Here is a 288,358-nt window from a genome sequence, read left to right as displayed (position 1 = left end):
ATTATTTTACTTTTCAGGCTGTTATTATTGATTAATGTGTTGCATGGCTTTTGTTGTTGCTATTTGTGCCTTTTTGCACCATTGCCAATGCAGTATGACCGCAGAGTTTTGCGCAAAATAACGAAGAGGAAAAAACAAGAGTAATGCGCAACAAGTTTGCCGGGCAAAAATAAAATAACCGCTAAAGGGACAGGACAAAATTGTAAACATTTTCAGGTCTGCAAATGGATTTTTTTATCTACATCGATACAAATAAATCCCCTGCACAGCAAGCAGTGGGCACGCCTGGTACAGGCCGCAAATTGACATGTTGTGTCTTTGCGCCAATCGAATAAGTGAGTGTGGGTGTATTTCAGGGATCATATCGCCTTGCGCCACTCATTTCACAGCTGGTATCCACAAAGGAGGAACCCCTCCTGCCCGATCAACATGTATTTATCCTGACCCACAAAAGCACAAACGTGCTTAGTTTCAATAAGCAGGTGACAAATACTGCAGCGATGTCATCACGAATAACAGCTGGGCTAATACAGTATCCTTACACTTTCCTAAATAATAAAATGACAAGCTGGGGTGTGTATTTGTAGCTGCTATGTGAATTAGAATCATGGCCGTGAATGCCACGACCAGGATTGCCCGAAGACAATTTGTGAATCTTTCAATTCGCCACCACCGTCTGGGTTACAGACTCTTTTCTTCCAAATGCTAATCACAGACCCAAAGCCCCGCAAAATGCCAAGTAGCCAGCAACAAACAGCACTATTGTAAGGTGTAATCGATTAAATGTGTATCTTTAATTGAGCAAATGTATGGACGATAGTAAGATTTGTGGATCAAATTTGGGGGGTGGGGGCGGCACGGGCAATAGAGGCAGGGGGCACTTTAATCAGAGGCCACATTAAATAATGTGTTTTTTTTTTGCTGTCTATCGAGCGCATAATGTATCGATTAAACACTGCTTTAAAAAAAAAGTTTGGCACTCTTTCATTTTCCCAGGTCTTCTTTTTTTCCAATTTGTCATCAGCGCTGGCGCGAAGCAAGCCACCCCATCTCTCCCCAACTCTCGTGCGTCTCTTGGCGCCTGTCAGCTGTGGCTTGTGGGGTCATCCCCTCTGTAAGTCTTGACCCCTTTTTTCTCCTTTAAAAAAAAAACCCGATACACCTGCAAACGTTAAACCGTCACCATTTTTTGCACGACAAACTGTGACTTGAAGAAGCGCAAATCGGGGGCTGCGAAGCGGTCCGTTGCGTGCACAAGCCACAGCACCGCGGATTTTATATGGTGCAATATACTAGCTGCACTCTTTGAGTGCAGAATTTTCTTGTCGGTCGATTTTTTTATTGATCGTTTTACCATACTTGCAGCTGGTAGACAAAAGTTATAATTTAGTAGGCCTAAAGCGAATCTTCATGTAAAAAAAAGGTTTAGGTTCAGCCCTGGACTTCCTGGATTACTCCAAAGTTGGCAGAATGACCTCCACTAGTGGGAGATATAGAGCGCCTCGAGAGGGTGCGTGTGTATGTGTGTGTATGTCCAATCGTAGTTGAGTCGTAGTCGCCTTCCAACAACAACGGAGGGCGGAGGAGCGACGCTCACAACAACGAGCGGAGCGACGCTCACAACAACGAGCGGAGCGACGCTCACAACAACGAGCGGAGCGACGCTCACAACAACGAGCGGAGCGACGCTCACAACAACGAGCGGAGCGCCGGGTGGCTAAAGCACAGCAGGTTGGCACAGTAGGGGGCACAGGTGGTGCACCAGCCAGTCATCTCAGTCAGTCGACCCGTGGCACCTGGGTCTGCCCCGTGACCTCCTGCCAGTGGGCGTTCGACACTTCACGTGGCCTCAAGGTGCACATGGCCTAGCACAAGCGTCGTGGTGACGTCACCGCCACTTAGTGGCGAATGGCGGTTGTTGTTGTGTGTATGTGTGTGTATGTGTGCGTGTGCGTGTGTATGTGTGTATGTATGTGTGTGCGTGTGTGTGCGCGTACGTGTGTGTGCGTACGTGTGCGTACGTGTGCGTGCGTGTGTGTGCGTGAATGAATGAATAATAAAACCCACCATTAGAGTCCTGTTCTATATTTTGAGTGCGCGCATTCTAGTTATTGTACCAGAAGTACATTTTTCGTAAATTTGTTTTGGCTGGCTAAACTTTCTTGGTGCGGTGAACACGTCAGTTAATTGAAATCGAAATCCTCAGAGCCCAAAGGGGAAAATAAGCGTTTTCGCGATTTAAAACGGAGGACTCTCATACAGTGTGTGTGTGTGTTTTCTGATATGGTGAGTCAAACGAAAAGAGTGGGGTGGGGGAAAAATGATGAAAATAGTTTACTTCAACGAAGGTTAAAGACTTTCCTGAGTCTGTGGCACCCAAGTGAATCTTGATGTGCGGGTTCAAGGTCGACTTTGCTTTGATATTAAACTCGAGAAAGGACAAGAGAAGAGATAAAGGGCAGGCATTCCAGTGTGGGGGCTAATGATTGGGGATTATGGAAAAATCTGACCGTTTGACTTTCCCACACGAGGAAGGCTTTGCTATGCTTAATTAGATATGCCTCCCTTTTTTTCTCTCTCTCTCTGTCTCCCTTATAAATGATCCTATCCTGCTTGTCAGGCTTGCACAGGATTTAGCAGCACATTAACGCACTTTCATTCCCATCTGTGCACGCAAACATATTGGTGGTCATATGGTCGGTGAACATAGATACGGTTCATACTATATACTGTACATTTTTGCCTACCCCCCCCCCCACCAAAAACAAAATCAATGTTTTAATAAAGGCTTGAGCTCCACGTACACGTGTAATAAAGTTGTTAATTAAAAAAATCCACTCCATTGTAGGCCCACCACAGGGGCATCTACGAGTTGGCAAAAGCTGAAGAGCACAGCTGTTACTCGCAGCTGATTCCGGCAGGCGGCAATGAAACACACAAGGGTGGGAGAAGAGCCCGGGCCATATCAATACATTTGGATCTGTGTTTTCTATGTAACAGTTAATGATATAATTACCGACTAAGGTTATTGCGTTTCTGCCGAGCAATAATACTTCGCAAAGAAGGTTCACCGATGTTCTTCCAACAACTGGTTCTGCATCCTCGATAGGACGTCCACTGTTGGGACGGAGCGATGAAATCGGCTTGTGAGCAGAAGCCAGATGGATTGTCGCATCGGGAGGCCGTGCGACATGGTGATGGTGTAGGGATGCCTTCATCCAGCAGTGGACCGATCATGGCTATTGATGGTGTCCACAGAACCGCTGTTGTCTTCGGATCTTCTTACCCGTGAAAACTCATCTGCGTGGACATCTGTGGAATGAAATGTGCGGCCTTGTAATTACTTGCTCATGCCACTGCTGCCAAAACAAGGGCCTCCACTCGAGGGAGCTCTATTTAGGATTGCTCTAGAGCAGTTGTGTTCTTCTCTACATTTTCAGAGGGGAGCCACTTTCATGCATAAGGCACCATCCAGTGCGAGGGCCGCCACACCGCCTGCAAGGGGCGTTTTCACTCTTTGTGCATTGTCACGGGCCGTGCTGAAGGCCACCAGGGTCCGCCAGTGGCCTGCTGGCCTTGCAACGAAGAGCACTGCTCTAGAGGGAATTTGTTTGGCTCACTCTTCACTGCTGGACAGGCGTCTGGGTAGAGGTGGGGAGTATCCACAGTCTACTCCACCACAGTGCACCCAACAACCGAAGGTGGTGTACCCATTTAGACTGGACACCTGTGAAAAAGAGCTTCATAGCTCCTCGTATTCCTCCAGTATACATACTTATTCTGATTCTGATGCTGGTGGCTGGATTTCGGAATATAAGCAAGCTGGAGCCTACATACATTTGGATTCGCGAACACCATGCTCAAACAATTAACCGTGATTTTCCAGTCCCATGTTACACAGTACATAATAGTGTAACAATATACATTAGTGTAACACATTATATAATAGTGTAACACAGTACATAACAGTGTACCACAATACACAATAGTGTAACACAATGCATAAGTGTAACAATACATAATAGTGTAACACAGTACACAATACTGTGCTCCCTCGCTCCACAAACCCGCAATGACCATCATGGTGAATTATGATCACTAAACCTCACCACCCCCCAGAGGCGTGGGAAGTTCATCATCCAGCAGTGGATTTAGGAAATGCCCGTACACATATGAAGCGTGTTTATTTATATTAATACCTTAGTATCCGCGGTACTTTAAACGGTGATATGAATGAAAACAGCAAGAGACCTACCAACCCTGACTGATTCCAGCACTACCCACCCCACTGTCCACCCCCCCTCGCCCCCCATAACATATTGTGTATGGCCAATGGAATGAACGTTTTGTGTATCTAATCAACACATGCCTTGTGCAATGGATATCGCAAGTGCAGCTTGATTTCCACTCGTAAACCCAGTTGTTTTTAAGATTCTGAAAATAAAACCCAACCGTAGTGTTTGTGTACCATAAAATAAAAAATACGATAGTCATCAAGCCAAAAAATGTCCCGAACAAAAGGGGTATTTGGTGCTTAACCCTTATTCGTCAAGATTAATCACACAGCTGTGAGTTTACTTTGGGTGGTTCAGAATTTTCAAAACGTAAGCCTCTACTTGCCAGAGAGGATGCTGTGCCCTGAACAGATGCCAATGTGGTAGAGTGAAGACGTGAAAACACATTGGCTTATGTTTAATATACTCTATTATGTATTCCAGGTGGATGCAATGACATTTGTTCGGCATTGGTAATGCTCTTGTCGGGCCAGATCTCTCACAATCAATTTCACATCAATGTTGTTTTCTAAGCAGATGGTGCCCTTAATTAAAATTGGCTGCGAACGTCCAGTGTTAGGTTCATTAAATGTCAGCTGCATGGCCCAGGGCGTGCTTTCTATCTCAAACGGTCTTACACGATTTTTTTCTTCTTAACGGCATGAACTAACAATACAACCTCTTGCCCTTGCTGTGCACAATTAAAAAGCAAAGACATAAAACCGCAAAGCATTTTGATATGAGAACACATTCGGACTGTAAATGATTTCCTGTTCCTTGGGGTATAGCTGTAGCAACATTAGGTTACACTGGTACTGTGTTCTGCCTGTGTCAAACCTACTTGAATGTGAATATATACACTCCGGAGTAATCCTTATCTTGCAAATAACTTTTAATACGCACATGGACTGGTAAATATAGGTCGAACTATCATTGGGACCTTTTTTGCCAGTATCAAAGTATGAACAATAACAATAGGTTTCTGGATTTTCAGTTTTTGTGACTGCAAGGATTCATACTCTTTGGTTTTTTCGGTAAAGTCACGTAGGTAAAAAATGTAAATAAATTAAATCGCGACGTTTCGGGCGCAACACAAGCGTCGTTCTTCACTTAAGCGCTTAAGCGGTGCACTTTCGCTACGTTGTCCCCACTTGGCGAAGGATGTTTGTGTTGCGCCCGAAACGTCGTGATTTAATTAATCAAATTTTTTTTACCTACGTGACTTTACCGAAAAAAAAGAGTAACAATAGGTTAAAAAAAACCTTTAATAGGTAAAAAAAAATTGTTATTTTCCATACTTTGACTTTGGCAAAAAGGTCCCAAGACATAGCTGTTGACGCCGATATACTCTGATACGTGTGGCATTGTCTTTGTACCGTTCGCCTTTTGGTGAGGCTAAGGCCATAAAGAAGATTGCCTCTGGTGTAGGCCAATCAGTTTCAAAGACAATGCATATGTGATCAGAGCACGTTTGTTTGCTTGTTCACTGACAAGTTCGTGTGGTTAATGCAGACTTGATTGCTTAAAATAATGTATCTATTTGGTGTTTGAACATCTTAACACCTGTTTTCTTGTCAGAAATGGTAAATAAAACCTATTGTTGTTTTCCATAATAGGTTGGACTGTTACATGATGCATTGGAGCCACTGCACACAGCTCAGGCAGTGTCAGTGGGGGTGAACTTTCACAAAATTTGCAATCAGTAATTCTCTTCTATCCACTTTGCCAGGGTAGCTGTACCTTGTGTGTTTTCAGAGGAGTTGTACACTCCTAGCTGCCATTGCTATTCAGTGGCCTAAAATAAAGTAAAATGTTTCGCTCCGGATGACCGCTGCAAAGTATTATCTGTATTTTGATTTAGTGTGCTGATCTTAAATGTGCATTGAAAGATGTGATACTCCGACTGATGCTCCTGTTGTTGTGGAGTGACTCATGCAGCCAGCTGTGGCTCTAGGGTTTGGTTTTACATGTTATTTATGTAGTTTGTTAAAAATTCGGTCACAGTCCCTATGATCACTGTTACATTGCATTTATGGCTTTATTTTGGTGATTTCGAAAATGTTTTTTGGTTTGGCCATGTTTGTTTGTTTGTTGTAGTAGGGAGTTAGACTGATGGCCTTAATCTAAGTTGTCTTGTGGTTGTTGTTGTTTGACTTGCATCCCACTGGGATTTTTGCACACAGCGTTGGTGTACGGTGCTTTTTTCAGGAATATTTTGATGTTTTTTCCTGGATTTTCTGTTTGCACAGTCACATAGTCACTTTAAGATGTTTTCTTATTCATGTTTTAGTTTTTTTGTTTGTTGCGGTTGCACCCGATTCAATAGCCGAGTGGCTCACAGGGCTGTACCAAATAAATGAAACTGAAGTATTGTCCCGATTGCGATACCCTTTTCCCCTTCTGTGTTATAAAGAAGAAGTTGGTTAGGATGCGTCTTATAATCTGGCAGGCGTTTGTCTTAGTTTCTGGAACATCCTGTAGTCCAGAGAAAATGGTATATTGTTTTCGTTCAGTGGGAGCAATGCAATTTTTTTTTGTAATTTTAAGGACTTTACTTTGTACCAATCGATGTGTTGTGAGCAGCAGTGCAACAGGGAGGGAGTGACTTGCCCACTGAATTACATCTACCGATTGTGCAGCGTTTGTGGTTTAAATCCAAATAAAACACGGTCACGTTTATAGTCTGTAAAAGTGTGCATCTCGCCGGGCAAAGGCGCAATAGCATTTCTTGACTCACGGTGACAAGTAACAATGTCACGTTTGAAACTCTTGGTTCTCCTAGCAGATATTCGAAATATTCATCCATATTCTCTGCAGCCTTTTTTTTTTGCACGTGCACACGGGCCATGTATGAAGTTAGATATTTTTTTTTCCCGTTGCATTTCAAGCCCAAACTTCGCTGACCGATTTCACGATGAAAGCGGCGGGGGCTTCGGAGGGCTTTCAACGAGTTGTTTTCTCCCTCACGAAAAAAAAAGAAAGGAAAAACAAAGAACCTAAACTTGGCGAAGTACCAATAGAAATGTATTTCAAATTCTGCCAGTTATTAATGGCACTCGTTTTATATACATTTGTAAGACTGATCCTGAGAAGAAAAAATAAATTGGGCTTGAGTTATGGTGCCTCCTACAACTCATGAACAGGCAATTACAGTTTTTGAATTAATTTCAAATGTTTATGTGGCACGTAATGATGTACCCCCCCTCCCCCCTGTCCACTCACAATTGAATTATCGCACATGACTGTACCTATACTTTATTTTATTTGTGATCCATTTAGCACATCTAGTGGCTGCAGAGAGCCATGTAAACTTCGGTACTGTACAATACATTCAACATTTCATCTTCAGCATCATCATCAGCCATGATGAAACGACGTTGTGTTGTGGTTGATGAGACTATCACTTTCGTGGTTCTTGCTGTGTTTTTATATTTTGTGCTGTCTGATTGTATGTGATATATACGGTATATATATCAATATACAACTGAACAAAGGCCTCTCCAAGCCAAAACCATCTCTTACTGTCCTGCAATGTCATAATAATCCACCTAACGTCAGCAAACAACCCCCTTCATGACTGACGCACCTAAACAATATGTAACATTTACAAATCGTTCGTTCGTTTCTCAATCCGTTTGTCTTGGTGAGGGTCGCGGCGGCAGCGTGTTGAGTAGTGGTGGTCCACACCTCCCACTCCCTAACGACGGACTCCAGCACTACATTACTATACACTACATCATACACTACATTACTATACACTACTATACACTACATCATACACTACATTACTATACACTACACTACAGCAGCGTGTTGAGTAGTGGTGGTCCACACCTCCCACTCCCTAACGACGGACTCCAGCACTACATTACTATACACTACATCATACACTACATTACTATACACTACTATACACTACATCATACACTACATTACTATACACTACACTACAGCAGCGTGTTGAGTAGTGGTGGTCCACACCTCCCACTCCCTAACGACGGACTCCAGCACTACATTACTATACACTACATCATACACTACATTACTATACACTACTATACACTACATCATACACTACATTACTATACACTACACTACAGCAGCGTGTTGAGTAGTGGTGGTCCACACCTCCCACTCCCTAGCGACGGACTCCAGCACTACATTACTATGCACTACATCATACACTACATTACTATACACTACTATACACTACATCATACACTACATTACTATACACTATTATACACTACACTACAGCAGCGTGTTGAGTAGTGGTGGTCCACACCTCCCACTCCCTAGCGACGGACTCCAGCACTACATTACTATACACTACATTACTATACACTACTATAGACTACATCATACACTACATTACTATACACTACTATAGTATACACTACTACACTATACACTATTATACACTACTATATTATACACTACTACACTATACACTACTACACTATACACTATTATATTATACACTACTACATTATACACTGCTACACTATACACTACTATACACTACTATATTATACACTACTACACTATACACTACACTATACACTACAGCAGCGTGTTGAATAGTGGTGGTCCACACCTCCCACTCCCTGGCGACGGACTCCAGCACTACATTACTATACACTACATCATACACTACATTACTATACACTACTATACACTACATCATACACTACATTACTATACACTACACTACAGCAGCGTGTTGAGTAGTGGTGGTCCACACCTCCCACTCCCTGGCGACGGACTCCAGCACTACATTTCTATAAACTATTACACTATACACTACTATACACTACTACACTATACACTACCATACTATACACTACGATACACTACTACACTATACACTCCATTATAGACTACGATACACTACACTATGCACTACTATACACAGACATCAGCTCTTCCTGGGAAATTCCCTGGCTTTCCCTGGCCAGCCGAGCGACATCGCCAGCAGCGTGTCCTGGGCCGGCCCCGGGGTCTTCGCCCAGTGTGACGTGCTGCCCGGTAGAGTTCCAGGGGGAGTCTACCGGGGCGGGGGGGGGAGGGAGTTTGTGTGTTCCAATGAGTCTGAGAGCTATGTCGCCTGGAGTCTTGTACTCATGGCAAGGTCTGTCTTGATCAACAGGTCTGGGGAGAGGTTCCAGACAAATAACGGTCCAAACAAAATCCCCCCCCCCCCCCCCAACAACCTGGAGCCAGGTCTGGGGGTGGTGTTCGCCGGCAAGCCCCTGGTGGCCGGGTGCCCCCACGTCGCCCGGTCGGGCCCAGCCCGAAATGACTGCGTGGTGCCGTCGTTGTGAGACCCACCATCCGCAGGACGATGGGTTGAGGGGCGGGTGCGATGCCAGTGGGCAGGGAGAGGGGATGGTCTCGGACGGACTGGACCTTGGCAATGTACAATTTACAAATCAGTCTTGATTTGAAGCTTTGGTGACTGCAGGAATCCATACCCTCTGGTTCTTTCGGTATATAAAGCCACAACAGCAGATCATTTTCTCACCTGATGACGGACGCTTGTGTTGCGACCGAAACGTCGTGTTTCCTTTTATTATTATTTTTCTATCTACGTGACTTTACCGAAAGAACCAGAGAGTTCAAATTACAAATCGAAAGAAAGTAATTGATTCTCACTTGCACATTCGAGTGCATGTATTATGAGTGTTAAAAAAAGATAATATTTGATTACACCCGTAAATATATATGTTAATACTTTAAGTAGCCACGCAAAGTTTGTGAGAGGATCCATATGCAAGTGGACTTTTGATTGACTTTTCAGTGCCAGTGCTTCTGAAACAAAACGTACAGTATCTGACCACTGGCTGCCAGGGAACTAAATTCCAAACGGAAATTCCATCCTCAAGTCTATTAGAAAGAAAAAAACAGAGTCTGAAACCAGTGTAGGGAATATACTAGGTAAAACATTTTTTCTATTACATTTTTTTACGTTCCCATTTATATCAGGAGTAGGAATGATGGGAGGAAAGCAGAGAACAGTCAAAAGTTTGAGGGGAAAAAAAATCAATTCTTATCTGGTCGGCTTCAGATTTGTTTCTTAAAAAAAAAACAGTTTCGTCACGTTTCCCTGTAGTTTAGGCTCGAGTTATTTTGCATTAAAACGTGCTAGTGTATTTGTTGATACATTTTATTGAAAATCTGGCTGTTATTCTTTAAGCCAAATGGATTTGGGTGAAACCAACGATCCTATCCAAGTAAGGGATAGCTCATAAATGTAATTATTTGTACAAGCTTACAGAATACTTGTTTGTTCTTCCCAGTAAAAATATTTGACCAAGTTAAAATATCATTTTTTCTATAAACAACAGCTTGCTTTGGGCATTAGCCACAAATGTTTCCCAGTCCAACCCTTTGTACAATTGTAAACATTGTACAAATGTCTTCGCTCATCCATTTTACTTCTTCGTTAGGTGTTACCGTATTGTGTTTAAAGACTGTTAAAAATGACAGCAACAACAATAATCATCATCATAAACATCACCATCATCATCATAATAATGCCAATAATATACTCGTGAAAGTCTTAATGAGTATCAGGACTGTTTATTCTGGAGGGTCATGCATTGGGATTGTTTGACCAACTCCACGAACGAGTATTAAGCATGCCTGAAAAACCCCACTCATTTGAGGGAATACTGCTCAAAGCTCCGGACAGATAGATTAAATCCCCAGACTCAATCGAGTGACTGTACCAAATCTATCTGTGGACTGCTCCCATGACTTTACTGTCATCTCCTGGCATCTCAGAGCCCTTTGAGTCCCACACCTACAATAGCTTGTATCTACTGGCAGTCACCAGCTTCCGAGATCTACCGCATTCTCGGTGATTTGCCCGTGGACTGAACTTAACAACATAATCAATAACAGTTCAGGGCAGCATTATTGACGAATGCATTTTGTTATGTGTACTTGTGCATCACCGCCAATGCAATGTCACATTTTTTTTGTTCGGTTATAGAATCGTATTATTAGTGTTGCAGAAGTGGCAGTTTCATATATATTTAAAAGAAAACATTAAAGCATGCAAGGAGTGGCTGCTAATCCACTCGACACATTTAGCATCGCTTGGCACTATTTGTTGGCCATGAAAGGCTGAAGATGGGGCTTCCCCACCGAGACGAGTCCTTAAGAATGTCTCGAAGTGATTTGCGATGGAGCACATCTGCACATCTGACAACGCTGGCCGATTGGCTATAGACGCGCACTTCTCGAATGCCGCTGCTCGATGTCACGGCGCCAACGATCTCCACAGGACCGCAGCACAGCGCCGCTCCTATGCACCTGCACGCGAGTCACAGGTCACCCGGACTGCCTCCTCAATGAATCGTTATCGGCCGGTTTTAGGCGCAAAGGGTTCGGCAACGATTTGCGCTGCCCTCGTCAACTTCAAAGGCCGCTCGCTCTGAGCCGCCCATGAGGCTGCAGTGGCGTGCCATTAAAATATCAACTCGATTTATAAATTGTGCCTTTTATATTCGCAGCACGTATGGATTTTTTTTTCTTTCTTCCCGACTTGCGTCTGTAAAACAGCTTTCGGAGCAAGCAAAAAAAAAATAAGGGAAATATAGTTCGAGGAATGCACGCTTATAAAAAGCTGCTCATTCATCAGCCATTGGGAGAAGAGAGCATCCGCACTAAAATTTATCACCGGCAAAGCTCGCAGCGTGCATTCTCTAACCAAATCGTCATGATTGAATCAAGCGAAATGCGCCTGTTGCGTTTGATTGCTTTTCCCTTATGCCGTGATTCAGCTCGACGCTACTTGGGATCTCAACAGCTCGGTAACATCAAAGTTGTTTTGTAAATGGGGGAGCCTGGAATCTACTCTGAATGTGAAGGTGCCATTTCCCTTTGGTTTATCTTGAAGTCAATGTGTGTTGTTGCGATGTTTCACCTCGGAGGAGCGGTAATGTGCGCAATACAAGTTCCGTCCATCACCGCAATGCTGTGACAACAGACTTCGCCGCTCAGTGCAAATAATGTGCATGCAGTTGCACGAATCTGTCAATGTCAGTGTTCAGAATGTGGCAGAGCCAGAATGTGGCGGGGCCAGTAAAGTTATTTTGTGGGATTTTTTTCTTTGCACATGGTTCTTCTCGGAATGTTGGAGCTAAATTAAATTGCTTTTTTTCTCATGGATAATAAACCTCAAACAGACAGCCACATAATCAGAGGATAGATAACACTTCATAGCACAAAAACCTCAGTATTGACATTCATTTGAGGTTACAATATAACGAAAGGGAATTGCATTTATTGATTTTGGTAACAGTCATAATCTCTATTTGACCACATGTGGCAGGGTGGAATTTCGATGTCACAATATAGGAATTGATATGTGAAGGCTGCGATAGAACACAACACAACCTGTAACATTGTTACGTCTGTCATGGAAAGCCATTATTCTTCAAAGGATCAATTTTATGGATTAAAATAAATAAAAAAAACCTCAACACTTTTTTGTTGTGGTTTTAGCAGAGGTCCTTTGCCTGGTAATAGCATCCCAGCATGTCACGGTAACCATTCACATTCACTGAGAATAAGCTTGGAGATAATTTATAGCTGTGCAACGCATGTTATGCTAAAACCGTTGACACAGGAGCTTTAAATATGTGATGTGGAAACCAAGCAGTCAGCCCTCTGTGGCACTTGGGAGTCAGACAATCGCATTCCTGGTAGCGGCACTAAGTCTTATGAAAGCTACTTTATTTTTTACTTCAGCCGCAGCCATAGGATGGGACGGCCTCCAACCAATACGTGGATTATTTCCAAATTAACACGGGCAAAAATATAATTTTGTTTGCGTCCATTCCTGGAAACATTGCACCTAGTGCCTCTTTCTCTAAGCTGTTGATGTATTAATCAGCTGTTGCGAGCATCACCGAGTTAAGTCTGTCCGGCGTTTGAGATGCCATTCCCAGGGAAAAAATAGAACTTACATTTGCCTCCCAGCAAATGCAGGGCATTGAGTGCAGTGAAAGGAATGGGCCAAGGCTGTAATAGATCTGTCACATGAGATGCTCGTCGACAGCTCATCCACTGGGAGAGTTTGGTGGTCCGGCTTCCCATCTCTCCGGCCCGCGTCAAATCGCAATGGCAGGTCTGTACTTTAATCCCCGCAAGCCCTCACCCCCACCCACCCACCTCCCACGCACACCGAAGGCTCTTTCTCTCTCTCTCCCAGCCTCACCTGCAGCGCTCCGCACCGATGTACGGGCGCCACTGGGAGTCAACGAACGGCGGCTGTACACTCGCAAAGGCGCGCACGCGGGTTACCACCGTTGCGTTTCTTCGCTCGAAGTCCACCGGTGCCCGAGCTCATTTTGCGTGGCTGGATCCGACGCGTGAAACAAAGAGCTCCGCGGAGCGCAAGATGCTCGGCAAAGAGATGTACAAGAGGCAGGAGATTGAAGTCGGGAAAGATGCAAAGAGAGAAATGTATGCAGAAGAGAAGGACGTTATGCAGGCGAGCAACACGAGGGCAGGAGATGTATTCAGGAGACACTTGAGAGGGGAGAAATGATGGCGGCAGAAGATATACGAGAAGCAGAAGAAGAGATGGTAGATATACTCTTTGGGTCTTTCGGCAATCGTCTTCAGGCGAAGACGATGGCCTGTGTTGCGATCGAAACGTCGTGATCTATTATTTTTCTATCTATGTGACTTTACCGAAAGACCCAAAGAGTATGAATTCCTGCAGTCACGAAAGCTTTAAATCATGGTAGATATAATTCACCGTTTCCAGCACTCATGCCCACCGCACTGCGGTCCTCGCCCCCAAGGTTGCATCCCAGTTGACCTCCGACCCCCCCATCCGCCTTGCCCCCAATCCCATCTCACATCACTGCAATGCCACCATACTGACCAAGATTATTGATTTAATAATTTCTCACATTTGTTCGACACGATTCAATCTTTTCATGTATTTATTTTCAAAGTCACAGGGGGCGGGGGGGGGGTGCTATTTTGCCATGGTGGTTTTCGACTCCTCTCGTGTTGTTTTCGCTGCCATACCGTATGTTGTGCGGCATGGTGTCCGACGTTTCGCTCCGCACCGCTAGGAGCTTCTTCAGGAGTTCCGTCGCACAGCCGTGAAAATGTGCACGGTCGGTTTGAGTGACGCAGGATTAAATGGGCTGGCAGGCCGCATTTGTCCCGTGTGCCTCAATTTGGACACCCCTGCTTTAAAATTAACTCGCTGGAATGTTCTTTTCATCTATTGTACTCTTTTTTTTGCTGGAACCATTGTTGGGCATGACGATTTCAGCACCTGTCGGTGTATAGCGGCCCTTTGGAGACGCAACTCAAAACCTCCGAGTGTTCGTTTGCATGCCAGCAATTTCCAATCTTTTTAAGGTGACCTGTGCGTGCTGTTGTAACCTGGTGATCCAATTACCTCCCCGCATGATTTTTTTTCAATGTTTTTAACCTGTGCCCAATGCAAATATTGCGCCTTTGCATTCCTTGACAACTCACCAACGCACTCAACCACTGGCAAAAATGCAAATGAAAATATGAACTTCATTTTTGCATTGAGTTTTGAAGCCATGCAATTAACTTTTTTTTGCTCATATCTCACTATTGTGTGAAGACTGGCGAAAGGTCAAGGGAGCATTGGGTCATACTGGATTTATTTTATTTGTTACAAACTCATGTGTTTGGTGACAGTCATACAGCTAGTGTAATTCGGTATTAATTTGTTAATCCACTGATGAATGAGGGCCCCATGCCATGTCATTCATGAGGGTTTATGACCAAATTTGGTGACCTTGGTCAGCGCGAGTTGGTGAATATGGAGTGCCCAAACATAATTCAGACATTACTCGCCACTGGTGTTAGCCGTGGCCAGGAATCAAACTCAGGTCGCCGGGTCCACAGTGCAGTGTGTCAACCGCTACGCCAACGGCTCCACAAAAAATATCACGAGACTCTACGTAGCGCATAACACTCTGCAAATATTTTCTTACATTCTTAGAACTCGTCTGCGGAGACATCCATAACTCTCGAGTTTTCTATTGAGCTTCAAATAAACTTGTGGAGCTGCTTAATCACTTTTCCTCCACGCGTTTCTCAACGTAAACCCATGACATTTGTTTCGAAGTTTCGCGAACCATTCCCACCCTCCCTTTCTCCTTGTCAAATTATTTAATGGACTTCGCCAACTACCGTAAACTTTTGACTCCCAACATTGTTGGAACCTTGTTTTCCTTTCTCTAACTGCATTCCACGAGACTGACCTTGCTTGATGGAGAGCGCATTTCTGGCACTGTGCTCTGATCAAACGAGCTCTCTCTGGATCCCGGCTACCTGCTGAGTGGAGATGGGTACGAATGGGATACCTTTATACTCTTCTTCTGTCTATGAATGACACTGAATATAATCCCAGATTATTGCCCGTTGCATAACGGCTCCTTATGCACTGAGCGTTAACGGCGCATATTCATTTAAAGTAAATGCTCACGCCAACGCATAATTGCAACTTCGAAAGGCGGTACACTGCCAAGGCATATTTAGGTACGGGTGTAATTGATGCTTTTCTATTTCTTAATTGCCATTTTCTTTTGTTCTATCAGAGCTTGGTTACGTTAATTAAATTTAATAACTTACTGTACTTGGAAGAGGATTGTGTGGCTTCTCTGCTGCCCGTGAGAGCCACACGCTTGTTCGTTTGAAATCTTTTTGATATATCTATAAACATTACCATGGCGAGCACACTGCACTTGCAACCCTGGGGACACCGGTCCACCACCCGCAGCATGAACGTGTACACCGCCGTTACTCAATCGGCAGGTCGCGTGTGGTGGCGTAGGCTGCGGGTATTTCCACCTCTTCCAAGACGTCTGGGGCAGTCTGGAAGAATAGGCCAAGGAATTCTCTCGTGGGGTTTCTCGAGAATTCCTGCGAGTGGAGTCCCTTCCACCAGCATTGGCGTGAGCAAGACATTTCAGGACTGTACCTTTATATTTGACCATAGAACGTGGTGCATATGAATCTGACCATATGTGTATTTTGACATTCGTGGCAATGCTCGTACTCAGGGTTTTATGCTGAATTTCTCGAAAAGGTTAAATTTTTTCCCCTATGTTCAAGTCAACGTACATACATATATAATGCTCCCAAGATATTTCGCTGAAACGTGGGAGTGTCTGCTACAGACAGGTTTTATTGGCACCTTCCTGCCACGCAGTCTACCGGCTACGGGGAGGCATTCTGGCTTGTTCCCGCATGTGCAGACCGCGTGCCCGGCCCTGAATTGGATTCAAACAGCTTTTAATAATATCTCTGGGGCAACTCCTAATTCAATTCGCCACCAAAAAAAAATCATATTTCAGTGTTATCCTAGACACAGCCTCAACTTTTATGCCGAGTGGTAAAGAGTGGTTGAGAATATTTTCTTGCAACGTTTGCATTACATTTTTTATACATTACCTTCATCGCTTTAAATGCATTTCTAAAAAACGTGATTTAAAAAAAAAATCTTGTGAATGAGTTTTATTTATTTTTAAACAAATCAATCTTAAGTATGCTCAATTGACAAATTACGGGATGTAAAAAAAAACAAATAATGTCTCCTTCCCATATTTGCGTCTCCGCTTAAAAACTTAATTAAAAAAAGTATTCCCCACAACCTTTTGGCTGCATGGCATTCTGGGAGGGCTTCTTATCAGCAGAATTGGTTCAGTAAAACAAAATGTTGCGGTTTCGACATTCATCATCTCATCAGCAGTCAGGTTTATTTGCACCAATACTGGTGACCTGCTCAATGTTTTATAGGTAAGGACCCTTTTGTGTAAACCAAGGGTTCTATCTCTCTCTATATATTTTTCAATTTCTAAAAAGACAGTCATAATAAAAAAAAAACAATTGATGTATGCTAGAACTCACGCTGTTGTGTTGTTATGAGACGTTTTACCTGAACTCTCAGGGTGCTCTCATTGGTGATTTAAATATTGTTGGTTCAGATGAACCTCACGGTGATGTATCGTGAATCAGAGTTAACGAATGTTGAAAACCTGGAAATGTGTCTTGGATAGGCCACGTATAGCAGCAAGTGAGGACGGTTAAAACAATTGCAGATGTATTATTATCGTTGAATTGTGAGTTATGAATCTTGATGGACCTATTACTAACAATAGCTTTACAGAAAGATGTGAAATAAAATGGACGTGGTGAGGTGGAAGTTCCCAAGACGTGTTGGGGTGGGGGAGAGTTGGCAGGAAGGAGGGAGAGGCTGGGGAAAGGAGACAGCAGCACTGATGTAAATAATGTAATAATACGTATTTTATTTCATAGCATGTTGAGTTTTAACCATGTAAACATAACGAAATAAAACCACCCTTTTGAACAATAGAGTGTTTACGAGACAAAGCCAAGTCCGCACGGTCCTGAATTACGTCCAAAGAGAACTTCTGTGGATCCCATCTTCCATCGGTTCCATCCTAGTTAGGGAATAATCCTCATTCCTTGAAGATTACACTGAGCCAGCAAGGTGCTTCCTACAGCACTGGCTACGACAATACATTTTAAATGGCTATTGGGAATATTTGTGTTGTTAATTCCCTGCCTCACCATGCTGTGTAAATGGGTAGCAGCGGAGTTAGTTGAGCGGCAGGGCTGCCTGTGGTGGGATAAAGTGTGGGTACTCTCACGGTTCAAGATGTCTGGCCAGCGTGCAAGAATAGGCCAGCAAAGATTCTTGAGAGGCATTTAAAGCTCCGTAGTGGAGGCTTTTCTTCCTGCAGCGATGCGAATAAGATATTAAAGTGCAGCACCTACAGCCACTAACAACCCGCCTTGTGAGCTGTATTAATGACAATAGACACAGTTCAGTAACACCAGCGGGGTGCAGAAATATGCGACTCACGTGTGAAGAAAATGTCAAGTGCCTCCAGTATGCCACTGTCTAAAACCGTTGGTTGTAAAAAAATGTGGGACTTTCATGATGCCTTTTCTTTCTAGAAAAGCCTTGCTAAGCCTCGAGACTCATTTTCAGGAGACTCCTTAATTTTTAGCAAACCACAGCACATGGAGAAAATCCCATGGTTGCAAGGGGCTATCCTTTAAAAGCGCCGCACAGATAGATTTACAAATCCATTGTTGTACAGCGCAGCAAAGGCACTGGTACCACTGACGGACAAACACATTCCGTGCTTGTGTCTGACATCAGTGTCACAGCCTATGCCCTCCTCCCCTGCCCTTGCTCAGTTGGGAAATGTCAGGAATTTCCAGCAACGTGGATCAGCTGCGCGAAAATTCACTCGAATGAACGTTGATAATGACGCTGTGGGCTGTCGAGCCATAAACTATGAGAGAGAGAGAGAGATAGTGAGAGGTAACGGGCGCAGCCCTGCAATTCCCAGCATGGTTCACTGCCAGCGGAAGGGTCTCCACTCGAGGGAACTTAAGAAAGCCTCTTTAATTTTTAGGAGATTTGGCCTACTATTCCACGTAGGGCAGACATTGAAGAAGTGGCAAGTACCTACCACTTATCCCCCCCCACCCAACACGTGTGACTAACTGCCGATCGATGAAATGCGCCATACCGTTCGTACCGCGGGATGGAGGTGGACAGAGGCAGGGCATTTTAAGAAATGTGCACCCATAGTTGCAGCTGGGAGAATGAACCCGGCGACCTCGGAAATTTAAGAGAGAGAGAGGAGGAGGAAAATATGTGGAACAAAAAAAACCGTAAAACATCAGAAAACTAAGCAAGCAATCCGTGGCCTTAAGCTGATGGGGGAAACACGTTGAGATTTTACACCGCAAGTTTTTAAACAGTCGGCTTCACTTTGCGGGTGGAGTCTCTACCCGCAGTGGAGTGCCCCTCGTCCTTCCATAGGTTTTCCGAAGTTGAGCCAAGCAGAGGGATTTGTTCCCTCTTCCAACCCTCGCTGCCCCCACCTTAACCTGTCACGTCGTGCACAGTACGATAATTAAGTTGTTAAACAGTGTGTTTAATAAGCTGGCCCAAAAATAATTTGTCAGAAGTGTCATTCCGTGTGCTATGCTTGAAATTGTGATAAAGTGCTCAACCGCACTGGGCCTTCGCCAGACACGTGAGACTCTGAGGCGCTCATGTTACCACTGCCACTTTACTCCCCCCCCACCCCCCGTTGCATAATGCACGCGTTAATGATATGCACACATTAGTGATATTTTACTGCCAGCCGCGCTGCAAATCATGCTTATCAGCAAGTATAAATCAGGATGCACTTGGCCACCAATGCTGTTGATCGCCGTTGAGACTTTTCATCCCTCCATCTCCCATCCTACCCGGTTCAACGAGAGAGCAGAGGAGCGTGTGGGTCTCGTTGGTGACTGATGGTGAGGAGCAGCAATCGGCCACCACATGTTGTACGTTGAAGGCAAGCACAAGGAAGCTAGAAAAAACAACACCGATATAGGCTTGAAAAAAAAAACCCGGGCATTTCTAGGTTTTCTGTTTACATCGGTTATGTTTTAAAGCTTTCGCGACTGCAGGGATTCATATTATTGGTTCTTTCGGTAAAGTCACGTAGAAGGGAAACAATAAAATAAAAAATATATCAAACAATAAAATTCTCACGAATTTTATCTGATGATGATTGCTTATGTTGCAGTCGAAACGTCGTGACAATTTTATTGTTTAATATTTTTTATTATTTTATTGTTTCCCTTCTACGTGACTCTACCGAAAGAACCAAGAATATCGGTTATGTTGGAAATAAATGCATTTTAAAGGGGGTTTGGCAATTGTCGATGATCTGCTTGTTCTGACACGAAATGGCCTGTGGGCATTAATCCTCATCAAGTTGCACAGAAATTTTGATTTAAAGCTTTCGTGACTGCAGGAATTCATATTCTTTGGGTCTTTCGGTAAAGTAACATAGATAGGTTCAAAGAAAATAACAAAAAAAAACTACGATCACAACGCAAGCGATTGTCATCAGGAGGAAAAAAGAAGAGAGACGAGAAAGGTACTTTACAAACCCACTGGCTTTCAACAAAGATTCGTTCATGAAACCATCCACATATACAAACACAGATACAACTTCAATAGAGAAGATGGGTATGAACTGAGCAATCATTGGAAGGACGTTATCAACCAGTTTAAGTCATAACTGGCTGTGATGTTCCCATCCTACCACCTTTCGCCGGGCTCGACGTTGTTGCTCTCCGATCTCACATTAACATGTTAATCTCTCACATTAACATAGCCACCTCCACGCCCTCGTCGTGGAGGCTGCGCTCCGATCCCACATTAACATTATGCTAATTTATTACATTAACATCACTAGCCCCGCCCACTTCGTTTATGACCCTTGGGCTACACCCATTTTAAACCTTTAAAACAGTCTGCCTCAGCAGATTCCCCCCCCCTTTTTCCTCCTGATGACGATCGCTTGCGTTGTGATCGAAGCGTCGTAGTTTTTTTGTTATTTTCTTTGAACCTATCTACGTGACTTAACCGAAAGACCTAAAGAATATGTTGCACAGATGTCAGCAAATGAGCTGTGCTCTCCTCCTCTGCCTGTGTGCGGGAGCGCTCACTCGTCATCGAAGCTTCACCCGTTGTAGCTCAGAGAGGGTGCCAGGTACATTGAACACACCACTCTCACACAAGGGCAGATATTCTGGATTTGTTGTACCCCATGGTATGGACATCGCCGCTCGAAAAAGTCTCCCTCCCTTCTCAACCATCCCACCAACAAGGAAGCAGCTGCTTCCCAAATTATTTGGTTCTTTCGGTAAAGTCACGTAGAAATAATAATAATAATTAAGTGAATAAAAATAAAAATAATTACAAATAAAACAAAAAAAATACTAATGTAGACTGTAGCCTGGTTCTTAAGCTTGGTGAGCATATTGGCGGTCTATAATGTAGACTGTAGCAATGATGATTAAACTGAGTGAGCGTACTGGCAGTCTATCATGTAGACTGTAGCCTGGTTCTTAACCTGAGTGAGCGTATTGGCAGTAAAAAAATAGAAAATAAAAATGATAAAAAAATAAAATAAAAATATAAAAACCAGAGACGTTTCGATCACAACGCGAGCGATCGTCTTCAGGGGGAAAGAGCTGCTTCCCAACTCATGCTCGACTGCGATTCCTGTGTGTTCAGTTTCATTTCAGTTTCATTTATTAGATCGAACCCTGTGAGCCATGCGGCTCTTGACTCGGGTGCATTTTGCCCGACGCCTCTGCCGACTCTTGTCACATTGGCCCAATCGGCGTCGTCGTTTTATTCCCCTTTTGGCTCATCTCGTGGCGTTCGCGAAATTACGAGCGCCGACGCGGTAGGAGGATTGTCGTGCGATGCGGGGAGAGAAGCGGGGGAAGGGGGGGGGGGTGTTCTCATGGGGCCCCCGGGCAGCCTCTGGATCGGGGGCACACCGCGGGTCCGTTCGTCCGATCTTGAGTCGTTCCACCACCACCCCCCCCTGTTTTGTTTGTTGACTCGGAAAGTCCTCTCGCAAACAATTGTTTCTCTGGGCCATTATCTGAGCCGGCCAAGTTTGCATGCGTCCAAGCCCGTTTAAAGTGTGCACGCCGATCTCAATTTGCTGGTGGAAGTGGGGAGGAGGGGGGGGTGGGTGTGCAGAGGCCAATAGAAATTATGACTAAATGTAACGTTTTCTCATTCAGAGACGGAAAACGATTTGCTCCCCGCAATAACGATGTATAACTTATACTACTACTAATAGTGACAATTTACGCTCCCTCTCAAATGACGCGCGAGGAGGAACCACAGACAAGCAGGGAGGCGGCAGGCCACGTGGCGAGCTGGCGCCAACAATTTCCCGAGCTCTGCGGTCCTCTGTATATGAAGGCGTTATCGGCCAATTCGTGAGTGTTTACGCGCGTGTGAGGAAACCCGGGAGCGCCCGGAGGAAACCAAAATGTGTGGGGGATGGGTGGAAACACACTCTATCCCACGCAGATGGAACAGGTAGAGTCCAAATATTTTCTGTACTGCCTTCTCCTGGCAGAGCCAGGGTACGGCTCTTCCTCGAAGCCCACGGGACAACATTTGTGCGGTTATCCACCAACGTCGCCTCGACAGTGCTGGATTAGCCAGGCGCACGTGCGCAGCCAACAACCGCCTGGCTAACTGTTGTGATTTTAAGAATAGTCTCGCACATGCACACACACACACGCAGACAATGTCCTGCACTTAATTTGAAAGTGTTCTAATTAAAATGTCATGTTAACAAACCGAAACATTCTGCTCTGATTAAAAATATTGCTTTACATAGCCTACTGTATTATTCAATCAAACAGGAGTAGTTGAATGGCATTGCTGTACGAGGAGACATTAGAACTGGAATTATGTGTAGCTATTAAGTTATAATAAAGGGTTCCTTTAGTGCATTTCATTCAACAAGTTTTTTTTTTTACTCATGGTATAACCGTATCAACACAAAGTCACAGACTAAAAAAAAATATATATATATTTTGCGTGTGGGCTTAAAGCTCAGCTCTGAAAGGGTTTCTTATAAATCATGGCTCGAGAGCAAACTGTGAACACCCCAAGACCGACACCGCGCTACCGAGCATTTGCTGGTGCGGTAATTGTGTGGATTAAATCAAATGCACGGCCACTTCTCTTGCCCACCAGTCACTGACCGACCACTACGCTGGGACGGGGATGGGGGGGGGGCTCCAGTAAAGTGGTGGCCTGGCGCGCGCCAGTGCAGTAGCTGCCAGGGGCATCCATTTCACTTTGATAAGCCAGCAAGCTTTGGATTGTTTTTATGCCCAATTATAATTTTTTTGGACCCGGACTTTGAGACATCTTGCACCGCGTAATCGGTGCAGACGACTCGCTTTAATCTTGTCTATTGCACTAATTACGAGCTTAGTGGCGTGGAAAGAACGATTCCGCAAAGGAGGTGAATAGCCAGTGTTATCCACATACATAATTACACCCACGATGCTGCGTTGCCTTTTCTTGTGGGCAAGCGGTGTTTTGGTGCAACCTACGTATGATACAAGAGGAACGTTGCCGTGAAACGTAATATGTAGGGGCACACGTACGGCCCAGCTTACTAAGGCACCGCTGAGCAAGGGTTCCTCCTCCACAGTTTCAACCACAAAGCCAAAATTGGGCCTCTGACGTCGCACGTTTAACAAACCATTATTTACATTTTTTTTTTACCAGGTAAGGCCCACTGAGCCATACAGCTCTTTTTCAGGAGCGACTTGGCCCACAGCTGATTACTGGGTTCCCACACACTGCAGGCCTCCATGGATATTTGACCGTACTTGACCATGCTGGCCAGTGTGGGTTTGGAAAGAAGTGGGAGGAGTAGGGAACAATGTCGGATTTTGCTTGCACTGTCATCTATACCACCTACAACGCGTTGGGCACAGTGGTTTACTCATCCACGTTCTAGCCGGGATATATTCTGCTTCCGAGATATGGTGAGATCGGGCAAACATTCCGGCCGATTTGGTCGAATGCCATGACGTGTATTGGTCGCCTAATTCATAATACCACCTAAATCTTTCATTATAGAGGACCGTTCCCGTTCAGAATTTTTTTTACATACTGCTGGAATTGTGTAAAAAACAGATGGTCGGCGCATTCCCCCCCCTCTCCCCCTGACTTTCAGGGAGGTTGGAGAGACACATGGACAAATTGGCAAACAAATAAACAGACAGGCCAATAGAGCGTGCACTGCTACACAAACCGCAAACCTCTCCACAAACATTATTGGCTGGGTGGTTAGGGGGAAAGACAAAGACGGCTAAGTGTAACTTAACGCCGAAAATTGTTTCAGACGTTCTAGTGAAGCACGCAAGGGCCTCACTGAGGTCATCCGTTATAAAGGGGTCACAAGCATCCTGTTGCCACTTCAACAGCTCAAGGTGTGCGTACTTTAGGACATGTGGCATGGGGTGAAAATGTCAAAATTTAGTTTATGGGAAGGTCACGGAGAGCATTTTTTTTCTTCACGCAACTTCGTGCAGGGTATCTAAAAACAGTCGCCACAGTATGTCGGCAACGTAAAGGTCACGTGATATTGCTGCTCAACCCGAGCTATAAATGCTCTGATACGTGCATTGTCTTTGTACTGTTCGCCTTTTTGGCGTTCTGACACTGATGAGGCAAGGCCATAATGAGGGCTGTCCTCTGGTGTAGGCCAATCAATTTTAAAGACAATGCGTATATTGTCAGAGCATGTTTGTTTGCATTTTTGTGCTACCAAGTACGTGTGGTTAATGCAGACTGATTCCTTGCGAAAACGTATCTATTTGGTGTTTGAAAATCTCAACACTTCCTGTTCTGTTGCCAGACAGGGAAAACAAAAAAAAAACCCTATTCCTATATTTGACACAACGTAGTAAAGTTCACAAATTGTACCTGCCTATTTGGAGAGATTTCTGAGTTGTCGCGTCCGTAGTTTTCCAAGTGGCATGTGCATGGGGTTGAAACAAATAAGAAAAAGGGCACATTGTGCACACGTGGGGGATTGTTCCAGTTAGCTGAGCCTTACATGACACAAGGCCTGCTCAACACTGTCAAATACGCCTCGACTGTGGCAGGATGTTAAACAAGCGCGGCATATTTGCCACATGTTTGGATACGTTCAAATGCGCCATTGTTGGCCGATGCAAACGAAAATTGTTGATTCCGTTGTGCGTGAGAACTTATGTCAGACAACATCTGTGGCTCAAGCTCTCACGGACTCTGTTTCAAGATGTCAAATGTGTCTGAGCAGGGAAAGAATGCTCAAGCAATTTAGCTGACTACGTTGGTTAATAACAGACTGCATTTGGATTTATGCTCACAAACATAATTGTTTGCATTCCAAGCGGAAACTCTTGGCGTGTGACTATAATGCATGCCTTAGCCAGTTTTCATTTATTTTACTCCCAAGCAAAGATATCGCTCCCTAATGGCTTAACCATCAGTTACAGGCTGTTCACGAGGACGGGACTTGCAATCCAGAGGTCGCTCGTTCGATCTCCTGGCACGTCAGTTCAAACGATGGTCAAATTTCTTAACACCCCCCCCCCGCCCGCCCGCTCTGTATAACCAGCAGTATACATGATACACCACATATTATTGGGTTCTTTCGGTAAAGTCACGTAGAAGGGAAACAATAAAATAATAAAAATATAAAACAATACAATTCTCAGTGTTCTGTTGCCAGACAGAACACTGAGAATTTTATTGTTTTATATTTTTATTATTTTAAATATAAAACAATAAATTCTCAGTGTTCTGTCTGGCAATTTTATTGTTTTATATTTTTATTATTTTAAATATAAAACAATAAATTCTCAGTGTTCTGTCTGGCAGCAGAACACTGGCAACAGAACACTGAGAATTTTATTGTTTTATATTTTTATTATTTTATTGTTTCCCTTCTACGTGTCTTTAACGAAAGAACCAAGAATATGAATCCCTGCAGTCACGAAAGCTTTAAATCATAAATGATACACCACAGTTGATGGGCAGGATGTGTGTGATGGGCGTAAAGTGTGGCTCCTCCCATCACGTTCTTGATCTCTGGTCAGCGTGGAAGAGTAGGCCAAAACACCCTCGAGTGGGGCCACTCGAGAGCTGTAGAGAAGGCCCTTCTGCCAGCAGTGGCATGAGAAAGTAACTGCCGGGCTGCATCTTTACCTTACATCAGTTCAAATAGATACAGTCATACAGTACTGTACTGATTTTGCACAAACACTTTTTCACTCTCCCCCCCCCCCCCCACACTTAATCTGAATGTATGACTTAAATTAACAGATTCCATTTGTGCAAAATTCATTTCAGAATGGCTTTATCAACCAGCTCCTCCTATTTCACTGCTTAACCAGCGTATAAAAAAAATTGCAAGCTTCCCCCCCCCCAACTCTCTTTCCGCTTGTACCATTTCTGGGAAATTTCTGAAAGCAGCCCAGGTCTGTTTTGAGTTTACTTGTCGTCCCATTACACAATTTAATGTGTGCTTTGCACACCCCCAAATCGCCACAGAGAAGAATTGCCTTCGCCTTTCGAACGTGTGACCCCCTCTGACTAATTAATCCCCGTTTACAGCACGTGGGTCAAATTACCTGGCCCTAAATTACTCCCGAATTGTGGCAGAGTTGGAGTTTCATATAGTCCGGAAAATGCGCGGCATGCACTTGCATGTTAGCAGTAAAATGGGACTACTTCGTTGTGCAGCAATACAATTTATGATGCCGTTTATTGCAACCCAAGTTGTAAAAAAAAATAAGTTAAATTCGAAGACCAGGCGCGTGTATAAATTTCGATGTTAGATGTACCTGAGGAAAATAATCGTCACGACGTGATACATCATATTATTGTGTGGCCAATCTAAAGGCATTAACGTTTCACGTCAACTTTTAAATAATACTTTAAACAATTAAAATAGAATGGCGTGTGTTTGTAATAAGTTTTAATGTATTAATGCCTCCACAAAGCACGTAAATATATATATAACTTGCATATGTACAGCATTCTCTCATTATTCGCGAGGGATACGTTCCAGTGATGCTTGTTAATAGCAAATTTCGTGGGAAATGATATTGGCCTACGAAAAACTATATTTTTCACGAATACGTAAATAATAAATCTCATCACTTTCTCTCTCATTGCTTTATCTCTCTCTCTCTCTCGCGATGCGGTCGTGTAGAGTTCCAAACTCGTTTTGCGAATAGCCAAAATCGCGGACAGCAAGTTTGTGAATAACGAGGAAATACTAAACACGTGACCGCCCTTTTGTAAATTCACTGCTGGATGAGGGCCTCCCTACACCCCTGTGGTTCTTGGGATTTTTTGTGACCATACTTCACCACCAGCTGATCGCCCAATCCGATCACCATTCAGACTCAACCCTGACGAGCTTCCGAGATCCGACAATATTGACCGGATTCCTTTGCGATTTGTTTAGTACAGTAACGACTATATACTTGTAAAGTAACAACAATACATGGAGGTCAATAATTAAATACCCAAGGTCATGGCGATTCCAACAAAACACTTAAATTGCTGATTAGAATGAGGCCTATTTTGTAAGTTGTCCCATTAAGAGTGTTTAATAGACAACACTAGTTCTTTTTGGCTTCATTTGAGCACCACTTAAAGGTTTTTTTTCCCTTGGGGGGCAGCGGCAGCGGGGGAAGGGGCTCTCAATACGTGGTTGGAAAAAGAACACGATAGTGGCCCACTTTATGATAATTGGGAGCGATGATATCACAAATGTGCGTTTTGTATGTAGAGTATATAAATATATATAGGACACTTTATACGCTCCCTGCACTGTTCTCGCCGACTTTATTATAAAACTGGCTCACAGCCCATCGCATCTCCTCGAATGATCTCCACCGCATCAATTATTGTGTAGCGATAACCGTGCTTATAAACAAGCTTCCCTTAAACCCAAGGTTGAAAACCATCGTTTTAACTCTCCTTTTTTTGTGTGGCCGTACAAATGATCAAAAATAAAATTAAACCATTCGTGTTGTAACAATCGTAATTAACAGCCCCTTTGGCGGTCAATCCACTGCTTAGCGGAAAGCTTCCCAAAACTGGATTGGTCATGGGGTTGTTTGACCATACATCACCACGCTGGTCAGTGTGGGTTGGTTAACGGGGTCCCTGGACCAAATTGAGATATCACTTGCCACTGAAATTAGCTGTGGCCAGGAAATTCACTCGGGTTGCCAGGAGCTGAGCAAAGTGTACAGACTGCTGCACCGGAATTTCCCGAGTTTCAAGTGTGTGTCGCCTCTAAGTTCATGAAAGTTAGGATCCTTTTCCCCACAGCACTGCAAGAAATGGCAATATGCACATAAACAAATGAAAAACCTTTATGGTTTTTTTTGCTATGCACATTGCAATTAATGAATTGATTCTCTGGATAAACTTGCGTTTTTTGTTCGTAATGCTCTGCAAGCCTAGAACATGCAATGCACACTTTTAATTGATCTTAATTAAGCATGTAACAGTATCCAAAACAATGAGGCAGTAAAACAAAACACTTAGCCTTAGTTGTGCATTCCGAGGACACAATTAGCCAGGGGACGCCGAAGAAAGTGGTAAACACCCACTGTCATCAAAGGCCTAATGCTGTGTGTGTTCTGCACTTGTGCCTGATTAATAGGTTTGGATTTGTGTGGATTAAACTTGAAAGGGTTGCAGTATTTGCAGCAAGAGACTGGAAGGATATAAGCGTTCCCAGCTGCTGCGAGCCTGCAGACAAGAAATATGTATGCAGTTTGAGAAACCAAACAAAGACTAATAGCATTAAAAAGAGATATCGCGAAGGGGTTGTTTTCTGTATTTCATCGGCTCTGAAGTTTGGCAAACTTTCACACAGATTTACTCTGTTGCTAAGTTGTCGCGTTTGTGAAACCCAAGCCATTAGTTGATTAACTGTAATGACTGTTTGTTGTGTATAGAAATGAAAAAAAAGGTCAATACAAGCCACTGAGAGGCATGTAATGAGTGTAGTCAGTGGCTGTGTGATTAGTCGAAGCAGATGAAAGATTTCTCCGCAAGTTCTCGCTAACGCCACTGGGGAAGGACCCTCCTCCGCTCGAGGGAGCTTTGGACAGTTCCTCTACAATGGTATTTGGCCTACTTTTCTCACGGTGGTCATACTGTACATCTGTGAAGAGGTGGGAAGCACCCCCCACACAATTTATCCCAGCGCACGTCACCTGCTGCCAATCGACGTGTACCCATGTGTAATGGTGGTCGGACAGAGGTGGGAGTTTTCATGCAGGAAGATCGGATCGAAACGGTGACCCCTCTCAATCCACTGCAAGTTCAGTGTGGTGACCGGGGTAACCATACCCCCCCCCCCCATGCCAGCGAATACATTCCCAACCAAATGCAGTCGAAAATGTTATTCCTAAATTTTTTACGATTATTTTATTCTTGGCAAATTGTGCCAATCGGTTTCAGGTTCTCCTTTGATATTTATTTCTCCTGGGAATTCCACTCAAATCCCTACGGGATAAATTGCCGCGTAAAGCAGGTCAAGCTGTGATAAAGGCATTACAGGATTTACAATATCTAACCGATGAGCTCTTTAGCTTAACACAGCCCCCCAAAGAGTGCTCATTTCTAGACGAATAACCGTTACTCCAGTCTTTATCTGTTTTAAGTTTTTATATATGTACTGCTGATGCAAGTTCAACATTTTGAAGACGCTATTTGTGTTGTGGAATATTTTGCGACTTGGCTGAGACTACGAAACTGACTCATTACAAATGAGAACCAAGAAGGCCCAAATTTAGTTTCATGGTTAATGTATCCACCCAATTCCGCAATTCTTAAACTCAATATGTAATAAAGCTTTAGCTCAATCGTGACAGTCAATTTATATATTAAAAGACAACAACACAAAGATGTGCAATATATTCACAATAACCTTAAGGCCAAGAGCGCAATTTATATTTCCACTCTTTGTACCTGCGCCCGTAATGGTAGCCAAAACGCTGGTCTGGTGGACCCTCCAAGCTAAACAAAAATGAGAATGGGAGGTACAAAAAAATTAATAATTTCCTCTACTATTTGGCCTCCAGCCTTCATGGTGCACATCCATCACTTGCGATCATTACTGCCCGCCTATAAAGGTACAACCATACAGTGAACGTGTGGTAAACTAAAGGCTCGACCCAGACCATGGATATGAGCTTGGCTCTTCTGCCATACATATGCATGTGAGACGTTCTGTACTATACCCCAGGTCTCCTCAGCTGCCCTCGCTTAACCGGCACCACACTTGTTTCATCTTTTCACCCCTCCTCGGATCCCACCTTCGGACCTCTGGAGGGAAGACCACCCTCAGATTTTATACGTGCGTGCACCACTGTTCACTTTCATTCGGAACTGCTGCTTTATTCCGCAAAAACAAAATAAACTCCTGCACATGAATGGGGAATTCAGACAGAAACACAGGCCCATGTTAGGTTCTATTTTGCACAATTATATACAGAAACACATAGGAAGCTTAAGTACATGATTATAAGAATGCAGCCCTTTTTCCTCCCAAATTCACCTCTCCTGTTCCCAGCATGTGTGCCAGCAGTAGGAAGGAGGCATTGCTTGCTAAGCACCTCTAGTTTGGCGGAATGTCTCATTACAGATCTGCCCGTGGCGACATTTAGTGCGTTCTAGATCTGGAGTGATTCTGCCAAAGTGCTGAAAAAAAGACGTATGGTTTTTCCCCACCTCACTGAGCCGCTAGATATTTGTTGATCTTTCCAGACCTATTTTGTGTTTTTTTTTCGATCTGTCCAATTTAGAATGAGTAGACATCCAATGTACCATAGCAAAGCAATGTTTACTTCATGCAGCAGCGACTTTGAGGTTTAATTGTATGCACTGTACTGCATTAATTTACAGTCGACTGAAATGCTACATGCGGTTTATCTGTAATTTTCCAAATATGCTTTAATAGTGGGGCATTTTTTTTTACTGAAATGCACTGCTTTTAAAAGTGGATGAAATTATAGCTTCCCCTAGTCTTGCTCGCTTTTGACATTGAAAAAAAGAAATAGTTTTTAAATCACTTTGTTATCCCGCTAGCCTTGCATAACTTGGCAAGGTGGACCTCCGAGCGTAAGGATTTATGTTTTAAGGTTTTGTATTTTTTTCTCTCAATAAGTTCAAAAAAGTATATGAGCAGGGATTGCCAGACTTTTCAGGAATATTAAGTGCACATACCTAACCAAAGTTCGGAGAGGGAAATCAAACACGAGAGACCAAGGAAAAAGCGTGCATGTAACAATAATAAAATATCAGGACATTCTGCCGCAGAGTGCAAAATGATGAGGACGGCTATTTTTATTAAAATGCTTTTGTCCTGTAAATGCATATTTTGTTTAGCTTACAGGCTATAAAACATAGGTCACTACGTGTAATGTGATTTGACATCGATGAAATTTGCGTTTTAGTCATTGAAAAAGAAATACTGTAAAAAATTGGGGATCATTATTACAATAATCAATGATCAATCACTCTGTGGGATCTGACTGGCAGCTTCGCGTGGCTTAGCTGGCGTTGGTGGACATGAAAATAGTATTCGAACCGAAACGCATTTGGCAGATGGCTTGTGTTCCTCGGTCGCATGCCAAAATATTATGGCAGTCCATAGTTATAGAATGGCTATGGCCCTTGTGCACACTTTCACAAGGGCCATAATCTTCCAATCTTTTGGGTCTCCTAGCATTAAAGAGAAGCCAGAGCATACAGCGGGTCTCAGGGGGGGGGGGGGGGGAAATCCCGGCGACAGTGCGTTTATTTTCACGTTGGATTTTGTTTGTGTAAAATTCCTTCCTTTTATTTTTTTGCGTTGAGAAATAGTACATGCTGCTGCCGCTGCTGCTGTTGTTGTTGTTGTCGGGCACGAAGCCTGTTAGGAGTGCGAGCGTGTGAGAATGGCCAGCATTAAAGAATCGTTGTTTAATGTAGGCCTGAGCCGTACAATTAACGCGACAATTGTTTGCAACAATTTAGAGAGCGTGACACGTAAAATAACAATGAATATTTAACGGGGGTTTTTTATAGCGGCCTGCGAGGCGAAGTTTCCTTCTCTCTCAAGCACTCTCTTGCAAGGCGTCTTTCTTGCAAGGAGCTCACTCGGTAGTTAAATGTCCCGACGCGTACACGATTTTACGTGGGTGTAATCCACAATGATCTGTTTCTCCTAAATTAAAGAAAAGTAACTTTTTTTTTTGTTATTCACGAGATGCCTTTATAAATGGAGCTAAACCAGAGGCACATTTTGAGCAGTCAATCTCGCAGGAGATCCTGGTAAACGCTGGCGCCACGACTTCTCTCACGCACAGGAGCTTTCCTAAACAAATATACAGGCTTGCTGGCCTGCGCTCAAAAAAAAAGAGAACGTAGAGGTGACGAAGAAGTACAAATACAAAAGCAATTTCACGCTTTCTTCTTATAGTCGTGCGCTTCTCTACATTTGGAGGTGCGGCGTCAACCCCTGCCCATCCACCTGAGATTTCTCCGCTGTTTTTGCAATCCACTGCCTTTGGCGCTTGGGCTCTGTACCGGCTTGGATATGTGACCATATGGGATACAGTATGTACATTATGTATGCATTCACACGGAATTGATGTATTCCTGCGTGGTTCATATGTACATGTGCAGCCCTGTTCTTAATCCAGTGCTGCATGAGAGCATACTGGCCCTGCCGTGCAGGTCATGGGGGTTCTTTCACCATACTTCACCACACTGGTCAGTCGTGGTAAAATTTGGCACAAGTACAGAAGAAACTGCTGAAACAGTTCCTTTCCAATCAAACTTTAATAAAGCATCCTTCACAATTCAAAACCTAAAATTACATAAATTCTATAAAAAAATGTTTACTTCACTTTCGTGATTGCAGGACTTCATATTCTTTGGTTCTTTCGGTAAAGTCACGTAGATAGTGAAAAGAATAAAAAAACAAATATATAAAAAAACCCCACGACGTTTCAATCGCAACACAAGCGGTCGTCGTCAGGAAAAGGGGGTTAGCTTCTCAAGGCAAGCTGTTTATAAAGGTTTAAAATGGGCGTAGCCGAAGTGTTAAAAAAACCAAACTGTGACCCAGCAGCATGTAGGGCAGTGCTGGCGGTGGGTTTCCACCAATTGAAGGGCAGGCAGGTAATTATTGCACCTCGCTTTCAGTGGCATGGGCGGGTAGCCCTTTATTGGTGGGAGCCCACCACCACCAGGACCATCACTGCCCACTACTACCATCACCACGGGCAGTAGCTCTTTATTGGTGGGAGCCCACCACCAGGACCATCACTGCCCACTACTGCCATCACCACTAGCAGTAGCCCTTTATTGGTGGAAGCCCACCACCACCAGGACCATCACTGCCCACTACTACCATCACCACTAGCAGTAGACATTTATTGGTGGGAGCCCACCATCACCAGTACCATCACTGCCCACTACTACCATCACCACGAGCAGTAGCCCTTTATTAGTGGAAGCCCACCACCAGTACCATCACTGCCCACTACTACCATCACCGCTAGCAGCAACCTCTACCGCCACCAGTGTGAGTGTGTAATTACCTGGCGGCACCGCCCTACATGCTGCTGGGAGACAACGGTTTGTTAACACTTCGGCTATGCCCATTTTAAACCTTTATAAACAGCTTGCCTTGAGAGGCTAACCCCCTTTTGCTGATGACGACCGCTTGTGTTGCGATCGAAACGTCGTAGTTTTTTTTATTTTTGTATCTTTTATTTTTATTATTTTCTCTATCTACGTGACTTTCATTTTCAGGAGTGTTTTTTTTACGTGGGAGGAAACCAGAGTGCCTTGGAGAAAACCCACCACGCATACGAGGGGACAGTGCACAAAGGTCAGCACACAAAGGTCAGCACAGACAATTTCACAAAACCCACTTGCTCTACTACGATCTCCTGGTCACCTTTCAGCCCGGTGTGAGTTTAACAAATATGAGCGATCCATCCAGCCCTGCTGGATCACAGGTGTGCAAGGTGAAACACACCTTTGTTCATGAAATGGGCCCAGGGTCTGTGCATTTCTCATGCGAGGAGTGCCCAGTAGAGGTAATGGCTGCCTGGTGCCATTTGCATTTCCTGCCCATTTACTCAGCCATAACCAATTATGTGGTTTAGCTTTCCGATGGGTTTTTTTTGGATTGTAAAGCAGTGCTGTTCGGTATGATGGTCAGTGTTTTGTGGCACGTGCTGGGAGCTGCTGCTGAAACGAAACTATTAAGCTATATATTTTTTATTTCATCTGGTAAGGCCCACTGAGCTATATAGCTCTTTTTTTCAGAAGCGACCTGCCCACAAATGATAGCTCAATGAAGTGGCTTATCAAGCGGGAAATTGATAGCAGCAGCCAAATTCTGTGAACATGAGTTGGCAACATGCGGTTCAGGAGCTGCGTGCAGCTCTTTCAGGACCGCTTTTTGACGTTACTTATTAAGGATCACCGTCTCGTATTCACGTGCATTATGGCTTTTTAAAGATTGAGTTTTTTTTTTACCGAATTCGACAAAAATACTCCATGTTTATAAATGTGGAGGGCAAAACCGGAGGACCTGGAGAAAAATCCACGCGACCACGGGGAGAGAGAGACACCGCAAACTCCATATATACAGCAGCAGCACGCGTCACGGTCGGGGTCAATCCTGACGTTCCTGAAGAAGCTCCCAGGACGTGGAGCAAAACGTTGGACATCGTGCACAGCAACACGCGGTGCAACCTGGAAGCACATCAGAGGAGAGCTGTGAAGCACACCTGCACAAACCCACACGGCAATTATGTGCCTTGAGATTTTTGGAAAAGTGGACCAGACCAATGTGGCAGTCTTCCTTATTTCAGTTGTCTGCTAATGAGAGCTTGGAACAGAGTTTTTCAAGGGCACGCAATTTAATGCGCTCTGGTTTACAACGTAGCACAACGGTAAATTTGGATTAATTTGCTTAAAATGCATGAATTGTGTTTATATAACAGTTCATAATGTGCAATGTAGGCAAGGTTTATGCAAAGTATCCCTTATTGTTGCATTTGGGCTCATCCAGCAAAACACCACATAGTTTGAACGAAACACAAAAGTGAGACAATAGAGCGATGACAAATAGATTTCATTCAGATTTTTTTTGACAAATTTAAGGTTTATTCTGGAATCCTAAGGCTGAATCGTGGTAATTCATCAACTCACTTGGGGGGATGAATCGTTACAATTATTTACTTACTATAACTGGTTATAGGTTAATTCTGTACAAAACCATGAGAGCAAATCGTCCACATTGTGTAGGACATTGTGTTACAAGTACGAGAGATTTGCAATTATACATCGTATGGTATTATGATCACCCTGCGAGACATTGTATTCTCATGCAATTATCAACAAAAGCACCCAATTCAATTATTAACCCTGCAAAACATTGCATCTCATTGGTAACTCCTTACCGTCAAATTCCCAGATGCAAACCCATTAGCACGTGCACAATGTTAAACCTAGCTATTTTGTTATTTGGAGAAATTCAATCAATGATTTTTTTGCAATTGTTTTTAATTTTACCAGGTAAGGCAGCTATATAGCTATTTTTCAGAAGCGACCTGGTCACAAATTATAGCTCAATGAAGCGGCTTATCAGGTGGAAATGTACTGTATTGTCGTCAAATACTCTCAACGCATGTTGATTTAAAATGTGGAGCTAAAAACCAGAGGACCAGGAGAAGAATCTACACGACCACGGGGAGAACATGACCTCCTGCCACCGCGCCAGAATATTTAGTTTTAAAACTGAACCCTTTGTTACGTAAATCTTGACTTAAAGCTTTCGTGACTGCAGGAATTCAAATTCTTTGGGTCTTTCGGTAAAGTCACGTAGATAGGGTCAAATGAAATAACAAAAAACTACGACGTTTCGATCGCAACACAAGCGGCCGTCATCAGGAAAAGGGGGGTTAGCCTCTAAAGGCAAACTGTTTATAAAGGTTTGAAATGGGCGTAGCCCAAATGTCAGCAGCATGGGCGGGGCAGCTTATGTTAATGTAAGTGGTGGGCAGCGACCACGACGGTGGTGGGTTTTCCACCAATCAAAGGGCTGCCAGGTAAAAAATTAGCATGTTAATGTAAGATCGGAGATCGGCCTCCACGGCTAGCGCGCAGAGGTGGCTCTGTTAATGTGAGAGATCATAATGTTAATGGGAGATCAGCATGTTAATGTGAGAGATTAGAATGTTAATGTGAGAGATTATAATGTTAATGTGAGAGATCAACATGTTAATGTGATAGATTATAATGTTAATGTGATAGATTATAATGTTAATGTGAGATATTAGAATGTTAATGCGAGAGATCAGCATGTTAATGTGAGAGATTAGAATGTTAATGTGAGAGATCAGCATGTTAATGTGAGAGATTAACATGTTAATGTGAGAGATTAGAATGTTAATGTGATAGAGTAGCATGTTAATGTGAGAGATTAACATGTTAATGTGAGAGATTAAAATGTTAATGTGAGAGAGTAGCATGTTAATGTGAGAGATTAACATGTTAATGTGAGAGATTAGAATGTTAATGTGAGAGAGTAGCATGTTAATGTGAGAGATTAGAATGTTAATGTGAGAGATTCTAATGTTAATGTGAGAGATCAACATGTTAATGTGATAGATTATAATGTTAATGTGATAGATTATAATGTTAATGTGAGATATTAGAATGTTAATGCGAGAGATCAGCATGTTAATGTGAGAGATTAGAATGTGAATGTGAGAGATCAGCATGTTAATGTGAGAGATTAACATGTTAATGTGAGAGATTAGAATGTTAATGTGAGAGAGTAGCATGTTAATGTGAGAGATTAACATGTTAATGTGAGAGATTAGAATGTTAATGTGATAGAGTAGCATGTTAATGTGAGAGATTAACATGTTAATGTGAGAGATTAGAATGTTAATGTGAGAGAGTAGCATGTTAATGTGAGAGATTAACATGTTAATGTGAGAGATTAACATGTTAATGTGAGAGATTAGAATGTTAATGTGAGAGATCAGCATGTTAATGTGAGAGATTAGAATGTTAATGTGAGAGATGAGCATGTTAATGTGATAGATTAGAATGTTAATGTGAGAGATTAGCATGTTAATGTGAGAGATTAGCATGTTAATGTGAGAGATTAGCATGTTAATGTGAGAGATTAGCATGTTAATGTGAGAGATTAGCATGTTACTGTGAGAGATTAGCATGTTAATGTGAGAGATTATAATGTCAATGTGAGAGATCAGCATGTTAATGTGAGAGATCAGCATGTTAATGCGAGAGATCAGCATGCAAATGTGAGAGATCAGCATGTTAATGCGAGAGATCAGCATGTTAATGCGAGAGATCAGCATGTTAATGTGATAGATTAGCATGTTAATGTGAGAGATTATAATGTCAATGTGAGAGATCAGCATGTTAATGTGAGGGATCAGCATGTTAATGTGAGAGATCAGCATGTTAATGTGAGAGATCAGCATGTTAATGTGAGAGATCAGCATGTTAATGTGAGAGATCAGCATGTTAATTGGAGATCGCAGAGCCGCCGCCGCATCCTGCTTTGTCGGCGTGCGAACTAGAGGAGTAGTATGACAGTGTGAACAATTAAGCCAACAGGCAGTGATGAAGTTGTATGCATGTCGGTGCATACATGTGTAGATGTACACATGTACGTGTATAGCAATGTCGGCATGTGCAGTCCTTTTGTAATCCACTTCTGTAAGTCGTGGGGGTTATTTGACCATACTTCAACACGCTGGTCGGCGTGAGTGGGTGATGCAGGAAGGATGTATAATGGAGCAAATAAGTATAATACAAAAAAATAATATAGCTGTACCATACTTTCCCTCCTCTGCCCACATCATAGCAGCCTAAAACAATATGCTTTATGCATGGTGGCCACCCATCCAAGGCTCTATCCAGGCTTGTGCCTTTAGCATTTTTTTTATCATACCTCTCTCTCGGTTTGCATTCCAGGTGCACCTTATTTAAATTGAGAAAAGTCCATGAAAGCGGGGAATTGAACAATGGTGGACCATGTCCAGTTTAAACCACTTTCCTGCAAGCTGCAATATCTGATGCAACACGAGACTGCGTTCAGATTGTTGGACCAATTTGAATAAACTTTCAGTTCGGAGGCCTGTCTTGAATTAGAATGCAGCTTGTAGTCAGACTCTGCGTTGGCTGTGCACAAGCCCATTTTAAGTGGCTATTTGAGCTGTACACGTTTCAAGAGTTGCAATTCAATACAAATTTAAGCCACATCTCTCTCTCTCTTCATTCTTTGCCTCTGTTGTTATGGATTACAGCTTTTAGGATCGAGTGCATGCACCAACTGCAGATACTTGAAGGTTCATTTTTGCCTTGCCTGCAATCGCGTACCCGTTAAAAAAATAAAGTAACACCGGTTTTCACCGTGACGCAATGCACAGCGGGATCAAACCTCGTGAGAAGAAAAGCCCAGCTTTAGGGCACATTTCCCCGCGCTTGTGATCGACGTGGCAGTTAATGTTTGCAGGGGGTGATATGCCGATGTGCGATATAGAGAATGTAACTTCACTCTCGAGGATATAGTGGACTAAAGGCTAATATAGTGGACGACTAAAGGCCAACAGTAGATGACTAAAGACTAACAGTTGAGCTTGTTATTCTACAGCGCGACTTACTTTGGGCATTATGAACAGTTTTACTTTTCAAAACACTGCGGTAGTAATCTGTGCCACTCCACCACATCTGCTGCACGAAACTGCAATCCAGCACCCCTCTCCCGGCCCCCGCCCCCCCCTCGCCAGAACAAAACAAACGAAACTTTCTCAAGGGAGAGTGCAGACATTCTTGTAACACATGCATGCCCAGGCAGTGCACTTTATTGTTTAGTATGCGGTCCTAATTTTGATATTGCCATCGGGGACTTATGTTGAGTGGGCAGTGGTTGGGTTTGATGTTTGCAGGGCACGGCCAAGGACTCAAAAAGTGCAGCTGCAATCATTGAGGGCTGCGTGTGTGCAACAACACAAGTATGTTTTGTGAAGGAATGCGCAAAGATCAGTATGATTGAACCCAGTGTGCACACTGCCAGTGATTATACGGCATGCATATAGAAATGGCATGCGTGCACATTATTTCGCGTCTCTGGCATCGATTTCGAAATAATGTCATTGATGACATTTTTTTTTTTTACAAATAATTGACATCAATTTTTTTCAATCCACTGCTCGACGAAGGACGCCCCTTGCCATTATCATGGTTGGCTACGTATGGTGCAAAAGAAGTTCAACATACGTGTTGGCCGAGGGAGTTGTTTGGCCAAAAGTCACCACGATGTTTCCGTCTCGGATTGGTGGAACAGGGGGCCTAGGACCCACGCGGATGTCGCCACGGTGGTGAGATGTTAACTACCTCGCCTGGTATGCAGGTGGTCGGGGGTTCGATCCCGACCACTGACGCCTGCTGCTGTATATTTGGAGTTTGCATGTTCTCCCTGTGGCCGCGTGGATTTTTATTCTTTCTAAGGATCCTCCGCTTTTTCCCTCCACATTCACAAACACGCATTGAGATTATTTTGATAATTCTTCTGCTATACGTGTCCAAATGATATGGCACTTTGGTGAGCGATCATTTGTGGCCAGGTTGCTTCTGAAAAATAGGTGAATACCTCAATGGGCTTTGCCTGGTAGGATGGGGATGGTTTAGTTGCATTTGTGTGTGTTTGGGTGATTTGTTTACCCCTTTCATGTACTTTGCAATACTCTCGTGTTTTTGTACCGTTTGTTGTTGTAACGTTCTTACCCGCTCCTCACTGGATATTTGTGAAAAAAGAGCTTTATAGCTCATCGGATTCATCCAGTATAAATATTCAGATTCTGTCAATCACGTAGCTGTGGCCAGGAATTGAACCGAGGTCACCCATTTCAGAGAACAGTGCGTGAACCACTACGCTACAGCTCGCCCCTTTCTACTTAGCGATACCGTACTTGCAGAAAATCACGTTTTTCTTCCAAAGGCCATGGCATCAGCAGCAAAAAGCAGGCCTTCCCTGCCAGGACGTACAACAACACGTGAGGTGTTTGCACAGCTCACAAAACACCAGCGCTAGGTGCCTTGTGCAATGCATTTCACTGCAATGCAGCAGTGGCAAATGAAGCCGCGTAGCTGCCCATTTCCACTTTTCCTACACTTATTTTGGCCAGTGCATTGTAGGTTGTTGTCTTTGTTATCGCCAAGCAACGCCATCACCTTGTAGCCAAAACATCCCCAAAAGGAGGCGCAATGAATGGCACAGTGAGTCAGGCCAGCTACGACAAGCCCGGGTTGAGAGATGCAATTTGCATGAATGGCGCTGTATAATATAAGACGTTACATTGCACTTCACAATGGAGATTAAGCTGCCTCTACCTTACATTTAAGGAGCCTCCTGCAACTATTAATACGTGAAAATTGTCTTGAAACCGCTAATTTAATTATTTACTCAACCATCCTAACTTAACCACCTCAAATGCGTCTCTTTCGTTTGTTCTCACGCGTCTGCACAACTTTTTTCTGCTGCTGCTGCTGCTGCTGGAGCCCCTGGCGTTGATCCTGACTTCCCCAGTGAAGGCGGCTCATGCTGAAGTAGAATTGCATCTGGTGCCAGCACTGCCCTTGTCTCCGGGCAACTTGAGTGCGTGTCGACACCGCGCACACCTTCCATTCCTGATGTCGTTGCGGATCCTACGGGCTCCCCTGGCACTCCTGGTGGTCCTAGAAGCCCTTTCCCGGATGCCCTCTTACCTCCCGCCGCAACAGACTTGATCGCCGCGGATACCCGTTCTCAGCCTGGGATGTCTGGGTTGAACTGGCTGCGTAAGGGGCATTGCCTGCAAAAGCTGAAACAGACAAGATTACTCTACAAGGCACCCTTCAACCCACAATTTTTTCACCACCCCCCCCCCCTCCGCCCCCATGTGTAATAAATACATGCATTTTTCATATGTTTCTCCCCTCCCGTCTGTGGTATAACCCAGCCAGCCGTGGATGGATGTGCGTGGTGGTCGGTCTGCCGAAGCGTTCTACTCTTGCAAACCTGCCTGCTCCACGTAGGCTGAGGTTTTTTTTTTGTCGTCGTCGTTGTTGCGTGTGTTAAGGAGCCTCATAATGAAACACATCCCTGGACTTGAAGGGGAGTTGTCATCATTTTAATGACAATTAATGTAGCATATTTCTTGGCACCGGACTCGAGTTCCTTGCAGCTGCAGGACAGAGCCGTGGCCTCGTCTGTGCTGCGCGTGAGATCGCGTGTCCGCCGCACGTCCCAAAAGGCCCCCCCCCTCTCCCCCCCCCCCAAAGGCTGCCCCGAGGGCCCGCAAACAGCTGCCTGCTCCATACCGTAATTTTTGTTCCACTCATTGGTATAAGCTGCTATTTAAAATAAGAAAATCTCCACCCCCCCTCCCCCCTCACACACACCACCCCCTCCCCCCCCCCGCTGTGAATTATAGGAAATAAGAAAAAAGTATTCGCAGACAAATCATGTGAGAATGTACGATATAATTGACCTGTTTTGCGATCCACACATGCACACGTTTTCATTGTTTTTTTCGCGTTGCTGTGATGGTCCTTCCCAACCCCCCCTCCTCCCCCCAAATAGCAGCAACAGTAGCTCATTAGGCCAAATGAAGGCACTACTTTCATACATCTTCATGGTCTGTATGAAGTTTATGGATGCATTACAACTTGCTAAATTAATGAAGGTTTTTTTCTTCTTCTTCCTGGCAATCAAGACACATTAATAAATTTTCATTTTAGTGATCGTGTAGGCCATTTTTGCAGCGTTATTATATATTTTTACAACAAGAGTAATTGTTATGCGTGTGTTTACTTCCAAGCAAAGCACAATTATAATCACGAGTTCAACTTTGGATGCCAACACATTTGTATAATTTCAGCGAGAAAGCCACGTCGGGAGGAGTCGTTCAACCAGACATTAGTCACGGCTTTTGATGTTTAATATTGGAAAACAGAAAATTCCGTGTTTTTTCATGCTAAATCAAGTTTGCACATTGTCAAGACAACCAAATACAAAGTCAGCGTGTGCCCTACTCGTGTAAAGTGTCTTGAGATACCGTTGCATTTAGATGCTTTGTAAATTTTACTTATAATTATTAATTTGCATTTAAATTAGTTTTCAGAATGTTTCCGTATTTATTAATAAAAGTGTCCTCGTTTACAATTCGGGTGATATTCATGTTTGGTGTTGTTCGCCGATTGTTGTTTGTGTTCTTGCTCAGTGAGCATTAAGGGGATGCTCCTCTCTGGTTTTCAGCTCTGAGCCACTGATGGAAATTCCACATTCATCGTGTGGGGGTGAGTTTATCCATCGGTTAACCATTGTTGACATCCCCACAAAGAACGACGGTGCGCTGAGCGAACACCAACCAGGATTCATACTCTTTGGTTTTATTCGGTAAAGTCACATAGATAAAATGAAACAAAATAAAATAATTAAATCACGACGTTTCGGAGGCAACACAAGCTTACGTCTTCAGGTGGAAAAGTCAACGCAGAATATCTGTGTACAACACGCAGAATGTCTGTGTACAACACTGTGTACAACACAGATATTCAGCGTTGACTTTTCCACCTGAAGACGGAAGCTTGTGTTGCCTCCGAAACGTCGTGATTTAATTATTTTCTTTTATTTTATCTACGTGACTTTACCGAATAAAACCAAAGAGTATGAATCCTTGCAGTCAGGAAAGCTTCAAATCTAGAACCAACCAGGATTTTCAATCCCAACCTTCTGACTGCGAGCCACAGTGGCAAGACGTTAACTACCGCGCTTGGTATGCAAGGAGGTCGTGAGTTCGATCCCGACCCTGACACTAACTCTATATTTAGAGTTTGCATCTTCTCTCCGTGGTCGGTGGATTTTTCTTCGGGTCCTCTGATTTTCTCCTCTCCACATTTAGAATTAGCATGCGTTTGCAGTATTTGGCTGCTTTAAATTTCCACATGATAAGCCACTCCGTTGAGCGAAAGCCAAATCGCTTCTGAAAAAGATGTTCACAGATAGCTTAGTGAGCGTTAGCTGGTAAAATAAAAAAAAATAACAGTGATAGTTGGAGAGCCGCTCACTGTGTCACTCAACCACCTGTGTGGGTTACAATGGTAGCGCTTGTGCGATCGCATGCGCGCAATTCATCGCCAAGTTCAAGCGACACGAGCGGACTGCAGTGCGGGCAAGCGCAAGAGGATTTACTTTTCCTGTCTCGTTCTCGGGACCACCTGAACACACAGCAAAGCATGGTCACTTGTCCATGTGGGCCTCCGATATCCGCAGTGGGAAGTCAATTGCAGGAAAAGCCTGCGAAAATGACACACCCTGGTCGCTCTCATGTTCCAAAGTTTCGACAATGAGCTCACTCCGGACAAGTGGAACGGCTGTGAACCCCAGCAGCTAAGCCGCCCTCGCTGATACCATTAGGAAGTAATTAGAACACGCGAGCTCTGCGGCTTAACTACACCAGCAGGTTGTTGGCACGAAAAAAAGGCCCGTGCATGGAAAAATAATTTGACAGCATTTTTTTCCCCCACCCCAAAATGGCCCAAATTTATTCCATACGTGTGAGTATATATTTTTTTTCATAAGAAAGCTGAGCCAATAAGAATTAATGGTCCTGAGCATTGCGTTCTGTCTTTGTCTGTTTTGCTAGCCCTTAAAGAAACTAAAGAGATTTAAGTTTGAAATATGAAAAATATGATCTCGTTTAACATTGCTTAAGAGCTATTCCTTCCCAGTCAATGTTTTCATGTAACATTATATTTATTGCACGGTTATCATGGATATAATTACTTTAGAACTATAACATCTTGCAGAGCTAAAATCTATTCTTCATGGAAATAAAACTACACATTTAAAATAATTTATACTCTTTGGTTCTATTCGGTAAAGTCACGTAGGTAAAAAATAAAACAACAAAAATCACGACGTTTCGGCCACAACACAAGCGGCCTTCATCAGGTGAAGGGATCAGGCTGTCTCGAGGACAGCGCTGGAGTGAAACAGAGCCACGCTCAGACCGCGGACCTTTAAGCTGTGTGCGAGCAAACAAGGTAAAATAATTTACACAGCATTATTTGTGATTGAAAATGTATGTTAACAGTCGATTGATGGTCGCCGTTTAATATCCATATTGATAATCATGTAAATAATATTTATGTTTTCCCATTTGCTATCAATATTTACTGCAGTGATTTTCAGCGCAGTGCTCCTTTAAATGTGTCGTTAAACCCGCCACCACCCGACACAGCCAAGTAATAAGGTTTGTCACGTAAACAGAACATGTCAATTCGTTACAAGTACAGTACACCGGTGTGTTGGAGAGCCAAGCCACAACATTTGCAATCCGAGTACAACAGTAATTACAACTAGCTTCATCAGGCGACAGCCAGATTTATGGAGAAATCCTTCTGTTTAATTCCTTGGTCACGAAAGCCGACGTGTTAAACTCCATCTTTGCATCCGATCACATATATACCATCCATGTCACACTCATCATGTACCGAGAGTCTCGTTATCTTTGAATAACCTTCGTGGTGAGTGATATCCCAACTGCTTCTGGGAATACCCCTTCAACAACCCACACTTACCCAACATGGTAATTGAGATGGAATGGGGGAAGCCTTCGTCCAGCACTTGAATGACAAAAAGTTTAAATTCAATATATATTTGTAAATAATATATAAAGCAATTAAATAGTGCTTGTAAATCCATCCATTAGGCCGTCCCCTTTATCTCTTTTGAATGCACTATATATAGATGTTTTTGTTAAACCATGAGTGACATTTAGAACAAGAATTATATAAATCTGAATGGACACTTTTTTTATCCGAATCATATGTAAAGTTTCTCATGCATGTGTTATGTCAACAACACCTGCTCGATCTCCCAGGACAAACTCTGTCTGTGTTTCGTCATGCCTGGGTTCCTGTCATGTGATGCGTGAGTTTCATGCCGTGTAATTCCTGTAGAGACTCATGTTCGCATCACATCGATTAAAGACAGGAATTACATAGAGGTCTTAGAAACATGCAGCGAGATGACCCCACGTTGCGATGGGACTTTTTGCTTCGGAACAGTGCTAATTTAGCAAGGCACTTTTAACTTTAGTGGTAGTCTTAAATCTAGTCAAAGGCAAGTTGTGGAAATTTCGTCAAGCGTCAGTCTGTGGGTTTGTCATTCTCTCAGTCTGGTCGACTACGACAGTCAATCACGAATTTCACTCTTGGTTATGAAATGTTGGCGTGAGTGGTGTGCAATTCTGCACTCCCAATAAATAGTATGAGCCAAGGATGTAATCGCTTTATTCTTAGTACACTGCTGTACCATAAAAATCACTACTTAAATGACCTTAGTCCGATTCTTCATTCTGACTCATTAATTCTGTCTCGTTCGTCATCCGTAATTGTTTGGCCTTTTTGTCGGCAGCTGTCGAAGTCATCGTTTCGAATAAACTTATAATTTCGGCACAAATTGTGTTAACTTCATGAACACTGACACTGCTTAGAAAAAGAAGAAGAACAGGGTCATGCGGGGGCATGCGGGGGCGTTGGGGAGGTGAATTCTGCTCTGCTTTCAGTCGCGAGAACTCGATGATAATTCGGCACATTTGGTATTCACACCGCTATCATAACGCGAGGCTGTCACGAAGTCGCTGTCTTTCGCAGACAGTAGGGGGTGATGAGTCCTACGTGTTGTCCAAATTGAGTAAATTTACTTGTATTTTTTTGGAAAGTTTTAACCGTGATTCCAGCACACAGTGAACCACTCCTTTGAAATGACATCATTGTGTTAAAAAAAAAATATCCGCTTTGAAAGCAGATAGCACGTAGTTTTTACCGTTAATAAATCTGCAGTAATAACCAAACCGGCCTGCCGGATTTCGAACCACGATGCTCTGCGAATGCACTCTGACTGGGCCACCTCACTGCCCCAAATGCACAGCGAGGCGGTGGCGAGCCCCTATTTTGCACAGTAATGGCCACCGGTTGTCGTACGTTTAGAGGCCGCTTCGTCTATTTCATTCACGCTCCGTTTTACGTAGCCATGGTTGTTGTTTTTGCTCTTTGACTAATGCACTTACGACAGCCTCCAAATAGCCTTCCTAATAATTTCTCAAGTTCTCTCCTTCAGTGCTCGGGTAGCTGTGTAATTGCCGATCCGGATTGGACCTCTACGCCGTGGCTCAGGGCAACAGAGGCCTGTCCCACTTCGCTTGTGAGCAAAGTTTGATGGAGAGTTGGACCAATTTAGCATACATTTTTTTACTCTCTCCCCTTTTGCTTTTAATAAGGCATAACAACGGTTGCCAAAAGGAAATATCACGTCGAGTCACGTTAGTGCGATTCTTGTGCATTAAATCTGGACCGGGGTTGGGGAGGGAAGGTAGAAAGGGAGGGAGGGAGAGAGAGTGAGGCTGCTGTTGTGTTAAGGCTAAAAGGTGGTGGAAGTTTTAACCCCCTTTCCCGTTCTGAGACGTCTGCAAGTTGCAGGGTGGGTGTCCCGTTCACCGCTGAATCTCGGAATGCACGAGGGTTTGGCTTTAGTTTCATTTAGAGAGGCTTAGCGTCGTTGTTTTTAAAGACACTGTACAAACCGCAGAGAGCTGCAGCGACACGACCGCATTGTACAATAGCTGGTGCCAATTATTGCCACCGGAAGAAAAACCGATGACGTACACATACGTACACGTACTTCATCGGAATTGGAAAGGGTTAAGAGGGAGAGAACATGGAATTGGGTGACATTGGGTGGACAGGATGAGGGCTGGCAAGTTCTACGACTCTCATTCTCTTCCTCCACACTGCGCTCTCTCCCTCTGCCTTTCTTCATTCTCCCACGCCCGCCCCCCTCCACACACATCTCCCTGCCTGCCTCATTTCTCTCTAAGTATCTCCTTGTCTAATTCGCCCTTAAAGGTAAACGGGCTACGGTTACGGCAGCATAGGGCTTAGTGCCACGACGGACCGCTTCGCAAGCACCGCGTAATTATTATCAGGCGCGGCTTCGTCTGCAGCACAACGCTGTCAATGAGCAGTCACCGCTGGGTCCCATTTAATGGGTGGCGGTAAATTACGGCGTGCCAATCAAACCACCTCTCACATCTTTACAGCGCGGCGCGGGGAGGTGGCGGTTCGCTCGCTTGCGTGTGGGCACATGCAGTGGAGTCGTGCTGCGCTGGTCTCGGAGAACACAGCTGCTGACATGAGGTTCACGCTGACAATTTTGACGTGGCCAGACCCTGGAGGTGAAGGGGTCGTCAATATTGTGGAGTAGGCATCAAACTTTGGCAGGAGCGTTAATAATTGGAGTGATAATTATCATGCGTGCTGCCTGGTGCTCCGTATGTGTCTCTCAGAAACATACTTGGGGTGTCGCTGTGTCCTGTTAGATCGATCGCGCGGGCGTGATGAGCTCCTCTATCAGACACGGCTCGCATTATATCCCCGATGACGCTCGTCTTCCTACCCACAGGGCACCGCTAAGGCTGTGCCTCTCATTGAAGAATGAATTCAGATCTTAGTTTCTTTGTGGTGTTGCACCTAGGGTTGCCTGAAATATGTCCTACTGGACATCTGTGAAAAAGAGCTTTACAGCTCATCGGCTTCTTCCAGTATGAAAAAAAATATATTCTTATTCTGATATCAATGTTCATGATTGTCGTGCATTTCCCCATTACTTTATATTTGTGTTTATAATGTTTATTGCTGTGTTTTTATTCTTAGCTGTTTCTCCAGCACGAATAAAGATAAATGAAAATGCCTTCACTTAAGGTTCACTCAACAGGCTGGCCATAGGTGTTACACTCATTGCAACTTTACAATCTATACTCCACGTGACAAAAATACAATGCATAATTAACTTAACTATGAAACGTATGACATCAAATAATGACTGTTCCATAAATTATATAAATAAAAACACGTTAAACAAATCACTAATTTAATGGGCAATAGTTGTTTACATCTTTCAACGTTGCGTTTGTGTATTTTGTCCGAAAACGAAATAAATAAATAAATAGAACAATTAGCAACGACAATAATCATACGACGATATAAGATTTTTTTGGATCTTACATCATGCAATGCATCATACACATTGCGATATATCCGACGAGTGTCGATGTGGCCTGCACCTCTGCAACGGCTCGTGACCCAGGTCCTGCGTATTGACTGCAGTTCACGTGCTGACGTGCCATGCGGTTAGCGGTGACATTTCTGTAGCATCCAATTAGTTTCAATATTTCCGCGTAGCTGACAGCCAAAGCGTCGCGGCTTCTGACTGCACGACTTCTCGCGCTTTGTAAATGCTGACAAAGGCACTCGCCCACATGGTGGCACCTGGCCATGAAAATGTTAACTTTTATTTAAACATTTTTTTGCTGTAGTGTTTGGGGACTTCATCTGTGAGTTGTACACACTATTGCAGGTAGTTTGCACTGCATGAAGGCCTTTGGGAAAGTTTAAAGTAGAGGTAGTGTCCCCTTTAATTTTACTTACATACTGGCAGAGCACATGTCCCAGTTTGCATCCCTACACAGTAAATCCACATCTTGATTTTTTCCCTGTAGCTTGTTAGTTCCTTCCCATAGGACGCACATGTAATCATACATATATACAATTGTGTGTGTATGTTTGTACATCTTGTGTCATTGTTATTTTGTCAGTGAGTACTACAAATTTTCTTGCTGTGGTTTTCACACCTGATGATGATTGCTTGTGTTGCAGTCGAAACGTACGTCGTGGGAATTTTATTGTTTTATATTTGTATTATTTTATTGTTTCCCTCCTACGTGACTTTACCGAAAGAACCAAGAATATAGTACTACACATGTTGAATTGAAAATGTTTAACTCCTGCAGCAGCATTATAGCAGTAGACAACTTTGGTTGTGTCTAGAAGGTACTGGAGGGTGGGGGGCGGCTTATTGATTAGGGGTTCCAGGGTGGCGATATGTCAACTACCTCGCCTGGTTGTGGGTTCGATCCCGACCCTGATAATGCCTGTATATTTGGAGTTTGCACGTTCTTCCCGTGGTCGCGTGGATTTTTCTCCGGGTCCTCCGGTTTTTTCCCCTCCACATTTAGAATCAACACCATCACGCGTTGAGAGTGTTGAGCTGCTTTACATTTCCACGCGATAAGCCACTTCGTGGAGCTATCATTTGTGGCAAGGTCGTTTCTAAAATAGAGCTGAATAGCTCAGTGGGCCTTACCTGGTAAAATAAAAAAATAGATTGGTTTAGAGTTCAGTTTAGTCTACCAAGTTTATGACCAAACAGGTTTTGCAAGGCCGATTAATGCAATACAAACTATAGAGAGCTTATGAGCAAAAATGTTCCTGTGAAGCTTGCATGGTTTATCTTAATACTCGATATTAAAATTACCCTTGCAAGCTTGGGTAATCTTCCAGGACATCCCATTAATTGTGAATATTCTTAAAATGTGCATTCACTCAAATTACCCACGTAAACTGTGCATATAACTGAGAAAAAAATATCTGAAATCCAAAACCCAACAACCATTTAGTTTTGATCGTAAACACAGGATGCAAGGTTAATGCTCATAGAGCCTATTTGCGTTGATTATCTAGCTTTAAAATTACAGTAAACAAAATTAAGTGTTTTTTTTTACCAGTGCAAATGTAACATTAATACAATTGTGTGTGTTTGTTGGCTGCTAAGAAAGATACAAAAAAACGGTTGTGTGGGGTTTGGGGGTTGGGTAACATTCAAACAGTATAAGATTTCTTAGATTTAAAAAAAACGAGATGTTCTCTCTACCGATTGGCCTGGCAAACAACCGCTTGCCCCAAGTTGCAGTGCTCCCAGCTCGTACTGCGTTTTCTTTCAAGCCCTTTCAATGTTCCAAATCGTTTTTTTTCCCAGCAAAATGTCTGCAGCAGACATTCGCAAAACCTGTTAGGTCATCTGAGTAAAAGTGCATGGAGTGCAAATGGTTCATTCCCAGCATGGAGTTGGTAAGATTTATCTATCTTTTTTCTGTGAGAGACAGAAAAAAATAGTCTAGACTTTTAAGTTGCTATTTTTTGGGAATTTCCAGATTTGGTGATATTTATGATTTATTGAATGGTTGCCATGAGTCCAGCAACTCAGAAGAAGATGCCAGCCCAGATGTGGAGATCTTGGAAAGCTGCGTTACTGTGCAGCAGCTGTGGCGAGATCGAGCAGGCATTTTAAACTCGATCTTCTTTTGATTGAGTAGCCTTTCTTTGTTAAAATATTAGACATTTGGAGTTTGAACATAGACCTCGCCTTCGTCGAAAACCCATAATGTTGCTATCCGAAAACGGTATCATCATTTTTTCCGTGTAATTTTTTGTGTATTTTTGTGCAAAAGACACTTGTTCTCTCTGGGGTTTTATTTGGTGAACTAATGCCCATCATCAATCAATCTCTCACTCACCAAAAAATCATCACTCAAGTGCTTAATCTCGATACATTGCTGCTATGGCCAAGTGGTTTCGTGGTAGAGCGAGCTGCTCACGATCGGAAGGGTTTGCGCCTTCAAATGCTGGTTGGCGATTGGCTCATCCGATCATCCCTCCGGGGGTCAACAAAATAAGTATCACTTTGTGGAGAAGTCATAAGTGATCGTCCTTTGAATGGACTTGTCCCTGCCATAGGAACGTGGAATTCCCACCACTGGATCTGGGCTGTTAAAAAGGGGAGATGAGCACCACCGCCTCAACGCTCTCTTGAGTTAGAAACGCTTTGAGTATTTTTTGGACAGACTTAGCCATATTTTATTCGGGGTAGTGGAAGCTCTGAAGGGCAAAGGTTTGGGGTGCTGAGATGGGAGCAAAAGAGGAAGCCATTGCTGCCGCCACTGCTGATGTTGAACTGCCGTTGCATTGGCAGCTCATCGATCGTGTTCCCCGGGTTGCGCCGCTCGTTGCACTGCACGATGTCCGACGTTTCGCTTCGCTCCCTGGGAGCTTCTTCAGAAACTAAGCGTTGCACATCGCGCCGAACAACGCACGGTACAAGCTGATGGAAAACACAAGCGTGCAGCAGTATACAGCGCAACCGCGAACCCCAACACAGCGGTGCCCCTGCATTAGCAGACCACATCTGGAACATGGCAGGAATGCTGGCTCGGGCATCTGTAAGGATAGCTCCCTGCATAAACAATGCCCCCAGTAAGTGTGGCTAACTGCATGCCAACTGCTCTTATTTCTGGCACCACTGGGAGCATCCAGTAATCCCAAGGCCTCGAGGTCTTGACTCGCATAAATAAATATGTTTATCTAGCAAGCAGCTATCCATCAAACGGCATTTTGCTTTTCAAGTCAACGTGTTTAGTCTTCTTTTCGTGAGATTCTAAATAGTTTGTCATTGATTTGTGCTGCGTTCTACAAACTCCAGATACGTTTACAGTAGCATAATTCTTTCTCTTCTTTTAATGACATCAGCACAAGTGCTTGGCATTACGCTTACGATAATTAAATAAACGCAGCGTTGATGGGTTTCCTTCAAATAGCACGTTTGCGGGCGAGGACAATTGTTTACACGATCGAGTGGCGTCTCATCTCGCTCATTGAGCGGCTTCGTTAAACAACATCTTCAAGCCGGACCCGTTCTTGCAAACGCTCGGAGTCTTGTATACAGGTCAGTGGGTAACTGGAGATGTATCGTGATATGGTCTGTGTCAATGGCATCGGACCACACATGGGAGCTCGCCACTGTGACCCCCACACGTGCTTCACGCGTCTGGCCATTGTACAAACAAACTTATCTGACCAACTCCTTCTCTCACTGCTATGGGCTTTCTACATTAGGCGGGAGGTTTGAGAGTTCAGAGGGTAACGTGGGTGGGTGGGGGGAAGGTGGTTGATGAGTTTGGGGGGGGGTGGGGTGGGGTGGCTGGTGTGTTGAACATGGAAGAGAGGAGAGAGAGAGGGGCGCTGGGGAAAGATGTGTGCGATGGGGTGGCGATGGAAGAATGGATCGGGATGTGGGGGCATGGGCCGGAGGGGCTGAGATGAGAGGGGGAAAAAAAGGGCTGGAGACTGGGTGCTGAGGGGTTCTGTGGAGTAAGGTCCACTTTGGAATGCACTGCGTAAATCTGCCGGCCAGTTTGAAGCAGTTGTCGGGTCACAAACCCTGGATGTAACGCGCCAGCTCTGCGGGACGCTTCGAGCGCTAAGAGACCCCCACGTACAAAGCTGCATTCTGTGCGGCAGAGTTGTTTAGCGTGAGGATTTTTTTGCAGGCACCGAAAAGGCCCCCAGTCCGCCGGCTGGCTTTCAGCTCGGGCGTAGCGGGACGATTAAAACAGTGAAGGTGCCTTTCGACTGTCTCTCGGCTCAAAAACAGTTCGAGTCAAGATAAATGCCTGAACCTGATTGTCGATATGCTCAGGAGGTAAACTTTTATTACATGGCCTGAAAACACAGATGTTTTTAATCCTGATTTTCATGAAAATTTCACCCTGGTCATTTCCCTAGCTTTACCTTTTACCCATGTGTTTACCAAATGTCGTTTTCATCACGTGCATAATTAACACTATTTAGCCAGTAGATTACCTTCTTCCTCTACAAGTTGGCATTCAATAAAGACCCTCACTCCCACACGCCGCGTTTGCGCGTTTTAGAATGTAGCGAGCTGTAGTGCAGGGGTGAGCGCACTGTGCTACGAACCCGGCGTCCCGAGTTCGATTCCCGCTCACGGCCAACACCACTGACGGCTAGCTGGATCTCCTCTAGGTCGACACAGCCTCAAACGAGTACCTGGTTCGGTGTGTAAACATCGCCACTGGGGAGACAAAGTGCTGGCCACCCATCCCCTCGTTTGCCGTGCCGGTCTTCATAGGTGCTCGCTATGCCCCCAAAAATGTATTTCGGCTATACGGGACAGGGCGGGGTGGGGGGGGATCTCTGCCTCTGTGTTTCATAATATTCTGCGACACGTAAGCTCATACTCCATTACGGTGCGAACACACGTAAGAGGCGCCGCTTCGCGCTCCCATCGATTTCCGCAGACAAAGGTGCGAGCGATGAAGCGTTCGGCGACGATTTGCCTTCGAGGAGGAGGAAAATAAAAAAATAAACAAAAAACACCCGTGGAGAAGAAAGAAGAGGAAAAAACTCGTGGCCCCCGCAAATTTGAACTTTGCACACGCGTGGCACAACGCATGGACGGACGCAAAAAACTCGCGAGGGGCGAAACCGGCGCTCGTCAAGTGTTGCGAGCGAGGTTGCAGATCGACGTTCAAACGCGCGCGCGGGGTTGTGGTGGGTCGCGGCTCAAGGCGTGAGTTTGGTCGGCTCCTGCGCTGCGTCAGGAGGGATTTGGCAACAAGGGAGAAGAGAACGGAGCTGCCGTTCGTGCAGTGGGGGGCGGGGGTTGAAGTCGGTGAGAATTGCCGACTCGGCTGTTGCTTTGTTTAGCAAGGTGCCGTCTCAACCGGTATCCATTCCCCTCCCCTCCCCGCCCCCCCCTCCTCATTTGTTTTTTGGCACCTCTGCGTGGCATCATGGGAGTGCAGGTGTCTCGGTTCGTGCGCCCGTGCGACCACTGCTCACGTGCTGAGCAAATAACTTGCAATAAAAACGGGGGCTTCGGGTGCAGGCGAGCACATCTCTTACGCCATTGCCCGTGGATAGGGTGTCCACTCGAACCACTTCCAAGAAGGTATTTTGAAAAGCTTATTTATCCAGTTTAACATGTAGGCTTTCGCGACCAATATAATCGATTAACCCCCCCCCCCCCCCACTGTTTTATGGATTATTTATCCACGTTGGCCAGACGTCTTGGAAGAGGTGGGAGTGCGCGTACTTTTACCCCATTAAATGAGGATATATTCGAAAGCCATAACGATTAATTTAAGGGCGTCGTTTGGTCAAGTGCTCTGATATCACCGAGTGAGAGATTTTCTTTGGGCCGCAGTTGCTGAGTGTGAGGGCTGAAGTCTGAGAACTTAAAGCAACCAGCAACAGAGAGCACGAGTGATTATGCAGCATCATTGTTCTTACCAGTTTACTGAAGTAAACGGAACACGAATGATAGTGCATCATGATTTTGTTTTTAAACCAGTTTACTGAAGTGAACGGAGCATGAGTGGTAGTGCAGCACAATTTAGTTTATCCGTTTACTGAAGTGAATGTAACGTGAATAATCGTGCAGCATAAATAAAAAAAAACAGTTGACTGAAGTGAACGAGTCTATAGAAACTTGAGAAAAATAAACGACAGGAGGGAGTATTCCAAAGTCGAGCGGCGTGAGGACGAGCAACAGGAAGAGAAAACGTTGCGTCCACAGCAAGGATGAGAGGTAAATGATGAGTCGAATCGATTGAGCCCTTGACATTGGCGCCCATATCAAGACCCGACGTTCGTGGGAATAATCATTGTGATGGTAAAGGGATAATAGATGGATAAGGATGGCCGGACGACTGAGAGCAGAGTGAATCAGCCAGCACGGGGGCATCAATCAAAGTAAACTGCACTACCATGGAATTCAGTGTAAATCAAGGATTATGGATCACCACCTGTTGAAAAATACATCTGCGGGGCCAAATATCCTTGAAATCCACTTTGAAACACAACAAAATGTAGGAAGTATATTTTGAGGTCACCAGTTATTAGATATGTTGCTGTGTGCACAATACCCCACGGGATAACAGCACAGATGTATGTACGTTAGTGCAGCTGCCCGTGCTTGTAACGTTCAGTGAGGTTACAGAGCAAATTTTATTTTTGTCCCAGAATGTTGCGTCCCATGGTAGCGTTCTTGATAGTTTAGGATAAATTCTTTAAAATGATTATTGCCAGAAAAGATCTCGCAAGGCAGCTGCTTGAGAGGGAACTCTTGTTATTCTTTGCGGTACTCAAGGCATTTTCTAATAATTTCAATTTGTACGCGCAGATTCACATTTGTTTCCATTCCCATTTGATTTTGGTAGAAACCACATTAACCACTTGGCATAATTACTGCCGCGCAAACGTGAATCAAATAACAAAAAGAACTCGCCACAGTCGTCACTAATGGAGCCTTGCAAGAGAAGCGTGAAGTGAAAAGTATGAATACAAGTGATATGCAACCACGGTGTAAATAATGCCGAGAAGACTGGACTTGTAACCCACGGGTCGCCAGTTTGGTCTCCTGACGCGGCAGTTGAAACAATCGGGCGCGTTTTTTTACCCCCCCCCCGTCCCCCCACTCTACCTCTGTTCACACATCGGCACATTAGTGAAGCGATTGGCAGTGTGCAATGGAGATAAGTGCGGGTCGGAATACCGCTCTCAAGGTGTTTGGCTAGTGGAGAAGAGTCGTCCAAAACACCCACTCGAGCAGTGGTTCTCAAAGTGTGGTTACACGTGGGCCGCGGGGCTGTGATGCAAACGCAGGTTGATCCGGGCAATAACCACACTGAATCTTGACTTAAAGCTTTCGTGACTGCAGGAATTCATATTCTTTGGGTCTTTCGGTAAAGTCAAGTAGATAGATTCAAAGAAAATAACAAAATAACAAAGAAACTACGACGTCTCGATCGCAACACAAGCGAAAGACCCAAAGAAAATGAATAATAATCACACTGTTGAAAGCTTTTGTTCCGGACATAAATTCATACTGTATTGAGGATGTTTCATAATAAAAAAATAAATGAAGTTAGGTACACTAACCTGATTAAACTACCATAACCCAAAATCTAAATGCACCTTTATATATATAAAAACTTATAGCTGTGTTAAAAAAAAGTTCCGGCAATACGGATAATTCTGTATTATTTCCATGTGCAGAGACAAGTGAATGCATTTTGTCACCAGGGGTGGGTGGCTGGGTAGTCTGCGGAAACGTTTGCATCGATCGGCTGAGCGGTTTGCGGGCCCCCCGAAAAAGTTTGAGAAGCACTGGGCTGGCGGGACTCAGCGGAGAGCAGCTCTTTAAAGCTCCGTCGAGTGGAAGTGCTTCCGCCAGCCGTGGTGTGAGCAAGCAATTACGGGGCTGCACGTTTAGCTTTACTTATTTCTAAGAGAAACATATATGTAGTAGGCAGCTCTTTTTGGGTAATGGCCCTTGAGAGAAGTGAGAGGGACGGAGGACAGATAGATTGACTGACTACATCTGTATTTTACACTATGGGGCCCTGGGAAATATTAACGAAATTGACAAATCAACAGAATCGATTTGGCATATGAGCAGTTTTCAATTAATAGACTTTGAGTAACAAATACACCCGTTGACATTCTAAAATATTTGCATTAACTCGTTAATTATTCAAATGTTAACATGTCAATGTAGGACTGCATCATGGGAATATCAACAGTGTCGACTTTCTTTCAAAATGTCACAGAAAAGGCATCTGACGTAAAACAAAAATAACGCCAAATAGGTGACGACTCGCAGTGTACAAATGTCGAGTATGGGATTGCATAACATCCGGATCGCAATTGAGAATTCCACACTGTGATTTGTTCGCCGAACAGAGTTTCTCACACTCTCACAAAACGACTCGACGCCGTTACCCCAATTGTGGTTTGTTTCCCATCTGTCATCACACGCAATTTCGGGGTGCCTAATTACCCGCGGCGAGCCGGCCTGTAAATAGGAGCCTTTGTCGGAACCAGAAGGGGCCAGCCGAGCGTCGTTGCCTGCCGGGTGCTGCGAGGAGCCCCTTAGAGCCCTGACCCTCCCAGAGGCGGACCCACCCCGGCCAGCGCGCCTCATCTTGGGGTCGCCGTTGCCCGGCAGACGGTGTCTCTCCAGCAACTTTAGCCGACTGCCGATTGGAAGCCGCTGCCTCCGCAGGGGGTCTCCTCGTGGCCTTTTGATGTCTGCTTGGGTTATGATATTGCCTTTGAACGAATAGTGTACAATTACTGCCGGCCGGTTTGCTGCCCGGGCTGTAACAGTAGCACGCTGGAGTTGCGATCCAGAGGTCGCCGGTAAGATTCGGTCTCCTGGCGTGGCAAGTGAAATAATGAGCGTACGTTGCCTTAAATCTGCCCGCCTCTGTTCACCCAGCTGTATAAACGGATACACCGCAGTCGATTAGCGGGTTGGATGCGGTGGGGTAAACTGTGGGTACCATCACCTTCTCCAAGACGTCTGGCCAGCATGTAATAGCAGACTAAATTACCATCTGTAAATATAACTGTGGCTTGCTTCAGTAGAGGCTCTTCCGCCAGCAGCTGCGTGAGCAACCTATTGTAGGGATCTTCCACGAGTAATTTTTTCTTTGATTGATTTTCAAGAAATTGTGGACATTGTATATCCGTTCTTGAAGGTTTGTGTCTCTTGTAGTCTCTGCCAGGTGTAATGCATTGTTTCTGAAATAGCCCAGCATGTTAAGTAGTTATAAATAAACAAGACAACATGCGGTTATATTTACGACAAACAAAAATATCTTCAAACAAAGTAATGTGTAAATATTTTGCGATATATTTCATGGAAGTTTTCTTTTTCAACCTCGTACACCTTGGAAAGGAGTTGACTTGTGAGCGCACTGTGGGAACGGAATCCCAGCAGCTTCGTTTACCCTCCCTTTAGAAGTTAGGAGAGAGAGAGAGAGGGGGGAGGGCGAGGGGCAGACGCAGGCAAGGGTGCAAACGTTTTTAATCAGTTTCAGATGCTCTCACGCGCTGCAACTCTCGTGAGAAACAGTCGCACATTCTCCCGTCACCTCCAATCCGCCATCGGCTAGCAAGACGCAGAGTGGTACACCTCAGTGCGACGAAGCGCTCACGCGCAGGTGGTCACACGCGACTTGCTACTGCTGCTGTTGTTTTTTGTTTGTTCACCCGGTAACCTCCCCATCGCAAGGCAGAAGCCTCCACACATTTTGTTTTTATTCCTCCTCCCATTTCTGCCTTTCTCCCGTTGCCTCCTGTCCAGCAGTGGCCTCCACAACTCTGTGATGCCGTCTCACTGCTGTCTCTTGCCCGGCTGTCTTCCGCCGATTTCCTTCTTCTCGGTCTCAACTCGGCAGTTCAACTTCATCTCTCGTCACGTGTTCTCGGGACGCATCCTGCCCCGTTTCCATTTCACTTCTTTCTTTTTTTTAATATATACTTTGACAGCAGCATCGGTGACCCCCGATTCTATTTGCTTATTTCTTCAAAACTTAACCCGACGTCGTCAACTCACTCCGACACGTGCCCACGGGCAAATGTCGGGATGGCACGGTTACGCACGTGCGCGCACGTTTACGCTCACATCAGCCGGGGCCGCGTAACGGAAAGGTTTGACCCTGCTGGAGCGGACATGCACTAATTAGGGGCTTGGGTCTGGAGAGAAATCCTGCCAAAATGTGAACGTCACACCTCTTGGCTGTGCACCATCCATTCTTTCCTTTTTTTAACTGCAATCTACGCAGGGAAAAAAAATATCCTCTTGCCAAACCCGAGATAGCTTAACCCTTTCCCTGTGTTAAAAACCTATAAAAGAAGATAGCGCACTGTGAAGTATGTTTTTGTAGACCAGCCTGGCCTGGTGGTGAGTGCCGAAACAGTATATTTGTTTTATGCTTCTGTTTAAAACATAATATGAATTGAGAACTCGTTGTTTATATGTCACATTGCCAAGTATGTATTGATGTTATACTGCTGCTACTACTACTACTGAGTGTGTTTTAGCGGTTGTGCTGTTGAGCTCGTTGCTACACTTTGTCATGGTTTACCGTTCCACGCGCTGGGAGCTTCTTCAGGCCCTGAGATTCTCAAGCTCCCAGAATGCTGAGCAAAACGTCGGACGTCACGCACGGGAGAAGCTAGGCATTGCTGTTATTATGTGCAACAACAAACAAACATAGCATTTCATGCACACAGTTTTGCGAAATCACGTGACACGCAATGCATGACGGAAAGGAGCGATGCCATGGTCACCTTCGCACCTTTTCTACTCCACGGAACAGCCTTTGTGCGTGCACACTGGCCATTATTAACCTTATTTATTGACAGCCTGCACGCACTTGTTCCCACGTGGGTTGTTTTTCCATCGTGCGGAAAGTGCTAGAATTGGTTTGCAAAAGATATTATGCCCTAGAAGAACAAAAAAGACGTCAAACAGATATTCAACCTAATCAACCAACTGCTACCAACCCCCAAGTGGGAACTATTAATCGCTGGAGCACTTAGCCCATGCTTGTTAAAGGCCCCGGTATTCGATGACCAATTATCAGCAGAAATTCAGGAGCAATTTTATTAAATCGTAGGGCCGATGGCAGTGAAGGCTGTCGTGTAGCGTTTGCTCCGTGTGTCGTCGGGCAGAGGCTGACTTCGTTAAGGCTGCTCGAGAGCTGTGTTCACATGCCACATGCCCCTCCTCATTACCCACGCGGGCATTGTTCAAGCTTTGCATTAGAGCTGCCCTGAAGTGTAAAAACACGGTAACCTTGTGTACAGCCTTTCAGCCCCCTTTTGGAAACGTTAGCAGAGTTGGGGGGGGGGGGTGCGGATTGAAGGGGTTAAATTGTGGTAGTAATGTGGTACACCTGGCTTCACTGACAAACTCATGCCAGGTGCGCTCAATTTAGATTGGGTGTCTCCAAAATTATAGGCGATTTGACGACGGTCCCACACTTAAAATGTAACCCCCAGATTGTCAGGGGCTATTATCGATAACTTGATCTGAGCTGCCCGCGGCAGCAGGTGACCATGCTCCAGCCGAACAGCAACTAACTCAACCCTTCTGGCTCGCTAGGAGCTAGAGAGGCATGAACGTAAATTGTCCTTTAAGATGATCGCTCAACTTTATTTTGGTCCATTTATAAAAGAGGCCGCTCGGATATTTTTTTTTCGACTTAAATTCGTTGAGACTCGTTTGCACAGAGCAACCGTCTTGTGCACCGCGCACGTTTCAAAAACAAGTGAATTGCTCTCGGCCGTGTGATGTCATGGTGACATTTCTTAGCACGCTGGAATTGCAAACCGGGGGTTGCTGGTTCGATTTGATCTCCTGGCACGGCAGTTTAAACAATGGGCAAGCTTATTAAATCGACCCACCTCTGGGCACCCTGCGGTGTAAACGGCTCCACGATTAGTTGATTGGCTGGTCGTGTGCGGTGGAATGAAGTGGAGGGGTATCCCAACCTTGTCCAATGCGTCTGTCCGGCCAGCGTGAAAGAGCACGGCACAATGCCCTCCTAAAGGTGATCTCTAGAGCTCACTCGAGTGGAGTTCCCTTCCCCCGGCAGAGGTGTGAGCAAGCAACTGCAGGACTTCACCTTTACCGAATGTTTTATGGGCTACTCAATGCGACTGTTCATTTCCTCGAGTAATTTGTGTGGGCAATATGAGCGATACAAATTTTCTCACGGTGTTAAACAATTGAAAATACACTTCTGAATTATCACGAAAGGCACAATTGCCAGACCGGTGGGGCGGGGGGGATTACAACAGCACTCTGGGCTTGTTTAAGAGGCACGTTTTTTTGCCGTGGAGAGTGCAGAGTGACTGACTCAATTCCAGAAAGATGCTCTCTCGCCCACCCTAATCGTAGCACACCACGTGACACTTTGCACACTGGAGGATGGCATTGGGTGCTGTTCTCACAAAGTTAAATAACCAATTTTTTTTGTATTGCACTTATCGGTTTAAATATCTGGATTGTGCTACATTTCCACGGGGCTGAGTATCCAGTTGTAGGGCATTGTGTTGAATTTTCAAATAGAGATCTGTGCAAAGTACAATTTGCGAATGTTCTTGTTCTGCCAAAATCTGGCTCGAGGAACAGAGGTTTCGGTTCGAAAGGGAAGCCAACCCGGCACCTGGAGCTCGTTCACGGCGGAGACGTTGAATTGGGCTGTGGGTTTTACCGGATTCCAACTTTCCGCAGCTGTTGCTCGCCGCCACCACAGTAGGCATCGACGGCTGGTGATGCGGGCACTGCACTCAGGGCTGAGGCGTTAACCGTCAAGCCCGGCGGCTAGCAAGCCACAGCAAAATGTTCGTGCGGTCCTGGCACATGGAGGGATATTATTCGGACGAATGAAAATTTGTTTGAAAGCAGGACTTTGGATATTGGAGGGGACATTCAAGGTTGAATCGCAAAGCCTTCTGCGAAGCGCCAAGCAAGAGGATAGTGGACACCCAATTATTTTAAGCTGCCTGGGCTAAACACCAGCTGTGTGTTGATCCCAATGGCATTCCAACAGGTCACCTAATTGCATGGCCTTGTTAACGGCACATATTTCGTCTGGACCAAATTATATGCATACTTGGCACAATGCTGAATGTGCACTGTCTGAAAAACATATGCTTTCTTTGAATTAATTTTTATTATTATTATTTTCCACTGTTTACAAAACAACACGTCTGTTTTCCGCGGAGGGACATGCATTTCTTGCCAGAGAAGTATCCTGTGTTTTGTAATCGGAGAGAAGACCTCCTTTAAAGGCGATAACGGTTTTCGAATGCGTTCATTTAACTTCAAGCAACTGTTGCGTCTGGCTGCAACAGATACACTCTCGATTCCATTCGACAAACCTCATCGTCGCGCGAAGGCAACAAGAGGTGTCCACAGCTTTCGTTACAAATTTCGAAAAGGTTCCTTTAAATCGCACGTGTACGCACCAGCTCCTCCGATTAATCCGCTCTCGTGCAGTGCATCATGGCTCCTGGGGTATGGATTAACAACACGGAGGGAAGCCGGGCAGCAAATGGAAGATAAGGTTTCTTCCTATTAGAATTTGCGAGCTTTGGTGGAACTGCCTTCGAGTTGCGCGTTAGACGCCAGGCTGGCTAATGAGACTGAATGACAAGCATGTGGCACACGAAACAACACCGTGTCAGTGTTTGAATGCTTTTCGTACCCCCCCCCCCCCCCCCGAGGCAGGATAACGAAAGTTTCCTTCGCGCCCATGCTATTTCTGAAAAGACTGTAAACCATATGTTGTCTTTTCCCGGGCCATTTTAGGATAGAAAACCGTGTAAGCCCGGCCATGTGCAATCAACATGTCACCAAGACTTCCTCCGGAATGAAAATAAAGCCCCATTGAATCTTGCTCATCTCGCTCATTTGTTCGTTCGAACAATTTCGCGTACCGGTAAGCAGAACCTAAAGCGATGATCGGGGATGACAATTCGTGATGACAACAACGTTAGTGATTATGGGAAAGCCTCCCCGGAGCATCAGGACACTCTCTTCGTATAGGCGTCCTCCTACTTTGGAATGTTTGGCCAAATTCCCATTCAGGAGTGTCAGAGAAGCAAAGGTACGAGCAGAAAAAAGCACACACGTATTAAGGGTAAACACTCATGGGTCTTTACCGATTGATTCAATAATCCATTGATTTACTTACATTAGCTGGACATTTCGCAGCCCAAATGTGCTCCACTGTAGCAATCCAAGCAGTAACTTGGCCCAAGCCTGCTTAGCTTCGGACATTTGGTGATATCGAGCGCATTCAGGGTGATATTATTGTAATCTCAGTATGATTGTAATCTCAGTATGATTGCAATTATAAGGTGTACTACCCGGCTTCGACCAAGACTTGGATCCACCACGCCCGGCCGCCTTTGTATCCCCAGTGGCGATGTTCACACACCACAGCAGTTAGTCGTTTGAGGCTGAGTCGACCTAGGGGAGGCCCAGAAGCGGTTAAAATAATCGTCACCGGTGGTGGCCGTGAGCGGGAATCGAACTCGGGTCGCTGGGTTTGTAGCGCGGCGCGCTAACCGCTACCACATGCGCGGGTCACGTGACAGATTTGACGTCACAGCTCACTTGCCGTGCACAAAATCTATGCATTATTGAGCTCCCCCCCCCCAAAAAAAAGACAAAGTGTATTTTTTATAATTTTTGCATGGTGTACAGTCTGGAAAGTACCCACATGGCAAATTTCCAATTTGTTGCATGTCGGGAAGTACGCTAAACATTTTGAACACACACATATTCACAACTTTGCCTTTTATATATATGGAGATGGGAGGACACATGCTCATAACATTTTTATTGCTATTATTCATTTGAAATGTCAGAAAAATGTTTCCAGAAAATCATAGTAAATTAACTAACCTTCTACATACGAATCAGCCGTATAACCTGTTTCCTTCTGGAGATCCTGTTCATCAGTACGTTTTACTGATTGAAACATGTCTCCTGTGCTTCTGGTTAAGTCAAAGGTACAACCAAGAGTCTTGCTATTTGCTTTCACAAGTACGGCTAACACTGTTCAACTAACACAATCAATGCCCTGTCGCTCAGAATACACACATTTGCCATAGCAATTCCCAGTGTATATGCCAGGCTGCATAGAAGTGTCAACTTCTCCTGGAAAGGAGTGACATTTTATGTCCCCCCCCCCACTCTCTCTACCCCATCTTATTCTTCTTCGTTCGGTGAAGCCCTGAAATTGCTTGCTCACATCACCGCTTAGATAAGTGCGTTTAGATTATTTGGCTGGTATAAAGTTCCACATGACAAGCCACTTCGTTGAGCTGCCATTTGTGGCCAGGGGCTTCTGAAAAACAAGCTAATAGCTCAGTGGGATTCACCTGGTAAAATAAACATTGTTTAGTTTGAGTGATTTGCTTACCTTCCCGATACTTTGCAATCCTATCGTGTCGTTGTATTGTTTGTTATTGCAAACGTTCTGACCCGCCCCTAACTGGACATCTGTGAACAAAAAACTTAATAGCTCATCGGATTCCTCCAGTGTAAGTCAATATTCCGCTTCTGAAAAGGCGACCCACCAAAAGGGAGCTCTAGTGAGCCCCTCTTAAGGGTATTTTGCCTACTTTTCCAAAGTGGCCTAACGCCTTGGAAGAGCTTGCAGGTAATCGCACTTTGCCCCATCCCACGTGACCTGCTTGCTGATCGACAGTGCTATACCCGATTCCACTGCCGAGTGGATATAAGTGGGGGTGGATTTAGGAGAGTGGCTTCCAGTGCCGCACTGGGAAATCAATCCGGCGACCTCTGATTTGCAAGTGGAGTGTGCAGACCATTATGGCAGCATCGCTTCCGAGTTAGTGAAGTTAATTTTTTGTTGTAAATATACATTTCCGAAGAGATAAGAAAGCGCTTGACAGCCGTTTGTAATGAAAAAAAAAGTATTTTATTTTTACGGTTATTCCCGCGATCTGACCTTATCTTCATTGCACCCATATTCTATGGTTATTTCGGTGAAGTCACGTAGATGGAAAAGCTAATATCAATACAATAATAAAAATATCAAAGTTGTTTCTACACGAGGATTCGGAAAGGCTGTGCGAAGCGTGATATCCTGTTTTAAAAGTCCGCAAATGCAGTTGGGGAGAATGTTCCTCCATGGATGAGTGATTGTAGGATGGTCACGCAATATATGCCGGATGAACACGAAGTGTGTGGAGTGGTGGCGCAGTGATAAAGCTTACCGCACTCTGAACCCGTCAACATAAGTTTGATTCCTGGCCATGGCTAGCATAACTGGCGAGTATCGCTTGAACCATCTCAAACCGACCCGGTTGATGAAGTATGGTCAAAAAAACCCTCATGGCTGACACGACAGGAAACATGCCTTCGGTAGATAATGATCGCCTTTATTAAACGCTCGCATATTGGACGCATAGGCCGAGGTGAGGACGTCGACGCAGCACAAGAATGTTCCCGTGTTATGGCAGTGATCATCGTCATCGTGACGGTGATCATCATTATCATCACGATGACGAGCATCAGCAGAATAAAATCCAGCATGAAACAAGCGTGGTCTTTGTGCAGGGGATACCGGCGCGTGCACAAAGGCACATGGCACACTGCTGCCAGTAGCATGCGCGCACGTGCTCGGGTTCCAATGTGGCCTTTGTATCGTGGCGTGCGGAGTGACGAATACTGCACGGGGGTGTCTATGCAGATGAAATCTTCCTGTCGTCGACGTTCCCTCCGTCCTGCTCTTTGTGTGTCGCGTTCTCATCCCCGTTATTGCCGGCAGTCGTCGGCAACGGCCCTTTTGAGGCGGTGTGGGAGACCTCATCCACCCGCTCTCTCGTTGGCCCTTTTTTAAAAATCTCTCTCTCTCTCATTGTGAATCCTTGGGTCCTCCGTTCACTTAGCAGGATTCCACCGCGCACTTAGCAATGGGGGCAACTGCCGCGGTCGTGCTGGGAGCGACTCGGAAAGCTTTCTGCGATGAATCAAAAGGGCGGAATCATTAGAAGTGAAACAGTATAGCTTGAACAAAAAAAAACCGTCCCTTCAAAAGGAGAAATCGCGTGATGCATTGTTCTGTCTGTCATCTGTGTGCATTTGTGCGCGGTCTGTCAAGGACGCAGCGCGACATTGGCCTTGCCTTCTGGCCAGTGTTTCAGCACGTCCGTTTTAGCGCGTTGATTAATCAAGCGACAGATGAGTTATGGCTGGCGTGTCGCGGGGGGTAGGGGGGGGGTTAGGGTTTAAGAGTTCTGGTTTAGGTTTAGCTCAGACAAAATCTTCTTTACCGGCTCCCCGCATGAAGCTCTATTACACCGCGGGTGACATGTGGGGGGGGGGGGGGGAAACTAAGAGGTGTAAAGTTTGTAGCTTAAAACAAGAATCGAAACACAACATTCGCGGAGAGGAGAACAATCTCACCAGCTTACTTAGAGCTGAGAGTCGTGATTTTTCGGTCATACCAGGAGGTAAAAGGAAACGTTTGGAATATTTCACTGACGCTATCGAAGCTGTCCCTTACTGTGAGGTCACCTGACCGAAGGGAATGGCGCTTTTGATTCGTACAGGTTTTAATTTGGTCAGAGCAGTGTGTGTGTGTGAATACATATACATTACCGTGTAGATTAATAATGCATCGATGTTTGTGCGAGACATGATCTTCTTGTACGAAAATATTTGAGGTCACGAATAGGAACGGGAACATAAAATATGTTTTGTTGAATTTAAATTAAGGTTATAGACGGCAAAGGTAAACATTTATTCTACTGGAAGGCCGAATGGTATGGATGGCGCTGTGCCATACTGCTACAGTACCATAATCAGGCCAGTGCAGGGGGATTGTTAATAGCTTTTTATTGATATTGCACGCTACACCTGAAGTGTTGCCCTTTTGAAATGGTTGCAGATTTAGGCCACTGAGAGCTAATTTGACGGCCGTAGGATTACGTGGAACATTTTTTCTGCCATTTGAACCATACCCGCAACAACATTAAGAAAAGCACTCGTTATTTAATTGCGGGTTTATCGTTTATTTGGTGTGTAGTGGGAGTGTGGCGGTCAGTGGGCCGCACCATGAACTCCAGGATCCGAGTTTGATTGCCGGATACGTCGAAGATCAGTCTGAGGTTCACCTCCCCCTCTTCACGAACACGCCTGTGGTGAAGTTTGGGTAAAACGATTCATGACCATCTATGCTGCCTACCTTCACTAACCTGCATTGGCCGTGCGGTGAGCAGTACGGTCGAGTAACATGTACAACCTGAACGGTGTGGAGGAAGCCCTCGTCCAGCAGTGGATTTACAAGTGTTGTACATGTACGTACGTGTACAATTATACAATTGTACAATTGTATAATTGTACAATTGTACGTGTACAATTATACAATTGTACACGTGGGGGGGTTATCTTTGGAGGCTGACAGATGAAAGAGTTTGAGATTAGAGGAAGGGTGGCAGGTGTATGGAAAGAGCGACTACAAAGTGGTTGATTTATGGGAGTTAAAAGTGGAAAGTTTGAAGCCTTGTTGTGTGGATGACAAAACGCCCCTGGGTCAGAAAAGCACAACACACACACAGGCTCGTGCAACCAAAAAAAGCACACCGCTTGCGTGATACATTTTCATGAAGAAAGAAAAAAAAAGATGAAAATATATAAATATTAAAACCGCGTAGAAAATAAAACAAAAAAATCTGGCACGGAGTCAAGCGGCGAGTACGACGCTGCTGCTGCTGCTGCCTGCTGCTGCTGCGCTTTCCGGTCCGGTGTGTGTCGCTGGGGCCTCTTTTGGCACTCTCACTGCTTGGCGTGCCAGGAGCCCGTGTCTGGAATGTCACTGAACCCATAACCCGCAGGGCATGGAGAGGCCTCCATCCAGCAGTGGACTGACGAATGGCTACACGTGTGCGTTCATATGTTTTACACGTGCAACGCCGTTTCCCTCCCTTTCCTTCAGACCACGATGCACAATGGTATGGACCAACCGCGCGAATGTGATGCGTTTATTTTCACGAAATAATTGCATAGGAATATAAAAACAAATCTTGACAAAAACTGGCTCGGAGTCAAGTGGTGAATTTGCCGGCCCCGCGTCTACCTGCCTGTCCGAGTTCGATTCCCGCTCACGGCCAACACCAATGATTATTATTTGAGTCGGTCCCGGACTCGCCTGAGGTCGACTCAGCCTAAACATCGCCACTGGGGAGACAAAGTCGGCCGGGCGTGGTGCTGCCCTACCCACCACCCCTCCCGTGCGCCACGGTGCTGGCCCCAACAGTCTGTTTCAGGCCACACTGGGTGCGAGGGCGGAGTGGGGAGATGGGAGGGGGTGGCGTCTTTGTCTTTAGGGCCGCTTGGGATTCTCAGTGCTCGGTTTTTTGGTGAGCCCGGGGGGAGCCCGGGGGGAGCCCTGGGGGAGCCCGGGGGGAGCCCTGGGGCAGCCCGGGGGGAGCCCTGGGGGAGCCCTGGGGGAGCCCGGGGGGAGCCCTGGGGGAGCCCTGGGGGAGCCCTGGGGGAGCCCGGGGGGAGCCCTGGGGGAGCCCTGGGGGAGCCCTGGGGCAGCCCGGGGAGAGCCCTGGGGGAGCCCTGAGGGAGCCCCGGGTGCCTGGCTCGTCGCTGAGCACCGCCGCCGCATCACCATCGCTCCTCTCCCCCCTCCTCCTCCGCAGCTGCTGCTGCTGCGTCGAAACCCGGTGGAGGTCATGGCGAGGCGAGGTTAAGCGGCGTGCGTGTGTCGTCCGTTATTTAACCACCGCTGCAACTGTTATTGCAGCTTGGATTGTGGGGGACTGTTATGTGACCTTTCAGGAAAAACCAGCTTAATTAAGATTAAGTGCTTTAATTAGATGCCCAAGATGGTTCGTGGTAGCAACAATAATAATACAACTTGTAAAACGGTTGTTACTGGCTCTTCTCCCTTGCATGTGAGCACACCAGATACTTAATGATTGCAATGAAAATAAAAAAATAAACAAGTTTTAAATGCGATTTTGCTTGTAAATCTTCGAGTATTAAACTGTACAATGTTACGTTTAACTTCCAAGGATAAAGACATGTATGAGGTTCCAACAGTTGTCTCTTCGTCTCACTGCTGCCTCATCGTTGGTTAAGCCACATTTTATGAATTTATAAAATGGTCTCAGAAGACAAGATGTCGACAATGCAGTTCGTCAGTAAGTGGTGGCGTTGCATACACGCTTAAGGCTGATAGATGTTTCTATACACGGGAGACGTATTTGTGTACACAGTAGTTGGCAGGTAACGGTGCAGGCCTACAATTGCTTGGCCACGCCCCTAGAGGGCATTTGGCCTACTCTTCCACTCTGGCCAGGCATTTTTGGAGGAAAAGGTGGGGGGGGGGGGTATCCACACGGTCTCCCACCAAATCAAGTAACGACAAAAACGTACATGCCACCAGAATCATTAGATACGCACGGATCTTCATCTGCTCTTTGAATTATGTAACTTACTAATTTTTCGGAGAGTAGTTTGGGAAAACAAACTCGAAATGCAGAGCCTCACAGGGTAGGTTCTATATTGTCGACGTCTAAAGCATTTGTTGGTCAAATATTTGGCAGACATTCATTCTATGTTTGGGCCAATGTTCTGACAAGTTTAACAGATTCATGCTGGAGGGATGTGGGGATATACTTCCTGTGCTTCTGAAATCATCCCCTGGTTATTCATGTGTGGCTTGCCTTACCCAAATATAATCGTTTTACACCATATATATCATCATCACACACAAGCAGAAAATATGTACGTACATAATCAACATCCAACACTCTTTGCTACACGAGGGATCATCTAATTATTTTGGGAGAAAATATAAATTAACATTTGGCGATCTCGCATTGATAATGTCGTTCTGAAATCTGATTGCCCATACTCATTGTAAATCGTGATCTGTGGTGGTGTAATGGTCATATCACTGCACGATGAACCTGGCAACATGAGTACGATTCTCAAAGCCTCGGTTAGTGAACATGGTTGATAGCGAGTGATATATGGACCGGTTCTGACACCCCCCCCCACCTTCGCCAACGCGCATCGAGCACTGTGGTGAAGTATGGTCAAACAACCCCTCGTGGCCGACTCAACGAGTTGGGGAAACCGTTGTCCAGCTTTGAATTGACAACGTTGCTGCAAACTGTTAGTTTCCATTTTGTTACGTAATTATTGGAAAAGGTGCTCGTTTGTGAATATAAGCGAGTGTCTTGTTTCTCACGAAGTGATTTGTTACCATAAATAGCGAAGCGGTCGTAGTGAATGCGTGCAGCGACGCATTCACTACGAAAATGGAGAAAAACGTCAACGACACAACTGACTTTGGTGTTTGTTATTGTTGTTGTTGAAACAAACGGTTGGGAAAAGCTGTGCAAAAAAAGTCAGAATTCCGTGCAAAATGTCACAATGCTGCTGAAATGCCTGAAGGTAAATTGATTTATGGTTGAGCAATTTAACCCCCCCCCTCCCCCGTGCATGCCCGTCGTTAATCTTGTTGTGTTTTGTCATGAGTTGTAAATTCTGGGAAGTTTTTGGTGGAGTTGCCCTTCATGAAGCTCCACCACAATTGTTTTAAACTTGCCATTCTCGTGACAGCACTTTGAAATTAAAATATGTTATATCCAGCCGAACAGTGATGGAAACCAGGATTTGGCATCGTCTGATGAAAAAAATGTCTAATAATAATAAACGTATATTTTCTACATTTTACATAGGACATTACTTTTTCCAGGCGAGTCACCAACAATTTTCCACAATTTTTGTTACAATGTTTTCAGCGCATTCTTTTGCTAGATAGTGGCTTTTGTGTGTTGGCAGTTTCCATTTCTACAATTTGAAGACATAAAACAGGACGTTTTCTTGTATAACTGATGCATATATTTATGAGAAATGCATCGCAGGGCCCTGACACTGCATTGTGATTGCTCCAAAAAGAGCCACCGGTGACAGAAGGCAGTGCTGGTAAAATTGGAAAGTACGTATACTGTATAGACTAAAATATCGTACGCGCACGTCTATCCTGGGCAACTCCATGTTGCACGTTGTTATGCGCGCTGTCTGCCTGCTTTGTGCAGACACCATCCCGTGTCCAATAAGAAGGAACTCTTTGGGTTCTCCTTGGCTAGTAGGAGGTTACTGCGATAATTTTCAAAGGCTGCGATAATTTTCTTTTGGTTGGGCAGAAAGGACCTCTAAAATGATGTACTGGGCGTTTCTCGCAATGTGACTGTGTAGCCGGTCATGTGATGATGATGTTGGCTTACTTTATTCAAAATGATTGAAGCCGGCGTACGGAGAGCCCAAGAGCCCATGAGCTCACCGCAAAACAATATGCACCGCCATACATTAGTGGCATTAGCATGGAAACAATAACAGAAGCAATTTCTTTGGCCCGCAAAATGCAGTTCCGGTACACGTTCAGCTTTCAGCGTATGCCCGGAAAAAACGAAAACACTGGCCCTTTTCTTGTCAGCAATGTGCCACGCACTGGACTTGAAGATTAAAAATGAAATTGAATCGAGGTGGTCGGTGTGTTTCAGAGGTCAAAGCGCTGAGCCAAGCATCTGCTTTGAGGTCCTGGGTTCGAATCCGGGTATCAGCCACCTTTGATTAAATTCAGTTATGAAGGGTAGTTGGTTATGATTCAGTAAAAACAAATCCATCACGTTAAATGAGTTTTTTGAGTACTTAATTTTGATACGTTTCTTCTGTGAGAATTACAAAAAGACTGGCTTCACTGTCTTCCTCTCTAGCAGGGCAGGAAAGAGCCACCCCCTGGTGTTGATTAGAGATCACTTCGAAAATATTTCAGGAGCAGATCGATTATATCTTCGTCCACTCACCGTTTCGTCACAGCAGGTGAATGAGGCAGCGCTCTGCGAGAGTGCTGAATGGATTCTTCATCTCGTGACCTGACTCCAAGAGCACTTCTTCTTCTTCTTCTGCCACGTGTTTGCCCCACTCCTGTGGAGTCCGTTGTCGTTGCCGACCTTTTCCATTCTATTCTATTTCAGATTTATAAAGCGCCCTTTTCCACGCTGCCCTGTTCTGTGCCATCCGCTCCTCGGGCCACCATGTCCAACCGTACCACATCTCCCCCACCCCACCCCACCTCTCCTTCTTCTGCTGCCTTCCTCTTGATCTCTTTCCTTCCGCTTGCATCACTTACACATTCTGACCCACAGAATGTTCCTGTTGTCTCTCAACGTGACAACTATTACTGAGCATATTCAAACGTTTATTACCACAAGTAACTTTCTGTTCGTGAGCACAAGTCATGAATAGTAGCAGCTTTGGGTCCCATGAAGGAAGGCGACTACATGGGGGAGGCCTTTATCCAGCAGTGGATAGACAGTGGCTGATGATGTTGATGATTTTCACTTTTCGGCATATAACCTTGTCATTCTATTGCCACACATTACATCCGGTTACATGCCAAACATAGGCTCCACACTAAGCTTTTCTCCAAATTATTTAATTTTGGCTGTTGATTCCTTCTCTGTCCAAATGTCACTGAATTTAGTTCAAAACACGGGCTATAGCAGTGACACGTGGTATCTTGTCTGCAAGATATTGGGGGGGGGAGGGGGTTCAAGGACTTGGCGATGTATATGCGTACACATAGTTTTACATAGCAACGAAAGACACAATGCAACATAGTAGGCGTTTTGTTTCATGGTATTGCACGCTAGTATGTATGTAGTATGTACAATAAAAAAGCGGTAAAACAATCTGATACTTTTTTTCTCTTCGCTTTGTTACCCAGACCATGATCGATGCGTACTGGTAAATTCTTTGTTTGTTTTTGTTGATTAATTTCCTCTAAGCCAATCTGTTTTGAGTTAGCTGCTAAGTTGACTATAGGCACCCTCCCCTGTTTTTAAAAGCTTTGCTAACTTCCTCTATCCATCTTTCGCTTGCTTTCCCTCTTGGCCAATTTCCTAACATCTATGACCCTTGTAACCTGCCCCTGTAAGCCTTCGTTCTTGCATTTTATGCTATTGTCTATAAACACATCTTTATATTCACTCGGTCTATCCTGAGCTCGATTTGCTGAGAAGCCTAATTGCATCGTAATGTCTTCGTCATTTGTCATTACGCTTCTGCTTCTCCTGGTTTAACGCCGATCACAAAGGCCTCTAATAACGGTGTTTTTTTTTCACGGCAACTGAACAAAAAGCACTTTGAAGCAGTAGCAGTTGGGTGCCTCCAGGTTTGAGTCGGTAACAAAATGATGATGCTGCTGCTGCTGCTGCCCCAGTGTTGGGCTCCCACCAGACCAGTTTTGCTGGGAAACTACGGGAGCTAAGAGCACTGCTATTGAAGCCAGTTCGAGTGCATTTTTTTTGTTTATCTGTGTGTTTATGTGAGTCTATGGGTCTCTATGTGAGTCAACTAGTCTCTGCGTGAGTCTCTCGGTCTTCATATGAGTCACTGTGAGTCATATATAAAAAATAAACTATTTTTTATTTTACCAGGTAAGGCCCACTGAACTATTTAGCTCGTTTACAGAAGCGACCTGGCCACAAATGATAGCTCAACGAAGTGGCTTATCATTTGGAAATGTATAGCAGCCAAATACTCTCAATGCATGTTTCTAAATGTTGAGTGAATAACAGGAGGACCTGGAGAAAAATCCACGCGACCACGGGGAGAACATGCAAACTCCAAATATACAGGCGTCAGGGTTGGGATTAAACCCATGACCTCCTGTATACCAGTCAAGGGAGTTTGCATCTCGTTAGAAATCGCTGATAAGGAAGCAACTGCTAGTACATTCAAGTGTCACAGTAGACCGGCACGTGAGTTTATGGGTCTCCATATGAGTCTGTGGGTCTACTTGTGAGAAGCCACTGCCAGCGAATTCACAGTTTATCAATAAGTCCACCTGGGAAGGGAAAGCTCTTGCTGAAATTTTTTGCCTCCTGAACCTGGAGCTATGAAAGAACAATTAGTTACAAAGAGCATCTCATTGTTGGCAAGTAACACGAGGGCCCGCGTAGATCGGCACACACCATGTTCGCCTATTTCCATGTGCACCGGTAAAGGCTTCTTGCATGTGGTCAAACCTATTCTTTGGATCCGCTCACCTCTGGATCCTCTCATTGTTTAACATAAACCAAACCAGACACTTTGATAAAAACACGTTCCCACGTGCACACACTAAATAAACTCTGTTGCAACTAAAATTTCCAAAAGATGCATGAATTGTAAACAAAAGCTTGGGATATTAGAGGTGGTTGTGTGTATATATTTGCCACACTGAGTAAGCCCATTCCACGAAATATAAATAATAGAATCAGTGGGATTTGAGGGGGTTGGTGTGATGAGGGTGTCGGTTTGGGAGAGAATTGTAGATGGGAAGGGGGGGGGGGGTAGGGTGTTTGTGGGAACATGCCAGCTGCATGTAGAAGTCTGCTGGAAATGTTTCTGACATTTGGGTTCTGATAAATACAACCTCAGGCGCTGCCAAGGACTTGGCTAAGCACTCTCCTGTCACTCCACGATTCGTTCTCACCTCCTATCTTTCCTGCGCAATTATTGGGAGGCGCTGCACCGGCCAAATTAAGATTTTGCTCTTTCAAAATCATTTGTTCGGCCCGTAAAATGTGCTGTTTACAACGTGGCTCGGTTTTAAAATAGCCTAGGTTTAAAAGTGTGAATGCGCAAAAGCAAGTTTCCAAGCATATAGTAGTAATAAAAAAGGGCATCTATAGAATATTTTGTCATCGTTGCTATCCTAATGTTCTTTTCGAAAAATAAATTAAATAAAAGGCATCACAAGTGATTTAACAATCTTTAGGAATAATTTGTTTCGCCCCCCAAGGGGTACGCAGTGGTGGTGAGCCAGCGGAAAAAAAACAACAAGAGCACAACGTGTGATGAGATTTCAGGTTTGGTACCCTGTGGCGATATGCATGTTTTCCATGTTTTATTTCTGCAATGCATCACGGCACTAAAAATTGGCATTGAGTGTCAAACCAGATGTTTAGACTGCTGACTTAGTGATGTCACTGTTTTCTCGTGTCTTCAGATAGTTTCACCGCCCCCTCTACCTCTTTCCCCAACCGCATCACGGTCCCCTACCCAGCTCACTTCTCCGTAGGTTCAAACGGCAAAGATGATTGTGCATTGCGTACTTGCGTCTCGGTGTGCCCATGGAGACCACTGTTGTGGAGAAACACTGACCAACCCTCACCCCTGCGCTGGGGATGGCTGCGCCTCGAGGTGTCCGGGTCACGGCCCCTGCGTTTATTTGTCAGGGTGCAGCGCGCGCGTGTGTGTGTTTCTCTTTGCTTGCGTGTGTGAGCATCTGCATGGGCGTGCGCATCCATATGTGTGTTTGACCTTGGCAGTGTCGTGAAATGTTGTGGTGATATTACCTTTCTCTTAAAGGTAATTGCAGCTGTTGATATTTCTGCTGCTGCTGCTGCTGCCTTTGTTGGTGCTGAATTTGTATACGCTTTTCGGATGCATTTAGTTTGCGCTGGAATAAAAAAACAGCACACCAACGATTCTGTTACTCTTAACATATGTATATCAACTATATTAAATTCAATATACTATAGATTTTCAGATATAGTTTATTTAACGTGTAGAACATCAGTGGTGTGGAACGGATGTTAAGGTGCAGCCCTGCAATTGCTTCTTCATGCCACGACTGCCAGAAGGACCTCCACTTGAAAGAGCTCCAGAGGATTTTTTTTGCCTTCTCTTCCATGCTGTGTTACTATGTTTAAGACGTAAACATTACTTAAATACAGAAACGCAATCATCACTGACGCCACGTTACGTGTGTAAAACGATTCACCCTTTAATAGGACCATTGAGGTGGCCTTTGCCATTCTTATTGAAGCAACTGATCGGGTCCACGATATGAATGCCGGCAACCAGAGCCTGACCATCAATCACGTGATCCAACATTGCCCATGCCACCAATTCGCGGTGCAATATCACCTGGCATCCACCATAGTCTCCACAGAAGCCATTGCATGAATTAATAACCTCAATATATACACACAGAGACACGTGTACTGTTGCAAAATCACCTTGACATTCAAAAGAAAAGAGATTGAATCAACTAAATGTGTTACTTAAGTGGAAAAGTGGCCGGTGAATTCACGCTCCAAAAAAGTAAAGCACACAGGATTGGGCATGGCCACTTTGCGGACGAAAGCTACCATCTGCACATTGAAAATGAAATTCGTAAACTTGCGGCCTTTTGTCAATTCACTGCTGGGTGAAGGCCGCGCCCGATGCCGTGGCTCTCAAGGAGGTATATTTTTTTACCGTATTTCATCACGGCACCGCAGTGCTCGGCAAAATTCAAAGTACTCTTTTTCAGGTCATTAATAAGCCGAGATGATGATGCTGATTTTTTTTTTTAGTCAGGTAAGACGTTCGGTCTGAGAAAACATTTTGAGAAACTTTTGTTTTCCAAAATATTGGCCCGACCGACTTAAGACAAGCACCGTGGGACTTGCTCAACTCATCCATCCTCCTCACAGGCCCGGGCGGTATTTGAGGAGTCAATTTGGAAGGTAAATTTACTATTTAGTGCTCCCCCTCTCCGGTGTCTGTTTTAGTGACCCCGAATTTCACCTCTGACCCCGTGTGTTGGTTTTCACCGAACAGCATCGGCATTCCCACCATAAATTTGACGGTTTTTTTGGTCTCGTACGGGGGGGCTACTGAAAATAAATACACTGTATAAGCAAGTGCCATTTAATTGTTGACTCTGATTGAATCATTACAAAAAATGTGCCAAAAGTCTCCCGAGGTCAGGCAATTTGTCACTTATAGCGCTTGATATTTAATACCCCAGCAATAAGTAAATCATTTGCCTCAATTGCTGTAATTGTCAGAGCGCTCGCAATTACATTAACTTACATTTGAAAGAATTCTACAAAGGGCACACCACCTTGAGTATAATTTGATTGCACGTGTAAATGAAACAACTGCTAAATAAACGGTCACGGTGCAATTATGACGCACGTGTAGTTAGTCTCTGCGATGTGTTTTCGGGTTGTACTGCGTCCTGTTCGTCATTATGGCGTCTGACGTTTCGCTCCATGTGTTGGAAGCTTCTTTGCAATGTAGTGTGCGCGTATATGTATGCGATTGTTGCAGAGTTGATCAATCAAAATATATCAACAAATAAACACCCAGCACACTGTAGTATCATGACAGTTATATACGTTTATATTTTTTATACACCGTAGACAAGGTGAGTAACTTGGCTGTTAAGTCACTCGCACCTCTTCCAAGACGTTTGGCCAGCATGAACGAGGGTCTGTCTTGGAACGTCTGTATCGAAAGACTCCTTCTGCCAGCAGTGACGTTAGCGAGCAATTTCAGGGCTGTATCTTTACCATAAAAAAAAACAGATAATTCAGCTGCGCTATTTTGCAATAGTTTTTGTGACGTTTTTACAGTCACGTGCGGTAGAAAGACACACTTGAGAAGAATAGTAATTCAGAGACTCGGACCTTTCGTTTGCACGCTCAAGTGCGCGCATTTGTTCCCATTGTGCCGCAATATATAACAACCGTTCGCTGAAAAGCTTCGTTAAGTGAACCCCGGGTTCTTAATGCCGAAAGGATGTCAAGAGTTTCAGCAGCTGGGTGAGTTAGCCGCAGTTAATGGGGGTACTTGTGCACAGTAAATGCCGTGCCAGCTTCCTGTGAGGTTTTTATTTTAGCTCCGCTCTGACGAGACAAACCCCCTTTTCCCGTGTGTCGGGCATAGTAGCGGAGAAGCAAGAAAAGAAAATAGCGACATAAAAAATCTTCAGCAGCCTCACGGTGGGGGTCCGCTTTTTTTTCGGCATCTCGCGAGCTTCCTGGCCTCTGGCCATTGGCCGCCGAAGCTTGTGTTAGATGCTAGATGTAAAGTTGACTATAAATAGACCACGTTTCCACAATTGCAACCTATGTCTGGAACAACTGTCCGAAGCAGGCCTTGAACGTGGCCATTCTGGTTGGGGGAAAAATACTAAATTCGATTGTTTTACCATAAATGCAATAAATTAGAGTCCATATGTTCGTGTTCATGAGCCAGGAGTGGAAATTCCGCATTTCTATGCCAAGGACCAATCTCTCTCTGGAGGACAATCGCTGTTGATTTCCCTCAAGTTGTTACAGACTCGCTAAGTTGTTACAGACTCGCTAAGTGATTTCATTTCAGACGAATAATGATGATGATGATAATGGTGAGTTGGACGACTTCTATCAGGCCACACTGTGAGCGCTGCATCTTAAAGAGCGCCGGACAAACGACTGAAGAGAGAGACGGTTAAAACTTCTTTAATTGTCACTTGAGAGACTCCGATGCCAGCACGAGGCTTCTGTCGGTGGCTGTGTATGTACGCATGTATGTTGAACTTCATTTGTGCACCCGTACGTCACCAACCGTGCTAATCGGATGTGCTAGACCGCTCCACGCCACAGGACCAGCGACACGGGGAGCGCTTGGGCGCACGTTTCGGCTCGGTCAGTCTGCCGACCGCGTCCGATCTGATGAGGCCCGTCGCAGCGTGGCTCGCGTCTCCTTCGTGCCAGCCGCATCAAATGCCAAGCTCGGCGATAATCGCCGGTGCTGTCCCCATTCGGTGCCCTGAGAGAGGCACCACGGTGCGCGCTGCGTGCACCGTGGTTCCTCTCGGCGCAGCGATGCCAGGCGAAGGCGGTACCCGGGGGGAAGAGGGGCGATGTGCCGTGTATCGTGACGACCCGAGGACCAGCTGCCGCGGCCTCCGCTGCCGCTGCTGCTGCTGCGGCATTAAAAACGGACCGCAGTCGGTCGAGTTGTGAGGCAGGATGGCCACGCTACCAGCCGTGAGACAAACGGAGATAAAGATAACAGACTGCTGGGCCAAGTGCTGTTAGCGAGCACCTATGAAGGCCGGCACGGCGCGCGAGGGGGGTGGGTGGCCAGCAACCACGCCCGTCCGCCTTCGTCTCCCCAGTGGCGATGGTTACACACCGCACCAGGTACTCATTTGAGGCTGAGCCGCCCTGAGGGGACCGATTCAGATCATCGCCACCGGTGTTGGTCGTGGGCGGGAATCCAACTCGGTCGCCGGCTTCGTGAAACAACGAAGGTTGTTCACAAGTGACGCCGCAAACCTCCGATGGTCGACTCATGTGAGCGGCTTTAATCTGCCCCAGATGGAGAACAGGCGGAGGTTGACAATCTCGCTGATCTGAGACGTCAGCGACAGGCCTTCCGGCGATGTGGACGCCGAGCAATCTGACCCAGGTCGATGGCGCGGGTGCTTGTGCCACAAATGGAAATGGAGCCTCGGTTCAATGAGATTTTTGTCTTCGGCTCGTGGGTTGCAACAAAGTATTTCCGTCTTTGTCGGATTCAGCCTCAGTCGATGTGATGACATCCACTTTGACATCTTGTCAATGTAATGTAACGACCAGAGGTGCATAGCTTCAGTGGCCTCCTAATATAGAATGGTGGATGAGCATCACAAGATGGAAGCAGAAGCGCATGTATGAATATATATACATACATCATACATGTATGTATGTTCAACTTCTTTCGCACCGTACGTAGCCAACAGTGTTAATTGGAGGTGCAGGGGAAGGACAACAAACTAAACACGAAAATAAGTTCTAAAGAAATGAGTTTTCAATCTAAATTTAAAAGTGCATAGCTTCAATGGCTTCCTAATATCGGACGAAAGAGCGTTCCAGACGGCCGCAGAATGGCACCTGAAAGCGCACGATGCAGTGATGGCGAGCCAAAAGCCGCTGCTGCGAGGATGGCCCGGAGTTCGCGCGATGGTTTATTCTGCTTGACCAGATCAGCCAGATATTGACGGAATGAGCTGAATCTGAATGTGATGTGATTTCACTGCACTGGACATTTGGAGCCCTGCTGTTTTACAAACTAAGCTGTATCATGGCCCATAGGTCATAACCATTTTCACGAACATCTAGCCCATAGAGTACTGTGATTGTTAACCTCTTGTTGTTCGGTTCTGGTGTAGGAGATTATAAATAATTTAGTATCAGTAGTGATCTTAATAAAAATATGTATAATGTATGATATTCTCATTTAATCTTTTTCAGAATCTGATTCAGAGTGAGAATATGTGATTGATGGTAGAGCCATTTCTCCCTGAATCTGGCGTGTTGCGTGTGCTTCGCTAACAATTCAGTTTTCACGTATAACAAGTTAACTACACAATTGACGATATCCGTTGGAGGGTAACAACCGCGAAAACCAATCAGAGTTCGTATGCTTAGCGCACTTATTGAAGATGGATCGGTGGTTTACTTGATGAAATAAAAAGGTGGGATAACAGCACGTTGGGAATGATTTAAAATTGTTTTCACATGATAATGAAACGAAACGTGCCAATGTGACTAACTTAGAACGTTTTTAATTCAATGGACGTTGGCTGCTCTGACATGTGGATCAGAAAAACATGGACACTGGCAAAGAAAATGGAACAAAACATTGACATAGCAAAAACAAAACGGGTGCACGCTTAAATTGAAACTGTGATGCAGCGGACGAACGCATGGATGAGTGAACAAACAAAAATGACAGACAACATGTCGACTGTTGAGAAAATCAAGTGGGCTTGAGCACGCGATTTCCAGTCATCCTCACAGCAGCGGCTTTTGACGCGCTTCTGTGGCCGCCTGGAACGTTCTTCCCTCCGATGTTCGGAAGCCACTAGAGGGACGCGCTTTTAAATAATTCTCGATTGAAAACTCTTTTCTTTAGAACTGCATTTTTGTGTTTAGTTTGTTTGTACTCCTCCGCACCTCCGATTGGCACGGTTGGCTGCGCGCTGGTGCGAACTAAGTTCAACTTCATGCATACAGTGAGGGAAATGAAGTATTTGATCCCCTGCTGATTTTGTACGTTTGCCCACTGACAAAGAAATGATCAGTCTATAATATTAATGGTAGGTTTATTTGAACAGTGAGAGAGAGAATAACAACACAAACATCCAGAAAAACGCATGTCAAAAATGTTATTAATTGATTTGCATTTTAATGAGGGAAATAAGTATTTGACCGATCTGCAAAACATGACTTAGTACTCGGTGGCAAAACCCTTGTTGGAAATCACAGAGGTCAGACGTATTTTGTAGTTGGCCACCAGGTTTACACACATCTCAGGAGGGATTTTGTCCCACTCCTCTTTGCAGATCTTCTCCAAGTCATTAAGGTTTCGAGGCTGACGTTTGGCAACTCGAACTTTCAGCTCCCTCCACAGATTTTCTATGGGATTAAGGTCTGGAGACTAGCTAGGCTACTCCAGGACCTTAATGTGCTTCTTCTTGAGCCACTCCTTTGTTGCCTTGGCCGTGTGTTTTGGGTCATTGTCATGCTGGAATACCCATCCACGACCCATTTTTGATGCCCTGGCTGAGGGAAGGAGGTTCTCACCCAAGATTTGACGGTACATGGCCCCATCCATCGTCCCTTTGATGCGGTGAAGTTGTCCTGTCCCCTTAGCAGAAAAATACCCCCAAAGCATAATGTTTCCACCTCCATGTTTGACGGTGGGGATGGTGTTCTTAGGGTCATAGGCAGCATTTCTCCTCCTCCGAACACGGCGAGTTGAGTTGATGCCAAAGAGCTCCATTATGGTCTCAATTAACCACAACACTTTCACCCAGTTGTCCTCTGAATCATTCAAATGTTCATTGGAAAACTTCAGACGGGCATGTATATGTGCTTTCTTGAGCATGGGGACCTTGTGGGCACTGCAGGATTTCAGTCCTTCATGGCGTAGTGTGTTACAAATTGTTTTCTTGGTGACTATGGTCCCAGCTGCCTTGAGATCATTGACAAGATCCTCCCGTGTAGTTCTGGGCTGATTCTTCACCGTTCTCATGATCATTGCAACTCCACGAGGTGAGATCTTGCATGGAGCCCCAGACCGAGGGAGATTGACAGTTCTTTTGTGTTTCTTCCATTTGCGAATAATCGCACCAACTGTTGTCACCTTCTCACCAAGCTGCTTGGCAATGGTCTTGTAGCCCATTTCAGCCTTGTGTAGGTCTACAATCTTGTCCCTGACATCCTTGGAGAGCTCTTTGGTCTTGGCCATGGTGGAGAGTTTGGAATTTGATTGATTGATTGCTTCTGTGGACAGGTGCCTTTTATACAGGTAACAAGCTGAGATTATGGGCACTCCCTTTAAGAGTGTGCTCCTAATCTCAGCTCGTTACCTGTATAAAAGACATCTGGGAGCTAGAAATCTTTCTGATTGAGAGGGGGTCAAATACGTATTTCCCTCATTAAAATGCAAATCAATTTATAACATTTTTGACGTGCTTTTTCTGGATTTTGTTGTTGTTATTCTGTCTCTCACTGTTCAAATAAACCTACCATTAAAATTATAGACTGATCATTTCTTTGTCAGTGGGAAAACGTACAAAATCAGCAGGGGATCAAATACTTTTTTCCCTCACTGTACGTGCGCACATACATCGCTAGAAGGGTTGACGGCCGATGGATGAGGCTGACAATGGAATGGCAGCCAAAGGAGTGAGTGCACCTCCGAGGACATCCACCACAGAGATACAGCAACGATATCAGCTCATGCACAGAAGATAGAAGTCTCATCCAGCAGTGGATAGATTATGGCTGGTGATGATGATTATTGGAATATGACTGAATAACATGTACAACATCACACAGGAAAGGAAGTCATACTCTGGTTCTTTCGGTAAAGTCACGTAGATAGAAGATTGATAGATTACGACGTTTCGATCGCAACACAAGCAACCGTCATCAGGTGAGACAAACACAGCAGGAGAACTGCAAGTGATGTGTTGTGATCGAAACGTCGTCGTTTTTTTGTTATTTTCTTTGAACCTATCTTCGTGACTTTACCGAAAGACCCAAAGAATTCATGCAGTCACGACAGCTTTAAGTCAAGATTTACTTTTGCAATAGGTTTGGAGGTTTGTTTAACACGTAGGCTTTCGCGACCAGTATTATTCATAATAAAGGTTTTTGGGTGAGATCCTGTAAGTATAAATGCGTAGCAACCCTCCACCACCCGACGCTGCCAATCAGTAAAAAATGTGTCACGTTAGCAAAACGGCAATTAGTCACTTCTTCAGCACCACCGGTGTGTTTGAAGAGTGAATCCACAACATTTAGAATTTGAGTACGACGTTTCGCTGGTAATTACATCCAGCATCTTCGGGAAATTTGCCAGAATAGTGAAGCAAACCACCTGCTTTCGGTCTTAAATAGTGCAGGACGACGTCATCATTGAACCCCATCAGGTTTCGAGATGAGAGGCGGAGGTGGGGGGGGTATTGTAATGATATAATAGATTAGTATTCAGTTAATTAGTGACACTTCAACGTTATCACGTTATCACGTTGAAGTGTTATGCAAAACGAATTATTACTGGCCAAGACTAATTAGAGAATCCATCGAAATTGAGAAAAATACAAATAATTGCCTGGAAGCGTATTAAGTAATACACAATACATATTACAATGCCTTATAGAGGAATCACTAGTGGACTGATTACTAATATATTGTATAATTCCAATCACAATGTTTCTAAATGTTGAGGGGGAAAAGCCAGAGGACCCGGAGAAAAATCAACGCGACCACGGGGAGAACACAGAAACTCCAAATATACAGCAAGCGTCAGGGTTGGGATCGAACAACAGGCGAGGTCGTGAATATCTCGCTACCGTGGTGCCTCCATCCATCGTGGCGCCTGGGTGGGTGACTGCAATCCGTACACCGGTTGTAAGAAGGTCCATGTGGATACGTGGTCGGCATCAGAGATCAGTGCAGCAAAATCCATTGCTGCACTGCACTTCTGCCCTTACACCCTCGACTGACAAGCACGGGGAAGTATGGTCAAAGAACCCCCACAATCCGCACGGCGTGGGGAGGCCCTCATCCAGCTGGAGGGCCCTAAATTGATTGACAAAACAGCTCTAGGGGTACAATGTATATTTACGTATCGTACAATTAGCGTGCCGGTAAATGTACTATGTGCAGTACCAGCTAACGATCTATGAAAGGTAGGGGCCACTTTAAGGAATGTCCACTTTTTCAAATGAATTGCAAAAGGGTCTTGACTCTACGTCTCCAAATCTTGGTCAAGAAATGTTTTTTTTTGTTGAAATAGGAACTGCCCTCGCCGCATAGCAGTCAGCAGGAAAACCTGGCTGAACTCCCATGGGAGGTTTGGATTTCAAAAGTGTGTTGTCCATACAATACATTTGTGACCCGGTCTACGCTGAAGGGCACCCCACTGTATTTCATGCTCTTATTGCAGACTCCTTTAACCACGCTCATTCATAACTCATTCAATTTGCCCCGCTGTTGCAAGCTTACTAAGATTCATTATTACCGGTATCTTAACCATTCACATCTATCATCGTCATCAGTCGACATCTCTTTTTGGGCAGAAAATACCCAACTGTGCGTATAACGCGCAGCGTGTGCTAAATTAATTGAAACTCAATTAGTGTGCGACGAAAAGATTAAAATACAGAAAGGTGATTAAATTCATTCTCTAATAAGTGAATGTGGACCTAAGTAAACGTCAGACCATATGGTGCACCATATGGTCACTAGAGGGCTTACGTGAAAAGGGATTGGGCAGACACATTCTACGCCTGTGAAGGATAAACCACAGCTTAGACCATTGCAGTTTAAAAAACAAGGTTAATGTTGCATGACCAGCATTATTAACAGCAACCAAACAAGGACATGCTGACAAATTGCTCTACATTACTTAATACACGCAAATCTTAATTGTAATTAGAATTGCAATAAGTAAACATTCATATTATATCTATCAAAAGTATGAAACGAATGAACCCATACATTTATCGGGGGTGCGGAGTAGTGGTGCAATGGCTAACATACTTGGCTATGAACTCTTGAGACCCGAGTTTGATTCCCAGCCATGGGTAACATGAGTGGCGAGTAGTATCTGAACGGGTTCTGGCCCTCCTGTGACCAATCCGCCACTGAGCAGTTTGGTGAAGTATTGTTACAACAACCCCCACAGCTGCCACAGTAGAGGGGAAGGACTTTTTGTCCAGCAGTGGATTTAAACGCGACTGTTGAATTGTTATATTTTTTTTATGTATTCGTGTAACGTGGGCTTATTTTGTATACTTGCTTCGTTCTGTTTAAAAAAAAATATATTTTATCTTGAGAGAACAGAGTCAGCCGTCAGGAGAAGGGGACAAAGGCGGAATACTTTTTTTTATTCTATGAGGCACATTTGCATCTTCAGCCATGGCTGAGTGAGTTCATTCATTCATTTTATGGCAAACAGTTCTTGAGTTGCAGCCAATGAGCTCTCGGGATGCGAGACAGAAGTGTTTGGACCCAGACGTAAACAGTTTCACAACAGGTACAATCAGCTGTACTTGAAGGTACACGATCTGTATTTACGCGATTGTGTGTATGCACACGCTATGGTCAACGACCACATCATTGGATTAAATGCAAAAAAAACCAGATGTCCACTGCAAAGTTTTGCTGTGTTTGACATACATTAATTAAGATTAATTAAGCTCGCGCATATTTTAAGGAAAAAACAAAAACACGTTGAACTAATAGAAAAATGTGAAAGTACAAATAGGGGCACTAACAATGCATAAAAATAACGATTCTCAACAGCCCGTAATGAAATCATGAAATGTGCAAAATTTTGGTGGTTCAGATGTTTGTACATTTTTTTTACTGACGTTTTTTGCATTCAGACCTCCGGTAACTTTTATTCTACAGCAACGATACATATCCACGGAGACACGTGGGAGACACAAGCACACGCCACACACACGCACACACCGCTCTTATCGTCGTGAATTTTGCCACGATAAGGATGATACACACCTGCCCAGCCAGGTTAATAGTTATCAGCTCCTATTGTGGGAGGAGTCAAACTCAACATATATTGTGGGGCGGAGTCTGCACCACTTGTGGGTGGAGCTACATTTCTGATGGGAGGGAGTTAAAAAACCCTCGTGAGTGGAGTCACAACCATCTCGTATGGGCGTGGCAATGGGGGGGGGGGGGGTATCAGTGGGCAGGGTCAAAAAACCCACCCATGTGGTGGGAACCCTCTTCTCACTGGGATAGGTGGGGGGGGGGTCAACAGCGGTGGTGAGTTGGAGGGAGGGAGGGGGTCATAATTGTGGTGGGCGGGGTCAGAATCGTTGTAGGCGTGGTCAAGGTGGCGGTGGGCGGGGTTAGATGCGTTGCAGGCGGGGTTAGGTCATTATGGGCGGGGTTAGAGTCATTGTGGGCGGGGTCACGGTGGCGGTGGGCGGGGCGTTGCTCACTCGGCCGTGCCGGCTCCGCTGACTTGCGCGTTGTTCAGTGGGGCTCTGTATATGCGGACTTTCCTTCGTCTCATCACAGCCCCCGGGAGCTGTATACTTTCAATGACTTTCAACACACAACAACAATCTCGACGAAAATAACACAACAACAAAAAAGACACTGCAGTGGGATAAGCGCATCTTCTACGCGCTTGGACAACTTTCCAGCAAAGTTTGGGAAACTTTGCTTAGTTTGTCACTTCCATTTAACTTGCTGCTTGCAAGACTACTTGACTTATTATAAGTGCAAGGCAACAATAGCGGCAGGGGGTGTTTCTTTTCTTCTTCTTCTTCTTTCTGGATTTGATCCGCGCACCAGCCGGGAGTTGCTCTTGAAAACTAGCGAGGCTGCGATGACGGGCTGCGGTGATGCCAACCCTGGCACGCCAGTGCCCTCTTAATGTCCTCCACGGGACTCTCCGGAGGGATACGCTGCTCTGCCTCCATCCTCCGTCATTCCGCTCCGACGTCGGCGATGCCGTCCACGCCAATCCTCGGTGGGAGGAAACTTCTGCGCTCCCCTGGACCTTCGGGCGCTGGGACGATGTCGAAAATTCGTCCGGTTCGGCGAGGTGGACCGGCTCGCCCCCGATTCCTGACCCCCTTCGCCTTGGCGCTGCTGAGCGCGACGCTCGGGGTCGGCGGCGCCGGCCAGGGTCGCCAGGTGTTCCGAGTCCTGGAGGAGCACCCGCCGGGCACGTACGTGGGCACCGTCGCGACGAGGGCCCGCTTCACCTACCGCTTCAGCGAGCCGCAGGCGCTCTTCTTCATCAACGCCAGCACGGGCGTCATCAGCACGGCCGCGACGATCGACAGGGAGGCGCTGCCCAGCGACGTCTTCGACCTGGTGGTGCTCTCCAGCCAGCCCACCTACCCTACTGAGGTGCGCGTCGTGGTGGGCGACGTGAACGACAACGCGCCCTCCTTCCCCGAGCCCGGCGTGATGGAGGTGGCCTTCAAAGAGGATGCTGCGGTCGGGCGCCAGGTGCTCCTCGACACGGCCGTGGACCGCGACGTGGGTCCCAATGGAGTCAACCACCATGCCTACAAGATCGTGTCTGGCAACGAGGAGGGCAGGTTAGTGCCACCACGTCCAGTGACAAAACGCACCTCTGTTTAGCACGGTTGGCTAGGTGCGGTGCGAAAAAAGTTCAACATACAGAGGGAAATTGTGCTCTAAACTGTGTTTCTATGGCTTTGTTATGTTGAACAGTTGCCCCATCGTTCAAATGGAGTGCTCTTGCCAATAACGTCTGGTAACCCAGCAGCATTTGTTCAACAAGCCAAACTCTGCTGATGAGACCCAGAACCTGGTCCAGAGTTTGCTCACTTAATTGTATATCTGCTGGATAATAATTGTCTTGGAAGCTATTTGGCCGATGGATTAAATACATTTTAGGACGTATTTGTAGAGGCACGGAACGGGGTTATGATTATATTAGCTTTTACTCCAGAATATGGGCAGTCACGTGCCCAGTACCTTTATGACTGCAGTTTATCAGTGCGAGCAGGTTTTGGGGACGAAAAATAATTGGAGGGACTTGTAACCCACCCTGTACGTTATGAGAAAATAAATCCCTCTATATTTTTCCAAATTTTGCCTTATCGCTGTGAGCAGACCCACCAAAAAAAAAAACTAAAATGAACCGCTCGCCCAAAACGCTGCCCAGCAACACAGTCTCCTTTATCACTTTTAGTGGACGGTCTTTCCAAGTCTATGGAAATTTTTGCTTTTCCCCGCGAGGCGTTAAAAACTCTCGGTCGGTTTGGTGCATGCAGCATGCCGTCTGGAGAAGTTCCGTGAGCGCTGGGAATGTTGCGCTGTTGAGAAATAAACCTAAATGCACGAACAGTACCGGGCCTGGTGGAACAATGTGCCAAGCGGTGATTCATTTCCCAGAGGCGCTCTGGTTTTTCTGCAGGGAAATAACTTAACACGTGTCAGTCAAGTGGACGTTCCGAACAATGCGAGATAGTATTTTTTTGCGGCAGGAGATTGTTGTGTTAATTTGCAAATGCGACCAAACATAACTGGCACTGAATAGCACATTTTATGATATGCCCTCCGTAATTATAGTCCTATAGCTCTTTACTGAAAAAAAAAACACAAGAACGCAGTCACCTCTCATTTTGTAAAAAAAATATATGACTGAAAATAAAAAAAAACAGAAACATTTCACTAAATGAAACAACAAAGATAGCAAAACATATTTAAATCAGAATAAACATGTTTTAAGTTACTTTTTAATTTTAAACATAAATAATAAGCTTGCATGATTTTAATTCTGGTGAAATTTTTTGTAATAATTAAAAAAAAATTCTCAGCACCTCACACAGCCATAATCAACTGCAGACTCGTGCGCACCCAGCCAGCATAGCAAACAAGCCAAGAGTTTGCAACCATTTTTCCAGCTGTTTAGAAAAACCTCCAAAACGCCTCCTGGTATCGAAAAGTCAAACGACAACACCCACAACCGAATGTTAAAAAAGAGTGCGACAAAAACTCCGATGCCTCCGATTAGTACGGTTGGCTACATACGGTGCGAAAGAAGTTGAACACACACACACACGTTTCTCTGAGATCGAAAATGCCGCTGCACGTCCTCCGAACGCGGCATTGGCGTGTGCGTGCGCGCGCAGGTTCCGCCTGGTGGTCACCGTGAATCCGAGCGGCGAGCGGGCCTTCCTGCACCTGGCCACAACGGGCCCCCTGGACCGGGAGGCAAATCCCTCGTACGCACTGGCCGTGCAGGCCGAGGATGGTGGCAGCCCGAGGCGCTACGGCCGCCTCCAGGTCAACGTGACGGTGCAGGACGCCAACGACAACCCGCCGGCCTTCGAGAAGCCGGCGTACCGCGCCAGCGTCGCTGAGGACTCGCCCGTCGGCGCCGCGCTGCTCGCCGTCTCGGCCGCCGACCGCGACGCGGGAGCCAACGGCGAGGTGACCTACTCCATCGAGGACGAGGACCGCTCGCCGTTTCGCGTGCACCCCAAGACGGGCATGGTGAGTGTCGTGAGCTAGTCGTGGTGCGGGGGGGAGGGTGCGTCGGTGGGGGGGGGGGGGTGACAGGAGGTGGGGGGGTCTTGGGATGTGATGTCCGTTGTCACCTTTTTATGCGTGATTGACAAAGGCAGATCGTATCATGATTTATTCTGCTCACCTTTGAATATTTGTTAGTTTTTTACGTTGACTTCCTGCCCCTATGAGTTTGTGTATGCCCTCCCCCCTCCCTTAAGCAGGGTCACGTGACAGGGTAGGCAAATGGTCCGATGACTGACAAAGCCATATACGAATTCACCCACTGGCAAAAGTGCAGCACTTGAATTAATTGACGCCATGATGGTCAAGAGCGGCCAGTGAAACAGTCGTCCATAAGGAAGACTTGAATACCACAAGTCTTCTCCTGCATCACCATTCAGTGAAAGCATGCGATTGGGATTAGGGGTTGATGTTTAGGAATGTGGTTAGTGTTAGCGAGGCTTCATGGGATCTTCAAATTCAAGTGCTGCCCTTGTGCCAAAGGCACTTGAAGGACCTAATTCGTGTGTTGGCTGAGAGGAAATATCTGGCAGAAAAAAAACAAATCAGACAAGTTGCTGCAATCTGCAAAAATGTGGCTGTTTTCTGCCCAAAAAAGTTGGCTGATTTTTCCACGCATGAGTCACGCCCTCCGAAACGTGACGTGCCGCCACATCCTCCCTCTCGCAGGTGAGCACCCGCCAGCCGCTAGACTTCGAGGCACGCCGGCAGTACACGCTGAGCCTGCGCGCTGCCGACGGGGGTAACCCACCGCTGAGCGGGCGCGCCACGGCCGTCATCCAACTCCTGGACGTCAACGACAACGACCCGGCGATTCGCTTCGTGTACCTTCCGCCCGCGGCCCGCTCGGCCTCGGTGGACGAGAGCGCGGCGCCGGGCACCGTGGCCGCGCTGGTGACGGTGACGGACGCCGACTCGCCCACGGCAAACGGGGAGCTCAGCGTGTCCATCGTCGGAGGCAACGAGCGTGGGCATTTCGTGCTGCACGCGCCCGGCGTGCCCGGACTCAGGGTGCTCAAAGGTGCGTTCTCTTCCGTTTCCACTGCTCGCCCAGAGGATGCGTTCGCACGCGAGACTTGAGATCCAGCGGTCGTCGGTTCCATTCAGTATTCCAGAGCGGTGGCTGCGGCAGTCGGAGTCAGAATCTTTATTTATACTTGAGGAATCCGATGAGCTATGAAGCTCTTTTATTTTTTTTACAGATGTCCAGTAGGGGTGCGGGTCCGAAAGTTACAACAACAAACAAATACGAAAATATGATGTGAGTGCAAAGTATAGCAAAGGTAAGGAAATCACTAGGAAAGAAAAATCTACGTTCATTTTTCCAGGTGAAGCCCCACTGAGCGATCAGTTTCTTTATCAGAAGCAACCCGGCCACAAATGATAGCTCAACGAAGTGGCTCATCACGTGGAAATGTATCGTTTGGAAACAATGGTGTGAGTTGGCTAAATAACCCCCGCCCCTGTCCACCCAGCAGTTATAAATGGGCACAGCCACAGCAGGTCGGTAGGTCCCGCGTGGTCGGCTGAATTGCGGGTGCCCCCCCCCCACCTCTTCCACAGTGTCTGGCCAGTATCGAAGAGTAGGCCAAGTACCCTCCGGAGGGGGCTTTCTAAGAGCTCCCTCGAGTGGAGACCCTTCTGCCAGCGGTGGCGTGAGAGAGAGAAATTGTAGGGCTTGCATCCAATCACCATCGTGACGGTGGTCATGCTAGCGACTCGTACTTTTGACGTGTTGAAAAATATCGTGTGTTTGTTGCCATTTTCACTCTGTATTAAAACGGCATGGGGGATACGGTAGGTTGTGTGTTGGACACCCAAGGGCTGGAGTTTGAGAAACCCATTGATGTGAAGGTAAAGAGGTCAAATGTCGCATTAAGTAAGTAAATAAATATAGAATATGTGGCATATTGCTCGGAACTGATAGGGGTGCGCACACAGTCCGAATACGATCGTTCATTATCTGTCCCACGTGACGGATTATGCAGGGGCTTCAAATCTGCTTAGAGGGTGGAGAGGTCAGTCGAGCGCGACCACATAGGCGCGATTAGAGAGAGATGGATCATGCCAGGACGTCAATTGGCCACTCCATCAGCCTCGGAGAGCAACGACTTCGCTTTACTCTGCGAGCTCTCTTTGTTGTGTGCACATGGATTTTCTGCCAGTGCTCATAACGGTCCTTTAATAACACACATTCTGTTCTTTACATTTCAATGAATCCGTTTGCTCTCTTGATCCGCGCGTGCAGCACGATTGTCAGCTTGGCTCGGTGCAGAATAGCGTCTCAAAATTAAACCATCCCAAAGTTTGAAAAGTTGGTATTAATTCACCGGTAAGTTTTCACAACAATAACAAAAAGCCGTACTGGTGCTGGAGCCTCAGGAGCATATGTTTTACGTTCACAATTACATTTGAAACCTTTTCAAATCCCTAATTGACCCGAGGTGTTTTGCAATATAGACGCACGGTGTAGGGTTACGGGACGAACAGTATAGGACCCTCCTCCCATCCAAAACAATCGAAGACCGTTAAGGGTCAGCGGTCTTTGCCACTCCCCGTTTCTTTTTGCTTCCCTAAATTGATTTCACGTGGCAGGTAGCCAGAGCCAGCTAAGAATACTCACAACGATATGAGTGATGGATGTTACTGTACGCCGTTATTAATAATAATAATCATTAAAAGTCATATGTTCCACCACCCATTCGTGTGCTATGGGACAACCGCTAATTTTTGTTCCTAAATCATTGCATCGGAGCGGTTCACGGGAGTTCAATATTTAAATAACACGAACCGTTATTTTATACAAAAGAGCATCTTTGTTTTTTTTGGATAAAAAAGCAACACGGCAAATGCTAAATTCCAAGAACATATCCCCGTCTATGCAGTAAGTGAACTCAGATGTTGCAGACTTTTAAGGCATTACCAGTAAGAACGTCTGATTCTTACGATTCACAAAGGTCAGTGGAAAAGACTTAAGCCTAAAAAATAATGAAACAAAGACATCCTTATAAAACAAACGACTGCATAGAACCACGTGAGCGCGGCTAGCATAAAATACCACAAAAAAGGCAAACATTTGAAGCTAACGCTTTTTTTTTTGCTCGCTTAAAGCATTCTTTAAGTCCTTATAGAATACACGCATCTGATATTGGACCCTTGACTCGGTGATGTTAATGGAGAGCTTTTGACATCTGTAAGCAAACATTGAGTTGACATGTCGGTTGACACTAACGCGAGTTTACGAATGCTCGTCTGGCCGCAAGTCTTGGTGGTGTGATTGCACAAGTGTGTGTGTGTGTCTCGCTTGGAGAGTTGTGATTAAGTACGTGTGTGGAACGAACATAGTTTTGTACACGGCTGCCAGTATCATTACACTTACATTGTTAAATTCACTTGTCTAAAGCTGTGCATTACTTGAGAGAAGACACGTAAAATGCAACGGTTCATCAAGTGTAATGTTTTTTTTTTAAGACGCTCAGGTTGCATTCATCAAATTGACTTTTAACGATCAAATAGGTTCGGTAAAGGTGCAGCCCTGCAAATTCCTCGCTCATGCCATGATTGGCAAAAAGGAACTCTAGACAGCCCCCTGTGGGGGGCATTTAACCTACTCTGCCATCCTGGACACGTGTCTTGGGAGAGGTTGGAGTACCCACACTTTACCCCACCATATGCTGCGACATGCCCATAAACCAACCGTGGTGAACCCATTTATAATGCTGGACGCACAGATGTTGGGATAATTTAAGAAACGTCCCCATTGTTTCAACTGCCACGCCCAAGGGGTTGAATGAAACCGGCGGACCTCTGAATTGCAAGTCCAGTGTGCCAACAATTACAACCATGGAATCAAACATGTTTTAGTTGTGCGATGTGTATGGTAGTGATGTGCTCATGTTGCATTACTTTCGAGCTCATAGAGACAAAAAAACTAGACAAATGAGACAGAAAAAATTACCAAGAATAATCATTGCATGATTCAAATCATGATCGTGAATCGTAAACGTTCTTTAGTTTTTTTGGAAAGATGAATTGTTACATCACTACCTGCTGCTGCTGCTGCTGCTAGGGGATATGCACAGTGAAGCAGCTTTCTCCAGGTGATGAACGCTCGCTGCTGAAGTTCTGCAGCTGTCTTGGAAATCTAGGACCGGCATGAAGGGCCCAAACAGGAGATAATATTTTTACATGTCCAGGAAATGGTTGCGCGAAATAAAACCAGGTAGAGTTGCCACATTTTTTTTTTGCCAAGGCTGCCGAAAGAAAATAAAAAAATATCTTCTTAAAACCTCTGCAGAATGTTGCACCCATGTGCAGCAGATAAGTGTTTGGCACTCGCATGATAAAGGGGGGAAGGAGGAGTTGGTGCCCATGTGTGCATCGCTCATCTGGGTGCTTGTACATCGCGGCTCCTATGCTTAGCGCTTATGCAGGCGATGGTGTTAAACCCATGCTCTCTTGTTTACGGGACGCTGCCGTGGTATAGCGGTTGGCACACTGACATCGAGAGGTCACCGGTTTTGACGTTCCAGCGTGACGGTGTCTTAAATCCCCCCCCCACCCCGCTTCTGGCCACCGAGGCAGTATAAATGAGTACACCGCAGTTCGTCATTCGGCAGGTCACGTGCGGTGTGGTAATGTGTGGCTACTCCCACTGCTTCCAAGAGGTCCGGACGGTGTTGAAGAGTAGGCCAAAATACCTACCAGAGGAGCCTCTACCGCTTCCTCTCGCGGAAGCCCTTTGCTGTCGATTACCTCTCATTCACACGGTGAACTCGCTGCCGTACATTCCATTGGCCATACAATTATGAAAATGGTAATAAAAAAAATGCTTCTCCAGGGATAGCCTAGTGTTAGATTCAGCATTCAGGCGAATTCGATGAACTCGCACGACGAGAATTACTGCACTTTCACGGCGGTTAACATGAATAATTTTGACATTTAAACGTATACAAAGTGTAACTTTTTCTTTTTCACCTAGAGAAAGCTCTGATTTTATGAGAGGCCGCGTGCGTTTTATACGTCACATTTTTCACGTGAAAAAAAAGAGACCACACCAACACACACACACGCGCGTTTCTCTCTGTCTCTCACATCACCAGTTAAAATCAGTAAGGCTTCTAAATAGCGGCGGTAACCTTACGGGAGGAGTGTGGGCCCACCCATGGTCTGGGGGATTTTGTGGGTGGGACGGCAGCAGAAGTGCGCTCTGCAGTCAGGCACGTGCATTAGCTCGGTATCAACTGTCCCATCTGCTTGGAATTGGGAGCAATATGCTGGTGGGGCAATGCCTTTTTTCAGTGGGTGTTATCCGCGCTCACCGCTTGGTCGCAGGAACAGGCTTGAGATCGCTGGATGGATTACGCTTTTATGATGTCCAGACAACCATGTGGTGCCATGGGGATTGCATTGAATTTTTTTATACGCATTCTTGGTTAACAATGTCCCAGTGCAAGGAGCACAAGTTTAAAGAAAAAAAACGAGACAGAAAGAAAAATAGCTAGAGACTGGTGCCCAAATTACAGTACGTGGTAACTTTTTATACGCGTGTGTTTTTTTGTAATTTAAAACGTAAATGATATTAAACCACGTTTTGTCATGGAACTCAAAATTGCAGGAGGTCCCTAATGGAAAGGCTAATTTTAGAAATAAATGCATTCTAAATGCTTACCAGCTGCACTTCTTAGTGAATGTCATGTCACCTACCATAGTCTTGACATTCTATTAATTTCCAGTGTAATGTTGACTGTAAAGATGCTGCATTGCTTGTAGTTTATTGTGGATGACTGCATGATGTCATGACTGCATGACGTCATAAAAAGTCTTGATGAGTTGGAATTGACAGCACTTGCAATTAATTAAATAATTGGTCAATCATTTTACAAATCAGTTCATTATTACGTATTTATTTTATGCAAACCCTCATTGACAGGCGTGGTGAAATGCTTGGCATGCGGAGAGCTTTATCCTGTAGTTGATTGATGAAGGCACGTCAATTATATTATTTAGATAATCAACAATAATTGGTATGATAGATTGCCCGGTGGCACAGTTAAACACAATGGGGCAAGCGTTTCTCTCCAGCAGCATAAATGGGCACACCACAGCGGGTACTCCTACTTTCCCCAAGACGTCTGACTAGCAAGGAAGAGTAGGATAAAATACCCTCTGGAGGGGCTCGGTGGAGCCCCGTCTAGCGGGAAGGGGCCTTCCGCCAGCAGAGGTGCGAGCAGCAATTGTGGCGGGGGGGGGGGGGGGGGGGCTGTTCCTTTGCCGACCTTAACCAAGAATGCGCCGTTCGGTTGTGTGTGCCGCAGTCGCAAGCCAACTGGACAGGGAGCGCATCCCAATGTACAACCTCACCATCCTGGCATCGGACAACGGGAAGCCCGTGGCCCGTAGTGCCACGGCAAGCCTCGTCGTCTACGTCAACGACGTCAACGACCACGCGCCACGCTTCGCCCTGAGCGCGTACGCGGCCGCGCTTAGCGAGGGAGCGCCCGCCGGGAGCTACGTCAAGGATGTGACGGCAATGGACGCCGACTCCGGCCTCAACGCCAAGCTCCGCTACTCGATCGTCTCGGGCAACGACCTGGGATGGTTCTCGGTGGACGAGAGCACGGGCCTGGTCACCACGGACGGCAAGGTGGACCGAGAGGTGGCGTCCTCCGTCGTGCTCAATATCAGCGCTCAAGACCAAGGAGCCCAGCCCAAGACCGCGTACACCTCCCTAACTGTCACCCTGCTGGATGTCAATGACGAACCGCCATTGTTTACGCAGACAAAATACGTGGCCACGGCGGTTGAGAATTCGTTGCCGGGACTGTTTGTCGTCTCCGTGTCGGCGGCCGACAGTGACTTGGGAGAGAACGGCACCGTGCGGTATAACTTCGACCCGGACATGCCAGCCCAGTACAGGGAGATGTTCCGTCTGGATAGCCTCACAGGCAAGGTGACGACACTCAAGTCGCTCGACCGGGAGGAGCTAGAGGAGTACCCCCTGGTCGTCCAGGCGCAGGACCGCGGCTCGCCACCGCTCGGCTCCACCGCGAAGGTCACCGTTGTGGTCGGCGACCTCAACGACAACCACCCGGTGTTCTACCCGGTGCAGTACTTCGCCAGCATTCTTGAAAACGAGCCGGGCGGCACGGCCGTGACGACGGTGACGGCGACGGACCCTGACCGCGGCGCCAACGGCACGGTGCGCTACCAGCTCACCGCCGGCGACGCGGCGCGCTTCCAGGTGAACGCCGTCACCGGGGCGGTGAGCACCCGGGTAAGCCTGGACCGGGAGGAGCGCGCCGTTTACCAGCTGCAGGTGACGGCGCTCGACGGGGGTCACCTGCGGGCACGGAGCCCGGCCATCGTCACGATAACCGTGGCGGACGCGCAGGACACGCCGCCCACGTTCGCGCGGGACGACTACAGCTTCGTCGTGTTCGAGAATGTGGCGCCGGGAACCCTGGTGGGAAGCGTGTCGGCATCGACGCTCGACCTGAACGCCAACGTCACGTACCTGATCGTGTCGGGGGACCAGCGAGGCTCGTTTTCGATTGAGTGGTCCGGCGGGCGCATCTTCACGGCCAACGCCATAGACCGGGAGGAGCAGGCCTTCTACCAGCTGCGCGTCGTTGCCAACAGCGGAGGGGTGGCCGGCGAGGCCTCCGTCTCCGTCCTGGTGAAGGACCTCAACGACAACCCACCGCGCTTCCAGCAGGCGGTCGAGTACATCAATGTGGTGGAGAACTGGGAGGTGGGCCACTCCGTGTACCGGGCATCGGCATCGGACCCGGACGAGGGCATCAACGGTCAGGTGTCCTACTCCCTGAAGAGGAATCCCCACGACGTTTTCCACATTGACGGCGAGAGCGGGCACGTCACATTGTGCGCCGCAGTCGATGCCTCGGCCGACTCCTACCAAGTGGAAATTCTGGCCCAAGACATGGGGACGCCACGGCAGCACTCGAGCGTCGTCCTCACGGTGCAGGTACACGATGTCAACAACCACGCGCCCGTGTTCGACCGGGCCTCCTACGAGGTCTCCATCGCCGAGGACGAGCCCGTCAATTCGAGGTTCTTTTCGGTGCGCGCGACGGACAAGGACTCCGGGAAAAACGGCGAGGTGAAATACGAAATCGGCGAGGGGAACGGCGGGGAGAAATTCGGGATATTTCCCGATGGGCAGCTCTACGTCAGATACGAGCTCGACCGCGAGACGAGAGAAGAGTATTCCCTCACAGTCTCAGCCATGGACACGGGCGTGGAGCCACTGAGCTCCTCGGTCACCGTGAATGTCACGGTGCTTGACGTGAATGACAACAAGCCCCTTTTTAACAGCAGCAGCTATGTTTTCCATTTCTGCGAAGAGCAGGAGGTTGGCTCCTTGGTAGGAGCTGTGCAAGCCACAGATGCAGATGCCGGCAGCAACGGCGGTGTAACGTACTCCTTCGAGAAGCCGCAGGTGAACTTCGAGCTGGACAGCGAGACTGGCAGAATAGCAAGCCTCCGAGTGTTTGACCGAGAGGCGCTCATAAGGCAAGGCGGTGCTGCCTCCTTCAGCTTCAGCGTGGTGGCCACGGATGGTGGCCGCCCAAAGCCGCTGCAAGACCGCGCCACCGTTCAGGTGTTCGTCCAGGACGTAAACGACAACCCGCCGCAGTTCGCCAAAAGCGTCTATCAGGCCTCGGTGTCAGAGTCGGCGTCCAATCTCACGCAGCTGCTCCGAGTGACGGCTTCCGACGTTGACGAAGGTGTCAACGGGGCTCTGCGCTACGCCATCAACGAGGGCAATGAGGGTGGGAAATTCACGGTTGATGCCTCGACGGGTCAGATCACCCTCCTGGGGTCACTGGACCGGGAAGAGACTGCCTCCTACACCCTGGTGGTGAGCGCCACCGATTCGGGGACATCTCCCCTCGCCGCCAGCTGCACCGTCGCCGTTCAAGTTCTGGACGAGAACGACAACCCCCCACGTTTCACCGAATCGCTCCTGTCGGTGGACGCGTTGGAGAGCACGCGGGTGGGCGAGCTTCTCATCACCTTGACGGCCAGCGACGAGGACACGGGGCCCAGCGGCGACGTGCGGTACGCCATTGTGGCCGGCAACACGCACGCCACGTTCGCCATCGACCGCAGTACGGGCAGCGTGTTTCTGGCACGCCGTCTGGACTTTGAAACGCAGAGGCTCTATCGGCTGAACGTGAGCGCCGAGGACGGCGGGAGACCACCGCGCTCCTCTGCCACGATCCTGGTCGTGCACGTCCGGGACTTCAACGACAACCCTCCCGCCTTCCTCCCGGGGGATGTCTTCGCTTCCATCATGGAAAACATCCCAATTGGTAAATGGGTGCCTCCTGTGTTTTCATTAAATTAATGTATAAATGGCGCAAAAAACTGCATTTGCTTTTTAACTGCAATTAAACAGGCGTTGTATTTTTTTCTTCTTACGCAAATAGGCTGTTAATAGAAAAAAACTTTTTTTTACGTTGAACTTCGAAATTATTTCGCACCGTACGTAGCCATCCGTGCTAATCAGAGGCGAGCTGTTAAGAATTGTTGGGCTGCCTCTTCTCTCAAATAATCTAATTTCCATGTTGCTGACCACAGGCACACGAGTCATCACCGTAACGGCCAGAGACCCGGATGCAGACGTGAACGGCGAACTCCACTACTCTATCGCACGCCAGTTCCCTCCAGGCGCTCATTTCACCATCGACCCGGAGAGTGGCGAAATTTGCACGGCGGCCGAGATCGACCGAGAGGTGACGGGAGGCCTCTTTGAAGTCACGGTCAGGGCCACGGACAAGGCCATTCCCGTCCACACCCGGCGATCCGCGCTCAAGAACGTCACCGTGCTCGTGACGGACGAGAACGACAATGCCCCGCGCTTCGTCACACCAACAGCCATATTGGTGGACGGCTTGAGGGCGGCTGCAGGGTCCGTGGTGGGAACGCTGCAGGCCTCCGACCCGGACGAGGCTGAAAATGCCGCCGTGCGCTACGCGGTGACGGGTGGCGATGCCGCCATGTTCGCGGTAGACCCGGTCAAGGGCGAGCTGAGGCTGACGGCCTCCCTCACCCCGTCGCGCCTCGTGTACTCGCTCGACGTGGCGGCCTCCGATCGCGGCGCCGTTAGCAAGTCGACGGCCGGCAAATTTGTCATCATCGTGGGAGGCGACGACGGCAGCGATGGCGGCGGCGCGAGGAGCTCCAACGACGCGCCGGGTTTCTCGCAGCCAAAGTACCGGGCGGTCGTGCGCGAGGGCGAGCCGGCGGGCACGGAGGTCGTCAAGGTGGAGGTGAAGACGCCTGCCGTCAGGGGAGACAAGCAGAGCGTGGAGTACTTCGTGGTGTCGGCGCGAGCGGACGACGGTAGCCCCGCGGCAAGCTTGTTCCGGCTGGACCGTCGCACGGGCATCATAGAGACGTCGACGGAGCTGGATCGGGAGAGCGGGCACGGCGCCTTCACGCTGGAGGTGGTTGCCGTCGAGGCCAAGGCTGCGTCTCCTAGAACGCAGCGCGCAGAGGTGGGTTCGGTGGGATCGTTGCGTCGTCTGAAAGGTATCTCACAGTGGCTTTCTTAAAGTTTTGTCGGAGAAAAAAATAGACTTACACAAAAAGCAGGGTTTCCACCCTTGAGGTATGATAACCAGAATACATCATGGAAAAAAGAATATCTCACAATAGCGGAGGAGGGGAGAACTGCACGGAAATGCATTGTCTTGAGTTGTGCTTTGCTACGCAATTGACAAAAATGGGGACTTTTAATACCGCGGGTTTCCCAGGATAGCCATCTCAAAACGAGGATATCCTGGGAAAAGCAGGACACGTTGGTCATCCTGGGGCTGGAAAGGTGGTACAGTGTTTAGTGCTCTCTGCTATGAACTCGGTGAGTTAGATTTACAGCTATGGCTAACATCATTGGCTGATAATATTTGAACCAGACCTGACCTCCTCTACCCCCTTCACCAACCTACACTAACCAGCATTTTAAAGTACGGTGTAAACAAGATAAAACACCATCACCGACATCATGTGGGGAGGCCTTTATCCCACAGTAGATGGAGAACGGTTGGAGTTGTACATTAAATTAGTTTATGTTAAATTGTTAATGTGAGTTATTGGTATGCAGAAAGCACTGGAATGTCAAAATTGTGCGAGACTAATTTGACCCTCAGTACCTGCATTCTTACTTGTAAATATTATTATAAATAATACATTCTTACCAGAACACCATCATGTAATGAGCTTGAAGTATGAATACATTTTTATACTGCAGTGTTAATATGAATGCATTTATATTCTTGGTTCTTTCGGTAAAGTCACGTAGAAGGGAAACAATAAAATAATAAAAATATAAAACAATTAAATTCTCACGACGTTTCGACTGCAACACAAGCAATCGTCATCAGGTGTGAAAACCACAGCAAGAAAATTTGAAAAAGGTGTGGTTTTCACACCTGATGATGATTGCTTGTGTTGCGGTCGAAACGTCGTGAGAATTTTATTGTTTTATATTTGTATTATTTTATTGTTTCCCTTCTACGTGACTTTACCGAAAGAACCCAGAATATGAATCCCTGTAGTCACGAAAGCTTTAAATCAAAATGAATGTATTTATAAATTTTATTCTGCCATTTAATGCTTTATCATTTCATTTATCACCAGCTGAGAGAAATATGTTTTATAATACTCTCTTTCTTGTTTTAATTTATCATTATTTGTAACTTATTGAAATAATTTAAATTTTCCTTATTGACCAATGATGTTCATAGTATCTGGTCATCATTTATTTGTGCAGACTTAGTGCTCCTTCCAAGCCATCGGATTTCTTTTCGTTTGACTTGTTTACAATTTAATTATTCTTGATAGTAATTTATGACATCTTTGCAAATCCACTGCTGGATGAAGACCTTCCCACCCCACCGTGTCAGTCATGGCGGTTTATTTGAGCATACTTCCCCATGCTGGTCGGTGAGAGTCGGTGGAGGTGGAGAACTGGGTCAGATGTCATCTGCCGCTGACGATAGTCACGGCCAGGAATCAAACTCAGGGCGCCGGATTCAGTGCTCAAAGTGCTCTAACCACCACACCCACCGGTCTACCCCGAGTTATTTTTTTACAAATATGTATTTGACATTCATTTTGATAAATTAATCTCTAAATGAAAGGGAACTTTCTATATAGATATATTTTTTAATGGGTTAGGAAACCCGCCCTGGCATGCTTGCGAGGCATTAATTTTTCATTCTTTCGCGCATCAAACTTAAAAAAAGCAACTAAAAAAAATGCCGCTACCGTGAGCTCTATTTATTGTTGCAGTAACGTAATGGCTTTAGTTTGCTTTACAAATTTTCATCGAAATTGAAGGGAAAATCACTTCCAATGAAAATACAGAGAAATGTTTTAAGGACTTATTCGCATTAGCAGGTATAGGATTTTGCTTTTGGAATTTCCTTTTTTGTGCTTTGTGTGCTACGCTGAGCACCATTTTAGGCAGGAAAGCGGCTCTCATCCCAAATTGGCCGCAGGTCAAGAAAACTTTTTTCTCCTTTCACATTTAAACAAATTCAGCAGGAAATTCTGGAAACTGCACAGCACTTGCAGAGGCGGCGTGTCCCAGGCAGCGTCACTTGTGAACGCAGTAACCCACATTAAGCAGCGGTCTAAGGGCACAGCTGTGTATTGTGTGAGAGCGACAATAACCGCACACGCACGTGACCTGGCAGAGTTGCACAAGACAAAGATCCCCCGTATAACCTTGACAGACTGTTGGGGGCAAGTGCTGTCAAGCGTGCACTTGTGAAGGACCTCGCAGCACACGAAGGACGCAGGTGGCCAGAATCATGCCCGGGCCACCTTTGTCTCCCCAGTGGGCGACATTTACACATCACACCAGCTACTCATTTGAGGCTGAGTTGACCTAAGGGAGGCCCAGAACCGATTCAGATAATTCACTGGTATTGGTGTCCATGAGCGGGAATTGAACTTGTGTCACTGGGTCCGAAGCGGAGAGTTGCATACACACATACAGAGTTGCATACACACATACAGAGTTGCATACACACATACAGAGTTGCATACACACATACAGAGTTGCATACACACACACACAGAGTCGCACACACACACACACAAAGTTGCGCACACACACAGGCGCTCATGTTTGCCGCATGTCGGCTGGAGGGCTTTCCGACACCTCCGGTAATTACACGGCATTGAGCCCTTGCTGACAAGCTGCTTAATCATCGAAGGTCTGCATTGCTGTAAGAGGTACGGCATCAAGGTGGCCTATTGCATGCACTTACAGTTTAAACTGTGCTTCAGTCATGTATGTTCATGTACAGCCCTCTTGTGAATCCGTTGCCGGATGAATACCTCCCCATGCCGTGTGGGGCATTGGGGTTCATGTGAACGCACTGAAGTGTGCTGTTCAGTGTGGGTTGATAGAGACGGCGAGCTGGGAAAAGTGACCATAGCAGTACAGTTAAACAATGGATTTTGCTCAAATATCTCTGCTGCCCACAGCTCCGCAATCTATATGTGTGCATGTATGTATGTTGGACTTCTTTTGCACCGTACATAGCCAACCATGCTAATCGGAGGCACTTGGGAATGGACAACAAACTTAACACAAAAAACAGTTATTTAAGAAATGAGTTTGCAATGTAGGTTTAAAAGTGCATAGCTTCAGAGGCTTCCTATAACACCCACCATGATGCATATTGGCCACCCATTCAAGTGCTATCCAGGAACACTTTCAATTCGCTTTCAATATGAGATCAGGTGCTTTACGGTTAATTTGTTCATCGGCGTTATACCATGGATGGTCCTGCATTTGAAGATTGCGGGCCAGTCTCTACTTAAGACGTGTTTCGGGTCTGGTAGGAAACCGAAACGCTGGGAAAAACGCACGCGAATATGACGCACAATGGGTCCTCGCGTATGGGCTCACGAGCACAACTTTCAGTGCTGTAATGTCCTGGCCACATCGTGCACGGCCTCAGCAGGTTTGGGGATTTCACGAATATACCCGTGCACGATTCCACACGGTATCGGGATCTTAGTAAACCTCCTTCAGCCATAGGACGACTGGGTTCAGCGCGCTCGCCACTGACGTACCGATTTACGGCATTCGGCGACACGTGAGGCAGTTCTTCACATTAATGGGATGAACGTCGAGCAAACACAATGACGTATTGATTATAATAATCCGTGGCAGTGGATCAAGGCAGAATGCTTAAAGAATATGTACGTTACGTGGCAAGGCAGCGGGCTGCATTTGAAAAGTACAATGAGGCCCTTGGTGAAAGAAATGTTCGCGTTGTTGAAAGCAGTACGTTCACGAAGAGTTTCCGCATCACTGGCTTCGTCAAAGTGACGGAACTTTTATTCATAAAACCGTTGCTGGGCTTGTGCACGCTCTCAACCGTGTGATGTAAATGGGCTCCGAAAAAAGACAAAATTGAATTTTGCTCGAACAGAGGGGCTCTCTCCATTGTGCACAGGAGTTATCTGTCATCATTAATGAGTCCATCCGCCCCGAGATTTCGCCACGTAGCCAGGGAACCATCATTCCACGCTCATCATTTGTTTTTTTGTTGTTGCAAAGGGAGTGTGTAACTTGAGGTTCAATTGAGCTCTGTAATGAGGGAGTACGCATGCACGTTCCTGGACAGCGGTCTTGTCACTGCATTGGTTGCTGTAAATCCACCCCCTCCGAAACGTCGTACTTATGCAATGATCGTCAGCCTGTGAATGGCGATGATGCCGCTCATGCCAGGTGTTTGTAAAAGGTGTCGTATAATGTTAAAAAGCTATAATTAGACAGCCATTTTAGTTATATTCGTTAGACTACACACACGAACATGCATGGATGGATGCTTGGTCATGAGGAGCTTCGTGTGCCCTCATCATATCGAGATTTAATAGAGGCAACAGCACAAACATCTCTGGTGCGATAGTTTTAAATGCTTGTGTTGTGTGCTGTTCAAGAGCACGCAAGCATTTCCGTAAAAAAACCCTTTTAAGTCATTCAGGAATACGTTGCCAACAGTTCAACCATGAACTGCTGTATAATTATAATCCTTTTAAAATGGAATATACCTTTACGAACAACCCTAAATATTCAGTATATTTTCTTTGTTACACAAAACAGTTTAGCAACCATTTTGGCCTCACAAATATTCTAACTCAAAGCATTTTTTTTTATATTTGCTATCAATTGCACGAGTTACGTAACTTTGTAACACAGCATTGTACTTTTTATTTTTTCAAGTGGCATGCCTTCGTTGTGAGCCCATGTGGTGAATTTTTAACCTGCTGTATCATTGGCTCGGATTAGTTTGGGCAGCAATTCGTACATCAGGGGAAAGCAAAGGAATCCTAGGCCACTAAAGCCTCCTTTTCTGGAACACAGCGTTTGGGGGAAGCTCGCTGAGCTTCTCATTCTCTGCATGTTCATATCCTTTGCAAATCCCAGCATGCAACAGCGGGACTTGTCCAATGGGCCAACGTTTCCAGCACCGCGTTGGCAAAGATCGCCCCCCCCCCCCCCCATTAAGTGAATCCAAGTGGTGACTCACAGATATTGTTGAAACTCCAATGCTTTATTACCCCGTGGATTTCGGGGCTGCATGCGGGAAGAATTGACATGGGGGAGGGATTAATGTTTTAAGTGAGTGCGTTTCAGTGTGTGCTTGTCATCGTAGACATTTCAAAAAGAGTACAAAAACATGTGCACGCTTTGAGCTGGGAACGCGTGTTCTCCACTGCTACATTATAACAATATGCTTTTGTTGTTGTTGTTGTTGCTGAGAAGAAGAATTTGTTTCTGTATTCAAGCGGCAAACGGAATGTTATGTTGTTTCGGCCTAGGGGCTCATTAGTGCTGTTCACCTGCTGGCTTTCCCAGACGGAGTGTGCGACCCCCCCTTGTTGTCAGAGGTAGCTTTTGTTTTAACACAGCTCTTTGTCGTGAACATTATTGGCACGTCTGTCCACGTGCCTTAACTAATAACCAATTTCAGTAACGTGCGGAGGAGTAACGAGGCGCACTGACGGAACTACACAATACTCTATCGAGTGTTGCTGCGATTATAAATGTATTATATCAGCAAAACAGAGCAGTTAACATGCTTACATTTCCATTTGGTACGTAATGTTTTTCTGTTTTAAATACTGTATCTAGTGGCATTTACTTAAAATGGTTGCAAAATCTCAGCTCTCAAAATTGATAGTGAGACCCACACAAGCGTCAAAGGGGAATTCTGCATTTTTCTTGGCAATAAGGAAGGCCTTTTTCCGCACGAAGCATTGTACTTTTATTTTGCATCACAACATGCGCGGGGCCATTGTTTCGGCGCATCTCACGCCTGTTTTGCTTGGCTGCTGTTCCTGTGCACCGATGGGTTTCGTCCGTCTCCTGCACGCGGAAGAATGTGGCAGGGCCCCCTGTCCATGCTTACAGTACCTAATCGCTGCTGCCGAGACGAAGAAGAAAATATTCCGCAAGACGTGCGAACGTTCATGGGACTCGGACGCTTGAAATGTTGGGCGTGAAGTTGACCCTTTACAAATAAACCTTTGGGAGAATGTTCTTTCCTGCCCATCGGCTATTAAATCGGCCTACCATCTGCTAAAGTAATACTATACACTGTATAATGTATAATTTTCCACAATGCTGCTATCGCTATCTTTTTTCAGGATTGGAATTCATTCCATAAACATTAAAATAATTGGGAATGTTTGGTATGGTGATGGTTTAACAAAAAGTAAGGCATAGCTCTCCATCACAGAGCTAAATATATATTAAGACCTCAGAAACATATTTCGTTTACATACAGTACGTTAATATGATGTAACTTTATATTGCACCGAACATCTTTTTCCACACTTGTGCCACATTATTATCGCGTGGTTAAGGAGTATCCACGGGCAGCCGCTGAAACGAATGCCACACCGATTGTTTAGTTGTGTCGAGCAATCGTCCACTGTGTCTTGTAGAACCGTTATTGTTGACCTCTGACCGCTTGGTGTGGGTTGTGACCTCGGGAAATGCATTCAGGGGCAGTGGCACTAGGCGGTGGCAGCTGGCAGCACTCGTTAAAAGGGGACAGTTGTTTTTACTGATTACTCTTAGAGGGTTCTAAAAGAGCTGTCCACCGCTGGCCTGTGGAAAGCCCATCAACACACACTCTCATCCCAGAGGGTTCCATCATTTGTGGCCTTGTATAAACAAGTCTGTGGTTAAGAATTGTTTTTGATGAGTGACAGAAAGCTGCTACTCTTGCCAAATTATGTCTCCCCCCCCCCCCGTATCCCTATCCTAGAACGAACGTTGCCCGAGCGCTGTATAACGATTAGTTCAGACCAGCACTTCTGATTTACATGAGATCTTGCAAATTTCATGAGTGCACATGGTTCGCCTCTTTTGATGGGTAAACCGCATTTACCCTGTGGCCTACGGGATGAAGGAGAGTCTGCACTGGGGGCGAATGCGTCTTAAATGAAGCTGCACTCCCGCGGCAGCTTGAAAGTGTCGCGAATTTGAAGCAAAGTTGCCAGCAGAGCAGCGTGGCTACTGAGATAGCTCTTGATTGACACCCACTCTTATTCATGGAAACACTCTTTTGAAAAAAAGAAAAAACAGCCCCCCCCCCCACAGAAGTTGCCAGCCCACATCCTGTGGTCTCTGAGGGCTGTGCAACAAACACCCAGGAGTGCACGTGGACACACGGCATCAGATCCTCGTTTCAGGAGGCATGGGAGGGCGGCGCGTGGCGGGGAATTTGAGTATTCTGGAATAACCCATAATTGATACTCACGGCTGCACCCTGCAGAAGCATTTACCTAATTAAGCCCTGCAGAATGTTGACCACCTATTTATATTAGGGTAGCATGTGCTGTTCATCCCAGTTAGATTTTATTAATCATTATTAGCATCAGCCATGGTCTATCCGCTACTGGGGATGGTCTCCTGAAAACGTAGTCAGTTTCCAAGTATGGAATGTCGACACTTAGATTGCATAAAGGAAATTTCAAAATACATTCGAACGCGAGTCAGGCACGGAGAGACACACCTTTAGCAAAGTTGTTCACAGCACCATTTGGATATAATTTTTTGAAATTTGTATTGTGGATAGTTTATTTTAATATCCAATATCGTATTGTGCAATGTATAAGCTCAAGATATCCAGCTGCTCAAATGTGAAACTCATTTTTTCCACAAGTGTGACCAGCTGCAAAGACTGCAGGATATAGGCAGCGCTAGACTGAATGACTATTAAAAGAATAAAACATTCCAATGAGCCAGGGAGCCTTTTCTGTTGGCTCTATGAGGCTCCTTACCATTTAAAAGGCAGGACTTAAAGCTTTTTGGTTACTCAGATATCCCTCTTTATGAACAGCCGTTCTGATTTATTCTTTGTGGAAACGTAGTGGGCTCTTCTGCATATCAAACTGGCTTTGTTCATGTTTTTACAAATTCGCAATTTGACAAAAAAGGTAGATTTATTTTTATTTGAAAATAAAATATTTTCCGTCACAATCTCCTTTGTAGTTGACACAATCATAACAACTCTTTTACTAAGTGCATTTCGGGAATTTACTTTTATGATTATGACTTTTAAAATAATCTGATCATTTGTAACCGTTCTTTTTATGAGATCATAAGTAAGAACATATCTTGCAGTTGACAAAAGACCTGCCAAATATCGCATTTTGAATAAAGTTTGGCGCCGTTCTTGCATGATGTACAGCTTATCCGCGGAAGCACGGCTGACATAATGCAGAAACACGAGTGGCCTTTGATGGGCTTTTTTTCGATGGAGAAGTGCTGCAAAAAATAGCTCTTTTCACATTTAGCGGATGACAACCTCTCCCCTCATTGTGCGAGCCAGGGGATCACGTCACAATGCTCTGTGTTCTCCCACACATCCGTCCATCTGTTGGCGGCAGGGTGGCGCATTTGTATCACTTCCGCCTCACAGCCAGAAGGCCCTGGGTTCGATTCTTGACTTGGGTGCCTTTCTGTAAGGAATTTGTATGTTCTCTTGTTCTGCATGGGGTTCCCTCTGAGTCTTGAGGTTTCCTTCCATATCTAAACAAGCCATCAACGTACAAAATATCTGGTATTGGCTAAACATCCCAATGTTGAAAACTTATATATACCGTATTATTGGGATTACACATAATAAAAATATGTTTTACCGCATCGCTCGTAATGCAGACAATCTTGTTTGATCTTGAAAGCCAAGCAGGATGGAGCACGGAGAATGCCTAAAACTAAAGTAAACTATGTTTTATGTATTATTCTATCAGGTAAGGCCCACTGAGCTATATAGCTGTTTTTCAGAAGCGACATGGTCACAAATGATAGCTGAACGAAGTGGCTTATCACGTGGACATTTATAGCAGCCAAATCCTCTAAACGCACGTTGATTCTAAATATGGAGGGCCCGCAGAAAAATCCACACGACTACATGCATGCAAACTCCAAATGTGCAGCAGGTGTCAGGGTTGGAATCGAACCCACGACCTCCAGTATTCCATGCGGGGTAGAAAACTTGGCAGAACCCTCTAGAAAAATAGTTCTGAGAACCAGTCTGTCCTTTCCTGGGTAAACAAGCATAAATGCTAATTGTACGTTAATATCTATGCACGCCGTCTATAATTTTTTCATTGTGATCACGCAACTCCTCTTATGGATTATTTTAAAAATGCATATAAGGTACTCTCCGTAATGTAAACTTGCGCAGAAACAACAAAAAATCGAACGTATATTTTTGACGATGACTCTTTATCGGAGGTAAAGAAAGAACATTGTTTGGTTTGCAAAGGTCAAGGAAACCCCTTGTCAGCTGTGGTTAAATAGAGACGGTGTTTATCCAAAAGTTAGGAAGCGTTGCTATAACATTGTGTGGAAATTCGATTTTTAGCAGCAATGACCTTTAATCACCCCCTTCCAAGGTTTCCACAGGACTACTTGAACATGTCGAAGCTGTTACATTTTCGCGCTGCCACCGAATGGCAACAAACCTTTATTTGTTCATTCATGTTTAATGGAATTTAAAGCTAATGCACCTTTAATTCTAATGCCTTTTGCTTTTTGTACTGTGGAGAAAATTATATCCAATAACAATAAAAATACTGAACATTTTTAATACACAAGCCTTGGCAGGTTAATTTACAATAGTGTTAGTCATATGTTCTTTCACACATTACAACTGCCAACACCATTTGCCAACATCACTGGCAGTGAATGAAAAAAAGTTTCAATTAATTATTGTTCTTAAATTACCCCTTCCAGCTGTTCATTCTACACAGCTATAATATCAGCATTGTATCAATTGAGGGATGCATGCCACGTGTTAGGTTCCACGGTAAAATAAATGTCACTTCTCATCTGGCGTGTACCTAGCCTCGTCGTCAGTGAACCGTGAACATTTCGAAAAAACAAATGGTGACCATATTTAGTTGTCTCATTCGTTTTCCTGGTTGTACCGGCGCGACGGCCGACGGTTCACTCCACTTTCTTGGGACCTTTTTCAGGCATTGAATGGAGCAAGCTCACGTTCTCTCTCGATTATAAAGCGTTGCTGGCTGCTGCTGCTGCTACTGCTGTTGTATGTGGGCCAGCCAATGCCATTCTTTGATTTCATCACTTGTATGTGTGTGTGGTGAATTTGGACAACGTGCGCACACCATTGCGTACCAGATCATAAGCTGCTCCATTAAATTCCTGAAAATGCTTCTAGCACTTTCGGCGAAACACTGGACACCATGCCAAGCAACGCCACCGCCACCACCGCGAAATAACCCGAAAACACATCAGAGAGCTGTATAGCTGAGCCACGAAAACCTCAACATTAGTGGACACCACGGAAATGTTTTTTTTTTAGCACTCAGCTTGGTTTATCCCTTTTGCAGCGGGCTTAAAATATGTCGGCACGCAGGTGGGCGGGCGGAGGCGGTGACGGAATCACGCGCAGCAGCTGAAGGAGCGCGGTCTCGGGGATTGCGGTCACGGAGTTCCCGTAGGAGAGAGAGGCGGACGTAGTTCCGCGGCTTTTCTCCCGGGATTGCTCCCCAGCACGACGTGGTGCTTTGCTGTCCGTTCGGGCTCCATTGATGAATGACAGCTTCACTCTGTTGCACTGAGGCTTATGCCACAAGTGCAATACAATTGATAAGGAAATATGCGCGTTAAGGAAATAAACCAGCATTATTTTTTTTGGACGTCCACTTTCCTATATACATGCAATGTTCCATACCTTTATTCAACCGTATGTGCTATGTTGCATTGTGCTGTGCACCTGAAAAATCCGAGTTGGATTCCCAGCTATGGCTAACATCAGCGGTGGGTGAAATCTGAACTGGTTCTGGGCCTCTCCATCCTTGTACCAACAGACACTCTGATCAGCATGGTGAAGCATGGTCTAACAACCCCCATAACCAACAAAGCTTGGTGAGACGTATCATTCAGAAGTGGATTAACAATAGCTGTATATAACATGTACCCTGTTATATAAACAGCTTAGAGATAGTATTAAAAAACACATGTTTAGGCCTTCCCATATAAATTCATGACCTGATTAGGCTAGTAAATCTGTGTGTTCATTCTCCAAACTCTGTTTATAATGGTGGAAAGATTAGCAGTGTCTATTCCAAATGGCTCTTGTTTTAGGTGACGGTTCAAACTAAAGTGGCTAAATAGCTAAAACATAGCTACTTAACCCTCTGAGGTCCTATTTAGGTGGACCAGAGCTTGCACGGCTGTATATCTCTTTTTACATCATCTCCCAGTCTCTAGGATGAGCAGTGCTGGCCCAAGATTGATTTTCTTTGACTCTTTTCATTGATCAAAACCGTTCCAATCGTGCACGCTTAAATTGGTCCTTTGTAACTGTATCCTGCTCAATTCCCAAGTCTGAGGTCATAAGTTGTCCACGTTGAAACTTCGCCCCCCCCCCCCCTCAAACGCTGAAGAACACATTTTAGTTTTGCACACACAACTCACAAAGTTGACTCTGCTGGAGAAACGTGCGTGCATAACTATAAGTTGATGAAGCTGCCGTTTTTCGAGACTGACGTTCCGTCGGAGCGCCCCCCCCCCCCCCCCCATTTTTCACGTACGCATTTCTTTTTCTTCCAAAGCGCGAAGCTTCGCGGCAAAGATGAATCGTGGCGCTTTTTTTCCCCTGCTCCTTATTCCCGTTCACAGCTTTGTGTGTGATGAATGAATTCAGAGCGTTGGCAGGAAAATCTGGGCGGATGCATGCTTTAGGGATGGGTGGGGGTGGGTTCCAGGTTGGAACCTTTAATCCCCGCCCTCTCTTGTGTAAGGCCGCCCCCCCCCCCCACTACATTTGCCTAACAAAACGGTCGCTGGCGGGGAAGGTTTCAGCTCTGATCGTGAAACGCGCCTCTCCGTTGCATTCAGTGAGGAGCAATAGCAAGATGCCTTTTTTTTAATCTTCGGGTTCTATTTAACCATAATGCCTCTCTTTTGGTAAGAACAGCTTAGGAGTAAAGTTAGAACTGCAATACTGTATTTGAGTCAACAGTTTTCTTTTGATGAATTGCTTCATAACAACTTTTTTTTACACTTGAATGAAATTAATTCCATCTCCATTTTGTTGTTTAAGAAGTAATCTACATTGCTACATAGTTGCTTGTCATAAACAAAAAATGTCTTCAATTTTTGTGAATACTCGACTGATTGACATGCTTACATAAAAATAGGAGCGTATATGTTACGCAAAATTATCCGGTCGTGTGTTATAGTGGGAATATACTGTAATGTTCAGTCAATTGAAAACATGAATTCGATTTTTTTAATCCAGTGCTGTTTAGAATGCTAAAGAATGAACTTTCTGCTTCAAGATTTATTCCTCGCATTGAATGACTTTGTGAAAGAACCCCATGCTTCGTTTGGCACTCATTATAATCACAGACACACAGGACATTAACATCCCGAATCTACTGGCAGGGCAGGCGGACGAGCGCGATGAGCTCTCAGGGACATTTTGTGCCTGGATCTGTGGTCCATGTTCTGGATAAATCTACCTCTGACATTTGCCAACACCGTTTTAAGAATACTTTCAAAACCGGCACCCTTGCTGTGAATACATTTGGACGACGATAAGTTAATGACGACCTAAACTATTTTACGCATATTATAGCGGATGCGAGGTCTCAGAAGTAATGTTTTTTTTGGCTGTTTAGACGTGGGATTTGAACCTCTGGATGTGTTGGTGTGAGCTTCAAGCCCCCCGCCAACGCAGATCGGACGGATTTGTGGCGATTAAAGTCTTGACAGAAACTGGGCAAACGTGGCAGTCGCCTGCTGATCTTCCCAGCGTTTGTGGCTAATTTGCCGAGATGGCTAACAATGTCCATGACAGCTAAGGAACGGTGCGAATTCAATCACCAATTCTGCACTTCATTCAACCAATTCACAATGCGTAGGCATTAAAAGAATTGTCACTCTTTCACTCACGTTTTTCTCATAGTGGTTGGAAGTGGGAGAAGTTCTTTTTTTTTGCAATACATGTCATATTTTCAAAAATTTTACCAAAATGCTCGTGTTGTTCTTGTCCTATTTAATACACCGTGAAGAGTTGCGCGAATATAGCTTGCGCACATTATGAGAACCGATCGGATTACAATAATTTACATCTTGAATCAAGCAGCAAAGTTGCAATCGCAGCTGATATGCATTTCCTGTACATGACCGTGCATTACTGCGCATATCTGCTCCACGTTCGTAGCTAAAGTCGCCGTGGGTTCCCTTTTATCCCCAGGTTCCCTAACTATTGTTAGATTTTTTCTTGACATTCTCTTGCCTCTCAGATATTTGTCTCTCTTGCGTACCTTGGGACACTTATTTCCCTACACTTGCATGCACATGTGCTTACCATCTTAGTCTGCGGCCAGCGCTGTACACTTTTATTTTCTTACCAAACATTTTCTCACTTCAAGGCTGCTGCAGTAGATACACCCAAAGACATGGTCCTGGTAGCCAGATGTGTTTTTATAAGAAAGGTCTTGGTTCCTGAATTTCTGTTCATTCATAAGTTGTGGGTATACGAAGTAATCACGATGGGACTTGGGGCTTCGGTTTACGTGGGCAGTTAATTCGGAACGCGAGAGGTGATTGGGTGGCTCAGGGATCAGAGCAATCAGCTGGCATCACTCAAGGCCTGAGTTCGAGTCCAAGTAATGATTTAACCGAGTTTTCAAGTGAAGTGACTGGATGGTCTCGGTTTGGTCACGAATAATAGCATACATGTAAAAAAAAATGTTTTAAATGTTCCACTAAATTTGACTCATCGCAGCTCTGAGATTAGAAAACGTGTCGTCTTGATTGACATGTGATGGACACTTCCCTTGCGCGTTAAAAGGTGTGCCCTCGGTGTCAATAAAGAGGGCTGTTGAAAGTGACTTCAGAAGTAGTTTAATGACCTAATCTTCCTTGGCTGTTCTCTGACACAAGGTTCATGTACCGCTGGCTCCTGAGTTCCAAAACAAAATGTCTTATCTCATGAGAAGACGTCGATAGCGCAACTAAAAACAAATTTGGAGGGGGAAGGGGGGGGGGAGCACGTTTCAAGAATAAATACTTGAGAAGAGTTTCTTACGATGTCCAACATTGGCGCTCCGAGCACGTGGTGGAATGCAACGGCACATCCGCCAAGATCTGTGCAGCCGGTAACGCGTCTCGGGCTCTTAAGAGAACGGGGGAGGGGTTCGGGAGGGGCAACATTCGAAGGACAACCTCATTGGGTTTCTGATCTTTGTAGAATTGTCGTTGCGTTGGCACCTGAATTAGGTGCGGATAGCAAACGGCCTCTGGAGTTACACGCACTTGGTGCTCAGCGTTGCGTGGGGTGAGAATTACCGGCGTGTGTAGCTGCCTCCGTGCTCGTCGCAGCACGGGCGATCGTGGACCAATTTACAACCTGTCGAGGCAAGTGATGAGAGAGTATCGAGGCCATTCGTTGTGTTTCGTGAAGGCATGTTTTGATGAGGGTCGTCCCTTCATACTTAATGATTCTGAGCAGAGAAGGTGGCTGTAAAGTCGCTGGCTAAAGCTACGCGATGTCAGTATGCGAAATGACGACTATTTAAAATGTTTTGGCAGAGGTTTTACCTTTGATTAAATAAATATTAAACTATGAAACCCTCAGACCATGAAATAGGGCCAGAAAAATACTCTCACTAAGTTTATTCCAAATTGTAAACAAACCTGAATTTTTTTGTGACTCATTGTAACAAATTTTCCATAGATTACGATAGGTTTTTTTCCTCCTTTTTATAATAAGGCCACCATTATATATTTTGGCAATTCTTATTGCCAGCCTCCATTAACGCTCATATTATATCTTTGCCAGAAAGGCCAAAGGGGCTTGATAATGTATCGTTTGCTGGTCTGTTTAGTCTGTCCACATGTTGGTCTGTATATGTGCCCAATTGGTCAGTATGCTGAAACCTGAGTTGCCAGAGTAACTTGAGAATGATTATAATTACGCTTGGTTACAACGAGTTAGATAAATCGCAGTCATTGTTCAAAGAGAAGCCTTTTAAGGTGGTATACACATGTACAAAATAAGGGCAAACTGACAGGGTGCACTGTGAATACAACTGTCCCTTAAATGTGCAAAGATATAAACATTTAGTGGAGCTGTTTGCCTCTTGATTTGTATCATGACAACAATATACGGGATATTTCAGCTCTGAAGTTTTCTCGTATGCGGACCGACGCACGGAAGTTTACAATCTCTGCATTCCCTTCAGGTGATGCTCTCTGTGTCAGCTGGTTATTTGAAGAAAAAAAAATAACAACGATATTTTACACTACCTTTCTTTAAATTAAGTGTATTGGTTGCTTCGAGGTAACGGTGCAACCCTGCGAATGCTCACTCCACTGCTGGTGGAAAAGCCTGCACTCTAGAGAGAGCCCCTCTATAGGGTGGTTTGTCCAACTCCTCGACACTGGCCACACATCTTCAAGAGAGGCGGGAGCATCCAAACTTTACCCCAACGCACACACGTGATCTACCGACCGACTGGCACTGATTGGTTGTGCGAGACCAATGCATTTTTGTTTTATGTTACAAAATAAGAGCGGCGATGTGTCGGAAACTGGCACGGCAATGCAGCATCACCCCGGCACCAGACAGAGACAAAAACTATGCATTAGACAGACCTAAAGCCCTTGCGAAATAATGACACGGGGACGGTTATGAAAATGAAAACTCTTTTAACAGACCTTTGCAAGGATTGTTTGGGATCATTTTCTTGCAGCAGCAAATTTGTGATGCTATTTTGCTCTTAAGTGTCTGGAAGGGACATGTACACGCACCGGTGGGCAGTGTGCTTTCGGGGCCAAGATTTATAAAGGGCCCTTGAGGCGGTGTACTTGGGGAGGCGGTGGGATTTGGAGTTGGTGGGGTGGGGTCCATTGAGAATGGTGGGGGATTGGGTTCAGCTGTATCACAAAGCCAAGCACTGATGGATGGAGGACTCCAGAGCAATCGACAGTTGGCAGAAGCTGTGAAGGCACACTCGGGAGGGAGACCGAGGGTTGGGTTTTAGTAGAACTACAATGGAGCCAGAAGTTTTTTTTTTGTTGTTGCACGGAATGTTTTTCTTATTTGGAACCATAAATGCATACAGCATGTGCGTATAAACCATCCGTGATCGATCCACTGCTGCGTGAAGGCCTGCCCAATCCATTCCTCACAGTCACGTGATGCAACAGTATGCCGAGCTCCTGCACACGAGCCGATCTGTAGACATACTGTCGTGTGTGTTCTCTCTTGTGGCCGTCACGCTGACCACGCTGGCCAACATCCCTTCTCGTGACATGACCTGCCTTAACAGGCAATAGGATGTCTGAAACTTTCATTTGCATTCGAATCCACACGCTCTTCCTACTGATTATCAGCGTAATTATAAGCATGCATAACTCCGTGCTTATTTTCATTAAATATGTACTATATATGCTAAATTGACTTTGCTAACTTTAAGTTATTTTGCATTGGAGGTGAGGTTTATTAATGCAATGCAATAATTTGCTCACTGGATCACAATTTTCGTATCTAAGCACACGGGCACTGGTATCATATTTTGCGTGTCATTTTTCACCCATTAATATTGAGCACAATGCATTTCATTGTATCGATGTAATGCAAGAAAAAATATTGATTTCTTAGCAACATTGTCCTAATATATATAGAAGCTATCAAGCCAGCCTATTAAAGGAGTCTCCAATAAAGTTAGGGGATTCATTGGCTGTGTCCTTGCATCCTTAGAACTTCAGATATAAGGATTTACACTTACAATGCTATTGCACGGCAATCCCGCGAATATCGTCACGGGTGGTGTGGAGCGTACAAAGAAATGTTCACACTGAAACCTGCAAAAGCACAAACAAATAGACGCATACACAAATTCAACTTGAAAAAAACATTACCATAGTGTTACAAATGACCCAATTGTGCTACTGTTCTGGGATTCTGCATTTGGCACGCTAGCTTACACCAAAGTGCTTGCGTTCTAATGCTCACATGCTATTTTTGCTCCAGTGCGCAGCATAATGTTGATTTAAAAAAAAGACTTTTTTTATTACGGTATTTTATTGCCAATCTCGGTGAGCTACGTGATAAGTTTCATGGCGATTGTTTTATGGATCTTGTAGTTTTTGTAAAAAAAATGTGAAGCGTTCTCAAGCGGATGGACATGACATGTTTTGGCTAAAACAATATTAGTTCCCTCTCAAAGAAACATCACATGCTTTTTGCTCTTTGTATGTGTGTGTTTTAAATAGTCCCAATAACACACGTTGGAGCATTCTTCCTATTTTATAAGTTTGCTGCAAGGACAAACCATCCCGATGCCATCATCGTCATCATCATCCTCCCAACCATCATCACGCTCCTGCACATGAACTGATGTCATCTATCCATCTCCATGGATGTCATTCATCTCGGACGCGTTCCCTCCCCTTGGTTGGCACTCCGGCACCAGTCTCGTCCATCGGCCGTCCTCCACCAAGCCCGTGCCGAGCAGCGTGCTGGAGGGTGGTCAACCAAGGCCCGTGACTAAGGGCAGCTGGTGACTTGTCATTTGACAATACAATAGAAATATTAATGTCAACTGTACAATGTCGCTAATTTTAGTAACGAGCAGGTGTCGCGGTCTGAGTGGAGCAGATGCGTTTTGAGTGTCAGAAAAAATGCTCTGCAATGATATGCAATTTTAATTTGGAATGCATTGAATTTAATTTCAAATGTAAAGCCATCTGAGGTCTAAGAGAAAATTATATTGTTTCACAGAAGATATAGAAAATAAGTTTGAACTTTTTTTGTAATTAAATGCTTGGTGCATAGCCTTAATATGCATATATAAATGCAAGGCTATATTTAGTCTGTCATACCTATAACTACATTGCTTATTTATATACAAGAAGTGTATTGATTTGGATAAGGTTCAGAATATGTTTAACGATGTAGTATATTTGCATTTAAATTACATGCTGTGGGCTGCTTTGGATAAGTGTTTTAGGCTGTTCAATATCTATGAAAAATTAAAAGATGTTTTACTTCTTTTTAAATGGTAGCCACATGGCTTTTTCTTTTTATCCCTTTCGTAAAAGTGTCCTCAGATGTATACTCTCAGATAATAATGACAGCCTATCAATTCAAGTGCCAATTTATTTTATTGCTGACAGAATTAAGATAATTAATATTTTAATGAACGATTTTCTTTCCATGAGTTTAGAAGCTGTGTGTTGAAGAAACCAAACATATTCACAAACTATTAGGACTCCTGAGATTATTGAGATTAAATTAAGCAAAACATTTGACTGAGCAGCTTGGTTTTTGCAATTAAAAGCCATGCAAAGCCCTCTCCGGTTTCTTTGAGGCCCAAAGACTAATGGCTGCCTCGTTATAGAATTTACATACATTTTAGATATCTATTCATGAAGACAGATGGAACAAAAAAGCACGTATATGCTTTGTGTAGTTGCCTGTTAAAATGAATGTCAGTACTTCAGTGGGCTAAAAACAAGTAAAGTGGTTCAAAATACACCGCTTACACTTTAATTTTAAATGCGCCATTTTCGTAATCACAAACCACAGCAACATGAATGAGCTGAAGGCTTCAGAACACGATTGAAAAAAAAGCCCAGCTCAACACCTTTATTGGATGGAGCTTTCACTAATTCATGGGTCCACAGCGCAGTGGTCACTGACACAATGTGATTATCCCTTCCTGCACATGAAAAGGTAGCCACAGTGTGGAATGGTCTGGGGTAACGCGTCAGTCAGGATCCATGCAGATTGTGACAAAATGTGAAAGGCCCTCCTGTTGTACCCCGTGGGGTCGGGGCTATGAAAGTACATTGGGCATTTTGGCATTTTCGCGGGTGATGAACATAAGTTGAGGTTCATTTGGGTAATGTAATACGCTATAAATTATGATAGTTTAATGGTAAGAATCAGTGTTTTAGTTTTTACTTGAATGTCTCGATATGAATTGGATCCACTTGATCAGCACTAGAGAAATGAACAATTTAAAGTTACTCTGGAATTGTGATTTTGTAGTGAGTATGGCCTGGTATGAAGAAATTAAACATTGATTACAATCTCTGAATGAGATTATCACAGTCTGATTAACGGCATGAGTAAGGTAACATCTAAAACACAAATTGTGGTAAGATATAAAAGAGTGTTAACAAAACAGACAAAGCTCTCCCTTTTAACGCCACCGAAAAAAGGGGCACATATTTTTTCTCGTTAAAGATAAATTAACAAAACGGAATTGGGGCAACTGAGCGTGGAAAGCCCATCGGAGCCCAGAGCGTGTCGAACCGAATTAAAGCGATAAACAGAGCTGAACAGTAATTCAAACATTTACGCGTTTCACTCCCAAAGTCGACAAGCCGAGGAGGGGCCCCCGCTTTACGCAGTGAACGGGATTTGGAGGAGGTTTTTTTGGTTTTGTTCTGTGCTCCGGCACTGCGAACTTCCCCCGGACAATGCAAGTTTTGCACGGTACATTTAACATCCAGAGCTTGAGCGGTGACCGTAAAAAAAAAGAACACAATAAAGTAAAGGGAGGAGAGCAGACAAAACAAGATAAGAGCCCTCTTTATTTTAGTGGGATGCGCCGTTTTGCTTTTGAAAACGTAGTGGTGCCTCATGCAAATCAGCTTGGATGAGGATTTCCCATGTCGGCCAGATTTCTTTGTGTGAAAGAAAAATAAATTCCGAGTTTCGTGTGAGAAATCAATGTGTGTCTCCTGCTTATTAAATATGGCGACGATGAATAGATAGAGCTCAGTTGAGGACTCTGTGCTCATCACGCTCTTCTTGACGCGCTTGGTAACACGGAGGCGGAGTTCAAAATGAAGTTGTGAGCAAGGGCCCAAAGCTCATTATTCTGTGTTATCGCAACACAATTGGATTAGTGGACTGATCATACAATGGTGGGGAAAAAATCATGCTGTTAACACTTGCCTTGCTTACTTTTGAGAGGTCATACTTTTGGATTAAACATGCCATGGTTTTAAAAGTGACTATTTCCTTGGGTTGCACGACTTTTGGCATGTTAAATGGATTAACGTATCTCCTTCACTGGGAGTATAATTTCATTGACGGCATTGAAATAAATACATTTCGAAATAGCATTTGATGTCTGAATGTAAGACATCAAATCCTGTCTACTTGTAATATTGATATCAGTTACCTATTTTTGAGGTAAGAAGAAAATAGGTTGATCAAATTCAACAAGAAACAAAATGGACGTGTGTGGTACATCATTCAAGTTGGCCCAAGTAATTTATACCGCACAAAATACTTAGCTTGAAAATAAATACAGGCCCCTAATGACTGGGGAAATGTTTGCGTCCATATTTCATACTTCCTCCTTCATAGTGCACATCCGCTTTATGAAAGCCTCTTTTACTCTCTCTCTTTCTGCCCTAAGGCTAGAAGGCCATGCTCTGAGACCAATTATGCTCATGAGACTAATTTCATTTAATTTTTGCTCATGAATTAAGCAAAACGAGACTTTTCGGCAGGCATTAATTTTCGTGATTTTTTTCTCTTTTAAAAAATCACGATGAGAGAAAAAACCTCCAACTGCTTGGCCACCCGTCTCTTTCTTTTTGCGAGTGCAGCATGGGGAGAGGGGGGGGGGGATGCAGGGTGGGGGGAAGACCTTAAGCTTGTGATGCTAACCGTGTCAGACGTTTTAAATCTCTCGCTGAAGGGGTGGGGAGAGGGGGTGGGGAGAGGGGGTGGTGTGGTACAACAAAACTACTTTATTTGCTCGATAAAAGATGTGCAAAGGAGTTGCCAGGCCTAGGATGTAATAGACAGTCAGCATCCTATTTCACCTCCTCCAGACTAGCGATGATGTCTGCCAGATCACGATGTTTGGGCAGCGTGCTGCCAGAACAAACATTTGCGAACAAACTGAAGCATTTTTATTTATTCACCGCAACACGTCATTTAGTTGCAGTTTGTTGGAACATCATTATTATCCCAAGTAGTTAACATTTTTTTTATTCATTCGTGTTAGTTTCATAAATAATTGGCCAAAAATATGCAAGTGAAATTGCTATACTGGTACTTTGTCTTCATCAATAATTGGAACTAACTAAAGAAAAGATTAAATCTCTTCGAATGGGTAATTACTCTTTCGTTATAGTGTTTTAACGTGTCCTTGTTTTTTTAATTTATGGTTGAAAGCAGCTCAGGCAAGAGGAGCTTTAACAGAAAGAAAACAGCTTTACATGTATACGCGCTGCATTCGCAATATATAATACGGGTTGAAAATGTAATATGTGAACGTTTGATTTCTTCTTCCTTGGCCACGGAGGGAAAAAGGAAAATTATGTATCCATAGAACAGAGTAACCTAAACCTCAGCTTAGATCATTTAACTACTGCCCTAAGTTATTCCAGATTTATTTACACATTACCGCCTTGTCCTAAATATCCCTATAATCTTTGCATTTCATGCATTGAGGAATGAAGATTTTTCGTAAGAAAATAGTAACGCCCCATTCTGGTCGATGCGCATTTTGACAAGTTGGAGACACGATACCGAGTAGAAGGAAGACTCAGAACGTCCTCCGTTTTTGTCCAGAAACTTTGGTTGCCTTGAATGGTATTTTTGAAAGATTGACCTTTCCAAAATATGTTCTGTTCTCCAGTAACAACCAAAACTACGCTCCGTTCTAGCCAGTTGTATATATCATTGCATGATGTTGAAAGTCGCCGTCGCTCACCGCTGTGCCTCTCCCCCTCTTATGAAACCTCTGTGATTGCCAAAAATAATGTAATGCATGCTTTCTGTGCACCCTGGCATGTGCAGCATCCGCACAGGTCCACATTTGTGAGATCAATAGGTAATGCTCTCCGTTTATCTACGTTTTGCAGGTCCAGAATCGGTTATATATGTGCATTTTTAAAGAAGGCCAATGGATTTTGTCTTGCCTTGAGAAAGGCTTTGGGGGGCCCCCTCGCTGATACAAATAATTACAAGGTGGATTGGCTGTGCCCGCCTTTTAACGGATAGTTTTACCCAAAGGGGGATTAGTTCCGATCGGCTTATTTTGGGCGCTCGAAATAAATTGCTGGGCGTTTGTGGGGGGGGGGGGGGGGGGATTTATGCCGCCCTGCTGCGATGTTCAGCAGAGAAATGAAATTCTGATGTGTCCTCGGGTATGAGCGAATTAATGTAGAAAAAACATAGTTTTATCACAACCGACCGGGTTGCGATTTTTTTGCTTCAGGCAGGTCCAATGCGTTGGTACCAATTATTGCGTAGCTCTGGCATATCTGTGTGGAAACCACATGCTTCAAAGACTATTCGCTTTATTGATGATAATGTATTTTTTTTGACGAGAAATAAAACACCCATGAAATTACAAATTTGCAAATTTATTTTCCTTCGAACAAAAACAGCAAGGATATTTTAATGAGAAGCGACAGTATTTGTTCCTTTCATCATAATTGTATGTACATTTTTTTTATTAGACATCGTTAAGGTTTCAGTAGCAATGTGGTTGTTAATTATTTGATTCTCTACACGAAAATTCGTAGAGATGCAGCCATACAAATTGCTTGATCACAGCGCTGCTGGCAGAAGGGGTTTCACCGGGAGTCTCCAGACAGCCACTGTAGCATGTATTTGGCCTACTCCTCCACGCTGGCCAGGCGACTTGGAAGAGGTAGGAGTGCCATCGTTTTACCCCACCACACAAGATATGCCGATCGACGTGATTGTGGTGAATCCATTTATACAGCTGGGTGGTCAGGGGTGTAACAACCCAAAATTCAATTCTTTACAAAAATTACCTCAAAGTTGTGAGAGCTTCTAGATTTGAAGCTGTCGTGACTGCAATGATCCATACTCTTTGGTTCTATTCGGTAAAGTCACGTAGGTAAAAAAATAAACAAAAAACACGACGTTTTGGCCACAACACAAGTGGCCTTCATCAGGTGAAGGGACCAACCTGTCCAGAGGACAGCGTTGGAGTGAAAAAAGTCAAGCGCAGGTCGCCTCCTTTAAGCTGTGAGTGGGTAAACAGAAAAAAACGCCTTGACAAAGGAATTAGCATAAAATGTAAAGCTGTGCAAGCTCGCAAATAGCATAAAAAATACATTAGCACCACCGTGAGAGTTTGGGATGCCACTAATTGAATGAACATACTGTACCATTAAAAATTCCTTAAACGTTTGGTTCGATTTAGAACATATTTCCAATGGTTGCTTAATTTGAAGCCATCTTCTCGGTTGAAATTGTGTCTGTGTTTGTAAATCTGAATTGCCTCGTGAACAAATCTCTGATAGAAACCCGTGGGTTTACATAGAACCTTGGTATCGGAGAAGACTAGATCGTTGTGAGAGCTACAATTGAATACGGATTTATGTTCTGTTGATGTAGTCCTTCCCACCCAAACAAAGACTTAAGCGACGGGAGGACTGACCAGCACGGTGCAGGATGGTCAAATGACAATAGATCTTAGAAGCTTAGCAGTTTTGAGCTTGGATGTGGCTTTCATTGGGAGACCACTGTGCACGAAAGCGTTGTCATAGGACTGCGGGGGCTACGTGGTGGGTAGCAGAGGGGGCATGTGGCAAAATTCATTATTGCACTGTACTTCTATGATCCCGCAATCTGCGTTTCCTGCCTTCACGAACCCGCATTGTCCAGCGTCGTTAAATAGGATCAAATAAACCCCCGCAGACTGGCGTGCACGCAAGGAGGGCCCGCATCCAGTGGTGGATTGACAGTAGGCCTCAAGGTTACATTGAGGGTTGGCGTGGCCGCATCTGCTGCAATGGGGCATTGGTCCAAAACAAGCCCTGTCACGCAACGCGTGGCACCTGCTCCATTAGCGCTTCCTGACGTGAGCCTCTCATCTGACTAACGGTTTCTTGTTTAGGCGCGTAAGCCCCTTTCGTGGCTTTCCGGCCTTTTTGGTTTGATTTGTTTAGACAAATAAATCTATCCGCAGCCCATGCAGAAAATGCAACTGCTCAAATAAATAGTGTTGTGCTTTCCTTTGCGAGAATACGGGTATTTTATGGGCATGATTTGCAAAGTGTGTAGAATAAATAACCTACCCGGCTTACTAAAGTCTAAGGTTCCCAAGGTCAATTTTTGTGACTTGCAAAATTAGGGTGATTTTTATCAATCGGACTTGGCAAGTTCGTTATTTATTGCCCCGCCAACTCCTGCTGGTCCACTAAATATTTCGTGCACCCCACCCACCCCGATCCACCCATTTTCACAATTGTTTTTTAAAAATTTCTTGTTGGCAGATTGTTGCGTAAACATCGCAGATGAAACACTTCATGAAGATCGCATGCAAAGCTTTATGTTTAAAATATACATTGGTTTTTTTGTGATGAATCGCTTTGTAAACACGAGAACGTATTCAAAGGGGACAGAGCAGCTCTTCTCCTCCTTCTTCAGAGACGTGATGTAGACAATTATGCCACATCGACACATTGTGAGTGAAACTCTGTCATCAGGACACAGCTTTGTTGGGACATTGTCTAAGCACATTTCCACCTTGCTGAACCAAATAATTGAGTAATCCAAAACCAACTCTCATCCAATCTCTGAATCCTGAATGCCTCATTAGCTGACTTGGTACTCAGGTTTCTTCTTACGTGAAACCAAACACTCATTATTGGTAAGTGCCAAACATCCCGATGTGGCAGGACCCTCTTGAAAAAGAGTCTTGAGACTTGGGGTGAAGCTTTCCAGGGTTCAATAATTGACACTGTTATTTATGGCATCATTTGGACTGGGAGCCTGAAGGTCAGTTGGTTTTCTTTACACTCCTCTTAGGGGTCACAAGCTAGTTGCGCAACTCGCTTAACAGTTATACAAATAATGAAGCATCGTGGAAAAATTAGAGAAAGTTTTCTTATTTTTGTGGCTTTGCCTCAGTTGAAGGGTAACAATGTTTAACCCAAACAAAATTAACTTTTGCATGAAAAAAGAACACCCTGTATAAGCAAATGTGGATTACCTCTCTGTCAAGCAGAATAATAGAACATTTGAAGGCATTTGTGTGAAATGAAGCATGCTCAAACAAATGTATAGGTCAACTCTGCACGTGGGGGTCTATGCATGGTAATTGCAAAGCCAGAATTGCAAAGACCACCAACGGGGTTTTGCTGCTGCTGTTGTTGTTGTTGCTGCTGCAGTAAATAGGAGTTGGTGGGGTTCTATCTTGCTTATCAAATTCGAATTGGGTAACGGTTTCTGTTAGGTGCATGTTGGGGTAAAGGGTTGCTGTTGGGCTTACAAAAAATGAAGCTTTGAGGAGCACAACGGAGTTGAAGGGATAATAATGCACGCACCGTGCCTTTTTTAAATAATTGTGTCGCTGCTTACAGTTGAGAGAGGCTTGACATGCGGTAATTACAAGCTACTTCCAACAGTTTGCTGTCAGTTTTAATTACTTATTTATTGACTAAGCGTTCGCCCCGGACGACAAAATATCAAACGAAAACAAACCAAATAACACGAGCGGCATTTGCACTCTTCTGTTGTGGAATTTGGTATCCATCCTTGGTGCTACGTCGGTGTTGGGTGCGTTCGCTTTGCTCTTGCGTGTGAAATTCCGGGGATCGTGTGTGGCACCTTTCTACCTTGTCAGCTGCTGACAAGCCTGTGGCATGCCCTCTGACCCCTAAACCCCCCCCTCCCCGCCAGCCATAAAAGTTTCACCAGCGGTAATAACATTTTACCAGAATGCCACGATGGGTAAACATCAGCCTGTAAGGCAAAATAATTCCACTTGTAAAGCTTCAAACCGAAAGGTTTTTTTTTACGAGAAAAATGCAGTGGAAAAACTCGAGGCACCGATGCAAGCGGCAGCAGAAATTCAAAAAAAGTAACAACGCGACAAACGTATTAGGCTGCAGTCTAGACAGAGCATTTCAGAAAAAAAAATATGGGAGCAACAAATAAAAAACTTGGTCTCTTTGTTTCGACACTCGTGAAAATTGCAGGATTTTGTGCGGTGCTTGTGATTTGCTTTGTGTTTGATTTCCAGAGATAAGCCCACACGCAGCCAGTTGCCCACCCAGGCTCTGAGAGCTTGTGCTGCCCCTGCTTGGCCATCTGCCCTGTGGTGGAAGAGGGCTGGGGTCGGGGCTGAGCAGCAGCTTGCCTGCTGGTGGGAGGCCTGCTGATCACCATGTCAAGCAGGACCCGTAATTGCACTAAGTTACTTGAGCCAATTTGCCCCCGAGAAGCGTTGAGCGCTCGCTGTGCTCCTATCGCCACACTTTTTTTGGGAGGTAAATGAGTAAAGCTGTTACGTGCCAGCGGTAATGAACTATAGGTAGAAAAAGATATCTCGGGCTTTAGATTAAAATGTAAATAGCTTCGTTGTGTCTGCATGTATATGCATGTGGGTAACCGCAGTGCATTGGTTAGCGCACTGCGCCACGATACCCAGCGACCTGAGTTCGATTCCCACTCACGGCCAACACCAGTGACGATTGTCTGAATCGGTCCTGGGCGTCCCCTACGTCGACTCAGCCTCAAATAAGTACCTGGTGTGGTGTGTAAACGTCGCCACTGGGGAGACAAAGGTGGCTGGTTGTGGTGCTGGCCACCCATCCCCTCGTGTGCTGTGCTGGCCTTCATAGGTGCTCGATTACAGCACTTGCCCCAACCATCTGTTAAGGCTATACCGGGGATCTTTGTCTTTGTATGAAATGCAGGGCTGTGCACCTATATATTGGCATACTGATACATACACAATTACTGTATAAAATGCATTCCTATGATTCAAAAGTTACACTTGATATGTTTAAATATTTTTACCATGAGACCAGAAATCTTGCAAAAAAGTAAAGTGTATAAAAAGGAATGATAGACTATTGCTGGATGAAGGCCTCTCGATGCTGTGTCGGTCATGAGGTTTGTGTGACCATACTTCACTCCGCTGGTCAATGTGGGATAATTAAGGGAGGAGTGGCCCAGGATCGCTTCGGATAACGCTCACCACTGATGCTCGCCATGGCAAGAATCAAACTAAAGATCACCATGGTTGGTAATGTGGTTGGTAATTGTGTATCAATAATTAATATACAAGGATAAAATCTAGCAATTAAATAAATAATGTGCTCATGTATCGAATGGGGAGGAGCAGTGGTGCAACGGGTAGCATACTTCGCTGCAAACCTGGTCACTTGAGTTCGAATCCAGGGCAAGGCCAACATTGCTGATGGATTCGCCCCTGTACTAACCAGTGTGCTGAAGCATGGCAAACACCCCCCCTCCATTGTTTACAGCATGGAGAGGCCTTAATTCAGCATTGGACTGATAAAGAACTGCAAAAAATTGCATGCAAAATCATCTTTCAAACAGCGATTTCAGTGGCCACAGACAACGTGGCATTGTACTTGTGTATGCCACGCACTCGTGTGTCCACACGCAATGGACGAGCAAAACAATCCACATGCGCCGCAGGGCGTTGATTTATTTTTCTCTGTTTTAACGTGCCCCTGTGTAATGTGCTATAACGTGCCACATTGACACGTTGATATGAAATCACATCACAAGTTTTCACAATGGGGCACATCATTGCATCTGGAGGGCTCTTCCTTTCCCACTCGGATGCCACAATGTCAGGGGCACGTTTAGCCAATAGAACGTATGGCCCGATGTACAGCAAAAAATAGAATTCTATTGTTAGCATTATTTTTAAATCTTTTGCTAATCCCGAGTTATGTTTAAAAAAAAGTCTCAAATTGTCACCACCCTGCAGCTGCGCAGGATTTGACAAATGTAAACTCCGTTTCTGGCGGTTGTGGTTAGACACATGCGTCCCATGCAACTGCATAGGTCATTAAACAGTGCTATTTCTGCTTAGAGGAACTGCAATTGTGGTACCCGGCACCCCACCCCTGACGATATCTGGTCGAGTTTTGAAAACGTCTAAATTTTGTCACAAGCCAGGGCATCGTCAGTCCCTAAGCCCCCTCGTGTTGGCTCAGCTGTCGGCTGGGAAAGCTTCCAGAGCTTATTCCAGCTGTCTGCCACTCTGACCACTGACCAGACTGGGAGTGAACTTCCAGCACCTTGCAGCATGCCTGCCGCTAAAACCATTAGCCACATGCTTGTAAAAGTCTCACACGGCACACGCCGCTGAATGACAAGAGGGGCGAGAGCAACTCAATGAAAACAAATTGCTCTTCGTGTCTCACCGAAATGAATCCCAACAGATGCGCAGTGTCGCTTATATATGTCGACCATCTATGTGGTGAGAACAGCACTGTTCTTGTTCATGTCAATTGCAAGTATATATGTCATGAAATCATCAATATTTTGGGTCATGTATGTATTTTGAGTGGAGGGAATGGTGGTCCATTGAATCTTGATTTGAAGCTTTCGTGACTGCAGGAATCCATACTCTTTGGTTCTTTCGGTAAAGTCACGTAGATATAAAATGAATAGATCACGATGTTTCGATCGCAACCCAAGAAACCGTCATCAGGTGGTACATTGGTTTAGCGCACTGTGTTATAAACCCTTGGGATGCCCGCTGTGGCGAGATGTTAATGACTTCGCCTGGTAGACAAGACCGTCGCGGGTTCAATACCAACCCTGACGCCTGCTGTATATTTGGAGTTTGCATGTTCTCCCCGTGGTCGCGTGAATTTCTGTTCGGGTTCTCCGAGTTTTTCCCCTACACATTTAAAAACATGCGCCCGAGTGTATTTTGGCTGCTATACATTTCCATACGATAAGCCTGGTCGCTTCTGAAAAAGAGCTGTAAAGTTCAGTGGGCCTTACCTGGAAATTCTAGATTTGAAGCTTTCGTGACTGCAAGGATCCATACTCTTTGGTTCTATTCGGTAAAGTCACGTAGGTAAAAAATAAACAAAAATCACGACGTTTCGGCCACAACACAAGTGGCCTTCATCAGGTGAAGGGACCAACCTGTCTGGAGGACAGCGTTGGAGTGAAAAAAGTCAAGCGCAGGTCGCCTCCTTTAAGCTGTGAGTGGGTAAACAGAAAAGACGCCTTGACAAAGGAATTAGTATAAAATGTAAAGCTGTGCAAGCTCGCAAATAGCATAAAAAATACATTAGCACCACCGCCTCCTTTAAGTTTAAAGGAGGCGACCTGCGCTGGACTTGTTTAATGGTACAGTATGTTCTTTCAATTTGTGGCATCCCAAACTGTCACGGTGGTGCTAATGTATTTTTTTATGCTATTTGCGAGCTTGCACAGCTTTACATTTTTATGCTAATTCCTTTGTCAAGGCGTCTTTTCTGTTTACCCACTCACAGCTTAAAGGAGGCGACCTGCGCTTGACTTGTTTCACTCCAACGCTGTCCTCTGGAGAGGTTGGTCCCTTCACCTGATGAAGGCCACTTGTGTTGTGGCCAAAACGTCGTGATTTTTGTTTATTTTTTACCTACGTGACTTTACCGAATAGAACCAAAGAGTACTTACCTGGAAAATTAAAAAAAATAGTTCACTTTAGTTTTAGTTTGTAGGCGAGTTCATATTCTGGTTTCAGCAACTGTAAAGTAGTCCCTGCACACCAACCCCTGGATATCAGCCACGGCTAACATCAGTGGTGCATTATATTGGAAGCACTCCTGGCCCTGCTCCCACTTCATCAATCTGCGCTGAAATAGCACGACGAAGCACGGTCAAAGAACCCCATGATCAAAGGAGCGCTGGAAGAGGCCTTCATACAGCGGTGGATTAATGATGGGCTGTACATTATTACGACATTAAACCTAAATTAGCGTATAGTTGTTCCTACACGTTGGATTTTCAGACATTATTCCCATAACATGTGTTCAGTTTAGCCATGTCGAGCAGCAGAACAATGAACCTTGGACTCACCAGGAGGATGTTTGGCAGATGTCAGACTTCCTCTCTCCTTCCTGTGATTGCAAGCTGGGAGGCCCAAGTGGGATTTCTTGAAACTTACGTCGGAAGATCTTTAATTACCCCAACTGTCTCCCATGTAGTAATGTAACTTTAGGGATGAGTTTTCGCGCTTTATTTAAATTCCTTGAGGACCACAGGAAGGCTGAGATGGAGGAGAAGGAAAAGGGAGGAAAGTGTTGGCTTGTGTGCACAATGGGGCCATGTGGTTAGCGGACACACCCAGCCAGCCACCTTTTCCCCTTCCGCTGGAACGTTTGTAAAGTCCCTGCTCGGTCTCAGTAGGTTTGTCGTGGACTCTCACTGGATGCAGATGCAGGGGCTTTTTGTGTTTTATTGCTATAGTGACGCAGGCCACCGTGCCGTCATTCCAATGGAATTCAAAGTAAATTATTACGGGGAGCGTTGGCGCAGTGGTGAGCACACCACTCGTTGAATCCGGCGGACCTGCGTTCGCTTACCGGCTAACGGCTGAGATCAGTCGCGAGTGATATCTGAACCAGTGTTGACACTACCCCACCCCTTCACCAATCCTCACTGAGTGACGTGGTAAAAATATATCTTACAATGGCCACATCAACAATGTAGTGTGGGGAGGCTTTCATCCGGCACTGGAATGACAAGGGGCTGTAAATAAAGTAATATAATGTAAACATAACCTCGGTATAACTTTTGGATTGTTCAACACTGGGAGTGAGTCATGCCTGCTGATAACAATTGCATATTTTCAGTCACTTTAGCTTCTTTTTTTCATTTCGTTTTTAGTAAGAAGCTGAATATTCCCACAGTTTCACAGAATTCGCCACAAATCAGCACATGTTCTTCTATAAGGCCAGATAATAATAATAATAAATCTGGCTACACTGTTTACAAGAAGTCATATGGCCCAAGTTTAATATAAAACTTTTGCACAGACTGAAACATTTAAGCTACTTTACAGTGCATATGTGTTGTATCCTTAAAAGAAATATGTAGAACATGTGAAGGGAAATCTGAAACGCAGGGCTACATTTGGCTTGGTGGCCTTCACTGTGGCATGCGCTCATGCATAGAGAAACACTACATCGTGTGGCCTTGTACTAATCCAGCATATCAGAGAGTACATTGATTTAAGGGGCATTATGCGATGTAACTTGGATGGTGACGTGGTGTAACGCTTAACACTCTATTCTATGGTTCTTTCGGTAAAGTCACGTAGATAGAAAAAAAACCCCACTAATGTAGACTGTAGCCTGGTTCTAAATCGAAGTGAGTGTACTGGCAGTCTATAATGTAGACTATAGCCTGGATATTAAGTTTGGTGAGTGTACAGGCAGTCTATAATGTAGACTGTAGAAATGGTTATTAACACACTGGACTTGCAATCCAAAGGTTCTTGGCGTGTCAGTTGAAAGAATGGGCACGTTTCTTAAACCCCCCTCACCTCTCAAGCCCTGCCTCTGTCTACCCATAAATATAAATGGGTACATCCACTGTCAATATGAAGGTCACGTGGTGTGGGTAAAGTGTGGCGGTATTCCCGGCTCTTCCAAAACGATTGGCCAGTGTGTAAGTGTAGGCGAAAGACACCTGCTAGTGGTAAACTCTAGAACTCGTCTGATGGAAGGCCCTCTCTCAACAGTCGAGTGAGCCATACATTGCAGGGCCGCACCTTTCCATTCTACTTCTTACGCATTGCAACGAGGTCAAATGTCTTCCTATTGAGGCAACGTAATAGGCGATGCGAGTTATGAAACCCGTGCTGTGTAAGCATGTTTTTTTCCCTATACTGTACACATACATTTTTTTTAAAGCTGTGTGAACAGATTGTATATCTGCTTTTGGCTGCTAAATACCAGCAACAGACCTTGGGCTAAGGATGCCCAGGAAGTCTCCCATGAATTTCTGGTTGGTCTCTTCTGTGCACTAGCCAAGGCCAGAAAACAGAGCGGTGTTCTCAAACGTTTGTTGTTCCCCCGCCCCGCACCTCCGATTAGAATGCTTGGCTACGTGCAGCGCAAAAGAAGTGCAGCATACATCCGAACTAATATCTGGTATAAGTTATCACAAAGTTAATGGACTCTGTACAAAACACTGGAAATGTGTACCGTCAGTTTTCATCATTCATTCGTCCCGACATATTTGATGTTCGTTACCAATTGCATGTAAACCCATTACAGCAAGACAATATACGTCTGCTGTTTAATTGATATCGTGTTTTATTCTACGCGATTCTATGAATCTGTGTCTGTCCAGCACCTCAGTTTTTGCATGTGGCCGCACATATATTTATTCGCATTTATATTTAATTTTTTACCCCGATATCGCCCGAGCCCAGTGCCATTACAGAAGTGACGTTGCATATACCCTAGATGCTCAGGACAATCACTGATCAATGCTTACTCGCTGACAGCTTATCCAATAAGCTTATCCAACAAGCTCTCCGATGTATGTGTGTTGAACTTCTTTCGCGCCGTACGTAGCCCACCATGGTAATCGGAGGTGCGTCCGGGTTTTCCCTCGTGTTGTTCAAAACGATGTTTCATTTCCACATGGTGGGAGCATCTGTCCTCCTTCCGTAAAAAAAAAAATATGCCAGCACGTGGAACAAAATGTTGGTCATCGTGCCAAACAGCACTCGGCATGACCTAAAAACGCATCGCAGATATTCGGCACGATCGCGAAAACGCACGCAGTAGCTTTTATCAAATGTCGAGTTTATTGTTGTGCACAATTGACCCTCATCCAATGTCTGCTGACTACTTGCAAATGTTCCATGGGAAAAAAAAAGTTGTACATCAGTCTCTTCGCCAAGGCATCTGACTGAGCACCATTTTATTAAATTTGCTTTGTGTCTGGATATATTTGGATATTTTTACACCAATTTTAATAACTCTCAGTTTCAAAATGAAACTTCTCAAATTTTCTTCAGAAGTGAACGAAGTGCACTTGACAGTTTTTTTTGCCCCATCTCAATTAAAAAAAAACTAAATAAATGAGATTTGAAAAGTTATTCTTTTGTGGTCAGCTTTGATTGTCATTTAAAAAAAGTGTATCTTTCATATCAGTGTTGTATATAATGTTGCAGAGAGAGCAAGGCTTAGAATACCTACATGCATACATGCTTGTGTCTTACATACGAACATTTTACGCATGTTAACGCTTGCGCTATGAGCACCGGCAAACTGAGTTAGATTTCTGACCATGACTAACGCCGGTGGCGAGTGATAACCTGAACCGGTGCTGGGTCCCTTCTTCACCAGTCTGCAATGGTGAAGTATGGTGAAACAACCGCCATAACTGACACGGTGTGGGGAGGTCTTCATCCAAGAATTTGATTGACAAAGGACTGTAAATTTTGATTGATTTAACCGCTCGATGTATGTTTATAGTCTTTAGTTCCCTTCTGTCTTCATTGAGAGACAATGGGGCTGGGTGAGAGCTTTCTACTTCTCCATGTTGTTGCACGAGCTTCACAGCTTCCTTTACTCGTCGGCAGTTTTGTTCAAGATCATTCTTCGCCAGCACTTTGATTTGCTGCTTCCTCTCCTTTGTTGCTCTGTGTACTGTTGTGCGCAACGTCACGTTCGGGACTCTTCCCGGATCCATTCCATCGACATCCGTCTAAACCCAGGGGTCGGCAAACCAAAATAACAAGAAAAGCCATTTTTTTTTCGAATTTAATAAAAAAACCCCTCAATATTTAAAGAGTCGCAATGCCATGTGAATACGAGACGGTGGTCCTGAATAAATAATGCCACGAAGCAGTCCTTAAAGAGCCGCAGGTTTCCGCGACCTCTTTGTCCAATCCACCGAAGTTGTCTATCTTGAATCTTCTCCGTCAATGTCACATCTTGTCCCAGTCGTTCTCTCATTGCTTCATTTTGTATTTTCTGGAGTCTATACACTCTCAGTGTTCATCTCAGTGAGATCATTTCTGCAGTTGCTATTTTTTTTATTTGCCAGTCCTTTTCATATTACAGCAGATTTAAAAAAATATATATTATCCAAAATTTTCCAGCTGTCCTGTATCAACCAAGAAGACGCTCTCTAGCCATTGGCACACTCTATGTGGAAATAATAAGTGTGCTATATTGTCCCCTTTTCCAATCGCTTATCGGAGTCATTTGTGCCTCTGGGTAATCTGCAGATGTTATTTACGTCATCATTCAGCAGCTTATCTAGCTCGTACTGTACCCAACAATTAATCTAACTTTCTTTTCCCGTGGTCATCCTGTCTTAACATCCGCTCGTGATTGACCGCATTATAGCACATATCATGATAGCACAGCTGGTGATGTTACGAGTTTAAAATGGACTTCTGTTGGTGGCGGTTGTCAGTGGTGTGCAGTGCGTTAGTGTCAGAATTAGCCGTTTCACGCATCTCTGCATGGGAAAGCGGTCGTGTTTCAACGAAAAACAGAGACCAGCTAAGGACAAAGGTGTTGGGGTGAGAGGTTCTGTGGGTGATGGGATTTGGAAGACGACGTCAGCGAAAGCGTTTTGGAACTGTCAAAACCGCTTCACTGTCCTTGGTTCAAGAGCGGGTAATCGGTGCTAAAGGCAGGACAGCTGGAAACATTTTTTTACGCTGTTCCGTTGTTAAAACTGGTAGTGTCCGTGGAGTGCGGTTAAACTAAACGCGTCGCGCTCTGAAGTTTTTCTCCCAGATCGGTGGATTTAAAAAAAAAGAAATCACCATTTAACATGATTCGTGATGTAATCCGAAAGCTCTGATGCGTACAGCAGTGTTGCTATACAAAAAAAACCCCAATATTTATTTTTCTTTGTTTAAATATGGAACAAATCTACACCCTTACGTTTGTGACATCAAAGAAACTAAGTTAAACAAAATACAGCTTTAAAAATACATTTTTCACGGTGACTTTGGGTTTATGCGTTGCACAAATGGCATTTAGCTTTTTTTTAGTGAAATCGGTCAAATAAACATTAAAACCTCAAGCATTTCACATCATATTTCATGGCAAGAAAACATCACAAATACTGCACACATATATATAAATAACCAGGCCAGTTTATATTGTTTTGTGTTCTAGCCAGTCACATATGGTTTGAAACAACATAGTCTACACACCATCCTTTCCCCTTTGTAAAATGTTTTCCTTCGTGAGATTTTTTTGTTACAACAAGGGGGGGGGGGGGGGGGAAGGGGAGCGCTAACTAAAGCGTTTTGTTTTGTCACAGGGACAAAAAAAACCTACATGCATTGAAAATATTTTTCAAGCGAAAAAAAAACAAGAAAAAAACCACACTAGATTATAACCATTGTGTGCTTGATATACATATATAAAGCAGTGCCTTCAATGCGGGCTGTGCTGACTTGATATTAATACGTTATGTAGAAAGTAGAAATGAAATCTCTGTAAATGTCCATTTTGAAATTTTAAAAAGCAGCACCACCCAGAAGTATGTAATATCGCATTGCTATTATATCTTTTTTTCATACACCGTTGTCGCCAATGCTATAGATTACATCTCTTTAGATACATATGTCTTTTGGGCTCACATTTATCTGACATTAAAGGGGACATGTGGCAGATTTTCTTTTTGGACCCGTAATGGGTTCTCTAATTCTCAAGGCAAAAAAAAGCACGATCAAAGCGTGCGCATTAACCTTTGGTGGCAGTGTCGGTTGGCGAGCACTGCAGACAGACAGGCGACGGGGCTCCACGCAAAATTGGGTTTCATTTATCCGTCTGGCGTCTGAGTTTGGCGGCGTCGCTTGGGGTTCCCTGTCCCAACGCAGCGAGCTCAATCGCCGGGATCTTTTTGGCCTCCTCTTTCCTTTGGTTTTGGCTGGAGAACGTGTGATTTGATTAGGACTCGATGAGGTTAGCTTGGTGGTCTAAGGGGCCTTGTCTGGAGTGTGTGCGTACATCTTGGTCCTGCCGCCTGTTCGGTTGAACGTGCCTCAGCATAAAAAGTGCTATTTTTTTCGTGACAATATGAGAAAGAGAATTCCGGAGATTGGAATTAAAAAAACAAGACTCGCATCTCTGTGGAGTTGTGCTCTTTGTTTACATCTTTTTGCAGCAAAACCAATCAAGAACTCCGGATCACTGCAAGTTGCCTGAGTCACACCATATTCTAGTTGGTGATGCTGTGTGGACAAAGGTGGACACGAACAATGAACTCAAAACTCAACGCGCTTTGTCAACAAGACTGCCTTGGAAGATTGACATTTTGGCCAAAGGCCCGTCTTCATAAGTGCCACTGTTAATGTCCCATGAAAAAGGACCGTTGCCCAAAACGTCGCTGAAGATATGTTTTTGAGGCAGTGTTGTTGACGAGTGTGCTGAGTTTGTTTTGTTTGTTATCGTTACTATAGCTAGGATTTTGTTCAGTTCAGTTCAGTGTAAATGTTGAAGATTCCTAAGCGCGCAGAGGTAGAACTCTTTCCACGCTATCCTCGCTTGGTCGCCTTGTTACAGTTACAGACGTGCCTTAGAAGTGGTACACAACCGAGTGGCATGAACTCATGCCAGAGCTGCATTAAATGAGTTTACCTTATTTAATTCGTAGTTTTTATTGGCAGTGCGGAATAACCTCCCGGTCATGATGTAATGGCCTTCCCATAATGGTTTATTGCAGACGGACTATAGCTTCTTTGTTTTCAATCAAATCTCTCATTTGTTTATTTGGATTCCGTTCAGGGTCTGATGAAGCCCTCGGAGTTGAAGTGACGGGTATGGCTCAGGAGGTTTAAATGCTGGGTTCCTGCCAGGGCTGTACATGGGGTGGGCGGATGTGTGGCGGCCGTTCCTTGCGTGATGCATTCTTCCTCTGCTGCCTGAACCCCAATGGAGGCGGAGAAGGTGTACAATTTCACAGCCTGTTCTGATCTGAGAAAACACCCCACAACAGACGGACCAGTGTTCAGCCCCTTGCTTTCTGTCAAACGTTGTGCTCTATCTGCTTATTTGCGCGGTCCCAAACGTGATAAACCTGGTCACACTCTCACTGCATTGGATCTGGTAAAGGTGGATTGGGATTTTTTTTAATTCACAGCATGTGGTCGGTAGTGTCCCCCCCACCCCTCCCCCCCCCATATTATTTATTTTGACATTTCACGTTCCCAAAGTAATTAACACAGGGGTAAGATCAAAAGGCAAGGTCTGACAAATGCTGAGGTCCAACAGATGCTCCTGGGACCATCCCAGCGCCTGCTGAGCGAAATCTCTCGAAGTCCAAATGTTATTCCAGTTCTTCTCGTTGGAGCGACCACTTGCGAACGGATAACATAACGAACGTGTGCGCACAATGTGCTGCGAAAGTTAAACATCTGTATTGCCCCCTTTTTGTTGTTGTTGTTGTCGTTAACAAAGGAGCCAGATACTGGAAGCCTCCTCGGGCTCAGGTTCCTTTTGGCAGAAAGTTGAGCGTGAGTGGTAATGAAGATGTCGTGAGGCTGAGTGTGCATTAATATTTTGCACATGGCAAACGACGCACCAACGTGATCTGCGCATCGCTAAAGCTGAATGATTTTCATATGTGGCGGAGTGACGGGGAGGGTCCAGCTAAGAGGACCGCGAGTGGGTACTTCTACCCGGGCACACGTCCTCCGTGGACACACAGGCAATGAATCGCTGTAAGTCAGTGTGTGTTCCGTGTCACGGCAGACAACTTTTAAAGTAAAGTCAGATTTACGAACTGGCCTGCAATTTTTTAGGGTCACTTAAGCGCTGATAGCCATAAGTACTGAAAGGGAACAAAAAATGGCATCGTGACAGATGGAATTCTTGTAAATATGGAACTTAAATTTAAATAAATGCAATAAAATCACGTGCCAGAAGTGTTTCTTTTCTTGGTAAGGTTATTTTAGAAAGAATTAGTCCAATGAAATGTGAATTTAAATTATGTATTTTAACAACCAAGTTAAGTTTATTAATTCCATTGATAGGTTATTGATTCAATTTGGAAACAAAACTTTTTTTATTAGGCCAAATAGTTTAAATGTTTGCATAGCAGACTGTCTTCTCAACCAAACCAATACCCTACCATAAGACCTCCCCGTTTAAACCTGGCTATAGAATAAGGGGTTGGCTTACTATTATTGGAACATGTGCAGAGACGATTTCATACACAAACATTCAAAGTCGAACCAACATTCGGTACAGACATGTATGGAAGCAACCATTGCATATATTGTTTGCTTTTGTCCAAAGCAGAGCTGTCTCGTCTAATCAGTATGTTTTCCCAGCTGAAACACATTTTCGACTGAAAATGAAGCAACCTTTTTGGAAAAGGAGAGCTTTTCAAAGCAGGTGCGTAAGAAGTGCTCAGAGGTCAGGTCCTCGCTATGGGAACCTGGGAATGTACCCGTAGTAGCCCGAGGTGACCTAACAGAGGTCTAGGCCAGGTACAGCGTCCACATGCCACCAACCAATTTTTTTTCATGAATAGCCATGAGTCAAAACCGAGGTTGCTATGAGCATAGCACTGTGTTTGCTACCCCTTGATGTTGTTCGCATCCTATCCCTTCACACTGTTGGGTAAAGGCCTCCGCCATTCTCTTCCATTTCTCCTTTTTCTCGCTTGCTCTTGTCCAGCAGTGGCCTCCAGGCTTGATGATTTTGTTCTCGTGGCCACCTCTTCCGCTGCCTTCCCCCGCTGCTCTTCTCTCGGCAGCAAACTCCACAGTTATTGGTTCGTCCCACGCTCGGATCAGAATATTTATTGATGCTGGAGGAATCCGATGAGCTACGAAGCTTTTTTTCCCCACAGATGCAAAGTCGGGGTGGGTCAGAACGTTAGAACAACAAACAGTGCAAAAACACAATAGGAGTGCAATGTATTGGAAAGGTAAACAAATAACTTAAAAATATAGAAATATTTATGTTTTTATCTTAACAGGGAAAGCCCACTGAGGTATTCACTTATTTTCTTCAGAAGCTCAACAAAGTGGCTCACCGCTTGGAAATTTAAAGCAGCAAAAAAAATCTAAATAAGCTGAATCCATCTTCTTTGGTTCTTTCGGTAAAGTCACGTAGAATGAGAATAAAATAATAAATTGATCAAATAAAATAACACAATAATATTCTCTGTGTTGTGGCCGAAACGTCGTGAGAATATTATTGTGTTATTTTATTTTATCAATTTATTATTTTATTCTCATTCTACGTGATTTTACCGAAAGAACCAAAGAAGATGAATCATTGCAGTCACGAAAGCTTTAAATCGAAATTTAAGCTGAATCCATGTTTTTTCACGCTGACCTACTACACCCCCCCCCCTGCCCCCCAACTTATCCTCCAAGCTCGGATGCGGGGCACATTTAATGATGCACCACGCACAGCAACGGCACGACGACGATGACACCCCAGCGGAATACCACCCACGTCACAGCCGGGCGTCCGCGCAGCTGTTACGAGCCAAAGTTGATCCCACGTGGTTCACGGGGAAATATTGAGCCACTCCAGAGCCCGTGGGGACACGAGCGGGGATTAGCTTCGGCTGCCCAAGTGCCGCACGCTTGGCACGTAACTCTTCCCCCCCCGCCCCCCCTTTCCGTATCACTTTACTCAGTGTCGCTTCCAATCTCCCCCAGCATGTAAGGAGGGGGGGGGGGGAGGTGCCTGTTTGGCCTCTGGGCAGTACAGCGCTGTCCACCTGTGTGGACTTTAGTTTCACGTGTGTAACCGTGTATTTTTTATTTCTTAGGTTAATTTGCTTTGGGTCACGCAAGCACGATGCCCTCATTGCCTCAATTCTCGAGCCGTTAAAAGCAAGAGCTAGCTCGTACCTACCGCAGACATTTAGATAGTAACGTCGCTACAGCTTGGTGGACCTCTTGTTTTCTATTGCAGAGTTTTTATTTATGAGCTTAAATGCGCGATTCAATCACTCTTATCTGCAAGGCTACGCGACGAAAATAAAGTTAAAGGGGTGAACCTGCGAATAACTTTAATGTTTCCTTATGAACGATTTACATCAAGTTGTAATTTTTAAACAACAAGAAATACATACCAAGACATTGTAAATGATCATTTAAAAAAAACCCCACTGATCTCAAAGGCATTGTAGTTTCATTTCAACGAGATTTACCTCTTGCTAAATTTCAAAAAGCAACTTCAACAGAAATACTACCTGCCTGCAAAACTATATTACATACCTGACAGCACATCATGTTGTGGAGTCTCAGTAATCTTAACAATCATTTTGATGATGATTATTATTACTGCATTTGTAGGAATAAAGGACATAAAACACTGATTATTGCAGCAAAAGTTTCAAGAGTGAAATTAGGAAAACATGTGTGGCAATAAAAGCCCAAAGAGTATTTTACAAACTAGAAAACACAATTCATACGTTACATGCAAAGTGATTTACGGACAGTTCCCTCATTGCGTACACATCTGCGTCCAGCGTGCGGACATTTCTGCCCGCTTACTGCCAAATCATCTTCAAACCATTCGCACCATCTCTCTTCTCACGTTTTTTTTTTGTCACGCACCGTTTCATACTCCGCCCCATGGCCGTTGCCGTTTGGATACTTAAAAGAGTGGCATGCAGCAGTAGTATGTGTCCAGTCCGAATTTTGAATGCCTAAACTTTGACTTCCTCGTGCACGAGTGCCGGGCAGAGGTTAAACGGAGCAACAAAAAAAATGAAAAGGGGGATGGGTTGGGGAGGCGGGGATGGGGAAGAGAGCCGTTTGGCAAACCTGCAACAAAAAAGAACTTCCAGGCATAACGGAGCATTGGGATTCATCAATCAACCTTCTCGTAGACTGTGTTTACGGAGCCTCCTCTGCGTCTGGCTGCTGTAGGTTTGTTGGGATGGAGGGAGGTGGACTAGCTGTGTGAGGTGGGGTGGTTGGGATGGAGAGGAACTGGGCGGTGGGGTCTTGAGTCATCGCCGGTGTAAGCACCCGCGAGATCAGTGCCCGATGGTTGGCTTGACATTTGGTCGAATTCCTGCCACGACTTTGCTACAGTAAACCCGAGGATGCTCCCGATGGACCCCGTCATCACGCTATGGCCATGGATGCAGAATAAAGGTGGAGGGAAGTAAGGTAGGGGTGCAGAGGAGGGGTGGTCCTTTTTATTTTTTGGAATGATGTCATCGGAAAGCCAGCAGATGTTGTCGAGTCCCCCGTGATAGCCGTGCCTTTTCCCTCCTTTCACAGAAGCGCTCCTCTTTTTTGGGGGCGTTTTTAATGTAGCCTGCGATCTTCCAGAACTCCCCAGAAATAAAGAAACCCATGGTTTCTTTCTCTAAAACCTATTACGAATAGCAAGAATTGTTTTCCCGCGTGGTCTATTTGTTTTCAAGGAACGTGTTTAACTTTGCCCAGTAGTTGGAACGAAAACATGCACACCTGTTTTTGTTTACCATGCATGGGGAAAAGCGAGCCTTATCCTCCATGCCATTGGGCCCCGTAGATAATCGAAAATCAAACGCACGATCTAAATCCCAATGCCACATTTGTGTTGAGTTGTAGCATTTCAGACAACAACCGCGGTGGGACCTATTTAATACGCCTTTTTTGGTAAGTACAAAAAAACGCTTTACATTAAACATATTGGGAAGATGAATAAACATTGTTTAATGCCGAGCGGATTATGTTCGGTAGGGTCAGCAATAGTGTTGGGGTGGAGTGGAGGGGTGGCCCAGTGCTTAGAAGACTTGCATTAAACACTCTGGTACCGGGAATAGATTTCTGGCCACAGCTGACACGAGTGGCAAATGATATCTAACCTCACCATTGGAACCTCCTTTGCCAGTAGCAAAATATGATAATTGTTTTTTTTACCCTTTTATCTGGCAACAAAACTGACACCTTTTTTATACAAGGAGTCATGTTTGCATTGACCACAATACCTGCGGTGGGACTCCTTGTAAAAAAAGGTGTCAGTTTTGTTGCCAGATGAAAGAGTAAAAAGACAATTATGATATCTAACCTTTCTTGGGTATCCCCCCTTCACCAGCCTGCACTGACCAGCCTGGTGAAATGTGGACAAACAACCACCTTGACTTGAGTGAAGAGGCCTCCATCTGGCAGTGTATTGCTAACGGGCTGTAAATGATCTAATTCAATATTCAGTATGTACGTTGAACTTCTTTCGCACCGCACGTAGCCAACCGTGCAATTAATCTGAAAGCCAGACGTTGTTGCTGAGACACAAAAGTTTAAGGCTGGCATGAGCAGTGGTAACTTCGTAGATGTCCACCCGCAGTGCGGTAAAATGTTTACATTTTGTATAAACGTTCGCTCAAGACTACAGCAAAGGAAAGATTTCTGTATAGACGACTCTAACTGGAACCTTAGAGGACTCGAAACGTAGCTCCATCGACCCAATGCAACATTTAATGCAATTTATTTTTTCAAAGAATATGGTACTTGTTAAGTTTTTTCCTCTGTAAGTGTAGTTTTGTTTGGGTTCATTGTTTTGCGTTTTTTTAACGGAGAGAAAAAAAAAGCAAATTTCTTAATTTGTTTTCATTTGCTTTCTTGTTAAATTAGAAACAAATGCTCAGAAAGCGTTGCAACCTTTCAAATATGAATTGTATTACATAATATGCTACATTGGCAGGCCATGATTTACAGGGGCCTTCATTGTAGTAAGCTGAGAGGGAAAAAAAAACATACGAGTTTGCAGATTTAGTTATGCTAAAGAAACACTCTGGTGCTGTGTTTTGATGTGATTGGCCGAATTATTTGTGGCCAGCGGCTACCATATAAGCTCGTGTTATGAGTACCACATTGATTTCATGGCACGCACAAGCCGCAAACTCTAAAACAGGACCAAAAGATGTAATTTTACTGATAGCTGCCTATAAATATTACATGACTGAATAAAATAACCATAATATATATGATATGGCCCCATCTTGAAGAAGCTTTTCCACTTTGGATACGGTTGAGTGACTTAGATGATTTTTTTAAGAGGTAAAGGTGCAGCCCTGAGATTTCTTGATCATACCTACTGCTGGTGGTAGGGAGCTAGATTGTATTTCCCACGCTGGCCAGACATCTCGTAAAAGGATGGTAGTACCCACACTTTACCCCACCACGTGCGAATTGCCGATGGACTAACTGTGGTGTACACATTAATATTGCCGGATGGCCAGATACAGATGAGGTGGGTGGGGGGGGATTGAAGGAACTTTAGTGATGTGTTTTACCGAAGCTTTTGAGGTGAATTTTAATCAGGTGAAAAACATGCTTTTACCCAGGGGAAAAACTTCCGTACAAGGTCCATGATACAGTTTTTTTGGGGGTTTAGAGCGCGTAAATATAAATTTGTCTTTAAACCCGTTGCCACCCGACACAGCTTATTTAGTAAGGTTTGCCACGTAAACAAAATGTGCCAATTCGTTACGAGTTCAGTACACTGGTGTGTTGGAGAGTAAAGCCACAACATTTACCATTTGAGTACGACAACGCATTTGTATTGGTCGTGAAAGCCCACGTGTTTCCCTACAATGTGCAACATGATAAAACAAAAAAATGGTTTGTACAAGCTTCATGTAGGTAGTTGTTCATATATCTTGCAGTGTCGGTCATTGCATTGTGAGAGTAGCTTACAGAACACGTTAGTGAGCTACAAATCGCCCCAAGGCTGGAATTTGTCTCAAAGTAAGCGTTGCGATATACGTTTTTAAAATAAAAAATATCTATATTACAGATCTGACCAACTTCATTTTCTACAGGGTTTGCGTGGTGTTCTGGTCAGTACAATATAGACGTGCAAAGCAGCGGTCACTGATCAGTTCTCCTGTTGCAGACAGTTGAAACCATGGGCAAGATTCTTAAGTTCCCTCCGATGCCTGTGTCTACCCAGCAGTATAATAGGTACGCCACCGCCGATTGGCAAGTCGCGTACAGTGGGTAAAATTCTGTGGGTACCCTCTTTCAAGACATCTGGCCATTGTCGCCAAATATTCTCTCTAGTGGCTCTCTAGAGTTCCTTCTAATGCAGGCCCTATGCATCATCAGTTGGGTGAGCTGGCAAGTGCAGGGCTATGCCATTACCTTTTTACCTTTTTATCCAAGTGCAATGATAATATTTTTGCCGTCTGCAAAAAAAAAGGTGGCATTCATAAAGTCACACAGCAGACACAAGGCAAACACTCAAAGCCCAGGCTGCCTTGTGTGTGGCCATGTGGGGTTTCTTCTGAAAAACCAAGTTACGGCCTAAGGATTTTCCAGGCTGGTTGATGACCCATTCCTTGTAAATCTGCACGTGACCAATCCCCTGTGTTGCCTGCCCAGTCAGACTGTGGCTTTTGTCCTGGCAAAGTGTACACCGATTCCAAGGGGGTTGGGGTGGGATTGAGGGGGTGCCTTTGGGGTTGGCAGGGGTTCACCACAACATCTGCTAACAAAACAAGACCCCAAATGATCACAGCTGTTAACATATCACAGGCCATCGGCTGACTTCTGCACACAAGTCTTTAGCATTCATAAAGATCAAGTCTTTAGGTGATGGCAATGGCATGATGTACATTAGAAATGTTTACTCTTGAAGCCCCCACGGATTAAATAATCATCCAAATAAATAAAAATAACAAGCAATCCAAAGTCATCCCTGGTATTAGGTGCATTCACAGTAACCGTTATTCAAGCATTCGATAATATGTCCGACACATGTTCACTTGCAGCATGCCGGCACTTGCTGTCACACTGGTTATGGCTGTTCCTGAATAAATACACATACAAGGGGACTCACTGCGTTGCTCTTTCTCTTGTTTGCTGAGGGAGGGAAGGAGGGGTCGGGTCCAAAATAAATATATAATGCATTTTATAGGACAGCGAACATTTATTTCTTTAAAGAACGCTTTTGAAAAAAAAAACAATAATAAATCACAAAACAACCCAAAAAGTTTCGAGTGAATGTATTTTCAAAATAACAGAAAAATAAAGAAACTAAACTCTCCCTTCTGGCGGAGCACCAAAGTAACGCAAAGGTCGCCCATGACTCTCGGAGTAGAGTGACGTCGTTATTCGATACTGAAAACGTTGGGTGCTGCGCTCCTGGCCAAACAAAATAGCTCACGGCCACGTCTGAGGGCATGATGTAATTTCAGGGAAGACTGCTCGGATTGTGGTCGCTCGATAGGCAATTTTAATTTATATCGGAAGGAAAATTGGTCATCGGAGTTATAAGGGTTTTTTTTTTATTTCTTCGGTGGTGACGTGCAGGAAGGGGAAGGGTGTCACAGCCACTGCACGTGCGGGGATGGGAGTTGCCCTTTTTTGTTTCTTACCATGCATGGATTGTCCAAATGAACAAAGTCGAAGTGATTCTCACGTTGAGCCCTGCGGTGAGTATTCGGCCAGTCTAATCTGCAAGAAGGGCTGAATCAGTCCCCGACCAGGATTTTAAGTCGCAATCTTCCGATTGTGAGCCGCTCGATCTACCGCTGAGCCACCTAATGAATATGCCACTCATATATACAATTCATGAAAACAATGTTGACATTTTCATGTTTACGGGGGGGGGGGGGGTGTAGGAAACCCTATAGCTTAACTCATATATTAATTTTCACAATGCCGCTTGATATTGATTAAAATATGACAGCAAATAAGAGCATTTTAATTGTTCCCATATTACATATTTCAAAGTTCACGTGGTTCTTTTTTGTATTGCTATTCCACTATATACACTCTTTTGACTTCTCGCATTTCTGCGATTATGTTCTTAGTCGTGGAGAGACGCAATTAGTGGCAAAGGTCAAATCGTTAGTGGGACGCAGGCACAAGCTAATAACATTGGTCTGATTTGGTGCGCGGTTAGTGGAGTAGCTTGTCGAGTGTGCAGGCGGTGCAGCTGCAACCGGAGGACTACCGGCCGGGCGGGGGGGGTCCCAGGCGCCAGGCTAGGAATACGGGGAGTAATTGGAGAGGAGGCCCAATTTAATTCCTTGCGCAAGGGTCCATAACCACGCTACGCCGCTACGTATTAGGACCTGTAGGTAACGTTCGGCAACACGGGGACACTGAGCATGGATGGAAAGTGAGCGAGTTGAACCCACACCACGCAGACTCGCTTTTACTTTGTGTGCATCTGGTAACTTTAACTGTAATTGCTTTCAATTGGGGCCTCTATGCGCAATGTACAAAAATTACCTCATCGGTGCACAGACCCGCCAAAAAGCATGCCCTCTGTAAAAGGATTTTGATGGCTTTTCGTGTATTTGTCTTAGACATGGTTACAACATAAGTGTTATACTGACTGAATGGTTGTGCATTGTATTCATGAGCATATGTGTGGGTGACCAATTTCATCCGCACATTGAGTCATTAATATCAATAACAATATATACACGGATGCCACGGTGTAATGGTTAGGCACACTGGACTTGCAATCCAGACGTCTCCCGGTTTCATCCAATTCCATCGCGTGGCAGTCAAAAACAATGGGGCAGGATTCTTAAAACCCACCCCTCACTACCCCTGCCTCTGTCCACCCAGCAGTATAAATGGGTTCACCACAGTTAGTTGATCTGCAGGTCGTATGTAGTGGGGGGTAAAGTGTGGGTACTTGTTACCTCTTCTAAGATGTCTGACCTGCATGTTGTGAACTTATTTTCCACCCTACGTAGCCAACCGTGCTCATTGGAGGTGTGGTGCAGGGGGGGGGGGGGGAAGGACAATAGACTAAACACAAACAAATTATACCAGAGAAAAACAAAATATTCAACATGAGAATGAAAAAACACGTGGAGTCAAAAAAATCAACAGCGACGTTCAATCCAGATATGGCACAGCAACTTCAAATGTTTGTTTATTTCCAAGTACAGTATACAACGTTGTAAGTGAACCATATTTTCTTCATGATTTAATAATAATCTCCTGACCTGAGTGTTTTAGTTAAGCTGAATGAATGTTTACAAATGTTTTCATGGTCATATTTTCTCACAGCTAGCCACTAAAAAAGGTTTTGGGTTTTCATTGCGCGACTGAAATTTGGTATTAACATTGTAAAGGTGAAACTGCAGCCCTGTAATTTCTTGTTGACGCCACTGCCGGGGGAATGGCCTCCACAATAGGGAACTCTTTGATTTAAAGCTTTCGTGACTGCAGGGATCCATATTCTTGGTTATTTCGCTAAAGTCACCACGTAGAAGGGAAACAATAAAAATATAAAAAATATTTTTTTTGTTTAAAGCTTTCGTGACTGCAGGGATTCATATTCTTGGTTCTTTCGGTAAAGTCACCACGTAGAAGGGAAACAATGAAATAATAAAAATAGAATAAAATAAAATTCTCACGACGTTTCGACTGCAACACAAGCAACCATCATCAGGTGTGAAAACCACAGCAAGAAACGTCGTGAGAATTTTATTGTTTTATATTTTTATTATTTTATTGTTTCCCTTCTACGTGACTTTACCGAAAGAACCAAGAATAGGAGGGAACTCTATAAGAGATCCCCTCCCTAGAGGGTGTTTGGCCTACTCATCCATGTTGGCAAGACATCTTGTAAGAGGTGGGAGTACTCACACTCTACCCCACCACACACTACTTGGCAATTGATTACCATTTTAACGGCTGAATTATTTAATACAACCTTTGGATATTTTTTTGCTATCACCGCGCCAAAAAAGCAAACCAGTGTCCTTGGGATTGCAAAGTCCATCGTTCTTACCATCATTACACTGCAGCAGCATCCCATTCACATTGTAAATAAGTATGTAAATTTGTCCAGTATATATCTCTCTATTCGAGCCTGTTAAAGTACAGTACTGATATGTATTTTTGCTACGTGATGGCATTCCCTGCCTCCTAATGATCTTTGAGACAAATACCTATCCTCCAATTGTTAAAGCCAGAGAATGCATACTAAAGTCTCCCCGTGGTCTTACACAAGGGTTGTGTTAAAGTGCACAATGAACGGACTGCTTTGAAGTTTGGTTTTGTTCCCAGATACAAGTTGCATAGCAGAGGCTTCTTGCAACTTGTATCTTCTTGCTTCTTGCCTGTGCTACGTGCGGCCAGTTACCGTAGTCCCTGTTTTTGAATGGAACTTTGCAGTGAATTTATTGAGTGAGGGAAAGCACCACACTTTAATCAATGCAATTAAAAAATAACAATTAAGCACCATGAATTTTAGCATTAAACAATGTTGTTTCAAATTCTTGGTTCTTTCGGTAAAATAACGTAGAAGGGAAACAATAAAATAATAAAAATATAAAACAATAAAATTCTCACGATGTTTCGACTGCAACACAAGCAATCATAATCAGGTGTGAAAACCACAAGAAAATTTGCTGTGTTTTCACACCTGATGATGATTGCTTGTGTTGCAGTCGAAACGTCGTGAAATTTTGTAAAAAATATTTTTATCATTTTATTGTTTCCCTTCTACGTGACTTTACCGAAAGAATCAAGAATATGAATCCCTGCAGTCACGAAAGCTTTAAATCAAAATTTTATGTTGTTTCAAGTTAATTTCTTACACTTAAATAGTAATCGACCATTGCATGACATGTTCAAGGGGAGAATGTTGTTACAATTCAGATTTTTGCTTGGGCATTGCTAGACATTGAAACAAAATTAGTTTTTAAATCTACTTTGCTCATTTTAGCAGGGAGTCCCTTTGACATTGACTTGGCTTGACTTTTACGTCCTATATAATTTTTTATTGTGTCTATTAACGGAATGAAAGTCATGAATAGAGTGTACAGCTTCATGTTGTCAGGTACTCAAGCAAATAAGAATAGCAAAGTACATGGTCTGCAACTAATTAACAAAAAAAACAGTAAAGAAAACAAATCCACCAGTAGCTTTTAAGGCGGTAATGTATAAAAACATATCCGGTTTCCAACTTCTGTTGTCCTAAGCAATGTGCACTTCCATGGGAAATGAATCCAAAACGTGTATAGTACCTATTACTCCCCATTCCCCTTTAAACAAATAAATATTTGGCACCGTTATATTATGCCTCCACTGATCGGATGCTCTGGCCACAAAATAGAAGAGCTTTGGAATTGATAATGTTTCATGATTCAGGTCACATCCACAAGAGTGGAATGCCTGGTCTGCCTGCATGATTGAGTGTGCGACTGCATCCCACGGTGATAAGTGGCTTTTGTTTAGGAACACATGTGCTGTGCATAAGCTCCAGGTACTAGGATGACACAGCTTGGTACCAGTCTGGCCCATGCCATTATCGGACCATCATTGTCAAAGCTTATGGATAAAGCCCTTTGTTAATGACACAAGATCCAAAGCACATGTGCTCATCCAATGAATTAACTGGGTTTTTTTTTTGGGGTACAAGTCTCCCATCGCAAATTAAAAATTCTATGGTCATAAATTAGTATCGTCTTTTCGCTCCGCTTACAAGTCTGTATGAAAAAAGCTTCATGACAGTTGAATTTGTGGTGTACTTATTTTAATATGAGTGTTTACTTTAGCGTAAGAATGTTTTGATTGGTTTGATTAATGGGTGCTGCTCTTTAATTGATTTGAAGATACGACAATTTACATTGTGCTTCTAAATTTCCCCTTCAATGTAGCCAAATGCACGTCTTTCTCTATGTTAGCATTGTATAACTTCCTCATATTATTTTTGAAGATAAAAGTACGAATAATTTAGGGGTTTCCTTCACTAAATAATTTTAGCTTTCTCTTTTCATAGCCAGTTTCCCAGACACTTTTTTTCCTATGGCTCCCGGCACAGCTGTCAACATCTTTTGCCCTTCTATTTTTGATGGATATATTTAGGGGGGCTTTGTGTGCCACTCTCTTTCTGCAGCTGTTGAAAGTTCTGACACCCAGCTATTCTCTTGAAATTCAGCAGTGGACGGTGCATCAACCTTAAGTCAAATCAATTGCATTTCTCCAAACAAAGTCACGGCAATGCACGAGTCTTTGTGCAAAGAGCTAGGAGCAGATTCGGGTTTAAATTGTAGGACAGCGCTTACGTTGGCATTTCCTTACTCAATCTCTTTTATTGGCGCTCCATACAAAACAAGCTCTGAAACGAACGTTTTTTGTGCACATCCAATACATTGAAGATGGCGTAATTTACTCAAGCTTTCATAGCTGCCCAACATTTTATTTAAATTATTTATCTTTTCCATCAAGCGGACAGCTCAACAATTGATTTTGTTGGATTAGCTGGATATTCATTGTACAGTCTGGAAGCCAGTGCAGCTTTGTTTTCTGCAGTTTTATATATTTACATGGTTAACCTTCTGATGTGTTTACGGGTGGTATGGCATTATTGTTTGGCATTCGTGTTCTTGAGGAAGAATGTCAGGCGCTCCATTCGGGTCCTGAACGAACCTCCTGGTACGTGGGCGAATAATGGCAGACATCGTGCTGATCTGCAACAAGCTGCAGCACTCGAAAACTTTCACGTGGTCGTTTCCGTGTGGTTGTCAATGGGACGGGTTTACGCCTTTTGACGATAACGGATATGTGTGTTACTCAATTTGACGCGTGTTTGTCGTTCCCCAGTTGACGGGGCGCAAGCACAGTTGGTGCAAAAAAAGCGTGGGGGTAGAAGGCGAGCAAAAAGTTAAATTGGCTCACAAGGGGACGTCAACCATTCAATTTGCACGATTGCAGAGTAGATGAAAATTGTGGCAGAATTTAGAAAATTGAATGTTTTCCAACATCTTTAAAATTGCCGTAATTGACGGCGTTGGCTGCTTTGTAAGCTTTTTCAAAAGGGCCAACTGCAAGCCCCATCATGGCGATCATTATCAGCATTACCGCATGAGACTGGCTGTGAGAAACTAAGGCTCTGTTGTATGTCGATTGAACACATGCCTCAGATTAATTTCTACAATCGTGGCTACTGTTCTGGCAATACAGGTAGCATAGCTCTGCTGTGTGATTTATTCCAACGGAAAATTCATCATCATGCATCACAAATAATCATTATCACCATCATCACCCTTGCTATCTGTAACGTATTATTAAAAAGTAGGATTGCCACCTATCCCATATTTTCATTTTTGAGGTAGCTGTCCCAGGAAATGTGTAATTCTTCCTGGCACATTAAAAGTCGAGGCAATGCATGCACATGTTCTCCCCTCTCGACTTTACAACTCGAGAAGGTGTGCAGCGTCGCATGTACATCAGCTCCCCAGACCACTGCAGACCACCAACTCAATCGAACTGCATGTGTGGCCATAATGTAATTTATGCATCATTGTCAACACCATCGAAGATTTGACAAAATATATTAATCCCAACAGGCGGCAGTGAAACTACGACACAACTGCAGACCGGTTTAATGCAGGTTGCGTGATTACAACCTGCATACGTGTTTGTGTGGTGATGGGTTTTATCATCATAATTTACAGATTTCAGTTATCCCTTCTTTCAGCGTTGTAAGTTTTTATCCTATCATTTGTCCACAGTATTTTGTACATCAGAGGTGGCAACTGTACTTCAAAGTTGTAACCGATGCAGAGACAGTCTGGAAACTGGACTCAGACAATTACTTCGAAGGCCTCTTTTTTGGATACAGGCACTCATTAGAACAACAACAACAACAATTAATTTAATGCTGGGGTATTACACGTCTAGGCTTGTTTATTGTAGAACATGCAAACATACCTTCACGTTGTAAGAAGACATACATGGCAAAAATATATTACATTAATTCACGTTACGAGATCTCACATACATACATCTTCAAAGTGATTTGTTGTTGGATATTAACCGGGTCACAAAAGTGGCTGTGTCGAATGCTCTGTGCCAAACTGCTAATAGAAACATAAACATTCCTACTCAACCGTTCTTGAAAAAATATGTCTATAAAAGAATATATATATGAAATATATATGTATGTGTATATGAAATATATATAATTTTATATACACATTTGTAGGTTGAATTACTTTTTATTATTAAATAATTTACACTTTAAAAGATATATTATAGGACAGCATTCTCCGGATTATAACACACTCCAGAAATAAGACGCACCTCAAACCTGTGCCCGGTGTCAATACAGTTATTCAAATGTGGCAACACATACACACATATATCTTCCAGATTATAATATCCCCCGCTAACTTTTGCTTTTAAATACACGAGGAAGAAAAGTGCACCTTACTATCCGAAGAATGTTTTTCATTTGAGGAAATATCCAATATAGTACTGCTCTGGTCCAACATAAATGAAAGTGCATTATGTTAGGTGCCGGTAGGGGTCAGGATATGCAGATTTATCATAAACATGTAAAGCCACGAAACACACAAGAGGATTGAACGGACAGGGTTTTCGTTGTGGACATTTTACGAAGTGGCGGGGTACTACGGCATAAGGTGAGGGGAAACGTGTGATGCGAGCGGGAGTTATCGGAGGCGAACGAGCGATATTTGGCTGAAATGACATTGCGATAAAATTGCATTGGACAAGCTAAGACGACTCATATTTTATAGTAACGCACGGGATACATTTAGACTCTCTAAGGAAGAATGGGAGGATTTGGTTTTCAAACAAATACAAAAAGTGTCTTGATGAAAAAAAGCATGCTTTGACACGACGTTTTTTTTTTACTTGACAAACAATCTTAAAGCGTTTAATGTATTAGTATGGCTGCATTGCCTCCTGGGCTGCAGTGAACTGCAGTCAGGTTTTTTTTAATGAGAAGTAATCCATAGAGAGGTACCAGACCAGAGTCTGCGTCATTTTAAGACAGGACCACAGGCTGTATTTCAAATTTATAGAGGAGCACTTTTAAGATTATGTTTTTTTTTACCTCCGAAATATTAATAAAACATATATGTTCCTGTGCTGCATTACAAGTGCTACGGTCGGCAGGTGATATTTATACATTAAAACTATGAAAGTTCCAGTGGAAATGGGTCGAAAACAGCGTTATTGTATTATCAGTTTACCCTTCATAGCTTGGCAGTATATATCTGCTAAACAGATACCGAACGGGAGTATTTTTAAGTGCTTGTTGTAAATTAAACTGGAGGCTGCATATATGTTTTCTGTTGACCCTGCATTTTTTTTTGTACTTTTGTGCTTAATATTAAAACATTGCCATATTCCTATCTGTAACTTCCATCCTTTAGGCTCCGCTAAGAAGGCCATTTAAATATATTTGGGAATGGATTTTTTTCAAGGTACTGTTAATGCATGTCTTAAATGACATACTTAATAGTTCAAGTCGCGGTGCCCCTTGTTCAATGACCGTGTTATCTCACGTCAGAATGTGTAACGTTCGTACGTACGGAATTGGTCAGTAATCTTAACAAAATTGACGTCATGGTCGTGAGTAAATAGTTGGGCATCTGTCAACTCACCCGCAATGATTCGATGAATTGTGTTGATTCAGAGTCGTGATTCAATTAAAGAATCGGTCTTTTGCGATCTCATTTCCATGCTCTAGTTTTTTTTATTATTCTCCGTAATTTTTTGCTGTCTCATTTGTTCACCCCGATTAACACGATTGTAACAAATCGCGTAATATTCACAATTTTCACAATCGTAATGGTTATGATGACAGTCGTTATTTGTTGTACGTATCACGATAGGCAAAATCAGTTTCTGTAAATCAATCAAGAAGAATGCCTATTCAGAAAAATGCCTATTAATAAGCTCCTGAGAGCCTCCGGGTAAGACCACCTGGTTGCACTTGGCACATTTTTAATTCTGGAACGCTGAACTTTTTCATGCATACGATGCTCATGCTTGTTTCGGATACACCAGTCGGTTCTCATGCTTGGTGCCCCCATAAAAAAAAAATCATCAGTGGGCAGATGTCAAATGTATGCTGAACGTCTATTAAATGCAGAGATCCGCGTGCACAAGAACAGGTGCAAGGCTGAGCCTTGAGCCAAGAAAGTAATCAGACCATGTGCACTTTTGGCGAGTAAAGAGTCCTATACTTCGGGTGCTGTGTATGCTCAATAGCAGCCAACGTTTTTACCGTGGATTTCCGTCAACTGTGACACCATATTTTTTGCGGTTAAGTGTAGCAAATAACGCTAATTTAAGTGGAAGGTTGTGGCACTTCTTTGTACAGGAAATCAAGTGCTAGTTAATAAACTCAAATTAATATACAGGCCTTACGGGAGGGACAGATGAGAAAGGGAGTTATTAATGACGATTTTCTGCCGCGTCAACCGCACAGCCTGCTTGCAGGATAGCGGGGGTGAAAAGGTCAAAATGCCCAAGACTAAAAGCATGTTTGGTGCCCCGAGCTCCCCATCCCTCCCAGTACTCCCACACTCATCTTTGCTGGATCCCGGCAGCAGGCGGCAGTGAGCAGATAAGCGATTTACAGGCTGGTTTGTTGGAAGGGGGCTCTGGAATTTTTTTTTGGTTTTCTGACAGCTCCTTCATTCGCCCTCCTATGAGCTCATTCAAGTACAGTGCAGTGCCATCACGAATTAACGTTAAAAAGTGCATTTTTAGCCCGACCCTTATTTTTGTTATACATTGAAAATGTTTTGTTTAAATATTGAAATTTCCATTTGCAGCTTTAAATTGGATTTAATGTAATTAGCTGCGTAATTTGTATGACCGATTTTTCTTATTTTTTTGGCAGTAACCTTTTTTTTTTATCCCCCCCTCCCCTCACCAAAAAAAAGCACCAAAGACACCTGCAGGCTGATGTCATGAGGCATTTGATGATTCCAGTTCTAAAAAAAAACACCCATTAATCAACTGAAAAATGATGTAAGAATTTTTTGAGTTGGAGAAGCAACTTTTTGGCGTGTAGTTTTTTTTTCCTATTGCCTCTTGAATGGACCTGAGGAAGGTCCTCATTGGTAGTCGTTGTGGTTATTGGTAGTTGGTGCAAATAACAAGTCGAGAAAAGTCCATTCATTGACGAAAAAGATTCTAGTCAACAACTTTTTGTGGTCCATTACTTGGACCCCTTTCAAGATGGCGACCACTTCCACATTCTGCCTTCCGAAGGCAGGAAACCCCCCCTCCCCACAAACCATACCCAGTGACACACCGTTGATGCTCCCTGTGACGTCCCTAAGCCCTGCCCGTCACCTCCCATTCATGGGAACGGAGGGCGCTGCTACCTTTTAATTGCCAAATGTTTTTGTGTTATTTGATTGGCTGAGTAATCAATCTAATAGTGTGTAGATTGATCTATGATTTAAATAATCGGATATCCCATCCCTAAACACAAGCCAGTGGCTTATCCAGTACTTTCTCATACACCACTGTATGCCCTACTAACTATATGAATAAGACAAATATGAGTGTGACTTGCTTTGGGTTCCAATGTTCACTACATGCTATTTGTTCGCGTTTTCTAATCTGAACAGCGATCGTCGTTTGTCACGAATGTGCTCACGTCTCACAGATAACGAACTCATGTGCGAGCAGTCCCACACACATTTCTTCTAAGGAATTGGTGGAGTTTGCGGGTATGATCTTGACAGGGTAATGAATGCAAGGCCGCTGGAAGAATTTAGGGTTGAATGCACTTTATTTACATAATGGGCTGCTTGGAAGTAAATGCAGTCCAATTATGTGTCATATACATTCCAGGAATAGTTTTTTTTATAAGCTTATTCTGGTGCACGGTATATTATTGTGCCCTGTGGTAAGAAATAGAGATACATTATTTATGTGTGTAGCATCTGGACACAATGTTTGTGTTTTTGAATGAACATAAATCATGTTTTATTGCAGGATATAGCCACACAAATATTTATGAAAGTGGTGAATGTTTTCAAATAGTTTTAATGAGACGAATGAATGCGGCAAGTCGATCCCATCGAAACGTATGCAATACTGCACGCCGCTCACGATGGGTAAGTTAAAACTGAAATTAGGGTTATAGGCTGCAGGTTAACTGTGCAGGGCCATGCCTTGGTGTTTGGTGGTGATTTGAGCATGCGCTTTAGGATTTTCAGAGGACGGGTGGTTTCAGTTATTGGGAGAACCTTTTTTTTTCTTTCTGGAGACGGTCATTCCTCGGGAGGGTTGCAGGTGGCACTTGGTTTTGCACTGCACTCAATTAAAAAAAATACTTTTTTTTTGCTCTCGGGCAGTTTCGGTTTGTGCTCCACTTGTACAAGCGGAGTGAGTTTCAGCACTTGCAGCTGTTGTTTTTATGTGGCCTGCACCCAAAAAAAAATCCCATTATCTACACCCTTAATTGGACAAGCCTTCTTCTTGACTCGTGCCCATTTTTGGAAGCAGCCCTTCCCAACATTTTACTCCCATGTACCGTTAGCTTCCAATCTTTAGAAACAAATATTTTAAACACGTTTCCTTTACACGTTTTCTCGCGAGAAAAGGGGGCTGCTAAACACTTTTTTTAATCAGGGTAAATGTAATGATTGCCTTGTTCTGATGAAATGTAAAACTGTAAGGCTCTATAAAATGAATGTGGCACGTAAAATATATAATTTAAATATCGCACGTAACTGCTCCATTATCATTGACTGTCCTTGACAAAGCAATTCCAAAATTATTTATCGGATATGAAATGGCTTTTAAAAACATCCCCTTTACTTTGACTGAGGTGGAGTGTGGGGGGGAGTGATATACATATTTTAAGATGCTATAGAAGATTGCATTCAATATATACATTAAAAGTCACAACATCCTCAAATTAAAATGTATACAAAATAAACGTTGGTATTTGTGTCTCAAATTTGCCTGGCCTTATTGGTCCACATAGCTCATTCAAAAGTTGCAATTTGTATATACAGACTGTTCAGCGTCTCCAAATACAAAATGTTTTAGTCCTTCAGTCTATTGCTTTTCCAGACCAATAATATCCCACAGTATTTGTTTAAGCAACCAAACTCTGGTCCGGTGTCAACCTTCTGAGTCTCATCAGCAGAGTCGCTCTTATTAAACAAATGCTGCTTGGTTGTCAGATGTTTTTACGAAGAGCACCGTGCCCCATGCAACGTAAAAAAAAAAATCTAAAATCAATATTGTATACAAGCTCACAATGAGTTTGTCTTCAAAGGTTGGCTTGGTGCGATGAAAAGCACCTGTGGACTAAGACGCGATAAACGAGGGAATGTGCGCCCTCTCATCACCAGGGCCCCATTACTCCTGTAGGAAACAGCGGTGCCTATAATTAGGCCTTGCGGTAAAACGCTCGGGCCAGTCCCGGTTCCCACGCAGAGGCGCTGGCTCGTGCGAGAGAGGCGGGTGGCACGCACGCCTGATTTCCGCACGGGGCTTATCCTCCGCCCGCAGTCGTGGTGGCGGCGGCAAACGGCGCTAGCGGTGGCAGGAAAACAGGACGGGAAGCGGTGACACAAAGCCCTTCCCTTAGCCAGACGCTGGCCCTCCAAGGCAGGCCCTTTATCCTTTCAGAAAGAATGAACAAAAATCCCAACCCCCCACCCCCCCCTCCTCCAGCAACAACAACAGCACGCAGCTATAAATCTCTTCTTGGCACCTCTGGGATTGCTTGTGCGGTGTGACTTACTTCCTCTGCCGCTGCGCAAGCGACTGTCATTATTTAGTTACTTGGTGCAAGTGCAATTTGTAAAATTATGAGGAGAGATCGGGGGAAGCCCATCGCCAAAAGATAAGCGTGCACGTGCTTTGTAGTGCCCTTTGCGTGCGGCCATCGCACATTTGTTGTCCACACGACGACGACACTTCGTTTGATGTCAGTTCGTTAAATGAACTGCAAGTTAAAGTTCAGTGTTAACGCACTGTTGCCATTAACACGCATTCCAAAGAGTCCCATCGCCGCCAGGGGAATTGAAAAATATAAGCTCTAAAACAGCTTTTCCATAAAACATCTGCATGTTCCTTATGGAAAATACGTATTACTCCCATTAAAAGGCGACTCGAGAGAGTAAGCCTTAATTGCCGGTGCTGACGGATATTAAATGAGCGCGCATGTCGTGCCGATGCGGTCTCACGCCGGGCGGCGAAGGGGGTCAGAAATCCTAGAACGTTGTAACGACTCCGGAACAATGGAGCCGTTTCTATTAGGCGGCACAAAAGGGGAAGGAGGAGGAAATTGTTCACGGCGTGAGCCTCGAGGTCGGGCGGAGGGGTCTCGTCGTCGTCAAGTATGCCTTCGCTCTCGCCAGCCGTGAATCACGGACGCGCGAGGAGGGGCCCCCACCAAGGCCGCCGCTTGTTACGCGTCTTAAACAATTTAGTGAAGGGGGGGGGGTGTCATCATTGCCACTCTTTGCAATGAGCCTTTTTTGTGTTTCGTATGCATCTTTTTTCTTTCGGCTGTGGCTTTTGGCTCTGTGGCAGCAAGGAAAGAGTACGTTCTCTCTATCCACCACACTGGCATCACCGACAAACTACTGCACTTCATCTCAGTAGCCCAACCACCCACACTGACTTCAAGTGAACATGACTGCATTGACACTCCCTTGCACTTGCACTTGAGTGCCTTAATCTGTACGAGACCACTCATTCTTGGAAGAAAAAAAAACTACGTACAATAAGATACTGCTCAACATACCAAGTGCAATGTTTAAAGATGCAGTTCTGTGGTATATAAATAGAAAGTACAGTAAAAATGTGTTGGTATGTCCGTGACTCTGGCTGATACCGAATGTTTCATTTTAAATCTTTTGCTGTTTTTTTTAATGTAAACACGTGAGAGGGGAGCACTCTATGTTAACGGTTTCTTTCAAGCCATTTGAAAAGAAAATATGCAATAAAGGCAGCTCCACTCACCGCCTGGAATTCTGCAAAGTTTGCTTTATTTAAAATATTGGGAAAAAATATACCTCACTTTACACACCGGTGACATGTAGGTAAGATTCTTATTCATTGGCTACCTCTTTCAAAGTTTAAAGTTTTTTTTTTATTTCAATCTGATGGCAGTATGTGGGTGAGTGTGTGACTGAGCCCTCAAGTGAATAGTCAGACTTGAATCTGGAGAAAATTTAGGCGAGAGAATTGGTAAGAATGTTGATTTTGGAAGCTTTTTATCCCTCCATTTTGTGAAACCAAATTATTTTAAGCTTATCTCATCAGGGAAAACCCACGAATGGAATGATTGCAAGATGTACAGCTGAATATATTCTATGAAGAACATCAAACATTCTGCTCCAGTGACTGGAAGGTGTTACTTATTTTAGCTTCGTTATTTCAATCAGCTTTGTTATTCTGAGACTCCCTTTCAAATTAGGCAGGCATTTACCCATTTGTGTGGCAAAATTTTTAAAGAGAGATTATAATCAATACAGAGTGGGTAATTTAAAAAAAAACATTTATTTTGTCACGCATGTTTGAAGAGTAAAGCAATCTCCCCACATCGCCGACAGGGACAGCTCTGCAAACCGCACACTTTGGCGGGGGGGGGGGGGGGGGGCAGGCGGTCTTGCTATCGCCCGTGTGCAAGTGAGGCCAGTGGATTTGTTTCTCAAAGGAAACTCAAATTGACAAAAGAAGCATATCTCACACACGCATACACTGGTGTCGGAAGCGACCCAGCGCTTCGGAGACGCACATCACGAGGGAGAAACGTGTGGGCCGTTTGTTTACGCGCCCTCTTGCGACGTGCGCTTCCCACCGCCAGGTGGAAATATCGGTGGAGGACGTCAACGACAACCCGCCGGTATTTGCCGTGCCGGAGATGGAGCTGGAAGTGGAGGAGAACACCGGTGAAGGGGAGGTCATCTTCACCCTGAGCGCCACTGACGCTGACCAGGTGGGCCCAACCAACAAAACACGTTGCCTCAGGTGCGGCTAAAATGCAGTCGCTTAAACCGAAGCCTATCATTGTTGATATTGCCAATATTGACCAGGTGCATGCAACTGCCAAAATGTTTCCTCCGCTGGAATTTGGACACTGGGAGTAAGCATTTTTGGCAGGCTATACCTTGTTTTTTTCCAAATCTATACTAAACTGAAAAGTGTCCTATTCGCAGTGTCTGGAGAATAAAATATATATTTTTATTGGTAACACCCACAGCTTGTGCTGCCATGTGGTAGCATTGTGTTACCTTTCTCTCCCACTGTGAGGAGTAATGTGTATTGCTGGAGAAGAACATGTGATGCCCTGAAAATGAGCACAAGCAGTCTGGGCCCTTATAAACAGCCTCCTGGCTCTTTTCCTTGTCAAAGAAAATTGCGTGATATTGCGTTGGCAGTGTTACACAAACATTTCGATTTAAAGCTTTCGTGACTGCAAGGATTAATCTTCTTTGGTTCTTTCGGTAAAGTCACGTAGAATGAGAATAAAATAATAAATTGATAAAATAAAATAACACAATAAAATTCTCACGACGTTTCGGCCGCTTGTGTTGTGGCCGAAACGTCGTGAGAATTTTATTGTGTTATTTTATTTTATCAATTTATTATTTTATTCTCATTCTACGTGACTTTACCGAAAGAACCAAAGAAGATTACACAAACATAATAACAGAAACTGAACAAATTGGTCTGTAACACTCCCACAAAGGGAAATAAGAAATATATAACGAGTGATGTTTTTGGGGAACAGTCCCCATAGTGTATAGTGCAGTCTCAAACTAAAACTCGCTCGATTTCCCTGGCCCATCTATATATCTCTCTACGATGAAGAAGGGACATTGCCCGAAACTTATTTTTTCTTTGCGATTAACAGCATGCCAATGGCCCAATTCTGTTTAATTGTTGACACTCGCAACATTACCGGTGCATTATAAATGCAAGCTGTCGTTGTGGGTCATCCCGCACCGGCAGGGCCAGAATGCGCTGGTGACCTACAGCGTTTTGAGCGGGTCGGAGGGCGCGTTCGTGGTGGACGCCGCGTCGGGCGTCCTGCGGGCATCCCGTCGGCTGGACCGCGAGGAGAGGGCCTCCTACCTGCTGACGGTGCGCGCCAGCGACGGGACTCACGCCACAGACGCGCGGCTCTCAGTTGCCGTTCGCGACGCCAACGACAACAGCCCGCGCTTCTCCCGCCACGCGTACTCCTTCGACGTGGCCGAGGATGCAGCCCCAGGTAATCGTCGCGTCCCACTCGCCGCAACGGCCGCACATGCGTCTCCTGACATAAATGCGACTTACGTGGCCGTCGATCCTTGTACCGTCATGCAAACTTCGGTAATCCTCGCTGCGTTTTTTTTGGCTGACCATCGAACAAAAACAGTTGCTGGATTGCGTGCTTTCAAAACACGGCAAAACGACACGGCAAAACGGCAAAACGAATTCTTCTGCCGTGGCTGATCACTGTTACAACGCTGTGGGTGATCACGATATAATTTTCTCCGATACCAAGGTTATTTGCAAACCCACGGGTTTTTATCAGAGATTTGTTCATGAGGCAATTCAGATCTACAAACACAGACACAATTTCAACCGAGAAGATGGTTTCAAATTAAGCAACCATTGGAAAGATGTTCTAAATCGAACTAAACATTAAACTCATTTCAATGGTACAGTATATTTTTCAAGTAGTGGTACCCCAAACTTTCGCAGCTCTTATAAATTCCCTTTTCACACCATCAATAGGTAAACTCCCCCGCCCCCCCGCGCCAAACGGCAAGTCCACCGGCACGTACACCACCTCTTTTCTAAAATCGGCCAATCAAATGCTAATTTTTTTGCTAATTTCTTTGTCAGGACACCTTGTTTGCTCGCACACAGCTTAAAGGTCCGCGGTCTGAGCGTGGCTGTGTTTCACTCCCGCGCTGTCCTCGAGACAGCCTGATCCCTTCACCTGATGAAGGCCGCTTGTGTTGTGGCCGAAACGTCCTGATTTTTGTTATTTTATTTTTTTACCTACGTGAATTTACCCAATAGAACCAAAGAGTATGCTTTCAGATGCTCTTCTGCGGCTGTCTGGAAAGCTCTTCCGACATTCGGAAGCCACTGGAGCTATGTACTTTTAAGTTTTTTCTTTAGAACTGCTTTTTGTGTTTAGTTTGTTGTCCTCTCCCGCACTTCCGATTACCATGCATGGTTGGCTATGTACGGTGCGAAAGAAGATCAACATACATACATGAATGCGTATGCAGAAATCTGAAAATGTGATCGGTTTTATAATTTCACTTTTTCCCCTACATTTTTTTTCTTCCAGTTCTATTGTCAGGGATCAATCATGCGATGAGACAAAGGGCCTGATTGATATCGAGTTTTGATTCTGCACGTTTGCTTAACTCTAGAGTTATGCAGACATTCAACCACAATTATTGTGCATAATTCATCAGCCAGCTTTTGGCACGATTCGATGTGTGGAATGGCTGAAGGCCCCCATTCTACATCAACTCCCGCAGCCGGTGTGTAGCTGGGCAAGTACCAAGGAAAATCTGAGCTCTGCATGTTCTTGTGAGAACTATTGCAGAGTATTGCATCGCTTGTATGCGTGTACGTATGTTGAACTTATTTTGCACCGTACGTAGCCAACCATGCTATGGTTGGCTACGTACGGTGCAGGGGAAGGGCAACATTATGGTAGAGAAGATCCTGTAGAAAGATACAACTGAGATCAGTTCAAGTAACCTTAAATTGATCTTAGAAATGGGTAAGTGTACCTAATGGCACATTTTCCCACATGCCCTGCTACAGAAAAATGTTCGCTGTCATAATAGAGTAAAAATTATTTTTTTAATGTCATTGTTTTTTTTGTGCGGCCGTTGGTGACCCAGCTGATACCATCAACTCACTACACTTTGGAGATCTAGTGTGAGCATGGGTGGCTGAGTGAATTCAGGCTCACGATCTTGGTGAAGCCAGCTCAATTTCCTGACCTCTGAGCCACCTGGGGAACTTTTCTCAGAAACGTGGCTGTTTTTAACATGACTTAAAACAAAATTATACTTCATATATAGGCGTTGTTTCTTTCTTTCTTTCTGGTAAGTTAGTATTTCCATAACGTTATTTATTTTAGCTTATCCTATAACCTGTTAGGCATTTTAATCCACCTGTTTCAGATTAATCCTATGCAATCAAACATCAAAACTGCAATCCACGGTTCAAATCCGTGTTCCATAACTCCTCATCTTGTTTGTGTCCTCTCTGTTATTTAATGGTTGCGACTGTAAGCGCAGACCTATATTAAAGATCCATTTACCACAAACCTCAACGCCACTTATTAGGAAATAATGTCAGTTAAGCTGTTCAAAAAGGTCATTAGAAGCTAATGTGAGGCTTTTTGTAGCTCTCATTATGTTTTCAGAGCATTTATGGAATGCTGTCATACACATGTATTTAGAGATCAAGTAGATGCATTGCACAGATTGCCTTTTGAATGCCATGGACACGCATTGGCCATGGTATCATACAAACTGTAATGACGTTTGAAAAGTGTACATGAGGAGAAGTGTTGCAGCAGAGTGATAGTATTCTCGATATACTTGCTATTAACATTATTTACTTCTGTGTGCCAGATTTGTTTTTTCGTTAGCACAACACAATTAACATGATGCAATATTTGTCACCAACGGTTGACCCTAAACCCTGTTGACGGAGCCCTCTTTGCTATTTGTCACCAACGGTTGACCCTAAACCCTGTTGACGGAGCCCTCTTTGCTGGAGATGGTCCAAATTGAGGCTGATGTTATTCCTGCTCAGAGAAAAAAAGTACGGGCACCATGTGAATATCATCAGCAAGTGGCAAACGTCCAGCTCACAAATATGCAACCCATGTCCCAAAAGGGCTGTTTCCATATGAGTGTAAGTAAAAAAAAACCCATCTTGGCTTTTAAAAAAATGACGCTGCTTGCAGAACACAAACCAAAGCCTGGTAATGAATGCATTCAATCTGACTTCACTGTAATGATATTCCTCGATGATTAGCTGACGATTATAGTTAAGGCCATGTCCATCATGCTGCTAGGTGGCAGTCTTCTATCAGTCGGCTTGAACGGCTGGTGCAGATTAGAACGCACGCTGTTGCTTGGTCTTGCGGAGGAGGAGCAAAATGTGCAGATTCTCAATTGTAATTTTCTTCCTGGTGCCTTGCCTATCCATCAGCCTTCCGAACCCTGAATAGCTCACGTATCTTATTGCAAGATGACCCCGACGTGAATAACTCTGACAGAAATGTGGCTTCCGCCATTCGTGCATACCATATACCACCCATGATTTAGATCAACATCAGGTCTTGTTTGATTATTATCACAATGACTAGGTTCGCAGTGTTCGTCGGGTGTGAGGTTGTGAATAACTATGGGGGTGTCTTCATGGATGCGGTTTTCCACGCGGTTGCATCTCAGCGGGGAGAAATCTCCACCGTCGGGAGATTTTAGGCTGCCAAATTTTCACCCAGCAGTCTGTGGGTTGCTACTTTTTTTTTAAACGTATTTATTGAATCAACACGAAACGCATAGAGGGTGAGAAGGGTAGTGACCAGGGGACAAAGTAACAGGGAAGGGGAGGCAACAAAAACAAATCAAATATGAGGTGCACAGCAAGTCAGATTGTTACGTCACTGGCACCGATCGAGCGGGGTCGATTGACAGCTCCAGGAAAAAGTCCCAGGTGTTATTACACAACAACGTAGCATATAAACTAAACAAGCATGAAACTTTGATTTAAAGCTTTCGTGACTGCAAGGATTCATATTCTTGGTTCTTTCGGTCAAGTCACGTAGAAGGGAAACAATAAAATACGTGACTTTACTGAAAGAACCAAGAATATGAATAAGCATGAAACTATATATATTTTTAATTTTACCAAGTAAGGCCTACTGAGCTATAAAGCTCTTTTTGAGAAGAGACCTGGCCACAAATGATAGCCAAACGAAATGGCTTATCACGTGGAAATGTATTTCAGCCAAATACTCTAAACTCATGATGTTGTTTCTAAATGCGGAGGGAAAAACCGGAAGACCCGAAGAAAAATTCATACGACCACAGCGAGAGAGGCACGCAAACTCCAAATATACAGCAGGCATCAGGATCGGGATCGAACCCACAACAGTGGATTTGTGTCGTTCATCTGTCGGGGCACTTGCCCCGTGCCGCCCGACGCAGGCGCGGTGATCGGCACCGTCCTCGCCGGCGACGCTGACTCGGGCCCCTTCGGCGAGGTGACCTACGCACTGGCGCCCTCGGAGGACAGCGACTGGGCCGACGGGGCCTTCGGCCTGCACCCCGTGACGGGCGCGCTCAACGTGACCCGGCCGCTGGACCGCGAGAGCCGCGCGTGCTACGTGCTGCGGGCCCGCGCCACGGACGGCGGCGGCCTCGCGGCGACGGCGCGCCTCTACGTCAACGTCCTGGACGCCAACGACAATGCGCCCTCCGTGCAGAACGACTCGCTCGCGGCCGAGGTGCCGGAGGATGCGCCGCCCGGCACGAGCTTGCTGCGCATCAGCGCCACGGACGACGATGAAGGTAGAGCAAACGGGCGAGCGCCTTGCTTGTGCGTCAGCTGGAATTGTTGTTTCATTTTTGATGCCAGGAAGATTTCCGCAAGTTCTGATGTTGTTTGTTGTCGGTCTTTAACTTCCCACTGCTGGACGAGGGCATCCTCAACTCTCTTCCATTCCTTTTCCCAGTTGCTCCTGTCCAGTGGTGACCTCTAAACTCCGCTCCTCTGCTTCTTTTTGCCATCTCTCAGTATCCACTCTGTAGTTGAGTCTGTCCTTTGTCTCCCATCAGTAGTTCTCATGACGGGTGCTGCCCATTTCCACTTGAATGTTTTTGCTTTAAAGAGAGCATCTGGTAGCCCTCTTCTTTCACTTATTTCTTCTTTCCTTTACCCGTCTCTTCGACTTACTCCTAACAGCCTTCTGAAGTGCATCTTCTGACATACCAAGTTCTCATAACTCTCAATAAATTCAAGAAACATGTTAACACTCATCTATTAATCCTTCACTGTGTGTTGGCTACGAAGCGTTTTTGGGCCTTTGGACCTGTACTCAGCAACCGTGAAAAAAAAAAACCGGTGAGACATTGCTCACGATTGGAGTGGAGCATCACCGTCGAGTGTGAATAGCGCCAAATGTCACATGCTCCCTGTGGCCATTCGGATTTTTTTTACATAAATTAGTTGCAGCAATGGTGAGTGGATGTGGCTCCGATCCTTGGTGAATGTCACACCGGTGGGCATTTGTCAGGCGCTTGTAATTTTTTTTATTGCAAGTGGAATTTTATAATAGAAATAATATTCACCGGCTTCCATCATTACCATCATTACCCCTTGCAATACAAACCTCAAAGGGATGATATCTGGTTGTCTGGGTTCGGGTTCTGGTGGATTTTCAGCCAGAACTCTTGGCGTGTTCTTTGTAGCGTGATGTATAACAGTTGGCATTGGAGGTCGAAGGTATTAAAGGGCAATGAAAGTAACACGATTGTTCCAATCTCTTTAATGGCTTTAGCTTTGCAGCAGAGGGGGAAAAAAGCACATCCAAGAAACCTGAAAAAGGAAATACTGTACCCTCACTGTAGCATAAAAGTCTCTCGTATCATGAGTTGAGGCTTCTGTTGTTGCAAAGTTGGAGCTGAAAAAAACATACGGGAACGTTAAAAGTGAAACACACGACCTCTCCCCACGTGCAGTGTTCATTTCGGGGCCATCGACTCGTTTATCTTATTTTACCATGTATGGATAGAGAGCGTGCTCTCACTGAGCTTTGTCTGCGCTATAAGCCGAAAGGCGGGTGGTGGGTGTGCCATTACCCTTTGGCAGGCAGCCACCGGTTGGGCGATAAGTTACCTGACGGAGAAGGACTTCGGCACGGGCGGCGGTCTCGGTCCGCGTGGATGCGCGCCGTTGGAGCTGCACACGTGAACTTTTGGTTTTTCCTACCGCTTTTTTTTATTCCGTGACAAATTGTCTTATCATGACTCCAGAGCTCCCACCCCCGGCCTCATTGTTCAGCAATATTAGTCTCCTGGAGACAAGGAGAGAGCGCGCGAGAGAGAGAGAGAATGCGCAAGACAAATTATTTGGAATGCCGTGGAACCCACTCATTTCAAGATAGATTGCTTACCTTGTATCGGAGTATTTTATTTTCATTTATATTTTTTTTCATATTAGTGCTTAAAGTATGACTGTTTCCGCAGTTCATAAATCAGTGATTTTTTTATGTACGATTCAAAAATGTTGCCAATGAGTATAGTAGGTTAAGGAGGTTATTTCAGGCGATTCTCGAAACTGTCTTCTGGTGATTTGAAACATCGGGGGAAATATTAAGAGTGTTCTATTAATACAGACTGTTCACGTACAGTATGTCTACACGGCAGCATTCGTGCCATGTTCCACTTTCCAGCTGCGTGTTGCCGAACAAAAAAATGCTCAATTATACGATTCGTTTTGCTATTTCATAATGATGGAACACATCCGAGAGGACATCGACTCCGGAAATGTAGCCATAAATCAGCACGCGGGCAGCATCTCCACGGATCCATTGCATCGGAAGACCGTGTGAAATATCCTGGGCGTTGGGGAGACCATCTTCCAGCAGTGGATAGATCGTGGCTGATGATAATGATGTCCACGTAACTAAGTGACTTGGGCTTGATTGTCCCTTGCTGAAAGGGCCGGGTGAGCCCCTCGTCTCAAGCTCTCCTGCCACTCCCCGTGCGGCAGGGGGTCAGCGCGTTGTCCACGGTGTTCCATTCGCTCTAATGTGGCCCGTACGTCAAGCTGTCAAAGGCCTTGTTTTGGCGGTCCGCCTACTTTCAGAGGAGCAGTTAAAATATTCCAATAATACTACATTGAATGCCCTCACAGGCCCGTGTTTATTATGGAAATGTGTGTTCTCCGTACGTTGGCCCTTATTCCATAACTCATTGACAGATCAGCATATAAGGTCGGTGTTAACCAAATTTAATTAGTTTAACACATAGTCTTTCGCGACCAATATTAACCATAGCAGAGGGTTTCTTTGGGGGGGGGGGTTGATCGCGTAGATATACATCTGTCGTTACGTGTCGTGGTGGCGGGTTTAATGACACATTTATATGGATGCGATCTAACTCAAAAAAACACCCTCTTGTGAAGTGTATTTAATGTTAGGTTTCGTGTAACATTTTCAATATCTTTTTCACGATAATTTGTACGCTCCATCTCATAATTTGTGGTACCTAAAAGTAGACTGCAACAAGTATTTACAATTATTAACTTGCTATGGCAATGAGGTTAATGAACAAGTGTGAATAATGAATCAAATGTATACTGCAATTGGTAACAACTTTGTTCCCACAACAACATGTTGTTAACATATAAATATACAACACTTTCTCAATCCACTGCTGGATGAAGGCCTCCCCACGCAATGTCGGTCATGGGGATTTTTTGGCTATACACTACCTGTTGGTCAATATGAGGTTGGTGAATAGGGAGCCTGGACCGGTTCAGATATCACTCGCGACTGATGTTAACCATGGCTGGGATTCAAGCTGAGATGTCTGGGTTCACAGAGTCTGTGCTAACAACTGTGCCACCGCTCCACCCCTTTTTTTATTCGTGATTTTACGTCAATTAAAATATTTGGCTAGTTTTGGAATAAAAATAGACACGTAGGAATTGTATTATATGTCCATTCTGTACATATGCTGCATATAATCAATATTACATGAGAGAATTAATGTATGTGTGATCACTCTGTGAACTTAGTTTGAATACATAGTTGTCAGACCATTGCTCCCTGGACAGAAGCTCCCTTCACTCGGCTGTCCGGATATGGAGCTGCTTCCCTGAACACATTGTCGGTGAAATCACCGATTCTGGCCTTCAGGCCTTCAAATGCCGGGCGCATGGAGATCTCCTAACTTCACCACACGCCTTGTAGGGACTGAGTCTTTGAGCTGCGGTGAACCAACGATAATGCCGATTGGACGTACTCACTTCTGATGTGGCTCTTGTTCACAATTCCACCCAATAAAAGCAAAGAGCCAATATTATGTCTATTGATATCCACCTATATGTCACCAAAGATTGTGTGGATTCTGTATAAATTAAATCGATATTTAATTACATGAGTACACATTTCCTTCTGTTATAAAAGTAACCCGAGACATTCTTTGAATAAAAAATATTAATGTATATATGCACACTTTGGCCTTTCTGCAAATACGTACACGTTATAAAAGCAAAGAGTTATTTTTTGTATTATTATCATTTGGCAGAAGAAGGTAATTGATGCCTTCTGCTGAAGAAGAAAATGCACTATTCATGATAAAGTTTTTTTGGGTTAGATCGCGTAAATGTAAATGTGTTTTACACCCACCTGCTCCCGACACAGCCAATTGGTGAAGGTTTGTGAACAGAACGGGCCAATTAGTTACTGCTTCAGCACCATGAGTGCGTTAGAGAGCAGCCCGCACATTTACAACGATAGTCCACTTTGTTGACACCAGGCATAAATTGGTTTGAGCTGAGGAGGGAAGAAGGGGGGGGGGGAAGAACAAATTGTTGTACAGGTCCAAGAGAAGTATTCTGCAAACAATTATTCACACCGCTCAAGCGAGACCACATCCCGTCCAGAAAAAGAACAGAAAAATAGGTTTACATGGCATTTGAGGAATCGCATCAGCCAGATTGTGCCGGCAGAGCAAAATGTGTATTTTTTTTTCCTAAAGGGGTTCGGACATTTTAAAAAAATTGCATGCAGCTGCTTTCCAATTCAACCTGTTTATTTACCGTAGAATGTTGCTTTTAACGTTCCGTGGAAGTGGATGATTGGGCTGAGACCGAGTGAATGAATAAACCTGACAGTGGTGTTGCCATACAATTTTTTGCAGGGTTATTTAATTTTGTAAAATAAAAAAATAAAGCAGATTGGACTGTATATATGGGTGAGTAGTAAAGTCTTGAGAATGGAACGATAAAAATACAGACTCACTCTAAACTACTATACTTTAGACATGACACAATGTAAGGTAGTAACAAATTAAAGCGGACATTATAAGCCACATCCTTTCTTTATCCATGACCATAATCCCATGCATGACACCCCACCCATTTGTGCAATTTTTAGTTCTCACGATAACGTTTCTAAAATTACTGTCAATTGTCGATTGCGTTAAAGGATGGCAAAGCAGCTTGTTTCGTTTTTTGTTGTTGCCGCAAACTCTTTGTCTTTCCATCACGTTGCACCCAGTCATTCATCCGCCTTAGCCCGGCTGATGTACAGGGCTCCTGGCACTGTTACGAATCGCACATCAGTTCAGGGAATGCACTGAAGCCCGATCGTGTCAGAGGTGCAAGGTCTCGCATTACGAGTGCTTTTCAGGACTGCAAATGTGGAAGAGTACGAAAGTCCTCGCCTGTGCACTTTAATGCCCCCCACCCCTGCACACACCCCCCCCCGCCCCCCCCCCCATCTCAGGCCATATTTCACTTCCCAGTAACGTGTTAACCCTAACGCTGGTAAACGAGGCCTATGATAAATCACCACTGATGTATTTGGTCGTTACTGAAGGCTCGGCTGAGCATCCAGTTGCTTGTCTTGGAGGGTTGTGGCAGTTTACGGAGAAACTCGATATGGAATTTAAAAGCTTGCTCGGGATCACATGCGGTTTGTTGTAAAATGTTCGGACTGTAATTATGTTATACAAGGGGCGGAACCAACCCAGTAAAACCTCTCCACGGATATTATGTTGCACATGCATTCGAACGACTGAATTTTCACCTTTTCCTATCTGCAGAGTGACGTACACATCCATACACGGCGCTTTCAAACGGACATTACGTCAGCCTTTAGTCCTCGAGATTAGTCCTTCGGCCTTGACGTCAGTCAGAGAGCGATGTCTCCGGTCTCATCCTTGGCCTTGGTCTCAAGGGTGTGGCCTTGGTCTGAGGACTTTGCTTAAGTGGCCCTAGTCTTGACACTGACCTCAGCATAGAGAATCCAGCCTTGACTGGCCTTGACAATGGCCATGATTTAAAAAGCTCCCGGCCTTGACCTCAGCTTAGCCTTATGACCCTCGGTCTCGACCTCAGACTTGGCCTTGTGGGTCCCCGCCTTTGCATCCCGACTCCATTGTGCACACATCAGCATTGCTCTGTGGCTGTAGCTCCGTGCAATTATTTACTTTGCTCACAAGGGAAAAAAAAAACCTCAAAGAAAATATACAGCTTTGAGAGTTATAAAACATTGTAACAGGGATCTGTGTTATCTCATTAGAAACTTTGTTTTCTCTCATTCGGAATTTGAATTGTTAATAGGAATTTGAATATTTGTATTAATGGATTAAATTTTTGACACAAACGTTAGGCAATGGGTCGGTTCTGTGTCGCGCCTCACGACGAGCGGTCACCTTCGCCGCTTCTCCCCCAGGCGTCAACGCCGAGTTGGAGTTCTCCATCTCCTCCGGCGACCCCGAGGGACGCTTCGCCGTGGGCAACGACGGGCAGCTGAGCGTCGCCCGCGCGCTCGACCGGGAGCGCCAGTCCTTCTACAACCTGGTGGTGCGCGTCAGCGACAGGGCGCGCCACCCGCCTGCCCGCCTCTCCTCCGCCGTCCGTGTCTCGCTCATCCTCACCGACGTCAACGACAACGCGCCCGCCTTCACGTCGCCCCGCTCGGCGCTCGCGCCCGAGGACAGTCCCGTGGGCGCCGTCGTCGCCACGGTGCAGGCCGTCGACCCGGACAGCGGCCGCAACAGCTACGTGGAGTACGCCCTGGCGACGGACGGGGAGGAGGGCGGCGGTGGGGCGGGCGCTGGGCCGGGACCTTTTGCGCTGAACACGGTGACGGGCGAGGTGCGCCTCGTGCGCGAGCTGGACCGGGAGGCGCGGCAGTCGTACGCGCTGACGGTGCTCGCCGTCGACAAGGGACGGCCGCCGTTGACGAGCACGGCGACGCTCGCGGTGACCGTGGGCGACGCCAACGACAACGCGCCGCGGTTTCCGAGACGCGAGTACGAGGCGGCGATCGCGGAGGACGAGCCCCCCGGCACGGAGGTGAGCGGGCGAGCACGCCGTCCAAAACGCGCCAATGTGAGAGGTGTTTGGTGAAAAGGATACCACGTCATCGGGTTGCCGAGTCGGAGTCAGAATCTTTGTACTGGAGGAGGAATCCAATGAGCTGAAAAGCTCTTTTTCACAGATGTCCAGACGGGGCGGGTAATAACGTTGCCACAACAAACAACACAAACAACACGTGATAGGAGTGCAAAGTACAAGAAAGGTAAACAAATGACCCAAAGACAAACAAACACAAACTACACCATCCCCATCCTACCAGACAAAGCCCACTGAGGTATTTTCAAAAGCGACCTGGCCACAAATGATAGCTCAACAAAGTGGCTTATCATTTGGACAGTTATAGCAGCAGATAATCTAAAGGGTCTAAACGCATGCATTCTCATTAGTTGGTTCTGCATTGGCTTCTCTGTGTTGCCGGGAGTTAGTGAATACAATTAGCATTGTCACACTGTCTCTGTGACAAATACATGAAAAAAATTTTCGCCGATGAATGTTTACAAAATGTATTTCACGGAAACGCCAAATGGTGCACTCAGTGTGCTAGCAAATGACGATCTGAACAACGTCGTGCATCCACGGCCGAAGCCGTTTTGGAACCACGCAAAAAAACGCCGCGTGGTGCTGATTTCAGCGTGGACCAGTCTAACGCGCCTCGCGTTTAACCCCCCCCCCTACCCCCCCGCCGCGAGCCTGACCTCTTTGCCGTTGCCGCCGGCCTCTCGTCAGGTCCTGCGGTTGTCGGCGTGGGACCCGGATGAGGGGGCCAACGGCGAGCTGCGGTACGACATCGCGTCGGGCGACCCCACGGGGGACTTCCGCCTCGACCCCGTGTTGGGCACCCTGGCGGTCGCGCGGCCGCTCGACCGCGAGCGCACCGCTTCCTACGAGCTGGCGGTCCGCGCCCGGGACGGGGGCGGCCCAGCGCGCTCCGACACGGCCTCCGTCCGCGTGACGCTCAGCGACGTCAACGACTGCTCGCCCGCCTTCCAGCTGTCGCCGTACACGGTGCACGCGCGCGAGAACACCCAGGGACCGCCGGTGCTCATCCTGCAGGTGAGGGTGCGCGAAAAGTTCACCACGTGACAAGCTTCGGAGATTTGTTTTTTTTTGCTTTGTCATTGTTGTTGTAGTTTTTTTTTTGCGTGTGTTTAGTTTGTTGTCCTTTCCCCGCACCTTCGATTAGCACGGTTGGCTACGTACGGTGCAAAGCAAGTTCACTGTACGTTCGTCATCATAATCATCATCGTCGTCATCAGCCACGGTCGATCCACTGCTGGATGAAAGTCGTCGCCACGCGAGGCATTTTTTTTACGTGATTGTTTATTCGTCAACGAAGGATCCAAAAGCCTTGGAAATTATTTATCGAATTCGAGGGGTCACTGGGGTGACTCACAACACAGAGCGTTGAGCTCTCACTGCTGGGATCCTGGATCCGAATCGGGGCTTCAGCATCCTGCGACGAAACCGGGTTCTCGAGTGCAGTGACTGCCGCAGTGACCTTTTGCCAACCCGCTTAAACCCTCTTTTTATTGTGCAGGTGGTTGCCAGGGACGACGACCTGGGATCCAGTGGCCAGGTGACGTATGCAGCTGCCGGGGGCAATGACGGCGGAGCGTTCTCGGTGTCGCCCGACGGGCACGTCCACCTCCTGCGCAGCCTGGACCGGGAGGCTCAGCCGCAGCACGTGCTCATCATCACTGCCACTGACGGTGGTGAGAACGGATTCTTGATTTTTTTCACCCCACCCCCCCCGCCCGCGCCATCCCCTGCTCGCAGAATTTTATTCCGATTTCTCCATCATCATCATCATCTCTCTCCACACCTCTGATTAGAACGGTTGGCTATGTACGGTGCGAAAGAAGTTCAATATACACACGTACATACGTGATGCATCCATTCCAGTCTCTCGCAGAGCAGTGCAACTCGTGTTAGATAATGACCCACGGAAGCATATACCGCAGAGCTACCTCTGAGATCCCATTAAGTGACCTCTGTTCCATACAATAGAAGGCAGCACTTTAGTTAAGTTCAGATTTACTTGAGTTGCACATGGAAGTAATGTTCATCACTTGATGGTCAGACCGATATTAAACATTTTCCAGAGCTGGAATGTAGCCAAATTAAGTGCAGAACCAATTTTTTTTCGGCCATTGATGACGGGGGCTGAAACCATCCACTCGCTATATCTGAGAACCCAGTTTAATCTCAGGCAGCTGGCTCGATCTCAGTGCGGAGTAGAGTAATTTTGGCGTTTTCGGAATGTTTGCGATTTGATTTACGATTGAAAGTTTTTTTTGGCGCTAGGAACTGGTTTCTCCACGCTCTGACCTCTGAACCTACCGGCCGCATCCAAAGACGCGCACGCTTAAGCGCCCACGAATCCGCTCGATTCTACGGACGTCTCTCGTGCGTGCCGCTCCTTCGTTAAGCGCTCGCGGGCGCGGCTTCAGCGCAAATAGGCGTCGAGTCACTTTAAAGTGGTCCTGCACTCATGCCCCCGATTCTTCAGGGAGTGGAGCAATTTAGCTTTCGGAATGTTCGTGATTTGATTTATGATTGAAAGTGTTTGTGCTCGGGAACGGATTTCATTGGGAAGTTGTAACCTTTAGCGGTGTCCTACCATAACGTGCGCACAACGCGCAATTGTTTGTTTCTGAGCGAAGCTACTATAAACCGAGGAGTCGCGTGCATTCGAAAATTACAGGATGTCCATGAAGGTATAATCCATTATTGAAGAATTATAATTAGACAGCAGTTTCGACTGTGTGATTGAAATGTTGGAAACATATTCCTTGTGTGCTTAAGTTTTTTTTTTTTACCGAAAAGCTTTGTTGATCTTCAGCAGCGCGTGACAGAAAGAATTCAAAATAATCACACCCGAGATGTTGGCGAACACTCGCGACTCCCCCAAATCTGGGCAAAAAGTTCGTGCTAACCACCGTGGAAAACATGCGGAGGTTTAGAGTCATGAAACTCACGCGTTCAACTCCTCATACTATGTATGCGTGTTGAACTTCTTTCGCACCGCACCTAGTCAAACCGTGCTAATCGGAGGTGCAGGGAAAGACAACAAACTAAACGCAAAATAAATTATTTTTCAATCTAGACGATTTAAAAGTGCATAGCTGCAGTGGCTTCCGAATGTTGGAAGGAAGAGCATTCCAGATGGCCACAGAAGGGCATATTTAAGAGCACGATGTGGTAACCGTCTTTATTCAATAGCTAGCCAACAGTGGATGCTGTATTGGCCCTGCATAACATTACCGTGTAATTACAATTTCATTCACAGTGTATGCTACCACTACGGGCACCCCGTGTTTTAAAGGTCATTTTTAATCAGGGTAAACATTTATCTTTTATATCAAGAAAAATTAAAACTACCTTCATTTCTATCATGCACAATGAGAATCTCTCTTCAGCCTTTGGGAATCCGATGAGCTACGAAGCCCTTAAGATTTAAAGCTTTCGTGACTGCAGGGATTCATATTCTTGGTTCTTTTCTTGTTGTGGTTTTCACACCTGATGATGATTGCTTGTGTTGCAGTCGAAACGTCGTGAGAATTTTATTGTTTTATATTTTTTATTATTTTATTGTTTCCCTTCTACGTGACTTTACCGAAAGAACCAATAATCCGAAGCCCTTGTTCACCAGATGTCCAGTAAGGGGCACGGGTCAGCAAGTACGAGCACATGCCTGCACGTTTGGTGACCACCGTTTGTGTCGGTGCATTATTTGGCGATTTCGGATTCCTACACCCTGAGGTGTCGAATAAAAGAGCCCCATTGTACGGCTGGGCTAGAAGAGCTGTGGGTGAACTGAATCTTGCCAGGTACGGGGGGGGGGGGCTTTTTTCAGCTTCATGCCCACGCTGATATAAAGTTTGAACGAGGCACACGTGAGCAATGTTGACTGAAATCTGTAATTTAACACAAACGTCAGAGCCCATAAAACGTTCACGTTTAGAAAGATAATTGAACCGGGCGAACTGCAAGTGTGGATGGTTCGGCTCGTCCGGCTGTGGCTGCGTGTTCAAGTCACAAACATTTGTCGGCAATTGATGGGTTTCCTCGCTTTCCTTGAGCACACGGTTCAGTTGAAACCCATGAGCAGAAACAGGAACGACACAAGGGATTTTTAAAGGTCCCCGGTGACAACAAAATTTCAGGCCTCTCTGGCCCTGTCAGATTCTCATTTACAAATATAAATAAACAAAGACGTTGTTTTTCTTAATTTTCGCAACACTTTTGGGGGCCCCCTTCAATTTCCTCGCTCCCAAAGTGGCCATCGGTGTCTCTAGGTGACTTCCGTCAGCGGCCCTTGAGTGGGAAGGTCTGCTTCGCGAGCCTTTCTTTCCCAGCACCGGGTGCTCTGGCGTACACCGTCTCACGAGCTAGGCGTGCCTGAGAGGGGGAATCCAGGTCTGGGTTACTTTTTTATTACTAATTTATCAGGTAAGGCCCACTGAGCTGTGTCGCTCTTTTTCAGAAGCAACCTGGCTATTGCAAATGATAGCTCAACGAAGTGGCTTATCATCACGTGGATAGCAGCCAATTACTCTAAACGCCTGATTCTAAATGTGGAGGGATAAAACCAGAGGACCCGGGGAAAAATCCACACGACCACGAGGAGAGAGACAAAGACACGCAAACTCCAAATATACAACAGGCGTCAGGGTCGGGATGGAACCCACAACCTCCTGTAGACCAGACGAGGTAGTTAACATCTAGCCACCACGGCGCCCTAGGCTGACCTCATCAGGATCATTATGTTATCGAGTCTGCCAAATCTGACCTGAGTTGTATAACGCTTTCATGGCCCTCCCTTCTTGTTCACGCTTCCCCATTCCGTTTGCAAGGCTGGTTTCTGTTTGCTTTGCCATGGTTTCACTCTGCAGTGTCTGATGGCTACTTGCCAGTGGGTGATTTCAATCTTGCCCGAGGCCCTTCGCAGTGAAGCTGGATGTACTTGGTCGAAACGACCGTGTATTTGTGCGTGCGGGATATTTTACTTTGGCGCAAAAAGGACATGCATATCGATACGTGTGTGTGTGTGTGTGAGTCTGACCATAATTAAAAACAATTATACTGAGCCATTGACAGTGCTGAATGAAATAAGTGGTCTGGTGGTTGCTAAATGAACACCACGCGCGCGTGTGTGTGTGTGTGTGCGCGCACACCGCGCGTATCAATTTAAATTGCCAACACATTTCAGTAGGAGGCTCACTTTGCAGAGAGCACATGCCCGGACCCAGGTCCCACAGCTGGAAGCAATTTCTGCATCGTCGGCAAAACCCCAACGCCAAACCTTCACGTCATCTTTCCTCTCTGTGGCCATTCCTTCGCAGATGTGATAACGCAAGTACAGTGGGAAAGTGTGGAAACACTTAATCTCAAAGGGTATCCCGATTATGGAGCTGCAGGTAATTTACTTGCATTAGAGCGAGAGGGCTCATGAATGGGGATTCGCTTTCAGGCACAGAAGGGTAGAATAATGAAGGGTTTTCATTAATCAGCAGTTGGGGTGGGTAATGCGATAGGGCTGGAGAATCCTGTGAACAGATATACCGAGAAACGCTAATTTATGGACCTGAGGAAAGAGTAAGTTACACTCGAAATATCATGCGACTATCGTGCAACTATTGTCTGATTAATGTGTCACCAGCACACGGCAGAGGGAGAGAGCGACACCTCGGCCAGATACAATCACGTTGATTCTGAGCACGTTCTTTCCTGGCCTGCCTCAGTGGAATTGCATTTCGCGATCCCTTGACGAAAAAGTGACTCAATTTTCGTGGAACAAAATATGAAGCCGCAAAATAAACTCCCCTTTCACTTCCGTGCAATGAACACAGATCGTTCATTCGGTGTGAAGCGGGCAGAGAGTTGTGGCTGGGCGGTAAACACATCGTGCAGTGGACTCGAGCTGAGTTCAATTCCCAACCATGGCTAATAGCGTTGGTGGGTGACATATGCAGCATGCACGGTCAAACAACCCCCGTGGCCGACGTAGCATGGGTGAGGCATTCGCAACATACGCGTGTGTCAATGGACTGACAAAGGTCTGAAAATTCGTGTGAATTAAGTGCAGAGCCATTTCTTTTACAGTTAGATCCGAGTGTGGTTGTGGAGCATTGCAAACTCCGTTAAAGCTGGTTTTGTCGACTGAGTAAATATACACTCCCATAACCACCGAAGCTTGGGAAATACCATCTCTCACATAAGCACATTTGGTTTTAAAAACATATCGTATTTTGCTAGCAATAAGATTCCATTTATATTTCTTTAAAAGAGATTTGTTTAATTTCATCGTGGTCTGACCTTGCGTACATTTCCATTAGCTTCTAGCTTGTCATTTGAATGCTACGCGTGCAGGAATCTCAGTGGCAAAACAATCCTAACATTAGTTCTTTCGGCAAAGTCACGTAGAAGGGAAACAATAAAATAATAAAAATAAGAACCAAGAATATGAATCCCTGCAGTCACGAAAGCTTTAAATCAAAAATCCTAACATTGTTAAATTGTGCAGGAGATGTAAATTGATGGTTGATGAAAAAGAACACGACAACTAGTATTATCAGATATCTTGAAAAGTTTTGTTATATAGTACAAAGCATTTATTTTAAGATATATTTTTAAAAAATCTACTATTCTGACAACAATGAATTGACCGAACAAACATTTAACCTTTTATGGTTTTTTCTAATTTAATAAAAAAGGAGTACACATTATTTATTTATTTAATCAAAGTAGATTTGAATGGGCTGTACATACATCCATGTGTGTATACATATGCACACACATACACACCAAGTCTGCGTATTTACAACCAGCGTTCTCGTTTTAACAATGTTACATTCTCGTGCCATGACGGTAATTAGAAAACACATTCACATTGAATGGAACCGAGTGGAAATTTAAGTGCATAAATGAGTGCAGCAAATGATTCGGTAGTGAAATAATTAAACGCGCCTTGTAAATAAGAGATTGACGCGGACCACCCCTCAGCATTCGGGCGGTGGTAAGAAACAAGAGAGAGAGGGGGGGGTGCCCAAGAATGCCGATGGCTGAAACCTAAACCCCGGCCACTTATTTCGGTGAGCAAGGTGATGCCGCTATTTTCTGATGCCACGCAGTTTCCGCTCCGCTGAGAGAGAGAGAGGTGGGGCGTGGGGTGGGGGGAAAGTTGCTCCCCCCCCCCCAGAAACCCCACGAGGACAGAGCACCCCCTTGCTGTCACCCAACAGTCCGTGTCCCACCAGCCGTTCCAAACCCTCGCCCCCTTCCGTTTGTTGCGTTGCTCCTGAGCATCACTCGACAGCACTTATCAAAGGAAAACAAATATAAGCTCTTTGAAATTAATTAGCCGGCGCCCCCCCCCTCCCCACCGTCCCACCCAAAAAAAAACCCCATTGCAAGTGCTGAAAAGCCCGTTCACAGTTTGGGTCTGAATTTTAACAGGCTCATTTCTGTACTCTTCAGCCCTCCCCCTACAGCCCCCCCCCCCCCCACAATCGCCCGCTTCCCCCACCACCTTATGTTTTTCTTTTCTTATATGAGGCATGAAAATGTTTCATAATTGGATACAAAGAATGCTTTTGTTTGATCGGCACTGAACTCGGCCCAAAAAAATCACGGTTTGCATACCCGATGCCTTACCCGCAGGGGGAGAAACACTGCTCTGAGGCTGGCAACCGATACCGGTACTCTTCATTGGACGATGGGAGGCACCTGAAACATTCAGTCTTCTCAACAGCAACGACGGAAAGGGGGCACCCATTGCTTTGCCTAAACTGACAGCACCGCTCAAGCGCAGGAAGCTTTGAGATCACAGATTAGGCGCAGCAGAATTTAGGAACTCTATATATTTTTTTTTGTTAACACCCCCGGACTGATGAGAATTCCCATGAGCCGTCAAGCAAGTTAAAGAAGAGTAAAAAAGAATTAAAGAGAGACCCAAAATAAGAGCGCCCCTTTGTCAATAGCGGCTGGTGCTATGCGGAGAGAGTGCGAGCTCGCAGACTGTTTCAATCAAGGCCTGGCTGGCCTTCAGAGAGCCGCGATTGTGCTGTGTCGTGTAACGTGGATGGTGCACATTCTCCGTTTGAAGATTATTATTTTTTTAAATTGAAAAAAATCTTGGCATCGTGAAGCGCACTTGTTAACTTCTTTATATGTACATTTTTGTTGTTGTTGTTGCTGTTGTGGGGCATTCCAAGGAGAGTAGAGTGCTTCGATGTCGGTGGACAACTCTACTTTAGGAGATAACGCACGTGCACATTTATTTTTGGGCAAATAAATCAAATTGCTCCAGCAAATCTTGAGATTTTTGTTTTGGAATTCCCCCCCCCCCAAAAAAAATCCGAAGATTAACGATGCTAGATTAACTTTTGATTGTTCAATCGGCGCACAAAGCAAACATCAGTCCGACCGCCCGAGAGGTGAGACAAATTACGATTGTGTTCATCCACCTGAGCAACTCGGGCAAATTTCATCCCAGGTGCAGCAGAGGTCAGGAAATAAATCAGGAGGTGGCGCGCGGTGCCTCTGGTGCCTCTCTCGTCGGTGCCTCTGCTGCGTGAGCAAGAGGTTCTGGAAAGTCGGGCTGTTAACCATTAATCCATATGTGATTGGTTACGGAGCTTTCCACTTGAGTGTGGCTTACATTTGTAGGACAAGTTTCCAGTGCATGTTTTGTAAAAAAAAAAGAATTAGCAAAGTATTTCATAAAGTTAAAGCATTTTTGCATTTTATATGAGCAATTATGTGTATCGTTTCTCATGCCCTCGTTTGCTCGACGAAAGACCACAGGCGGCGTCGAGGTTTTTGGTGGCCTCCAGCAGGAAATGCCACTTAGGGGTCCCAAGCCACCGCACCTTGTATACGGACACGACAAAACATACAAAGATCCCCCGTGTAGCCTTAACAGACTGTTGGGGCAGGTGCTGTTCGCGAGCATCTATGAAGGCCGGCACAGTACACAAGGGGGTGGGTGGCCGGCACCACGCCCGGCCGCCTTTGTCTCCCTGGTGGCGGTGTTTACACACCGCACCAGGTACTAATTTGAGGCTGAGTCAACCTAGGGAAAGGCCCAGTACCGGTTCAGATAATCGTCACTGGTGTTGGCCGTGAGCGGGAATTGAACCCAAGTCGCCGGGTTTGTAGTGCAGTGCGCTGACCGCTACACTGCCGCTCTCCAATGCGGACACGACACACGCGCACGTACGTACGCACACAGAGCATACATGTGTGTGTAACATATACACACATCAATCAGTATCCTTTAACCTACTGCAAATACCTCTGAGCTTTGTTATCGCATACTCCTGACTGCATTTACCATACCTGTAGTGTGTCGTTCCTCTTGTTGGCGACTTACGTTTTTACAATTGCCAAATGAATCGCCGATTTGTTAATCTATCAGTTGACGCCATTCGGGGGCTCCCCACAACCACGGGGACAGCCTGTGGTCATAGCTTTTGGCTGACAGGTAAGGCAGACCCTGCAGCTGCAGACAACAATGCAGCAGTTTGTAGACATTGCTTGAACGCGTGCGTGCGTGCGTCTGTGTGTGTATTTTACCCCCCTAGAAGTTGGGTTGGCTAGACCAGACCAGTGATGCAGGCATCAGCCCAAGCTAAAATATTTGCGCCGGACTCCATCCGCCATGCAGGAGAGGCCACAAATTCCCAGCAACAGAAAAAAAATGCTCTTAGACCTACGTAGGCAAACACGAGACGCTTTAACTCACAGCTTGGCGAACCCCATGTGGTCACATTTACTACTGGGGCACCCAACGATGCTATACGCACCACATTTATTCTTGCGTTAAAACCTGACTCCGCGTACATTGACTTTAATGTGCAAAGAGATATCTCAACCTTCATTGCGACTACTTTGGGGCATTGACATGGCCCAGCGATTCAGGCTGGCCACCCCTGGTCATCACTGCGGGGTCTATTCACTGAAAAAATACACATTGCCGTCCTCCTCATAGCTGACTTTCAAGATCCCATTGATGTTATTGGAACAAAAGTGTAGGCAATTGTGTGCCGGAATCATGGTCCAAATTTGTAAACGAGAAACATTACCCGAAAATTACTCAATTGGGAATGCACAGCAACATCCCCCCCCCCCCCCCCGTGAAGCTCCTGTCAAACAAAGCGCCTTAAAATGTGTCCTACGTGCATCCTCTCTCACACACGCTCTGCACATATATATGTAGATGTCCCAGTCCTTTGCCAATCCACAGTTGGATAAGGACATCTCCATTCTGCGCTGCATGTGAGGGTTATTCGACCATACGTCACCAAGGTGATCACTGCAGGTTGGTGAAGGCAGCGAGCGTGCGTGATGCAGTACAGCACTCTCGTGTGCTACCCACTATTTTGTCCCACAGCCTATAGCACCTGTTAAGCATGATGGCCACCCATCCAAGCATTATCATAGGGCTCAGCCCTTCTTTAGATTCCTAGATATCATGAGATGAGGTGCATTCTGGATGATTTGGTCATAGGCACACGTATGTGTTTTTATTCATCATAATATATCCACAGCCCTTTGTCAATCCACTGCTGGATGAAGGCTTCCCCATGCCGTGTCAGTCGTGTGGGCTGTTTGATCGCTCTTCAGGATGCTGGTCTGTGCAGATTGGTGAATGGGAAAGGTGCAGGAATGGTTCAGAATTCACTTGCCACTGAAGTCAGCCTTGGCCGGGCATCGAACTCAGGTCGCTGAGTTCATGTTGCTCTGAACTGCTTTTTGTGTTTAGTTTGTTGTCCTTCCCCCGCATCTCCGATGAGCACGGTTGGCTACGTACGGTGCGAAAGAAGTTCAACGTACATATATAGTGCAGTGCTTTAACTATGCTACCGACCCCATGTGTTTTTATATATCTATAAGAATCAGACTTACCAATGTTCAGCCACCAAAAGCCTGCTGAGAGGCGGTGTTTATTCTGGCAGAGAAATTGCATGAGGCGAGTGCCGGAGTGTTCAGTGGAACGAGGGGCCTGCTGGACGGGTGATGAGTGGTAGGATACCATTGCACGTCGCAGAGTGCTGTCGTGTGCATGTGTCAGTGTGTGTGTGGGGGGAGCGGCGGCGCAGGGGTTATCCCGCTGCGCTTCGAACCCGGCCACCCGAGTTCGATTCCCGCTCACGGCCAGCGACCAATGGTCGACTCGGCCTCAAACGAGTACCTTGTGCGAGGTGGACAAAGGCGGCCGGGCGTGGTGCTTGCCACCCACCCTCTCGAATGCCGTGCCGGCCTTCATAGGTGCTTGCTAATGGCACTTGCTCCTACAGTCTGCTAAAAGTTATACGGTGTTGGGGGTGGGGGAGGTTGGGATCTTCGTCTTATATGCTTGCATGCCTGTGTATTTGTACTCGTTGACGCTGCAGTAATGATCCAAACGCAACTGGGACAGCTTTGCCGAAAGTACGTGCATCTCACGCGGTGGCCATCCGCGTTCTCGGCCCGGAGAGGAATACGCAAGAGTGTGGGAGACAGGATGGAGTCGGGGGGGGGGGGGGGGGAGTTTGGTGTTTTTCAGCGGGAGGCAGGAGTGAGCCTGACTTGCCCCCCATCCACCCACCCACCCCCTCCTCCATTGCAACAATGGGGCCCTTGTGTCGTCGGCAGCCTCACTAATGAGGGGTTCCACGCCGTTTGTGCAGAGGTATACAATGCAACGAGCAATTTGAGTGCAGATGGGAAGCGTATGCCGCGACGCTCCGCGGGCAAGTTTCGTGTGATTTCACCGTTCGTTCGTCATGCTTCCACATCGCGGTGTGTCTGGAGGGTGAGGACATGGCCAGATACAATTTGAAGGACTTTAACTTGACGCGCAAACATTGATCGCAGCGTTAAAGATAAAACGCGCGCTTCGGAAACCCAATCTGAGTTTCTTTGGCGAGTATTGAACAGAAAAAAAACCCCCAATGCCTATCAAGATATGACGTGGAATTTAAAGTACATTTTAATGGTAGTTAAAATACACTTAAACTGAAATTTGAAACCTAAACAGCACCAACTGAAATAACACAATCACACTTGTGTGGTTGTCAGAAGCTCACTAAATGCTTGTACTAACAATGACTTGGAACAGCATGATTAAGGTACACACTTGTGAGTGTAGCTGGTGGTTTAGAGGTCAGAGCGCTGAGCAAGCACCGCTGAGATCCTGGGTTTCGAATCCGGGCAGCCACCCATGATTAAAACCGATTTCTCAAGTGAAGGGAGTCACCAATAACTGCACCAAAAAAAAAATAGCAGACAAAATTGAGTTTTTTTTTTACACTTAAATTGGCGAATATCCAGCTCTGTGAATGACAATCTCATAGCAGAGTGTGTGAACGTGCGCCCCCTGCTGTGCGGCGGGGTAACAATACCACGCTTAGATTTTATTTGACAAGAAGTTCTGCGAAGAAATCTCCCTTGCAGCCTTTCGCCTTGATACACCAACGGGGGAGCATTGCCCCGCGAGACTCGTACAATCGATTCCTCATCTCGTGACGCGACGCCGATCGCGTCAGTTGGAATCAATGCGGAGAAATGTAGACCGAAGCAGACGGCAGAGGATGCACAAACGCATCGAGGAACATTTGGCATTTTGTCCGCCGTGCCTTTCCGCAGGTGCCTGCAGCATGTGGAGATGTTTGGGCTTTTGTAACGGTGATTAAGATGACCACCCACAACAGGTGGAGTCCACTAGCAAGGTCCAATGCATTTTAAGTAGCTTTGCAGTTTTCTTAGCCTTTCTAGTTCTTTACCCCGCCCCCCTCCGCCCCAATATTTCCATGGCTTTCTATACACACGGGCACACACTCAAGCCAGCATGTGCACACCATGCCCGCACGAAACACCCAACACTCACCTGAATAAATACACAAATCACACCCACGCGTGCTGCCCAGCTAGTTATGACACGCAGCCAGTTACAATGCGGCATGTGTACATTTGTAAAGAGGCACCTGGAGAAATACTTTGCCACTTGTCACACTGGTATTATTATTTCAGCGAATCACCTTCGCAAGGCAGACACTGTTCTTGTATGCTTAGCCTTGGAATAATTCCATTTTTATTGCAATCTTTCAGCATTTGAAAATCTATCACAGATTGAAATATTTTTTTTTGCAAAGAAATGCCCTGGACTCTAGTCACGCTGCTTTATTACGGTTTTGCTATCAAAGAATTCCTTAGGAAATCTCGCAGAGCAGTGCACCCTGTTCGGCAGAGAATCCTCGCAGAAGCGATTTTGATGTTTTTTTTTCTTCTAGAAAAATCCGTCAATTGAGCTCCTTATCTTTTCCACAATAAGGGTCACAATTTCTCAGAAAGTCTGCCATGAGACTGCTTATCGTCTGACCAGACAAACCACTATTTATAATTTTGACTGTTGACATTATTCCAAATTACGGTTAAAAATAAAGAGATACGGTATATATTTTTTTTGGTGTCCGGTCGTTGTTGACAACGCTGAGACAATGAATTCACTGCACTTGAGAGCAAAGTTAGATCAAAAGTGACTGTTTGGAATTGAATCTAGGAATTTAGCATTGTTCGTTGATTTGGCCTCCGAGTTACCCAACCACCTAATTTTGTCGAGTCATTTTAATTCAGCAATTAACTACTTTATCTTATATAATACAATGTTTCCCGTAAAAGATATTATCTTCTCACTTTGCAGTTGTAGAAGTGTAACGATGTGTCTGACCATTCGTCAATGCTAGTTATTAAACTCACGATAAATGTGTCAAATTGCATGTGTAAGATTTTATATTTTGTTTATGTTTGTGTGCAAGCCATTCGTGTGACCTCTGCGGGGTCGAGTGGCTGCGAATCTAAATCAAGACGATTCAGCGACTCACCTTCGCAAGGCAAACATTGTTATTGTATGCTTACAAAAGCTACGGCTGATATTATTTTCTACTCAATCTGAGGCTCCTTGTTACATTGCTTTAGCTTGCTGTACTTTGAACTTGGTGACCCACGCTCGATTCCCAGCTACGGCGAACATCAATGGCGTGTGACAACCGAACCAGCCCTGCCCTTCCTCCACCCTTCACAAACCGGGCCCTGACCAGCGTGGTGAATTGTGATTAAAACTGCACCGTGACCGACATGGGGTGGGGAGGATTTCATCCATTGGTGAATTGAGGATGACTGGAATCAGATAGATAAAGCATTGCAGTGTCGAATACGTATCACGCGTATAAGTAACCGAATTTTAGGAAGCTCTACCAGTATTGTGGTATAATATTACATTTAGTAAATTTAGCTTGTGTATGTGTGTGTGTGCCTCATTTTCCCAGTTTTTGTGCTTGCGATGTTATTTGTGATTTTCAGTTTGAATTAAACTTGACGGATGCGCGCTTTAATTCCTCATTCTTAATTGCATGCACGAGCGCAATTTATTCCTGCCACACACAAGAAAAATCGACGTCTGGGTGTGGTCCTGCATTGATTTTATTCGGTTGAATACCAACGTCAGTTGCTGGAATGCATTTATATGATCCCAAGAGCCAGTTTCATCAGTAAATGAAGGCATGGGTGGCAGGAGCCAGGGGCATAGGAGGGAGCTGGGGGGCAATTGGACACTGGAGTGAGTGGGTGGAGGTACGGTTCAAACTGTTCGTTAATGGCTTTTCAACTCGTACTGCCGCAGCTGTGTGGGCCCTCTGCATTGTTTTTACCCCCTAGGAAGGCTGCTGTGGTTAGAGCTCTCCTCCAAAAGCACAATATCGGAATTGTCCTTGGCCGCATGTTATTGTGCTCTCTTAAATAATGAAAACTTTTTTTTGGCGAAATTTGTGAAAAAAATTGTTTACCTTAACTCCAAGAAGAATTAAGAAATAAAATTAATAGTAATACGTTGTTGGCAACAATTGATGAAGCGGTCTATCTTTCCATTTTTTTCAAAACAAAAAAAAACTTTCACACACGTGCATGCAAAATACCGTTTTCATTTTTTGTAAAACTGAGCCTGGCCAGAGCTTTGCCTTGGGTTGACCAAATACTTTGTTGCAATTATTTATTTAAACTTTATTTTTTTGGCTTTTTACAATTTTGACAGGGCCCCACAGTCTTGCCAAAAGAATGTGTAAAATGTTGGCAGAAGGCTAACAAATAAATTGATTCCGTGGTCACCGTAATAAAGAATTTATTCGGTATATAAACAACACAAACACCAGGCAACGCGATATCTTGGACACGAATTGTAATAATGTTAGCCATGGAATAGCGGACTCTCTTCAAGCTCCCTTGACTACCACTGAAAGCAGCGAGTGTTCTTCCCCGATCTGCGCTTCAGCGACAGGAAATCGATGCGTGGTGGCTCATGGAAATACGAAATGAAATACCTCTACTTGTTTAGCGAGTCCCAATAAATCACAAAACCAAAAGAGAAATGCAATAAACGGTTTAAGTATTAATATTCCCGTAATTTTAGTATCTGGATTTACTTTATCCGCAGATTCTTGGGGCGGTACGGAGCGTGGGCTCATTAAAGGGCAGCTACCACCTGGCGCTTTTGCCCCGTTACCGTGTCTGTGAGCTACTTAGCGGCATGTATAAATGTGCAACGTGACATTTTTGCAACGGTAAAGAACAGAATGATGCAGCGGTGGCACAGTGATGATTTGACAACAAAAATGAACATGACCAACATGGCATGCATTTGAGTTTAAAAATAACGTAACATTTCCTGACAACTGCAGTGAACAAATACACTTTGTCGATTTGAAAATAAGCATTTTCGTATACTGTACTGTCCGTACACTCAGCGATGGCAGTTGTCAATGAATGTTTAACTCAACCTGTTCACAATTAAAATTAAGAGCGCCCTCTATTGAACGAAAAGCGTGGTCATAAAACTCACTACATCGAAATCATTGGAATGTATACCAATAAACAAAACATAAAGCAAGGCTGAGCTCGATACTTTGCCCAAGTTTTCTGGAGACTTCAGCATTCCTAAAATACTTTTTTTTCCAACACCAAATCCCCATGATATAGACAACTTTCCCCTCCCCCTACCCCCCCGTATAAACACGTGATGCAGGGCAAATCAAAGGGTTGACTCATATCGAACGCCCAAGAGACCGAATGAGCCATGTCAGGTGTGGGCAATCCATATAATCCGAAATGCATGGAGAACTGTCCATCACGCCGTTGACTGTTTTTGACCACACCTGGTGTTACTCCTTTGGAAGGGATAGGGGATTCTCAGCTGATCTTGATGATCGCAAGGGATGGCTGCCACGGCGCCACGCGTTGGCGCACTGGGCTTGTAGGCCACAGGCCGTGCCGGGTTCGATCTCCCGGCGTGGCAGATGAAACGACGGTGCGAGTTTCTTAACTCCGTCTGCCTCTGTGTACGTTCGGCAATGCACACGGACACCAAACCACGGTCAGTCGATGGTCACGTGCGGTGAGGGTAAAGTATGCGGTGCTCTCACCTCTTCCAAGATGTTTGGCCAGTATGGAAGAGTAGGCCAAATTACCCTCGGGTCCCCCCCCCTCTAGTGGAAGCCCTTCCTCCAGCAGTGGCTTGAGCAAGACATTACAAGGCTGCACCTTTACCTTCATGGTTAAAGAATGTGAAAACTCAATCTCTGGAGTGCAACACGGCTGGAGGTGGTAATAATCCCACGGGCGATGGAGTCGACGGGTGTAGATCTTGCATTCCTGACAACCTTACGCCTGACTTAAAATGCATGCGGAGAAACAAGACCAGCCAGTGAAAGTGCTCCGCATGGCCGGTGCCATTCCAACGGTGCATTGTTCAGATCTTGCGTAATTGCCAAAATGGGATAGCGCTCAAATAATATCAGGATCTGTGCCAAACTCATGGGGCGGGCAATGGAAAGAGATGAACTCCAGATTATCCCGCCATTTACGTTCGCGAGTCTCAAGCTGTATACATTGTGTGTGTATATATGCCATACTCTGATCCAGCTTAAGTTCTCACTTATGCGGGAATACACATCAATGAACGGATGGATTTGAAAGGTGTTCTGTGAGAAATTAATCATTATTCTGCAGAATATATACAGGGTGCCCATGAGGACAATTATCTATCATTAAAGAATTGGGATTAGATAGCAGTTTGAACTGCATGGTTGAATGTTGGGGCTTATGTAAAAGATTAAGTGTTTGCCAAAAACACAAAACACTTGAGTGAGCCTCAAAATAGTGCAGAGCGGAGGCATTGTAAACTATCGCAGCCGAGACGTTGGCAGGCACCTGGGACTCTCTCAAATATCGATACGACGTGTACCACAAATGCGTAGATTTGACATTAGGGAATTTCAGCCGTCTGTCATCCCGCCGCTGGATGACGGTGGCACCATGCCGCGGCAGTCATGGGGGTTGTTTCGTTATACTTCACCACGCTGGTCAGTGCAAATTGGTGAAAGTGGTGGGCAGAACTGGTTCAGATATCACCAGGGGCGGCTCTGGGCTAGTTTTCAGCAGCTGGCGGCCCTTAGGCGAATCGTGCAATCGGCGCCCCCACCCACAAACCCCAAGGGCAGTACTAGGCTGAGGTTTTTGGTAAACTGGGACACATTTTCCCGCTATTTTCCGTTTCATGTTTTTTAAAGCGTATTTTGTTAAACAGAGGCATAATTATTCGGTTGGTCCGTCCAGTCGTCTGTCCAACCAATACATTCTCAGAAATGTTGAGAAATACATTATAATTCATATTCCCTCTGTACGCGCACGGGAATTGAAATAATGATATCTTTGCTATTTTATTTTTATATTTTTATTTTTTATCCTCGAATTGTTGGTGCTCCACTGAACATCACTCATCATTGATGTTTAGCCAAATGTCTGGATTTGTAGTGCGGTGCGCTAACAACTACTCGTACTAACATATTTTCAGACAACCAAGTCTGTGCCTATAATTTTATCACATGAGCACAACACGTTATCGAATTTGAATTTCCTAATAATGGACGATACGTTCACGGACAACCTCCACCATTGTCCACTTTACCCGGTGGTGGAGACATCGAGTGTGCAGGCAGTGGAACTGAGTTGGGGCGCACAAGCCAGAGAGGCCCCCGGCTTCCAGCCCATAACCCCATTTTGAATCCGGCGTCTAGAGATGTAGTTACATTTCAATGCCACGTAAATTCAATTTTTTATGCATTACGGAGTGTGCCAATGTGTGTGTTTTACTCCTTGCTTCTATTAATAGGTTGCTTCTTGAGCCAGCAAAGCCACGCTGAGTCTCATGACTCCTTCGTAGGAGGATCCCGTCAAGTTTTTGCAGTGGGTGGGGGTGGGGGGAGTTGGCGTGGGACGATAACTGCCATGTATATTCCAACTGAATTATTCCAAATGTGTGTTTGAGTAGCAGGCCAAGCTGCGTAAGCAATCCGGCGTCGTGCGCTTTTTTCTACTCTCAAGGCACTGGTCGGCACACGGCGTGGCAGAGCATTTTACTGAGGGTGCGTTTGTTGCGGTGCGCAGGCGAGCCCCGACTCACGGGCACCGGCACAGTGACCGTGCTGGTGGAGGATGAGAACGACAACCTGCCGAGGTTCGGCGCCGCCGAGCTCCGGGCCGCCGTGCCGGAGGACGCGCCCATCGGCTCCGACGTCGCGCTCGTCAACGCCACGGACGCCGACGCCGGACTTAACGCCATCATCAGGTGCCTTCCGGCAGCACCGCTGCCGTGACCTTTGTCGGGGACCCGAGGCGCGCTCCTTCACCGTTGTTGGCCTACTTACCCATGGGTGGGAATGTCCCACACAGGACTCAATCTGTGTGATACGCAAAGCTTCTCTCCAAAGGACAAGATAAATTCACCTGCTCCACCACATCCTCAGTGGCACGATTCCACATTACTAACGTGTGTATTGCTTGAAAATGTACTGTTTTGCTGTACTCCATTAAGGTATATATTTCAAAAGAACCTTTGTTTGCCTTATGATTTACGTGTTCCACTTGCTGCCTCTCGAATGTAATTTTGAGAAAATAACGTAATTATCTTATTAACTGTTAAGAAACGTAAGCGGGCTCGTACAGGATACGCCACGAGAATGGATGTGGTCGGTACTAACGATAGAGTGGAAGGCAAAGAAATGAACACGCCTGAGCGGATATCCACTGCGGAGGAGTTACGCGATCATCCATTGTGCACAAGACAGCTGGATTGTTGCATCGCCAAACCACGAGAGATGGCGACGGCTGGGGGAGGCCTACATCCATATAGGAGGCCTACATTCCCCCGCACCTCTGGTTAGCATGGTTGGCTACTCATGGTGCGAAAGAAGCTCAACATACATACATACATACAGTGGATAGGTGACGTCTGCTGCTGCCGCTGCTGCTGATCATCATGATGATGATCATGGAACAGAACCGATAGTATAAGGTCACCGCACAACGACCGAGAATTACCAATCGGTGCTGAAGCGTTCATTCGTTTTTTGGTGGGTGCGTGGAGAGCAGCTACCGACTGAGGGGTGGCGACGGGCACTTCTCCGTGAACCCATCCACGGGGCAGATCATCACGACGGCCAGCCTGGATCGGGAGGGCCGCGAGAGCTACGTGCTGGAGGTGACGGCGCTGGACGGGGGCCCCACCCCGGGCCTCTCCAGCTCCGCCACGCTCGTCGTCGCCGTCACCGACGTCAATGACCACACGCCGCGGTTTCTCAATGCCCCCTACGTGGCCTACGCGCCCTCGTCCGCTCCGGCCGGTATGGGTCACTATGCGGTACACGCAGGCACGCACGCGTGTGTGTGCCGCCCTGTGTAGAATTCCACGGTGCAAGCGTTAATGGGTGCTCGTTCTCCCTATGATCTATTGAAGCTACGCAAGTGATATTTGAACTGATTCTCAGTCTGCTCGAGGTAAACTGAACCTTGAATTAGTATAAATAAGTAAATTCCAGCACTGTATAAATATCAGCACTGTGGGGAGGCAAAATTTGCTGCACACATGTACGTATGTTGAACTTCTTTCGCACCGCACGTAGCCAACCGTGCTAATCAGGAGGTGCGGGGGAAGGCTGAGTATGATGCTGCATTTTACATTTGTTGGATGGGCTGCTAATTGGTTTGCTTGTCACTGGGTGAATTTGAGTTTATGGTTGGACTCATAACATTCCATCGTTATATTTTCTGAGAACTACCAAAACATGCCATCCACTTGTTAAAATTCCTGCATCAGCGGTCTTAAAAGAAGGCCATTATGTACTATGGCACATCTCACATTTTAACAGCATCTGTAGCTAAATTGTATGACAAAAGACATTTTCCCATGTACTTTTGGCTACATAATGCAGGAAGTAATAACCCTTAATGGGTTCTCATTAAGTGTAACAAAGGGCATTTAATCTAATTACGTTTTCTCACTTCTCCACATTCATTAGCTGTATGCAAAAAGTGAAAAATATAATGTACTTAAATGTTTCACCAGTTAGGCCTTTATTAGGTGCAATTAAGCCTAAAGTAATTTTTTTCCAAGCATGCAAATTAATAATTAACGATAATTACTGCAATTTCGTTCTACAATTGTGATATTTACGTAATTCGTCCCGGGCAAGCATTATTCTTACTCGCCGTTCTCGCACCCTGGATTGAATCGCAGAACAAACTTCCGCTTCACTCGCAATCGACCGCCGTTTTTGCGTGCCACTTGAACCCCTCTCGTTCGCCTGGCACTTGGCAGGAACTGCGGTGTTCGCCGTCACCGCCCGCGACGCAGACGCCGGCCCCAACGGGGATCTCCGCTTCTCGCTGAGCGGCTCGGCCTCGGCCGGCTTCTCCGTGGACCCCCGGCGGGGCGTCATCCACGCCGCCAGGGCCCTGCAGGGCCCCCGGGATGACCTTACGCTGACGGTGCGCGTGTCGGACGGCGGCGCACCACCCAGGTCTGCCGTCACCACCGTCACCGTCCGCTTCCGCGACGCCGGCGAGTTCCCGCGCTTCGCGCCCGGCCCGAGGTCCTTCTCATTTCGCGAGGACCAGCCCCCCGGCACAACCATCACGGTGGTGGCGGCCAGGTCAAGTCGGCGTGCGGGGCCCGTGTCCTATCACCTGGCCAGCGGGGGGAACCTCGGCGACGTTTTCGCTGTCGATCCACAGTCCGGGGAAGTGTCCGTTCACCGTGCTCTTGATCACGAGTACCAGCATCACTATGAGCTTGTGGTAGAGGCGAGGGACTCGGGCTTCCCTCCATTTTCCGCCTACCTCAAGCTGGAGGTGGACGTCTTGGACATCAACGACAATGCTCCCGAGTTCTCTTCATCGAGATTTTGGGCCAAGGTGCCGGAAAACACGCCCCCCAGAACCATCGTCGTCCTTACAGCGGTGGACAAGGACTCGGGAATAAATGGGCAGGTCGATTACAGCATTATCGATGGCAACATTGGAAACGTGTTTCGCGTCAACCCCAACTCCGGCGAGATAAGGTCAGTTTCTACGCTGGACCGGGAGAACGTAGCAAGCTATGAGCTCACCGTAAAAGCCACCGACAGAGGATCTCCAACTCAACATTGCACCGTGAAAGTGCTGATATCCGTCACCGACGAAAACGACAACTCGCCCCGCTTCACGCAAATCTTCAGCGCCCACGTGCGAGAGGACGCGGCGGTCGGCTTCCCAGTGCTGCGCGTGAGCACGTTGGATGCGGACGAGGGACCCAACGCCGCCATCACATTCTCGCTGCTCGACCCCAGCCTCCCGTTCTCCATCCACCCAAGCACGGGGGAGATCACCGTCAGCCGGCGGCTGAATCGCGAGGACCGCTCCGGCTACGCCGTGAAAGTCCGCGCGAGCGACCCGGCCTGGACGGTCAGCACGGACGTCACCATCGTCGTCGACGACGTCAACGACAATGCGCCGCGCTTCGGCCAGACGGCCTACTACATCGAGTTCCCGGAGCCGTCCGAGGGCGAGGCCCTCGTCGCTCGAGTCTCGGCCTCTGACGCGGACGACGGCGCCAACGGCCAGGTCTTTTTCTTCATGAGGTCGCAGACGGAGAACTTTCGCGTGGGCCGCGATTCCGGAGAGATCCACAGCGTGCGCCCGCTCCGCTACAGAGACCCGGCGGGCGGCGGCAGCGGGGCGAACCTCAACAAGTACAGCTTCGTGGTGACCGCGATGGACCGGGGCAGGCCCCCCCTCTCCAGCGATGCCACGGTGACCATCAACATCGTCGTGCCGAACGCCAACGCGCCCCGGTTCCTACGCGAGCGCTACTCCACGCCCGTCGCCGCCACCGTCCGCGCGGGCACGAGGATTCTCGACATGAGCGCGGTCGACCCGGACAGGGACGTCAACGGTCAAATCGCCTACTCCGTCGTGGGAGGGAATGCGTCGCGCCGCTTCGACGTGGATGCCGGCGGATTCCTGCACCTGCGCGCCTCGCTCGCCGGCGACGCGGGGTCCATCTTCAGCATCACCGTGGAAGCCAGGGACAGGGGCCGTCCGCCACTCTCCTCGCGGGCCACGGCGATCATCAGCGTGACGGAGGAAAACCAGTACGCGCCACGCTTCGCCCACCCGCCGCTGGAACTCAGCCTTCCGGAGAACCACCCGGCGGGGTCGTCGCTCGCGCGGGTCACCGCGACGGACACGGACGCCGGAGTGAACGGGGCGATCGTCTACTCGATCGCAAGCGGGGACGGCAGCGGCCTGTTTGACATCAGCCGGGCGAGCGGGGACATCCTGCTCGTGGGCGAACTGGATTACGAGACGAAGAAGCTCTACAACCTCAGCGTCTGTGCCGCGGACGGTGGCTGGCAAGCGAAGACTGAGTGCAGCGGGGTGAGCATCTCGGTCACGGACGTCAACGACAACCCGCCGATGCTGAACGCATCGGACTACTACCCGGTCATTCCAGAAAACGCACCGAGTGGAACGACAGTTCTCGTCATGGACGCCGTCGATGCCGACTCACCAAGCAACGCTGTGACAATGTACAGCCTGGATGATGGGGAAGCAGATTTATTTGTTCTCAATCAGAAAACAGGTGTTCTCACCACCCAGGGCTTCCTCGACTACGAGACAAAGCAGACGTACGAACTGACGGTTCGGGCTTTTAATTATCCGGATACATTCCACTACAGCACGGCACAGGTGCACGTGCAGATCACAGGTGTGAACGAGTATTTTCCAAGGTTCGTGCAGCGGGAGTACAACTTTGTTGTCTCCGAGTCGGCGCCGGTGGGCGCGCCGGTGGGCTCGGTGTTCGCCACGGACCGTGACGCCGGGATCGACGGCACGGTGTTCTATATGCTCTTCGGCGAAAGCCGGAGCAAGGGCTTCTCCGTCAACGAGCACACGGGGGAAATCATCGTCTCGTCCCAGCTGGATCGCGAGAGGGAAGCCTCGGCGACGCTCCGGGTCATCGCCAAAAACGCGGGAAGCATCCGCGGCTTCGACGTGGACGAGGTTCTCGTGAATGTGGCCATCACCGATGCCAACGACCCGCCCGTGTTTTCGTCAGCGCTCTACCACGGGCGCGTGAGCGAGGCGGCGAGCGTCGGTACCCACGTGGTCGGCGTCAGCGCCCACGACTTCGACTCGCCGCCCGGCTGGAGGACCTTCTCTTTTCTGATCCAGAGCGGGAATGCGGGACGGGCGTTTTCGATCAACGCGCACACCGGCCTCATCGTCGTGGCTTCCCCGTTGGACCGCGAATCCGTGCCGCTGTACAACCTCACCGTGGTCGCGGTGGACATGGGCGAACCCCCGGCGACTGGCACCACGGTGGTCGTTGTGGCGCTGGAGGACGTCAACGACAACGGCCCCTTCCTGTTGACCTCGTCAGCCAAGGTGACGGAGAACCAGCCTGCGGGGATGACGGTTCTCAACTTGGAAGCAGGTGACCCAGATCTTCCGCCAAACAAGGGACCGTACACCTTCCAGCTCCTCGGTTCTGACCCAGCCTGGCGCGGCTACTTCAGTCTGAGCTCTAGTGGGCTGCTCAAGACGGCGCGTCCAATTGACCGAGAACAGAAACCGGAATTTCACCTGCCGGTTGCGATCGCTGATGCCGGTTCGCCGCCACTAACCTCCACTGTCACGCTTCACCTGTCCGTGCTTGACCAAAATGACAACCCGTCGGAGGCCCGCGACGTGCGCGTGCACGTCAATTACTTCGGCAGCCCCTTCCCGGGCGGCTTTATAGGCGACGTCCGACCCAGGGACCCGGACATCTCCGACAGATTCAACTGCGATCTGACGTCTGGCCCGTTCAACGTCTTCAGCTTCCAGCCCAACACCTGCCGTCTCATTTCACAGCCGCGCTCGGCCGAGGGGCGCTTCGAGCTGAGCGTGCGCGGCAGCGACGGCAAGCACTCACCGGCCACCACCACCGCCCGTGTCAATTTTGGCTCGTTCTCCAATGCCACGCTGGAGAGCAGCGTGCTGCTTCGGCTGTCTAGGCCCAAGACGCCCAGGGAGTTCATCGGGCAGTACCTGCGGGATTTCGTGCAGGCGTCGGATGCTCGCCTGGGCAGTCAGGCGGCGAGCGTGCAGCTGTACGCCGCCTTCGTTTACGGGAACGCCACTCACCTGCTGCTGTCGGGGCGGCACACGGGCGGAAGGTACCTGAGCTCCGACATCCTCGCTGCTTTCTTCGCCTCCAACTCGGACGCCATCCAGCGGCAGAGCGGCGTAGTCGTGGACGCGGCGAACGTCGACCCCTGCGCCGCGCCGTCTCCCTGCGCCAACGGCGGCCACTGCGCCAAGCGCCTGGCCGTGGGGCCCACGACGACGGTCGTAGAGAGCGCCTCGGTCATTCTGGTGTCGCACGAGGTCCTCGAACCGGCAGTTTGCACCTGCACCGCAGGCTACGCTGGGACCTGGTGCGAGGCCGACATGGACGAGTGTCTGTCAACGCCCTGCCGGCACGGTGGCTCCTGTCAAAACCTGCCAGGTGGTTTTGCGTGCCGCTGCCTGCCAGGGTTTTCCGGGACAGCATGTGAGACGGACGTGGACGAGTGCCTGGAGGGACCATGCCAGAATGGGGGCCTGTGCCACAATACACAGGGAGGCTTCGCCTGCGACTGTTCTGCGGGATTTTCAGGTTAGGCGTTTTCACGTAATTGTTTTAAAACGAGCAAGCCGTTAATTATTGTAAATGCACCGTGTACACGCATGTTTTTTTTTTACAAAATACAATACTTTTCATCGCTCGAAATTAGTTTTACTGACATTTTTCTATTGTGTAGAAACAGCAATGACGGTTAAATAAATTCCTTGCGCGTCGAACCTTCGATTCTGTCGACTCGCAGGCAAAATCTGTGATGTGACGGTGGACAACTGCGCTTCGTCTCCGTGCTACAACAACGGCTCTTGCGTCAACACCGCCACTGGATACTCATGCCGATGCCCGTTTGGTGAGTGACTCTCCATCTGCACTGTCAAGGCAGAGCGACAAAAAGCCGACCGCGGCCATAATTGGCAATGGACATTTCGGTAAATTGAATTCGCGTGAAATCGTAGACCGTCGCGAACTAACTTGGCAATGGTCTTGATGCGGAAAAAAACCCAAAGCGCACGAGAATGCACAGTGACATTCCCCCTTTCTTCGCGAGTCAGAGCACAAGGCAGGCCTGTGCCTCTCGTTGCGAGGAAAGTGCTACGGCTCAAGCGACACGTGTCTGCGCGCGCGCGTTGTGCGCGCGTGTCCCCCAGGCATGAGCGGTGCGCGCTGCGAGCTGACCAGCTACGGTTTCTCGGAGCTCTCCTTCCTCGAGGTCCCGGCGCTCGACGGCCGCAGCAACGTCCTCGCCGTGGAGTTTGCCACGACGCGGCGCCACGGCCTGCTGCTCCTCACTCACGGCGCGCTCTCGCCGGGCACGGCCGTCGCTGCTGATGCCGAGTTCCTGGCTCTGGAGGTGCGCGACGGACGCGTGCGCTTCTCCTACAACCTGGGCCAGGGCGCGGTGCACATGGAGACCGCCCAGCCGGTGGCCGATGGACATTTCCACACGGTTATAGCCAAGCGCTTTGGAGCGGTGAGTCCACCGCGGGCAGTGGTGGCCTGCGGGTGTATATATATAGAGATATCGATGGTGAGCAATGGGAGCTCATAGTAATAGGGGAGCAAGGGAGGAGGGAGAGGGGGGTATATACAGTTTGTAATCTTCGTAATAAGCAGGTAATTATTGTTTAGGATTTCGTTTTTCAATAGTGGGGCCATCCCCCGCGGCCTCTATTGATGAGAACCCACGGACCTCAAGCAACATTGCTGTAAAATCTACCCCCCTCCCCCCCTCCCACGTATATGACTCATAATGACATATATACACACAATATATGTACTATATATATTAAATGTTTCTTTAGCAGGTGGCTCGCTTCATTAAACATGTACATTAGATCAGAGGATTATGGCACACAGTCACGCGTTTGTGGTGGTCTTTGATTGACCGAGTGAAATAAAATAAATTGTGGTGGTTTTTTTTGTTATATTACATTTTGCCAAGCATTGAATAGTGCGCATTCCGGCCAGCCTTCAAATAGGTGTTTGTTGACTCACGTTGGCTTTGTGCATTCCTCCGAACACCCCTTACAGAAGCAGCAAGCTTGTTCATATTACTCCGTTTGAGACCACGCTGTGCCTCGCTAGACCGACTCAAATTATATGTTTCTTTTTATTGAATATTACCATTTATATACTCAATGATTTATTGGAAAAATAACAAATGTTCCCACTGTGTGTGTGTGTTTTAAATAAGATACCCTATACATAATTGCTTGAAATGTATCACTTGAGGCTGCAACACTTTTTTTTAATAATGAATAATAATGATTTACTATACTTTGTCAATGACCTGCCTTTGAGCAGAGGACTTAAAAAAGAAGCCCTCTTGTCGATCTTCTACTGAATGAAGTTCTGCCCACTCTATACTAGTCATTGGGGTTGTTTTACCATCTAGTGGGTGGCAGGGTGGCCCAGTGGCATCACTCGTGCCTCACATCAACATGCCTGGGTTCGATTCTCGACCCGGGCACCTCTCTGCATGGCGTTCGGAATGTCCCCCCCCCCCCCCCCCCCCGTTCTTCATGGGTTTCCTCCAGCTTCTCTGGTTTCCTCCATTAGTAAAAAAAAAACCACCCAATACAATGTAGCTGGTATTGCCAAAGCATCTCCATTCTGAAAAAAGTTACCTGCAAATTGTTCAATTAGGGTTACGCATGTGAACATCGCCCCCCCACTCTGCTGTGAAATTTGGCAGGCGCCTCCTTAGGAAAAAGTGTTGAGACTCGGTGAGGATTTTACTGGGTAAAACGCAAGCAAAGCGATACTCCTTGGCTGGTCACTGCAGCAGGGTCGGTAAAGAGAGGGAGCTCAGGACCATTTCGGATAACACTCGCCACTGCTGTTAGCCGTGGCTGAGGATAATACACAGGCCTATTGATTATTCGTGCTGTGCACTAACCACTGCTCACTAACTACTGCGCTATTGCTCTACCCCAAACATTTATTTATCTCAAATAATTTGTGAGAAATCTTGTTTTTTTTTAAAAATACAACAATACTACAGGACATAGAATATAAATATGTTTGAGGTGGTAGAATTGAGTTAGCTTTGAAATAACAATACCCCTTATAGAATGACACACTCATTCTGTTTAATAACATTACTGCATGCAAAAGTATTTCATAATTGAAACTTAAGCATTTAAGTTCTTCCAATAAAAACAGCAATACCAGAATGAGCTTATTTCATTAGCCGAGGTTATTAAATCATTCAGTTATCCAATTAGTGACCATTTAAATTGCAGGCGTGCGGCTTCCAAAGAGACTACGTGGCCTTGCCTCTAGTGCCCCCCTCCCACCGCGTGCGTAGTGTAAACAAACACGCGTACGAACGCGTGTAGCGTGAGCGACCTTTTTTATTGGAAGCAGTCCTACCCGGACTCTGCACCACAACTTTTTCCTGCGTCTTCCGTAGGGCAAAATAAATAAAAAAGCCAACCTTACCGTCGGTTAACCAAGCCAGAGTTGTGGCCAAGAGAGGCGAGCTTCTCGGGCTGCCTGCAGATCGATGCAGGGATTCTAACAACAAGAACAGTTGCGGCGCAAAACGGCGAAGGTTTATACTGGCGGGTTGCAGGTTCGCCGGGACGGTTAAAGAGAAGGCGAATAGCTCGGTTATTTCGTACCGCCGCGTGCCTGTTTAATACGCGCAATGCTCACCGGGGGGCTGGTAAATTCCCACAGCGGCATGCGTGTGGAAGCTTTTCGAGGGAGACGTTGTACAAGAGCCAGGGAATGTTGGAAGGCACTTTCTTAAAACCACTGGAAATAGTCAAAATTGGCTCAGAGAGGTGGAATTATGGCGGGGGCATGATGAGGCTCGCGACCAAGAACGTGCACACCTCATCCATCCCCGGGTAATTTAAACGACTTTTAGTCGAATACGTTTGAAAAAAAAAATGGTAATTCCCCCGAGCTGTTTTCAGAGTCATTAAGCTGAAAACACTAACTAGGTTTGAGTCCATATTAGTTCATAACAGGCCTTGGCTGAGAGAACCGGGGCAAGGATTGCCCGGGTGGATTGTTGCCTAAGTCGATCCAGTGGCTTCGCCAGCTGTGTGCGGGTTGCCATATTACGAGGCCGTGTTTGCTTATGATCCGTGTGCGTGTGCCTCGTCAAATGATTTGTTGGCGACAGCGGGCTCAGGCGAGGCCCTGCTGCGCTCTGAGTGTTATCTGGGGGAAACTCGAGCATTGAATTCATCAAGGCGACCTGACCGCAGGACATTTCCCACCCCCACCACCCCCGCAGTTTTTTTTTTGCCAGCGTTGGCCAATCCCAGCACATGCTGTGCCATGCATGCCTCGGTTTTCATTGCGCCGTTTTTCTCACCGCATGTTTAATTCTCGTATAACAAGTTAAGGCAAAGGCTGCATCGCCGCTATCGATTTTTTACGCCACTGACTGGCTGAAGAGCCGCCACTGGAGGGCGCTCTAGAGATCCCCTCTATACAGGGTACATTGGCCTACTCATCCACACGCGGCTGGACATCTTTGTCCTTTCCCCCGCGCCTTCGAGTAGCACGGTCGGCTACGTACGGTGCGAACGAAGTTCAACGTACGTGCTTACATCTTGGAAGAGAGGGGTGTCCCCACGTTTTACGCCACCACGCTCGAACTGCCGATTGATTGATCATGATGTACCGCTGTGTAAGAAGAGGTGAAGGTGGTGGTGGGGGGGGGGAGATGGAGGGTCTAGTAAAGCAACTTGCACAAATCTTTCAACTACAATGCTGGGAGATGGAATCGAACTGAGCCTCTTTAGATCGTAATTCCACTGTTCCAACCATTCCAACTCATGGGAAGCACCCCACATTTGTAATTTATTTCAGCAAGTATATACACACACATATATCTTGACAAACAACCAACAATTTGTTTCTGTCGGTGGTTTTATCCGGAAAACGTATTTCCTCGCTGATACGTTTGGCGAATACAGCCTGCGAAATCGCCTGCTGTGTTGGACGCGTTACCTCTGTTGTCAAAACATTTTTTTTTTAAAGATTCACGTAAATAGCGGAAAATTGCCCAGAGCACGCTCACCGCGTCCGTAAAGTGGGCGACGATACGAGTAATTCACCTACCCTTTAAAGTAGCGGAGTTATCACCAAAAGCCTCACCATCCTGCACTAAAGTGGACCATGAAGGTCTTGTCACGTAGTTGTTGTAACTGGCATGCACACATGCACCAATGTTGCAGTCCAAATTTATTGCGCTTGTAAATTACCGACCGGGAACTACCGTAAATTTATATTTAAAACACTTCCGTCGTGTTTGCCGGACATCTCCGTGAATAAGCTACAATGGCTGTGTAGACACGAGAATGCAATAATATTGTGTAGCCTTTTGTCTGTTACTGAAGGCCCAGCCTGGCTGGTGACAATGAGCAAATGTAACAATCACTGCTGATAAACATGGTATTATTTATGAGTTCACACATTGATCAGGACTCTGTCAGATAACTTCACTGATTTACTAAAATGGTTGACATTGCTCCTTAACAGTATACATGTACAGTCTTTTTGTCAATCCACTGCTGGATGAGGGTCTCGCCACGCAGTGCAGGGCCTCTGCTTAGAGTGGGCTCAACCCCCCCCCCCCCCCCCGTAATTCTATAATTGCCACTCACGAGAGCGCAATCAATTGCGGCAAACTGGGAAATGCGGCACGAGAAGCAACGCGTTGCGAGCCGCGACGCGTGCCGGCGTCTTGACCCGTTTGCTTGCTTGTTTGTTTGTTGTTGTGGCTGCGTTGTCGTCACTTTGCAGGCCGGGTCGCTCGCTGTGGACGACTGCCCGGAGAATTCGGTGGCCGGTTACTGCTCGACCAGCAGCCCTGGCACTGGGTCAGCGCAGTGAGTGACGTCCCTTTACGCGTCGCCCGAGCAACTTTTTAGTCTGCGCGCTGCCAGGCATGATGAATGTCTGCCGTGAAGTCAAGGTCGTCTGTTTGACCCCCCCCCCCACCCCCACCCCCGCGTTTCAAGGGTTTTCTTGTATACTCGGTGCACCGATTGCCGATCAGGTAAATGTTCAATAAGTGTACAGAGATTGGACAATGGCCATTCATTTAGTTGTTAAAACCATGCGTTTTTTAAAATAGTATATTATAATCGAAATAAATGCATACATATCAATGGTGAAACTAATTAATCTCAGATTTGCAGACGATTGAGTCCTCCTCGTGCGCAATGGGAATGCACTGCAGGAAATCTTCGAAAGACCAAATAACAAAGGTCGCAAAGTTGGGTTCAGGATGAATGTGAGCAAAACAAAAATCATGTACAATAACTTCTAGGCAGAAAAATAATACATTCTTGAATTAAATAATTGCTCCAAAACATGACAATCCGTCGAATCCCAGCAGGTTTCCAACATCTTCGTCGTATAAGCATGATAACATTGGCACGTGTCACCTAGCACACCGCTGAGAGGACGGTTACACACCGAAAGCCATCCACTCACTGACCCTAACCATGGCATGTGAGTAGACTGCGCTTATCGGAAGCCCTGAAATGTGACATGTTGTTAAACCGGATGATACAATAGCAGCACTTAAAAGGTGTCTTCGAAAGGTGAGTGCAATGTATCATTCGTGATGTGCCCTGAAAGGCTGCCACTTTGACATCCCGACGCCCTTCCCCCAAGGACGCTGGACGTGCACGGTGGCCGCGCGTGGGCTGGTGGGGTGGCCTCGCTCCTGCCCCTGCTGCCGCTGATCCGGCGCAGCGGAATATCGCACGACTTTGTCGGCTGCGTGCGCGAGTTCAGCATCAACGGCGCCCCGCTGCAGCCCAGCCAGGCGCTCACCGCCAGCGGCGTCCTGGACACGTACGTGCGCTCGCCAGGGGTCATGTTCGAAGCAGTCGTAGGAGAGTGCAGCGTGGAGGAGAGTAGAGGGCGGTCTTGAGACTCGACCAGAAACAGTGGTAATGAGTCGGCAGCTTAGGTGGCAGGGGGGAAGGGAGTGCCAGCCCATGCGCTCAGCAGAGGAGGAAGAGTGACCTCCCACCGACTGAGGGTTGATTAGAGGCTTCCAACAGAAGTCCTTGGTTTCTGGGGTAGAGAGTGCTTGGAGGGTGGTACGGTTTGATGAGATGACAGGGGAGAAGTTCACAGCGGTACACTCCTCATGCAATAATCTGGCTCAAGCACCTCAATGTAAAATTATAGTTTTGATTTAAAGCTTTCATGACTGCAGGGATTCATATTATTGTTTCTTTCGGTAAAGTCTCGTAGAAGGGAAACAATAAAATAAAATAAATAAAAAAATATATAAAATAATTAAATTCTCGCGACGTTTCGACTGCAACACACGACGTTTCGACTGCAACACAAGCAATCATCATCAGGTGTGAAAACCACAGCAAGAAAATTTGAAATTGTGTTGCTCTGGTGATAATTTTTGCATTACATCTATATCAGGCATATGAAGAAGTAGAAGAAGATGGGAAGAGGTGGGCAGGAGCAAGTCCATGGAGGAGGATATTGAAGACAATGAGTGGGATCTTGAAACTGATCCGGCATTGATTTGGGAACCAGTGGAGCCATCAGAGCATTGGGGTGATGTGGTCTAATTTACGAGTTGTCTGGCAGCAGCATTTGGAGTTTGGAGATGTGTGATTTTGGAAAAGGCATCAAGGAAAACATTGCAATAATGGAGAGTTTTGCTATGAGATGGTATATCCTCGTTAATGCTCAAGTTCAGTGCACATTGTAACAAGATTGAAGGGGGCAATATTGCCAAGTTTGTAAACTACTTGAGCACACCTTTTCTTGTTCAATGAGCTTACATTTTCTCTGCCGTCCCTGCGGGAAGAGTGGACCACTGATGCCACGTTCATCTTCCAGGGGCAAACCGCTTCCACGTCACGTGCCGAGTAGCACAACGTGGCACGAGCTGCAAAAATATACAAAAAGGTCCTTCGGCCTGTGGGATCACGGAACACACACCGCCAACTTAACACCGTGTGGTACAAGCCACACGCTGTGAATTTGGGGTATTTTTTGGGCCAGACGATTGATGTCATACAAGATTTGTACTTGCCCATATGAGATCATTTTGCATGGCTTTACAATGAAACATATTTAATGGATGTGATTCATATTAAGAACAGAAACCAGACATGCTGCATTACATGACATTAAAGAATTGTACCGTTGATGAAAAATGAAAGGCTGCCATTAATATTTCAGTAATTTAATTACATATTTCTTTTTTCTGTATTTGGTAAAATGTATTCATGCATTCATTGCTATTCTAAAGCACTCTCACCCAAAGCTTGGCTATAAGCTAATACCCCCTGAATTTACTTTGGTGGATGAGCAACAGTAAATTTTCGTAAAGTCAATATACTCTAAAACGCACTGGCAAAGTCTTCATGGAAAAATTGGTGTGTCTTCATTATAAAAACAGCAAAATCCTTTTACAAGTGAAAAAAAACCGAATCTATTTCTAAAATAACATAGCTTTTCTGGAACAGTGTAAAAAGAACACATGTTGAAAATCAACACAGAATATCACGTTTGTGGTAAATTAGTTCTTTGTGGCTTTCCAGAGCTTTGGTGCCCAATAATACTTGCCCTGGGTGTTGGCCAAATGAACGAATACTATAATGCACACTGTGTACAACAGAGATGTTTTAAGAGCATTTGAGACATAGCAAATCCAACAATACATGATACTTTAATCCCAAGCAGCTGCTATAAATTATCCTAAACTTGCAGTGGAAAAAAAGAGTTAAATGTAGTAGTTGTGTATATATCCATTACTTACTTCAAACACCCAGAAAGCCAAATTGATAGATCCATTACACAAACAACAGCACAGGACTAGGAAAGTTCGGTCTGAATTGGATGGAGATTAAGAGAAAAACAATAAATGAGCCTCCACCAACTGTCTTTACAAATGCAATATCTGCCGTGTAATGTAAAGGAAGCAAGCCCAATTTGTTTCCCTCTTTCCCCCCCATATAATGCCAATCGTGCTATTGGCGTTTTGTTACGAGATGAATAATCCATTCTGAAAACAAGAGGCTGTTTCTTGGTATTAATTTTCTAATGTGTTCTCAGTGTCACTTTACCGCTGGTAATTTATTTATTTGGTTAAGTGCCACATTCGGTCACGTTCACAAAAAACGATTTTCAGCCCTTTTTCAATCCACTGCTGGCTGAAGACCACCCTATGCTGCGCCGGTCAGGGATGCCGTTTCACCATTAACGTCAACAACCCGGTCATTTATGGGTGGGCGAAGTGGTTAGCGCACTACGCTATGAACCCAGCGACCTAAATTTAGATTCCCAGCCATGGCTTCTGCCATTGGCGAATGCTATCTGAACCTCCACCAAGCCACGCTGAAGTGATGGTCAGACAACGCCCACACGACAGACACAGTGTTGGGAGGCCTTCATCCAGAAGTGGATTGACAAGTTATTGCGTAGCCTTCCTTGGTTGTGCTGTCTAGCTCAGCGATGTGTTTTTTGTGTTCCTGCCGCGTATTGTCCGACATTTCCCGCCCCAAATGTACTGAACCACAAGCGGTACAACTCGGTTACACGTGAGAGAAAGCATTTGCTTTTTTATTTATTTTAACGCGCGATATTTGCCCGTTACGAATCCTGTGCGAATGCCTCCCTCCAGGTGCCCACGGCTGGAGGGGGCCTGCCGAGCGCGGCCTTGCCTCAGTGGGGCCACCTGCCTTGACATGTGGTCCTCCCAGTTGTGCGTCTGCCCCGATGGCTTCACGGGAGACCTCTGCGAGAAACGTGAGTTAAATTTAAATGCCAAAACCTCACCACCATCATCATCCCCTGGCCGCTTCCGCAATGTCATTAGCGACAATGGGACCGAACAAAATTCCTTCCATATTTCTCCTTTTTGCGGTCATGCTGCATCAGAGGTTCAAATTCTGCTAAATTCTGCTTTTTAAACCATATGTTACGTTACAATGCGTAAAATTCACGAGGCATAACAATCTGAGCATGCCTTTGGGTAAAGACGAGTAAATTAACCCTTCCCCATTCCGATGATGTACACGGAATTGAAAGAAAAACTCAAATAAAGTCACTTTTTCGATACCGAGGCTCCCACAAGGCCATGCGGGAGGGCGTGTGGCACAGTTTGGCGCCAGCTATCGTAGAGGGCGGTCGTGTCACTACAGTTCTCTGCGATGAGTACAGTGTCTTTATAAAACAGCAGCGCTATGCCTCTCTAAATAAAATTTATGCTAACCACTTGCGAGTTCCGAGATTCAGCAGTGAACGGGACCGAACCTACAACTTGCAGACATCTTGGGATGGGAAAGGGTTAAAACAACATTTAAAAACTGTATCCAGATGAAACCATCATCGCTCATTATATTCTATCTTTAAGTGTTAACACGGCTAATTATATCCATAATAGAGTTTTTTTTTGGGTTAGATCACGTAAATATATAAATGTGTCGTTAAAACCCGCCACCACCCGACACAGCCAACTAGTAAGGGTTGTCACGTAAACAGAACGTGGCCAATTCGTCACTAGTACAGCACTAACCGGTGTGTTGGAGAGCCAGGCCATAACATTTACAATCTGAGTACGACGTTTCGCCAGTAATTACAACATATTTACTGTATTGCACAGTCAAATTTAAAGTAAAAAACAAGGTAAATTCTTAGCCTACCTATATGAACTGCAATTTCATATAAAGTTTTTTCAGGAAACAATCCTATCTGCTATAAAAAAAAACTTTTAACATGCATTGAACGTATGTATCGTGGTAACCATAAAATGAAATTGCTAAAGCTATTTATCATACACGCATTGAACGTATCGTAACGTATCATATTCTACTGCACTCACCAAGATTCTGTCCGTCATCTGCACACTTGAACGATGTTAGGTTGCTGATGGCTACATTAACTTAGTTGTCGGAAGACAGTTACAGTATCGTACCTCGTACGCTGCTGTGTTTGCCTGCTGCGCGAAATTAAAAATATTGTACAATTTTGTCATATCGCTATCGCCATCATAAGATCAAAATATCGTAAGTCGGACCATCGTAAGTCGGGGACTACCTGTATTTCAGTCACATTTGAAGGCTGTATCCAATACACTTTTGAGCCACAGGGCGACAAATAGTTTATTTTAGAGGTCTTGCAGACTACCGCCCACACTTGCCATCTGTGTGTGCTAGCACATTCGCAGCTACACAAGGAGCCAATTCATTTGTGCTTGGCACGGGGAGCACGGAGTCCTGAACTTGTCACAGGTGTCTCATATGCCCTCCAAACGGAAAACCATTTTAGCAGCTTAATTGCTTTGCCGCCTTTCAAGCAGGTGCCTGGAGATGCAGCGGGCCCTTAACTTCACGTGCGTTAAAGCCAAGCTGAGCAGACGTTGTAGTCGCTACCGTACCAAGTAATGAGAAAATTAATGCTGGCTGTCCAAACATTTTGTTCGTTTCTGAAGCGAGGCTTTGCGTCCATTTCCAAGGGAGGAGGAATAAAACAAAATGGGAATGTCACAAACATTTAGTCAGCTCTGCAATGGTTGCCGTTACGGAATCAACCAGTGAAAGAGATCACAGCTGGAGCCCACAGTGTAGAGTGGTGTGGCTTTCGCTGGCATCAAGTCAAACGTTGGCCCGTCATGCTTATTTCCTGCGAACTTGAGAAGCCATTGGAGCTGCCGCCTCGCAGTGTCTTGCAGAAATGGTGCGGCTCGGAAACCGTGACCGACTCTACCCGTATTTTCAGCGTGTCATGGCACGTGTTGCTGTGAAAGTGAATCAACAGGAGTTTCCCCTAAAATAGACGAAGAAAACAGCCTCCGTCTATTGCTCTGGGGAGATTTATAACATTTGTTTTGTTCTTGGATAAGTGGGAAAGTTTCAAACGTGGATTAGCAGTGAAACATCAACATTTTATTTCAATCAATCAAATCAGGACCAAATACACACACCCCAGTTATTTGATTATTGTCCTCATTAAGGCGCATGTGTCAATTTATAATAAATTTTGTCCTTGTTTTTAATTGTCTCTATATGTTTTTATTTAGATAGTGGGTTATGCACCATTATCCTAAACGCAAGATGAGCATATCATTTGCACAAACCACACATGAGCAATTCGTCCTTGTGAGCACGAAATTCACTGCAACGCCTCATGCCCAATCAATACCAACGGTGCACACACTATATCAAAGCAAAGCAAAGCAACGAGAAACAACAACGACGACGGCGACAACAATCCTCAAACCTCACTGGTGACATCGCGCCTCTCCGTGAATCGGCTTGATGCAGGCATTTCGGAGGACACGGCGCTGGGGTTGGATGGCTCCGGCCGTCTGGACTACGTGGTTCGCGAGAGCTACCGTCGCGATCGCCTGCTCGCCCCTTCCTCGAATGGCGGGCGGGCCAGGCGCGCTTCGGGCGACGGCGGTGGCGGCGGCGGCGGCGGCGGCGACGAGCGTGGCGCGGCCGCCAAAAGGGGCGGGCGTCCCGGCAAGGCGGCGGCGGAGACGGCGGGCGGTGAGGCGGAGTCCAGCTTGGAGGTCACGTTCCGTACGCGGCGACCCGAGGGCGTGCTGCTGCAAGTTCGCGAGACTGGAAATCACACCACGATCAAGGTGAGAAAGTCTCACCCTCCTCCACTCTTAATTGTGGGGGGAAAAAGTTTTCTTCAGTATACATGAGACTTAGGATAAGGAATAACTGCGTTATGTAATTGTTCTAATTGGGCGCTCTTTAACGTTCATTGCAAGCGATTTGGCTGGCTTAATTAACATTTTCAGCGTTCGGCTGGCGAGCGAGAGGATGTTGAAAGTTTTGACGGCAGGCACTACGCTCTGTGACCCCCCCTCCCGCCCCCCGATTGCAGCTCGTGGAGGGGCGGCTGGTGTACGTGTCGGACGCGGGGGCCACGGGCCGCGTGGAGCGACGCTTCTCGGAGGAGACGGTGGACGACGGCGAGTGGCACGTGGTTCGGGCGATGAGGCGTGGGCCGTCGCTCGTTCAGCTCGCGCTCGACAGCCAGGCACCCAGGGACGTCACCCAGCCCACGCACGACTTCAGTGGCCCAGCCGTGGCTTCCTTCTCGCTCGGGGGCCTGCCGTACCAGCCCTCGTCTTCACCGTTAGCGCGCGGGAAAGAGCCAGGTCAGTGAAGGTTTCTTGCAAGAAGATGGAAATTGTTTGTTGCAACCGAAGTAGCGGTCGACGTTTAAATTTAGGGGTCCTGATGGGGTGCAATGGAAAAGTCAAATGGTGTTCGTCCTCTGGAGAGACTGGCTCAAAATGTATCCACGCGAAAAAGAACTGGCAGCAAAGTTGCCACTGCCAAAGGGTCATTTGAACATTGGGACACTTTTTGAGTTCTTACATGTTTATTATGATAATATTTAAAGCACATTCTGTTCAAAAAGAGTATACTGGGCATGCCCCCACAGTATAATGGTCACCGATTCGATCTCCTGGCTCGAGCCTCTGCCCATCCAGCAGTCTAAATGGGCACGCTACAATATCTGTCTATGTTTGTTTAATTATTTTCGCACAGTGTGTAGCCAATCATGGTGATCGGAGTTAAATGAGCGCAGATAGTGTGTGATGAAGTAAAGTATTTATGCTCCCCACCTCTTCCACGACATCTAGCCATTGTCGTAGAGTAGGCGACAATACCCTCTGTAGAGATGGCTTTATAGAGCTCCCTCTTGTGGCATGGCAAGTAACGGTGGCAAGACATTAACTACCTCACCCGGTGTACAGGAGGTCGTGGGTTTGGACCCGACCCTGACGCCTGCTGTATATTTGGAGTTTGCATGCTGTCCCCGGGGTGCCAATATTTAGAAGCTGAGTGCGTTTAGAGTACTTGGCTGCTCTAGGTTCCAACGTGATAAGCCACTTCATTGAGCTATCATTTGTGATAGCCAGATCACTTCTGGAAAAGAGCTACATAGCTCAGTGGGCATTTATTTCATCAAATAAAAAGTATTTTAGGTTTTTAGTTTCAACTTCAGGATTGCATCTTAACCTTGTACCCTTTTGTATTTTTAATACGCGTAGGTTTCAGCGGCTGCGTGCTGGAATTCAAGTACAACGGGATGAGTATGCCGTTCTCGGGCGGCAGCCCCGTGGCGGACGCGGTTCCCAGCGACAGCGGAGGCGCCCTGCGCATCGGCTGCCGGGGCCCGGACGTGTGCGCAGAGGCGCGGTGTCCGCCCGGCCTGCTGTGCGTCGACCGCTGGCACGCCCACGCCTGCGTCCCGCCGGGCGAGTGCTCCAGGGAGCCCTGCCAAAACGGCGGGCGCTGCTCGCCGCTTCCCGCCACGGGCGGTGCGCGTGGCTACGGTTGCCACTGCCCGGCGGAGTACGCCGGGAGGGACTGCGAGGTGCCCGCCGTTTGCGTCGCGGCCAAATGCCCCGCGGAGCACGTGTGCCGCGCCGACGGCGCCGGCCGCCGCTGCGAGCTCGTCGAGAGGGCCGCCTTCCCGTTCTGGGCGGCGATGGTGATCGCCGCCGTCGGCGCGCTCTTCCTGCTGCTGACGATCCTCCTCGTCGTGCTGCTCGCGTGCCGCCGTCGCAAGGCCGGGAGGATGAAGGAGAAGGAGGACGGTGGCCAGGCGAAGCAACAGCAGCAGCAACAGCAGCACCAGCAGAAGAAAAAGAAAAACAAAGGCAGCGAGAATGAGGCTTTCAACTCGGGAGACAATCTGCCACCGTATGGCGCCGACAGCCCCGAGCGCAAGCTTGGCCATGAGACTCACGTGGCGAAGCCGGACATAATCGAAGGGGAAACTCCGTACCTGATGGCTGACGAGACGGATATTGGCGAGGGCGAGGATGAGGAGAGGGGGATGCGCCTCCGATCCATCAGCACCACACCCGACAATGAGCTGGAACATTACGACATCGAAAACGCCAGCAGTATCGCGCCGTCGGACGCCGACGTGGTGCAGCATTACCGCCAGTTCCGGCCTCACAGCTACGGTAACAATCCTGCACCCGCCGCACCCTCCCGCTTCTCCCTGTCCTCCCGGCACCCGACAGCTACCTGCCCACTGCAGCCGCTCTTGCCCCTGCACTCATCCGGGCTGTACGGCTCGTCGCGGCCTCTCCCTCTCAACACGGTTGGTGGCAGGCAAACGCCGGTGCGTCAAAGCCCAATATCCGCCCCCTCGTTCCTCAAAGCGGGGAGCTCGCTGCGCGGCAGCCCGGCACCGCGAGACTATCCCCTCGCAGGCTGGGACGGTGCCAACGCGAGCGGGATGGCGGCCTTCCCCGTGGGCTACACGGGGAGGCGGAGCAAGAGCCCCCTCTCGGCCTGCGCAGGCCGTCCACCCAGCCGCATGCGGCTGGAATCGCCGGGAGTGGGCGAGATGGCGGGTCCCCCCGTCGGGCTCTCATTGGAGGAGGTGGAGCGGCTGAACGCGTCGTCCGTGTCGGAAGTGCGGAGGCCGCGAAACACGGCCAGCCTGGCCAGCACGGCCGAGGCCTGCTCGTCGTCCGACGACAACAACGGCGGGGGAGGCCTCGTGGGTGGGGGCTGTCGCTTCCGGGCGCGCCCGCTGTCCCGGACTCTCCGCGGTCACCACCAGGGAGCGTCCGACTTCCCGCCGCCCTCAGCGGGGGACAGCTCCTCATCGGAGAGCGAGTCGCACGACTCGTTCACGTGCTCCGAATTTGAAGGCGAGCGGGAGAAGCCGATGACGTTCGCCCCGCGCCCGCTGCGCCTGGGGCAGCTCTCCGAGTACAACTTCGGGGGGGACGTCGGCGAAGGGGATGACGGCGAGGATGCGGAAGGAGAGGAGGAGGAAGACGAGAACAAGAACGCGGCCACCTTGCTGAGGTCCCGCCGGCAGCGCCAGTCTGACGGTGCCAGCAAGGGGAAGGGCGCCAAGCCGTTGGCCGTGCCGCCGGCCTTCAACTGGGAGGCCGTGCTTAACCTCGGCCCTAATCTTGACCACTACATGGAGGTGTTTGTGGACCTGGCAAGCCTCTCGGCCGTAGAGAACCAGGGAAATGGAGACGCTGTCAATGATGCGTCGAATGAAGATACGCAAAATAAAAATGTTGACCAAGAGGAGTATATTTGACGTTTTAACGTTTTTCACTCGCGTTAAAAATGTTTTGTTTTCGTATGAAGTTTGTGCCAAACTGAAAGCTGCTGCTGCTGCTGACGGTTTTCTGCTTTTCAAGAAAGACCATCAGCTGCCTGGCAAGCACGACATGTCCGTGAATTTCTGGTATAAAAAGCGGTTTTTAATGGTGTTTCTATGCAGGTGTGTAGAGCGTTCCTTTTTCTTTTTTAAACAATGACAACGGGAATTTTTAAGCGTTGGGAAGTTATTTGCATATGTGTATACGAATTGGTGTGCATCAGGTGTATCTAGATAGCTGTGTAAATGGATCAAGAGAAGTGTTTAAGGCATATTCAAACAAATTCCAAAGCTTGAAGGGTTCACAATTCAAAAGCAATAACGATTGCACGTATTTAACAAATACCACTTACAGTGTTAAACAATAAAGCAATAAGCATATTTTCAAGTTTTCATATTGTAATTTATTGTTCTGCATTGGTGACCCAACAGCTGTAGTAAAGCGGCCATCAAAGTACGACCTAGGGACCAGTCTCTGAACTAAGCAGCCTCTTGTATGTGGAAGACTTTTATCATGTTTGTGCTAAATCCCAGGACGTCTAAGGTCAGAATTCTTATTTATTTTTTCAATAAAGGGAGAACTTGCAAATTTGACAAGCAACCCGCTATCGTGTTGGCGACATCACAGAGAGGACGGTGCTCGTTCCTGAGTGCAGACTTCATGGGGCACGTCGCACGTGAAACATTGCCCCTTCCCGTCGCGTTGTTCGACCGGCAACATTCAACGTGTACGCTCTTGACGAGATAAATGCAATGGCCGATTAACGGTTACAACTCCTCCATCGCAATACACACCACCAAATGCGCTATGTCGAATTGAAAGTAACACGAAAAAAAGCACTACATTTTTGCGCAAATAATCTGCTTGATATACGTTGGTACGTGAGATCATTGTCTTGGGGGTTGAATCCAGCCGTCGTTCATTAAGCTGTAAGTGTGCCCATTAAACGAAACTAATTACCACTTGGCAGGGACTTACAAAAAAAAATACTCAAGAGCATTTGTAATGGGACATCATATCCATTTAACGCAATGGGAGGACCAAACTAATAAACAAAAGATGAACATGGCGCTTTGCAGTCTGGCAGGGTGCTCCAAGCCATGCGAAATGTCTGTCGGGAGACAGCACAGGGGTGATGGAACATTTTTACGTTCCCCAACTTCTGCCCAGGCCCTGACCCCATTGTCCATTGACTGGAAATGTGCTCATACAACGCCAGTTGTCCTTCGAGATGCCTGGATAGCATGAAACCCAGAAGTTATATCCTTACTGCTTTATACCCTGAAGTTGTTCCGTTTGCTGTTTACGACAGGCGCATAAAAATAGAAACTTTGTAGAAGTTGTGCTGTGCTTGGTTGTTTGGTGTTAATGTGAACTCCACCACCACGGTGTGTACAGTGTTTACTGAATCGCAGGCTGTCGTTTGGACCCGAGGTACATTGTTGAGTGGCGGCTACGCTTTGCCTTGCTGTGCAAAGCGTGCTGCAGGCTTGGAAAGGGTTAACAATGCGGATAGATGTGCATTGCATGGAAAAAAAACAGCTCTCTGCTTTATCCAAACCACCAGCCCAATGGAACTGAATATTCAGCCATTTTATCATTTAGATCACCAACTCAAAGCGTTGAGGAAATGCGGCCATCCCAACAGGCAGCTGTGAAACAAAAGCACAACTATTGACCGCTTTCATTCTCATTAGGGACTCGTTGGTTTGGTACAATCATCAATGATGGGATAGCCACAATTTCACAACTCTTTGAATAAGGCTGGGAGATTGTGTACGTGCAATGCACACATTTGTGTGTTGTTAAACCTATTTCCTTCCAGCCTGCATTACTTATTCTGTTGTGATGGGGTTTTCTTTTCACTTTACACATTTTGAAGGCTTGTAAATTGCTTGCGCCTATCCAACTGGACAGCCTGGCCAACCTGTGTGCTCTGCCGTGCACTCCCCCAGAACCTCATGTTTTACAATTTCACGATGCATTATTTGTTGAGGATCCAGGTTAGGTTCGTGACAGGGGTGGAAGAGGTAGAGGATTCCAACGCTATCTTGCTCTAGAGATAGGGTTGGTGTGTCGGTGCTCAAAAACTAAATATGTGAAGCTGTGAACACCGGTGGCAGGGAACATCGCCCACATTAGCCTGACATTACCGGAGGATCGTAATGACAGCATTCTGACATGTTAGCATGCAGGCAACGTAGCAAACAACAACTGGGCTCGATTTTAATATCCAACCGAGGGCACCGTATGCTATTTACCTGTAAACAAATGAAGGGCACGGCATTGGACATTTTCATATAGTGCGTTCATGACACATTCCGTTCACATAAATGCCGTCGCGTTCACGCAACAGCGAACGAGGTAATTTACAAGCACAAGTCAGAGGAACAATCTGTAGCATATGATGCAATTGGTATTTTGTATGTCCATTCAGAATTAGTATCGTCCCCTAGGTATCAAAGATGGCTGTTAGTTTCTAAAGTAGCTGTTCTGTGCTATATTTATATAATGGTATTTTTTATTCTACTTCCCGTAACTGCCTTGGAGACGGCATTTTGGTGACGTGTGGCAATGTGGCAGTTATTTTTCACTGCCTAAGCGTATGTAGGCAGAGCCGGGGACCTTAAGTATCCCTTCTTTAACTTCCATAATAAATGTGCGTGCAGAGTAGGGCTGAACGATTTGGGGAAAATATCAAATTGCGATTTTTCTGACAGATATTGCGATTTGCGATTAAAAAATTTAAGTCAAGTTCAATATTCACTGTGTAATAGATTTAAAACATGTGATGGAGCATTATCACATGATACCATCAACATATGAACTGCTCTATATATTCTAATGCAAGGATTAAAACTTTAAAGATATGAATTGCTTCCAACATGTATTTATTAAAAATGTTTTTTTATTGAAATAGAACAATCAAACATGGAACAATTGTTAAGTTAAATAAATAAAGTTATAATATTAAAATAATAAAACAATTCCAATAAGAAACTAATAGGACTTTTAAAATCGCAAAAAAATCGCAGCCTTTGCGATTAGCCAATCGCATTGTTTCAAATTGCGATTTCGATTTAAAATCGATTAATCGTTCAGCCCTAGTGCAGGGCCCATTTGTCAATCAACTGCTGGATGCCCTGCGGGTTCATGAGGAGGCGTGTGAACTGCACCACGCTCGTCAGCGCGGTTTGGGGAACGCAGTGCAGTGACACCCCGTATTGCACGGGGTGTTACCGCAACTGCCCTCTGTTGTCCTTCAAACTGCCCACCTGTTCCTATACAGCAACATATCACTTGCAAGATTTGAAAACATACACAATTTATATTTTTAAATGATGGCATGAGGAGACTAATATAGTGCATACCTGTCAAACCCTTATCAGTGCCCTACCTTATTACAGACCAAGTCAGACCTTATTGGTCACCCCGTGCCCCTTATAAATCTCAACGTTCATCCTTACAAAGTCCCATCACAAGGGAGAAACACAAACAAGTAGACAAAATTGAATTTTTTGCCCGTATTGAAACGGTTGTACGCCGTATGAACCTGCAAACGAAATTTCCCTGTACAAGAATACGGGGTTACCCGTAGTATGGGTTGACAGGTATGATAGTGCGTTTTAACAGCCTGCTAAATTGTTTGTTTGGATTTTTTTTTACAAAGCTTCTTGAAAATGTGGTATTTTTTCCCAGGAGTCAGTTTGGTACTTTCGATGATTTCATTCCCGCCGAGAGAGCCGGCTGCTTTTTGGATGCTCACTGGGAAAAGGCTGTGGAGTGCCTCGGTTGTTTGTGATGATGATGTTTATGATAATTTTAGCAGGAATATGGAGAAGAAGAAAAACCATGGCAAGATTATTGCCCGCACAGTTTAATAAAATTGAGAAGAAAATATTACATTTAGGAAAAAACAATAACAAAATAAACACTTCAGCCATTTCGATGAACTTAATCAGTATTATTTTTCTTTTGTACCAACACTATAATTATTTAATTTTGTAAATAGGTTTTGCAATGTATTTGTATTGTACCATGTCTGGAATTCATGTAATACCCTTAATAAAAAAAGATGTCCTCTTAATAAATATTTATATATAATACAACTGTTGTGTACAGAATGCATTGTTATTCTTTAGTTAACCTTGGTGTATTTAGACTGTGTGTTCCATAGTAAAGGCTACAGTAGCACATCTTCTTTGAGACTCAACCTGGACATATTGAGAGATGGCTGCTTCTCCCACTGTCCGCCCAACCCACATCTACAAAGCAAAATCCCACCCCCACACATCCTTAATAACACTGCCTTTAGAAGTATTAATAATGGGAGATGTTTCAGATAATTGCCCTTCTTCAGGGCGTTCCGGGTCGGACTGGTCGCCCTGCACGTGCTGGAGGAGGCTGTCACGTGGCTCTGTGGCTATGTGGAGCTGACGTCCACTCACAATATAACATTGACAATCATATGTATTTATATGTATCTGATTCTCTAACTGTGTGACAGTCGCGGGTTAAACCATTCGCTAAATAAATAGGCCAGAGAGATTGAGTGGATACGATTTGACGATTTGTTCTTGGAGGATAAGGATCAATCCACTTAGCAATGCAGACCTAATTAATTGGTGGAAGCCCACCACCAGGACCACCACTGCCCACTACTACCATCACCTCTATTAACAACCTCTACCGCCACCAGTGTGAGTGTGTAATTACCTGGCAGCACCGCCCTACATGATGCTGGGAGACACAGTTTTTAATCCCTTACATCAACATACCCCGCCCATGCTGCTGACACTTAGGCTACGCCAATTTTGAACCTTTATAAACAGCTTGCCTTGAGAGGCTAACCCCCTTTTCCTAATGACGACCGCTTGTGTTGCGATCGAAACGTCGTAGTTTTTTTTGTTATTTTATTTGAAACTATCTACGTGACTTTACCGAAAGACCCAAAGAATATGAAAAATGCAGACCTGGGCACCAATAACCATTCCAATAAAAGGAATTTAACTACCCCACATTGCTGTAATGCAAAATTCACCTAGGACCCCAGCTCACAGCACTAGTGACCTCCTTCCTATGATATCTTATATTCTTCACTGCAAAACAATGCACACAAGAACTACATTTGTGTCAGGTGTGGACAGGCTATTTGAGGACACAATAGACAGCAAGGACAAGTTTAAAGGGCTCGCATAATGTACGTTGACTCAGTAATCCCCTCCCCCCCCCCCAAAGTGGCGCAAGAGCACAGAAGCGTGGTCACCACATCTACGCCTCGATATAGGGAACGAGACAGGTGGAGGACTTCTCCACAAATCTGGCTGTCGCCTGATGAAGCTGGTTGTAATTACTGGCGAAACGTCGTGCTCAGATTGTAAATGTTGTGGCTTGGCTCTCCAACACACCCGTTAGTGCTGTACTAGTGACGAATTGGCCACGTTCTGTTTACGTGACAACCCTTACTAGTTGGCTGTGTCGGGTGGTGGCGGGTTTTAACGACACATTTATACATTTACGTGATCTAACCCCCCCCCCCAAAAAAACCTCTTATATTTGAGGACTACCTACATGCACCCTTTGGAAATAGAATGGTGGTGCGGCGGTTTGTGAATCGTGCTACGAAACACGGTTACCTGAGTTTTGATTATTGGCCGCGACTAACACCTTAGTGGTGAGTGGCGCTGACTCGGCCTACTGCCCACAGGCCCTGTCCTCTCCTCTGGCAACCCCCACCCCACTGCACATCTAGCAAACGTGGACCAACGTTGGGCCAACATTGGTCCGACGTTGCATGTTTAGTGGGCAGGCTAGCCCCAAAAACTCTCTGTTCACATCGTTGAGTAATTAAGAACATTTTAAACCGGGACAAAAATCCTGATATTCGCCTGAGCTTCGGGACACATGGACAGCCTTTCTGTCTGCCAAAACCGAGATGTTTGGTATCCTTCTCTATGCAACAGTTTATAATGAAAATGTGACAATTTAACGACACAATTGTGTAACAGCCAATGAAAATGTGGCAATTTAACGACACAATTGTGAAACAGCCAATGAAAATGTGACAATTTAACGACACAATTGTGTAACAGCCAATGAAGATGTGACAATTTAACGACACAATTGTGAAACAGCCAATGAAAATGTGACAATTTAACGACACAATTGTGTAACATCAAAATGAAAATGTGACAATTAACGACACAATTGTGTAACAGCCAATGAAAATGCATTGCATTAACTTTGTTGATTAATGGCTAAAGAAAGGCTGGTTGGAAGTAAAATGTCTTGAATTTGAGGCACATCCACGTCTAAGAGCAACGACCTTTGGTGTGGAACCTTTTTTAAAAATATGTTTCCGATGTATAATTAATGTACAATAAGAGGATAGTCCTGCTGAATGTAAAACACCCCGTGACACTACTTAATGAGGCAGGCCATCATGTCTTCACGCTGCTAAGAACATTTTCCCGGTGTTGTCTCAATTCCCCACTGGCGTGCTGGGATTTGGGCTTTGTAGCAACATTTATGGAAACTTGCGCTTTTTAAATGTACTCAATGAATCATGCATGCATTGAATTCACCTCTTCCCGCACGCAGCGCTTAGACTATGGCAGAGATAGACGGTAACACCGCTGGGTTAGTGCTGGTGGATATGCTGTGCAGGCCTACTGTGTGCTTTCAGGGTTGTGTCGCGTGTTGTTCAGCCAAATGTCTGGTCTGGCATTTCGCTGCACGTGCCGGGAACTGAATGGTACCCGAAGAAGCCCGCCAGCACGTGGAGAGAAAAAAAAAACGTTGGACATCATGTAAAATAAAATAATGAGTACAACCTTAAAAGACATCAGAGAGGTACAGAGAAGATAATCACTTGCCCAGTATGTGTTTGTAGCTCCAGTTTTCAGTTCCATTATAATAGATTGAAATTATCCCCAAGATAACTTCAAGATTTGAAGCTATCCAACGAAATGGCAATTCATTATAAGTTATATTTAAACAATTTATATCCTGCGTAACTCTTTACCTCTGTTTGCTCATGCACTGCAGAATGAAGGCCTCCCCATGTCTTGTTGGTCACGGAAGGTATTTGACCATACTTCCCCATGCTGGTCAGTGCGAGTTAGTGAATTGAGGGATCCAGAACCGGTTCCGATATCCCTTAAGCCTGATGTAAGCTGTGGCAAGGAATCAAATTAATGTTACCATGACCATTTCCATTTCAATTTTTTTAAATTGATTTTACACATTCGAACCGATTGGGAGAATTGTCAATTTAGTAAAAGTAATTACCTTTTTATCTTAATTAAATCAATAAATTGCAGACAGTATTGAGCACGGTACTGCAATATCTGTGATGAGAATGACATCAATGGATGGGTGTTCTTTTTCTTCTTGTATCCATCTGCGTCTCATCACTGTGGATTCTGTGAATACAATGACCCTTTTGGTAACCAAATGTGACCGGCACGCAGCACGCAAGAAGAAAGGAGTAAAACCATTTTTTAAACTCTCCTGTTTAAAATTCAGGCCCCGCTGGTGATCTCAGAACGGTCAGATGCTTTGCTGATGACGTCCATCGCGCAAGTGTTACAATATGTGATCCCAACTTTTAGTGCAGTCACTTGTCTGGAGGTTGCCTGATACGCTGCCAGTATGCCTTAAAGTAGGCAGAAAGGGTTGTTACGTTGTACCTCTGCGGAACGTAACAGTATGCCTAAGTTGAAACGACTATAAATCCGGGATTGATGCACCACAGCCAAACAGTTAATATTACATGATCGATCAAGTTTTCGCATTTATAACGATTTGTTTTGTTTTTGTTGTTATGCACCAGTGTGAGGTTTACAGTCGTTAAACAAGTTGGGGTGCTTTTTATTAACGATTTAATAAGCATGAGTCATAAAACATAACAGTTATATAGTGACTCATGAAACCATACAGCTGCTGCCTCTATGAGCGAATACACGAATGCTCCTATTCCCCCTCTATTTTGTAACGTTTAAATTATTCATTCCAAATAGTCCCAAAAGATGCTATAAAAGTGCAACATTTTGCAGCTCTTTTCCATGATGCCGGCGTTGACAAATACGTTTTTTTTACATCAGAAAATCTCCCGTCAGAATGTACAGAAAGGCAATGCACAGGACAGTTCACCACACTTTTGCCGTCAGTTCAACTTGTGTTGTGCACTCTGTGAAAATACCCTGGGTACCCTACCAAGTAGATTGTAATTGTAGCTGTAATTACGCCTATGCTTTTATGTCTGCCACTTGCATAGCAACCTCTCAGATGGCTGTGGAATTAAAAAAAAAGAATTTTAGGGAATTAAATGATGCTGATAAGTACTTTGAGTGCGTTGGCAAGTCTGTGTTTTGGCAGATGGACTTTCATCGAGACGTCATAAAGCTTTCATGATGTCCCATCAGCTGAAACTCTACATTTTTGCCATCAATGCATGCCAAAGCAGAATAGTAAATTGGGTGAAGAGGGTTTTTTTTTCCTCCTATATATAAAAAAATGTTAACCTTCAGCCGAATGCAGTTCCTGTGGCCCAGACATTGCACAAACCTACCGTGGGTTTTCAGCCGATTACTCAGACAGTTGGCCACGAAACTCAAAAATATAAACACGAAAGCAATAAAATTATTAAATAAACACACATAATAGATTTAACTTTTGGCCATATTAAAGCTTAAAATAAATAAACAAACAGAAAAAACACACACACACACCCCCGAGTTTGGATTTGTCTCTGCCAAATATGAGCTCAGACCACCAGGGTTGCAAGGAACGTCTGCATTTAAGCCTCCGCCGACTGATCTGACTGAGGTTTTCTGCATGGACACAGCCCTTTTGGTGCATGTAGCAAAGCGCCGTAATTTTCGGCCAAAGCACCGCGCGCGCATGCGTGTTGCGCGTGGTGGGTCTGCGCATAATTTTTAAAACGTAGGGAGTGTAAAGGGTTCTGCTAACCCATGCATACCATCCTACATCTGCTCTTGATCCTCCCCGACTTGTACTGCGGTGCCCTTGACTTGGCCCCCGTCGTTTGGTCTGGCAAATCCCCACGTGTTCCCCGGGATGTCCTCCCTCGGTGCCTTTGCCCGTCGCCCTTGACGTGAAAGGGAATTATGTAGTCTACGGTGGGATAGTTCTTTTGTCCATATTGCCAGCTCGCAAAAAGGGCGTTCTTGTAAAAACAAAACAATCCCTGCGAATGCATTCTCTCTCTCTCTCTCGAAAAAGAGAGAGAGAGAAGTCTCTGCGCTGCAACTCTGCCACATACCAATACACCCCATGGTCAGCTCCAATGGAGCACCCTGGACATCTAAGTTAAAGAATAAACAACTTCGTGTTGCGACCGAAACGTCGTAGTTTTTTTGTTCTTTTCTTTGAACCTATCTACGTGACTTTACCGAAAGACCCAAGAATATGAATTCCTGCAGTCAAGAAAGCTTTGAGTTCAGATTCAACTATTTAGACCTCGTGCACAATTAACCCACCAATGAAGCGACAAAAGACTGCTTTTGCATGCGGTGAGTTAATCCAAGCTCTTTAAATGTACCCCTTGAGATATGCCAGGCGACTTCCCTCCGGCTTAATGCTTCGTAGCAGCTTAGATATATGCCAAATAGATTTCGTGGAAAGGTTGCGACGGTTGATGCGGGAGGAAACACGATTTAATTTTGACATCCATTGAATGTGGCCATGTTTCGTTGACTCTTACGTAAACATCGGTGGATCCAATCCAGGCAGAGTAGTGAACTCCACGTGGGGTTTCGTAGCAGCAGGTGACTCGATGGGTTGCCTGATCGATTCGAGTGCAATAGAAATATGAGAAATTTCCAGAAGGATAACAGAAAACGGGATTGCATTAGACATGAGAAATATTAGAAGTGTGCACGATGGCAAGGGAAATTGCACCGACGTAAAACGGGCAGCGCGTGGACTCGAGAACAGAGGAGAGGTCGCAGTGACAGTTGAGAAAAGTGAGTGTCCTTGGGTTGGACACCATCACGAGAAGGCACGATGGCAGATAGTCAAGAACACTGACGGAGCGGCAGGGGCTCACACGTGCCCCTTTCACCCCCCCCCCCTTGTTTTTCCTCCCATCCCTCTCTCTGAGTTCAGACTCCTGCAGCCCTTTGAGTACCCTGTCAGCAAACACACTTGACACGAGTGCAAAGCTAAGAGCACGCTAAGAACCGCGTGGAAAAATCCGTATCCAGAGGCATAGGCAGACACCTGCCACCGAAGACAATCCGAAAGAGCACTCCCTTTTTTTAAACCCGTAAAGAAAAAAATACGCAGTTCCACTCTTGAGCGCTGCGGTATTGTGCCATGCTTTTAAAATGTTGGTCCATGTCTTTCCATTATGTTTGGTTAGGATGCTTTAGTTTTGCTTTCTGAGCCTTAGGCATTTCCACTCGATTATATATAGTCAAATAACCAAATCAAGGGTTTTTTTTTTGCTTCAGCTTTCGCTGAAAGTCGTTGTGTTTCTCTTTAAGCAGTGCCTGAACGCATTTGCGGACAATACATCACACAGGCCGGAGGGTGGGATGTGGAGTGGCGTATACAGGTTGACAGCAGCTGAAGTCACTCCTCGTTCGCAGCCAAAGGGCAATTTCGTTGATTGGCTTTGTTTTTTGTCTGTCCCGTGAAGAGGTATCATTGCTGCCAGCAATCAAAATGGTAAGTAGAGTGGAAATGTGTCCTTTGTGTTGCAGACGCGTGTGCGCGTTTTTCTTTGAATTCACAGATGCCGTAAAAGGTAATGTTCACAGGACAATGTTGAAAAGGTTTATTTGCAATCTAAACATTATTTGCATACAGACATTCAACAGCTGCATGGTCGTGTACAAAGGTAGGAATCGGTGAATGCTGCTGGGGTATGAGGGTTATCACGCTGGATTTACAATCCAGAGGTTGCTGGGTTTGATTTTATCTTCCGGCGTGGCAGTTTAAACAATGGGCAAGTTTTGTAAACCTCCCCCACCCCCCACATCTGTTCACCCAGCCGTATAGATGGGTACAGCACAATCGACAGGATGGTCGCGGGTGGTGGGGTAAAGTGTGGGTACACCCACCTCGTTCCAAAATGTTTGACCAGCGTGGAAGAGTAGAGCAAGGTGGATTTTTAAGCTTTTGTGACTGCAGGAATCCATTCTCTTTGGTTCTTTCGGTAAAGTCACGTAGGCAGAACAAATAATAGATCACGACGTTTCTATCGCAACACAAACAATCGTCATCAAGTGAGACAACTACAGCAAGAAAAACTACTTCAGCAGTTTTCCTTGCTGTAGTTGTCTCAGGTGAGGTAACTCTCACTACGTAAACTCTCAACTACTTCAGCAGTGATCTATTATTCTTTCTACCTACAGTACGTGACTTTACCGAAAGAACCAAAGAGTATAGTAGAGCAAGTATCACTTAAGAGGGGCTCTCTAGAACTTTTGATCGGAAAGGCCCTTCCACCAATAGTGGCAGAATTAACTAAATTAAACTCTTTTTTTATTTTACCAGGTAAGGCCCGCTGAGCTATATAGCTCTTCTTTTTAGAAGCGACCTGGCCACAAATGAGAGCTCACATGCACACACATAGGCCTTTGTGTCTCGAGAGACAATTCTTTTTGCGCCTTACGAGGTCAGCTGTAGGTTTTGCAGCGCCTAGAATGACTTAGTAGGCCAATCCTTGAGTGAGAATCCTTGCCACAGCAATTGCTGAAGTGAATGCGGTGGCAGCTCCAGAGGTGTTTGTTGCCACGAAGTGGCTCATCATCATGTGGAATTTTTTTTATCAGCCCAAAAATCTAAACACGTGATGTGGATTCTATATGTGGAGAGAAAAACCGGATTACCCGAAGAAAAATCCACACAACCACGGGGAGAGAGAACACGCAAACCCCAAATATACAGCAGGCGTCAGGGTCGGGATCAAACCCACGACCTCCTGTACACCGGGCGGGGTAGTTACCATCTCGCCACCAAGCAAGCAATAGCCGGGCAGCACCTTAACCTTTTAATATACATCAATCTTGAGTTCTCAAGTCCAGTCCACGGCCATAATCATGCTGGCTTGAGGAGGTTGTCTCAGCTCTTGACCTTGGCCTCAAGGTTCTGGCCTCAACCTTGCAACACTTTCGCCTCGTGGCTCTTGGCCTCGACCTTAGCTTTGGCCTCGTGGGTCCCGAGGCGTTGAATCCAAGACTGAAATGAAGGCGCACGGTGTGAGTTAGCAACGGCGTTCGTGTGCAAGAGATGTGCGGATCATTGCATGTCCGGGACTCACTTGCACGCGCGTGTGTGCGCAGTTCAGCAGGTTTCTGTTGTTTGGTCGCTTAATGTGCACGTGAGGAACTGTGCTCTTTATAATATGCCACTTCTCAGGATTATATAAATATTTCATGCTTGAAAGTTGTTTAATTATTCAAATTCCAAGTAAAAATCAGCTTTGCCGAAAACGAGAACAAGGAAGGTTATTTTAATAGCGTCACTGCTTGCTTTGAATGTTATCGGCATTGGCCAGTGCTGCTCTGCATATGGACCCAAACATCAAATTGGTTTGGCATAATCTGCCATCAATCAGGCTCCATCCTTAACATTTTAGCAAAAGGTTGTCATTTCGTTTGCGATTAACATCCAACGTGTTTTGCTTGAGTTTTAGTTGTTTTTACACACATGTGGAGTAACATGTCCAAGATGCAATTTATATTTTACATGTGTCTCTTAGCTTGAGTCCAAGTTTCCGAGTTTGCAATTCAGAAAGCTATAGATTGCCAAGGTTTTATCACGAGGAATTCGTTTTACAAACCTATTTCTCATCGCCATCCTCGTCATCGTGATTAGCTACATTTGCTGCCAAACTCCGCAATGCAAAATCACAAGCTGATCCAACAACACGAATAATTGGAAGTGTAGCCAATCACAAAAAACGTTGATTTTTTTTTTTTACAAATTTCAATTCTGAAAATTTTCATCGTGCACGACTCACTTTGTAATCAGTCGCTAATTGGGGCAATTAAAATGTGGTAATCCTAAAAATTGCTAAATTATTTGTATTAATAACCTGTTGGGAGGAGCATTTCAATGTTAAATCACAATCCACGAGACATTGCATTCTAACATGACCATATGTTCCAGAAGAACAGTACCTAAGGCTCGTAAACATTACATGTTTTGTTCAGTTGCTTCTAAGTGAAAGACATTTTTTAATAGCTCGGAAACATCTGCCTCTTTGTAAATCGCTGAAATGTTGTTGTGTGCCGTCATCACAGTCATCAATCACCGCGGCCTCGACCAATCACCGTCGCTGCTCCTCTCGCAAGCCGCGAGCGCCTAATAAGGCCACAATTTACTTGCTCCCGACGAACCTTGCAGACCCTGGGTCAGGGACGTCCCCGAACCAAATCAATGCCGGTAACGGGTAAACCTGCAGCTGCGTCCGCCACGTAGAGGTTAAAGCCCCCCTCCCCGCCGCCGCCGCCGCGGAGAGATCGCTCGTTGTTGGGGGTCAGACAGATGATCGTATTCCTTGCCCGGCCACTGGCACCAGGAGGTGTCTCGCCAGGAGACAGGTCCGATGTTAAACGAACCGTCACGATTGTTGCACGCTACTGGGCATGAGAGCTGCAATCTTGCGTGACTGCAGGAATCCATTCTCTTCGTTTCTTTCGCTTTCAATGAAGTCGTTCTCCTGGCGACAACGGGGGACATCGGTTGAATCAATTTTTCGATGCGCGTTTGCGCCTGCTTACCCGTTTATTGTTTTCATAGTGCTACAATCACGGTAGGGTTATTTAATAGTCACGATGGATGTCATTTGGCAGCCGGATATTGGCTCGTTGAGCGCGTGGAAGCCCCGATTGTATGTTCGCTTCTATGATTGTAATTTGGTCTATATTTTTTTTATGTAAAGCTTTCGTGACTGCAGGGATTCATATTCTTGGTTCTTTCGGTAAAGAATATAATTTCGTCTATGTTTGTATACTCTGCCGTATAACCCTGTTTGTGTTGCTTTATTTTTGTGTATCATTAAAGCCATTCCTATTGCGAGTCACCTCATGGAAATACCAGCCACATGTGTCCACGTGTGTATTTTCATATGGGGTGTATTAGGCCCTCGGGCTAGCCATCACGATAATTACTGATAATTATTCCTTTGATAGTTGTTTGATGAAATATGACTTTGGGCATGAGTTTAATTAGTTAAATGCGGCGGCGTCGTCTGTGGGATCCTGGATGGATGCGGGAAGATTGCCAACCCACAATGTCCGATTCAATCGCGTTAACGTCTCTGTAAGCGCTTTAATGGGCAGTGCTTGCACGCAAATAAAAGGGAGGGGAAAAAATCAGGAGCAGAATTCTTTTGATTTTTATAGCCCCATTGAAGTGCTAAACACTGGCGTGCTTTTGTCCACCCAGAAATTCTCAGTCTTTTAATAGTATTTAGACAGAAACTGAGACGATATACATGTTCAGAGCTGCTGTTCTTACCTACTCGAAGTCTATTATTTCCAACGGCCACTGTGATTTACAGAACTATACATTTCGAATTGTTTTTTAAACGGCTACACTAGGGAGTACATGTACGCCCGATCGCCTCGTAATTTATATACATCGGCTTTTGTTTTTACATCTCTGGGATCTTCTCGCAACTCTTGATCCCTTTAGTTCCTCAGCCATGTAATGAAAACAGTCAATGAGCTATAAACCGAGTCATTTATTTAATTATAAGCCAATGTTCATTCGGTGAGTGAAGATTGTATTTAAGCATTCATTCAGATGAACTGGAAAACGCAAAAATGTGCTGGTAAGTAATTAAATATAACGATGGCCTCTTTGTGTGGTCGAAATGAATCGCACACTTGTTGAAGATGTTGTTTGGGAAGCGTATTCCCCCCTCCAACCCCCACCTCTCGCAATGGAATCAAATGGTTGCAGTTAATTTGGCAACTGCGCGACACATTGGGGCATCTGTGGTGGCCTGCTGCGCGGTGCCCCTCGTTGCTGCACGTACCAACCGGGCGTCAAATACATTTTGACAGCTGCCTTCTGTGCGCTGCGCACTTCCGCATAAAAAAAAGCCAAATTTGGTCCGATTAACTCATTCTGCAGGCTTTCCATATATACGCGCGCGGGTACTTGGCCGTTCTCCATTGATATGCAGCATATATTATACTTTACTTGAATTCCAACCAATTTGTACTCAAAATGATCCGAAGGTGGATTTGTTCTATGCTGTTCAACCGCAGAGCCTTTGAGGTATGCGGCCGTTTTGACATTATCTTCATTCTATTACCATGGCGGTTAGTTGTGCGTTTTTAGAACATTTAGAAGTTCATAGTCGACTCGTACGATGTTTAATATGTGCAAAACTTTTAAAAAATATATATGATGTATCCCCACGTTGATTTTTAAATAGTTTGATGTGCAGTTTGTAATCTCAGTCTGGTCTCTTTGCTTAACCTCACCGCCCTCCCAATCCAATGAGACGTGTCAGAGGCGGGTAGGAGTGAGAGAGATGATTGTACTATTCTGCCAGTCAGCTCATCCTGAACGTATTGGTGCATGCATTGCAGCTGTGTGAGCTCCTTCACTGAATTTATGGCACAGACTTATCAATAACAATCATAATAATATAATTTTCAATCCTATGTCAATCCATGACTGGATGAAGACCTGCCCCATGACGTGTTGGCCGTGGGGATTGTTTGACCTTACTTATCGAATCTGTTCGGTGCACATTGGTGAAAAAGGGGCCGAGAGCCAGTTCATATATCATTCGCCACTGATGTTAATCATGGCCGGAACTTGAACTCAGGTCACCAGGTTTATAGCATAGTGCACAAAACCACTGCATCACCGCTCCTCCCTAGACTGCCAAGTACTGTAATAAATAAATATACTTGCCATCACTTTTATTTACCCAGGAAAGCCTCGGAATATTTTTTTTCAGGAGGCTCAGGCATTGGCATGTTTTGCCAATTCCATAAATTAGTGTTTGGCATATGGGAGAATATTTGAGTACCCATAAAAAAACATGAGAAGCCAATACTCAGAGTTGCACACATAGAGAGTCTAGAATCCATTTATATACTGCCATCACCTGGCCAACCTGCAGCCCAAGCTTACAAAACTTGGTATTCCCAAGTAAACTCCCATTCAAGTACTAACCAGACTTAACCTGCTTAGCTTCCGAGATCTAATGTAGAACGTTCGCCTCTTGTTGCAAAGGTTAACAATTCGAATCCATCGGATACCCTGGTTATTACTGTGGGCGTACTGGCCAAGCAAAATAATAATAATTAGTGCTGTTCTGCTTCACAGTGGACGTTAAAGATTCATGGACGTCATTCGCAAGAGTAAACCATTGTGTGCCGGCATCGTGGTCTAAATTTGTGCATTTGAAATATTACCCACAAACTACTCAATTAAAATATGCATAGCAAGAATTAACACCCCACTGCATACACTGGATAGGACCCTCCTAAAACTGAGTCATGAGACCCAGCGAGGCTTTCCTGGGTAAACAAGCATAATAATAATAATTCAGGGTGACTTGACTGTGGTTTCAGTGAAATGAATTCAATTCCCCAAATTGCAATGTGTTCAATAATTCAGATTTCACAAAACTACACTCCGTTGAAATGGCCAATGGTGGTGGATTAGGAAGGCCTTCATCTAGCAGTGGATTGGTCATGGCTGCTGTTGATGCTGATGATGCCACTCTTTGTTATTTGTTAGATTGTTTTTTAAACCACACAATTCACATTCAGACAGTGTATGTCATTATACACATCCATGGTGGTGGCCCAGGGATAGATCATTTTCTAATTTTTGGTGGGTCCCATGACAATTTAATGTCACGGAAGACATCCATTGTCATGATAGAAATGAAACATCTTGGACATTTGATCCAGCACTGTCAATTATTTATCTTTCATTCAGCTACCTGAAGCTGATGGCTGATTCTAAATGAGCGAAAAAAAATCACACTTTAAACACCACACCTGCTTCGCAGAAGGATGAATGACTCATTAAGTACCTTGTCAAAAGTGACATTCATCATGTGGACATATATAATTAATGGCTGGCTGGGGTGGATTTTCGTGGAAATGTATGGGGAGTTGATTGTGAAGAGACTGAGAGGAGATAAAGGGAGGGCATGTGGGTGGGCACGTGGGACGAAAATTTAACTTGGAGAAGCAAGTAGCCATGGAGACGGGTTATGTAAATAAGGGGACCTTAAAAGCCTGTTAATTGTAAAAGCAGAGGTCTCTCCACAAAATATAAAGTTTGGGGGAGGATCTTTCCTCTCAGCTCCTGTGTTCCCAAAGCCCTATCCCATGGGGTTTGCACAACTCAGGACTCTTCCACGACTTATAAAGTTTGTTAAAGTCCCAGATACCTGCTCAATTGGAATAACTCTTCCTGAGCACTTTTGTTGAATGTACTGGATGCGAAGGACTTTAGGAAAGGCATGCTGTGTGTGGTGAAATGGCCACTTTTTTGTCAAAAGGAGCTTGCATGACGGCCTAATAACGGCAGGAAGTGCCTCTCAGAATTTAAAATAAACGGGGCATGCAAAATTTATTTGCTAAAACACAGCTTCATCAAGATGTCTTCGCAGGGCCTTCTCTGTGTTTACAGAACTTCAAGTCACCGCCTGCAGGCATCGTGCACCCTTAAACGTTAAAACAGAACGTATTCCTGTGGCACGCATTGGCAGTGTTTCACACACACACACAAAAAAAACCCCCGTTGGAAAAATAAAGCCTGCATTTGTAGACTGTATACATGTAACCTAGCTCCTCCTACACGGTACGCGCACTGCTTGGCTCAAACGAGCAATGTGACGGTATAAACAGTAAAGCTATACTCATCGCTTAAAACAAAGCAAAAAATAGGCTTCCAGGTATGAATCTTAAATACCTACAATATATCTTAAAACTCAACTAATTCCACAACCGTGGAAGTGCTGCGTTATAAAGTGTTTTTTTTTACTTGTGAGGACGTTATCATCAATACGAAGCCATATCGTACCTCTACTGCTTGGAAAAGGGAAGGGTTCAACGATATAATGTGCATTCTATGAAAATGTGTGAACATACACGGGTCTCTCATTAGTGCAATAATCGCAAAATTGATCTTTGTGATTCTGTGCCGAAATGAGCACATTTACCAATACCAAGCAAGGTCCCAGCTATACTGATTTTAAGCTTGTGATCACGGTAATTCCTATTTAAAAATCAATTTGTGAAAGAGGGAAAAAAAAATCTCTTAACGTATAAAACGTAACTGGAAGAAAAAAAAAGCGAACTCAAATAAATATTGAATACAAGAAAGAGGGAAAAACCTCCCCGCTGTTCGCGCTACAGCTGCGGCCTGCAACACATTTTTACATTATTGGCGTAAATTCCATTTTTATAACGTCCTGTAAAATGTGCAGGAGCTACTCTCATGGCGCTGCGTGCATGCGTAGGTGGGTGCCATCAAACCTCTCCTTGTAAGTTGTAAGTCAGCCACAACTCGGAAATGAGAAACTTGGGATGCAGTGCGTCTGATTTTTTTTGTGCCTGAAGGGGATGGCAGCCCTCCACCCTGCCTACCCACCCCCCCACCGTTCTCTCAACCCGATTCTCGTTCATGGTGGTAGAGGCAGCACAACATGTGTTACCAGTATGGGCTGCGCACTTGTGTACATTTGTGTAACGTGTGTATGTAATTTATGGGTGTATCTGAGTAAAGGTGCAGCTCTGCAATTGTTTGGGCCTCACAATTGCTGGCTTATTGGCTTCCGCTGGAGAGAGCTCTGGAGAGAAGTTCTCGAGGGTATTGGGACCATTTGTCCTGGCTGACCGGAGATCTCTGAAATGGTTGTGAATACCCACACTTGTCCCGGCTGACCGGAGATCTTTGAAATGGTTGTGAATACCCACACTTTGCTCCACAAAGCATGACCTGTGGTGTACGCATGTATGCCGCTGGGGTGATAGAAGCAATGTGATTTAAGAATATTGGCCACGTTTTAATTATCACACTGGGAGATTGAACCGGTGACTTTTGGATTTCAATTTCTAGTGTGCTAACCATTACGGTACTGCCCCGTGTGTGTATTTGTTTAGATTTTTATTGTTGCTGTTGAAGGAGTTATTGATGCTGCTAGAAAGGTTAATACTGTAAAGGGGATGATAAAATATTAATAGATGATACAATTGTACTATATGCTCACATTCTAGCCTCGTCTTAAAAGTTATTTTAAGTATCACTTTAAAAATAAATGATAAGACTTGTGTAAAATTTACACATTTTCTTTTTTGAACACCGGCAAAGAGATGAAATCGATGCGGTGACCTTTTTTTCTCAGAAAATTGGCAGATTTATGATCACATTGCCCTATTTATGCACTGGAAAATGTGTTTCAAATGCTGTGGCCAAAGGACTTCAAGCCATGCCGGGGCATGACTGAAGACCGCTTACATCCAATGTTCACTACAGTAGCAGCTTTTATTACCAATAAACTAATCGTGATTATGCCACCTGTGACCCATAGTTCCTTAAACTACGTATTATTGTTTTTTTTATTACCAGTAAAGCAATAAAATAAGGTAACATTACAATGATTCAAAATGCATTTTACAATAGCATCCCTGGCATAGAGATTAATAAAATATCGATTTGTATTTCACTTCAGAATGTTAAATGTAGTCTATGTCATTTAACCTTGTTTTGATTTTGTTTTGATCCTATCAGTAAAGATTTTTATTTTATTTTAGAAGTTAAATAATGAAGTAATAGCTATTTGCAAAAGCAGTGAGCTTAAAAGGCGTGAACACATTGGTTTCCTGTAGAAACATTCATTGTATTTCTCATCCTTGACCCAGTTTAACACATTCCTGCGGAGGGAGCTGGTAGGAACGTTGGGTTGCTCGGTCAATGGCCAGGGTCAAAGGCGGCACCACGTGGTGTATTCCGCAAATATGCCCGACTGTGAGGGCGGGCACAAGCCGGCGTGAGTAGGTTACACGTTGAATTTTATAAGGGCACCACGGGGTGACCAGCCCCTCCCCACCCACCCCCCACCCAGCCCCACCCTCCCCACCCAGCCCCTCCCTACCCTCCCCACCCAGCCCCACCCTCCCCACCCAGCCCCTCCCCACCCTCCCCTGCCCACCCAGCCCCTCCCTCCCCACCCAGCCTCTCCCCACCCTCCCCTCTCCACCCAGCCCCACCCCTCCCATTTTTGGATGCACGACGGACGGACGGACACAATAATCCCCTGTGGGCTGGTGTAACCAGGAGGTTCCTACCAGTATAAAATTGTATCTTCCTTTCGTGTGGGTTAATGAACCTATCTATGGTCCAGCCTACTGTTTAAGGTGTCATTATCTGCCCAAGATAACAATACCAATGCCACGTTTGTCTTATGTTGTGCAATAATGACTTCAAACCGAGTCAATGCAGGTTTTCTAGGCCAGCTTTGTTTTTATAATGAACTGCCCCTTCACAATCTTGATTTGAAGCTTTCGTGACTGCAGGAATCCATACTCTTTGGTTCTTTCAGTAAAGTCACGTAGGTATTATTTTTCTACCTACGTGACTTTACCAAAAGAACCACACTTTCTTGTAGTTTATTTTGTCAATCATTGTAAATGGAACGTGAATTCTAAATCATCATCATTGTTTATACTGCATGTAAGATTTACAAATGATCTTCAAAGTGAGGATGAATTGGCATCTTTTTTCAACAACCACTGAGAATTTGGCTCTGCTAGCCCATCCCATACATAGCCCCATGTTGGTCCAGGAACAGCGTTACCGCTCAAGATAATGTCCCTTTGCTCTCGGAGCCTACAGTTGCCACCTGTCCCCAGTTTTCACGAAATATCCTCTTTTTTAAGTAGCTGTGCTGGAAAATCTGAAAATATATCTTCCCAGGGAAAAAAAAAACATGTACACCACTTATTCAAAGACAATACATTAGCATTTAGTTATTCCCTCTTCTGGAATTGTGAGATATTATTATTCCCGTCATATGGTCCGTTTCTTTTGTGCTTCAGAGGTGGCAATCCATTTGAGCCTCAAAGCTTCTTGCCCATTATCTCCCTCACTCCGTCCCAATGTCTTCCTAGTAGTCTCACGAAGGAGAATATATTATTTGTAACTATTTTTTCAAACAAATATTCTTGTTTTACTAGGTAAGGCCCACTGAGATATATAGCTTTTTTGAGAGGTGAACAGGCCACAATTGAAAGCCCAACGAAAGGGCTTGTCACGTGGACATTTATAGCAGCCAAATACTCTAAACGCATGTTTCTAAATGTGGAAGTTAACACCGGAGGACACGGAGAAAAATCCACACGACTACGGGGAGAACATGCAAACTCCAAATATACAGGCGTCAGGGTCGGGATTGAACGCACAGCCTCCTGTATACCAGGCAAGGTAGTTAACATCTCGCCACCGTGGCACCTTAATTATTGATGTAATTCCATGCAATTTTGGACACTAACACTGCGGATAAGTTAAGACATCACAGCACATCGTTCCACATTGACCCCGTGATGTCACATCTGGTTCCAGGGTTGGCGCAGCTCTAAAGCGCTCAGCGTGTGGGAAGGGATTAATAAGCGAACCTGAGTGGGGGGGGGGTCCTGAGTTCCCCTTGGTATGATTGCCATGGGAACGAGGAGAGCTCATGGATCCAGCCGAGTGCGAGAACCATGCCAGCAGGGTTCCTGCTAGCCGTGTAAACGAGGCCCTCGGTGTTTCTATTGCGGCCAATTTCACATCAGGCTGTGGGACAATTCATAACGCGTGCCAGGCCAGGACAGCCTCTCTTGGCTTTTGTTTGTAGGGAGATAAATAATGAATATTTTAGCTCTAAGATGTGTTTTTTCAGGTTTTACCACGTGTTGTTGCAGCACGACGTGCGGGCATTCCGCTGCACGAGCGAGGTAGGGACTTCTTGAGGAACTGAATTGAGCTCAGTTCGCCCACCGTGCGGAGTGAAACATCGGACATCGTGCCAAGCAACACGTGCGGAAACCAGTGAACACATGGAAAAGTTCTACAGCACTACCGCGAAAATGTACGCAGTCGTAGTGAAAAGTCGACATGTCTAACAACTATACTCCTATCAGACAAAACGAGGTGAATGCTGTCCATTTGTTTGCCTTGATGGGCTGAAAAAGCTAAGGCAATTTGTGTTTATTATGTTTCAGTTTTCAGTTTCAATTTCATTAATTAGGTATAGCCCTGTGAGCCATGCGGCTCTTGACTCGGGTGCAACCGCAACAAACAACAACATGAACAAGAAAACATCTTAAAGCGACTACACGCAACATAAAAATCCAGGAAAAAACAGCAAAGTATCGTGTATATGTATGTGTCAATAGCACACATGATGCACAGCATGGCAAATATGTGTAGAAAAATAAGTCAAAAAGTTTTGGGGATTAGATATTGAAATCGCACTCACACTTAAACAAAAACTAATCCCCTAACATTAATGTTCTCATGCTATTTTATTATTAGTCCAATGTTCTTTTCCCCACAATTTCTCAAACTTTGTTGGCAATCCATATAAATGTACAATGCGTACATGTATTGAGGAAGAGTTCAGGTTTCATTTTTTTGGATGTCAGATTTTTTGATTTTCATGCCAAAATTCCAAATGTTTTTCTTATTTAAATGTATTACATTTTAATAATTTTCATTGTTTATGCACTAAAGGTCATACTTTTTTTAAATTTATCACCTAACTTAATATATTAACATAAAGTTACAAAAGTAAACCAATAATTTAAATGTGAAATGTTAAAAAGTATAATAAATTCAGGAAACGTGATGGCACTTGGCGGGCAAGGTTCAGACGTCACACCTTGGAAGCGATGTCCCTTTCTGTGACGTCCTGTTTTTATTATCAAACCAAAACAAAAGTACTTTCCTGGATCATCAGAAAGTTCATACCTAGGCCCGAGTTTCATAATTTCACATTAATCCGAAAACGCCTTCATAATATATTTGCATTGGTAAATTGTGTACGCTTTATATATCAGCCTCCAAAATTTCGATTTAAAGCTTTCGTGACTGCAAGGATTCATCTTCTATGGTTCTTTCGGTAAAGTCACGTAGAATGGGAATAAAATTATAAATTGATAAAATAAAATAACACAATAATATTCTCACGACGTTTCCAAAATTAACACAATAATATTCTCACGACGTTTCCAAAATGCCAATGCTCCTGAGCATGGCTACTGGTTCAGTTGATGCACGGGTAATGAAATGCTCCCAACGTTTGCTTAAAATCTTGATCCGTGAGGAACGCATGGCTTCTCCATCAGTATTTTTTACAAGCACATTTTTTTTTCTCTCGTCTTCTTACGCTCGCGATGTGCATTTGTCAGAAGCTTCGGAAGACGTGCACAAGCACCGTTGATGCGTTGCGGCATATCGCACCTGGTGTTGTAATCAGGTGCAATATTACAAAATAATGCCAATGGTTTCATGCGGGTGACTAAAATGAAATAACTTGTGGTGTTTTGATTTTCTTGATGATCGGCATTTTCTGGCCACATGTGGTCTCTCGGTGCCCTGGTGTTATGGATTTTGTGGAATTTGCAGCATTCCAGACACATAAATGCTGGTGGAATAGAGGTAATTCAAAGAGCAGCGCTCCAAATTAAAATATAGCATTTTGGCACTATTAGAGGGTTGTCAATTTACATTTTGTACACCTGCGGCTTAAAATGTGTACACTACATCTAGTCGTTTTCCAAGAGTATTCGATACTCAGGATTTAAAATTAATAGACGCAATTGTAAATAACATTTAATGAATTGGAAAGTAAGGTTGGCTCTGCTAACGTTTTTAATTGTCACTTTTTTTTCATTTTACATGCATTCTACAATGTTTTTAAATTGATAATTTTGGATCTCGTCATATGTAGACATATGTATGTCTCTGTATCCCTATCGTCTCCGCAACCACAAACACTGCCATCACAACTTTGGTGTCAAATTAAAGGCTAAGGTTGTCATTTGGTATAACGTTTCACTTTTAAATGTATGCAGTTTTACCTTAAAACTTTCGTGAAAATTGTTGACGGTTAATGGGGGCTTCAGTTGTCAATTAAAAAAAAACATTATATTGCGTAGATGCAGATTCACGTCTTGTCAGCTTAATAAAGAAAATAATGCTGATGGAATTTACATCAAATTAGTAAAAATAAAAAAAAACTGACTGAAGATTCCAAGAGTAGCAGGAGAAACGTCACAAGCCATCCTAGATGACCACCTTGTTTAGTTAATATAATCAGCTAACATAATAAAATGTTTTTTTTTAATATGTAGCATCTGCGTAGGGAGTTATTTTGTACTACAAGGCATACTTATTATTTTTGTTCTACTAAGAAGGAGTGCTAATCATCAGAATCACTGTTTGATCCTTGGGTGACATGGGTTTACAATCAATGGGGTATTGCCATGGGAGAGTGAATTTTGAGTGGTTGGGGAGCGTGAGTGTGATTGGTTCAGATTGGTTTTTGTTTATACTGGGTGACCTATGGACCAGGCTCTCAGGTGACCAGGGCTGCAGTAATTTTATACTTGTTTTAATTACATAAATCTCTCTACCCTCACCCAACCTATTCCCTCGGGCATAAAATTATGATGGGCACACAAAGAGGTTGAAATTGTGAGCACCACGCGTGTTGGTGGTTTATGACCACTGGACCTTTGCGATACCATTAGCTACTAAAGACTTCAGCATTGTTTTTTCTTCCCCCTTAGCGACCATTTAGCCAGGTCAGCCACCGGCAGCTCGCCAGGCTGTTTCTTTTTGTGGTGAGTGCCAAGCCAAGTTGGAGGGGACAGCTGGTACCTAATCATTCTGCAGGCCTCTTAAAGACGCTGAGGCACACTTCCGCAGGATTGCCGCTCACAACATGTGGAATCCCAATGCTGCGATGCTCCCGCTGTGCCAGGTGTTCGAGCGATGGGCTTTGGTTTAGATCCAAATGTGTAAACATTCAAATGGAAAAAAGTACGTTGTGAAGGCAGGCTTTTCACATCTAATTAATGCACGTAAAATTTAATTGTTCCTCCGTAAATCTGTTTATAATTTAAAACAACATGTGGCCAGATCAACAACTACAGGGCTACAAATGCCACCTATTATTTTTCTTTTTCAAAATGTGGTAGAAGTTGCTCGCCAAATAAGGCTATTGAATGAATGGGTGTATATAGAGAATTATAATATACGGTACATTTTTAATTAGTTAATTAACCTTTTTGTGTTTTTTTATGTTTAAACAGATGATCTCCATGGCAATACCATGACAAAGGAATACTAGATTACAGCTTGTAATTATATATAAATGTATTAATTCCATTATTCGTGTTTATAGTAAGAGGGATGACTGATTAAAATGACTTCATCATTAAGAATGTGCACAGAACAAATTTTGGCCAATTGAACTGGACATTATAATCAAGGTGAAAAATACTCTGCTCCTTTGACAATGTAATGTCTATGTGCATCTCATAAGAATATTGGGACTACTATTATGGATGGTTGATTTTTATTTATGAACTAGTATCTCCTTCCTGACATTTTCCCATTCATTTGGGGCTCTGCATGCTTTCCAGATGCTCTGTCTCTACTCATTTACATCCTATCTCCACGTCAACTCCACATTCCTTCATATCCTCTCTAGGAAGAGATGTCCCGAAGTGACATGTCTGAGCCATATGAGTCGGCTATTGTCCAGCTTGTCTGAGACGGTTCCCACTGTCACCTTCTTGCTCATCTCTTAAATTCTAACTCATAAAATGTTACCTTTTGGATGGAAATATATTTTCTTGACATCAATATTTAATTGTAGGCTACAACAATTTAAATAACTTTTTTCTTTTAATCTTTATAATATCCATCAGGACTGGCGAGGGGCAGGTTACTGAGCTATCCGTTGGAGCTGACACCTCGAGGTTTGTGACCAAGACAAAGATCAGCCTGGTTGAGCGATGCTATAAAGAACAGACCTTGGAGGTCAAATGGCAACCTTGCAATAGCTGAGAAATTCTAGAATCAGGAAGGAAGTGGTGGGTGATATCTGGTGGCATTGATAGATGTGACGGCGTTAACCTATTAACCTTGACCTCAATGGCCACATAGGTAAAGGTGAAAAAGGTAACGACACAGCCCTGAAATTGATTGCTCACGCCGCACCGGTGGAAGTTCAAGAGGGTAGAGGGTATTTTGGTGATCAACTCTCCCACACTGACTGGAGGTCTTGGAAGTGGTGCAAGGAACCACACTTTAACCCCACCGCATGCAATCAGCCGGAGCAACTAATCGCGGTGTACCAATTCATACTGCTGGGACAACATTAGCGAGGGATTTAATAAACTTGGCATTTGTTTCAACTGCTGCACCCAAAGATTGAACGAGCGACCTCTGAATTGCAAGTCAGGTGTGTTCACCCGAACACCACAGCAGCATCCCAATAACTTAGACCAAACGTTCATTTTTTATTTATTGTAAGTAATGCAAACGGATTCAGTGCTTTTGCACCGGTGTTTTGGCCGCACATTGTTTCTTCAACCCAATAAAGAACCGAGTATAATATTTCAGTTTTGAATCGTGTTCGGGCTGGAGCTCATAATGTATAAAGGAAAGATATCCACTGGCTGACACTTTCCCTAACCTTTGGACTTTCATGGGAATAAGTCTTTACGTTGTGGATCTGCATACGTCCCTGCAGGCGTTAATATTTACTGGCTAAAGGTGAAGGCGGCTGAGAAAAAAGACTCCAAGAATTCCACCGCATGAGACCATGTTAATAAAAATAGGTGTTACAGAATGTAACATTTTTTTATGCATTACTCAAGGTCGCAATATATTAGATTCTACTGGAAGTGTTATATATATTAAAACATATATAGAGCATTTGTGTAGTATGGGACAGATAATGTCGAGTTGTGAACCAGACTGCATGCTGGGGAAGCAGAGTCGCATGATGTATCACTCTGCCTTCGTCACATTGATTGTGGCCAAGCAAAATATATATTTTTTTCTGCATGAACTGCATTACAAATGTCATCATGACGTACCTACGATTATATCTAGACCTCCCCTCACGATAAATGCTATGCATTTAGGTATTGATGTTATCATTACTGTATGTATGCATTTCCTTGTGCATTTGACATATGTGTTTACATTTACGCAATGCAAGAATATTATATTTAAGGTTTTTAATATTTAGTTCCCAATGATTTCATTGTTTGTTTCAGTAAATGTCATGGCAACTGAAATATAATTTATCAATTTACCAAATTCTTAGTGAGTTTAGTTACTGACCAGCCATCATCGTTAGCCATGGTGTATCCACTGTTGGATGAAGACCTTGCCAACCAGTAGTAATTGCACGAAATCACAAAAAAATGAAATGAATGGTTGCAAAATAATTCACTGCTGTTTAGCTCCAAGTGTGAAAATATGTGACCTTTTGGAGGAGGTAATTTGCTAGTCATGAACAAAATGAACCTCTGATTTGAGGCTTTGAAGGACATTGAGAGGTTGACAATGTCGGAATCAAGTGCTAATGCACACTTAAAAACAACCGAATGAAAGAGTTACAGGAGGGCAGAGCTCATTATGTCCATGCACAACAATTATAGAAAAACTGAATAAAATAATTGAAGTGGTGTATAACACTATCCATCTATCTCATGTCATCCTCATAACGGAAGGATGGGGCCCATGATAGATGCTTACATTCCATGCCATCTTCAGAAGTTGACTCTCTTAGGATATGTCCCGCACATATCATTACATGCCATACACAACAATATGGAAACGTATTTACTAAGCTTTTCCATCTAGGCCTCCGGCATTGCTTTATATACTTGGAAACAAAAATGCTTCAACATGGAATGAGAATCTGATTACTTATAAGATCATCCAATGAGATTACACAAGTTACTATACGCTAAATATTCCATGCGCTTTGTGTGTCTGGTTTATTTAGGTGAAAAGCCAAGTCTACGATGTTTCACTAATCACGAAGAAATGTTTTAAGTGTTATGAAAGCAAAAAAAAAGATTAATAAGCGTCAACGATTTTAATCCGTTGAAAATTCTGGATTGTGTTCGTATTTGGGGGATGCAGAATGTATTCTACAAGGGTCTGGTAAGATTCCACTCACTCACATCAGCTGCCTAAGTGCAAATTAATGGTTGGGAAAGTAAAGTGTGTGTGTAGAGGAACTTATTTAAAAAAAAATCCTGAAGGAAAAATGAATGCAGAATTATGACAGTGTTATTACTGGAATGGGAAACAACAGCAGTGCCAAAAGAGAGCAGCAAGGGCTGTGAGTTGTATTGTTTCTGGCACAGAGAGGGTTTGCTGCTTACCAGTGGGCTAAGGTGGCTGGAGGGAGGTGGGGAGTGATGGCATTGGACAGGCAGATAAAGCAAAATAAACGCTCTGGGCCAACGTTTTGGCAGTGTGCTGTTTTATAGAGCCTTGTGACGGTTTCTTCTGTTGCTCAGTATCTACAAGACGTTCTCACAGTCTGGTGATCTCGAGTAAATGCAAATGTACAGTATTTTGGAGAGAAAAAAAATATCAATTTTCAGAGATGCATGAATGAATTATTATTATTGTTCTTCTACGCGAAAATTGGCAACAAATAGTTCGCAGCAACTACAAATGTCTGCAATGCTAGGCAGCTGTTCTCAATGTGACCGCAATACATTTAATATGCATCTCATGTGATTTTTGTTTTAAGTGGGTAGCTTTCAAACCTCGTAATTTCCTTTGAGAGAATGTCTCATGGTTTTTAGTGGTGGTGAAATAGTCTTTATTATGTTTCTCTGCAGTCAATGTTTATACGATCATTTTATAGCGTTAGTTATGTAAGCCACCTTTCTAATCCAATTAATACACATTCCTTGGATAGGTAAAGTATATTTATGGAATTTTTTTTTAAGATTCTTGCATATGGTAGATATATTTTATCCGACTGACAATGCATTTTATAACACTAATGCATCATCATCATCATCACCATCATATTTAGTGTCATAAGTCCACTGGGATTTTCAAAAAATACAAGCGTGTGCTGCGACTTGGTTGCGACTCAAGGATAAATCGATGCGGTCACTTACAAACCGATGTTCTGGCCAGCAAAGATGCGCTTACAAAGACATACATTTGTTTTAAATGTAGTTCATTATCTGTCTGTCTGTTTGTATGTATGTAAATAAACGCAGTTTGTACAATAAACAACAGGGATTGTAATATTATTGGTTCTATCGGTAAAGTCACGTTAAAGGGAGACAATAAAATAATAAAATATATATAAAACAATAAAATTCTCACGACGTTTCGACTGCAACACAAGCAGTCATCATCAGGTGTGAAACCCAACGGTAAAAGATGTGATTCCGGACATACAGTACCCTGGTGTCTACAAACTAAGTTGCCTCTGTGGTAGTAGTTACATTGGAGAAACCAAACGACATGTCTCGGACCGCATTCGTGAACACAAAGCAGACCTTAAACACGGTAGGACCAACACCTCGGCCGTGGCAGATCACTTTTCTAATTCAGTAGGCTCACATGACATTGACTTCTCCAAGACAGAGGTTCTTTGCAAGCCATCTGGCTACCATGAGAGATTCGTTCATGAGGCTATCCACATATACAAACACAGATACAATTTCAACCGAGAAGATGGATTCTGGCTTAGCAATCATTGGAAGGATTTGATCAACCATTTCGGGTCTGAATTGATTGTTCACGCTTACGGTGGCTTTCAGACAGCATACATTAATTTTTTCGTCTCCCCCCCTCCTCTTTTCCGAACATAGATGGACTCGTCCATGGACTCGTCCATCTGAACAAACTGTCAAATCGCTATCCGTGGCGCTAACGTTATAAATAAATAAATACAAACCGCCACTTCTTTCAAATGTTATTGCCGTTGGTTTTCACACCTGGTGATGACTGCTTGTGTTGCAGTCGAAACGTCGTGAGAATTGTATTGTTTTATATATATTTATTATTTTATTGTTTCCCTTCAACGTGACTTTACCGAAAGAACCAATAATATGAATCACTGCAGTCACGAAAGCTTTAAATCAAAATTTAACAGGGATTGTGGTTTCATATTATAACAATAATGTATGTTGAACTTTCTTTTCACCGTACATAGCCAACCGTACTAATCAGAGGTGTGGGAGAAGGACAACAAAATAAACACAAAAAGCAGATCTAAAAAAATGAGTTTTCAATCAATCAATATTTAAAAGTACATAGCTCCAGTGGCTTTCTAATATCAGAAGGAAGAGTGTTCCAGGCGGCCGCAGAAGCGCATCTGATTGCGAAAATAATAATTTAGAGCCTTTAATCAATCAGCTGGAGAATTAAGCCCTCTTCACAGCATGTCAAGCCATGGGGGTTGTTTGACATTATTTCACCACGCTGGTCAGTGTGGGTTGAAGGGCGGTTTGGGAACTCGGGGGTGTATGGGGATGAAGAGGAGACAGAATCAGTTCAAAATGTGTGCTCATATATACGTTGCCCATACCGTACTGTACACAAAGCATCGTTCAAAAAGACTAACGATGGAGTAGAAGCTTGAGGAAGGTACACACCCAAGAGGATGACCACCGTGGAGATAAAGCGATGAGCTCGGTCAATGTGGAGGAGCGAGATGGATTGTTATGTCACACGGCCGTGAACGATGGCGATGCCTTGGGGGGGCCCTCGTCCAGCCGTGGATATATCATGGCTGATGATTATGATAAAATAAACCATATTTACACCGAATGTACATGACCATCTTGGTTTACATTCGTGTTGAGGCACGACAATCTATTCAAAACAATAGGCCAATATTTTAACATGAACCTGTGTGATAAGTTCTTTAGATGAGTGAGATTTTATTGAAAAAAATAAATGCATGTATCGGCTTAAAAAATGTCCACGTGTTAGACAAATCCTATTTTTAGACAAATATTGAAAGGTTTAACGGAATCCTGCTTCGTATATCTAAAAAATCAGACAGATTTGTCTTACTAGCAGACGCAATTAAATATTGACTTAAAGCTTTCGTGACTACAGGAATTCATATTATTTGCATCTTTCGGTAAAGTCACGTAGATAGGTTGAAATCTATCTACGTGACTTTACCGAAAGGCCCAAAGAAGTAGACACAATTACTGCAATGAAAAAAAATCTAAAGTTCTAAACCTAATTCCAAGCTAAATTCACTGAACCATCAGTGTGCTCTTAGGTTTAGCCAAGTGCTCTGTTTCTCATCACTGCTGCTGCCCCACGGAAAGACCACTCCGTAGTAACTTCTATTTCCAAGAAACCTGGATAGCACATGGAATTAACCTGACAAAAAATGTTGAATTAATATGAATTGCCTCAGTGGCAAATGGGGCATGCATCGTAAATTTTCCACCCGCACCGGCAAGGGCCGACCGACACATTGGCTTAGCCTCCTGTTGGGGCGACACTCCTCTCGCACGGCAACGTTCGATGGGCCAGCTCGGCCCGCCACTCAGCCGCCTCCTCCTCCGTCCGTTTAAACGGTGAGCGGTGTTGTCTCTTACCTTGGTGTGGGGGGGAGTCAAGAACCACGGATAATGCTTATTTTTGGTACTTACGGACAAGGAGCCAGTGATAAAAGTGACAGTGTTTTGAAGGGAAGGAGTGGGGTGGGGGAAGTTTTTTTTCTTATTTCTAGAACAGCGCCAGAGCCCCCCACGAGCTACGTTTATGTCCCAGCAAAGCTGATTGATAACGATGAAACGGGAAGTCAGGATTTAGTGAAGTTTCGCGTGAAACAAACATGTAGTTGTGAATAATGGGCCACATAGTACTGCTTGGAATGTTTTACTGTACCATATATACGCACAAAACAACCAATGTTAATTTTTCATCTGCTTATTTTTTTCTTTCTTATCACAGTTGTAACAAAAAAAGTGAGAGGACAATAAAAAAGAAATCCTGAATTTGACCATTTGATTGACTGGAAAATGAAATAGCAAATTTTATTCATAGCACGACCATCCGTTGAGATTATGAAAAAAAGCAGCAACATTTGTAATCCCAGGCAAACTCGCACCACATGACTGACGGGCGACATTAATATTATCCCGCTCAACTGCTGTCATCTGCAAGCAATATTTATAATCGGAAAACGCATTGGAGAACAATTCACCACATGTGCCAAGCATTGCTGCTTTTTTTCCCCCTTTGTGCAGGAAGATCAAAATTTTTACTTGAGCGAGCAACATCGTGCGAAACATCATCGGTCAGCTGTTTACACAAGTAAGGCAGCGGAGGTGTGCTGTCCACGTGTGCTGGGTTAGACGCGTGGCTGCATGTGCTGTTAATGCGTGCTATGAGCCTTCCTCTGGCTTTCGTCTGAATGCTCCCGAGGGGGTGTGTGTCCCTTCATGTGCACGTTTGAGTTTGGGGTTCGCGCGCTGGCACAGCGCTACGAACCTGGCAAACTTGACTTTTATAATAAAGAATTGAAGCTTTCGTGACTGCATAAATTACTCATTGGTTTTTTCGGTAAAGTCACGTATGTAGAAATACCATGAAATTATATTAAAATAAAATAAATAAATCTATGTGTTGCGTTGATGTCACCCTATGTGCTATTTGTTTTTTACACCTGATGAAGATCGCTTGTGTTGCGGTCGAATTCGTCGTGATTGATTTATTTTATTCTAATATAATTTTATGGTATTGACTTTTATACCCCGGCCACAACTAACACCAGTGCCACAAGTTGTTTTTCAGCACTTGTCTTCAACTGAAATCTCCTTTTAAGTCCACCCGGCCTTAAATGAGGACTGTACCTGGTTTGGCATGGACACATCACCGCCGAGAAGACATTGCCAGCTCGATGGGCGTGGGGCCGGCCACGCTGTTTCATTCTGTGCTGTGTCGGCCAAAAATAGGGGCTCACTAAAAAGTACTTACTCCACTGGTCTATATGGGAACGTATATGTGTTTTGTGTGTTCTGCAGCATTGTTCAATGCAGTCCAAGCAAAACCGTCAATTCGCTCCAAGTCTCTTGAATTGTTTGCATACTTGAATAAGGAAAAAAAAAGAATCCTTAGCACCTGTGGAAAATTCAAATTAAGGTAACAAAAAATGTTGAGCGTGAGACTTGGTGGTCACTGTCATGAAGTGCGCGTCTTTTGTGCAATACCAAAGTATATATTTTTTTCAACTGGAGAATCGTGGTTCAAAAGCAAGAAAATATAATGTATTGTGTTAAAGCAGAAACATTAATTTACAGGTACCTTAATGTTACGGAATTCTATGGAAACAGTTGTTTTAGATATTATGTAATTTTCAATAGATTTATTTTAAAAAAATGAGATGAATGACTTTCTGTTTTCTGGGTCTTGAGAGGGCCACTACACGAGAGGAAATTAATTAACCTTTAGTGTTTCGCAGTCATTAGTTCTCCCACTTTTTAGGACATTTAGATTTTAATTATTAATGCAACTTGTGGAGTATACTGGCAGAAAGATGTTTTGTTACCATATAAATGTTATCCTTAGACATCCCAAAAGTTACAAAGCAAATTAATTATTAAGAATACCTTACTACAATGGAATAACAGAGTCACTGGAAGTAATGATTTAGGAAGAGCTATATGTAGTATTCAACATGGCATTCAATGCTACAGGATGTGCATTTCATGGAAATTTGTGCTTCTCTTTTTACATTAAACAGATTCTAGACGGCCCACGCACATGTTTGGCCTTACAATAAAGCAGGAGTATATTTGGCTGAGAACGAATTGAGTACAACTTGTTTATTTTCTCGTTATAACGCAAATTTGAAAAATAACCATTGTGAATATGGACCGCCTGTGGTGTCATTTATGAACGTTATAAAAACGGTGCATGCAAAAAAAGACTAGTCACATTCCAGCTATATGTTACACTTTAATGAACTCTGAGCTAGTTTTATATGGAGATGTGTAATACACCAGAGATTGAGGATCTTGTTCCACTTGGACCAACATGAAACTCCAAACCAAATTCCAAACGAGAAACAGGCACATTTATAAGAATAAAGAAACATGTGCATGCCCAGAATTTAAGTTCTAAATGTCAGCAAGGCAAAAAAAATGGCGGCTCATACATCTAAATGTAGCATAGGGAAAAAAAAATATATTTAAAACAACATAGCAACCCAACATTCGTGTAGGTGAAAACACACAGAATAAATTGCGAATAATGAGCCTTATTACATTAGACGCCACTGTTGGGCTTACCGTGTTTATTTTTGTTTCCGAGTTAGCGCACCACTCCGGCCAATCCACAGTTGTGTTTTCCTGCGGGGGCTCTTTTCCCGACCAAATGCCATTCGTTAGTGGGGCGCAAGATCCCTCGCCAAAAGTTGCGCATCAAACGCAAGGGAGGCCCCGAGCACACTTTGAAACGTGTCATCGTTCCTGCGTGCGTTTGTTTCCGTGCGCGTGCGAGAGCCGGGGACAGCCGTAGTCACATTTGCTACATTTTCTTGGCAGTCACTCCAAAACCACATCTTTGAAAAAAGTTAGTTTTTAATAAACTGACATTATGAATACGCAATTCTCACCTGCATGTTATTCATTTGTGCTTGATATATTTTTTTTCACCCTAAAATAAACACGTCAAATTTCTCTCATCAAAAGCCAGCTTGAATGGACTTCTCTCTTAAAATTGGTAATGAAAAATGTTTACTCATTCATCGGTCATTCCCTCACGTCATATTTCATCTAGACGATCGAGGTGCATATGAAATGCAGAACAAAGCTCACATTATGGCGAGAAACGTAATTGTATAGAGTTTTTGTTGTCTAGGGCTATGAAAGAGGTAAATGCACAAGCTCAATTTAAACCGAGACACCATGTAACCTCGATATCTTTCAGCAATGTCTTCTAATGCTTGCTGTCAGCAATATTGTGCATCTTACAGGAACTGGGGTTTTAAACAGACCTTTGCTGAATGAGCTGCCTGACTACAATAAAGCAGGCACCATTTCTGCTTTTCAATGCATTTCATGGCAAAATGCTGTCAATCGCAATGGTGAGTGCACATCCCAGAGGTTGCCAGCTCGAGTTGATCTCCTGCCACGGCAGTTGTGAAACAATGGGCACGTTTATTAAATTCCCCTACCTCTGCCCACCCAGCAGCATACATAGATACGTCACATTTAGCCAATCGGCAGGTAGGGTGAGGTGGGGTGATGTATGGTTAATTCCACCTCTTCCGAGACGTCTGACCAGCGTGGAAGAGTAGGACAAATACCCTCCAGAGATACCCCCTAGAGCTTCTCGGATTAGAGGCCATTTCCACCAGCAGCGGCGTAAGCAAGTACAGTAATTGCAGGGCTGCACCGTTACTACTTTTAACCATGTCAAAATACAGGAGTGAATTCCAGAAAGTTCATACCAAAGATTCACTAAAACCAGAAAGGGTGACTGCTCTAAGTACGCTTGCTATGTGCGTGCAATCAGACTATCAGCAGGTTAAACAAGAAAAAAAAGAGAGAAACAGAAACCTCGCATCAGTGATGTTTATATTGAAAACAAACCTTGCGAGAGAGCTGCACGGACATTTCTTTGGTCGTGCGGTAAACTGTTGATCTGAACAGGAGTGGAGGAGGGTAACACGGGACAAGCTCGAGAGAGGGTGGGGGGGGGGGTAAAGGGAAGACTAACGACAGCCTTGTAAAGGTCACACGCAAACTTTAAAAGGGCCCTCTCTGCATTTATAAGTCAATGATGGAGTATACAGCAAAGGCTAAATAAGTCTCTCAGCAAGTGGGCTAACAGGGGGGACTCCATACTTTATTGTCAAGCACACGGAGTTTTAATAGCTCAGCCTTTATAAGGACATGACTTACGGCTTTCTGTAGGGAAAACTTTAATTAAAGGTATATTGTCTAATACCAGACCTCAGCTGGTACCACTATACGTGTTTTTCGGGGTTAGGGGGCGGGGCAGGGGAAAGAACACTTAGACTTCCTTTTTTTAAAACTATTTTCCACAATTACCAGAAAAGCTTCAACTGTGCACGCTCGCCAGGTTCGAGCTGCTGCAGGAGGAATGCGGTTTATATTCGATGCCACGTGTTGTCAGAAAATTGCTTGCACATAAACAAAACGGTCCCATTAAAGGTTGCCCTGCATCGTGCGTGAGAGGCCAATGAATTGTTAATGCGGCCCGAACACATTTAGCTTGACAGAGAAATGTGGTCGAGAGCCCCGAAATGTAAAATAGCTTCTTGTGGAAATTATCCGGTATCTCCACGGTAGGCACAATAAGAAATGAGACTACAAATATAAACATGGACTGTACATTTCGAAAGATTTACATGAAAACGACTGGAAACATTTTCCATCTTTATTATCTTTTACAGCCTTTTGTCAATCCATCGCTGGATGAATGTATGTTGAACTTCCTTCGCACCGTATGTAGCCAACCACGCTAATCTGAGGTGCGGGGGAATGACAGCAAATGAAGGGCCGTGCCACGTTGGTCAATGCGGGTTGGTGACAGGGAAGGCCAGAACTGTTTCGGGTATCACTCGTCGCTGATGTTAGCTGTGACCACTTGGGTCTCAGTAGACAAACCACTCCCACATTTACCTTTAACAGAATTGCAAGATTGCATTTAAAAATGTGTTTGACTTCGATGACCGATTTCCAAGACACTGAAATTGTGTGAACATTTAATTGATTAAAGCACATGCCTGGCACGTGCCTAGATTGATCTTAATTGTGGCCAATGTGAAAAGAACCCCAATTTAATTCCTAAATAACAAGAAAAATGTTGTTTTCAAAGAAACGTGATATGTTATTTTATGAAGTCAAAACTCGCACCATAATGTTTCTGGCTTTTCACAAATCAGGTGGTCTCTCGCCGTTAGACTGGCATGCCAAACACCATCAGGTGGATTTTTTTTTTGGCATTTCGCAGAAAATTCACAATGAACATCTTTGTCAGAAGTTAGAGACCCATCTGAAATGGTCCTGACGAGCACGCAGCAAGGTGGCGTTACAGTCAAAAAGGCTGACGTCAAAAAGGGCTGCCGTCAAAAGGCTCAAAGCAATCATTCAATACTCTACCGTGCTGGAATTTCAGCGTCAGTAAATAGAATGAAGCCATACATCGCGTCTCACTTGACATTGCTGTTGTAACATACTTCATTCAGAAATTATCAGTTAATTATGAAAGGAATAAACAAGAAAATATGCTAAGCTCATCGCAAAAAACATGCGATCTTACACGATAGCTCGAGATCAACATTTGTTGTGCAATATACCTCACAACGATGTGTTATGAATAAAGAAAAGGTTGTCATCCTCCTCAAACGCGCAAGGAATCCTGTTTGAAGCCTCGAACTAGTGTTGAGAATTCTACTACCCTATGATGGGCGCAGGGTGGGGGAGGTCTTTATGAACACGGACAATATTAACTTCCCCGCATGAAATGGTGCCCATTTTTATCCACCAGCAACCAAACAAAGAGCCGAATCGACCACCGACCGAGATGAACTCACAAGCTCCTCTTACCAGCCGCGTGCTCGCCTGCCGTCCGACTACCCGGCTGATTTAAATAAATAACAGCGGGAACATAGCGGTTCACCGTGTTACATAAAACGATGGGAATTCATCTCCCGAGTGAGGCTTCTCTCTGCCTACAGAGTAACATGTAAAATATCAAGCTTAAATGACAGGGGTGCCATCGAAAAAAATGCGATGACGCATAACATCTCATTGCCCAGAAAGTCGTAGGCTTTTGTTGAGAGGTGGCTTAAGTGGACGAAAGTGGTTCATTATTGACATTTAGATGTTGTGGGCAGATGTTAACATCAACAATATCAAAAGTGAGTTTTAAAATGCTGCAATGAGGCGACCGTAGGTTATCTTAATGCATATCTGTGGGCTATCAAGTGTCTTCATGACTCCCGCAAATATAAAACACCAGTAAACACGCATAACTGTATGGTTTTGTGAATATATTGCGTAGTTACTTGTACAGAAATTATATTCAAGCAGAGTAGTGTCTCCAGTAAAGAGTATAAGCTTTAAGTGATCTGTTTGAGACTGGATAGTCATTTAACGTAGAATGGCATGAGGGACCTTTGGGAACTCGAGCTTACAGGGCAGCCCGGTCAAATTGCCATTAACAAGAACACTCTGGGTTTGATAACTTCAATCGGATGAAAAGCAATTTGGCCATGACCCAGAAACACCCACATTAGCTTTGGTAATTACTGAGTCATAAGGGCCCTTATCAAATGCATTCTTTGGCTAAAAAAAAACCCGTCATTACCAGTGTGAATTGTTTTGCAGGGATTCTGAGAACTGTACATCTGTGAATTTCAAAATCAAACTATTTGTACGAGAAGAAATATAATCAGAAAAGTTTGTGGGATTTTCTCAAAAAAAGAACAATACACAGAACAATTGCCTAAAGCATGAAGCTACTACACGAACTGTTTTCTATTATAGAGTTGGGTTAATTCTGATGGTGGTGAATTATTTGCAGTTGTTTTTTTTGGTAAATTCTATAGCGAATAACTACCTAAAGATATGCAGGCAGGAGTTACCGCAGCATGCTTATACGTTGCAACAGACACTCCATCAATATAAAAGCAGCTTCATTCATGCTGAGATCACAGAAGGCTTACTGGTGGGAGCACTATATGTCCGATTAGTAATAAGTGGAGTGGTAGGATTTTGAAATTCCATGATGAGCTGTTAGCGGTATTGAAACAGGATCAAGAACAATCATTGAAAAGTGTACCAATGTGAGGCGGAAAATCAACAGATTACTGCAGCTCGTTACGTGCGAGATGATTTAGAAAGTTAGGAACAGAAAGTAGACTCTCTTGGAATGTATGCTTTGTGTGGTAGCACCAGAGTAGTAAAATTGTAACGTGTTCAATTTAAATTTACAGCATGTTACAATGACGCACGTATGTCTGGCACATTAAGAGAGTGTTTTAGATATTTTAAGATATTTTATGGAAGCAATTTAGAATCACAGTAGATACCCATTGGACACATTTAAACAGTTTTCGAAGGCACATTTCTTTCGTCCCAAACACGATCCAAAATGAGAGCTCGTGTTTTTACAATAAGTTGAGGTTTCATCGACTGTTCTGCATTCAAAACAAATCTTTTTGCGAGCACGTCGAATTTCGTTAACACATAAATAAAACTGTGTTTCTGGACAATGATTACAACAAATTTTGATTGGCACTGCTGTAAATGGTCATAATATTATATGATAGTGTTGGGATACGGGCACTCTACAATGTAATTACTCGCACAGCATAATAAAGTGTTATTATGGATACACATAAGGTGTACTTAAAGCTACAAATGCGGTTTTGCAATCAGTAGCATTATAAGGTACTCTTTGGCACAGCTGATTCCGATAAAGCTAACCACTGGTAAAATTCAAAGCTGACCTTAACCAGTATACTTCTGTGGCATCTCAAATGACATACATTGTAAGCGCTTTAGAGGTAGCGTAAGGTTTCAAAAGCAGTGGTCCCACTCTTCAGCATAAAAAGTTGGCAGCCAACGTGAATGTCAATGGCTGCAACGCAGACGTCGCTGGTTATCGCCTCTGGGAATGTCAGCGATGTTGCAAAGAAGGCATGGCCCCAGACGGCATTAAACTCTGTCTCAAAAAGGACTCTAAGCACCCGGTCACCGTTAACCGGCGCCCGAGCCCGCCATTGATAATCCTCGGAAAGGCGGCGGCTGTTGCAAGCGGCTTTGATGGGCAGCTGTCAGACTCATTCATTTTTTTTGGGGTTCGCCTGGAGTGTGTCACAAGCACGCTCCGTCATGCCACCCCCGAATGGCAACCAAAAAAAAAATGCACGGACAAATTTAGTCACTTTGTGTTGGTATGCAACTCAAGCAAAAAAAGGGCACGGATTTTGAAAGTATATATCCTACCACCGCTGAGACAAAGGAGTGGCTGGTCACATCTGAATGATTGGTTTTTAATGTTGCGATGGGTTTTCTTATAATTTACAGATATGATTGAAGGCCATAACCACGTTCAATGATTCGTAAAACGGGATTCACTTTTGTATTTTCATGGGCATTTATTTGTTGGGAATTATATAAAACCGTTAGTTCAATCGAGCGTATGATTTAGGCTGTTCATGTTTGCCAGCACAAACAAACCCCTTCAATCTTATAACTTACTATTGTATTTAATCTAGGCGATGCACCTTGCCAAATATGAACACATTCTCATTTACTGAAAAACATCAGGCACCGAATAAAGGAAATTGACATTGCATTCATCATATTCACCTATTTCTTTTTCATATGCTTATTTGTCCACTTGCAGCTGAATTGTTTTATATTGCTTATTGAGGAATAAAGAAAGCTCTTTGCCAACATTTCCATTTATCCCCCCCCCCCAACCCACGCATGATTTAACAAATGCCTACCACTGCCATTTTCTTCTCTCAGAACATGAGCATACCAATATGTAATTGATCTCTGTCGGTAAGTGAAATAGTATTTATCTGGTAGGCTCAATAGAAATATTACCATGAAACATTCCGTGTTTAGCAGCCTCGCACTTGCCTGTGTTAATTGGGAATTGGTGGCAATTTTTTTGTAAGAAAACTGGATTCTTAGAGAACCTTTAGTGGGACCGGTAGCAAGATCAAGAGGCAAGGCCCCTTGGAAATTGGTCCTTGGCAAGCACTGAAGCCCCATTAATGGTTTGACCAATGGACTCTTGAAATAAGGAATGCTATGATGAAGGCCCCCACCCTCACGACGATCATGAGTTGACCTTTTGAATGCAAGCAAGCATTTCACACAGGCCCTGCAGGTCCCAGATCATGTGGTGCAACCGCATCAATTGCTCCACCTACTGTTAAACTAAGTGCCAATCATTTGTTAGCAGGGCATTATGGGAATGTGTAGGCGCTGCATTTCTGGCTTGAATCCAAGACCAATAAAGTTATTTTTTATTTGAAAATGTTTGCTGAAATTAATTACGAAACACGCATTCATTTCAACAATCTTTCTGTAATGTGCACTCAGAGGACTTGCAGTGTGTGCTCGACTTCTAACAGCTTCATTTTAAATGTAATAACTGTTTAGGATTAGCACTTTTTATTACAATTATTTTGCATTAACAACGGGAGGCATCCTTTCATCGACTAAAATTGCTAAGTTCATCAACATCAACATTGCTCTATCCACCATCGCCATTTCCACATGGTCTTGCGATGTCATTGTAATGGTTGAAACCCGTAAAGGCGTTCTGTTCGTATTCAGCGATTCATTGTACAATTTGCTCATTCGCCGTCTCAGCTGGTGCCGTGGCTCGAAGAAGCTGAGCCGCTGGGGACTGGGGGACTGTGCTTCACCATCCTAAACTAACCAACATGGTGAAGTATGGTCAAAGAGCCCAAATGACCGACACACCTAAGCCATGACACAATATGATGGTCAATGTTATAAAATGTTACTTTTAAATTAAAATCAGGTGGGTTTGATTTGAGTGTGCTGTGGCAAAAAGAGGCAAATTCAACAAATTGACAGTGAAAACTGGAATACTGTTATGTGCAAATTTAGTAAATGTTCTGTATATGAAAAGGCATTACCACATACTTTCCTGTCCAAGATACAGTGAGGGAAAAAAGTATTTGATCCCCTGCTGATTTTGTACGTTTGCCCACTGACAAATGATCAGTCTATAATTTAATGGTAGGTTTATTTGAACAGTGAGAGACAGAATAACAACACAAAAATCCGGAAAAACGCATGTCAAAAATGTTATAAATTGATTTGCATTTTAATCAGGGAAATAAGTATTTGACGCCCTCTCAATCAGAAAGATTTCTGGCTCCCAGGTGTCTTTTATACAGGTAACGAGCTGAGATTAGGAGCACACTGTTAAAGGGAGTGCTCCTAATCTCAGCTTGTTACATGTATAAAAGACACCTGTCCACTGAAGCAATCAATCAATCAGATTACAAACTCTCCACCATGGCCAAGACCAAAGAGCTCTCCAAGGATGTCAGGGACAAGATTGTAGACCTACACAAGGCTGGAATGGGCTACAAGACCATTGCCAAGCAGCTTGGTGAGAAGGTGACAACAGTTGGTGCGATTATTTGCAAATGGAAGAAACACAAATGAACTGTCAATCTCCCTCGGCCTGGGGCTCCATGCAAGATCTCACCTCGTGGAGTTGCAATGATCATGAGAACGGTGAGGAATCAGCCCAGAACTACACGGGAGGATCTTGTCAATGATCTCAAGGCAGCTGGGACCAGTCACCAAGAAAACAATTGGTAACACACTACGCCGTGAAGGACTAAAATCCTGCAGCGCCCGCAAGGTCCCCCTGCTCAAGAAAGCACATAAACATGCCCGTCTGAAGTTTGCCAATGAACATCTGAATGATTCAGAGGACAACTGGGTGAAAGTGTTGTGGTCAGATGAGACCAAAATGGAGCTCTTTGGCATCAACTCAACTCGCCGTGTTTGGAAGAGGAGGAATGCTGCCTATGACCCCAAGAACACCATCCCCACCGTCAAACATGGAGGTGGAAACATTATGCTTTGGGGGTGTTTTTTCTGCTAAGGGGACACGACAACTTCACCGCATCAAAGGGACGATGGACAGAGCCATGTACCGTCAAATCTTGGGTGAGAACCTCCTTCCCTCAGCCAGGGCATTGAAAATGGGTCGTGGATGGGTATTCCAGCATGACAATGACCCAAAACACACGGCCAAGGCAACAAAGGAGTGGCTCAAGAAGAAGCACATTAAGGTCCTGGAGTGGCCTAGCCAGTCTCCAGACCTTAATCCCAAAGAAAATCTGTGGAGGGAACTGAAGGTTCGAGTTGCCAAACGTCAACCTCGAAACCTTAATGACTTTGAGAAGATCTGCAAAGAGGAGCGGGACAAAATCCCTCCTGAGATGTGTGCAAACCTGGTGGCCAACTACAAGAAACGTCTGACCTCTGTGATTGCCAACAAGGGTTTTGCCACCAAGTACTAAGTCATGTTTTGCAGATCGGTGAAATACTTATTTCCCTCATTAAAATGCAAATCAATTCATAACATTTTTGACATGCGTTTTTCCGAATTTTTTTTGTTGTTAGTCTGTCTCTCACTGTTCAAATAAACCTACCATTAAAATTACAGACTGATCATTTCTTTGGCAGTGGGCAAACGTACAAAATCAGCAGGGGATCAAATACTTTTTTCCCCCTCACTGTAAAACCTAATTTATTTGCGAGGCGTTTCACAAACACACCAAAATAAACACGTTTAATTTGTTTTCGTCAGCTTCTGCGGTCATGTTTTTTTTTGCGACCCCATTTCCAGATGATGTACATCGAGAATGGCAGGCGGCTGGGGTTATGTTTGTCGTGTTTTGGATTAAAAGGCGATGAAAACCGAGGCCCCGTCGTGAGCTCTGCCGGGCAAGCTGCGGTGCCAAAGTAAACCGAGGGAAAAAAACGTGCAAGAATAGCAGACAAGGCACCCTCAAGCTCGCCGCTAGGTGAGCAAAAAAAAAGTAGCGGTAACGGGGACAAAAGCTGCACCACGAAGAAACATATACCGGACCATTTTTTTTTATCTCCATGTTATATATATATTTTAAAAAATGCACGTCTTTTACAGCATAAAAGTGCATTTGTCCACATTTAGAAAGAGTCTGCGGTTGCTTCGTGGAGTGTTTATACACATCACTCACCATATTTGCCATCACCTCGAATAGACTTGTTTTATTTGAGATACGTACCTACTACTTCATCTCTATTAAAGCGTGTGAGTACAAACGGCAAATTGTTGTGCATTCAATTCAGTGTTTAAATTCTAAGTGCATTTTACTTCAAACATTTACAGGAAGGTGTACATTCAAACCTAAAGAGTAAATCATTTATATATGTGTGTGAATAAATACGTAGGCATTTGTTAATCCTGTACAGTCTTTGAATAAGAATGACAATAGGGCACTGTATATTCTTGGTTCTTTCGGTAAAGTCACGAAATAATATAAAACAATATTGTTTGATATTATTTTATTGTTTCCCTTCTACGTGACTTTACCGAAAGAACCAATAATATGAATCCCTGCAGTCACGAAAGCTTTAAATCAAAATACGGCACTGCTACAATTTCACAGCGCTTTCTATGTTTGCAAGCATATTGTATGAAGATGGATCTTTGTTCGTATTGTATTATTGTAAGGCACTAAACTGCTCAGTGAGAGCATTCATTTTGAAATGCAAGCATATCAGACCTGTATTAAAATGCGCAAATCTCCAAATCATGTACGTGTAAAGTTTGTTAAGACTTATATTGTCATGTGATGTTACATGGCACTTGTTTATAAAGGAGCTTTGCACTTTCTATAACTCCTAATAGTTTTTTGCTTTAAGTTTCCAGTTGTAAAAAAAAACAAAAGATGAACCTTGAAAATGTGCATACATGTTCAACATGTCATTAACTCAAGGTACATCATATAAACAAAGCCAACATGATCCACACCATGGCTTATTTGACCACAGTAAACCTTCACCTACCTGAATATACCATTCAGTTTTGCTCAAGAACACCTTTGATTAATGGCAAACATTTGCTTCCCACCTGCAACACAGCCTTTTAACTCGGTAATGTATCTACACATATAGTATATAAAAACAAATTACGAAGAGAAGTGTTACCGGTAAGTTGGGGGTAATAAAAAATATATTTGTTCTGTTTTATACATTTCAAATCTTTCACGGTTGAAAGTGGCATTTGTTTGGCGCAGCGAGGCATGGTCTCCGTCCCTGGGCGGATCAACTTTCGGCAGGCACCCCCCCGCCCGGCGACTGGCACTCTCGTGGAAGGGAAGCTGGGTCAAGTCCCATAAGGGGTTGGCCACAGGCTGTAGAGGGGCAAATTATCGCCTCCAGTAATATGGCTTAAAACAAGGGAAGAAAGTGTCCAACATACAATATGGTAATTAAACATTTTGGATCACTGTTATGGTATGCAAATTTTATGAACGAAAAAAAACATCGCAAGCTGCCACCTGTGTTGTTCTTCGCGTTAAGGCTTGCCGACAAGTCGAGCGCTCCAAATTTCAGAATCGGGCTGGATCCAGTCATTCCCCATAAGAGCTGGCAAATCCAAATCCCCAAAATACTCCAGCCTGTGGCTGGAAGTCAACAGAAAGGCAAAACAAGCTGCAATTTAATTTTTGACAATTGGGCAGTATTTATTTGTCACATTCCCCCTTAAAAAACAGTGTGCTTTGGCAAAGTGCATGACTCACAAGTCGGGCTGCATGCCGGGTTGCACTTTGTGCTTGGGGACCGGAAAGAAGGCCTCGTACACACGGGCCTCCCCTGATCCGTGAATGGCGTAAGCATTAAATTTGCACACCCCGGGCGGCAGATATCTCCAAGGCACGAGGGCATGGCCCTGCCATCTTCGGACACCGTTGCACTCATCTTCGAGAGGCATCACTTCAAAATCCAGCAGAAGGTCGTCCTGAAAATAACAAGAGGTGTGAAAAATGTACTTTGGAGGAGTGACGTTTGTGAATTCAACAGTGGCTGTCTTATGGAGACTATCCCTCATCAGAGGAATGCAGAAATTCCAGCACTGGTACAGGGCTGTAAACAAGAGATGCTCAATGCTCATTTGAGAAGGACATTACTCACTTGTTTGTTAATAATACCCAAGACAATGAACCATAGTTCTGAGTTTAATATTCACCTTCCATATTTTCCGTCGTCCGTCCAGAAGAAGCACCAGGTGTTGCCCATGCCTGAAACACAGCAGAGTCGTATTTGCCAAATTGCTGTGAAGAAAACTGATGTATGCAGCAGCATGAGCTGAGAAATGTGCCAAGAGCAACATTAAGAGGAAAAAAGAGCATTACATTTCACGAAAATATGGCTGGTTGTTTTATTATTTGATTTTACTAGAGAGCAAAATTGAATGCGCAAGGCAGAAATATTAGCGGTTCATTCAGGCACGGTGTAATGTAAGACTTTCTGGATGAAAGCAGCTGCTTGGGTAGGTAATCGGTATTGTGTCTAGGGATGCAACTGCACACCCACACAGCCCTGGAATCATACCCATGAGTGAGCAAAGGCAACAAGTGAAACTCACGGGCAAAGTTCAACCTCCAGGTACTTCTCCATTTGGTCGTTTAAAAAAAACATTTCCACGACTGCAAAGAAAATATAATAAATATTTGATACCTTCAGAACTTGTACTTTTCAGATATTTAACTTTTCTCCTTTCATCGAATACAAATTCCCTTCCACTAAATTTCCCAGGTAAAATAAACCACCCATGTGCTTATCCTTGTTGCAATTGAATTATTACGTGCAAAGATAAGAAAGGCATATTGTTGCTCTGTCTGATTTTCGTATATGGGTTAGATAATTATCAATAACATTTGGGTTCATTTACCACGTATGAAAATCAAATATATCAAGAAATATCAAGCCATATATAAGCAGGTTTATATGAACGGGATTTTCTGGCTTGGAAAAGGATAGCAATATCACAATATTAGGTACAGTGAGGTTGGAGGACTGCTGCACAGATGTAAGGTCACCTTCATAATCCCACAGTTGATGACATGGCTGGCCTGGGTCGCTGTGTGGTGCAGGAGGGTCATTGAAGAAAGGTGCTGTCACCCCCAATTGCAACCCAAGACCCTCAGGGTGAGGTCGCAAGCTCATCACCATGGGATCGTGGTTTACTGGCTCACCGTCCCACGTGTTGACAATCTGGATCTCCATTTTTCTGTTCACACCAACATGTAGTTTTTTTATTAATCACTCGCTGTATACACAGAACATAGAGTCATAGCAAAGCACACATAATTTAGTGTATTCATTTGGGTACTTCAAGCAAATGCAATATACTGTATCTGAAGATGGTTTGCATAAATGTATATCTATATTCGGGAGGTGAAAATGAGAGAAATGGAACCGAGATATTGCTTAGTAGCAGTAGAGAGAATAATCCTTTTGTTTTCCTTGTTGTAGTAAAAAATGTGCAAAAATCCCTTCAATTGGGCTTTTTTAGATTCTGAATTTAAATTCATTATAAAGTCTGTTATTGTTGGAATGTGTGACATGCGGCCCATTGTTGGTATTTTTCCAAATGTCCTTGGAAGGGTAGCGAATTACACCTTCCAATTCTATAGAAAAAAAAACATGTGGCACAGGGATTGTTTTTAGAGGTCTCTTCCAATCTGCTACTTTCCACGTGCCAAGCTCCCACTCCCTCCACAAGTCAATCATTTTGGATTTGAAAATGTTTTATTTCAATGCACCAGCATTTAAGCATCTGCTATACAGGAAGCAGTGCAGAATCATGTTATGACCACCTCTGTAAACCCACATAATTCTGACCTAATTACCCAAATTCGAGTGATATCAACCATTCAGATTTACCACCATCTTCCATTATCTTTGTCTTACACTTTAGATTGTAAATAGAAAATGAGTGTTGTTCCTATTTTTCAAGACTACATTAGTGTTACACACTCTTGCCAATCCAACGCCGGATGCAGTTCTTCAGCCATCAGGATTGGTCACCCTGGGTCGTTTGACCGTAACTCCGGTTCAGATATCACTCGCCACTAATTGTTGTCATGGATGGCAATTAAACTCCTGGGTTCATGCCGTCATGCACTTTCCACTGCTTCGCCCACACGCGTATTATTATTGCTGCATATTGTTTAAAAGTGCAGCAAATATTTTCAGGGCCAACACCCAGTCTGTGAAAATGTTTAAGTACCATACAATCAAATATTAGAGATGCCAATCAAGTCCCAAGGTAAATATTCAAACTTGCAACCGTGCTTCACACCAACATGTAATTAGTTTTTCATTAATCACTCGCTGTATACACAGAACATAGTCATAGGAAAGCACACGTAATTTAGTGTATTCGATTGGGTACTTCAAGCAAATGCAATATACTGTATCTCAAGATGGTTTGCATAACAATGTTCTTGCCGTTGGTTTTCACACCTGATGATGACTGCTTGTGTTGCAGTCGAAACGTCGTGAGAATTTTTTTTATTTTATATATATTTGATTGTTTCCCTTCAACGTGACTTTACCGAAAGAACCAAGAATATGAATCACTGCAGTCACGAAAGCTTTAAATCGAAATGTATATCTATATTCGGGAGGTGAAAATGAGAGAAATGGAGCCGAGATATTGCTTAGTACCAGTAGAGAGAATAATCCTTTTGTTGTCCTTGTTGAAGTAAAAAATGTGCAGAAATCCCTTCAATTGGGCTTTTTTATATCCTGAATTTAAATTCAATATAAAATCTGTTATTGTGGGAATGTGCGACATGCGGCCCATTGTTGGTATTTTTCCAAATGTCCTTGGAAGGGTAGCGAATTACACCTTCCAATTCTATAGAAAGATAACATGTGGCACAGGGATTGTTTTTTGAGGTCTCTTCCATTCTGCTACTTTCACGTGCCAAGCTCCCACTCCCTCCACAAGCCAATCATTTTGGAATTTTCATTTTTTCATTTCAATGCACCAGCATTTGAGCAATTGCTATCCAGGAAGCAGTGCAGAATCATATTATGACCACCTCCGGAAATCCACATAATTTTGACCTGATTAATTACCCACATTCGAGTGATGTCAACCATTCAGATTCACCATCCTCAGTTGTCTTTGTCTTACACTTTAGAGTGTATATATATAAAATGAGCGTTGTTACTATTATTTAATACTACAGGAGTGTTACACACTCTTTCTTGTCAAATCCAATGCCGGATGCAGTTCTTCAGCCATCAGGATTGGTCACCCTGGGTCGTTTGACCGTAAATCCGGTTCAGATATCACTCGCCACTGATTTGTTTTCATGGATGGCAATTAAACTCCTGGGTTCATGTCGTCATGCACTTTCCACTGCTTCTCCCACACGCGTATTATTGCTGCATATTGTTTAAAAGTACAGCTATTATTTTCAGGGCCAACATGCAGTACGTGGAAATGATTAAGTAGCCATACAATCAAATATTAGACGTGCCAATCACGTCCCAAGGTAAATACTCAAACTCGCCACCGTGCTTTGTTGCATTGCATCGCACGCCAACGCAAGCCGTCGCCTGCAGAGGGCAGCACTGCCACAAACACGCGACAATAATTATTGCGCCCAAGCCTCACGGCGATTGCTTACACAGCGGTGACATTTTCACAAACGCCTTTGTGAACCCGCAATAACTTATGACAGGCCGACGCTATATACGTTGTCCGAAAGCGTTTGGTGAAAAAAAAGCCGGTCCCCGGCGCAAACAACAACTTTCCTTTCGAGCGACCATAAAATGTTAACAAATAGCATCAAAAATATTATGTCAGAAGTGGGATTTGAACCCACGCCTCCAATCGGAGACCAGATATCCCGCGTTGAGCACGGAAGGCTTCAAATTCGCCTTGAGTCTGGCGCCTTAGACCGCTCGGCCATCCTGACATCCCGCTCACAACATCGCACACCACCCCTCTTAAAGCCGGCGGCATTCAGCCGTCACCGTGACCGCAACGTTATCGTGACTCGAGTCATTATCGATCCGTATCATCATCACAACGATGATCATCATCATCTGCTGCACTACTTCCTGTATAGCAGATGCTCAAATGCTGGTGCATTGAAATAAAAGAGGCGCTCCCAAACAGTCGCCATCTCTCACGATCGTCGTAATCATCATCAGCATCATCGCAATTGCGATTTCCATTAAGAAAAAATCATCGTCAGCAGCCAGGGTCAATCAACTGCTGGATGAGCATCTTCCTTGAACCGCTCGTCCGCCGCTTTTTTTACCCCCCCCCCCCCGATCCTACGATGTGAATGAATAAAACCATCTAGCAGCGACAATACCAGCTGCAGATTTAATCATTCCATCCCCCCTCTCGGGAAGGTTACGTCCGTGACCATCGCGGTCACATTTGCACGTGGGCGAGTTTTTTATGTTGCAATTATCACCACCACCATCATCATCACCACCATCATCACCACCATCATCATCATCCCGCATCTGTATTGAGAATATACCGGTCAACCACGAATTGCCAGCGTGTGCGATTTGACTGCAGAAGTTTAAGTTACGTAGCTTCGTGCGTTGCCTTACGTGACACACACACACACACAAGTTGTAGTGCCGAGACGTATTATAGTGTAACACGGGTGACGCGTGGCATTTCTGTTTAAATAAATCAGGTAAGTAAGTCGAAACAAACCGCGACACGTCGACTGAGTTGTCGCTTCCGCGGCAGCAGCGGCGGCAGCACGAGGCACGTGACCGCAGCGTGACTCAGTGCGGAGAGCGGGGCGGGGCTAACGTGGTGGTGGGGGTGGTGATGGTGTATAGGTGATGGTGGTGATGGTGAATAGGTGATGGTGGGTGAATAGGTGATGGTGGTGATGGTGAATAGGTGATGGTGGGTGAATAGGTGATGGTGGTGATGGTGAATAGGTGATGGTGGGTGAATAGGTGATGGTGAATAGGTGCTGGTGGGTGAATAGGTGATGGTGGTGATGGTGGGTGAATAGGTGATGGTGGTGATGGTGAATAGGTGATGGTGGGTGAATAGGTGATGGTGGTGATGGTGAATAGGTGATGGTGGGTGAATAGGTGATGGTGGGTGAATAGGTGATGGTGGTGATGGTGGGTGAATAGGTGATGGTGGGTGAATAGGTGATGGTGGTTATGTGTGAATAGGTGATGGTGATGTGTGAATAGGTGATGGTGGTGCTGGTGATGGGTGAATAGGTGATGGTGTTGATGGTGATGGGTGAATAGGTGATGGTGGTGATGGTGGGGTGTAAGGTGGTGATAGGTGAATAGGTGATGGTGGTGATGGTGGGGTGTAAGGTGGTGATGGGTGAATAGGTGATGGTGGGTGAATAGGTGATGGTGGTGATGTGTGAATAGGTGATGGTGCTGATGGTGGTGAATAGGTGATGGTGGTGATGATGGGGTGTAAGGTGGTGATGGGTGAATAGGTGATGGTGGTGATGGTGGGTGAATAGGTGATGGTGGTGATGGTGGGGTGTAAGGTGGTGATGGGTGAATAGGTGATGGTGGTGATGGTAGGGTGTAAGGTGGTGATGGGTGAATAGGTGATGGTGGTGATGGTGGGTGAATAGGTGATGGTGGTGATGTGTGAATAGGTGATAGTGCTGATGGTGGTGAATAGGTGATGGTGGTGATGATGGGGTGTAAGGTGGTGATGGGTGAATAGGTGATGGTGGTGATGGTGGGTGAATAGGTGATGGTGGTGATGTTTAAATAGGTGATGGTGCTGATGGTGGGTGAATAGGTTATGGTGGTGGTGATGGGGTGTAAGGTGGTGATGGGTGAATAGGTGATGGTGGTGATGGTGCGGTGTAAGGTGGTGATGGGTGAATAGTTGATGGTGGTGATGATGGGGTGCAAGGTGGTGATGGGTGAATAGGTGATGGTGGGTGAATAGGTGATGGTGGGGTGTAAGGTGGTGATGGGTGAATAGGTGATGGTGGTGATGGGTGAATAGATGGTGGTGATGTGTGAATAGGTGATTATGGTGATGGTGGGGTGTAAGGTGTGATGAGTAAATAGGTGATGGTGGTGATGGTGGGGTGTAAGGTTGTGATGGGTGAATAGGTGGTGGTGATGGGGTGTAAGGTGGTGATGTGTGTATAGGTGATGGTGGTGGTGATGTGTGAATAGGTGATGATGGTGGGGTGTAAGGTGGTGATGGGTGAATAGGTGATGTGTGTATAGTTGATGATGGGTGTAAGGTGGTGATGGGTGAATAGGTGATGGTGGTGATGGTCGGTGAATAGGTGATGGTGGTGATGGTGGGGTGTAAGGTGGTGATGGGTGAATAGGTGATGGTGGTGATGGGTGAATAGGTGATGGTGGTGATGTGTGAATACGTGGTGGTGGTGATGTGTGAATAGGTGATTATGGTGATGATGGGGTGTAAGGTGGTGATGGGTGAATAGGTGATGGTGGTGATGGTGGGTGAATAGTTGATGGTGGTGTTGGTGGGGTGTAAGGTGGTAATGGGTGAATAGGTGATGGTGGGGTGTAAGGTGGTGATGGGTGAATAGTTGATGGTGGGTGATAAGTGATGGTGGTGATGATGGGGTGTAAGGTGGTAATGGGTGAATAGCTGATGGTGGTGATGGTGGGTGAATAGGTGATGGTGGTGATGTGTGAATAGGTGATGGTGGTGATTGTGGGTGTATAGGTAATGGTGGTGATGGTGGGTGTATAGGTGATGGTGGTGATGGTGGGGTGTAAGGTGTGATGAGTGAATAGGTGATGGTGGTGATGGTGGGGTGTAAGGTGGTGATGGGTGAATAGGTGATGGTGGTGGTGATGGGGTGTAAGGTGGTGATGTGTGTATAGGTGATGGTGGTGGTGATGGGATGTAAGGTGGTGATGTGTGTATAGTTGATGATGGGGGTGGTGCTGGTGATGGGTGTATAGGTGATGGTGGGTGAATAGGTGATGGTGGTGATATGGGGTGTAAGGTGGTGATGGGTGAATAGGTGATGGTGGTGATGGTGGGGTGTAAGATGTTGATGGGTGTAAGGTGGTGATGGGTGTATAGGTGATGGTGCTGACGGTGGGTGAATAGGTTATGGTGGTGGTGATGGGGTGTAAGGTGGTGATGGGTGAATAGGTGATGGTGGTGATGGTGGGGTGTAAGGTGGTGATGGGTGAATAGTTGATGGTGGTGATGATGGGGTGTAAGGTGGTGATGGGTGAATAGGTGATGGTGGTGATGGTGGGTGAATAGGTAATGATGGTGGGGTGTAAGGTGGTGATGGGTGAATAGGTGATGTGTGTATAGTTGATAATGGGTGTAAGGTGGTGATGGGTGCATAGGTGATGGTGGGTGAATAGGTGATGGTGGGGTGTAAGGTGGTGATGGGTGAATAGGTAATGGTGGTGATGGGTGAATAGGTGATGGTGGTGATGTGTGAATACGTGATGGTGGTGATGTGTGAATAGGTGATTATGGTGATGATGGGGTGTAAGGTGGTGATGGGTGATGGTGGTGATGGTGGGTGAATAGTTGATGGTGGTGATGGTGGGGTGTAAGGTGGTGATGGGTGAATAGGTGATGGTGGGTGAATAGGTGATGGTGGGGTGTAAGGTGGTGATGGGTGAATAGTTGATGGTGGGTGATAGGTGATGGTGGTGATGATGGGTTGTAAGGTGGTGATGGGTGAATAGGTGATGGTGGTGATGGTGGGTGAATAGGTGATAGTGGTGATGTGTGAATAGGTGATGGTGGTGATGGTGGGTGTATAGGTAATGGTGGTGATGGTGGGTGTATAGGTGATGGTGGTGATGGTGGGGTGTAAGGTGTGATGAGTGAATAGGTGATGGTGGTGGTGATGGGGTGTAAGGTGGTGATGTGTGTATAGGTGATGGTGGTGGTGATGGGATGTAAGGTGGTGATGTGTGTATAGTTGATGATGGGGGTGGTGCTGGTGATGGGTGAATAGGTGATGGTGGTGATGGTGGGTGAATAGGTGATGGTGGTGATATGGGGTCTAAGGTGGTGATGGGTGAATAGGTGATGGTGGTGATGGTGGGGTGTAAGATGTTGATGGGTGTAAGGTGGTGATGGGTGTATAGGTGATGGTGATGACGGTGGGTGAATAGGTGATGGTGGTAATGATGGGGTGTAAAGTGGTGATGGGTGAATAGGTGATGATGGTGATGATGGGGTGTACGGTGGTGATGGGTGTATAGGTGATAGTGGTTATGATTGGGGTGTAGCTGGTGATGGGTGAATAGGTAATGGTGGTGATGGTGGGTGAATAGGTGATGGTGGTGATGGTGGGTGAATAGGTGATGGTGGTGATATGTGAATAGGTGATGGTGGTGATGGTGGGTGTATAGGTGATGATGGTGATGGTGGGGTGTAAGGTGGTGATGGGTGAATAGGTGATGTGTTTATAGTTGATGATGGGTGTAAGGTAGTGGTGGGTGAATCGGTGATGGTGGTGATCGTGGGGGAATAGGTGATGGTGGTGATGATGGGGTGTAAGGTGTTGATGGGTGTATCGGTGATAGTGGTGATGGTGGGGTGACAAGTGGTGATGGGTGAATCGGTGATGATGGTGATGATGGGGTGTAAGGTGTTGATGGGTGTATCGGTGATGGTGGTGATGGGTATAAAGGTGAATATGGGTGTAAGGTGATTATGGTAAATGTAGAGGTGATCATTCATCTCATTCACTCATGAATGCCTCATTTACTCTTTCATTTACGCATTATTTCCTCATTCTCACTCATGCCTCATTCATTGTGATTCCTCCCTAGTTCAGTTCGTAATTTATCTCATTTCACTTAACCCTGACAGTCTCATCCTTTCCTCACTTAATTCCTCTCACTTTCTCATTTGCACACACCGCTGTCTGGCGGACAGTAGCAAAACATTTGATTTTGCATTACAGAGTTTTGAACTTCACAATACAGTACGTATAGGCAGAATTGTCAAATGTGTTTAAAAAAAGTTTTTTGAGATCACATTTCTCTCCTTCATTCAATCACTCATTCTCACCTCATTCAATCACCTGGCACCCTGATGCTCACCTATGACATTCCTGCAGGGCCAAATATTGCTCGTAGCACCGTTTGCTTGGTTCACGGTTGATTCTCGTGGCTATCAGGGAAACATTTGATGTTCTAATGCACGCAAGCACGATTGAATGTAGAGGTGTGTAACGTTCTAGTCCACATTCACACGTGTGTGTATGTGCGCGTGTTTTGCGCCTATAACTCGGAAAAGGTAAGAGTTTTGAACGATACTAAACAGGTGGATTTGTGTGAGATTTGTTCAAAGTGTCACATAGACAAAGACAATGCAAGATTTGTATACGTGTAGCGTAGGATCGCGTACGCACGTACCGCCGGTATCCACTTACCTGCAGTTGCAGCCAGAGGTCTGTAGGGTGTGCCAGCGAGTACAAAGGGGACAGGGAGGGAGCCGGACCCAAGAGAGGCGGGGTTCCCCACCCCTGCCCCAGGTGGGTGGGGGCTGGGAGGGCGCCTTCCAGGATCTTCTGGAAGGTTCCAGAAAGGGGGCGTTAGCAGGGGCGGAGGGTCCCCTGGAGGTGTATAAAAGTGGCACCCCGAGCATAGCTCCAAGCACTGCTACGAAGACTGAAGAGCAGCGAGACTAGGACCCTGGGACCTCGAGCCCGCTGCCCTTGTAAGCGCCGGGTTCGAGCTGGGACCAGTGGTCGAGATCCGTAATCTTGGCTGGGTCGGGTCAGATAGCCTCCCCGAGGGCACTGCTAGCCGGAGGGCTAAGAGTTAAGTGGGCAGAGTATAAGTCCCTGATAACCCGGAGGCCGTACCTGCCTAGAGAGGGATTGTTAAAGGGAGTGTATCTGTTAGTTACAAATAAACCGTGGTTCCTCTACGACAACGTTTCCGTCTCCACAAGAACTCGCGACATATGTACAGGCAGGCCTCGTCGAACGCAGGGCTTACGAAAATGCCGTGTCGGGCAAAATCGCGTTCGACAAATAACTCATTCGACATTATTTCCGCCCTTGTCATTGTTCGAAAGGATGCCGAGTTCGCTCATCCATTTGTCGCGCGCGTGCGTGCGTGCGCGTGTGTGTGTCCGCTCTTTATTTTTCAATTTCACGTATCCTCCGTCTCCATCACTCCCACCGCTTGCCCCTTGTGACACCGTCACCTTGCACGGTAATGATTCAGCACCGAGGCGTCCGTCAGACTGACCTCCTCGCACGCGTGGACGACGAGATGGATGCACGCGGCGACACTCGGTTGTGAACATCACCGGTGTGCCGTTGTGCATGTTGAGTGCGTTACATTATCACGCGAAAACATTTTATATACTCACAAAAAAAGCGTACGTCGGGGTGTGCCTTAGGGGCCGTCCATAAATGACGTCACGCGATTTTGGACGATTTTTAACCCCCCCTCGTTAGACGGCGTCACAAAAAGTCAGACCCCTCCCTCAAATATGACGTCATAAAGCTCCGCCCCCCCCCCCCAAAAAAAACACATTTTCATTTTGAAAATCAAACATGCTTCAAATCGCTTTAAACTATTGTCATTGTAGTGCGTATTTAATGTGCCGCTGCACTCTGATGTTATGGGAGAAAACATTAAAAAGTCTATTTAATGAAGTAGAACGTGTTGTCTGTATTTATGTAAAGTTGCGCATTTTGATGTGACGTCACATTTCACAAACTCCCCCCCCCCCCATCGTCACACATCGTCACAAATGTCTGACCCCCACCCACCCCCTAGGTGCGTGACGTCATTTATGGACGGGCCCCTTAGTGCGACGAATCTTAGGAATGGATGCGCTTGTTGTCACACGCGAACGTACAAACAACACATTGGCAATATGCACGTTTTGCTCTGTTTTCTCAGTCGAAATGCAAAGGTGCAAACCTGCGAATGCTGGCGTCCTCACGCTACTGCTGATAGAAGAGCCTCTACTGGAGGGAGCTCGGTGGGGAGGGGGGTGTATTTGGCCTACTTTTCCATGCTGACTTCGACGTCCTGCAAGAGGTCGGCGAACCACACATTACCCCCAACCGCACGTGAGCTTCTGATTAACTAACACGTTCAGGCACAGTACTCAGTGGGCAGAGGTGGGTGTGGGGGATTTAATAAACGTGATCGTAATCATCATCAGGGGCCGTCCGTAAATGACGTCACGCACCTAGGGAGTGGGTGGGGGTCAGACATTTGTGACGATGTGTGACGAGGGGGGGGGAGGGGGGGTTGAGAAATGTGACTTCACATCAAAATGCGCAACTTTAAATAAATATTAATGAAATAGAATTGTTATAACAACACTCATTTTGATTAATTTTCATTATGAACAATTTGATTATTTAAATTTACTAGGGTCACCTTTTATTTATTCCATGATGGAGCATTTTGCTTCTCCATGGGAGAATGGAGAAGCATACATTTTGTAAACGTTTTGAATGATTGTTATTAAACATTTTGACTCTAATGATTCTACCAGGGATTTTCATTCTGTGAAATGAATGTGATTATTATAATTGTAGTCTCCATCTTGCTTCGTTCTACTACAAAGTTTCAGGTATTTTTTTAATAGTTCTAAATATAATTAAGTTATAATTACTTTAAATATTTTATAATTTTAAGAAAATGTAAATATAATATTCTGAACATCTGCAGTTTTAGATAGACGTTGAATATTTTCAAGTTAATTTTATGCTAAATTTCAGCTTTCCAACGCCTCCTTTTTAATAAATGTTTTTCCTATAACATCAGAGTGCAGCGCCACATGACTTACGCAGTACAAGCTGTTTCTCCCTCCATACAGAAACAACCACTTGATACTCTGGTCAAAACCATCACACTACCATATATAGCAGGCGTTACTAAAAAGATTTCCAAAATTCTAAACAAACACAAGATCCAGGTCCGGTTCAATACAGTACATAAAATTCGTGATCTGATCCCATCCGTGAAGGATGTCATTCCTGACTTACAGTACCCCGGGGTTTACAAATTGAGTTGTACCTGCGGTGATTGCTATATCGGGGAGACAAAGCGACATGTCTACTGACCGAATTCGCGAGCACAAATCAGATTTGAAACACGGCAGAACGAATTCTTCTGCCGTGGCTGATCACTGTTACAACGCTGTGGGTGATCACGATATAATTTTCTCCGATACCAAGGTTCTTTGCAAACCCACAGGTTTTCATCAGAGATTTGTTCACGAGGCAATTCAGATCTACAAACACAGACACAATTTCAACCGAGAAGATGGTTTCAAATTAAGCAACCATTGAAAAGATGTTCTAAATCGAACCAAACATTAAACTAATTTTCATTGGTACAGTATATTTTTTCAAGTAGTGGTACCCCAAACTTTCACAGCACAGGCGGGTGCACTGCCGTGGCCGATCACTGTGCTACACCTTTCATCATGCTAAGTCTGCCAATCAAATGCTAAATTTTTATGCTAATTCCTTTGTCAAGGCACCTTAATCCCTCTCACACAGCTTAAAGGTCGGGGTCTGAGCTTGGCTCTGTTTCACTCCAGCGCAGTCTTCGAGACAGTCTGGTCCCTTCACCTGATGAAGGCCGCTTGTGTTGTGGCCGAAACGTCGTGATTTTTGTTGTTTTATTTTTTACCTACGTGACTTTACCGAATAGAACCAAAGAGTATAATGACAATAGTTAAAAGTGATTTGAAGCATGTTATATTTTCAAAATGGAAATATGGTTTGAGGGGGGGGGCAGAGCTTTGTGACGTCATATTTGAGGGGGGTCTGACTTTTTGTGACGCCGTGTGACGAGCGGGGGGGAGGGGTCAAAAATCGGCCAAAATCGCGTGACGTCATGTATGGCGACAGTATGATTTATTATTTATCAGCTGGAGTAGCAAACCCCAGCAATAGCATGTACACGATTTTTGTTCCTAGGTACTAAGTGTTGTTTTCTATTTGCTTATGCCTCAAAAATGTAGAAAATGGCTATTTTTATTCCCCACAAACTTTGCTTTTGTGACCAGGACTTTACGTGAATGAATGACACAAATGCACACCACGTTTGCTCATTGAAATTATGCACATTTCAAAATATCACTGTCCTGGTCACAAAAGCAAAGTTTGTGGGGAGTAATAATAGCCATTTTCTGTACTTTTGAGGCATAAGCAATTAGGAAATAACACTTACTACTCAGGAACAAATAATATCTATATATATTTTTGTCGCACAGTGTGATCATCAACAAGACCGTAAATATTAAAACGGATCCGATGTTTTTAAAGTTGTTTAGTGCCACATGGAACCCGAAATTGTCCCAGTTCATATGACTGCGTGACTTCTGGGTGACCCTTCCCACGGATTGTCAAAGGTGCAGATAAGTGGATAACATTGGTGCAGATAAAATGAGATTCATGGTATTGATGTGCTGTATACTTTTGAAGACAAATCAAAAGTGATTTAAGTAAATTGCTGACCAGACTGAAAATTGTATTTTTTTACTGATCTCTATATATATTATGTGGCTGTATATCGTATTCTTTATGTATAAACTGCATTAAAAAATTCTGCTAAAATGACAATGCATATACGTTTTTAAAAATTATTTTTGTTAAGAAAGTTGTCTTATGATTCCACCTTTTTAATAGATTTCGCATCATTTATAAGGCATGTACAATTTTATCCCAAAACCATATAAATATTTTTTACCAATTTTAGCAAAACACCAATGGTATGTTTTTGATTTTCACAAAAATAAAAGTGCTTCAACTCCGCATTTTTTAATTGCATTACTTGGCATAGACACATTTACTTTTGAATTTTATTCCAATGCAACGACGTTTTTTCATCATTTTGCCTGTTGTTTATTTTTTTTAATTACATTTTTGTTCCTCATTAATACTGTTAAATTTAAAGGTGCAGTTGTTTGCTCATGATCACTGTTGCTAGAAGGGCATCCACAAAAAAAGAGAGAGCTCTGAATGGCATTTTGGCCTACTCTTCCACGAAGGCCAGACATCTTGAAGAGGTGGAAATGTAAACACTTTACCCCACCACATGCAGCATTCATACTGCCGAGTGTACAGAGGTGGAGGGATTTTGAAAACTTGCTCATTCAGCTGTGGCACTAGAATATCGAATCGGCGACCTCTGGATTGCAAGTCCAGTGGGAAAATGTTTAGACCATGGCATCATTAACGTTGCATCGTTCATCATGTTTCGGTATAAATTGAAATCAGCGAATGACATTTTAATCCAATTTCTGCAAAAACCGACAGTGCTTTTTAAATGTAACCATATCTAGAATGGGGGCGCCCAGTGTTAGATAGCTAACATTGGAACCTTGGGGACCTATCTTTGGATTCTGTCCCAGACCTGGATTGGCTTCTTTTACGCCGGAGGCAGAGCTCTGGAGCGAACTGTCTATCTGAGCCGCATGCTGTTTTTGTGGTAAAGCTATCACAGGCAGACAAGAACTGACAGCTCGATTCAAGTGTAGCGCACCGTAAGCTAATGCTGTGCAAATCTGTGGAGGAATCTCATAAACCATCACACCCATTTAATAATAGTGTACTGTATGCAGGCATGAGAACGCCGTCTGCCTGCCACATTTCTGTACATTCCGTTATAATGGCAGGCCAGTTGGAACACCGAAGCAGCAAGAAACAAAGCACAAGATCACTCATTATGAGGGATTACAGTTAGTTGTATATGCATGCAAACCCTAAAAGTACCGTTTGGAAAAAAAAAACAAATCTTTCAGTATTTAGCATCAACTTAATTGGTGCATTTCAGATTAAAGTGCAAATTGATGTTATAAAGGCTTTGCACATGGCAAACATAATGGTGGCTTATAAAGAAAAAAAAGCATTTTTTTTTAGAAGATGTAGCCCCTCTCTGTAATGAGCTACCAAGACCTGTGCCACATGTATACTCAGTGGGTGAGCATTGAAGTCATAGTATGTTGATGTATTTTGCGTACAATCTTAAATGTGTATATTTTATTTGACTCGCACACATTTGAAAAGTCTTTAGTTTATTTAAAGTAGCAATTGTAGCTAATACATACGCGTACATGTCTCAGAAACAACATAATTATACCCACTTTTACTCACATTTTACATCGTCCCTACAAAAGTTGATGAAAAGTAATGTTTTGCATGTTACGTTATTGCAGTTTATTGGTAATAACTGGCAATGTGGAGTGATTATGCATACAAATGCTTATTTTGGGCAAATAAATCCATCATTTGGAAGATACTCTCATGTAAATATTGCAATAAATTATCTTTAGTGCAGCATGAGCACAGATTTATGTGGATGTGACTGGCCTGATATTACTCTGATTTGTCCAGTAGCCACATGTATCATTCTGCAATCCTCATTTCCATCTGTGTCCAAAATTCAACTGGGAATTTTGAGATATACATTTACATGTGAACAATTTGTACATAATACAGTACTTTACTGGGACCATCATACAACATTTAACATAAAAAACAAAGTGGCTTAAATATATGAACTAAAATATGCTTTAAAAAAATCCAATGGAAAATAACAACAGTAAGTGCAATAGCTGCTGTGACTTCAGGTAGCAAAGCATCCTTGATTTATTCAATAAATAAGCATATGTGTATATTTTATACACTGTCATGCATAAATATTGTAGGTAAATGGACGTTAATATTGGCACAATACATTTGTGTGAGGGGAGTGTTTACTTCTTCAAGTCTGAAAATTGGATCTTCCTATTCATCTGAGTCCTAAGTTACAGGATTCTTTAGATATGAAGATGCGCATAAAATTCCTCTGCTAATTTAAACATCCCATCATTTGTTATGGCTCCATCTTTCTCCCAAAGAAGTACCACATCTGAATTGTCAATCATCGGCCAATATCTTTCTGCTTTCAAACTCCCATTTGCTGGAACATCTTCAATCATTCTTGTGTTGTTCTCCCACTTCTCATTCTTTTCCTCAGGCTCGTCTGTGACTGACCGTATGCATTCCAGAAGTCCCACACCTGCCCATTGATTTTCTTGAGATAACAAAAATTGGGAGTTAGAAATTCATGAGATACGTATATACTCCTTTAATTATGTTTAACCCATTACATCCAAAATGGAACTTAAAACGATCGAATTGGTTTTTACATCGCCACGTGAGTCTCAAAATATGACATTAGTTTTGACCTTGTCATTTCAGCAGTGCATTAAGAATGTAGCTATTATATCATGATAGATGTAAATTTTAAAAATGTAGAAAATGTTGTACCTTTTGCTTTGTTTTTGCATTGCATCCCTATAATTTCCAAAGAAACCTGCGACAAAAAGTCTAGCTTTTCGACATCGAGTGGGTCACTTGAATGGGTTTTTCTGAAAATCTGGCATTCTTCAAATATGCACTTGTATGAGCTTTCTTTGTGGCATGGAGTGTGAACAGAATTTTTTTAATGTAAAGTATCTTAAATATGTTATTACAAAACTAACGGTTTCAAACGTGTCAACACTTATATATAAATATATATTTTTCTAATTGTGCAATTTTCTTCCATGGTAAGACCCACTTTTTATTTATTATACCCTCATGACACTAAGCTTACATGAACCTATATGCTTCTAATCCATATGACCTGGAAACATGGACATTGATGAATACATTTAGAACAAAAGCTGAAAAGTATTCAAAAGTTATGGAGAGGTACAAGTTTAGAATAACACTGAGAGACAGAAAAAGGAACACATGGATTAAGAACAAATGCACGTTAGAGCCGTCATATTGATTGTTAAGAAAGATAAGTGGGCTTGGAGCGGATACATCATTAGAAGGACTAATAATAGTGGCAGCCAGAGTGATCACACAAAAGACGATGTACATTGTAGAGATGGAGGAACGATATCAGTTTGTGTGCAGGACTGTTGCATCGTGAGCCCGTGAGAGATGTGACAGCTTGGGAAGACCTTCATCCGTCAATGGATAGATCACGGCTGCTGAAAGCCAATGTGCCTTAAACGGTTTCAATGAAGTGGCCCTTGTGTAGAGTCTTAATGGGTCAGTAAGTGGCCACCTCTTGTGGTGCCACCTGCAGGATCAGCTGCAGGACACGTGTCACCCTGTCTGCAGGCCACAGGACACACGTAACATATTGCGTTATAACATTTTACGTAATGGTATTCCAGCATTCTAAAAGGCCATTCGTTCAAGTCCCACATCCAAGTTATATCTGTAAACCTCAACAGGAAACATGGCAAAACCCAATGGGCCCAATGGGCCATTAGTTCTCTTTTCGAGGTGATCTGGCCACACTTGAGAGCTCACTGAAGTGGCTTATTAAATGTGGGGATTTATAGTCGCCAAGTTATCTAAACGCATGTTTCTAAATGTGGAGGGCAAAGCCAGTGGACCCAGAGAAAAATCCACACGACCGTGGGGAGAACATACAAACTCCAAATATATAGGCGTTAGAGTCAGGGTCGAACCCACAGTCTCCTACATACCAGGCGAGGGGGATAACGTCTTGCCACCTCAGTGCCCCAATTTATGTAGTAATTTACTTTAACATAAACCTGTAATCATAAGAAGCTAAAACAGGTAATTTTAATTCAAAGAGATGACTGTTTTCCAATATTGGTGTAATGTTGACCAACGGCTTTTTCCTATTAAAGTATGTACATCATTTCACGTATATGTCTGTGCTTTCTGTTTCTTTCACTGCACATTTTGAAAGGTATGCGATGAGTTTGCACATGTAACTCATAGTGTAGTATGCGTTGCAGTAATAACGGTGTACCGCGCTTTTGCTTGCACATGGAAGGTTATTAAAATGTGATGAAACCACCTCTCTTCCAGGATAATCCGCTAGCACGGAATAACAAAGAGATCGTGGGGGCAGTGGCGTCATCGTATTTGTGGCTATGTATCTATGTTAAACTTATTTCGCACCGTACGTAGCGTACCGTGCTAATCGGAGGTGATGGGGGAAAGAAAAACAACATTAACACAAAAAATCAGCTCTCAATAAGGCTTACTAATCAGAAGGAAGAGTGTTCAAAATCGTCGCAGAAGCGCATCTGAAAGCGTGCGATGCGGCGACCGTCTTTGTTCGACGGTTAGCCAAAAGCCACTGCGAGGATGACCGTAGTTTTCATGATGGTTTATGCTCCTTGACGAGGATTGCAAGTCATTGTGGTTCACTTGGGGCAAGCGCTTTGTGTGTAATGAGCGCGACGTTATAAGGCACACATATGAGTGAGCGAGGTTACCCAAGCTAAACAATTGCTGACCTGTGGCACGCTTGACTGCAGTGGGCTTGCCGTCCCAAACCACAGTGAGGTAGTACACAGGAACGCCACTCAGCGTAATGGCACAGCCAATGCCACTGTTAACCGGGTCCGAGTAAAGAGACAGAGCCACTACCAAAAGGCATGACAGGGAGAAGAAGACTGGGATGAACAGGGGCACCTACAAATGAGAAATTCCACATTAATCACATCCTGTAATTAATAATTTTTCATTTATCACATGTTCATATTAACGTTGCAGCAGTCATCATTAACACCATTTCATATGTCACGTAACAATTTAAATTGCTGCATCAACGAAAAAAATCACAACTAAAGCAAAACTGAAATTTTTTTGAACATATTTGGCATTCTATGTACAATGGCAAAGGTGCAGCGTACATTCTTCCTCATGTCACTCCACGTGGAAGGGCCTTGAATGGAGGGAGTTCTAGAAAGACTCACTCTACAGGGCACAATGGCCTACTCTTCCATACTGGCCATATATATACGGTATATCACTGGAAAGTTGTGGTCTGATGCGGAAAATAGTGTCAATGTATTTTCACTTCACAGCTGCAGAAAGCACATGTTTGTGTAGTTTAAATCACCCGCGGCCGGTGTATTGAACACTCCTACTAGGCCTAGGATTTTTCTAATAATAATATTAGTAGAAAAAAATCGAATGATTAGTTTTATATAACGTCATCATGCAAATTGCAGCTCACAATTGCAGAGGAACAACAGACAAGCTATGCAGTCCTCTGTACAGAATATTAAGATGTTACATACGTGGGAAGAAGACTGGAGAACATGGAAAAAAAAGACATACTAAGGTACAACACTCTATCCCATGAAGAAGAAACAGATGATATTAGTCCACTCTTTGGTGGTCTGTATTCTGCTGGCAATCTAGCATATGAAATTCGCAACATTTGTCATTTGTCCTATCCACCAACCCTGGCTGCTTCCACATTGCTGGATTACAGGCATGCGCCACCACCGTCCGGCTAATCATCGTGCTGTAGCGGGCGGCACTTGCCTTGAATGGGCGATGCATGTGTGGACGTGTGAAGCGCATGTACACCAGCCCGCTCACAGCCATCGCAATGAAAAGCCAGCGTGCAAAGCTGAAGAAATTTAGAAGGCTGTAGATGTCTCCAACGAACAGCATCAGCATCGTCAACGGGTACTGCAAAAACGTAAAATGTCGGTCAGAATAAAGTAGGTCATTTCCCTTAAACCATAATGAACATAAGCCTTGGCAGGTGCAGATTAAGGAAACATGTTATGTACTGGCCAAGTGCGCTTACATAATTTGTGTGGCGTGGCTGTTTGCCTGAGAATGTTAATTTACCAGAATGATCACGGCAGGCAGCGGAGTGTGTTTCCGAACATGGATCATGGACAAGATGTGTGGAAGGTGGCCCTCTCGTGATGCCACGAAAAACATCCTGAAAGTTTCCAAATTGCATAGTAGTGATTAATAACTTGGGCTAAAGTATTGCAAAATTGTGGAACCGCGTATTCATATTCGACGGGGTTTGTATAAACGTTGGCCAAAAACACACGGCAATAATAAGCTTTTGCTGGCGTACAAAAGGACACGAGTCATAGAGCTAAAGACGTCGTACAGGATTTGCCAGAAGTAGCACGAGTATTTGGTCTCATCTTCCAAGCTAGCCAGACCATCTTGTGGAAGTTCCCACATTTTACCCCACCACACTACACATGACTTAACAATCGTCTAACCGTGGTTTACGTGCTTGAACCGGCAACCTCCGGATTGTAAGTCCATTCTGTTAACTATTACACAATGGCAACATTGTGACGTGAGTCATAATTTAAGTGGTATTGTACACTGGGGGACACATTTTATTAAATGTTACCTTGCTATTGCAAAGACTCCTCCATTTAAGGATCCCAGGCAGGACAAAGCTACGAACACTGGAACGGTGATGGAAAAATTCCCCAGAAGACGTTCCGCAAATGTCTGCAATACAGAGAAAAATACATCTCTTATCACCATTGTTGAAATTCGTGCAGCATTGCCTCTTTAATCAATATTTGTTTTGTTTATCAGCAATGTAGGATTCTGTTATACTTTCGTTCTTACTTAATATGATGCTTTAAAGTATGCACCATATCGCTATATATATAGGCAGCTTTTGGAGGCCATCATCCAGCAGTGGATTGGCCATGACTGATGACGATGACAATCCGAATACAGTAGCTGTTTACATTCCACTGAGAAAATTTCCTCCAGACTCTAACCGTGTGAAACCACAATTAATACAGCCATTAAACTATATTACGAAAGAGTAACTCTTCTAGATTTGAAGCTTTCGTGACTGCAAGGATTCATGCTCTTTGGTTTTTTCGGTAAAGTCACGTAGGTAAAATAAAATGTAGTTGTTTTCTTTTATTTTTAATTTTAATTTACCTACGTAAATTTACCGAAAAAAACAAAGAGTAGTAACTCTTCTGTTACCCCAAACACAAAAAGTCTTGGCCGCCTTATAAAACCAATAATACTTGCTGAGCATCATTGACTTAAACCGAGTTGGAACAAGTAATGTTGGTCAAAAGAACACAGTACATTTGCTCAGGACCAAGTATTACGACTCTGTCCATGCATTCAAACAAGTGACACAGCAGACTTTGCGCACCTACATTCAATTGAAATCACTTGCACGTTTGGGTGGCAAAGGGTGTGTGACTATGACGTGGATTGCACAATGCCACGTTGCCATTGTGCAACGTGGCAACAATGACTTTTTTTGAGTTGTGTTCCAAAGGCCCCGATGAGCACACCGACACAAACAGTGCTGCCTAATGACATGCAATTACCCGAAGAACACAACGTACAGCACGCAAAGTTATTGAGAGGGAAATAAACCCCTACATTTTTAAAAGACAATTAGTTTAAGCTGCATTCCTCAAGGAAATGTTTTAAGAGCAGCGCTTATATTTTAAGTTATCCTTCCTTGTGACAACGTGAATGGAAATACGGTCGAGAATCCTTAATTTTCGCGTATTCACGATCCAAAAATTGTATTCAACAAAATATTTGTGATTCACGCTGGTGCAAAACCAGTCTCCTTACTAAGCTTAATTATGTTGGATATGTATTTAATTAAGGGCTTTACATCTAGCGTACACGTCTAACGATATATTAATAGGTACATTTGTATCACGTATTCTAATGAAAATAATTATATATAAACGCATGTGTGTTTTTTTTACCTGTGTATGTGCCAAGGTTTTAATGATGAAAGTTATCTGCATTGTTGCAGGTCTGCGGTAATTCGTCCTTGCTCTTTATGTAAATAACCAGGGAGGGCGTTCCATGTGTGGTTCAAAGCAAAGGTCCATACCGTAAATGTGTGTTTTTATTTGAGTCACCATTGCATACGTGAGTGGTCACCATGACTGTCATTAATGTATCCTGTAGGAGGGCTCGTCGTCTTACCACAGCCACAGCTTTTGACGCCAGAAGCTCGGCACCACTCATCACAGCGAAGTAAGCCATGTTCATGAACGTGTATGCCACGGTCACAATGCCCATAGAAATGCAAATAGCCAGAGGAATGTTCCTGAACCAGAAAAACAAACAACGGTTAATAAAACATTGGCAGACGCACTCAATGCAAGTTTATCGTTGTTGGTCTTTATTCACGATGTAACTAGGATAGCAGACAAAAAAAAATCAGGAAAACACAAAGCAAGATGTACTATGGTTACAGTATTGTTGTATGTATACTGACATTATATAGTTAAAATAACTGATGGTCACATTATGAAATCGCACGCTTGCCATTATGCGTAGCATATAATCATCGTTAGCACTGTTGCGCAGGTTATATTTAAATGAATGAATAAATATATATTTGTCGTATTCTTGGTTCTTTCGGTAAAGTCACGTTGAAGGGAAACAATAAAATAATAAAATATATATAAAACAATAAAATTCTCACGACGTTTCGACTGTAACACAAACAGTCATCATCAGGTGTGAAAACCCAACAGCAAGAAGCCGTTAGTTTTTGATGAGACACCATATGTCGAAACCAATCCAGAGTTTGCTTGTGTTGAACCAATGCTGTTGAAATTATGCACTCCCAGAAGGCCTTGTGGTTGACAGGAAGTGTAAAAAACCTGTTTTCTATCTCGAGCGACAAATATATGTTTTATTTATGAATCACTGCAGTCATGAAAGCTTTAAATCAAAAATATATTTGTCGCTCAAGATAGAAAACAGGTTTTTTACACTTCCTGTCAACCACAAAGGCCTTCTGGGAGTGCATAATTTCAACAGCATTGGTTCAACACAAGCAAACTCTGGATTGGTTTCGACATATGGTGTCTCATCAGCAGTCATGCTTGCATTCTGCATGGTATGTCGAATCTAGTCCAGAGTTTGCTAGTATTGAGCTGAAAGTATGCACTCTCTCACGGCGATGAGGTTGAAGTGTACACTCTAATATGTTATGTAGAAAGACAGATATGAAGTAAATAAATAAAATGTCCACACTTCTATTTGGTCACACATTATATGCAAGTAACTGCTGTGTACTCGAGTTTTTTCCCTGCCTTACGTCACACTGCAGAGTGTTGTGACCATTACACAATCTCACCTCTCTGGATTGTCCACTTCCTCTGTTACAAAGTTCATATAAAACCTAAACAAACACACACGCACACACGCATCAACGTTTGGACAATGGTGGCAGTGTTTCAGGGTGGTAATCCTCACGCCTCACAACAACAAAAAAAATCTCCTGGGTTAGATTCCAGAATTGGGTGCCTTTCTGTGTATGTTATTTTGCATGGGATTCCTGTGAGTTCTCCAGTTTGCGCCCGTAGCTTAAAAATAAAAACAATGCAACCTGTATTGGCCAAACATCCCAAGGCTGAAACATAACCTGCAAATCACACAAATGGCATGGCAGCAACGTCACCCATAATGCAAAACAAATATTTTTGGCAGGACACTCCTGACATAAAGTCTTGAGGCTTTCCTGGGTAAACAGCTAAGAAACTGTAGACTTTTAGCAGTTGTTGTACTCGAATTGTGTGGCGGGATTTGGACCTGGCGATGTTCATGCGTGAGCCTCACCAGCCAGAGTAGGCGTACATGCCAGAGTAAAACGCCAGTGGAAGCCCCATCAGCCCGACCTCCTTTCCGACAAAGGAATCTTGGAAATGTTCTGTGTTACCTGCAGAGGAAAAAAACACATTCTGCTCAGATCTGCCAGATGGTTCAAATGGTTGTGCTGTGTATTGTTGAGGGTGGGGTGCAGTGGTTGACGCTCCCAACAAATCTGAGTTTGATTCCTTGCCACGGACAAAGTCAGTGGCAAGCAAGCGGCGTCTAAATAATCCATTATCGAACTATTTTAGTTGACTGCCAAGTGTAAACGTATAAACATCAGTCCTGCAGAGACTAAGGTAACCAGGAGGTTGGTTAACACCACACCACTGGTTCATTCAATTACCGTGAAGGTACTGGTATGAGTGCGAAGTACCAGAACTAGCCCTTGCAGTACCTGTATGTATGTGTGTAACTCGGGCTGACGATCTCGTTGTTATTCCGGCGAGCACGCTACTAGCTTGGCGCCAATATGAGCGCCACTTCTCACCGCAATGACCACACCTGTTACATATTTTGACCTAAAAATGTCGTGACTGCAGGAATTCATATTGTTGGTTCTTTCGGTAAAGTCACGTAGAAAAAAAATAAAAATTAAATTAAACTAAAATTAAAAGTGAAAAAGGCCACGGCGTTTCGATCGCAACACAAGCGATTGTGTTGCGATCGAAACGTCGTGGTTCTTTGCTTTTACTTTAAAGTTTAATTATTTTTTGAAATTTTAATTTGTTTTTATTTTCTATCTAGGTGACTGTTACATATTGGCGACACATTGCTGGGGAATCTTAATTCTGTGTGTGTGGCACGCAGAAACTTTCACTATGGTCACATTTATCCACGTTTATTACCTCCCCCCTCCCCCGCTCCCTTGAGGTAAATGAGTCAATGGTCCAATTTGTGTGGTCAGTATCAGCAGTATGGAGACAAAGGTCCATGCATGTGTCCTTAAACCCGCCACCACCCGACAGAGCCAATTAGTAAGGTTTGTCACGTAAAAAGAGCGTGCCATTTCGTTACTAGTACAGCACACCGGTGCGTTGGAGAGACAAAGGTAGTTGTGCCGGAAGACCATAAGTTTAAGCAAACACCGAAACGTGTACAAAGAATAGAAGAACAAGAAAAGAAACCCACGCCACTCAGCCTTTGTGTACGACGCTAAAGAAAAGACCCCATCAGTAGTTCCTGGAGAAATGCAATGGTGGGCTCGTGTTGTCCTCAGTAGGACTCGCCAACATAATACAAGGACTGTAGAGTCACCCACGATCACCGTGGATTTGCGTATGGGGCATGTATTATTTCGCGTGTGCGATTTTTTTTTTTACAAATCTCGATAACTCGTTGGGTGGTGAGTGGGGCGCGTCGAGGGGTGGCCTGTATAAAACTAAAAACGTTGAAAATGCAAAACACATGTAAACTTATTCTTGGTTTCGATCGAAAGCTTTCGTGACTGCAAGGATTCATCTTCTTTGGTTCTTTTGGTAAAGTCACCACGTAGAATGAGAATAAAATAATAAATTGATGAAATAAAATAACACAATAAAATTCTCACGACGTTTCGGCCACAACACAAGCGGCCGAAACGTCGTGAGAATTTTATTGTGTTATTTTATTTCATCAACTTATTATTTTATTCTTGGTTCTTTCGGTAAAGTCAAGTAGAAGGGAAACAATAAAATAATAAAAATATAAAACAATAAAATTCTCACGACGTTTCGACTGCAACACAAGCAATCATCATCAGGTGTGAAAACCACAGCAAGAAAATTTGAAATTTTATTTTTCTTTTGAAATTAGAAATTTTCTTGCTGTGGTTTTCACACCTGATGATGATTGCTTGTGTTGCAGTAGAAACGTCGTGAGAATTTTATTATTTTGTATTTTTATTATTGTATTGTTTCCCTTCTACGTGACTTTACCGAAAGAACCAATAATATGAATCCCTGCAGTCACGAAAGCTTTAAATCAAAACATGTAAACTTATCTAAAATATAATTATTTACCTACTTTTTGCACGATAGTGAAGACGCGCGGCTTTGTGATTGTATTCCTTCTTAAAGTAATCTGTTTACTTGACAATGTTTGTGGTCACGTGGACACACGAGACAAAGATGACGCGTTTAGCCTTTAACAGGCAGTTGTGGCAAGTGCTGTTAGCGAGTCGCACACGACGGGGGTGGAGGTGGCCAACACCACGCCCGGACCGCCTTTGTCTCTCTAGTGACAATGTTTACGCATCGCAGCAGGTAATCATTTAAGGCTGAGTCAACCTAGTGTAGACTCGGGACTGGTTCATATAGCCGTCACTGGTGTTGGCTTTGAGGGGGAATCGAATTCGGGTCGCCGATTTCATAGCGCAGCCCGCTAACAGCTACACTACCGCTCCCCACGTGGTGACACACTGCTGCATGTCACCGACCCCCAACGAGAGGGGATTTATTAAATATTTATTTAGCAAACACAGCAGGTGTTGGCTTCACATGAGGTGTCTTCAAACAGCATCGCCAGGTTTTTCCCGTTGGTTATGCTTCCGAAAAAACATGCATTAAGTTACATCATTTGTGTTCTTAATCGCTAAAACCAATGCCATTGACATTTTTTTCCATTTCGTCTGATGACAGATTTTTTTTTTATCTCGTGTGGATACATTTAAAGGCGTAATCTGGCTAAGGAGGAACGGAAGAAGCTTGGCGGTTTTTTTTCTACACCAAAGGTTTCTTTAACTGAACAATTATATTACTATACAAAGCACAACGTTGGCCAGATATGACAATATTGGAATATTGTTATGTCTGGAGTTCATCACCCAGTAACAGAGTACTCTATACTTGATGGTATTCAACACAAAGCAGTCAAGGTGATTGATGACCCAGCACTCATCAATGCAGTCACTTGCTTGCCCAAGAGTCCATCGGTTAGTCACCCTTTTAGCAACTCTCCTTTGCCACTCTACATGACCATGACTCGGGTTCCCATGAACGTCACTCATTGTTAAAGACTCAGTTGATCAGACCTATTATGCCTCCTCTATGTTATGTCCAACCGCCATATTTAGAGACAAAACCTTCTGTCTTTCCCACGTCTTTCCTCATTCTGCTCCGTTTCGAAAAATTCCATTTCGTCCTCGCTTTTACAAAGCGATTATAACCTTGCTAAATTCAATAAACGTATTAACCCCTCGTCTATTAAACAATGCATAATGTTGTTTGTTGTTAGCCACTTGACATTTTGGGCCTTCGGGCCTGTACTCAGTGATCTCGATAACAAAAAAAAGTGCATCAGCACAAACCCGCAAGGCCACACATTTTTAATATTTTTGTTGAGCTATAATTACATTATTTAGGATAACAACTGCAACAAAAACACACGAATGTTTATTTATTTTCTTTCTTTAAAAATGTGCTTTGATAATCCACAAATGGTAAATATTGAGTTTTAGGAACCCGAGCAGTCCTGTAGATTTCCACGGAATGATCGCCACTGGGCAGAACTGTTCAAACTTAAGCAGCCTACATTACATCAAAAGCCATGTTATATGCAATCCTCAGCCCTCTCTATGCAGCCTCCTGAGTCAGTCCGTTTATTGCACCAGGGGCATAAGAGGGCCGTGATGGGCAGTCAGCCAGAGACATCAGGTGGACAACCATGCCGAGCTACGAATGCGCGGTGCTTCTCAGTAAAATCGGTGCCCGATTTGGTATTTTTGTTGGCATACCTTTGGCTAAGTGTATGATGCCCGGTATGATTATGATTCCAACGGCAGCGAGCTTGGAGAATGTGAGAAACGTCTGAAGTCTCGCTGTCCACGAGACGCTTGAACTGTTTATGAACATCACCAGTGCTGGAGGCAGATCGAGATAATGTATAGAATATTACAATCCTTACATGCTGGTGGTACAGGAGAACTAATTTTATTGAATATCACCAACGGTACGGATCCAATTATCCACCAGGTTATCCTCGGTTTAACGCCACTTATCTGTGGGCAAAAGAGTTGCGGATAATCGCAGATATCACGAATACAAAGCCAATCCAAAAAAGCAGAATTGGAAATTCCAAATACCTGTGGATAATAGGAAGAATAGGGCCACAGGTAATAGTTTTCACGGACCCTACCGCTGATGCAGATAACTGGAGTCGTGGGTAATGAGTTGTCCTGTAGTTGCAAATCATCAATTTTTCCTCAAAAAGGATTTGAATGCTTGATTGAATCTTAACAATGCGACGTCATGACATCAATCATAATTAGAGTGCTGTATTAAGTTGTACTTATTAACACATTTTATTTTCTTACCTTATATTTCAAAACATGTTTTTAGCTGTATACTATACGTACGTGACAAGCGCAGTGTACACCAACATTGATATCCTACAAATGTTGCTCATATGCAAATACTGTATTAACAATTTATTGCAATGATTTGGTACTTACAGATAGCGAGGGCAGTGACAATTTTCACTGCTAACTGAGGGACGTGGCACTGAGGAAACATCGGTTGCAGAATATATTGCCCAAATGTGAGTGCTATTACAGCCGTTGCAGCTGGTCTGTGGAGACAGAGGTAGAGAGAGCACACGACGCAATTAAACATAAGTGAAGGACGATGGGTCCACGTTTTACCATTAGTTGATGAAGTGCACCTTTAGAAAAAAACAATACCTGATGATGATGAGCTCGACCCACAATCTGACAAAAGCTGGCAGAGGTCCGAACGCTTCAAGGATATAGGTGTAGTGGCCTCCAGACTTCTTGATGCAAGTCCCCAGCTCAGCGTACGACAATGCACCTACCAATAAATACACATCTTAAGAAAATCGCATTTGATTATAATCATGCCTGATGAACGTGAATTGCAACAAAAATGAACCGTACTTTTGCTTCAAACGTGATGATAAATCAAACAAACAAAAAAACACCAACACTAAAACGCACGACGGACATATCGTAACACTTACCAAAAAGTGACAGGACACCGCACGCTGCCCAGACAACCAGCGACATGCCCACACTACCGGTGTTCGTCAGGATACCCTTGGGCGAGATGAATATCCCACCGCCGATGATGGTGCCCACAATGATGGAAATGCCACGCACGAGGGTGATCTTCTTCTTGAGGTGCACTCGGTCCGAGTCATTTTTCCCGAGAGGGTCCCCGTCTCCCCCGCTCAACTCGGGGGGCGACCGCGCCAAAGCGTTCCTTACCTCCGGCTTTTCACGTGCGTCGCGCTGCGTAAGCGGTCTACTTTTCATCGTTTGAAAGTCACCCGAGGCTATGGTGGGTGCCACCGTGTCACGAAGAAGAAGAAGACGAGAGACAGACGCGCGTGTGCGTGTGTGTGAAATTAAACACGCGCGCGCGCGCACCCTCTCTGCTACTTTTTAAAGTTACGAGCAAGTGAAGACACGAAGCGCCGAGGGTGACTTCTTTCCGACTGACGGAGAAAGAAGCGACAGCCCTGTTATGAAATGCTCGCACCGTGACTCCGCACACTGGGCGTCTCTCTCTCGGTCTTCGGTTTGTCGAGTGCGCACTTTCTTATTGGTTGTGACAAAAAAAAAGCTGCTGACAAAATAGTCGTGAGTCATCTTTTGCACAGATTTATGCTGAGTAACCATTAGTCAACACGCGTAGTCCAGACAGGAAATCGTGTACTACCCTTAATGAGCAAACGTATAACATGACAACCCATCAGCATGCGTGAATTTATACTTTAAATTATAGCCCTTTTTATGGGGAGGGGGGGGGGTAATTTTTCGTTGTACATCTAGTGGCTTCTAAACGGATATTACGATTCATTATATACGAAACAAACGAGACGCAGCATAGTGTTAAGTACTTTTTTTTAAAAAGGGCAATAGCATATCTGTACAATATGCAGTTGTTGTGCTTTTAAATGTAGACATTTAAGAGTACTGAGGTTGAATTGTCAACTGAAGCCATGACGCAACTAGTGTGCACCGCTGATGCAATATTTTTTTCCCATTACACCACTTAAAAGTGTTGGGTGTACAACAAAATCAATAAGTCAAAGGAGCCAGTTTCATTGGCCCTCGGGAACAAAATGTCAAATAGCTGAACACCGCAGCCTGCACATTACTGTACAACACAGTATCACCTCACACACAAGACTGCACATGTAACCAGAACTACATTTTTTATGTAACTGTCGTGGTCTACCTGACCACCCGTCTTGCTGTCACTGCAATGCTGCGTATGGAGAACATACAATTTAGAATTAAAGTTTTAAATTACTAGGAAACATCATAAGCCTTATCATCAAGTGAAATTCAAGATGCCACGATTTAAATAGAATATTCACCACACTCATAAAAAAGTACAGAAAACAATGGAATGTTTGTCACTCTCTGGAATCTATCAATCTACATCACGTCATTATTTATTGTTAAACAGTAATATGTAGTAATGATAATTCACTGTTGGATCGAGGCCTCTCGACCATGCCGAGTTGGTCATGGGGCGGTTGTTTAATCGTACTTCACCAAAGCAGGTCAGTGCTCGTTAAAACGTGAAGCAACTTTAATGACAACAGCGTAGTTAGAAATTAAAAAAGTTTTCGAGATATCGAAATGACAGAGGAAACTAGCGTGTAAAAGGGCATTGCCTGGGTTATTATGATTTTATGCATTTGCCATCAGCAGCCCAAACACATATTATACTTGGCAGACGGGATGTTCGTCGTGCACATGTGACACGCTGATTTGTGTTTATTGTTGATAAAGATGCTCGTCGCAATCTGAAAGCAACTCGGATGCCACCACACATATTTTCCCAAAACGTTCACAAAGAAGTCAACAAACACATACAGCAAACAATAATATAGTTGGAAAGAAGCAAAACTGCAAGCACAATAGAAATGTGACTGACTGCACATGTAAGAGAGTGGGCATGTTATGTAACGAAAAAGTGACATAATTGGAGAATAAAACAAAAAATAATATATCACGACGTTTCGATCGCAACACAAGCGGTCGTGCTCAGGCGGAAAAAAATATCCAGCAGTGGAACTGCTGAACCAGTGAGAGAGCTGTTACAACAAGGAGGTTATTCATGTGGCGATGGGCAAGCAAGCGGGGTCTGAGCTGGAAAGGAATTCCATCCCTGGACGCAAGCACGTCAGTTGTGTTAACGGGGGAGATTAGGGAAAGAGAGATTAGGGAGAGAGATTAGCATGACATGAGCTTCCATCGCCTTATTAAGATTTAGCATCCCAACATATGCGCACAACAGGAGTGTTAATGGGAGATTAGCACTATGTTGATGGGAAAGATTAGGGGGATTAGCAAGTTAATGTCATGTCTATGTGTAACACAAGCTGCAGCGTTGCCAACTGCGCTGTGAGGCAAGCGTGTCCACGCAAGGGAATCACCGCAATGGTGGTCGCGCCAGTGAGACACACAACGAGCCTCTTCTCGATTAAAACACCCAGGAATGGTAGCTTGCCATCATTTTCCACTTCCATGGTGAATTTGATGGATGGGTGTATGGAATTGATGTGGTTGAAAAAAAGTTTTAAAAAATGAAGGTACCCCTATGGGTGCTCCCTTATCACCAGTGGTAGCGAATGTGTTCATGGAAAATTTTGAAACAGATGCCATACTGACATCCACCCTACGTCCTTCCCTGTGGAAGAGATTCGTAAGTGACACTCGTCATCTGGTCACATGGCCAGCCAGCACTGAACCATTTTTTCAACCACATCAATTCCATACACCCATTACGTCTACAGGAAAACCACCCACACGGATTCCTATCTAAAGGCTGACTCCCACCACCATCCGGCCCAGAAGAACTCCCTCATCAAAACACTACACCATAGGGCCCACTGCATCTCTGACCAGCGCCACCTAGCTAGTGAACTGGAGCACGTATACCAAGCCTTCAAGATGAATGGATACTCAGACCGCACAATCCGCAAATCTGTAGCCTCAACCATGGGGAGACAACCATCTGAGGACCCAATCAAAACCATCACCTTGCCATACACAGCAGGTGTTTCCAAAACTATTTCCTAAATCTTAAACAAACACAAGATCCAGGTCCGATTCAATCCATAGGCCTTTGCGTCTTGAGAGACAATTCTTTTTTGTGCGTTACGAGGTCAGCTGTAGGTTTTGCAG

General features: G+C 44.8%; 3 protein-coding genes and 1 non-coding gene across 6 annotated transcripts; 1 reads left to right on the top strand and 3 right to left on the bottom strand.

Moving 5' to 3' along the window:
* Positions 1 to 85,225: 85,225 nt before the first annotated feature.
* Positions 85,226 to 215,263, top strand: FAT4 (FAT atypical cadherin 4). The gene is made up of 22 exons (XM_032955021.2): positions 85,226 to 86,363; positions 87,927 to 88,290; positions 88,996 to 89,347; positions 94,644 to 97,664; positions 97,933 to 98,852; positions 158,213 to 158,344; positions 159,361 to 159,622; positions 163,596 to 163,958; positions 169,856 to 170,481; positions 171,232 to 171,558; positions 172,043 to 172,217; positions 188,986 to 189,166; positions 189,970 to 190,220; positions 191,195 to 195,559; positions 195,768 to 195,872; positions 196,171 to 196,493; positions 200,792 to 200,877; positions 201,671 to 201,853; positions 204,663 to 204,787; positions 207,304 to 207,629; positions 207,881 to 208,157; positions 209,061 to 215,263. Exons 1-22 carry the CDS (start codon positions 85,687 to 85,689, stop codon positions 211,088 to 211,090), a joined length of 15,471 nt encoding a protein of 5,156 aa, XP_032810912.2. The 5' UTR covers positions 85,226 to 85,686; the 3' UTR covers positions 211,091 to 215,263.
* Positions 215,264 to 219,721: 4,458 nt separating this feature from the next.
* C16H4orf33 (chromosome 16 C4orf33 homolog) lies at positions 219,722 to 261,608 on the bottom strand. 3 transcript variants are annotated; one of them, XM_032955035.2, is made up of 7 exons: positions 261,501 to 261,608; positions 257,839 to 258,029; positions 257,385 to 257,445; positions 256,986 to 257,037; positions 256,540 to 256,757; positions 256,297 to 256,422; positions 223,238 to 223,364 (listed from the first exon to the last, which is right to left on the bottom strand). In XM_032955035.2, the coding sequence occupies exons 2-6, from the start codon at positions 258,023 to 258,025 to the stop codon at positions 256,314 to 256,316; spliced, it is 627 nt and encodes a 208-aa protein (XP_032810926.1). In that variant the 5' UTR covers positions 258,026 to 258,029; positions 261,501 to 261,608; the 3' UTR covers positions 223,238 to 223,364; positions 256,297 to 256,313. The 3 variants fall into 3 exon arrangements, with proteins under 3 accessions (XP_032810922.2, XP_032810926.1, XP_032810925.1); XM_032955031.2 differs by lacking the exon at positions 256,297 to 256,422 and having other exon boundaries at positions 219,722 to 223,364; XM_032955034.2 differs by lacking the exon at positions 223,238 to 223,364 and having other exon boundaries at positions 252,955 to 256,422.
* TRNAL-CAA (transfer RNA leucine (anticodon CAA)) lies at positions 260,619 to 260,736 on the bottom strand. The gene is made up of 2 exons: positions 260,699 to 260,736; positions 260,619 to 260,664 (listed from the first exon to the last, which is right to left on the bottom strand). It is a non-coding gene; the product is annotated as a tRNA-Leu (tRNA).
* Positions 261,609 to 271,809: 10,201 nt separating the features above from the next.
* Positions 271,810 to 285,711, bottom strand: SLC7A11 (solute carrier family 7 member 11). The gene is made up of 12 exons (XM_032955030.2): positions 285,175 to 285,711; positions 284,879 to 285,005; positions 284,651 to 284,766; positions 283,934 to 284,059; positions 280,189 to 280,288; positions 279,707 to 279,751; positions 278,542 to 278,665; positions 276,959 to 277,062; positions 276,427 to 276,523; positions 276,112 to 276,261; positions 275,073 to 275,250; positions 271,810 to 273,906 (listed from the first exon to the last, which is right to left on the bottom strand). Exons 1-12 carry the CDS (start codon positions 285,467 to 285,469, stop codon positions 273,842 to 273,844), a joined length of 1,527 nt encoding a protein of 508 aa, XP_032810921.1. The 5' UTR covers positions 285,470 to 285,711; the 3' UTR covers positions 271,810 to 273,841.
* Between the last annotated feature and the right edge of the window lie 2,647 nt (positions 285,712 to 288,358).

The sequence above is a fragment of the Petromyzon marinus genome, chromosome 16 (assembly GCF_048934315.1).
Source record: "Petromyzon marinus isolate PM22_M1 ecotype Great Lakes invasive population chromosome 16, UKy_Petmar_22M1.pri1.0, whole genome shotgun sequence".
In the NCBI taxonomy this organism is placed as follows: Eukaryota; Metazoa; Chordata; class Hyperoartia; order Petromyzontiformes; family Petromyzontidae; genus Petromyzon; species Petromyzon marinus.
This window is presented reverse-complemented; position numbering and strand designations above follow the sequence as displayed.

Bases quoted from the DNA above. Each gene is read 5' to 3' on its own strand.
- SLC7A11 (XM_032955030.2), bottom strand. From the start codon at position 285,469: ATGAAAAGTAGACCGCTTACGCAGCGCGACGCACGTGAAAAGCCGGAG. The intron at 279,752-280,188 runs GTGAGGCTCACG...GTGTTTGTTTAG, and splicing joins ATGTACGCCTACTCTGGCTG to GTTTTATATGAACTTTGTAA. The intron at 276,262-276,426 runs GTAAATTAACAT...ACGTTTTTGCAG, and splicing joins TGCCTGCCGTGATCATTCTG to TACCCGTTGACGATGCTGAT.
- FAT4 (XM_032955021.2), top strand. From the start codon at position 85,687: ATGTCCTCCACGGGACTCTCCGGAGGGATACGCTGCTCTGCCTCCATC. The intron at 98,853-158,212 runs GTGGGTTCGGTG...TCCCACCGCCAG, and splicing joins CTAGAACGCAGCGCGCAGAG to GTGGAAATATCGGTGGAGGA. The intron at 171,559-172,042 runs GTGAGGGTGCGC...TTTATTGTGCAG, and splicing joins CGCCGGTGCTCATCCTGCAG to GTGGTTGCCAGGGACGACGA.
- C16H4orf33 (XM_032955031.2), bottom strand. From the start codon at position 258,025: ATGGAGATCCAGATTGTCAACACGTGGGACGGTGAGCCAGTAAACCAC. The intron at 257,446-257,838 runs GTGACCTTACAT...TTTTCTTTGCAG, and splicing joins TCAACTGTGGGATTATGAAG to TCGTGGAAATGTTTTTTTTA. The intron at 257,038-257,384 runs GTGAGTTTCACT...GCTGTGTTTCAG, and splicing joins CTGGAGGTTGAACTTTGCCC to GCATGGGCAACACCTGGTGC.